The sequence below is a fragment of the Choloepus didactylus genome (assembly GCF_015220235.1).
Source record: "Choloepus didactylus isolate mChoDid1 chromosome 23 unlocalized genomic scaffold, mChoDid1.pri SUPER_23_unloc1, whole genome shotgun sequence".
NCBI lineage: Eukaryota > Metazoa > Chordata > Mammalia > Pilosa > Megalonychidae > Choloepus > Choloepus didactylus.
Window position 1 is genome coordinate 2,424,763 of NW_023637590.1, and position 277,030 is coordinate 2,701,792.

Consider the following 277,030-nt stretch of genomic DNA (forward strand, 5'->3'; position numbering starts at 1 on the left):
GCTCTCTGTTCTGTTTCCTGGTCTATACAGTGGCAATTTGACTGCAGATGATTTTGTTTTAATACTGGATAGGGCAAGTCCATATTCATTTTTTGTTTCCAAGGGGATAAAAAAAAGATAGCTCTTCTGGGGCTACTTAGGTTTCCTGGTGAATTTAGGGTTTTGCTAAATCTAAGAACTGTCCTGTTGGGATTACAGTAAACCTACACATTAATTTGGAAAGAGTGATCAGGTCATCAGCCATCAGTGGCGGATTATTTCATTGGTTTAAATCTCCAGGCAGAGTAGGGCACAAGTCCCCTAATACATCAAAAACTCGGGACCCTCTCCCACTTTTGGGACTGTAAAAGTGTGTGTTCCTTTGTTTGACATTTAAGGCAAGGCTAGGACCACCCAGGAACTCCCAGACCAGGGCTCCCACCCCCCCCACCTCCCCCAGCCCCCTCACCCCACTCCAGGGTCCTGGCCCCCAGCCCCCACCCCGGGGTCCAGGTCCGCAGCCCCCAGCCCCAGCCCCGCCGAGGCCCCCCGGGGACTGCCCACGGGGCTGTCGCTTGACCCCGGGGCCGGCGAGGGGCTGCGGGCACCGGAAGGGGCTGGCTGCGCCGCGGCGCGCGCGGGACCTCTGCCCCGTGCAGCAGGTAGGGCCGGGCGCGCGGGGTCAGGGGTCGGGGGTCCCTCCCAGGAGCCCAGACCACGGCGCCTGCAGTCCCGGGGGGCAGCCCCTTGCAGGCGGGGGCCTCTGCGGGGGGCGCGCCGAGGCCTCTCCTGGGGGTCTCCGAGGGGGTCAGGCTCAAAGTGGGGAGGGGGGCTCCTCTCTGAGTCTGGGGGCTGGCTGCGGGGCCTCCGTCCCGGGGAGTGCGGGTGCTTCGGGGGCAAGGTCAAGGGCGCTGCCCGGACGCGGGGGGCGTCGGGGTGCAGCGGGCGCCCCTGCTCGGGGTCCGGGGGTCGCGGGGCTCCCCGCGCGCGCGCGCGCCCCTCCCCCACGGCGCCGGCCCGCGGCCCCGCCCCGCCCGCCGCCGGCCCCGCCCCCACCAGGCCCCGCCCCCGCCCCCGGCCCCGCCGCCCCGCCGCCCGCCGCCCAGTCAGCGGCGGGTCAGGGGTGAGCGGGCGGCGCCGACGTCACAAGCTTCCAAGATGGCGCCGGGCGGGCGGCTGTGAGCGGCGCTCGGGGCGCGCGGGGCGGGGAGCCGGGCCGGCGGCGGGCGGACGGGGCGGGCGCGGGCCGGCGCGGACGGGCGCCGAGGAGCAGGGGGCCCCCGCGGGCAGGGCCGGCCGGCGGGCGGGCGGGAGCGCCGCCGCCGACGCACACGAGGTTGAGCAGCGGCCCGGGGGCGGGCGCTGGGGGGCGCGGGGCGTGGCGGGCTGCGTGCGCGCGCGCGTGTCTGGGGGGCGGCGCGGGGACCCCCGGCGGGCCCGGCCGGGGTCCCCGGGGTGGGGGTGGGGACTCGGCGGCCCCCGGTGCCCGGCGGGGCGGGGGGACCCGGGCACAAAAGCCCCCGGGGCGGCGGCGGGCCGCGGGCTCTGCGGAGCGGGGGGCCGGCTCTTTGTGCCTTTTCATCAGCGGTCTAATCCCGGCCGCGGCGGGCGAGCTGCGCTGCCTGACAGGCGCGCGGGCCCCCATTATGCCGGGGGCCTGCGCCCTCGGGATCGGCGGGACCGGGGTCGGGCCCCCCAGACCTGTCCCGTGGCCCGGGCGTTTGGCAGGAAGAGCGATGGGCCTGGGGGTGGGGAGCGGCTGGGGAGGGGGGCGCAGGGGCCCCAGCTTGTCACTCCTTTTTTTTTTTTTTTTCCCTCCAAGATAGTTCCTATTCACCCAGGCCTGGCTGGGTGGGGTGAGTGGGTGGGTGGGGGTAGGGGGAGAATGCCTCTCCCTGGGGGTGGGGGGTGGGCAGGGACTTGTGGAGCAGAGAGAGAGAGGCCAGATAATCTCTGAGCTGCCCCACCCAGAACAGCCTGGGGAAGGGGACCCCGTGGTGCTCCTCCGGATGGGCTGGAACATTTTTTTTCCAAGTTATTTATGCAGTGTCTTCCTCTCACCCCTCTCTGCCTCCAGTGTCTTGTCTAAGAGGAGTGGCCAGGCACACCTGGAAAGCTGGGTTCCCTGCTCCCCCACCCACCCACCACCCCCAGTGGGAGGGGAGGAACCCAGGGCGGCCACCCCTCTGACATGTGGTGGGGGGAGGGGCAGAGCCCCTGCCCCATGTAGGAATCCTATGGCCGGGGGGATTGCCCAGTGATCTGAGGATTTCTGTGCTTGTTGGGAGGGGGGGAGTTGGCAGGTAGCAAGGGGCCTCCAGAGCGTCTTGATCAAACTTGGCGTCGATCGCCGGGGGACCCCAGATGGAGAGATTGCAGCTGGGTCACCCAAACCCAGGACTTTTCAGGACCTAGCATTTATTGCTTCCTGGCTACCAGCTTTGCTTCTTCCCCTCCATTCCCATCTGCCAGCGTCTGAACTTCCTGGGCCTCTCAGCAGACATTTTTCAGGAGCTCTGGCCATGTGGCCAATCTGGCTTAAGGAGGGTGTACATGCCGGGCAGGGTTGCTGGAGTGGTCTGGAAAAAAAAAAAGCAGATGGGCTGGCCTCAGGCTGGCCTCAAGAGACAAAGCTGCGGGGTGAGACTGCTGGGCTAGCGGGCGCCAAGCACCGAGTGGAGTGGGGGTGGCAGCAGGCTGCTATTTGGGGGCTGAACTGAACCCTTTGACCCAGGGGTTGATCTAAGGAGTAGGTTGCCCTGCCTGCTGGGGAAACTTCCAGTCCTGTGCAGTCGAGCTTAGGGAAAAATCTCTGGGTCTCTGGAGCAGGCGACTCGGAAGGCGGGCATGGGGGCTGCCCGTCACCCACCTTCCTGTCTGCCTGCTTTGGGGGAGTCAGTGCCCTGAGGTTGCTCTGCTTTCCTTCAGCTCTCAGTCTCCTGCCGGCCAGTTTTGGGGTGCCGAAGTTCCTCTTGCCCGGCTCCTCTGGCCATTTGACTTGAGTAGCTGGTGTGCACCCAGAATTTCTCCCCATTTTTTTCCCCTTGCCAGTTGTTGGGGCTTGTAGATTAGTCACTCGGCTTTTACAAGCAATTCCTGAAAAGAAAAATCCCTCTCTGGTTGCTGGCTTCACACGGAGGAAGCAGCAGCCCGAGGAGCCAGGGCTTTAATTTAAGCAAAACCCAAACGACGGTTGCAATTGCACAGGTGGGGCAGCAGTGCCAGCCTGGGGACAGGTAGGCACGATCCCGGGTTCACTTCCCAGCCTTGGCTAGCAGCCCGGCCTGCTCCGCAAGCCACGGTCCGGGCTGGCTCCTCACGGAGTGTTTTCTTTCCATAGATCAGATTTCTCATTTTGTTAATAAGCACGGTCTCCGATCGCTTGAAGCCAGCTGTTGCGGACTCGGAGCCACAGGGTTTTGCATTATTGAGCTGGCAGGCCTGCTGCCTGCCCGGAGACCTGGAGAAGGGTGGGGACCGAGAGCCGGGGTCAGGTCCGAGGGGGATGAGGGGGTCGTGAGTGTGGGCTGGGGCCAGCGAGTGTGACCCCAGGCCCTCGTAATCAGCCAGCCCCGGAGAAGGGCTGGCTGGGCAGTTCTGGAGCATCTGGAGGAGCGAGGAAAGAATAAAGTTCAGTTTACCCAGGAGCAGTGTGGCTCGGTGTTTCCCTGGGCCTGCTGGCCTCCAGCTGTCAGCCCCACCCCATCCCCAGCCTTGCCCAGGGGGGCCAAGGGCCACTGTCCCTGGGACCCCGTCACCTGGCTGGGTGGGGGCTGGTCTTCCCAGCCAAGGAGACAGCTTTCACCACCCAGAGGAGATAACAGATCCACAAATCCGGTTCTCCCTCTCCTGGCTTCCTGTGCCTGGGCTGACAAGGGGCTCCCGCCTCTGCATGGCCATGCGAGGGGTGGGAATCGAGAGCGAGACCCTGGCTCTGCCATTTTCTGTCCGGGTGACCTTGGCAGCCATCGACACCCCGAGCCGCACAGTGCCCTTGTTTTAAAATGGGAGCAGAACTTCATCTTACCTTCAGGTACCGCTGCCTTCCAGAGCCGAGCGTGGGGAAGACAGACGGACAAACCACTGATTGTAAGATGGCGTGATAAGGGCCAGCTGGGGGGATGTGCCCAAGGCCCAGGAGCCCACAGGGCGTGGGGGCATGCTGGGAAGGGCTGCTGTGGCTGCAGATGAGCCCCAGACATTGGCCCCAGGTGCTTGCTGCGTTTGGGCCGGCTGCGGGGGTGCGGGAGTGTGTGTGCGTTAATCGTGGGGTGACTGGATCTGGTTTTAGAAAGCCAGTGGCAGCGTGGGGAACGGCCAGGTGGGTGGGATGGGAGACGGTGGAGCGGAAACCTCCAAGAAGCCAGACGGGCACCCCCACACCTCTGTGTGCCAGGCACGTGCGTAGCTCTGACCATTTTTCAGTGAAAATTACTGGGCACTCCTTGCCCGTCTGCCGGGGCTGTGACTAGAGTAAAACGGGCCACTCCCTCCCCTCCGGCCTTCACAAACCTACCAACCAGCGGTCTCCTTCCTGGGCCTGGCAAGAGGCGCTGCTGGCAAGTTTCCTGGGACTCCTCACCGAGCGGCCAAATAAACCGCACCTTGGGGATCCCATATCGTGCCGAGGTTGGAAGTAAGCAGGCGGTCAGAGCCCGTGCCTGCTCCCAGCTTCTGGGGTCCGGAGACATTGGCAAACCCCCCAGGAAGGGGCTCCAGGTCAGGTAGGGGCTTGCGGACAAGCTCCTCCAGTTTGACTTCACCTGGCACTGCCAGGGCTGGCTTCCTGCTGGGGGTGGGCTCTGGGGAGGGGCTGGCTGGGGGGTTCTCGCCTTGAGCCCAGTTTGGGCCCCGAGTGGCAAAGCCAGAAAAGCGGGTGGGGGCAGGCGCTGCCCGTGGATCCTGGGAGCCCTGGATAAGGAAGGGGCCGTCCCGAGCAGCCTCCCGGCCGGCCACCATCCAGTGGGAAGGGACAGGACTCAGTCCCCGGCAGGGCGTGTTCGGACTGGGACCCTGGGCCTGGGAGCCTTGGGGCTCTGCCTTCCGACCCATAACCAGGATGGTAATTCTCCCTGTGGGGAGAGGGGGGCCTGGGCTGGAAGAGGGGGCCCCGGTGGGCCTGCCCCCGAGAGGGGCTGGGGCAGCCAGCTGCCTCTGGGGAGATCCGTGGCCGCTTGGTAGGCGCCTGCTTCCTGTTTGACGGTGATCCGCTTCCGAGGGACACGTGGGGTGTGGGCGGCAAGTGCGTGGGCTCCGGAAGGGCCTCCTGAGCCTGCTTGGCCCCGGCCGCCTCCTGGGAAGGCCGAGATTGGGAGGTGCTGCCCAGTGGGGCCGCGATGGTTTGGGAGCTGAAGGACCGTGGGCTGGCGGGCGAGGCTGCTGTCCCCTGCGTCATGGAGGTCTGCTCTTGCGCCTGGAGAACAGCCCCCCACGAGCCCTGCCTGCCACCCTGCCCCACCTGGCTCTCCGTCAGCTATCGCAGGCCCTTCGGGGCGAGGGCCATTTCCTGGGGGTGTTGGCTGACCCTCCCCCTTGCTGCTCTTGGTGAGCTCCTGCCCTGTGCCCGATTCTCTTGGTCGTCGGGGTCTTAGACAAGCACCAGGCACGGCAGCTCCCACTTTTTGTGGTTCCTCCCCTCTGGGCGGCAGTGGGCAGGGCCCCGGGCTGGGGTGTGCTGGGGGAGCCTGCCCTAGGGTGCTGACACCCTGATGTGGGTGCCTCTTGGTATCCCGACTGGCCCCCTGAGGCTGCAGCGGAGGTTTCTGGGCCACTGGGGGCCTCTGGGACCTGAGGCTCTTTTTCTTCTCTTTAGCTCCAGGTCCCAGGGGGACTGTGAAGGGGCAGAGCCTCGGGGAAGGCTGGCCTGGCACTGCCTCCTTCGCTGGCCCAGGACTGGAGATGGCCACTGCTCACTGTCCTGAAGGGTGGCCGGGGGGAACCTAGGACGTGGTGGAAGGTGTTATGGGGGGACACAGGCAGCATCACCCCCAGACCGTCTTCTGCCTCGCACCAGCTTGGGGCATGTTTCTTGGTAGATGCCTGTGAGGTCTCATCTTGCGGGACGGAGCAGGCTCAGGAGGCCAGGAAGGTGGCGGTGCCTCGAGGGAGATACTTTACCCCTGGCGTTTGTCCCCAGAATGTACCGGTGCGGCCCTGATTGTCTTATCCACTCCTACTTTGCAAGCGGCTCAGAGAGGTCAAGTGACTTGGCTGAAGTCACACAGCCCCTGCCTGCTCAGGGGGCAGCTTACACAGGAGGTGAGAGAGCGAGAACGTGGACTTGTCTGAGGAAGACGGAAGCCCTGAGCTTTCATTTTCGGGGGGGTGGAGGTGGTGGTGATGGTGGTGGCTGGGTGGCTGCCTCGGGGGTGTCTGGTTCCTGGATCTGCAGGGCAGCCCCTTGCAGGCTGGGGAAGGACCTGCGGGTGCCCTGTCACCCACACGAGGGCCAGGACTGCAGAGAGGAACCTTCCAGGTCCCTGCCCCCTCTAAGGGAAGCCGCGCAGGCGAGGGTCTGGCATTCTGGGGCTAGGAGATTGGGATGGCCCATCAGGCGGCACCCCCTTCCTTCTCGATTTTTGCAGAGTGGGCAGAGGGGGTGGCTCAGGCCCTGCCAGGTGGTGCTGGCAAGGACGGGGTGGCGAGATGACTCCCTCGGCCACAGGGAGGTGCTCAGCCTCCTGGGGTTCCCTGGATCGGCGCCAGCTAGCGCTTCGGCCCTGGTGGGTGAACCCGAGCCGCGAGGGCCAGGGTGAGCCCCTGCTGCAGGCAGGAGAGCAGGGGAGGTTTCCAAAGTCCCACATTCCAGGCCTGTGTTGACGCTGATAAGGGCAGCTGGGCCAGCCCGGGCAGGAGGGAACTTTGACTTCGTGCCCCCAGCAGACAGCACGCACGTCCGGCTTCCTGATAGCACCCTTTTCCCCTCCCCACCGACCGCCCTCCAGCCCGGGACCCCCGCCTGCAGAGGGGTCGTGAAGGGGCCAAGCTGCCCTCCGCCGTCGGAGGTGCTGGCCCTGGCTAGCGGAGTGTCAGCGGCCACTGTTGAAAAGGTGCTTCTTGTGTGTGTTTGGAACGTGTCACCCTCTGGTCGGGAGGGAAGCCCCTCACTCAGGGTGTTAGCATTTGGCAAATGCCCGTGGTTCAGTGGGAAGTGGACCCAGGTGTCCGGCCAGCTCCCCGCCCCGGGCCAGCCCTTGCCTTTCCACGCCTCGTTCCCCTCGCCTGGAACAGGTTGTTAGACATACTTGAGATAACGCGTGTCGGCGGCCCTCCAAGAGGGTCCGCGAGACCCCCTGTGTTGACAGTGGCCCACGGCCGCCCACTCTGGGGCAGCCCACTGCAGCAGGGCTCGGTGTGGACGTGAAGACACAAACGCCCTGCCCGCGGATGTCCTGGGGAGCCCCACGCGCGGTCCCGTTAGCTCTGGACCCCGCGTGTCCGTCATCTTAGTGTTCCGTGTGACGAAACGGGGACGGTGCCCGTCGCCTCCAGGCTGTTTGAGGCGTAAGCCACACGAGCGGCATATTTTTCACGGGACGTCACTGCCACTTGAAAGACCAAGTGTGGCGATTCAGACGGGGAGTTTGGCTGGTATTTTCTTGGAAATGACCCGAGTGGGCCTGCCCCCATAAGGAAAACAACCGGTGATATTTATGACCTGTGAGAAACGCCAGCTTTCAAGTGAAAATCGGGGTCTTGGAAAACTTGGGCCTGACAACGTCCCAACACCGAAAGGCTTTTCTGATGCCGTCTGGGATGATTTTTTTAATTTTGAAATAATCTCAAGCTTACGGGACAGTTGCAAAAATAATACGAAACCCACACAGAGGACTCCAACTTACCACCCGCTCCTTCCCCCAGATACCCAGGTCTTACCAGTTTTAACATTCTGCCACGTTTGCTGAATTATTCTACCTATCCATCCGTCTGTCCATCCATCTGTACATTTACCTGTCTGCCTATCTGTCTGTTTTCTAAACATTTGAGAATAGGTTGTATACATCATGCTTCTTGAACACTTAGTACTTCCATGTACGTTTCCCAAGAACAGTTTAAGGCAGTTATCAAGTTCCGGAAATTTAGCATTGGTGTAAAATTCATCGTCTTCAGTCACGCTTTTCCAGATGTCCCAATAACATCCTCTTGGGCTTTTTCTCCTCTATTATTCTGGTCTAGGGGAAATGCATGATTTTTTTTTTTTGAAACATATGATTTTTTGATATTGTAGAGTGAAATGTGACAGCATCTGGAAGATTTTATTAACTCGGAGTGAGCCAGTAGTTTCCAGATGACAAGTCACAAAATCATGAGTGGCCGTGAGTACAGGATGGGCCGGCGTATTTTGTATAACCACGTATGAAAAGTCCACAGACATGCGGGTTATACATTGCAGCTCACCTCGAAAACGACCGCCCATCAGGTTTCCATGTGGGATCCGTGAGGAAGGGCCACAGTGTTCTGGAAAGATTGAACAACCCCCCCTTCTATCTGCGTGAGTCCGGATTTCTTCACGGACTTCAATCAAGACCACAAGCGGAACAGATTAAATGCCCAAGCAGATATGGGAACCCAGCCGCTTCTATTAAGCCAGACGTTAAAGAGATTTGCAAAAATGTAAGGCAATTACCACTCTCCTCACTGATTTTTTTTTTCTTTAGGAATAGTTAGTTTCATAAAAAAAAAAGTGCTAACTGAATTAAATATTTTAAAATACTATGAGTTTTTCTAACAATAAATGTAACAGCACATAGTATACAGTAACATCTGACATGGTAACATATAAAACACTTACACAGAAGCTCTTTGGGAGTCCTTATTAGTTTTTTTTTTTTTTTTTTTACTTTATTTTTTATTGGATTTGTAGTTACACCAAAAGATCATGCAGAGCAGGATTCCTTTAAACCCTCCTTGCACACACGGCTTTCCTGGTTAACATCTGCAATTCATGTAGCACACTCGTTACAGTGGAACTAACAGTGTTATAATTTCACTGGTAATTAAAGTCCCTAGTTTACATTTGGGTTTGCTCTTTTTTTATTTTAATTTTTATTTTGGTAACATAACCTCACATTTCCCATTTTGGCCGCTGTGAGGTGTACAATTGTGACCGCTTTTTAAGAGTGGCTAACAGTTCGGGAGCGGCTGACACGTGGGAACGGCTGGATTGGGGGTGCTAGGCCGTCTCCCACTCCGACCCACCTTCTCTTTTCTGTGTTTTATATTTGCCCCATTTCTTCTCGGCATTTGTTCTTCCCGAGCCCCTGCTGCGGCTGGGATGCAGGGTCCCTTGGGCGCTCCGTCAGCGTGGCAGGGTGGGAGGTCGGGGACGATGGGGGCAGAGGGGCAGTGTGAGCTGGAAGGGCAGGGACGGCTGCGCAGAGGACAGCTAACCGCAGCCGGCAGGGTGACCGCGAGAGGGGACGTGGCCTGCCCGGCCCCAGAGCGGACTTTAGCCCAGGCCCCAGGAGCCTGCGCAAGCTTTTGAGCAGGGGAGTGCCCTGATGCGATCTGCGTTTGAGAGAGATAACTCTGGGCAGCTGGACTCTGAATCCAGGGCCTGGGGAAGGGGAGACTGTTCCAGACTGCGAAATTCCGCCGGGAGCAGCTTTGTCGTCTTCTGCCCTCCTGCCTCCAGCCCTCGGTGTCTAGGCCTTTCCCTGGGCCGGCACGCCCGTTGGTTCCGTGTGCCCGTGGCTGTGGCAGTTCTGCCCCTTCTAAAGACTTAACAAGGAGAGTTCCAAACGAGTCCCCCGACTGCCCCTTCCCGGCCATCCCCGCTGCTCCCCAGAGTTCTCCAAGTGGAGGGCACACGGTCCCCCGCTTTCCTGTGTTCCTCCACGTTCGGGCCTTGAAGCAGAGGGGCTCGGGCGGGGAGCTCCTGCCCTCTGCACCCAGGAAGTGGTCTCCGTGTGCCGTGCGATGTGCCGCGCTGCCCGTGCAGCTGTCCTCCTGCCCCTGGGGAGTCCCAGCGCCGCCCACCCCTCACCCGCCCTCCTGGCAGGGGGCTATTTTCAGGTTTTGGTTTTTGCCGTCTCCAAAGTGGCCCAGTTTTCAGCCCCGACCTTACCTCTCCAGCAGAGAAATGCCGGCTTATTTTGCCTTCTGCCTTGAAACCTGGTTTCCTTATATGTTTCCCAGTGCTTGCAGCCCTGCCCGGGCTTGAGTGTTAAAACAGAGACAGCCTTGGAATCCCTCTGTCCCCCTCCTGCCCTGCCGCCTCGTTGGCCTCTCCTTGGTAAATCCCTGCGGGTGCCTGCCGGGCACAGGGGCAGCCGTTTGGCTGGAGCCGTGGGTCTGCGTCTTTTCCGTGGTAGCTCTAAGTTTTGTCCTTAAAAATGACTTCTAGAAAATCTGATGGCTCTGTTGGAGGTGACAAAAAGGACGGTGGTGAGGGTAGCATGATGTTGTGAATGTGATCGACACCCCTGAATTTACGTGTCAACGTGGGTACGACGGGGCATTTTGAGTTGGATGTATGTTACAGCAATAAAAAGTAAAAAGAAGATAGGAGCAAGCGCTTTGCAAAGTGTAAAAGAATTATTGGGGACCATTTTCAGTTGCTTGGCAGTTAGCCTTTTTTTTTTTTCTTCTTAAATTTTTGTGCGGTAGCTTTCCTAGGCTGTAGGGCAACACGGCACGACTCATTCCGTCTCCGTCTTGAGCTGAATGACCCTCAAAGGGCAGCCAGAGACCTGGTCTTTTGCCTTTGAATTTCCTTAGTGACCCCATTTTATCCATGCTTCTATTATTTTTCTTCCTAATCGATCTGAGGTGTGAACTCAAATCTGTCTCTAGGAAAAAAGCAAAAACAAGACAAAGCAAGCCTAACTCCAGTGGGTGCCCAGACTCCGATGGGTGCCCAAACTCCGCTCTGCTTGGTTTGGATTAAAATAATCAAGCCACCCTCTGGCTCCAGCTCCACGAGCCATTTGTTCGCCACACGGGGGTGAGGATTGAGGGGTGAGGGGTGTGGGGAGCAGAGGGTGAAAGGGTGGGAGACAGTTGATTATTCTCCCGCCACCACGCGGGACCAGCCGGCCATTTCCTCCTCCCCAGCCTCTTCCTTTGACCCGAGATCCTCAAGGGACTTGCAGTGATTCTCTGTCCCCAGGACTCGCTTGCGGCTCTTGCTGGGAGGTTTGGGGTGGTGTGCCACGCTTTGAATTTTCCCTCCTCTGATGGGCTTGCATTTCCAGTCTCAAAGAGCCTGGAACCACCCACCAGACAGCACACATCAGGATGACGGGGAAAAAAAATTACCTATTTTTTTTTGTTTTGTTTTGTTTTTAATCTTTAGCAAACATTAATCTGCCCTCACTGAGATTTTTAAAGTGATCTTTAGGTTTCCTGCAGGTTCCTGGCTCGTTCATTGTATGAGTTCCCGCTTCTAAAACTGAGCAGGCCATCCTGGATTCCACCGGTTTCCCACCCCTCCTGCCAGTGTCCGTTTCTCGAGTCGGGATCGTGATTAGTTAGTTGGGGGTTCGCAGGCGGTTACCACCTAGACCAGATGTGCTTGCCAGTCGGGACGGTGTCCGCCCCCCACTCCCCTCCCGAAGGTTTCTGCAGCGTGTTGAAGCACCACACACGTCAGGCGAGTGCACGCTCGTCAGTGACAGGGCCGGAACGCTTCCAAACGAGTGCACTCGTGGACCCAGCTTCTAGAACTGTCCGCCTCACTGCTCGTGCCGTCGATTGGTGCTGCCTGTTTTGATCTCACCTGTGTGGAATCTTCCACATACAGTGTGATTCGGCATCTTTTGGGTCTGGCTCACAGAGATGAACCGTGGGAAATAGCAAGCAGTCAGCCATTACTGACCCATTAAAAAAGACAGTTTCCTGTGGTTGTAACTGAACGTCTGTCCTTCTCTGCTGTGTAACGGTCCCGCGTGTGAATCGTTGACTCGCGTAGCTGTCCCTTGGCCTGGCGTCCGAGACTTGTGTCCGGCTGGGGCCCTCCTGAGCATGGCGGCTGCAAACACGCTTTGCCGATTTTTCGTGGACACGCTTGGCTTTTTGCTGGTGTTATCCTCAGAGCGTATTTGCCTCCAGAGTTCGTTGGTTTTCCATCGTAGAAGATACTGACGAAAGTTTTCCGAGGTGTGCTGGAGCGCCAGCTGCCCCCATCCTTGCCAGCGTTCGGTCTCGGCCTGTTTTCTTCTCAGTAGGTTCTCGACGTTCTTGTTCTCTCCGGAGCAGACGTGAGCTTATGTGAGCACAGCACCCTTTCTCCTTCGTCCCTGGAGGTGTTCTTTCAGCACTGGCAAATTAAAACCCCGTCGTCATCGTCTGGCATCGAGTGTGTTTGGCTTTTTCCTTAGTCCCCTTCAGCAGTCCCACCCTGGTCTGGTCCCCGCCGCGTGTGCTGTGCCGTGTTTGTCCTTCGTGCCAGCCTGTCGTGGGGCGCTCCCTGGCTCGTGGCGGGAGCTTTGCTGCAGGGTTGGGTTTGTCAACTGCCCTTTCTTGGCAAGGAGTCCTTTCCGCTGAGGATGGGTTCTTTCTGCTTTGGGGCATTGAAACATTTCCTTTTGGGAAGCAATAACGATGGAAGATGATAATTGTTTTTTTGTTTTTGTTTTAACTCTCTTCGAGTCCGTACTTGATAAAAGAAATTAACAGCTAGGGTCGGTTTTGAAATTGCCAAGTCAGAGAAGTCGCTTCTTAGAGGCTTCAGCTCGGCTGTGTGGGGCGCTGCCCCCCTTTCGGGGCTCACTTTTCAGTCTGGGGGTACCCCGAGGCAGGTGCAGTGACCGGGGTGGTCCCTTCCCATCAGCTTTTAGCCCCCCTTGCGTGCGGAATTTCCCGTTGACTCCCGTGGCTGCGTGTCCTTGCAGAGCCCCCTACTTAGCCGGCCCCCCGCACCCCGCTTTCCCAGCAGGCTTGTGGGCTCCGACCCTCCCGTGACACTGTCTCTGCGCCAAGACGCCTGCGGTTACCACAGCTTGCCAGGGCGCCTGGTGTCCCAGCACCGCTGTTTTTGACACGCACCTCTGGAGGCTTTCCCACAGCTCCGGCCACCCCTGGGGGCAGTGGGATGGTGCAGGGTGAGGTAGGGGGTAGTGTACTCTACGTATTGCTCCCCACCTGCCTCTCCCAGGAGCACGCCCAGTCGCGGCCCTTCCCAGACCCCTGGGCCAAACGGTGCCAGGCCTGGGGCCCTCCCAGCAGGACCAGGGGCCCCCTCGGCTCCCTAGAGGGTTGGCAGGCCCGGCGCAGCCGTGGGCAGCGTGGGGATAACGGGAGGCGTCCCGGGGGCTGGGGACACCTTGCCCGGGGCGGGCAGCCCGCCTGCAACCCCTGAGCGGTGCGGGCGCGCTTGACTTGTAGCAGCGGCTCGCAGGGCGGCTGGGCTCTGGCACCCGTGGGACTGCTGCTTTCCAGGAGGACGGTCTGGGAGCAGAGCCAGGGCTGCTGGCCGACATCCAGGGCTGGCGCTGGGTTACAGGGCCGGGCCGGCCTGGGGAGCGAGCCTCACCCGCGCCAGCGCCCGCCCACGGGGACAGCACGGAGAGGTCACGGAGGGCACGGGTCGTTCCCGCAGGAGCAGCTGGTGCAGGCGGGTGCCCAAAGCAGGCTGCGGGGCGGGGACCCACCTTCTCGCTTCTGGAACCTTCTAGGTGGCCCCCCCCGGCTGGAGGCAGTGGCCCTGATGCCACGCTCAGGAGAACCCAGCCTGGGATTGTAGGTCACAAGGCCCCGTGGGGGTTGGGGTAGAGACAGACGCCCCCCAGAGCCTGCCCGCCCTGCACCAAGCGACCACGTCGCCCTCACGTCCTCTGGGAGCCTTGCCCCAGGAGCCCCTCCGCGAGGAGCTTCCCGTCCTCACGGCCCCAGAACCAGGCCCGGGCCCCTCGCGCTGCCACCTGCTTGCTCTCGTGACCTTGAGCGACGTGCTCGGCCACGGGCGCCTTCCTCCTCTTATCTGGAGCTGGAGATAAGGGGTCTCTCCCAGGCCCTGACCCCTCCACAGCCCTCCCACCTGGCCTGTGCCCCCAGTTCCCACAACGGGTATGGGATGGAGCATGGCTTTTCAGAGAGTGGAGGGGAAGGGGGAGCAGGCTGTGGGCCAGGGCTGGGGTGGGGTGCTCCGCTCTGCCCTGGGCCCCCTCGAGCGGCCAGGCCATGCCCTCTGCGTCCCCCACGTGGTCTGTGCCCAGCCTGGGTTTGCAGACAGCTCCCACTTGCAGCCAGCCCACCCGTCGGCCCAGGCCTGGAACGTGAGCTGACCTCAGGCTGGGTTTGGGGGACCCGGGAAGCCTGTCCAAGGTGGGGGCTGAGGGCTGGGGCAGCAGCTGCCTGGCGGCCAGGCCGCTGCCCAGCTCCGTGCCTGGCCTGGCACGCTCGCCCCCTGGCTGGCACGGGCTCTGTGCGCTCGGTCCCGCCCGCTGTCCTGGCGCCAGCTGGGGAGCCTGTCTCAGCCTGCTGCTCCCGGCGAGGAGCCCTCTGACGCAGCAGGGGGGAGCGCGTCCCCGTTGGGCCCACCCCCAGCTTGCTGCCCAGCCTTCCATGGGGACACCCGAACTGGGAGTTCTCGGGGGCCCCCCCTCCCCATTCCCCACCCTCTCTCCTGGCTGGGCGTGTGCTGGGCATGGTCTGCCCTGTGCTGGGGTTGAGGGGCCTGTGGCTGTCCCCCGCCCCTGCCCCCCAAGGTCAGACACGGAGGAGAAGGGACCCCGTGGGTGGGTCACTGGTCCCGGAGACCCTGTTGGAGGGCGTCAGGGGGGTCTTGGACTGAACCCATACACTCTCCCCGGGGACAGGGCTGCCCTCCTAGCTCCCCGAGGTGCCCCCCAGAAGCCTCTGAGCAGGAGCGCCTGGGCTTCCTGGCGGCCGAGGCTCCGCAAGGGGGTGTCTGACTGAGGTGGGGTGGCTCCAGCTGGAACAGGGTTGGGGCCGGGCCCTGCCTCCTCACACTCCACCTGGGAGCCTGACAGTGTGCTAGGAAGAAGGCCGTGGGGGGCTGCCAGCCCCTACACGGTCCTCAAGGCCCCCTTGGCCTGCAGGGCTGACCACCATGGCGGGGTGCAGGGTGCTGCTCCCTGTGTTTCGGGGTCCCAGGGAGGTGGGGGCTGCGGGCTGGAGCCTGGTTGCCCTCCTGACAGGCCTGGGGGCTGTCCCAGCACCTGCCTGCCCACTGTAGGCACCCCGAGACCCGCCCAGCACCTGCCTCCCCTGCTGCTTTCGTGTGTTGGGGCTCAGCACCAGCCGGGGAGCTGGGGTGCAGCAGACAGCCCCCCCCGCGAGGCGGGGAGCCCCCCAGCTGGGGGCAGGTGCTCCGATGGCGTGCATCCCGCCATGCCTCGGGAAGAAGGGCTCCCTGCTCCTCCTGAGCCTCTGCGCACCCGTGTCTGTGGGCTTTGTGGTCTCCCCGCTTTTGAGGTGACGCGGTGCTAGATCTCACGTGTGCCCTGATAAGTTTCGAGCGCCACCTCCACCTCGGCCCCAGCTGGAGACACAGCCCCTGCGCCTGCCCGGACACCCCGTGCCCTTTCCCGGACGCCCCACCTCATTACTGTTTTGGGGTTCCCTCCGTCTCTCATTTTGGCTGCCGTCGGCCTTTCCTGGACAGTGTTCTCCCTGCCCCGGTGCTGCTGGGTCACCCGTGGTTCTGTCTCCCCCTCTTTTTTCAGTATTATAAACGCAGTGCTCACCTGTTCTGGAACTCAGGTGTTACCAAAACGGACACCCAGAAACCCCTTTTCTCCCTCCTCATGCCCTGGAGGGCCGTCCTTTCAGGGTGTGGGGTGCACGTGCCCCCCGGTGTTTCCCCAGGGCCCACCTGCCACCTGGGTCCTGGGGGGCAGAGGGCAGGGAGGAGCTGCAGAGGGGCCCCCGTGGCCTGGCCTTCCCCGGCGGGGTGTGGGCGGGGTCCCCCTCTGTGAGAGCCTGGGCGGGCGAGGGAGATGAGGAACTGGGGGCTCGTCCTCCGGGTGGGGTGGACTGTGGACCCGGCAGTAAGGCTCGTGTCTGCATCGGGGTGTTTTTGTTTCTCCGAGCCTTCCCGCGCTCCCCCTGCTCTTCCTCACAGGTCCGGGGCCGTTTCTGGGGCACTGTCCCCGTCCCCCGAGGGGCTGTGTCCTGGTGTCCTGGGCTGGGCACGTGCCCCTGGGGGCTGAGCCACCCTGCTGGGCCTGCTGTCCGGGCTGCTGGGGGCCCCTGGACGTCCTCGTTCCGGTCGGCAGTCAGCCCCAGCAGGGCCGGGCGCCACCCTGGTACCCAGTGGGCACCCAGCTGCAAACCCAAGCTGGCCCCAGCACTGTGGCCACACTCGGCTGGCCGGTGGGGGGCAGAGGGCGCTGCCTGCCATCAGTCGGGTTGGGACGTGGGTGGGGTGTGACTGCTTGTGTGGGGTGAGGGTGCAGTGTCCTACCTGAGGCTGGGGGCTGGGGAGGGCACTCGAGGCTCCTGCCCTGCGTCACGGCGGGGGGGTCGGCTTGAGGGACACTCGGGGGACAGTCTGGGGAGCCCTGCAGATCCTGGCTCCAGCCCTCCCTGCCTTGTGGGGGGACCTGGGCTGGTGAAATGCCTGGCAGGGTGGGGGGCTTGGGCCCCTCAGGGGAGACCCCACACAGCAGCCCCTGGGTGCCCAGCCCTGCTCTGCCCCCTCCCTGCGCCCGGCCTGGGCCTGGTTTGTGGCGAGGGTGGGCCGTCCCCGTTGCAGGGTCTGGTCGAGCTGAGTCAGAGCCTGCCGAGGGAGGGCTCGGGGGGCCCGGGGCCGGGAGGGGGGCTGGCGAGGGGCCTGTGGTCACGGTGGGTGACTGGCTGGCTCGAGTGCTGCCCTGGCCTGGCTCGGTGGCCTCTCTGTCCCCCCAGGCTGTGCACCCCTCGTCCAGGGCCCCAGTTCCACCTTTACCTAGTGAGGGGCCTGGGCCTGCTCTCTGGTCCCATGAGCTGCCCTCGGGGCTCTGGTGGGCTCCTCGGCCGACCGTGACCCCTGTCCTGGGACACCCCGTTTCTGAGGAGGGCCGGGGGCGCTGCTGCATGCTGAGGCCTCCCAGCCACGGGCCTGCACCCCGGGTCTGGCCACATTCCTGAGGGCCCTGCTGGGCCTCCCTGGCCTGGGGTGGGGTGGGGTGGGGCAGGGGCAGGGCTGGCGTCGGGCCTGCTAGGCCCCCTCTCCCACCTGCTGGCTCAGGGAGCCCCGGCCGGCCTCTTTGGGGAGCAGGGGGTGGACACCTCCAGACCCCCTGCCGTGGAACCCAAGGGGCCCGGGGGTGCTGCATTTGGTGGCAGCTGCAACAGGGCCTGGTGTGGGGAGGCCCAGCCTGGGCTCGGGGCCACCCTCAGCGGGGACGTCTTCAGGGAGGGGCCATGGGGCAGGGCGGGAAGGGGACGGGTCTGGAGCCGCTGGGACAGACGGGGTCTCATAAATAGTCCCTCGCACCAGTGGCTCCAGCTTTGACGTTTTGTGTGTAAACAGGACCAATCTGGAAGGGCCTGGCCTGGGCCTCAGTGGGCCCTGGGGTCGGCGGAGTCCTGTGGCTTGGGGTGTTGGGGGCGGCAGCACCCCCAGCTCCTCCGACCTGCCGAGCCCGGGGCCCTGTGGTCACTGTCACCCGCCCGGCTCTCCGTGGGGGTGTGGGGGGTCCCAGCCTGAGAGGCCGTCGGCGACCGTGTGACCATGTCCTCTCTCTCCACCAGGTGACCAGGCATTGATGCCCCCCCAGGGAGGCCACGCACACACGGAGGTCACCCCCGCTGGCTGCTGCGCACATGGTTTCTGGGCCCCTGGCACCCCGGTAGGCTGGGCGGGGAGGGAGGGAGGCTGCCCTCAGCCTGCAGCCCTGGCCTGGGGTCCCTGGTGTGCCCCTCGTGGCTGTGTGCCCCGAGAAAGGGGGCTGCCCTGGGCCCCCTAGGGTGGGGTTTCCTGCCCCTGCAGGCCCTGGGGCTGGGGGCTGGGTGGGGAGTGGAGGAGGATGGGTTCTGGGGCACCCCGGGGCTCGAGCATCGGAGGATGGGGCTGGGTGCCTGCGGCCTCCTGCTGGCCGAGCCCTGCAGGTTCCCTCGGGGTCCGTGGTGTCCCCAGTTGGTCCCGGTGAGCTCTGAGGCCGCCTTGGGGGCGCACGTGGTTGCCACAGTTTCACCTCGGGCAGGGCTGGGCCGGGGAGAGGATTTGTGTCACGAGGCTGGGCAGGCAGCTCAGCTCCCTACGAATGTGGGACCCAGGGAAGCCCCCGAGGGGTGCAGCTGGAGGCCGCGTGAGCCCAGCACCCTTCTTTGGGGCCCGGGGGTGGGGGCTGGGGAGGCCGTGGCACCTGCTGGGTGCCCCCAGCAGCTGCCTTTGCCTCCTGGAGGGGCATTTCCTCCCCTGGGGTCTGGCATGGTTGGGCATGGTCGGGCCAGCCTTGTCTCCCCACTGTGGAGGGCCCAGGCCCTTGGCGGAGGGCTGCCCAAGGCAGTGGGGGCCGCTTGGGGTGGGGTGCCCGCTCCGGGACGTCCCACTCCCCGGGACCTGGGCTCCCCGCCCGTGCTCCCGGCTGCGCCAGTTTGCTTACATCCAGCAGTGAGCGGGCGGTTCCCGTGGAGACCAGAGGTGTTGGGCGTTTATTACTTAATGACATCAATCAGCGTCCCTGCCAGCGCTTGCGGCAGACCCAGCTGGCCGCCCTCCCCAGGCCCAGCAGCCGCCCTTCCTAGAAAGGCTCCGGGACCTGTCAGTGCCAGGGGTTGGCTGGGCCACCTCGGCCTCTGGGCACCCAGGGTGGGGCCTTCTTGGGGGTTGGGGCGTCGTTCCCCAGGAGTGTGATCTGTGGCGGGGCAGTGGTCGGAGCCCGGGAGGCAAACGTTGGGGCTTGGCCAGTGCTTAACATTTGATTTGGCCCATGCAGAACTAAAAAAAAAAAAAAAAGGAATCTTTCTGGCTCATCTGCCCACCCGTCCCACCTCCCCTTGCCCCCCAGCACTTTAGACTCACTTGCTGGTCACGTCAGGGTCACTTTTGGGAGCCCAGTTCTGCCAGCACGGAGAGAGCGGCCTGGGTGGTGGAGCCGGATTCCCCCGGCGCCCGCCGCCCCCCGAGCCCCCCGGCCTGCTGACCGCGGTGCCCGCTCTCTGCCCGCAGGTGGTACGCGTGGGGAGGCCGCGGGGGACGCGGGCACCGCCATGGAGCTGCCCAGCCACTCCAAGCAGCTCCTGCTGCAGCTCAACCAGCAGAGGACCAAGGGCTTCCTGTGTGACGTCGTCATCATGGTGGAGAACGCCGTCTTCCGGGCCCACAAGAACGTCCTGGCCGCCAGCAGCATCTACTTCAAGTCCCTGGTCCTGCACGACAACCTCATCAACCTGGACACGGACATGGTCAGCTCTGCCGTGTTCCAGCAGATCCTGGACTTCATCTACACGGGCAAGCTGCTGCCCGGCGACCCGCCGGCCGAGCCCAACTTCGGCACCCTCCTCACCGCCGCCAGCTACCTCCAGCTGCCCGAGCTGGCCGCCCTGTGCCGCCGCAAGCTGAAGCGCGCGGGGAAGCCCTTCGGCTCGGCCCGGGTCGGGGCCACGGGCATGGGGCGGCCAGCTCGCAGCCCGCGCCTCGCCGCCGCCTCCGTCATCCAGGCCCGGTACCCGGGCCTCGGGGGCGGGCGCCAGGGGCTGCACCCTGCCCCGGAGCCACCCCCTGGCAAGGGCTCCGACGACGACGAGCTTTTCCTCGGCAGCGCCAACCCGGAGGCGGTGCACGGCCTGGGCCGGCCCGGCTGCCCGGCCGGCGGGGAGCCGGGCCTGGGCGGCTGTGGCGGCAGCACCAGTGGGAGCAGTGGGGGCTGCGAGCAGGAGCTGGGCCTCGACCTGTCCAAAAAGAGCCCCCCGCTGCCGCCCGCCACCCCTGGCCCTCACCTCAGCCCCGACGACCCGGCCCGGCTGAGTGACAGTCAGCACGGTTCGCCGTCCTCCGCCCCCGCCCTGCCCACTGCCAACAGTGCCTCGTACGCCGAGCTGGGGGGCACCCCTGACGAGCCCATGGACCTGGAGGGGGCCGAGGACCACCCCCTGGGGCTGCCGGAGGGGCCCGGCGGGCAGCCCCGCAAAAGCCTGCGGCACTCAGCTCGCCGGAAGGAGTGGAGCCGGAAGGAGCCCGTGGTCTGCTCCCCGTTCGAGCGGAAAGAAGCAGGGCCCAAGGGCCCCTGCCCCGGGGAGGAGGGCGAGGGGCTCGGGGACAGGGTCCCCAACGGCATCCTGGGGGCCGGTGGCGGGGGCGGCGGGCCCTACGGGGAGCCCCCGTTCCCCTGCAAGGAGGAGGAGGGTGAGAACGGCAAGGACGGGAGCGACGAGAGCGGGCAGAGCGGCAGCGAGGCGGGCGCCCGCTACGTGTTCCGGCAGGAGGGCTACGAGCCCGTGCCCTACGGTGACAACCTGTACGTGTGCATCCCCTGCGCCAAGGGCTTCCCCAGCTCGGAGCAGCTCAACGCCCACGTGGAGACGCACACGGAGGAGGAGCTGCTGCTCAAGGAGGAGGGGGCCTACGAGACGGGCAGCGGGGGCGCCGAGGAGGAGGCCGAGGACCTGTCGGCGCCCAGCGCGCCCTTCGCGGCCGAGCCGCGGCCCTTCAAGTGCTCGGTGTGTGAGAAGGCGTACAAGGACCCGGCCACGCTGCGGCAGCACGAGAAGACGCACTGGCTGACGCGGCCCTTCCCGTGCAGCATCTGCGGCAAGATGTTCACGCAGCGCGGCACCATGACCCGCCACATGCGCAGCCACCTGGGCCTGAAGCCCTTCGCCTGTGAGGAGTGCGGCATGCGCTTCACGCGCCAGTACCGCCTCACGGAGCACATGCGCGTGCACTCGGGCGAGAAGCCCTACGAGTGCCAGCTCTGCGGCGGCAAGTTCACGCAGCAGCGCAACCTCATCAGCCACCTGCGCATGCACACCTCACCCGCCTAGAAGCCAAAGACCGCCCGGCGGCCCCCCGCGGCCCATGCACCACGGGAAGGTGCCGGAAGGGGGCCGCCGGGGCCACGTCCACCTCCGTCCCGCCCTGGGCGCCGCCTCGCCGTGCCTCGGTTTCCTTCCCGCGGCCGGGCGGGCAGGAGGCTGCCGTGACGCGTGTGTGCGGCATGCTTGTGTCTGGGTGCGGGCCGTCCCCTCGGCCCCGGGACCGTCAGGGTGAGCCCACCGCCTCTACCTCGCAACCACTAAAGCGCCCCCGGGGCCGTGGCGCCGTTATTCCTACTGAGCTGTGTTTTTCCTTTCACATTTTGTTTTTGGAACCAAAACAAACCGTAAGTCGATTTTCTCCCGGGGCCGAGGGTGGGTTCTGCAGACTGAATGTATCGGGGGCACCCGCCTCTGCCTCTTGTCCCCTGGTGCCAGTGGGGGGTGCAGACAGGTGATGCCCACCTCCCCGGGCCCCAGAAGCCCCTCTTGCCCAAAGGCCTCCCCGGGCCTGAGGCCCTGCCCCGGCCGCCTCGGGAGAGTGTGCTCGCTCTATAGTTTCCAAGGAATATTCTTTGTTTAGAGGTACTTGTTTTTTTTTTGTTGTTGTTTTGTTTTTTTTTTCCTATTACGAGAAAAACCAGTGTAACGTTTCCGTGAATGTTTGAACTGGAAGGTCTGGGGTGGTGGGGGGTGGGCACGGGGGGGCTGGGCTGGACGCGGAGTCCGTCGGTACTCTGTCTCTTATTTTCTCCGTGGACGTGTGCGTGTGGTGTGCGTGGCGAATGTGGACAGGCGTTTCACTTTTCCTTCCTCACTGAACATGGTGGAGAGACCTCTGCCCTTTTGCTACCTCTTGAATCCCCGAGAACGACCCGTTGGCGACGGGCCGAGGTGCTTTTGTTTCCCTCCCGTTAGTGTCAGCCGGGCCGGGGACCTATGGGTGTCCTCTGGGCGCCCGCATGCGGTTTCTCCCTGAGCCCCTGGCCTGTCCACCCCGGGGGGGCTTCCCGTCGTGTCTCAAGCAGGGAGGGGTCCTATCCACACCCCTCCTGGCACCCATGGGGCTCAGGGACAGGGAAGCCATGGTGGGAGCAGGACAAGGGGGGGGTTCAGCCCCCCACACCACCCCGTCCTCACACGCCTGGTGTAGGGGCTCAGGGGCTCCACCCAAAGCGATGGGTGTGAGGGGCTGGGGGGCCGGGCCCTTGGCCCTTGGCCGGCCGGCACAGGCCCCACATTGCCTGGTGCTTTTCTTTCTTTTACACTTTCCTTTCTCTTTTAAGTTCAGACCAAAAAACTCCGGAGTCATCTCGCCCTACCCAGTCCGCCCCTCGAGGAATCCCCAGCTGAAATCGGAGCCTTCAGGGAGCTCAGTGCTGACCGTGGTGTCGGGGGCAGGAGGGTGCTGGGCCGTCCCCGGGCTCCCGTCCCCTTTGGGTGGGCGTCCCCGGGTCCTGGGCAGAACCCCGGCCCCCCTCACCGCGTCAGCACTGAGGCCACACGGCACAAAGTCTGTACACGGACGTGGGCCTGTCCTGCGGCTCGTGCAAATAGCTGACCCGTTGGCAGAACTTCAGGGACTGGGAGCCAAGGCCCCCTGCGCTCGCGACGTCCGGCGACTTCGCATTGTACCCGCCTTAGTATTGTACCGAGCCTTTGCTGTATTTTCACGAGAAAGCAAAACACTAGTTTCCTATCGAAGACGTGCAGGGTTGGTGGGGGCGGGACGCAGCCCACCTGGTTCTGTCTCCCTCTTCCTTTGGGGCGTGTGCTTGCGAACGTGTGCGAGGATGTGTGTGCGCAGCCTCCCCAGGACGTCGGGCCGGCGGCGGCCTCCGGTTCTCTGCTTTAGTCAGTTACTTCCCAAATGTTCCGGAGAAACAGGAAGCAGAGAAGGCAGCAGAGGATGGGGGAAAGGGAGGGTCCAAACAAAACAAAAAAAAACAACAAAAAAAAAGAAAGCTCATACCCAAATTCACAAAACCTATTTTTTAAACCAAAGCACATTTTGAATGAGTACGGAACCTTGGTGGGCTCAGAAAAAAAAAAAAGATGCTAATATATTTATCTCATTGTTTACATAAACTTTTACAGTTTCAGACCTCAGCAGCTTTGTAAGGCCAGGCCCAGTGACCCGTCACCTTCCACGGGGGCCCCCCGGAGTCGGCCGCCTTGGCTCACGAGCAGAGAGGGGGACCAGGGGGCCGTGATGGCAGCTGCCCCGGACCCCCGGGGCCTCGCCAAGCCCAGATGGCACCAAAGAGTGTGGGCCTGAGCTGACCAGCCTCCGCGGGGGTGGCCGTCAGCTCCGGCCTCAGGACCCGAGTCTGGGTGGCGAGCTCCCCCGGCTTCTCTGCCCGTGCCCCTCAGGGTGGTGGATGGGAGGGTCCCCTCAAGCCAAAAAGCCAGGAACTTTGCGTGGCTCCATCCCCCTTGGACCGTCCCGTTCCCACCCTGAGCCCCTTCCCCCCGAACCCAGCCAGGGGAAGGCCTGGCCCTTACCCACACAGACGGTGCAAACACTCTCAACAGTGTTGTTTTTGTATCAATATGTTTGTGCAGTGATGAATGTATTTATTTCTCAGACTCGGGGCGAGCGGGTGAGCTGACCGGGCCCCGGGCTCTGCCACCCGTGCCCCTGCCAGACCGAGCCACAGCAAGGGCTCCTCCAGGATTGCAAAAAAACAGGAAACCAAGAACAGACGAACCTTGAAGCGAGATGGGCAGCATAGCCATACACCTCAGCCTGTGACCGGAACAATCCGACGAGCCCGGCTCGTGCAGCCTCACGTGTGGCGTCACGCAGCCGCGTGTGTGTGTACGAGTGTGTGTGTGTACGTGTGTGTGCGTGTGTGTGTCCCGGTAGCCCACCACTCGGGGGAATGTTCCGGGCTCTCCCACCCCGACTCCCCTCCCGGCAGTACCCACCAGACCTCAGACCCTGCTGCAGGAGTGCGATCTGGGCTGGGGGGGGGTTGTGGCCTGGGCAGCCTGGAGGGGCTCAGGGACAAGGGGGCCGGGGGACCACGGGGGCGTGGGGAGACGGTGCAGGAGTCAGCCCTGCCGCCCCCCGCCTCCACCCCCAGAGGGACCAGGGCCCTCACTGTTTTCCAGAACCGACTTGGGGCAGGTGCAACTTGGCCCCAATAGAACCTGTGAATCTGATACCAGGAGGGATGGGGTGGGCGGGGGCCGCCCAGAGCCCCAGTGTGACATTCCAAATTGGGGGGGGCGGGCGGGGTGAGCTGTGTGGGTCGAGGCTGCCCAGGACCCCCTCCCCAGGATGCTGCAGTCACCCCACCCGACCCACTTTCTACCGGGAGCCCTCTCCCCCTACCTCACCTCGCTATTTATTGCTGTAATTTATTGACCTCAAAAATGCTGCATACCAGACCTCATCTGGGACAGGGAGGGTCCCCAGGGCTCCCCCCTGCCACTCGGCAGGGCCCCGTGGGGCCAGGTGCTGAGGGGAGCCTCCCTGTCCCCCCACCCATCGCTCGCCCGCCCCGTCCCCCCGGGGGGGCCCAGTTGGGCACCGACCCGTCCGCAGATACCTCGAGGGGGCAGGAGGGAGGGGTGGTGGCTGTGTTCTGTGATTGGAAGTGGAGGGGGTGCGGGCCCTGCCTCAGGTCCTCCTGGGGCGGGGGCCCCAGGGTCGCACTCCTGCACTGGCTCCCGCCGCTGTCAGGCCCCAGCTCGTCCGTGTCCCTGGAGAGTCGGGGTCAGTTCTGGTCAGGGCTGCGCAGCAGCTCCTCAAGTGTCAGAGCGAGCGAGTCACCGCCGACAGCTCCCCATTCAGAAGCGTGCAGTCTTAATGTACAGCGACGAGAAACTGTTATTTTGTGATCTTTTCATTAAAAGCTTGATTGAAGACGACCTCGCGTGGGGCCTCGTGTGTTCCCAAGTGGCACAGCGCCGTCCTCTCTGTGCAGTGCTTCCAGGTCCCGGGGCGGGGGCGGGCACTGAGGTGGGGGTCCGTCTGCCACCTTCCAGAGGGTGGTTTCACGCAACCAGGGCCTGTGCCCCGTTTTCGTGGGTCCTGGGATGGGCAGCAGCCCCGGGAGCTCAGTCTTGGGTAACGTTGGCCCGACGTGGCCAGGGGAGCTCCGGGGGCAGCCGTGGGGGGCATGGGGCGGGCAGCTGGGGGGAGGGAGATGCCGGGACCACCTGTTGAGCTGCAGGATGGGTTCAGGGAAGGACTCTCAGCTGCCACTGCCCCTTCCTGCTTCCTGGCCTTACCTGGCCTTAGAGAAAGAGGGTAATTGTAGTTTCCAAGGGGCAGGGGCGGTGGGTGTGTTTCCCCAGGGGCCTCTCCGTCCCGGCCACTGGGGCGGGGGTCCTAGAATGATTGAAGAACCCGGAAGGCGGTCAGCCAGCAGAGACCCCGAACTCGGTGAATGGAGGACACCCCTGTCACTCCAAGACCACAGCAGCTGGGCCCAGCAACCCGAGACCTACTCCCGGAGGACACGGCCATCGCCACGCATAAGCTGGTAAGTTCCGTCCAGTTGTTTTTAATTTTTTGTTCTGTTTTATCAGAACCAAACCTGAGCGTAGTTTAAATACTCACACGATTCTTTAAAAGACTTCAGCAAAAAGTAGTTTCTGGTCCCCTCAACCCCATCCCACTTAACTCGTGCAGTACTTTCTTCTGCGTTATCTCCACATTTCTAAATAATATTCTTCTGCCGTCTTCCGTCCTCAAAAGTCTGTGGACTTAGAGTAGGTGAGGATTCTAGTTCATTCATAACTGGTTCCCCTTCATTTATGTTCTCAAAATAGTCATCAGAATGTTTAGTTTGATTGAGGAGCTGGCAAACCTTTTCTAAAAGTAGAGTAGCCAGATGGTGACTATTTTAGGCTTTAAAACTTTGTTGACAAACGCTGGCATAGGCTGTAGGGTTTGCAAATCCGTTCTTGTCATTTTCACCGTGGAAACCTCATTCGCTGTGGGGTCAGCTGGGGTACTGGGTCTTGGTGTCCTTCTGTGTATAATTTCTTGTTTTCCCTAAATTTGAGAATTATTATTATTATTATTTTTTTTTTTTTGATTGCTTAGTTTGTCAGTTTTCTTTTAATCTCTGCCCTCCACCACCCTTTAATTCTGCAAAATGCTGCCCTGGACCGTGTTTTCCAACAGTCTGACCTGGTCAGCTGGCCGTCTGTTTTGTTTTTGCCCCGGGGACAGCCTTCCTGGAGCCTGCTGGGTGCTGATGTGGGCCGGATTTCTCCCTGCCTTGGGTCTTACTTTGGAAAAGCTGTGCTTTCTGGGCCCCAGGTACTTGTCTTCATGAAAAAGGCGAGCTCGTTCGGTAACATGTGTCTTTACCCATACGAGCCTGAGAAGGAGGTTTTTGGAGACTGTGAATGTTCAAAAAACCTTAAATGACTCTGGGTTTGGCTGGGTATAGACTTGTAGGTGAGATTTTCTTTTCCCTTTGAATTTTCAAAGCTTTTACCTTCCACTTTCCTTCTGCATCCCAATCCTTTGTATGAGACCGGACTTTTTCCTTGGAAGCTTTCAAGGTTGTCCCTTTAGTTTTAGATGGTTTGTTCCAGGTACTTACTGGTTGGTATGAGGTACTTGGTACTCGGTGGATTCGTCTCTGGAAACTCAACGCCCTTCAGTTTAACTCTCACTGACTTTTAAAAAACATTTCAGCTATTTTTTAATTTCCAAGAACACTTTCTTTTGTTTGTCTTTTGTTTATAGCACTTCTTTTTTTTTTTCTTTTCTGTGATGTTATTGTTTTCTTTTTAAGGATATTTTAAACTTTTGACGTTTTCTACTATTCCATGCATTGCACCTAATTTTCTTTAGGATGACTTATTTTTAGTTTGTTTTTATCTTTTCCTGTATTGTTAGAGGCTTTCCTCAGATGTCTTCACTATTCATTCATTCAGGAATTCAATTCATTTGAATTTAAGAATGAGAACCTAAAAAACTGCCTGGAAGCAACCGAGTGGTGCTTTAAGATGTGTGCATTTTGTTGTACTCATCCTTGCCCGTGGGATGCAGGTGAGGCCTCGTTAGACCAGCCCGGAGCCTCTGAGCACTAGAGCCTTGAAGAACATTCTAGAAGAGGATGAAAAGTGAGGCGAACTCTTACTCTGCAGCCCGAGCTGAAGTCGGGACCGGGCTGGGGAGTGATTCTGTGGTTGAGGAGCAGTGGCAGGTTCTCACCTGTGGGCACTGACACCTTTGATAACGTGTTTATTTGTCTATGGCACCGTCTTTCCGAAAGACGGCCAAGAGAGGTTGCAGTAAGGGACTCCTGTGGACGGGAGGAGGTTTGGGCCACAAAGAGGAGCAGTGGGAAAAGGCCCCCGTGCCGTCCGTGGGGCCAAGAACCGTGAGCGGTCCTCGCAGCTGGCGCCTTGCGTCCTGGCGTCTTCCCCACAGCAACCCCCGGTGAGTGCCCGGCGGCCGTGCCACGCAGCGGCCTCAGATGCTGGGCTACAAAGTGTTCCAGCTTGTGGTCGCGGGGTGCGCCCCCCACCTCCACCAGGCTGCCCCGTGACCTGCGGCAGCTGCACCCGTCTCCTTCCCGAAACCTGAGAGCAAGTGGTCGCACATGGGAGCCCACCCTGCCCGGGGTGTGGGGCCAGAGCTGGTCCGTCCTGGCACAGGCTGCGGTGGGCCGGGAGGCAGCGGGAACCCTGCAGAGCAGGGGCTGCTTGAACCACACCCCAGGGGGGAGGCAGCCGAGGGGCTGGGGTCCTGGGGGGTGGGTGGGGCGCAGGGCAGGGGCAGGGGGCACCCTCCTGGTTTTCCTGGCTGCCGTGCCCAATCCCACAGGCAGGCTGACTTCCGCCGCAGGCATCGCTTGGTTTTGAGGCCGGCAGAAGCGCAGAAGGCAGCACTTGCTCCCCGAGTCTGTCACGGTGTGGCGCTGGCAGCTGGGCCCCTGGGGCCCCTCATTCGGGCTCTGCCTCCTGTCCTCACGTGGTGGGTCCTCTCCTTTCCTCTCCTTCTCCAGGCTCCCGCCGGCTTCCGGCAATGGGGGTGGAGCACCACCTCACTCGATGGGGCTACGGCTTAATTTACCTTCTTCAGGAGCCCCCAGTCCCAGGGTTCACACCCCCAGGGAGGCAGAGTTAGATGGAGAGCACGTCTACACCGGGGCCTCACGTGCAGGGCGGGGAGAGGCTGAGGGCCTCTCTCCGGGGTCTGGCTGCACCCCTGTATTTTATTTTTATTTTTTAAATTTATCTTTTATTCAAATGAAGGTATACTCGGTTTGTTTGTTTTTTTTAATGAAACATTTTTTTTCTTTTTTAATACAATTTTCTCTAGATACATCTGCACCCCATACAGTCCATCCAAGGTCTGCGATCGGTGGCTCACGGTGTTGTCACGTAGCTGCTCTGCCATCGTCACAGTTGATTTCAGAACATTTCCCAGCAGGGCCTTAGACCCGGGCAGGCGCGAGCGGAGGAAACTGTGCACGATGTCGGGGAGAAGCTTCCGGCTCCTCCTCCCCACGGGGCAGGTCCCAGGCACCCAGGGGCTGACCGGGCACGAGAACCCTCAGCACCTCCGGGGTCCGGGGCCTCTCCCTCCACCCGACAGCTCTTCGGTGCCCGCGGCACCTTCTCACCGCGACCACTCGGATTTGGGGACGCGTCGGCCCACAGCGGTTTCGGCCTTGACCTCACAGATGCCTCCCCCTGAGCCCGTCCGTCTGGCCACGGCTCCCTCTGACCACCCCCTGGGGCGTCCCTGGGGCAGGGCGAGGACCAGCACAAAGGGGCGTCATGAGCGGCTTTCCTGCGTGCGCCAGGCCTCCCGGAAGGACCCGACTGCGGAAGGGGTGCCGCGTTCCGCGTCCTGGGCTGGCGGGTGGAGAGGGCAGTCCTGGCTTCCTGAACCCGGAGTCAGTCCCCTGGGAGGGACAGGAGAGCAGTAACCGCGTCGGTGGCGGTGCCTGTGAACGGCGGCCCCAGGTCCCAAATGCTTGGCAGCGCCAACTCGTCCCGCCAACTCGGCAACCCCGGGGCAGGTGGTGCTGCCGTCCCCAGCCTGCCGGTAATGATCCTCACCCCCGAAAGCTCAGGCGGGGGTTCAGGCATCTGTGGAAGGGAGATGGAGGGAAGGGCAGGCCCCACGGACACTTCTGGAGCTCGGCTAGAGGAGCAGGGCCTGCTCCTGGAAAAGGGGGCTCTCCGGGCGCCCCAGCTCGGCCCACAGTTCTCCCCCAGGCGAGGGGGTCATGAGGGAGAACTTTCTGGACGAAGGCCCAGTGGGAGAAAGATGGGGCCTGGGCCTGCTGCTGGCCCTGGGACATTCCGGGGATGCAAGGGGGGCGAGGGTGGGGAGAGAGGCCCCCAAGGGGAGGAGACGGGCCTTCCTTGCTCTTGAGGGGCCGTAAAGGTGACCTGGCCACAGGCTCTGGAGATCCTTCAAGCCGCCACTGTGCCCGGGATCTGCGTGGGCAGCACAGAGAGGCCCGGCCGTCCACCGGGGATGGAAGGGAAGGGCACGGGCTCCAGAGCCCCCCGTGTGCAGCCCCAGGCGGCGTGATGGGGCACAGCAAGCTCGGCAGCGTCGCTGGGGTCTCATCTCCCTCCTTCTGAAGGCCACCAGCCTGGCGCTCTTGGCTGGGCATTTCGGGGAGCCTCTCTCTGCCTTGGGGGACCCTGCGGGGTCACACATCCTCCAGCCAGGGCCTCGTCACCCGGGGCGTGTGAGTGGCCAGCAAGGCTGTCCCCAGCATTCGCTTCGATGTGCCACCTCTTCCGTCCGCACGTCTCCGCTCACGTGGCACGTTTTATTGTTACCTCAGCCACCGCCAATCGCCAAGGTCACTGCCCGGCTTCTCTGGCGCGGGAGAGAGAGAGGTGGCCGTGGCGGCTCTCGTCCTGGGCTGGGGAGGGCAGGACCCCCAGCTCGGCCCCACACTGAGTTCTGTGAGCAGCCTCTCGGGTGGGTGCAGCCATCTCCTCTGACCTCTGACGGGGGCCTCGTGCCAGTGGGTTGAGCACCCGACCCCTCCCGTGCGTGTGTCCCCCGAGAGCCCGTCTGCAGGGAGATGGCGCCCTGGGGGTCCACTCGCACAGGAAGGCCCCTGTCGCAGTCACACCCTCGCCTGCACTGACCAAGCGGCCAACCCCCAGCTCCGGAGCAGGGTCAGCAGCCGGCTCCAGCGCCCGCAAGCCCACGGCACGAGCAGTGTCAGGGCACGGGGCCAGTGGTGCGCGGATGGGGTGGACGGAGCCTGGGCACATGGGCATGGGGTGGGCTGGCCGTGGGGTCACAAGACAGACACGGCCGAATTCCAGCCCCTCCCAGCAGTGGCCACAGGGCTTGGGCAAGAGGCCGCGTCGTGGTGGCAGGCAGGGGTGGGAGGCAGGTTTGGGCCCCGGAGTCGGACGGGCCCACCCGGGCTGGGCCTGGGGGCTGCGTGAGAACGGGCCTTGGGCTCCCCAGGTAGCTGGAGGGCTTGGCGGGGAGACGGGGGGGCTGGCGGTCACCAATGATAATCGCCACCCCCCTCGACATTTTATTGTGGACAGTTTCACACATGAGACAGAGCTGGGAGAATGGATGGGGCATCCGGAAACTGTTGGAATCTTCCAGCCACGGTGGCGGCAACCACAGCTGTGGAAAGGGGTCAGGAGGTCAGAATTGGGCAATGTTTCTACCTATTTATTTCTCAACTTTTCATTTTGAAATAATTTCAAAATGGAGGCCTGTGTCTGGGTGTGGTGAGCCCCCCAGGGTCGGGGGCTCTGTGTGCACTCAGGGCCTGACCCCCCACACCCACCCGGAGTGAGCCTGGCTTCTGGAAGAGTCTGGGCAGCACGAGCTGTGGCGTGCACCGGGCTGCGGCATCTTGGCGTCCGTTGGAGCAGCGTCCACGTGTCCGTCCTGAGCAGCACCGGCCGAGAGTCGACTTTCCAGGCCCAGGACCCAGAACGCGTCCCTGTGGTGAGTCCTCACCGAGGCCGCCTCCTCTCCTCTCCCTCACGTGTCTCGGGCCTTTTCCTTCCAGCGACAAATACTTGTTTTTCTGATTCTAAAAGCGGCACGTGTTAACCATAGAAAAATAAGAGGGAAAACGACACGAGCAAGAAGGAGCAAGTGAAAAGGCCGCGGAGCTCTTGGAGCCCGGCCACGGGGGCTCGAGGTCTGCAGAAGGCCGAGGGCTGTCGTCATTCTCGCTCCCCTTGAACACACATTTACTGCGCTCCGAGCCCTCTAGACATGTTCACAAGACCGTCCAGTAAACACGAAACAGCTTTCTTCAGCCATAAAAGTGACGGCCGTGCCGCCAGCTCCCCGTGAAGTGGACAGACGGACGGACATGTGGCGAAGGCAGCAGAGCCCCGTGTACTTGGCGGAACCCGGGTGGGTTTACGGTCGCCCGCCCTGGTTACTGCAGCTGCGTGATCCGCTTCAAATGTGTCATAACAAAGCATCGGGGGGACGTGGCCGGCCCGTCCCAAGGCGAGTTTCAGTCCACACTAATTCCAGAAGCACTAAACTGGGAGGAAGTTTCCACGGCAGGACGGGGTGGTGCAGCCCTGGGCAGGCCTGCCGTCTGGAATGTTCTGTGGGAAACGGGCAGCTCCGGCCCCAGGCTGATGGAGGGAGTGGGAGAACCTCAGAGTGAAACTGAGTGGGGGGGACGGCGGGTATGGGGTGGGGGGTCCGGCTTGAACGAAGGCGAAGTGAGAGGAAAGCCCCAACGCGGAGCTGCCGGAACTAGGGGGTGATGGCACCCACACTCTTCTGGACCTCCAGGGGGCGGAGGGGCAGGGGCTCGGGTTTGGGGGTGGGGTCAGGTCCCCGAATGGCAGCAGGGGCCCGGCAGAGATTTCCCCTGCTGAGCCTCGGTTTCCCCATCTGTAAAATGAGGCTCACGAGACTCACCCAGGGGGGCTGGGCAGGCGTCTGGGGACACCACAGGGGATAGGATGGGACGTCCAGGCCAAAACGATGTTGGGGAGAAGAAACCCCAAGAGGTGAAGCCGCCAGGCCAGATGGCACTGTCCGTCAGCACGTCTGTCAACGGACGGTTACTAGGATCCGCACAAAAATTATAAAAGAGAGACAGACGAAGTGCATTTTAATTGTTATTTCAATGTGTAAATACGGAGATCGGTGGCGATGTGTTCGGTACGGGCACAGCCACCCTCCATTCCGGCAGCCGCTCCTCGGGGGCTCCTGGCCATCAGGGACCCCGTATGTGGGTGCAGAGTGAAGAACCTGGGCCGAGAGCCGGGGACGCGCGGGTGGGCCAGGCCCAGTCCTGGGAGCTCATCCCCCATCTGCAGACTGGCCCCTCGCACCCAGCACCCTGTCCTCCCCGAGCCCGTGCCCACTGCCCGCAGGGCCGAGCGAAACGTGCCTTCTCAGCATCTGCGGTGGAGAAACTTCTAGAAGCCAACATCTAATCAATTCCTGGCATCGTCCTGGTGAATCCAGCCCCTCAGTCTCTGCAGCAGCCCTGCTTCCCCCCCTCGATAGGAACAGCAGATGCCACCCGGGGGAGCTCCCAAATCGGTCTTGGGACAAAGGCCAAAGCCAAGGCCAAAGCCAAGGCCGGGCGTGACCCGGTGCCTGCCCCCCGCTTTCTGTAAGGCGGGTTGGGGTCTCCTGCTGTGAGGCGTGACGCGTGCCCTCCCTCGTCCCTGTCTGTCCCTCCTGGGGCGTGGACTTAGCTGGAAGGCGGCGAGGCTGGCGTAACACGTATGTCACCACTGCCACTTACAAAAGTCCATTTTCAAGGGGCCTTTTTGCGAAGGTGGCAGAAAACGTCAACCACAGAGGCGTGACTCTCGGCAAGGGCGCCGGACTTGTTTGGGAACAACAAAACCCCAGCAGGAGACTTGACTCAAGCCACGTCGGGAGGGGCTCTGTTCCCCGCGGCCAGTGAACGACGGGCCAGTGTCCAGTCTTCCTTTTTAATTTATGGATTTCATTTTTTTTTTTTTTTTGCAATCCCAACACAACCCTCAGCCACGTATTTGGGCAAATTTAACACGCGTGCTCTGAAGTGCATGTGGAAGGAGAAATGACTGATCCTAAACCACCATCTCCAGCCCTGCTCGGGGTCCCGGGGATTGACACGGGACAAGATCCGCTCCCCACCCTCAAGTAGCCTTGGTCGAATGCAAACGACCGGGAAGAAAGCAAAACAAAGCAGACGACCCCACAAAGCTGCATTACGGAGGGGGGCCCACATCACAGCCTAAGTCTGCAGCGAGAAGAAGAGTGGACACCTGAAGGACAGACGGACAGTCGCGTGGGTTCTAGGCTGGCGCTTGGGGGCTGACGTGTTTGGGCACGTGGGATCAGGTCCCTGCTCTCCGGATTCCCATCTCTCCGGGTTTGAATCCAAGCAGGGGGCTGGGGCTGGGGGTGGGCAAGGCCTTCCCGACCCTCGGCACCCTGCTGAGACCCCCCGATGGCCATTCCCTGCTGGCGCCTGGCGGGCTGGGAGCTCCCCTCCCCACCTCTGCTCCCACCCCATGACCCACTGGAATTAATCGTTGACCTTCAAGAGACTGATTCCAAGACCAGGGGACGAGAGTGACGCAGGTAAGGCCACTCCACCTCATCACTGCAAACGGGCACACTCCTGGGGGTGCCAAACAATGACTTAGGAAGCCCTTTCCTGGCAGCACGAACACCTAAATAGGTTGCTTATTTTTTTCCCCTCCTTAACACGCTATGCCCTGCAAGCAGAACCAGCCCCAAACGCAGTGGCTTAAAACAAGAGCCATTTGATTTGCTCTGTTGGGTCAGAAACTCGGGCTGGGCCGGGCTGGGCTGGGCTGGGTGCTCCTGCAGATCTCCTGGGGTCTCCATCCTGCAGGTGCAGCCGGCTCAGGCCCTCTTGGGGACGGCCCCCCCGGCCTGGCTGCTGCTTCTTCAGTGGTGACTGGGGTTATGGGTTGTAAGAGGGCAAGAGGGGCTGCAGGGCTCTTGAGGTGCAGATAGATGCCCAAGTCCCGTGACATCATTTCTGCTGCCTTCCGCTGGTCAAAGCAAGATGCCAAGTGAGCCCCAGGGCGTTGGGTGGGCAAACGGGCTCCACATCCTAAAGGAGGAACCTCAGAAATCCGTGGTCGTTTTAATCTACCCTATGTAACCGAACGTGACTTCAGCCTGCTGACATTTGCAAACCTGGGCAACAGGAGATCCAGCCCTGGGCGGGGTCTCACAGGTTTCCCAAGCTTCCCCGGGTGCTCTGAGTGCCCCTCGCCCCCCCACGCACACACTGCACTGACCCTGGCCCCTGCCCAGCCCTTTCTTCTCCGCCCCAACCCTGCACCCCTGTGTATTTAGGCTACGTAAATATTATCCCAGGGCACACCTTATTCTGCTACCTGTAATTTTACCATCAGCGTTGCTTTCCAGCCTCCTCCTGTTGGTTTTTAGCCGAGCCCAGCTCCTTTTCACTGCTCTACAGCATTCCTTTGTTTCCAGGGATCCCATTTCACTTTTCCATTTTCCAAAATTGCTGGAGCATTTAGGCCAAACCCAAGGCTTTGCTCTTAGGAATGTATCTCCTCGTGCATACCAAGAACCCACACGCCTCACGGTGCACTTGCAGGTTGTAGAGGGTCACACCGGCCACTGCTTGGAGCCAGCTGCTTTCCCGAGTGACCCTGTGCCCTCCTGTTTGACGTCCACCAATGTCTCAAGGTTGGCAGCTCCGGGGGATATGAAATCCAGAGCGTCTCCTTGTACCGTTGGGCATTAAAGTTGTCCCCTCTGGGAAGTGCCCTTCTGTTATTAGTTGTTCTTGTGTGTCCCCAGGATTTCCCATGTATCTAGTTATTTATCCTTTGATTGCAAAGATCTTTTCCTTTCCCGTCATCCTTTTGTAAAATTTGTCCAAGTTCTTTTCTTTCTTTTTTTTTTTGTTCCAAGCAGCTTGTCTTTAATCGAGGTATAATTACATAGAGTGAAGTGCACAGATTTTTGGTGTTCTGCTCCATGAGTTTTGATTGCTGTCCACACTCAAATAACCAGCCTCCCAGTTGGGATAAAGAATGTTGCCGTCCCCATGCTGTGTCTTTAGATAAGCAGAAATCCCATACATTTTGATATAATCAAAGCATCAGCTCTCTCTTCACAGTTGTGCTTTTTGCATCCTAAAAAAAATTTCTCCAACCCAAGTCTAACACTTTGCCTTCCCTGTTTAAGCTAACTCTAATCCTGCTGGGGCTACTTTTTGCACAGAAGTGAAGTAGGGGTCTAATTTTATTTCTCTTATTTCTCTTTTTTTTTTTTTTTTGTCACAAGCCAGTTTTCCCAGCACTGTTTGTCACACGTCGCAGGGTGACCCCACCCCACCCCACCCCATCCCTTAGTTCCTGGTTTCATTCGCACTTGCTGGTTACTGCCTTTGGAACTAGCATGTGCCCTAGTTGTGGCTTATAAGAGGTGAGGGCAAATCTATGGACACCCCCTCCCCCCAAAAAAAAGACACTCAAGATAGAACAGAATTAACTGGCTCTTTTAGGCTCCTCATGGCTACAAAGTGGCTGCAGCAGTTCCAGGCATCACAAGCAGCATCCATAGGCAACAAGGAGAATGGCCCTCACAGCATCTCTTTTTACACAGAGGCAGTCATTCCAGAAGCCCCCAGCAGACTTCCCCTGGGGGCTCATAGGCAGAATTGTACCGCGGGGAGGCAAGACCCCATGACTGGTCTAGAACAGTCCTGTTTACTGCTGCGGCTAGGAACGGAAGGGCCTGGCCCGGGAAGAATGAAATCCTTCAAAGAGAGTGAACTAAGTAAGGGGATCGTGCTGGCCGGGATGAGAGGAGAGGCAAGTAGCTTTGGGGTGAGCAACCACTGTGTCTCTGTACTTCAAGCTTTTCTATCTCTTTTTGCCTGTTTTTTGGTCCCCCAGCACTGTTAGATTTTAGGAGGGATGAAGTGTCACTCTTGTCCCTTAAAATCTTAAAGGGCATGCTATTAAAACATCCCCCCTTAATATAATGTTTCTGTACCTTTTTTTTTCTTTTTTTTTTGCTTAGAAATCTTTTATCATTAGGATATTACGCTTTTCTCAGAACAAGTATAATTTACAGGAATTATACAAGGCAACTTTTTACCAACTATCAAAAAAAATGTAGCAATGCTGTTGAGCAGAATTTTTATTTCAGTTGCAAAAACCACCTCTGGTTACAAAAAAATAATCAGAAAGCTTACTGGATTTAATGTGCTTTTACAAATGTCCTAAGGAAGTCTTAAGCCAAATAATATTTTAAATAGAAAAACCACTAATTTTAAAAATAGCTCGATATACTATTTCTGTGGTTTATATACATACATTAACTGGTCTCTTTTATAGGAAACCTGACTGGATGTTTATCACTTGTACATAAAGCACTGGAAAATAAAGGCGAGAGCTAATCACTTTTAACAAAAATACTCTGTATACAACAAATAAGTATTAAAGATATTATTTAGTGGTTGATAATTACCTGCTACAAAATAAAAAACAAAATACATTTACTAGATTGTTTTGCAGTTGTAGCTGCCTATTGGCATCCCGAATAAGGATTTCCCATTTAAAAAAAAGCTGCAGTGAAATTCACTTAGTGATTGGTTTAAGTCAATTTTTTTTTTCCTTTTATTATTTTTTCTTCACCACCCTCCCATGCCCTGCAGTGGCACTGTATTATTAAAAACGGTAAGTACCTGGGATTTATGCTTCAGATCGAGATATCATTTGAGTAATTTCAAATAATGTTCAGCTCTTCATGTATAAAAGGTGTTTTGTGGTTACAATTGAAAAAGTAATTATATTCAAATAACCTGACAAATTGTGCTTTTTGACAGGTTTCCAGCCCTCCAGCAAGGTTAGATCTTTGCAAGAATGAAGGGTCATTCTTGTCGCTTAAAATCTTAAAGGAAATTCTATTACCCCTCCCTTAATACAAAGTTTCTGTACATTTTCACTAAGTACACTTTATCAGATTAGAGTCCCTTTCTGTCCCTCTTTCATAATTGAGTTACAAAAAAATCATCAATAAATGTTGAACTTTTTGGACCATTGACATGCACTCCCCCCACCCCCTGGAATAAACTTGGCTTGGTTCCCACATATCTTTTCTGGTTCCCCTTTGGATTTGGTGGAGCTAATAATGCATTCAGGATTGTCACATCCAAGTTCATAGTTGAAATCGGCCAAAGGCACTTGATAAGGACACGTTTGCTTACGGTGGGTGTCAGGGGACAGTGAAAAAGTTCCTTTTTTCTCCTGTTTATAGACCTCACCCGTGGTAGACATTTTCCATCTTAGTCATCTTAGCATAAATGCCGAATAATATTCTATCTTTGTCACCAGACGTCGCGATCATCACAATGCCAGGCCATGTGCCAGCATCCCAGTTTAGCTACAATTGTTTCCTTTTTGTGGCTACTCGAGCCCAAAGTTTCCAGAATACTTTATTACGGAGTGGAGTTTTAGAAATGGGATTATTGGGTCAAAAGATACAAAGAACTTTATAGCCCCTGCTCTGTATTTCCAGAGACCCGGGGCGCAGTTGGCACCTGCAGATTTGCCCTGATCACCTGTTAGTCGTTGATTAACCTTTTGCCCGACGGCTGGAGAGCCTCTTGCAAAAAAAGAGGCCCACTGGGTGCGAGCCCGCCCGCGGGGCCCGGCCGCGTTGGGGGAGCTCGGCGGCCCCTGCCGCGGGGGGCCCTTTGTGACGCGGCGGGGCGGGGCGCGGGGTGCGCGCGGCAGAGCGGGGGCGCCATGGCCGAGGCGCGGGAGGTCCTGCTGCAGCTGCAGAAGGACAACCGCGACGGGCGCCTGCGGAAGCGCGAGCTGGAGGAGCTGCTGCGCGGGCTGGAGGCCGAGGGCGAGGGCCTCACGGCGCGCCTGCAGGACCTGCGCGAGCGCGAGCGCGGGTGCGCGCCCTGGGACCCTGGGGTGGGCGCCCCTCGGGCCCTGCCCTCCCCGCCCTCGTGGCGGGGCGCGGCGGCTGCTGCGGGTGGACGTGCGGGAGCCCGGCCCCAGCCTCAGTTTCCCCTCTGCAGCCTGCAGCGGAGGCAGAACCAGGCGGCGCGGGCTCTGTGCGGGGAGGCGCGCGAGGCGGAGCGGGGGCGCGCGCAGCGGGCGCTGGGGCTGCTGCAGGCGGCCGAGCAGCACAAGCGGGATCTGGTGCGGGGCCCGACATGGGGCGGGGGCTTGGGGGGCGTCTTGGGGAGGGCGGCGGGGTGGCCGCGTGGGGAGGGTGGGGGGCGTCTCGGGGAGGGCCGGACCGCCCCCCGCGGCCTTTCCGCAGGAGCTGCGCAACCGGCAGCTGCAGGAGCAGTGGGAGGAGCTGTCCAGCCAGGTAGGCGCGCTTGGCCCCGCCCCGCCGCGGAGAGCCCCACCCCCGCCCCTGGAGCCCCGCAAACTCCGTCCTCCCCCTCCCCGCAGCTCTTCTACTACGGAGGGGCGCAGCTGAGTCAGCAGCTCGCGGAGCAGCGGCTCGGGGCGCAGCGGGCCGCGCTGCAGGTGCTGGGCGGGGCCCCTGAGGAAGCCCGGTGGGCGGGGCCTGGGCGGGGCGGGGCCCGATGTCCCGGGGGCGGGGTCTGGGCGGGGCGGGGCCCGATGTCCTGGGGGCGGGGGCCTGGGGCGGGGCCCGATGTCCTGGGGGCGGGGCCTGGGGCGAGGCGGGGCCCGATGTCCTGGGGGCGGGGCCTGGGCGGGGCCCGATGTCCCGGGGGCGGGGCCCGGGCGGGGCGGGGCCCTGACAGCCCTCGGCTTCCCGGGAAGCAGCAGCTGGAGCTCATGGAGACCAAGCACGCGATGCAGGCGGAGGCCCTGCGGCAGGTGCGCGCGGAGCCCCGGGCAAGAGCAGGAGGGCGGGGAGGGGCGTGTGCCGCCGAGGCTAATCGGGGCTGCCCGCACCCCAGGGCGCGCAGCGGACGCAGGAAGCCTGGTTCAGCTTCCAGGAGCAGAGCGGCGTCCTGCAGGTGGGTCCCGCCCCGCGCCCCCCTCCCGGCCGCTCCCCCCGCCCCAGCACTGGGGCCTCACACTAACCCCCACCCGTCCCGCACCCCAAGGAGCTGCAGGGGAAGGTGATGGAGGCGGCGGCCGCGCTGGACGCCGCGCGCAGCGCCCCGGAACCGTAAGGGGGTCGGGGCCGTTGGGGGGCGGCGGGGCGGCTGCGCGTGGGCGGGCAGGTGCCCACCTGGAGCCCCCGCACGCGCAGGTGGGAGCCGCGGCCTCGCCAGGTGCAGGACGGCGCGGGCTCGCTCATGGAGGAGGTGGCCAAGGCCGACTGCGTGAGCGCGGGCGCGCGGCCCGGAGGGGGAGACCCGTATCCGGTGGGCGGTGCGCCTCCTCTTTCGGGGTCCCGCACCCCCAGCTCCCCGCCCCCTCCCGCCCCGCCCGAGCCGGACGCCCGCTCCCTCCCGCCCCCCGCAGGACAAGGGTCTCTTCGCCGGCTCCCGCTGCAGCGGCCTCAGGTGAGCGGGGGCTCGGGGCAGCGTGCGGGGCTGGGGGTCCGCGCTTGCCCCCGCCGGGGTGTCCCTAGCCGCCGCCTGCCCGTCTCGCTGTCTCCGCAGGCCGTGGGCGCTGGGCGCGCTGCAGGCGCTGCTGCTGCTCCCGCTCGGCCTCCTGGCGCTGCCGCTGCTCCGCCCGGCCCCCGCGCCGCCCCGCGCGCCCCGCCGCCTCCCGCGCCCCGCCTCGGCCGCCGCGCTCCGCCGCCTGCGCTACACGCTGGCCCCGCTGCTGCAGCTGCGCCCGCGCCGGCTCCTGCCCTGCTAGATCACGCCTGGCCGCGGCCCACCTCCGCCTCCCGTGTGGTTTTTGGGGCGCCTGGAGGGGGGCTGGGGGTGGGGGAACGTCAGGGGGTGTCGGGGGACCCCGGGGCCTGTGCGCCCCGGAGCTGCCCCGGGAGCCAGTCCCGCAGCCTGGGAGCGGCTCATTTCCAAATGCCTCTTGTCTTTCTTCCTCTCTTTTCCTTCCTTACCTTCCTCTTTTCCATTTTTATTTCCCTCCTTTTCTTTTCTTCTCTCTTCCTTCCCTCCTCTTTCTCCCCCTTTTCTTCCTTCTTTCCTTCCCTCTTACTTTCTGTCTCCTTCCCTCCTTTCCTTTTTTCTTTCCCTTTCCTCTTCCTTTCTCTTATTTCCTTCCTTCCCTTTTTCTCTTTTCTTCTATCCTCCCTCCCTTTCCTTCTTTTTCTTTCTTCCCTTCTCTTCCTTCCCTCCCTCCTTTTCTTCCTTTCTTTCCTAACTTCCTCCTCCTCCCTTTCTCCCGCTTTCTCTTTCGTTTGTCTTGGTGTGTGGGGGGGAGGCCGCTCCGGGGCACCTGTCCATGTCCTCTGTCCCTTGGGCTCCCGTGGTCCTGCCGCCCACTCCGAGTGTCCCAGTCGCCCTGGTAACGCGCTGCCCGCTGCCCGCTTGTCGGGGAACCTTTTTTATGGGAAACGACTGCTTTTAGCGGCTTTCCCCTTGGGTGCCACCTCCTGTGCTGCAGACGCCATTTCATGATTTGGCCGGACAGCCCTCCGGGCATCTCCTCCTGCACTAGGCCGTGGGGTTTTGCTGCGGGCTCTTTTGGTTACATCTCCTTATGGAATCCTGTGTATCTCGTTTTATCACACTTGAAAAATGGGTTTTGTGTCCTAAAAAATCCTCTGTCACTTGGAAGTCAAAGACAATCTCTTAGTTTCTGTTTTTGACATTTAGAGGTGTCATCTGGGGAGAATTTATGTTGGTGTCCTTTGTGCGAGAGGACTCTAAGTTTACTTTTTTCCCCCAAGTGGAAAGCCAGTTTCCCTACCATTCTTTGTTGAATAATACGCTTGTGCTTTTTTACCTAATAAAACTTGCTGGCTTTTTGGGGGGAGGGGGGAAGAGGCAAGTGCCCTCCTTTTTAAGTTACGTGGCTCTAAAAGGGCATATGACATCCTATGCCCTTCCCAAGGCAAGCTGGCTGCTGACTCTTTGGGGACATTTTCTGTAATTATTAGGGGCTGCAGAACGCGGCTCTGCTGACCCAGAACCCTTTGTTCCTGTCCTCCGCGTGGGTGACGATGTTGTCCCCTAGTGTCCTGCATTTCTATGGACTTTTTTTTCCCAGTTGATATAAGTGAATTCTGTGTCCTCACCGTGGGGTGCAGGAGGGGACCCCCCCAGGGGGACGGGCCCGTGACTGGGCCTCACGACGGGTGTTTGGGCTGATGCTGAGGATTTGCTGTTACAACCAGGGCTTCCGTGAAAAGCCACATCGTTTTGTGTTTTGCCCGAGACCCTAGAAGTCGTGGGTCAAAGGGTAACTGCAGACATAATATGGCTGGGTCTTGCCATGTTCTAGCTCCCAGATTTTGTGGCCAGTCTGATGGGTGAGAAACGCCCCCTTAGTGTAGTTTTAATTTGCACTTCCCTGAAGTCACCATGGAGCCTGTTTTTTTTTTTTTTTTTTAATTTAAGGGTGAGCTGTGTTTCTTTTTCTGGAGACTGCTTCTGTCATTTGCTCATTTCAAAAATGACAGGCTTGTAGGGCCTTCTCTCCCTCAGTTTTCCAAAGCTCTTTCAGGGCAGGGGTTTCACTTTGAGTCGTAAGTAGTAAATGTCTCTCTGTCTCTTGCCATCCATGACTTTTTTTGGGGTGACGGTGGTGGGGTAACAGCCTATTTTCCTTCACTGCATCTGGGTTTGTTAGGAGAGGTGTTTTCCACTTCCAGGTAAACAAGTGGGAATACTTGTGTGGTTTTGTCATTTATTTCAGTCTCAGGTCTGTTTGGAATTTTAAGCTTATCTGCCTGAGGGAGGATCTGTTTTTTTTCCTTGCTGGTGTCCAGAAAGTCCATCTTGCCCCCACCGATTTCGATGCCCCTTCAAAATCGACGTTTTCTGTGTGCACTTGGTCTGTCCGCTCACCACTGGAATCGCGCCCCTGAACCCGGCAGATCTGCACGTGGTGTGTTTTTGTGTCCGGCACAGCTCACCCCTCTTAGCGTTTTCCGTGACATTCTTTGTTTATTCCTCCATTTGGATTTGATCATCAATTTGTCCAGCTTCAAAGAACTTGCTCAGTATTTCTGTTGTGATCTAATAAATTTAAGGAGATCCGCTTTTATAACTTAGTCTTCCCATCTGAGAAACGTGTGCATTTGCTTGTGCAAGGGGCCTTTTTGACTTTTTGGGGGTGTGTTCCCATTTCCCTTGTATGTTAGGCACTGCCGGAGGCCTGCCTAGAGCTATTCACCATTCTTTTGTCACTGTCTGTGGGGTCTTCTCCATTTTGTCTGTTCTGCTTTTTATTTAGGAAGGCTATTGGTATCCGTGGGTTCATTTTTTATCCTGCCTTCCCACTGATTCTTTGCCTGAATCCTATTACCATGGTTTTACCTGCCCCTGGCAACTGTTACGCACTAAGTGATTTCTGATCCGAGGCCACCTGCTCTGGCTCCCCTCGGTTTAGTGGGGCTCCCCAGAAGGCAGGGCCTGTGTTTCACCACAAGGACCGTCCGTCAGCTCCTGTGTCAGTCAGTGGACTTGGTAAACCCGAGTGTTGACCCAAATTCCTTTTTGATCCCTGGAGACAGATTGTTTTCCTTAGCTGTGTTGATAACATGGATTATATTGGGATTATATTGATGGACTTCTTAGTATGGAATCACCCTTGCATTCTTGGAGTAACCACTTGGTTTATAATGTGCTGTTTGAGTCTGATCACTAGTATTTTAATATTTTTTGCTTTGATGTTTATTGTAAGGTTGGTCTTTAATTTTTTCTCAGCTGTACTCTGTCAGGTGTTCACAGAATTTTTTCATTTCACTGTCCTTTCATGAGACTGGTTTCCTCCTTGCTTTTATTTTACCTGCCTCTTAACCAACCTTAGACCTTTGTTTTTTTTTTTAATCTCAGTGACATTATTTCTATGTGTTCTCTGCAGTTCCCCCTTCCCCCCGGACTTTGGGGCTTTACTGCCGACCCCCTGGGGGCTGGGAGACACGAGTGGTCGCAGATTTGAGAGTCGCGGAGGAGAGTCCTTGAAAACGAGCACGAGGGGGAGGCCGGGCAGGGAGGGCCGGACCTGGGGGGTGAGGACCCGGGGCTGTGCCCGTGGGGGCTGGAAGAGAGCACGGGGCGCCCCAACCTCGCAGCAGGAGAGGCCGTGAGGAAACGAGTGTCTGCAGTGCGGAGAATAAACCTTCCCTCTGTGCTAATTCTCGCTCCCGGTGAACTCTGTCTCCAGGAGCTGTGGACCCTCGTCATCCATGGAGAGGGGCCTCGGGGCAGCTCCCTGCGGCGGGCCGTGCCCTCGCCCCACACAGCCCCACGCCCTCTCATTCACGTCCCGACACGGAACTTGCAGGATTTTTTACTTTGTCCGAGTTGGTTCCATCTCGGTTGAGTACAATATACATCTGTTTTCTTTTTAAACACAGACACAAACACTTCATGTACCTAGGGAACAAGACACACAGGGAATGTGGCCAGTGCAGGGGGTCCTCGGGGTCGTCCACACCCCCGGGGTCAGGGGCCGAGCTCACAGGCACCCTCCTGCCTGGCCTGGGCCCCGTCCTCGGTGGGCTCAGTAGGGGATGTCGTTCTGGTAGTACTGGATCATGTCGTAGGTCCGGCTCCTGAGGGGGCGCGGGGGGCGTCAGGCACGGCCCCTTCCCTGCGCTGAGCCCCCACCCACAGGCCCCCCGGTGACCGCCGTCCCAGCCCTGGCTGTGCCCTCACCTGTTGCTGAGGAAGCAGCTCTGAATGACCTTCATGATGAAGTTGGCGGCCTCCCGCTCCGTCATGTTGGGGCTGAACCTGTTCCTGGGGGTGGGGAGGGGGACGGGTCAGCCGGGCGTGCGGGAGGGTCAGCCGGGCCTCGTGGCCGCCCCGCAGCCAGGCCTGCCGGGACCTACTTGAGGAGCTTGATGGTCTGGCCTCGGAAGCAGGGCAGGCCGGTGTCCAGCATGAGGGTGACGAGCGAGACGACCGCGTCCATGTAGGGCCTGGGGAGACGGGGCGGCCTGAGTGGGAGGCGGGGGCCCTGCCCTGGGGGCTGCAGCCTGAGGCTGCCACCAGCCCCGTGTGGTGCCCTCAGACCCCCCCCTGCACCCCACCCAGCCCCGTCCTCCTGCAGGGCCCCGGGGCACGGGAGACCCCGGGTTGGTGTCCCCTCCTGGGACTTGGCCAAACGACACTCAGTGACCCCAGGACGGGGACAGTGTCTCTGCACGGCCTTGGCTCCTGACCACAGAGGAATGGGGGATCCCCAAGCTCTGCAGAGTGGGTGGGATGGAGCCAGATGCAGAAGCAGGACAGTGGGGGGGGTCCCAGCCGGCCCCCGGCAGCTCATGCTCCCTGACCCTCGCTCCCTTCAAGCTGCCCTGGGGCCGTCCAGCCCCTGGGACAGGCGGGGTCCATGCCGAACCAGGGCCCACCTGACGGCCAGGTAGCCACGGACACACATCTCCATGAACCACTTGAAGGGCGTGGCCTCCATCTTGCCCCCCATGATCATCACCATCTCGTCTGTTAGCTTGATGTCTGGCTCCCAGCCCAGGTTGCCGCCAGGCGAGCTCTCGAACATGAAGCCGAAGTCTGCGAGACGCCACAGAGCCACGCGTGAGGGGAGCACGCGGCTGGCAGATGTGGGGGTGCAGGGGGAGGGGCGCCTGCTCTGCGGGATGGAAGGGACCGGAAGCTGCCCCCAGCCCGGGGACGGGGGGCTCCTCGTGGCCCCACCCACCGATGTGGATGATGTGGCCCCGCCGGTCCAGCATGATGTTGCCGTTGTGCCGGTCCTTGACCTGCAGCAGGAACAGCAGCAGGCTGTAGGCGGCCATGCTCCGGATGAAGTTGTAGCGGGCCTGCACGGGAGCGGACGGGGGGCTCAGCCGCGGGGGGCCGCGGACCCTGCCCCCCTCCCCGGGCCCCGAGGACCCGCACCTGCTGGAAGGCCAGAGAGGACTCGTCCCCGTACTGGCGCGTGAAGTAGTCGTACATGCCGAAGTCCGTCTGGCGGCCCAGCTGGTCGCGCGACGTGCAGTCGGGGATGCACTCGATCACCCCACACTGCGGGAGGGCGCGCTGAGCCTGCGGGGCCGCCCGGCCCGGGTCCCACCCACGGGGGCCTGCCGGGCGCGGGGGGCTTACCCCGGGGGCCGTGGCCACCACCCTGTAGGGGAACACGAAGAGGTCCAGGCCGACGAGCTGGAAGATGTTCTTGAAGAGGTCGATGATCTGCAGGGCCAGCATGTCCTGGGCCGGGGAGAGGGACAGGCTGGGGCACCCGTCCAGGGCCGGGCCTGGGTCTTCCGGAAAGCTCCGCCCCACCCCACGGCGCCCGGGCGGTACCTGCCGGCAGTCATCGCCCACTTTGAAGATGGCCGCCTGCCAGGAGATCCTCTGGCCGTCGGCCTCCTGCACGGTGCCCTGCTCGGCCGAGTCCGGGCGGCACCGCAGGCCTGGGGGTGGAGGCGCCGTGAGCCGAGGGCCCTGCGCCCCCCGAGTCCCGGCCGTCAGCCACGGGGCGGCCCCCTGGTGTGAGTGGGCCCTCTCGGACGGACGGACGGACACCGTCCTGTGGGGAGCTGCCACAGGCAGGGACAACAGATCCAAACCAAAGCAGAAGCTCCTCACTGACCCTCCTTCTCGAGTTCACTGACGCCACATCGCTTGACCTTAAACTTGGCCAGGTACGGTGCCTTCGCGGCACTGCAGGGAGGAAAAGGGAAGAGGACGTGGCGGGTGAGACGCGGAGCCCGAGACCCCCACGGCCGCTGCGGGGCAGGCTGCAGCCTCACCTCTGCATCGGGGTCCCGGACTTGTAGTCGATGTCCAGGACGATGGCTTCGGGGTTGCTGGGCAGGTAGCAGCCTGGTGTGGGCAGAGGGGTCACGAGGCCACGTTACCCGCAGACCCCCGGCAGCAGTGCCCCCTCCCCTCCCGGAGCTGTGACGTGAGCCAACAACCTCCCAGGAGGAGGCTTCTCCGAGGAGGACACTGGAGCCCCCACTTTACAAACAAAGCCACTTCCCTGGGACCCCGACTTCCTCAGCGAGAGGACATGGGAGCCTCTTCCTCCTCCACTTGCCCTGAACCTCCCTCAGCCCCTGGGCTCATCCCACCGACAAGCTCTCGTTTCTCAGGGGGGTCAGTAAATGTCTCAAGTGAGAGAGAAACGAGAAACGGGCCACTGATCTCCAGGGAAGTCCCGTCACTGGCTCCAGGCAGGCTCCCCGGGGGGCTCAGCTACCAGCAGCCACAGCAGGGGCCGGGCTCCGAGGGAGGCCCTGCAGCAGGAGGGACCCCAGGAGCAGAGTGGGGGTCCCCACGGGGTGCTCAATGGCAACCCCCAGGAGGAGGGGGTCAGGGCCCAGGCAGACGCCCCAGTCGCCCCCAGCCTCTGCTTGTCCCCACCGGGCCTTCCCCTACGTTCGGATGCGCCCCTCACCCTCCTGGCCTCGCACCCAGTCTCGGTGGTGTCAAGTGGGGCCCCACGTGTGTGTCCGGCTCACATGGGAGGTGAGCTGGTGAAGGGGCCCCAGTCCGGGGAGGTGAAACTGAGGAGCTAGGCTGAGGCTGGCCCGGGAGAGTCCACACAGGCTTTGAAAAGCCAAGTTGGTGCCAACGGTTAAAAACAAAGAGCTGCACGGTGAACTCAGCAGTGAACTTGGGATGCCACCATCTCTTGAAAAGCAGCAGACGCCGCCACAGGGGCCTCAGATCCCGGCGTGTGGGAGATGTCCTCCCGGCCCCAGCCGCCCCCTCCCATGACCTGCTCCGCTCCCGTGACCCTGGGGTCCAGGAACCCTCTGCTAAAATGACAGCTGCCAAGGGCAGGGGCTCGGCCCTCAGCAAGACAGGAGGCGGCGGGGAAGATAAGGCTGCGAGGAGCAGTGCCGGGGCCTGGGGTGGGGGCTGGAACAGGCAGTGGCCCCCCAGGGCCCGGGAGAGAGGCAGCCGGCCACAGTCCCCCCACCACCCCTGCACCTCCCTGCTCACCAGGCTGGACCTTCACTTCTGACAGAGCGGACAGGCAGGCCTTCTTCCTCTCGTCCCCTTTGGGGTAGGGCCTGAGAAACGAGGCACCTGCTCAGGGTCCCGTCTGCACCCCGTGACCAGGCCCTGGAGAGCTGCTGCCTGTCTCCCTCATGGAGACCACCAGCCCCTAGGGCCAAGGCGGAGCTCCCTGGCTGCCGGCCCCCACCGCACGGGGGATGCCCGTGTCCCCCGCCCAGGAGCAGCAGAGGCCTGTGGGGGTACAGCTGGGGGGGACGAGGCCACTCTGGCTCAGACGCTGGCTGTTGTCCACTGAGTGACCCTGGCCAGGCCCCCTGACGTCTGCATCCATGGGTGGGGTCTCCGCTGGCAGGACAGGACGTGCCCCGTGGAGGACCCCCCCAGCCCTTCACCCACGTGGGCCATGAGCCGCCAGCAGCACCCGCCCCACGTGCCACCCTGTCCAGGGGCCTCGGGAGACACGGGATGGACCAACGGTGACTGGGGCGGGAGAGGCCAGGCTTCCGGGGGCTGAGGCGTCCAGCCAACGGGAAGAACGCAGGCCCTGCCACCCAGAAGGACAGCGCGGAGCCCGGGGAAGGTGTCAGGCCCGGGGCCGGGCTCTGCAGAGGAACGAAGAGCAGACAGAGCTGCTTCCTGCGGGGGGCTCGGCCGTGCCCAGCACTGCTCCCTAGACACCAGGACCCCGAGACGACCGCTGCCCCCTGCCGCTTACTTGATGATGGCCGACACGTTGGTGATCTTGTTGAAGAAGTCGAATTCCCGCTGGTAGAAGTCCTTGGCTGGACCCGACAAGGAGCTCGTGATCTCCTCCACCAGCTGCTCCAGGAGGTCGCCGATGTCGGCTGGCAGAGACACGGGGGTGAGTCCTGGCTGTGCCCCAGGCCCCTCCCAGCCGGCTCGTCCTCCCCAGACGCTTCGTCCAGGGCCCCCCAACACCCAGACAGGCAGTGGACACCCGGGGTCCCTGAGACCCCTGCAGTGGACTCTGGGGCTGGAGCCTGTTTGCTGCTGGCACTCGGCCCAAGGATGAGAGCAGTGGGGGACAGAAGGTCTGCGGCTCGAGCCAGGGAAGAGTCTGCCAAAGGTGCCCCTTCCTCACGGCTCATGGTCAAGGTTAAAAAGAAAAGCCGGCTCTGATGAACGATCTGGAAGCAATGCAAGGGCTCGCCCCCGCGGGCCTGTCTGTAATATCCCGCGTGGAGAAGTGGGAAGGCGCAGCCTGATCTACGGGCCGTCCCAGGAAAACCCTGTGCATGTGTGCGTCACAAGCTTACTGCTCTCTTCTTCCAAGCAACGTTATTTGTACTCGAGAGAACAACAGACAAGCAAAGTCAGGTTGTTCAGATTTAGGTATCTTGCAGACATTTTCTTGAAAATGAACAAAGTGAGCCTGCCACTTAAAGGAAAGCAACTAAAATTTTCTGGGCAAATTTTATGTGCCACTGTGAGCTTGACGGCTTCCCAACACCTCAACACCGTTCCGTAAAGACTGGGGGGCGGGCGTCAGCAAACGTGATTTCCGATCTGCAGGATGGAACGTGTCAACTTCCGGAAGACCCTCCTGAGTGCTGGCCCTTTGCCATCGGCTGGCGCCTGGCGCCAGCAGACACGCGGGCAGAGCCGGCCAGTGGGTTTTAGGGGACGGAGGGTGCACAGCGCGCTGGTGTGACCCTCGGGACGCTCGTGGAGCTTGGTGAGAGAACAGTGACCGGATAGTCGACTCAGTGCTCCTTCCTCACTTGAAAGGGGTCACAACGGGAAATGTTGTCGTACATGTGTTACCGCAGTAAAAACTGAAATATAAACAATGCTCCTCCTGCTTCCACCTCCGCCTCGGGGTAAAGCTGGGTCTCCCTGGTTTGAGCCACCGGAACAACGTCCGGCAGCAGGCGAAACGCAGCAGCAGACGGGCAGTCGCGCCTGGGGCCGTCTCCTGTTCAGCTGGGCGGTGAAGGGATTTGCAGGAACGTGAAACCACTGCTTTTTCATACAGATGTGTGATTTGCCGGAACACCCAGTGGGTTTATGGGGTTTGAGTTTCTACCACAGCCCACACCAAGAGGCTGCTGAGGCGTGTCCAGGCCCTGCTCCTGGGGCCCCCGGACACCGTCCCCGATGGAGCAGCAGCTCGGCCCCGAGCAGGGTCCCCATGAGCTCGGGAGTGCTGCAGGATACGGGATCCAGGAGGAGGGCCGGGGGTGCCGAGGGGAGGCTTCACGGGGGGGGGGGGGGCGCCCTGTGGGCAGTGAGGGCGCTGGGGAGCCCCAGAGGGTGTCGGAGGTGGGGAGGCCCGCGGGAGGGGCCCTGGGCTAGGGGACACTCACGGTCCTTCTGGTGACCCTCTTCGTCCAGGTAGATGTTGGTTTTCATGTTCCAGATAAACTGGTGGGCCAGGAGCTGGGACTTGGACGCTGCCCACAGGATGTACTCGCGCACGTAGCCCATCTGCAGGGGACAGCCACCGTCACCCGGCCCGGCCTCCCCTCTCCGCCAGGGGCTCTCTAACCCCGAGACGGAGCCGACCTCCGGCGCTTGCCAAGCCCGGGAAGAGGGCAGCGCGTGGCTTCCGAGGGTGGGCAAGCTCTGCAGGGGCCACGCCGCGCCCCAGCCTGCCGCCCGCAGAAGGAGACCCTGGGGTGAGCTCCGTGATCCGGCTGGAGCCGGCTTTGGCCTTCCCCTCTGTCCTTCCCCTGGGATTTAGAACCACAACTTTCTCTGATTTCTGGTTGCCAAGTCTGAGAAACGAGTAGGCTGCATGCTAAAAACTCATTTGCAAGCTGGTTGCTTAGCACTGTTCCAATGTGATGGAAAGGTTCCGGAAAACTCCATCCGGTGCCTAGACACGTCCTTGTAGGGTGGACTCCTCCCCACAGTGGGCTGGGCCCCCATCTGGTAACGTTTTCCTCGGCAGGACGCTGTCAACCTGGGCGGATGGTGGGTGGGCTCACAGGCAGGCAAAACGTCAAACATCTCACTGCCCTCGGTTTCCCGATCGTAACCGGCAAGTGGGTCTCAAGACAGACTACGAATGTTAGACTTGTGTAGATGTAACTCTGCTTTATGATGATGTAAAACACACAGTTCCAGAGTCAAAATTACCAACCGTGGTACATCTGGAGGAAAAGATCAACTTCCACTGCTGTCACATGCCCCTCTGTTCTCTCCCTCCCTCCACCATTTCTGTTGGTTTTGGGTTTAAATATGATAAATATGTATAGACATTTGTAGTCCCCCCTCAGGCTTAATTTTTTTTTAAATCCCTAAAAGGGAAAGCGAAAAAAAAAAAAAAGAACCCAATGCAGCTGAGCCCTGAACTGGCATTGTAACCACTCAGCGAGGGTTATTTCAAGTAACTTTAAAATGCAGTGATCTATTCTGGTGACGAATGCACAACTATATGATGGTGCTAAGAACAGTGGATCGTATACCATGGATGATTGTGGGGTGTGTGAATATATCTCAATAAAACTGTATTTAAAAGAAATGCAGTGATCTTTTTGTGCATCTCTGATGACAAATATATCGAGGACAAAAAGAAAGGCAAAGAAATGTGAACCAGTTTTAAGTGATCACATTGCTACTAACAAATATTGGTATTGTTACTTTGTAACTCTTAAATAATAGGATAAAATTTACATTAATTTAGTTAGGAACCCATATACTTGGTGTTAACAGATTCAAACATAAAATCAAACAAAGCAGAAAAAAAAAACAAAAAAAAAACAAAAAACAAATCTGTCATCCTAGGTTTGAATTGGAAACATTAGTGTAATCTCATGATGTGTTTTTTTTTTTTAAGTAATTTTTCCACCCAGCTCTCTCCACCGGGAAGGCTTAGAAACACGAGCCTGGGGCAGCAGTGGGCTTTCCTCACAGCCAGATAACGTCTCCAACCACCACCTCCCACAGACATGAGCCCGGGCTCCTTGGCAAACCAGAGGACTCCAGGGTTGAGGGAGGAAAAGAACAAGAAGAACCCAGAATATTCCGTCACTCGGGAAAGCACGGAGGCTCTCGGAGGCTCCTGAGGTTGCGAGATAGGGTAATGTGGGCATCGAAAAGAAGAGTGATTGAAGCGTGCTGCTACATGTCAAGTAGGTTAAAATCCCTGAGCACCTAATTACATTTAATAAAAAGAAGCCATTGGTTACCTTTGGACAACGCTGAGGAATTATGTCATTACGTAAATCATTAGCACATAAAAGCCTTCCTCTAATAAGGCAATGAAAAGAAACCGCCACCCACCCAGGCCTCCACAGGTGCGATCGGAGTGAAGCGGACAGAAGGACGGAAGGACGGCGGGTGTTGGCGCCTTACCTTGTCGTACCTGAGCGCCTGCACGATCTGTGGAATGTAGAACAGGATGGCCTCCTGCACAGGGACGGGGGACAGGGGACGGAGCGGAATCAACTGGGGTCCTTCCGAAGAGGGAGGACAATTCCTGACCTCCAGAGAAAGTCAGAACAAACCGACACGGACGGACATGCTGCCTGTGGACGTCAACGCTCTCCTCTTGCCCAGCCCCACGCCGTCCTCGCTGGGGAGGGCCAGGGGACAGCAGTGAACGTGACCAAGGCTTGGAGCATGGCTGGTGGGTAAAGCTCGGGGGGACAAGCAGGTGCCCCCGCGGGAAAGGGCTGAGAACGATGGGGGACGCTGCGTTCCGGGGCGGAATGGGGCACGTGGGCTCGGGTGGTACCACGTCCCGAACCCAACTCAGCCAAACTTTTTTTTCTGTAACTGAACACCTAATTAAAGTTGGGAAAACACATTCCCATTAAACACAGCTGAATGAAGGTGGAACCCACTCTGCCCAACGGCTGCACAGGAGCGGGCGAGGGGACACGTTCCACGGCGTCCTCCGGCCTCCCTGGCCCGTGGCAGGACCCCAGACTCACCGGAGGGAAGGACCGCAGGACCTTCACCCCGTACTGGGCGGTGAGCGGGTGGGGCGGGTACATGCTGGAGAAGTAGGACAGGCCCGTGGGCGGGTCGGCGGGCGCCCAGCAGAGCACGTGGCTGAGCTCGGGCGCGTCGGCGTCGATGGTGTGCCAGGTGACCAGGAACTGGGGGGCAGAGGGGCGCTCAGCGGGGCGGGGGGACAGGGGGCGGCCCTCACCCACACCGCGAGGGGGTCAAGCCAAGGACGGGGGCTCGCGTGATGGGAAAACGCTGCTGGCGCGTTACGCAGAATGGCACGATCGCAGTTAGGTTAGGGTACGTCAGTTTTCCATTGTAAACAGAATGAACGCTTCACGCTAGAAGTGGGCAACGCGGGGGCTGCCCGATCCCCCCGCCCCGTCTGCCCTGTGTCCAGCCCTCAGCCCGGCGAGCGGCCACGCTACCTTGATGGCCTCGGGGATGTCGCTCACAGCTCCCGGGTCCAGCCGGACGAGACGGGTCACTTCATTCCCGATGGCCTCCGTGTTCTTGAACCTGCGACACAGGCGGGTGGGGGGCGAGAGGGGTCCAGACGGCCGCCCCAGGCTCTAGGCTTAGGGTTCTACGTGGCCACATCAATAACTCCGAGCGCGAGGGTTGACAACACCACCACTGCCACCGTGACGGGCAGGGCCGGAAGTCCTCCCACGGGAGGCACCCTGCACCCCAGGTTTCAAAGGCCGGCTCCTTTCCTAGGCCTGTGGGAACCCCCCACCTCTTTTCCCCATTCCTCTCTGGAACCCCCTCGCCCTGCCCGCCTTGGCAGCTCAGTCACAGGGGCCCTCGAGCCCAGGGGAGGCAGCTCAGGAGGTAAATGGTGCAGTGGAACCAGTCCACAGGCCTGCTCCAGAGGACACAATCGGGACCAGAAGGAAGGAGCCGTGAGCAGGCAATTCTGGGCCTGGCAGGAACACCCAGCAGTCCGGAAGCATTCGCACCAGCCAGACCCCCAGGAGCCCCTGCTGCCCCTTCCAGCTACGACTGTCTAAGGGTCCGTCCCTGTGAGGGTCCCCGTGGGGAGCTCTCGGACACTGAGCCACAGGCTGCGCCCTGCTCCCGAGTCACTGGCCACTGAAGGGGGACGTCCTCCCCGTGCTTCCCCTCCCCCTGCATGGGGTCGCCGCCCGGAACTTGCCCCTATTTCCTTGGCCCCTGGGTGCTGCCAGTGTCCCAGCTGGGACTCCTACACGATCTCAAGGCCGAGGGCTGCTGGGTGCGTGTGCTGGGCGGGGACGGCCCCGAGGGTGCCCTGCCCCACCTGGCTGGTGACTGGCCCCAGGCCATTGCCCACCCCCCCACCCGCTCCCCAGCTGGCCCCGGCGCCCCCACGGGAGCCCACCTGGCTGGCAGCTGCACGGCCAGGTGAGGGGAGATGCTCCAGGCGAGGTTCACGTTGTCCTTCCACTGCTTCTCGCTCAGGCTGATGTACTTGGACCTCCAGTTGGCCACGCTGCTTTCCCCCGCCTGGTCCAGCTCCAGCTCCGGGGCCGACAGCGGGTTGTACCAGGTGATGAGGCGCTCGATCTCGGTGGCCTGCAGGAGCGGACGGGGTGCCCACGGGCTGCGCAGGCTCAGGCGCCGGCCCTGGGGTGCAGTGCGGGGGGTCCCGGGTGCCGTGTGTGAGGGGTCCCGGGTGCCGTGGGGGGGGTCCCGGGTGCCGTGTGGCAGTGCGGCCCCCGCCGTGGCGCTCACCAGCAGGGACAGCAGCAGGGTCCGGCGCTTCATGTAGTACTTGTGCAGCTGGGAGCCGCGGTTGGTTTTCTTCGACATCCCTGGGGGGGGGCAGCACCTGTGAGCCCCTCGCAGGCTGCCTGTCCCCCCCGTGCTCCCGGAATCCAGAGGAGCCAGGCTCCCCGCGCCCTCTCCCAGGCGGACGCCCCGACCCACCCGACTTCTTGGAGATGGTGGACATGCCGCTGGACAGCGGATAGGTGTTGATCCAGCCCTGCGTGGCCTGCTGCCGGGAGCCGACGGTTATGTCCAAGTTGCTCCGCGTGTCCTGGTTATCTGTGGGGGGACACGCAGGTGACGCGGATGGAGGCGGCTCAGGGAGCCTCACGGGGCAAAGCCGGCTCCTGCTGCAGGAGGGGGCCAGCAACCCCCCAGAGCACCGGGACCCCTCAGGGGGCTTCCACCGAGCCCGCAGGGCCCAGACCACAGCCGAGACAGCTCTGTGGAATAAACCCTTCAGCACGGCGAGTTTCCAGCCACCTGAGTTCTTTGTTTTAATCGCTTAGCGAGAAAGCCTTCTGAAATTTATTACATTCTTCATTGCCTTAAAATGGAATAAAACAATACAGTCTTCTCTTTCTACCTGGGGGTTGCTATTGGTCACAGCGTGTCGTCCTTCTGCCCGGGCCAACGGGAGGGCCTGTGGCTTTGCAGGGCCGTCTCCCGGCTCTAACTGGAGCCGCCCAGGAGGCCACTGTGGCCGTTCTCCAAGCTTCCCTGCCCTGTCCTGACAGCCGGGCTGTCCGCGCTATGGGCTGTGCTTTGTAACTAGCGATGGCTGTTTCCCCTGGGAGGGCTGCCACGCCGCGCCTGCTCACCCTCTGAGTCCTGCCTCCCGTCGACCCAGTTGCTCCGGCCTGTCCACCTGGCTGATGCCCGTTCATCCTGAGATGCAGCTCAGGTGTCCCCTCCTCACCCCCTCAGGCCGACTGGGCTCCCAGGGGCCCCCCGTCCAAGCCACCCAAGCGTCTGCTGGCCTTTCCCTCCAGGGTGCCGCAGCCCGTCCATGCACACGGGGCCCCGGGCAGCTCTGGGAGAAGCTGCACAGAAAGCCCGTGTGGCCAGGGGGATGGATCTGCTCAGAGCCTCTGGAATCACACTCGGCCTCGGCTCAGGCGCCATCAACAAGCCCAGACCCTGTGCTCCAGGGGAGAGGCAGCCCCAGGCACCGGGGGTCATGGCTGGGGCAGGGCCCCCTGCTCCTCTGCCCAGCTCCCCAGGGCCGCCCGCCCACCGTACCCGAGGGCACTCGCCTGGGGGCACGAGCTGGCTGGCCGTGAGGTACTTCTTGTCCGAGAACATGGCCGTCCAGAACTTGATCATTATGCTGATGTCTTCTCGCAGCCTCTTCTCCCCTTGAGTAGGGAACTTTGGGGGGCAGCTTAAAAACCCCGAAAGGAACGGTTCAGTGGCTGGAATCAGGGGCAAGAGGCTGGCCATGCTACAGGGCGGTCGGGGGACGGGGTGGTCTCGTAACCGTGAAAGCTTAATCCGGAGCTGATCTCGGCAAGAACCCCCTCCAGGGGCTCGGGGGGGGGAAAGCCTCTCATCACCCCTATTGTCACCACCCCCGCAAGGCTGCCGTGTCTGTGCTGGTTTGAGTCCGTTATGCACCCATAAAAGACGACACTCTTTTAATCCACTCTTGAGGGGGCAGATCTGTTGTGGTTGGAACCCAAGGATTAGATTTCCGTGGAGGTGTGACCCACACATTCACAGCGGATCTTAGTTTACTGGAGTCCTTAAGAGAGCTCAGGGTGAGACACCACTCAGAGCTGACACAGACCCAGACGCTTGGAGATGCTGAGCTAAGAGATGAAGCCCAGAGTTGCTCTGGAGAGGCTTAAAGAGACATTTTGGAGAGAAGCTAAAATATGTCATCCAGAGCTTGCCCCTGGGCAAGGAGGACCCACAGGACTGAGAGAAGCTGTGACACACACTTAGACAGAAATGCCCCAGAAGAAACAAGCTAGAGAAGCTACGGGAGGAGCTAGGATATGTGATCCAGAGTGTCCCCCAGGAGAAGCTGAGAGAGAAGGTGAGACAGAAGCCCAGAGAGCTGCTGGAGAAAGCCACGGGAACCAGAAGCCGACTCCGGGAGAGGCCGAGCAGCTCCCGGCCACGTGCCTTCCCAGGTGACGGGAAACCCAGGTGCCACCGGCCTTTCCTCGGAGAAGATACCCTTCTCCTGATGCCTTAGTTGCGACACTCTCGTGGCCTGAGAACCGTAAGTGTGTGACTAAACCTGTTGTACAAGCCAACCCATTTCTGGTGTATCGCATTCCAGCAGCTTCGGCAAACGAGCAGCGTCCGTCTGACTGGGTGCTCGTGACGGCACCCACAGGTGCCCCGGCAGCGAGGGTGTCATTCTTCCTGCACTGGTCGTCGGTGTCGACAGGGAGGCTACGTGGGATGCACTTAGTCTCCTGAACCAACTGCGCTAAGGAAACCTTTGCACGACGGCGTCGGGGGGTTAGCCGAGTGCACGCAGGGAAGCAGCCGGGGCCGAGGGGCCCAGCTCCGGGGGCCTCGGGCTGCCCCACAGGGAGGTGCTGGAAGCCGCCGGCCCCATCCCCCGTGAGTCACTTCCCGGGGGTCCGGAGCTGGCGGGGCGAGGGTAACCCTGCTGGGGAGGGGAGGCGGTACCTGAAGTAGTCGAAGGCTGTGGAGTAGATCTTCTCCCGGAGCACGTTGCGGATCGTGGCGTTTGGGACCACGTCGGCGTGCAGCAGAGACAGCCCCAGCGTCAGCAGCCTGGGAGAGGCCCCCATGGCTGGGTCAGGGCTGGAGCTCACCACCGCGGCCCCCCAAGAAAAACTCCGCAGCCCTCAGCTCTGGGGACAGGGCTCTGGGGTGCCAGGGCTGAGGCACCACCTGAGAGCACCTGCTTGTTATTTCACACAAAACATCGCAGAAAAGATTTTTTTATAAAGCCTTCACTCCTGCTGGGGGGTAAATTAACAATTTGCATGTTTGTCTGCCTCAGCCAGAAACCTGCAAAGTCCTCCCTGAGGACGGTCCCCTTTGGGTGCTACGAAGGTGGGTGTGTAACTCGGGGCGGGCAGCAAGAGGGACAGCGGGAGGCGGGGCTGTCCGTGGGCGCCCACTGCCCAGAGACGGAGAGTCCCGCGTGTCGGAACAGGCCGCGGAGACTCCAGAGGGACGAGTGGGCCAGCCTCTCCCTGCAGCCCCTCCAGCGCCCCGACAGGGCAGGGAGGCCGCTCCCAGGTGGGTCGTCTCCACTGTGCTTTACACGGCTCAGGGGCAGGTAGGAAACGGAAAGGGAGATGTGTCCCCACCCTGCGGCTGCTTTGAGGACTGTGGCCCAGGATGGCCCAGTCGGCTGCAGGCAGGCAGGCAGCAGGCGCAGGTCTGAGGGCCCCTCCACCGAGGCACAGGGAGGGCCTGGGGCCAGGGCCCTGCACTGCCGGAGAGCAGACCAAGGGGAGCAGCTGAGGGGCCTCGCCCCAGCCGGGCCCCTGCACCTTCCAGCATCTGGCCACCAGGGCCCAGGGGCCCAGCTCCGAGCCTCCCTGTGGCTGTGCACATGGCTGTGCTGGAGCCCCCAGTCTCTCTGCGGCCAGGGCCTGGACCACCTGCTGCCCGTCCACTGTGGGCTACACTAAAATCAGGCAGGCGTGTCTGGGGAGCCCATGGGCGGCCCTGCAGCTTTCCCGCCGTGCCAGGCCCATGGCCCTGCCCCTTCCAAGCACCCCCAGCCCAGCCTCTCCGCATCTTCCTGCCCTGCCCAGGGAGGGCAGCTGGGCCAGGCCACACACACCCGGGTCCCTACGGGGAGCCCTGCCTGTCGGATCTGGAGAACCAAGGACCCTGCGTGGGAAATCCACACGGAGAGGCCGTGCACAGAGCTGCCCCTGAAGCCAGTGCACACAGACATGGGAACCAGCAGGGAGCAGGGCCTCAGGGGAGGTGGGGACGGCAGAGGGCTGGCCACACAGACGCGGTGGCAGAGCCAGGTTCCGGGGACCATCACGTGAGGGTCCCAGAGCAGGAGGGGCAGTGGCTGGGGAGCCGGGGAGCGACTGTCCAACTACTAAACCCCCGGAGCACGTCCGCCTGGGACGACAGCCCACCGCAGTGCAGCCGGGGGGTGCTTCTGCCGAGTCCTTCCACGGCACCCACGGCTCGCCCCCGCCCTCCACAAGCACCTGAGACACCCTCCCCCAGCTCCCCTGGCCCCCAGGAGGGCCCCTCACTTGAAGCGGGGCCCGATGGCCGCCACGTGCCGGTTCATGCCCCCCTTGGCCCCGCCGATGTTCAGGGACATGGAGCGCTGCAGCAGGCTGGAGAAGATCTCCACCTGGTCCGAGCTGCAGTACTTGGCGATCTCGAACCTCTGCACCAGGAACTGAGCGAGGACGGAGACACGCAGCCGTGAGGCCTCAGCCGGCCCAGCCCTGGGGCCAGGGCCCCACACCCCGCAGTGCAGCCAGCTGAGGAGCGGCCCGGGCTGGCCGAAGGGTGGGCAGGGTCCACGGGGAAGCAGGGAGAGAGGCAGGGGCCACTCCCCTCTCCTTCAGTAAGGCCGTCTGAGAACCAGGTCCCCAGCTCGCAGCCCCCAGGTTGGGTGAAGTGTGGGGGCGCAGAGCCTGGGGGGAGTAGGGGGCTGGGCACCTACGTCGATCCAGATGTAGTGAGGGGTCACTTCGGGGGGACAGGGCTTGGGCTGACTGGCTTCCGACGCTGCCAGTGGGTCTGCTTCCTTGATCTCCGCAGAAAACAGGCCAAACTTCTGCTCCACGGTCATCTGCCAGGCCCCGGCCATCTCCCGCATGAACTGCAGGGACAACGCCCCGGTGAGCTCCTCCGGGGAGCACGGAGGAGTTGGGGGTGGGGGTTTGTTTTGTTTTTATTTTTTTTTGTAATTATAGAAGGAATACGTGCTCACTGAACAAAAGGCGTTTGACAAAATCCAACCCCCTTTCATGACAGACGCAGTCAGAAAAAAGAGGAAAGGAAGGGAACCTGCTGAGCAGGATACGGGCATTTACGAAACCCACGGCCAATGTCGCGGTCCACAGTGAGGGACTGAAAGCTCCCGGGGGACGAACAAGGCCAGACCCCTGCTTAGTCCACCCACCCCGGCCCCATCCTGGAAGCACTGGTCAGGGCTGTCGGCAAGAGAAATGAACAAAAGGCATCCAAATCGGAAAGGAAGATGTTAAAAAAATCCCTATTTCCAGATGACACCAGCCTACATATATAAAGAAAACCCTAAGAATCCACGAGAACGCTGCCAGAACTGATAAACCCACGGTGAGCAAAGCTCACACGCGGAAGTCAGCTGGGTGTCTACGCACCCACAAAGAACAACCTGAAAGAGAAATAAAGAAACAATCCCATTTTCAAAAGCCTCTAAAAGAATAAAATCCCCAGAGATGAATTTAACCAAGGAGGTGAAAGACTTGTACCCTAAAAACTACAAAAGACTTGTGAAAGAGATTAAAGAAGATCTAGATACACGGAAAGACATCTTGTGTTCGTGGGAGAGAAGATTGAACATTGTTAGGATGTCAACACTGTCGTCTTCCTTTTGGGATGCATTAAGAATCTTAGATTTAAAGATTAAAGTTTTTCATCAAATTCGGAAAATTTTAGACCAGTGCTTCTTAAAATATTTTTTTTCCCTCCTCCACCCTCTCTCTCGTCTCCTTTTGGGATTCCAGTTACACACAAGCTGGTGACTTCATATTGTCCCACAGCTGAAAACCACTGAAATGTTCAAGGATTTTCAGTATTTTTTCTCTCATGTTGGGTCATTTTATTTGGCCCATCTTCCAGCTCACTGATGCTCTCTGCTGCCCTATTTATTTCGCTGTTAAAACATCCTAAATATTTTTTTAACTTTTCATTTTGATGTATTTTAAAACTTAGAGAACAGTTACAAAAATAATGCAAACCCCACAGAGCACTGCCCTGTGCTCTTACCCACCAGATACAAGATCCGCCAAGTTTAACATTTTGCTCCATTTGCCGTCTCATTCTGATAATCTAAAACATCGTAAATGTTTTTGGTTTCGGATATTATAATTCTCAAAAGCAGAATTTCCATTCGGTTCTTTTGTATAGTTTTCGTTTCTCTGCTGAGAGTCCCTCTGTCTTCACGGACTCTTTCCCTCTTTTCCCATAAACCTCAACCTAGCTAGCAGCTACCTGGAAACCCTCGACTCCCCCCTAGTTCCACTGCCTGAGGCACCTGTTTCTGTTGGTGTTTCCCCTTCAGCGTGATTGCTATTCTCCCGCTTCTTCGTGTTCTACGATGTTTTGTTTTGCGCTAGTCGCTGTGCGTAAAGCCGCGGGGAGGCTGCGGGAGCTGCAGCTCTGCTGTTCCGGAGCCCAGTGGCCTGTCAGGTGCCCGCTGCAGTGGTCAGCCCGGCTCCCCCGGGCACTGGGCTCGGCAGGACGGGCAGCTGCTCCCTGCCGCTCCCCCACCCCTCACCATCTTTTTCTCAGCAAAGCCGGGAGATGGGCCCCAGGAAGGTTTCCATGCCAAGTGAACTACCGTCTCCTCTGGGGTCTTTCAGCCTCCAGCCCACCCCTCTTGCCCCCCACCATCACCAACAGCTCCACCAGCTTGCTCTCGACCTGGGGCGAGCCCTCCGGCCTCTGGATGTCCCCCCTCCACACACCCCCAGACCGGCAGTGGCCCTGGAGCCCTGTGGCCACTGGGGCTCCCCTCCCTGGGAATCAGCAGTGTGCAGCTTTCTCCGTGCCCTGTTCCCCGACAGTCTTGGGATGCACCCGCTACCCGGGACTGAAGGTCTCCACGCCCCCCACTTGCCGTCTCTGCCTCAGCGAGGACCTGACGCTCCACAGGGGCTCCCTCCACCTGCCTGCATGCCTGGGGCCCCTCTCAGGACGCCCCGGCTCCGAGGGGAGGACGGGCCCGGGCTGTACGCTTGGGTTCTCTCCTGGAAGCCTTGGGTATCCACAGACGGTGGCAGCGAGGACCGGCTGTGCCGCGCTCGAGGTTCCTGTGCCCACCCCGCACCATTGAGCCTCAACCTCGGGCCGGCCCTGGGGTGCGGTGACGTTTCCACTTCTGACTGTGGTCGTCGGCCGCACATCCTGCACGGACACCCTAGTTCCCGGAGCCCGGAAGGCCACTCCGTTCCTCCTGCTTCCTGAGTCCAGTGCTCTGCCCCTGCCTGCCCTCTCCGGTTCTCGGATAGGAGCGGGCTGGAGGGCCCCAGGCATCTCTGGGCTTGGGGACGGAGCAGAGCCCTCGGGCAGCAGAGCAGCCTGAAGGCCCCGGGGAGCGGAGAGGAGCCCAGGGACCCCTTCCAGCCCCCCTGAGAGCCGCCAAGTCTCTAGAACCATGAGGTGGGACCTCCCTTCCTCCCGGGGTGGGCAGTGGGCTCTTGGCCTTTTTCAGGGGAGATAAAACACCTGCAACACACGTCCAACAAAAGACTCGTATCCTGAACATAGGAGCAGCTACTAAATACCCTAAGAGAGAGACATGTGACCCAGAGAGAAAGTGGGCAAGTCTCGGACAGGCCCTATCCAAGGAGGACAGTGAGTGGCCAATAAATACCTGAAGGAGAACTCAACACTAGTCATCTCAAAAATGCAAACTGAAACAACAAATAGATGCCGCTCTATGCCCACTGGAGCAGTGGAAATGTAAGAAACGTTCGAGAGGACATGGAGCCACGGGAACGCTCTCACACCGCTGCCGGGGGGTGAAACGGGTCAACCCCTCTGGGGACCTGCTGGGAACTGTACAAAGCTAAACAGACGCCTATCCTCAGATGATAATTCCCTCCTAGTTATCTGCCCCCAAACACCCGTCCACAGGAAGACCTGCTGCGAGACCCTGCACTGCAGCTTCAGTCACAGCAGCAGAAAAGCTGAGGCCGCCCCGGACAGCGTGCTCAACTCCCGGGGGCTCCCCGGGCCGCCCCAGGAGCTACGTCTGTGTCCACGTGTCCACCTGTCACCTGAAGCTGCCAGACGGCCCAGGGCCAAGCACCCCAAGGCCTGGGGCTCCGTGAGGGCCCACGGGGCTGTGCTGGGGGGCAAGTGGCCTCCACGAAGCCCACGGCCTCACGGAGGGGTGGAGGGCCAGGGGGTCGGGGCAGGGGAACGCAGCAGAGGCCGCAGCAGCTGCCGACACCTACGCAGGACAGAGTCCACCAGGCCTCGGCGGCTCTGCAAGGCTGCACCCCACCCAAGAGCAGACAGAGGCCAGCAGGGGCTAAGGGGCGCATCCGAGTGGAGAACACCCCTCTTCCTGTCCCCAGAGAGGTTCATCGGGGGGAGGCGGGGGTGCCACCAGTTGTGACCCCAGGGTGGGGAGCTGGGGCACTGCTGCCCCTGCCGTGCCCCTCCTCAGCCCCCTGAAGCGGAGCGAGCTGCCTGAACTTGCAGCAAGGCCAGGGCAGCTGCTGCAAGAGGTGCCCTCGGGCACCATCTGAACTGGGTTAGCAAGGGCCCATCACCGACAGAGCTCACAGGGAACTGCCAGGAAAAGACCCCTGGGCAGCCGGGAGGGGACGTGCAGCTACAGGCCATGGACCAGGGGTGACACGGCCACATCACAGCCACCCGTCCAACCGCCCGGCCCCCAGGTCCACAGGCTACCCCCCCGCCATCCAGGGTGGTTCTGGAGCCGGGTGGGGATGGACAGCGACCCCCCCCCCCCCCAGGCTCTTTCTAGGAGACAAAGCCAACCCGTGTTTTCAAGGTGGCTGGAGCAGAGCAGGAGAAGGATCTCGGGCTCGGCCAACTCGGGCCTGGCCCCTCCTCTCGCCTCCCCACCCTCCACCCTGCTGCTCCTTCACCCACGAAGCAGCAAAAGCGGCAGGCTACAAGATCAACACACAAAAATCTGCAGTGTTCCTATACACAAGTAATATGCAACAAGAGGAGGAAACCAAGAAAAAAATTCCATTTACGATAGCAACCAAAAGAATCACATATTTAGGAACAAACTTAACCAAGTCCACAAAAGACCTTTGCACAAAAAACTACAATAAACTGCTAAAAGAAATAGAACAGGACCTAAAAAAAAATGGAAGAACATACCACGTTCATAAATTGGAAGACTAAATATAGTTAAGATGGCAATTTTACCTTAAAAAAAAAAAAATGCTTTCTGTCCACTTATCTCAAATGATCCTAAGACAAACGCAGGGAAAGGAACTTGCCTGTCATCAGGAAAATCAACAGGATCTTTGAAAAATCAAATCACCCCTAGGTGCTCAGCCAGTGAGCTGAAGGGTGAGCACGACCCTCCCGATGCGCCCGACTTCAGGCTGGGCGCCGCGTCCCAGCGGACACACAGCTGCTCTGGGGCACAGGCACCCACGGGCCTCCCGACCTCAGGAGTGGCGTTGTGCCCCCACGGAGGCTCTGCCAGAGAGCAGCTCCCAGCGCCGCGGGGTGCCTGTCACACACGTTCTCGCCAGCCCCCCGAACCAGCAGTCCCAGGGCTCGGCACCGAGAGCCGTGCCCAGGGCCCTACCGGCACTTCCACGCCGTTCTTGCCAGCCAGCAGCCACTCCCAGCAGGCCAGGGCGGTCTCCATGCCGTGCTCGCTGAACATCCGCAGAGGCCCCCAGCACAGATGGTGCAGGAGCTGGGGGTCGCAATCTGGAAGTGGACACAGGCTGCTCGGACGCCTCAAGACGCTGGCCGAACCCAGGAACACCTTCCCCGCGTGGACGAGCAGGCCGGCACCAGCCGCCCCAACGACTCGGGACAACTGGCCGGCCCATCGTCCACCTTCCACCCAGCAGAGATGCCAGAGACGTCCACTGAGGGAGCCGCCCTCTGGGTTTCCAGCCAGACCTGCTCACTCGGGCCAAGGAGGGCGGCCCTCTGGCATCATCTGGAACCGACCCGCAGCTGCCCGTTACCTCTGCAGCTGATGAGCATCGCGGTCAGCTTGAACATGGCCTGCGTGTAGGGCTCGGCCTTGCCGAGCTCTAGCGCCGAGTTCAGCTCCTGCACCATCATCTTGTTGAGGTCGGACATCTGGCCGGTCGCGTCCGAGAAGCGGATCATCCCGTACACCTGCGGGAAGTGCACCCATCAGCAGAGACGTGCTCACCCGGGCCCGGCGGGGGCTTCGCCATCTCCAACTAGAGCTCGTGTGTGCCAAGAGCGATGGGCCTGTCCCCTGGAGGACAGGGACCCGGTCGTGCCATCCTTGAGGCCAGGGCCTGGCACCCAGAGGGATTGCATGGACGGGCGCCGGGAAACAAAGCTCCCTCAGGGTCAAGGACCCACGTAGAATATCAGTCTCACCATCGTTCAAGTCACACCTGGTTTTGGTTTTGTTTTCTCCCCAAGGAGGAGTGCTGCTCTCTGGTTTACAAGATTGACCACAGAGGCAGTCTGGGCTCCTTCCAGAAACCAAACCAAATCAATCCCGTGAAGACGGCTTCCGACCACTGCCGAGGTGCCAAACCCAGGCCGAACGGCCTCTGAGAGCACCTCCCAGCGACTGGGAGCACAGTGGGCAGTGGCTGCCGAGGTCGCTCAGCCCTGCCGAGGCTCTGGGGAGGGGCAGCCAGAGGGAACCAGGCCCCCAGAGAGGCCCTGACAGGCTTCCAGAGCGGCCAGGGGCCTTCAAGGTGATGCCAACTGGCCTCTTGCTTCTGGGCTTTGCAGATGGGGAAATCGAGGCCCAGAGAGGTCAAAGCTGGAGCCTGGTGTGGTGTGGTGGGTGGAAGCCCTCATGGGGAGCCAGAGAGGGGCCCCCAGCCCAGCTCTGCCCAAGGGACTACGGCAAGCATCCGGGAGCCCCAGTTAGCTCAGCCACAAAATTGGAATAAGGTTCTCAGGCCTCACCCGGTGCCCAGGACCAGGCGTGGCACCCAACAAATGCTTGTGACAACATAAAAAAAGCCCGCCAGGAAAGAGGATGGCTTGTGCAGCCCCAGCGTGCCGCTGAGTAGCTGCTAAAAGGTCCCAGGGGCAGGGTCCCAGGCGCCGAGCCCGCAGGTCTACGTAAAAGGCGTGTGTTTTCACGTCTCCCCACGTTCAGGCTGACCCTCATCACGCCCCACGTGGAAGGGGCCGACGGGCACCGCAACCCCGGGCACACGAGCGGGGGGAACTACCTCTCCCGCGTAGCGGTTGCGCAAATTCAGGGACGCCATGAAGTTGGAGTAATCTTTCTTCACGCAGGCCGGGCGCTCCGTCAGCTGAGTCGCCTAGGGACAAGCATTGGCACGTATTCCAGACGGCTGCAACGTACGGGTTCTCTAAACCCGATTAAGAGGGCAACTTCGGATCTGGGGATTGTTAAAAATCTTCAGACCCAGCGATCCGACTCCTGGTATATAAAGAAAAGAACTGGAAGCAGATGATACTCGTGCACCAGGTTCATCACAGACATTCGAAACTGCCAAAGGGTGGAAGTGACTCCAGCGTCGACCCACAGAAGGACTGATATACACAGCGTGGTCTCTCCACGCACTGGGGTTATTCAGCCGTAAAATGGGATGAGCTCTGGTACACGCGACAATGTGGATGAACCTCGGAGACGTCAATAAGCCAGATGGAAACGGACAAATGCTGTATGACCGCACATGAAATAACCAGAACATGCAAATGCAGAGAGCAGACGACAGGGTAGCAGGCTGGGGTGAGGGTGGGAAGGGGAGCTTCTGCTCAACGGGCCCCGAGTTCTGTTTGGGGGGATGGAAGATGTTGGCCGGTGGAGACAGCAGCACCACACTGTGAACATAATTATCACCGCTGAAGTGTATACTTGAAAGGGGTTAAAATGGGAAATGTTATGTTGAATATACATTTCCATGATACAATTTTTTTGAAAGAGAAACCCTTAGGAATATTTCAGCATCTAATAATATGCAAGTGGAAAGAAGGCAAAACAATTATATTTGGATCTGTTTGGGACCAAAGTTTACTCAGAGACAAATTCCATAATTAAAAGAGAGTCTTCTTAAACCTTGATTTATTTTAAAAAAACACAACAGTCTTCAGTGCTGGCCAGTTGGGAGAAAGAAACACCGGAACTCTCTCTGGTCTGACACAACCCGTGAGGGGAAACCGTGCGGATTTTAGTAAGGAACCCTCTTCTGGAAGGCAGCTTGTGCCACACCTCACTCTTCGCCGCCGGGCCTCGGCGCCCCGTCTGGGAAGGGGGAAGGAGGCGGGGGCTCTGGAACCAGGTTGCGTCCGATCCCCGGCCCCGCTGTTCTCCAACTGTCTGACCTCGTTCCCCTTCTGCACAATGGTGACAGAGCAATACTTGCCTCCTAGGGGTTTTTCTTTCGTTTAATGTATTTAATTTATTCACAAGGGTATTAGTGATTCCTGGAGTGTTACGTCTAACGTGTGCCCAGTGCTTACACCGCTGTCTGCCCGTGCCAAGCACCCGTCAGACGCTGTGTGGCTGTCGGGGTGAGCGCCCGGCTCAGTCCCCTGGAGAGAGGCTGGGTGGGGGCCGTCGGGGGCCGCTGTGGGAGTGTGTGGGGGAGCAGACCGGGCGGCCTCGGGGAGCATCCTGGGATGGGGAGTGTGAGGGAATGGGTGGGACGAGCCCCTGTGGGAGGGCTCCTGCCTGGGGGCTGGGGGCTGCGGGTGGGGACAGGGAGGACGGAGAGGAGGCCTGTAGGGGGGAGGAGGGTTAGCTCAGAACGTCACCGTGACATCTGGGCTATTGATTCAGTCAGAAAAACCGGGTCAGCAGAGCACCACGAGGCTGAACACGCTGCCTTGTCAGTGGGCCTGAGCTGGACAGAACCTGAAGGAGGGCCTCCACCATCTCCACAGGCCCAGCACCTCCAGGCAACCCGCCCCACACCCCGATCTGCTCATGGTGCCGTGCCGCGTCATCGCCACTCCCAGCCAGGGCTGGGCCGACACACCCGCAGGGGCCCGAGCAGGACCTGGAGGGTCACCAGCGCACCTCTGAGGCAGAGACGGCCTCGACGGGGCCCTGCTCAGCCGCAAATGGGCGGCCTCTGCACCAAGCTAGGCTCAGGGTGGGTTCCAGCAGAAACGCTGCACGGGGGAAAGGGGACAGATTTTGTGGAGAACTCGCCTCACTAAGTGTGGGTGTTGGTCCAGGCAGGCCCGGGCATGTCAGCCACCACGGTGCCGGGGTTAGGGGTGTGGGTCAGAGTGTGTCGGCCCGGGGACCCCAGCCCAGCACCCACTGGCTGCGCGACCTCAGCTAGGGGCCGTCCCTTCTCCATTTCCCCAAGAAACGGGGCTAATAAGAGCACGTACAGGGCGGACGTGAGGATTCAACAAGAGGACGCTGGTCAGAGGCCTGCCTGGAGCAGGCAACCTTCCCTCACCACCTCGTGGGAGAGCTAGGAGAACGCGCCACGGACGCCCACACTCCAGGTTCAAACTAACCCGCAGGGTCCCCCCAGCTGGCAAGCGGGGCTGCGAGACTCCACGAAACAAAAAGCCAGTCACATCACCAGCAGCCCCCTGTCTGAGCCTCGGTTACCATTTAATGCAGGAAGGGAATGTGTCACTTAATGAATTCACAGCCCTCAAAATTGATCTAGATCAGAGCAAGACTAAGCTGAAGACTTGGGTGTGGTCCAGCACCCACAGAAAACAAAACTGTTATGAAGTGCAGGTGAACATTTCAGATGAGTGTGATTATAAAACCATGCTGTCTGTGTCTAATAGAGCTCAGCTTCTCTCCTTCTGGATGTAAACACACAGAAATGTCAAGGTGTCCTCATTACGGATCAAGCTTAAAGCTCTATAAATCTATATGCAAATTATAAGCAAAATAAGAAAACGCCTGTTTCAATGACCCTGTTGTTTGAACTGGGGTGACATCCGATTCCAATGTGCCAAAAGACACAATCGAGCTCCATTTCCCGTACACCTTGTGACTGCGAGGTTCTTTGCATGGAAAGCCACACGCATCCCTCCTCCCGTCACCTGCTCTCGGGGTCTGAGAAGACGCGGCTCCCCAGGGGGCTCCCGGACACATACCCCGAGAGTCGTGCTCTGCCTGTTGTAGCCAGCGAAGTGCAGGATGCTCTCGGTGGCCATGGCCAGCCCCGTGTGCTGGGACAGGCCCGACACCCAGTTCTGATGCTTGTTCAGATATTCCTGAAACAGGGAGAAAGGCAATTTCGTTTTCACGGTGAGGACTACGACGGGATAGTGTGGAGTCAGAGAGCAGGCCCTGGGCTCGAATCCCGGCCCCCTGCCTTACGAGCCAGCGCCTTCAGCAGGACAAAGCCCACCCGGGGCCCCTGCCATGGCCAGTGCTCAGGAACGGGAGTGGACCCTTTACTTGTTGGCACATCTTTGCTTAATATTTGCCATTTGCCAGCCCGGGAGCTGCACAGGGGTGGAAATCAGGGTTCAGATGGACTGGATGTGCAGGGGTGGGAGTGAGGGAGGGCCTGGGACACCTGGAGGAAATACCAAGCTCATTTAAGCCATTTCATTTTCCACTTCTTTTTTAGGCCGGGACTGAGAAAAAGCTAGAGAGAATGCTCTCTAGAGTAACCATCTTTTTGTCCGACGAAATCTCTCAGGAGTTAGGGGGCCCCCCTGTAGACCGCAGCCCTGGAAACCGAGGCCCTGCCTTCCCACGAACAGACGACACGAGACCTTCCCCAACCGTAAAGTCTGAGAAATGCCCGTGGTGGGGATTCTGGAGCACGTGTCCAGCAGACACAGGGAGCCTGGGTTACACGGCCAGCGCATCCACCTCAGCCTGTCAGGCCACTCTCCGTTCTGTTCCACCTCGCTCCACTGCCCCAGCAGCTCCATTCCTGCCCCAATATCTTTACGGGAGAAGGAACTTCTACAGCCGAACCCAGGAACAACCCATCCGCTCTTGAGAAACATGTGGCAGCCTCCACGGCTCTCGGCACTGGCTGTCTATCCTTCCTGGAGCCCACACCTAGGCACGGTTCCAAACGAGCTTCACCTTGGCAAGGGCTGCCAAGTGAACTTCACCAGCTCCTCTCAAAATGCCTGCTCTCGTGAACCCAGATTTCTGACCCCCGACCCTGCTTCATGCTGCCTCCTTTTTGTTCCGTCCCTGCTGACCGTCCCCAGAACCACGGTCACCCCGCAGCTGTCTGCACTGGCCAGCCCAGCGCCTCGGCTGGGAGGGACTAACAGGCACAGGTGTGCGTGCAGCCTGGGGAGAGCTCGCGCGGACACAAGCTCGAGGCTCTCCCTCTGCTTACCCACCTCACCCCTGCGGCTGCGGCTGGCCTAGGAGGTCTCCCACCCCCCGCTCCCTCACCCATCCTGCCAGCAGCCCCCGGTCCCACCGTGGACCCCGTGCCTCACCTGGCGGGGGCTGTCAGGGTGCCTGGCCCTGCTCACCTGCACACTCACCTGCCCCAGGATGCTCCTAGCTCAAACCAGCCCCTGGGGCTTCCACTAGTCCCCGGTACCAGCCTGTTACTTCTGGCCTCTATTTATTCACTTCCATGTTGTCTGCACTAAGGATTCTCTGGTTTTGTGTGAAGCCCGCGATGGCTCTTGGGTGGTTTCGGGAAGATACCTGCAGGTGGGACTTGGTGACTGTCGGTGCCCACTTCATAGCCTCCTGGAGAATCATGCCACAGCGTGCGGCGAAGTCCTTCACGATGCTCTGGAAAGGGGCGCAGATGCGGTTAAACACAGGGTGGGCATCGGGCGGTGGGGGACAGCCACGCCCCAGCACCACGGCCCGAGGGAGCTGCACACACTCTGCTCTGAGTCTCGCACAGCCTGTGGTGGAATCTATGTAACGGCATGACATGCTGACACTCGGCAACGTACACCACGGGTCAGCCGGTGGAGGGGAAGGAAGGTTCCGGAAGGCAAAAACATCACCGGTGCCTCCTCACTGCGGGGAAAAGCTCCCCATCAACAGCTGGTTTGGCTGGGATGTCCTGAAGCTGGGACGTGGCCGAGGAGCTCCAGTCTGAGCCGAGGCTGTGCTCCTGCCTGAGGGCTCTGAACTGGACCCAGGTGTGGGGAGGAGACGCTTCGTGCAGGATCAAGAGCAGGCTCCTCAGCGGGAGCTATTCACTCTGTTCATTCTCCCAAGACTAGCAAAAAGCCAAGTCCTGTTACTATACAACAGTAACCCAAAAAATCAGAGAACGACGTCTGTCTGAAAACGGTGCTTGTTCAGCGGAGACGTGAGGGGCAATCTGCAGTCTGGCAGCTGAAAGCCTCTTTGGCAGCTCAACCCAGAAAAGAGCTTGGAGTCGGCACAGCTCAGCGCGAGGCTTTGCAGATGGGCAAAATGGGGCGTGAGTCTGGGCCCAGCCTCTGGTTCTGTGAGACCCTGGCCGGTTCCCGGTGTGGGTGGGGACACCCCTACAGCCTGTGCGTGGAGGGACAGCAGGGGCTTGCTGGCTAACGTGCTCAAGAGCAGGGAAAGGGCTGGGGCCTACCTCCCGGGCTTCGTACGTGTCGGGCACCGTGATGCGATAGGGAGCGTCAGGGATGTCGTAGTAGGGCTGGTCCTTGTGGATGTCCTGAAAGCACAGGTGGGCCTGCTCTCCCGGGCCGCCTCTGCCGCGCCACCCCCCGCTCACTCCGCCTCTGTCCTGCTTCCAAACTGGCTGCGACTTCTGGGGAACACCAGGGAGGGACGTGCCTCCCACCCCCAGCCCTCTGTGGCATTAACTGAGCTCGGGTGCTCGCTTGGAGGGGTGCGCCCAACGTGAGGATCCCCAGGGCACTCACGGCGCTCAGTGACAGCGACAGGGTCTGCAGGATGTCCAGCATGGTCTTTAGCACCGTCCCGCTCCACAGCAGGTGAGGAAACCTGCCCCGAAAGCCACTGCTCAGGGCCCAGGAGCCCGCACTGCCCCTCAGGGCCTGGCTCCAATGCAGGGCGCCCGCCATCCCAGGCCCTCGATGGCGGGACAGGCAGTGTGCAGTGAGGCCCCCCCAGGCCCCTGCCAGTCCCACTCGCCAGGTTGGCCCAGGAGGCACTGGCCAGGGGCACCCCCACTCTCCAAAGTGACTCTCCTGCTGCCTGCCCATAGCTCCCAGCTTTCCACACCATGCACACGTAGAAAACGACACCCCGGGGTGGAGAAAAGTAGCTGCTGTCTGCCTCTGGGATTGACAGGGGGCTCTGGAGGCCCAGTGTCTGCACAGCTGTGGGTGCCCACAGCTCACTGCTCAGGAAGCCCAGCTGCAGACACACACTGCACGTGCCCGCAGCTGTCCCTGCACCTGCCCCTGGCCCACAGCCCCTGGGTGGCTCCCCATGTGCCCTCAGGTGGTGCCACGGCCTGGCCTGAAAGCACGCCATCTGTGACAGGCCCCAGAGCTCCGGGACATGGCGGCAAGCTGGGCAGCTCCTGGGGGCCCACACACCGGAGTCTGGCGCAGCCCACCTTTTGGGTTCTCGTTGGCCTGGGGACATTTCCCAAAGGACCTGCTTCAGTTCCCAGCCCGAGAGCCCAAGGTGGAAAAGGGTCAGTGTGGGCTTTCGCTCCTCTCTAAGGACAGCAGAAGACACGGGGCCTAGCAGGGGCCTCCATGCTGGGCACTGGGGTCGGGGGCGACTCTGAGCCTTGCTGTGGGTGTCCGAGGGCAAGAGGAGAACGGCTGGGCGGCAGCGTGAAGCACGGGGCCACGTCTCACCAGGACGGGTGGAAATCAAAGGCAAAGGGACCTGACAGCCCTCGGTCAGCAAGAGAAGGAGTGTATGTCATTTAGGAACAGCCCCAAGAACTGTCTGTCCAGTGAAATGGGCAGCTCAGACGGAGGTTTCAGAAACAAAATTCAGGCTGTGGCAAACTCGCGGACAGTGTGCGAGAACTTAAATTCTGTCTCCATTTTGTCTGGAATGATTAGTTAAGGATGGTTTTGCCCTGTGTTCCGAATCACAGACATTTATGATCATTTAGCTGCAACACATCATAGCTCTGCACGGATACTTCCATATATACACATACATATACAAAGCATCGGCGGAAGCAACCTGAGTGCCCGACAGAAGATGAACAGATAAACAAAATCCACGCAGTGGAATAGTACTCAGCCTTCAAACGGGATGGAATTCTGACACAGGTCACTAAATGGGTGAGCCTTGGAGCTCATCAATCAATCATGTTGATTGAAATAAGTCAGACTCAAAAAACAGATCTCGTGTGATGCCGCTTTTATGAAATAGCCAAAATACGCAAATTCATAGGGACAGAAAGTACTAGAGGCGGGGAAGAGTGGGGATGGAGGCTCATACCTAACAGGTGTGGGGTTTCCGGGTGGGGTGATGGGGAAGTTCTGGTAACGGAGGGTGCTGAGGGTGCTGCAAGATGGTGCATGAGATTTGTCCTACTGAACTGTGTGCATGGAGTGGCTGAGATGGGAAAGTTTATGCCAAATTATGTTCCCACAATTAAAAAAAAAAAAAAAAGGAACTAAAGGGACAATGACAATTAAATGCAATACATGATTATGCTTATCTGGATGTATTATGTCCTCCAAATGCCATGTTCTTTAATGCAATCTTGTGAGGCAGACGTATTAGTGTTGATTAAGTTGGAACCTTTGGATTGGGTTGTTTCCATGGAGATGTGACCCACCCAACTGTGGGTAATACTTTTGATTAGATTATTTCCATGGAGATGAGGCCCCACCCACCCAGCACGGGTCTTGATTAGTTTATCAGAGCCCCATAAGAGCTCAGACAGAAGGAGCTCAGTGCTGCAGCTTAGAGAGACATTTTGAAGATGGCTGTTGGAAGCTGACACTGACATTTTGGAGGACACCATTTTGAAACGCAACCAGGGAGCAAGCAGACGCCAGCCACGTGCCTTCCCAGTTAACAGAGGTTTTCCGGATGCCAATGGCCTTTCTCCAGTGAAGGTACCCTACTGTTGATGCCTTACCATGGACACTTTATGGCCTTAAGACTGTAACTTTGCAACCAAATAAACCCCCTTTATAAAAGCCAATCCATTTCTGGTGTTTTGCATAATGGCAGCAATAGCAAACCGGAACAATAATCCTGGACTGGATCTAATAACGGAGGAGAAAAGGCTCTAAAGGACACTACTGGGTCATATGAAAAAACCGGAATCTAGAGTGCGAGCTTTTCATCCATGTTAAAGTTCCTGAACTTGCTAACCACACTTCAGGTGGTTACATAGCAAACATCCTTGTTCTTAGGAAATGTGCTCAAGGAGCACGGTGTAGTCAACCAACTCTCACATCTTTAGGAATTAGAAAGACAACAGATACACAGATAAAATGATTCAGCAAATGTGACAAAATATTAAAATTGGTGGAGGGGGGGATATGGGAGGGTATTCTAGTTTGCTAATGCTGCTGACATGCAAAAACACCAGAAATGGATTGGCTTTTATAAAAGGGGTTTATTTGATTATACAATTACAGTCTTAAGGCCATAAAGCATCCAAGGTAATGCATCAACAATCGGGCACCTTCACTGGAGGATGGCCAGTGGTGCCTGGAAAACCTCTGTTAGCTGGGAAGGCACGTGGCTGGTGTCTGCTCCAAAGTTCTGGTTTCAAAATGGCTTTCTCCCAGGACGTTCCTCTCTAGGCTACAGTTCCTCAAAAATGTCACTCTTAGTTGCTCTTGGGATGTTTGTCCTCTCTCAGCTTCTCTGGAGCAAAAGTCTGCTTTCAATGGCCGTTTTCAACCGTCTCTCATCTGCAGCTCCTCTCTCAGCTCCTGGGCATTCTTGAGTGTCTCTTGGCTGTAGCAAGCTCGCTCCTTCTCTCTGAGCTTATATAGTGCTCCAGTAAACTAATCAAGGCCCACACTGAATGGGTGGGGCCACATCTCCATGGAAACTATCCAAAGAAACATCTCGCCCACAGTTGAGTGATCACATGTCCATGGAAACATCCAATCAGAAGTCTCCAACCCAATCAACACCAATACATCTCCTGCCCACACAAGATTGCATCAAAGATAATGGCGTTTTGGGGGCAATAACACATCCAAACCAGCACAGCGGGGTATGTTGGAATTCTCTGTAGGGGTTTTGCATTATTTTCACAAAACTGCCCAGTAGGTTTGAAATTATTTCAAAATAAAAAATTTAAGGGGATAAACAAAAGCACTGGAAGGCAAATGAACTCACTTGTCCACCAGGCCGGACAGGTACTTGTCCGCCACCCTGCGGATCCTCTTGTGGATGTGGTTGAAGTTGACCAGCAGGAACTGTGCGTGCCGCTCCAGCTCCTCCTCGTTCTCCTTGGTCTTGTCCTGGAGCCAGGAGAGACGGGCGCAGTGCACACAGCGCACGGCTGCCACGTGCCTCCCGACCCACACTGTCCCCACTCACTTTTTCTGCCATCATGTTGAGGAAGGCATCAAACACTTTGTCGGCGACGGCAACCACACACTGCATCATCCCTGAAACGAGAGAGCGTTTCCCACCCGTCGGGGGCAGCCCCGGGAAGGGACTGAGCCCGGACCACTCAAAATTCTCATTCTGAAACCAGTTTAGACCTGCAAAAGGGTTGCCCATACAGGACACACTGCCCCCATACACCCTGTACCCAGCTTCCCCCAAGGTCAGCATCTTAGCAACCATTGTGTGATTGTCAAAATGAACAGACGATGATTGAAAACTGCTATCTAAAATTTCCCCGTTTTCCCATGATAGTCCCTTTTCTGATCTGGGATCCGCTCTGGGTCCCACGTTGCATTTAGTCGTCAGGTCTGCTCCCATCCGTGTTGCTCCCGCAGCCTTTCCTTGCTCTGGACCCTGACCCTGGGGATTGAACACCCTCGACTGACGTTCGTCCGATGAGCTCTCACAATCAGACCAAAGGTATCAGCTCTGGGGGTGAACGTGACAGGCGCTGGGCCCTCCTTGTCACGTCACGTCAAGGGTGCAGGTGACTGTCTCCTGAGGATGCTCACCTTGATCACCTGGGTGGGGTGGCGCCCCCAGGTTTCTGCACTGCCAAGATGCTCTTTTTCTCTTCCTCTGTTCCATTCTTTAGAAGAAAGCCACCGAGCTGAGCCCACTCTCGAGAAGAGAGGGACTCAGCTACCTCCTGGAGGGAACTTGTGGACGTGTGTTAAAACTGCCGCAGCAGCTGATAAATATGTTGGGAGAGATTCTTTGAGGTGATGCAGATGTCCCATTTCTCTTTAATTTTTCGTCCACTAATTTTAGCATCTGTCCGTGGATTCTGCTGGCAGCAATTATTCCTGTGGCGTTCTAAGGGTGTTTTCTACTTCCCTCACCCCTTCCCTTCTTTTTTGGTAACCGGAAATCTTCTGCAAGGAAGGTTTGTCTCTTTCCTTTTTTTGTATTTATTCAATCACCTATTTATTTCAGTATAGATTCACAGATGCTTATTTTATCCTTTGGGTTACAATGCAATACTATCGTCATTTATTCTGTTGCTCGAATTGCTCTAGCTCTTTTAGTTGTCTCCTGGGTCCTCGTGACAGGCTCCATGTATTTATTATTATTATCATTTATTTTAAGCACTTCCTCACTTTCTGGCACTACAAGATGCTCCATGTTTCTCTGGCATTTTCCCTGCCCCAGGCTTGGGAAGACCTATTTCTCCAAGGAGTCCTGTTCTTTAACTGCAGAGTGCTATTCGGAAAGCAGGATCTGCTCTTTCTTCTAGAACCAAAGAATCTCAGGGTGACCCAACTGTCGAGCCCTAATCTTGCACAAAACGGCTGCTAAACAAACTGTGGCTGGATCCATTAAGAGGAAAAACCAGTGGAATGCCCAGCCAGCAGTCACGGCGTCTGCGCTACACCCCAGGGGGCCCTGTGGGCTGCACGTGCGCCCCTCTCCTGCAGCCTGCACCCCTCGTGGAGGAGGCTCCTTCCACACGAGCCGCCACCCGTCTCCCCGCCCACCCCAATCCCTCCCCGCTTGCCGCCAGCAGGGGGAGCCTCCCGGAACCTCACTTCACCCTTCCACCAGGCCCCACTGGCTCCAGATGCAAAAGCAAATTCACACAGCGTAAGTGTGCACGGAGCATGTGTACAACCTACACTCAGATATTCAGAAAACAGATGGACAGGCCGATGGATGGACAGACGGATGGATGGATAAAACAATATGGTAAATGTGCCAACATGTTAAAAGTAGGTAGATCTGGGCATTTTGGTGGGCAACACATCGGCGCTCTCTGTATGGGGTTTGTATTATTTTTGGAACTGTCTTGTAAATTCGAAATCATCTCAAAATAAAAAGTGTTAAAAAGTAAAATAAATCCACACACCTAACTTATTGACTGTGCTGTACAGAAGTAAGAACTACTCTACGAAGTATTTTTCGGATGAAGGTCTTACATCAAGTCTCCAGAGGCCCTGGAGTGATAATTTAAAGAGGTTTCTTCAAGCACTGATTTTTCTCCACCAGAAAAAAAAAAAAAATGGTACTATAAGCATCTGCGGATTGTTTCCTCTGCTGGCATGAACACGGAGCCCAGGACACGGACATGGGAAGTGATGATTGCTACTGGTTGTGCTTTCTTAATACCAAATTTATTCACCTTACCCCCCAGTCAGCATTTCTTAAGACATTTGTCCATGCAGTTAATAAATCAAAAGTCATAGATCTAACCAAGTAAATTCCCTCAAACATTTAAACATGATTACAAAAACAATCAGATTCTTCTAAGCATCTGACTAAAATCACAGGTCCAGTACTTCAGTCTGTTAAGCCTTTAAACACCGTATAAATCTGCACACAGGCTAATACGGAGATGCCCAAACTTCTCCATGGTCACCCTGAAGTGCTCAGTCAGTGCCCAGACTATGGGTTTAGCTCTTTCCCCTTCCTAGCTCCCTGTTAGTATTTCTTCTCACTTTAGTTCCTACTCCTATCCCAGGGATTTGTAGTATTTGCCTTCCTCCTGAGGATTTCGATCATCTCTCTCCTCCCAGGAATCTGACAGGCTTGGCTGGGACTGTGATGGCCGAGACCCCCGTGTGCTCAGGCCTCATGGACTCGGGAGTCTCTGTCCAGAGATCCCCGGGCTCCGGGACCCCCCGGGGGTGACGCATCCTTACAGGCAGGCCCACGGACCCCACCTGCTGCCCCAGCCGCTGACCTGGCCTGAGGGGGCCGGTGATGGTTGCAGCCCGAGGGGGTCACAGCACAACCAGCAAGGCCTCACTGAGGGGAGCCCCCACCATCACCAACCAGCAGGCCCTCACTGAGGTGGTCTGGGGCCCCCTGATGAGCGTGCGCTTTGCAGCGAGCTCGCTAACGAGTGCTTGGCTAAAGCGGCATCTTCGAGGGGCTGCTCTGCGGGACTCCTCTGCTCATCACCTGCTGGGTGCCCTTTCCACTAAGTCACTCGGAGGCCAGGGTGACCTGTCCTCCTTACTGCTCTACTGGACTTTGTCCAGGACCGCGTAGCTCAGCTCGGTCCCTGGTAGTGATTCTTTCCTGCTGACATGAAGAGAAGCAACTTCACGTCCATACTTGATAGAGACTTAGTGGGAAAAACAGAAGTTGAATATACTTACACCTCGGCCCTTCTTTGGTAATCACAACTCTCTTCTTTTACTGAACCTTGCTGTTTTTGGAGTGTTGCCATGAACTTTCAAAATGAAAACTCGTGTCAATTAACCAAAGTAATCAGCATATTGTGACTACGTGCCCACCGCGAGACCCTCCGAATCACCTCCTTGGTCCTTTCAACCTGCTCCTGGCACTTGGCTCCCTGGAACCAGTAAGATGCTCCAGGCCCACCAACAACTGTCTGGGGACCAAACCTGGGTGCTGCCACGCCCAGAGGTGACGGTCCCCGAGGCCGGGCCCTCGGCAGCGGCCGCATCAGAACGGCTGTTCTTTTAGGGTGATGTGTTTTGTGCCGATCATTCCAACGTAGGTTGTAGCTTCACAACACTATTTTCTCCGTACAGACAGAAAAATAGGGAGGACTTATCCCTTTTATAGTGTTAAAGCTCAATTTGTCATGAAGGTACCGTGACATTAAGCTTACCAGACTTGTCCTTCTGAATAGCTTTATCCTCAAAGTAGCAGAACATGACCTGGAAGCGGTCGGGATCTGTCGAGCGCAGCACCCTAACGAGGAGAACAGTGTTTAAACACATTCTGGAAACCCCAGGCCCTCCCTAGCACAAATCTGACACCGTCCGGAGCCAGTAGGTCTGCGAGGAACAGAGGGCGTGGAGGGGTGTAAAGGGATATGAAGCTCCCATCAGGCGGCACCCACTGTCGGCCCTGAGGGTCCACACCTCTGACCCCAGCACCTGCACCGCGAGCAGGTGTCTGCAGGGATTTACAGGCACAGGGACCCCCACGCAGCACCGTCTGCAGTGCCCGGGATGCAAACAATTTAAATGTCCCCCAGGGGGGGAACGGTCAGATAAACCAGAGCACATCTGTTCAATGCCGTATCACACGGCCACCAAAATTGGGTAGCTCTAGAGGGGTTTTAACAAAAAAAAAATTATCGTGAAATATAATGTGCGGAAAAGTGATAAATTTCAAAGTATGGTTTAACAAGTCATTATAGAGGAACTTTCAAAGTATAGTATGGGTTGCAGTTCAACAATTTCAGATATTTCCTTCTGGCTGTTCTAATACACTAGGAACTAAAAAGAAACGTCTTTATGATGATTCTGTAGTCATAATCATTTGTTAAATCCTAACTTCTCAGTTACACCTTTTCTCTCTCATTTGATCATTCTCTCAATCTTCCTCGTGCTGAAAAGGGGTGCTGACATTCTGGGGTAGGGGAATGAAACTGGCTGATGTCCCTGGAGACTGGGACCTCTGGGTTTCAGGGCTTATCTGACAAAGAAACCATATGGAGGTGTTAAGCTTGTGAAGAAATAAACTTAATAAGTAAAACTTTCACAGACTCTTAGATAGAGCTCAGGGTATTCTTTAGGGTTTGCAGGAACACTGTTGGTTGGGGCTTGGCACACTGTGGCAATCTGCAGTATCTGGCTAAAGCTTGCATAAGAGAAACTTCCAGAATGACCTCTTAACTCTGAGATCTCTCAGCCAATGAAAACTTTATTTCATTCCTTTTTCTCATTTTGGTCAAGAAGGCTTCTCAGTCCCACAATGCTGGGTCCAGGCTCATCCCCTGGAGTCATATCCCACATTGCCAGGGAGATTTACACCCCTGGGAGTCAGGTCCCATGTAGTGGGGAGGGCAGTGAGTTTACCAGCCAAGTCGGCTTACTAGAGAGAGAGAGGCCACATCTGAGCAACAAGAGGTTCTCCAGGGGTGATCTAGAGGAGATTTTGTGGGAAAACATCCAAGACGTCCTATTAAGTGACAAACGTAAGGTGTAGAGGAGACCTGTGAGTCCTGGCCTGGTTGACATTTCTCTAAAGGCCTTCACTGTGTGGTGTGCATGGAGGCATTGCCCTGTGTGCAGCTGTGCACTGAGAGTGCGTGTGCCCGTGTGCAGGTGTGCACTGAGCATGCGTGTGCTTCAAAGCAGCCTGATCTGCCCAGGCAGTGCCCAAGTGGACAGGGCTGTGGTCCAGGGGCACGTGTTTCTTTCCTTTTTCCTCCTTTTTCCCCCAAGGTTAAAGATTTGCTTTTTACTAAAACTAAAAATGTCTATTATGTGTAACCCAGGTCCCACTTTCCCAGCCCCTGAGTTCTTGTGTCACGTCCTCATGCTACTTTTTGTAATTGAAAAAAATACATTCATGGTGAAAAAGAAAAAGAAAGTCCCTGCAACCTGGCTCCGGGGGGCCTCTGGGGGTCACTGGTTCTCCGACACTGCTGTGTCAGGGAGCTCAAGGAGCGGCTGAGAGAGGGGGACGCCAAGACTGAGGAGGGGGTAAGGGGTCAGCCCACTTCAAACAAAACTCGAGCTTCCGAGTAAGATCTGTTATTCCAAAGGGTTTCAGGCACCAAAGGAAGGTTAAAACACTGCTGCTTCCCAAGGACCCCTCTTTTCAAGTGCTAACACTTGCTTTTTTTGGGAAGGAAATTCCAAGTCACCGCGGCCCTCCGGGGATGTAAACCAGCCGAGTGTGATCTGGCCTGTGCTCCGGAGGCCTGGGCTCGTCGTTCTGCAGCGGGCTGTGCCCTCGGCCTGTAGAGCCCTGAGCCTCCCGGCTGCTGCTCCAGCTGCACTTACAGGGATCACGCCTGGTGCAATTCAGTCACCCCCTCAGTGTCTCAGTTTCCTCATCTGTGAAACGGGTCTCTAGCGGGGCCTACCTCGGAGGGCTCAGCACCGGGCTTGGCATGGCCCGAGCACCCAAATCCCGGAAACTACTGATGTCATCCAAGGCACTGACGGAGCACGACAATTAGGGCCACTGCTCTGCGGGGTCTGCGGTGGTGGGCCTGGGCCACGCTGCCCCGAGGCTTGTCCTGACACAGGCCTTTCTGCCCTGCCCGGCTGCCGTGCTCACCGCGGCCCCTTGCACCAGCTCGGTGAGCTTCTCAGGCCCACGCTCGGTCACATGGGCGACTCTGCAGCATCTCCCGGGGCGGTTCAGAAGCCCGTCTCACAGAGGACGGGGGGTAACAATGGGGTACGGACACTGTACTGCTACTAGACGCGTGCCCGGTGCCCAGGAAGGAGGGCATTGAAACTAAACCTGGCTGAAGTGCGGATGGGGGCAGCGAGGCCTACGCACCTCATGTACTCCAGGCGGTACACGGACAGGAGGTAGGTGGACATGGCAAAGTCCAGCTTGTTGATGAGGGCCGACACCTCGGGCGGGGGGTCCAGCAGGTTGATGATGGTGCTGCGGAGCTCGCTCAGCTCAGCCTGGAGGGACAAACGCGCTCAGGGCTCGGGGCACCCAGAGGGAAGGGCCCCCTGCCCCCAGGACCTGCTCTCCTTGCTCAGGATTGCTGGGCAAGCCCCTGCCCCTCACTGCCAGCCCAGTGGGACTCGGGCAGCCATGCTTACGGGGGTGACGGTGTCATTCTTCATGGCGGAGTTGTACTGCAGGACGGAGCGCAGCGGCTCCTTGCTGGGGAAGGTGAGCAGGGGAGACTTGGTGGCGATTTCACAGACGCCCTCGTACCACTCCTCTGGCCAAAGTCCTGCGGGAGAGGGAGAGCCGCTGAGGCCACCCGCCGGTGGGTGGCGAGGGTCCTCCGTCTGAGCCAACCACGCTGACCCGGCTGTCCACGAAGTTGGCAGGTAGTCTCAACCACCCTAAACTACAGCCGGCCGGCAAGCGCCACATCTGCCAGTTCTTCCGGGGAAGCAGCTGCCTTTGCACTAACTTTGAACGTGTCCACATTCACAATCGGGCTGTGTCGCCCCCTTACCTGAGCCCTCCACGGCGAACCCCATCAGCACCGAGTAGAGCCAGAAGTCCCGGAAGAGCTTCTGCAGACGTGGCTTCGCTTCCTTGATGGGCGGCAGCCGTCGGGTGAGCTGGGGGACAAGCAGAGAGGCACGAGGGAGTTCATTTGCTTGTGGACCCCGAAAACATGCAGGTGCAAAGCCGACCCAGGCTCATTCTCCAAGGGCATTCTGGAGACGCGCAGGGAGACTGGGCAGGCGGCCGCCCAACGCTTCCAGACAATCTCAGCGATGAACGGTTGGTAGTTTATCTGCACGTTCATTCACTCGGCAAATATTCCAAGGGCTAATGGGGGCCGGGCACGGTGCCCGGGAGGATGACAGAGCCCCATCCCTACCCTCGAAGGGCCCTGGAAGCAGAGCAGCACATGATGACAGCGCGGTACAGCTCTCAGAGGGGCGCCAGGCCTCCCGGTCTTAAAAGGAGAGCCAGGAAGAGGTGAGAGCGACCCCCGGACCAACCACAGCCCGCGCACCGCTGCGTCCCTGCGTCCAGCACCTACGTCCCACCGCCGTCGCCACCATGCCCAAGAGAAAGGCTGAAGGGGATGCTGAAGCAATAAAGCCAAGGTAGAAGACGAACCAGAGATCTGCTGGGTTATCTGCTAAACCTGCTCCTCCAAAGCCAGAACCCAGGCCTAAAAAGGCCCCTGAAAAGAAGGGAGAGAAGGTTCCCAAAGGGAAAAAGGGGAACGCTGCTACTGGCAAGGATGGGAACAACCCCGCAGGAAACGGAGATGCCAAAACAGAGCAGGCACAGAAAGCTGAAGGTGCTGGAGATGCCAAGCGAAGCGTGTGCGTTTCTGGTAACTGTACTTCTCGTGACTGCGCAGTTTGAAATAAGTTTCATAAAAATGCAGAATTTTGTTTTACTTTTTTTTTTTTTTTAAGCTATGTCGTTAGCACACAGAACACGTCGCTGTTTTTTGGGGAAGGGGAAATGTCACTAACAGAATGTCTCTGAAGCTGGACTGATACGGAGGGAAACACCTTTCCCCCCTAACTTTGAGAGACTTCCTCTTTACTTGCAGGAGATGGGATACCCTAATGGTGACACCCATTAGCCACCTTGGCACAAATGCCTTGTATGGAAAAACTAAAATTTGTTTTTATGTCCTCTTCTCCCTCTCAGCCTTCAGCATAGACTTCATTCCCTTAAACTTGCTGGGGCCTGACCCAAAAGAACTGATTACCAGAATGTCGGGCAATTTGGACCGTCCAGTAACGCTCTTGAGATGGCATCTTACAAAAGAGCAGTGAGTCCTTGTTTAGGTTGTGGATCTTAAAACTGATGGTTCTGCTGTTTTCATTTCATTTCCTGAAAGTCAGGGTCGGCTCGTGAAAAGTTGTCAAACAACATGCTAAATGTGAAATGACAACCTCACTCTAAAACTTTCCCGGTTCAGAGCGTCAAATGAAGACTCCACTGGTTTCATAGTGGCTTTCTGATTTTGGTAGTCCACTGAAGAAGAGACTTTGAAAGTTGTCGTATACTGTTACCGATTGTCTGCCCATGTCCTGCCTGAAATACCATGACTGTTTATGAAAAGTATCTTTAAGAAAGCTGGATACAGTTTGGCTTGGGGAAAAAAAAAAAAAAAAAAAAAAAGAGCCCACCTTCACCAGGCAGAGAAGATGGCAGAAGGCGCGTGAGCCTGGAAGGCTGGGACAGTGGGGGTGACGGGGGCTGAGGGAAAGGCCAACAAGTCGCTGGGCAGCGCGGAGGGGAAGGGGCGGCTGGAAGTGACTGGAATGGGAAGTGGACTATGGGAAGTCCCATGGCCCGCAAGTTCCTTCCAGCAGAAGAACTTCTTTTCCAGGCAGGACCCCAATATACAAAGCAGGGAAAAGCAGAAGGCCGAGGGGCTGGCTAGGCAGCATCCAGCCACGGCAGGAAGCAGGGAGCAGCCCGTCGGTAAAAGTACGTCAGATGGTGAAACTTTGCTGGATCCTCACGGGTTCCTGGCTGGGTGTGAGAGCCGTGGACAGGGATACTGAGCTGTGGAGAGTGGACAGGGAGCCAGGATGCGGAGGGGGGATGGAAGACGATACCCCACGTGGGGGACACGAGTGACAGGGCACGTTCCCACCGGGTGGGCATGCAGAGGGGGGATGGAAGACGATACCCCACGCGGGGGACACGAGTGACAGGGCACGTTCCCACCGGGCGGGCAGGATTATAAATCGGCGCAACACTTTCTGGGAAGCAATTTGGTGGTATGCATCAATAGCTCTAGACATCCCCAACAGTTCACCAAAATCTCATCTCCAGCAAGATGTGCAAAAAAAAAAATCTGACTTAGGCACAAAAATGCTGCAACAGTTATAGTAACAAAATAAATAAGAAAAAAATCCGAATTCTACCTGAAAGGGGTGGTTAAATAAGCATATTAAAAATAAGATTTTCTAAGAATATTTGGTGACGTAGGATCAGCAATAAGTATATCAAGTGCAAGAACTGCAAGATGTATAAATAATGATACAGATTTCAGGATTTCTATTTTCTTCTTCAGAGCTGTCTGCATTTCCTAGTATTCTGCCACAAATGTGCTAGCGCCACAATCAAGAGGAGGGTGCAGAGGCTGCCGGGCTCTGGCCACGCAGTGCGGGAGGAGGAGCCGCAGGGAGCAGCGTGCCCTCGGGAGGCTCAGCTGAGACCCGGCAGCGGGGGCGTGAGCAGGCGGGGGGCGCTGGAGAAGACAGAGTGGACGGAAGGTCCCAGGGCCCGAGGCCGAGGGCTGCACAGGGCACTGGCCTCTCAGAGGGGACAGACCGAAGGTGTCAGACGCGTCACGATGGCTGGAATCCGCTTCTTCCAGCAGTGGCTCGCACGACGAGGAATCCACGTTCAGCCAGTGGCCAGGGACAGCGGGGATGAGCGGCTGTGGGGTCCGAGGAGGTGCTGCTGGAGGCCTGATGGGGTCCCCAGACCACAGCCTCTGCTCCGTGTTCAGGACCCGTGTGGCTAAGAGGTTCTGGAAAAGGCCGTGCTTCCGGAAGCTGCAGTCCCAATAGGATCAGAGGCTCCGAGGGGTCAAGAGTCCGGCCGCTGGCCTGGGTGAAGGGCAGGGATACGTAACCCCACCCGTGACCAGGGACCCTGCCCCTCACCTGCAAACCTCTTGGCTCTCCCCCTGAGGACTCTGGCTTCCAAGCGCCCCGTGGGTTCTCCCTGCTCTGGACGCAGCCCTGAGGACACTCTCCCGGCCCTGGCCAGGGGACTTCTTTGAACTATTGGGGAAATTAGATCATGGAGTGAATGTGCAATGACACGACAGCACGACTCTAACTCCTCAGGTGTGGCAGCTGGAGCGAGGGGTCAGGGACCCTCGAGTTTAGGAGATGCAAGCCCTGGCACTCAGGGCGGAGTGACCTGCCGTCCTCAGGGATGGACCCTGTCCACGCACCATGCACACACACGCAGAGCGAGCAAATCATTAACTGTCTTCTCCAGGTGGTTAGTACACGGATGCTCACCATTCAGCTCTTCCAACTTCCTGTATGTTTTTAAATGTCCTAGTAAAAGTTTGGAAAAACAATACCTAACTGTGAGGCAAGCCTTGAAACTGGCAGAAAACAACGGTAGGTGTGTGACAGAAGGTGCTGGAACCACACGGTCTGTTACCTCTAAAGGGGACAGGCCGAAAAATGGGAAGTGTCAAGAAAGGTTGAAATCCAGCTTTTCCAGCAGTGAGTAATGTGCTAAAAAAGCGAGACACAGGAAATGGTCCCCCAGGTGACATCACAGCCCCCCCAGATGGCGTCGCGGGCCCCCCAGGTAGACACCATGGCCTCCACATTGACGATGGAGGGCTGAGCGGGTGGGACAACGGCTCTGAGACTGCAGCCCGGCGGCTCCCTGGGTGTGAACGGTGGAACCTCTCGAACCTGAGCAAGCACCGACACCCCCGCCCGCCCTTGCACACCTGCCAGTCTGAGAGTCGTGCTGTCTCTCACAGGCACCAACACTGCTGAACACACTGCTGGTACTGAAATTAGGGAGCAGCCTTTCTGTTACAGGCTGGCCGCTGGATAACCCAGAATATGCCTGTAATGCTTTTCTTAGGCCACAAAATTCAAAACAGAGTTAAAAAAAAAAAAAGGAAGATTGGAGCGCATGGATCCCCGTAGCCTGGAGTCTGGGAACCCCTGCTTCGGCTAACAGCCTCTCCCCTCCACTGTGGCCGCGACTTGGGGGCAAGAACACAGCCCCCCGTCACTGCAGACAGGCCTGTGCCCCAGTACCCTCACGCTCTCAGGCCCTCGCTCACCCCCTCCCTCCACCTTAACGGGGGGAACAAGCTCGGGGCAGGCTGGGGCCCCTGGAGACCAGGCGAGGGCAGGGGTGTGATCACCCCGGAGGGAAACGTCATTCTCGGAAGGCAGGCGCTGGCCTCTGCTCCCAGAGGAGTGTTTCCGCCCCCCAACCCGGAACTCTGAAGGGGTCTCGGGTCCGTGGCGACCTGGGGGAGGCTGCCCCCAGACCGGGGCCCTGGGAGCCCGTCGACACGGTGGCAAGGCTGTGCGAGAACGTGAGCCGAGGAGCCCCCGTCACCTGGCAGTGACCACCGACGCCGCTGAAGGGGTTTGTGCTGACGAGGCGCGTTGGGCGCTGTTTGATTTGGGACGTATTTGCTTTGGAAAACACGCAACAGCCCAGCACCAAAGTTCACACTGAAATTCCACCGGCAGCCTTGGCGGACTCCGTCTCTGCAAGGCCGCTTCTCGGAGCTCAGAGGTGAGTCCGGTTCCTGATTTTCTGCCGATTAATCCCAAGTGTGAAGTTTAGAGCTGTGCAACTGCTTTGTTTCTCCCTGAAAGCTTTCCATGCTATCCTAGAGAGGCAAAAATATTTATAACTGGCCTATTATAAAACTTCATCAGTTACATTAGTGGAGCAATTGACAGCACAGGAATCAAAACGGGGGAGTAGATGAAAACACTGTGACTATGTAAAGTACTGGAATCGGATTGACTGCACCGTGGCTCGGATGAGGACAGCTGGTTCTTAGGCAACTTTCCCTGCAGTATCAGCATAAGGCTCAGAGGGAGGTGACTTAGGCGGCCGATTCTCAAATGGCTCAGGAAAAAAAAATTACGTGTTTGCGTGTGTGTGCGTGTGTGTGTGTGTGTGCACGTGTGTGTGTGCGCACACACCTCCACATAGATGGAGAGAGAGAGAACGACGAGGCCGGCTCCATTCCAGCCATCAAACCCTAGTGCGTTTTCATGGGGAAAGAGCACATCGGGTTGTTCACAAAGTCTCCTTCAAACTTTTCCGGGAGATTGAAGTTATTTCCAAAGACAATCTCTTTAGAAACCTGGGCGGCTCCTCCTTCCCCATCACACCTGCTCCGCCTGGGCCGGGACACAAGCACCCAGGAGGGCACAAGGGAGCCAGGTGACACACTCCGAGGCCCCACCAAAAAGGCCGGCGCTGGTCCCCGCCAGCAACGGGAGAAGGCGCCAGGCAAAATCCCCAGAAAAACAAACTTCTGCAGGATTTTCCTTTTAAAAAATCACTCCTCTTCAAAGATGGCCACCTAGATTCCAACACAATCTAAGGAAAGCCCTTAAAATGTCTTATATAATTGTTGTTGTAGTATATAACAAAGCAATAGGAAGATTTACCTTTTAGAACCTTGATTTCTCTTTATAGAAAATACCAGTGATAAGTTCTACTTCCCCTGATGAGGGAATAATGACAACTAATCTGGCTTTTTGACACTGGACTTAGGAAGAGAGTATAAGATGCTTCCAAATATATTATCTGCGTATCAGAATGAAAACATGACTATCTTCACCCCTGCCTCACTATCTGGGTGTTGACTCATTTCCCTCAACTCTTACTTACTCACAGTTCTTACATCTTATTGCTCTCCCAGGGAAAGACTCTCCAGTGCAGCCTAGCAAGGAGACCTCCCCAGGTTGCTTACGTTCTTTTCTAACTTTTTAAGTGTACGCTGCCAATACGCACGTCCAGTCCTGCTTAGGAACAGGGCCTATTCCCACCTGGCAGCGGGGAGGCCGGGAAAGACCAAAGACAGTTTTCTAAAGTCAGGAAATATGTGACTTACTCTCCCAAAAATGTGCAATCCCAAACCCCTCAGTGGTGACGGAAACGAAGGGTGGGCTGCCAGCTTCAGCAGCCCTGCCGGGGGAGGGAGGTGGACCTCCAGAGCGCAGGCCGGTTGAGGGGTGCTGTCGGCCACGCAGCCCCCGGGAGGGTGGGGGAGTGTCCGCCCCTCCACAGCAGGGCTCGGGAGTCAACCCAAGTCCGAGCTGGGAGAAGCCGGCCACTGCCGCTCATGAACGACGCAGGGCTCGGTTTCCTGGCGTGCCAAATGGCGAGGGTAACGCTGCAGGGACTAAAACAAGTCACGCAGACAAGGCACCTCACACAGGCTCCGTGTCCGACAGAGGCCATTATCACCACCAACGAAAGTGGCCGTGTTTCAGGTGGAGTGACCACATGGTCAGCCCCATCGTCAGGCCCGGCGGCTTCACAGAGCTGCTGAACAGAACGGGCCACTCTGGCCTGGCCTGGCCTGGGAGCAGACATTCCGGTCCTCAAACATCCACCTAACAGGACGTGGTCACAGACACACAACAGATTTAGCAAACCCAGTTCTTCCCGGGGATCGGAAGGCACGCTGGGACGGGGTGCTCCCTGCCTGGGTCAGTGTTACAGACGCCCGCTGGCACTGCCCGGCAGGACGGGGAGGCCCGTTCCACCCAGGAGCAGCTAGTCACCTGGTAGCTCGCAGAGCACAGCCAAGCCACGGCGGCCAAAATTGGTTTGACAAGCCAGCTCAAATCCGCTCTTGGAACAAGTAACAGGGGAGTAACAGATAAAGACAGGCTGGCTGCAAGCCCTGTGTACTGAAAACTTAACTTTGCTCACTTAAATAAAGCGGGTACCTCGGGGGCTTTACTGAGAACTTTCCGGCATCACTCTCACGCAGCCCTAATGGCGTGGTGCGGTTATTGCCAACCCCGTCACAAACAGCGAAGTAAAAAAGACTGAGTCCAAGAGACACGAGGGAGAAGTGTGCCTAGGGTGAAGAAGTGTGCACCAGCTCACGCTGCCCCATAGTACAGACGCGCCGGAGCGTGTGCAAATCAGCAACCCAGACTGACCGCCCAGACTTCAGCTGTCTGGAGAATACCTGTGTGACGAGAGCCCAGAGTGGTAAACGTTTTTCAGCAGTAAGCTTGGTCTCGGGGGCAGAGCCAAGCACCTCTGCTGGGAGATCCCCTCCCTAGTCAACCCCACTGCTCCCCACTAACCCCAGGAGCCCGCCGGATCCCCACTTCGAGAAGCTTCCCTGGGCCCTCAGACCCCATCCCTGACACGTGCAAGCTGCTGGTGTCACTAGGGCAGCCCCCCTTGACTGGCACGAGCCCCTGCTGAAAGGGGCCACGCGCCCCCAGTGCCACCACTGCTGTCCGGGGTGGGGAGACCCTCAAGGTTTCATGAATGAATGAAAAGAAGGCTCCTCCCAGGGACCCCCAGGCTCCAGGATTCTAGGTGGTTATGTCTGCACAAACCTTTAAAGAAGGGATTCTAATTTGGGGGTTCATGGATTTTTCAGGGAGGTGTTTGAAGCCCACACAAAACGTTGGGCATGTGTTATCTCCACAAGGTTCAAAATCCGAGAGGGGTGAGGACGGGCGGGCGGCCAAGGGCCTGTGTCTGGTCAAAGCTCGGGGAACCTGCTGCGAGGCCCCACGCGGGCGCCCGGCTGTGCCGCCCCTCACTGTGCCGTCTGTTCTCCCCCCAGCGTCCGCTCTGCCACCATGAGCCCCCTGCTGCAGCCACTCGTCGTCTCTCTCCTCCTGACGTCCGCCTGCGCTGGGAGCCCAGGCCTCGGAAAGGGAGACGGGAGCTCCCCGCCGGCGGGTGCCCACTGGGAGCGGCCGCGCAACGGGAGCCTGGGCCCGGGCCTGCTCCCCGCCGACTTCCACAGGGAGAACACGGTCACCAACGACTGGATGGCGGAGGGGGAGGACGACGACTACCTGGACCTGGAGAAGATCCTGGGCGAGGACGACGACTACATCGACATTGTCGACGCCGTCTCGCCCACGGATGCGGAGACGAGCGCCGGCAACATCCTGCAGCTCTTCCAGGGCAAGAGCCGCATCCAGCGCCTGAACATCCTCAACGCCAAGTTCGCCTTCCACCTGTACCGGGCCCTGCGGGACCGGGCCGACGGCGCGGACAACATCTTCCTCGCGCCCGTGGGCATCTCCACGGCCATGGGCATGCTCGCGCTGGGCCTCGGGGGCCGGGCCCGGGCGCAGGTGCTCTCGACGCTGCACTTCCAGGACTTCGTCAACGCGAGCAGCAAGTACGAGGTTGCCACCATCCACAACCTCTTCCGGAAGCTGACCCACCGCCTCTTCAGGAGGAACTTCGGGTACACGCTGCGGGCCGTCAACGGCCTCTACGTCCAGAGGCAACTCCCAATCCTGGATGACTTCAAGACCAAGGTGAGAGAGTATTACTTCGCGGAGGCCCAGCCGGCCGACTTCTCGGACCCGGCCTTCATCCTGAAGGCCAACGACCACATCCTCAAGCTCACCAAGGGCCTCATCAGGGAGGCGCTGGCCAACACGGACCCAGCCACCCGCGTCATGATGCTCAACTGCATCTACTTCAAAGGTAAGACAGGGCCTGGCGTCTCCAGAGCACGCGCGTGACACGTGCTTTCAGCACACGGGGGAACTTCAAGAATTGTATCCTGGGGTAGTTTATCCAGGAGACCAAGACGGAAGGCTGCCTCGTAGCACAGGGGTCAAGGAAGGTGGCGACGAGGTGACAGATGGAGCCTGAGCCTGTGCTCTGGGCTCACCTGTGAGCTGTCACTGTCACGAGTGTCTGCATCTTACAGCCGAGGCACCGAGGCACCGAGGAGTGAAGCTGATGCTCTAGGGCTCACGGCTCGCACAGGGCAGCGCCACGGCACGACCAGGCAGGCCGCCTCTAGCCCTAGGACTTTTTCTTTTTAAATTAAATTCAGTTTTATTGGGATATATTCACACACCACACAACCATCCATGGTGCACAATCAACTGTCCACAGCAACATCACAGAGCTAGGCATCCATCACCCCAATCTACCCCCAAACATCTTCCTTACACCAGGAAGAATCAGAGCAAGAATGAGAAATAAAAGGATAAAACACTCAAATCATCCCCCCATCCCACCCTGTTTTTCATTTAGGTTTTGTCCCCATTTTTCTACCCATCCATCCATACAGTGGATAAAGGGAGTGTGATCCACTAGGTCTTCACAATCACACTGTCACCCCTTGTGATCTACATTGTTATACAGTCGTCTTCAAGAGTCAGGGCCACTGGGTTAGTTTGCTAGTTTCAGGTATTTACTTCTAGCTATTCCGATACATTAAAACCTAAAAAGGGTTATCTATATAGCGCATAAGAATGTCCACCAGAGTGACCTCTCGACTCCATTTGGAATCTCTCAGCCACTGAAGCTTTATTTCATTTCATTTCGCATCCCCCTTTTGGTCAAGAAGATGTTCTCCGTCCCACAATGCCGGGTCCAGATTCCTCCCCAGGAGTCATATCCTCCATTGCCAGGGAGATTTACACCCCTGGGAGTCAGGTCCCACGTAGCGGGAAGGGCAGTGAGTTCACTTGCCGAGGTGGCTCGGTTAGAGAGAGAGTCCACATCTGTAGCTCTGGAACTTTTAACCTCTTTAAGTTAGAAGAAATAAGGCAAAAATCTTTTAGCATTTGGCCAGAATGGATCTGAGCTTTTTTGTTTCCTTTCCCCATTATCAGTAAGCAGGAAGATGGATAGACGGCTGTAGAAATGTACCCAAAATCTGTGTGGCTTGCGTAACTGACGGTAACACCTACAGGTCCTTTTCAGGACAGTTCTGCACCAAAGGGCAGTGGCAGTGGGGAAATGAATAATGTTTCCTGAGCAGCTGTTCTGAGCCAGGAACCGGGGCATTTTTTAAACCAGATACCCTCCCCCCCCTGCCCGATGACCCCTCTTTTCCTAGGAACAAATGGTTTGGATTTGTAAAAACCAGAACCTTTCTTTAAAAATGTCCTCACTGGGAAACAGGAACCCTCGTATATTGCTGGTGGGATTGTAAGATGGTGCAGCCGCTGTGGAAAACAGTTTGGCCATTCTTCAGAAAGTAGAGAATTAGCATTTGACTGGCAATCTACTTCTTAGTACATACCCAAAATACTGAAAGCGGGGGCTCAGACAGATATTTGCACACCGTCGTTCACAGCTACCTTATTCACAACAGCCAAAAGCTAGAGGCAACACAAGTGGTCCAGACGAGTGGATCAACAAAACATGGTACATCCATACAACGGAATATTATTCAGCCACGAAAAGAAATAAAGTGCTGCTACAGGCTACAGCGTGGATGAGCCCTGAACCGTGCTGGTCGAAATATGCCAGGCACAAAAGAAGAGAAATATTGTACGGTTCTGCAGTATTTAGAATAAGCAAACTCATGGAGACAGAACGCAGGACAGGGTTTGCCATGGGCCGTGGGGAGGGGGAAGGGGGAAGGGGAGTCATTGTTTAGTGGGTCTGAGTTTGTTTGGGAGGAGGAAAATGTTCCGGAACTAGATAGTGGTGAAAGTGACGCAACACTGTCAATATAATGTTGCAGAATTGTCCACTTGAAGTGGTTCCGTTGATTTTCAAGCTACATGTATTTTACCACAACAGAAAAGATGGATGGAGGGGGGTACAAGAGACAGAGGTGCTTGAGAGATACAGTAACCACCAAGCCCTCCCTGGCTCCTGACCCAGCAGCCCCTCTCCACTCCACAAGTGCAGGGAGACCCAGGAAGGGGTCACCTTCAGAGCCAGGCATGGTAACACCCAATCACACAACTCCGTCTTCTCTCGGATGGCAACAACCCGGGTACACGAGCTACAGCCAGTCCCCGAGGCCTTGCTGGCTGGAAGCTGCAGCCACCGTTCCCCGGGAGCGCAGGCTGTGAGGGATGGAGCCCCTCGCGCAGGGGTCAGCATTGGGGAAGGTGGGGTCAGGGTCCCCCCTAATGTGAATGCCCCTGCGCTGTGCCTCTGCAGAGCAGGCCCCCGGCCGGACGGGAAGAGGGGGCCCACGGAAAGGCAGGGAGTGTGGGAGGGGGGCCCAGCCTCTCAGCCCAGCCCCAGGCACCAGGTCTGCTTCTTGGCGGGTAGAAGCAGACGCTGAGCCTCCAACAAGCTCAGGGGACACGTGCTCACCCTCAGCAGATACGTATCATAGGACAGACACACACATACCCTTCTTATCACCGTTGTAAGGGCACGTTTTGGAACGGAGCAAACCTGGGTGCAAATGCTGGCTTCTCCACTTCTTTGCGTGAGCTCAGCCCAGCCATTTTAACTCCTCTGTGACTCGGTTTCCTCCTCACCTTCACCGTGGAGGTGACAGCACCTGGTCTGACGGGGCTCGGTGAGGACTGGGAGAACGGTGCGGGGCTAAGCTGAGGGCATGGTGCGAGCTCCAGGAACGGAATGAGTGCACAATGTTATAATATGAACGTAAGATGCTATGAAGCAGGTTTGATGTTCTACTGACGTCTGCCTTACTGCTGTCAGCAATTCACCCAGGGAGGACTTTTGAACAGGAAGCGGAAGACATTTTGGTGGCACTGAAACCCCCAGTCCGGGTCTGTCGGGAACCCCCAGATGCATCCATGAGCCCCGGCTTTAGCCCGGGCTGGGTGAGGGGCAGGCGGAGGAGGGGAGCAGCCAGCCAGCCATGCTGGCAAGGGGCTGGAGAGACGCTCCAATTGTCACCCCCTGAACAGAGTAGCTGGCATCACAGCAGAGGGTGAAAAACACCAGAGGCGCGTTCTCCCATCATGTTGAAAAGGTCCCCTAGTTCAGCCCTGAGGAGAGAGGGGACGGGACGCTGGTGGCACCCAGCCCCTCACAGATGCGCACCAGAGAGTGGAGTCTAGAGGGACAGTTCTAATCTCCAGCTCCGAAATCTGTTACTGATTTGATTTTAATTTCGAATGCTCTGACTGGCTCGTGAAGCACAATGAGTAGAGACGCTGGGGCTCGGGGGGAGACACAGGAGGGGATCCCACAGAACAGGGTGGCGCAGTGATTCCCCAGTGGGCAGACCCGGGGTTGTCACCTCTTGGGGGGCTGATAACAACCTACCGAGTGCAGGACAGCCCCCCACACCTGGGAGTCATCCAGCCCCGATGTCCAGAGCCCTGCTGTGGGGAACGTCCGCTGGAGGCAGAGTCAGGGAGAAAGACGCTGCAGGCAGCTGGAGCCAGGTGGCTGTTGAAACCTCCTCGCAGGAGCCGCCGGCTCACCCTTCCCAGCTTCTGTGACAGAACAGTGACTTCCCTTCTCGGTGCCTCTGTGCAGTGGGGACAGCACAAACAGCACCCGTCTCTCCTAGGCGATGCGGGAGAAAATGGGGTACTCCACGAAAGGGGCTCAGGAGAGAGCCGCACACACGGCCCCTGTGGCTTACTGGTGTCTTAAATGCAGTTTTCCAATCCAAAAAATGTTATTTACTCGTTCCTGGATGTGCAGCGCTGCTTCCAAACCCAAAGTGATAGAGACCTTGGTGGCAACTGTCACCCACACGTCCTGCTGGCCGTGCAATCCTGGGGGGACGAGAACCCCCAGGGCAGAGCTAAAATTAGTGCGAAGCTCCTCGTTTTAGGGGCCCAGGCAGGTGCAGTTAGGGTTGGGATCCGGCCCCGAGCTCGCCCCGTCCGGCTAAGCTCTCTACCTCTACTACCCTGTGAGGATCAGGCTCCCGGCCTGCCCAGGCCTTCCGGATCGGAGCCTCTGAGCCGCTCGGGCGTGCGAGTCGAGGGTCTAAGGCGCCCCTGGGGTAGCAGCCGTGTTCCTGTCGCACCCACAGGCTCCTGGGTGAACCAGTTCCCGGTGGAGAGGACGCACAACCACAACTTCCGGCTGAGCGAGCGCGAGGTGGTCAGGGTGCCCATGATGCAGGCGAAGGGGCGCTTCCTCGCGGCCGGCGACCAGGAGCTGGACTGCGACGTCCTGCAGCTGGAGTACGCGGGCGGCATCAGCATGCTCATCGCCGTCCCGCGCAAGCTGGCGGGCATGAGGGCCCTCGAGGCGCAGCTGGCGCCCCAGGTGGTGGAGCGCTGGCAGAGGAGCATGACCAACAGGTGCGCCGCGTGGGCTCTCCGTCGCCGGGGCGGGGGGCCGGGTCCCCGGGGGGCTCCGCTGCGAGCCCGGGAGTGGCCGCCCGGGGCGGTCTCGGCCGACTTGGCCTGCAGGTCTTGCTCGTGGAGACGGGCTCGGAGCCTCTGTGAGAAACACCCCGTCTTCTGTGGTGACCCGTCGGGAGGTGACTCAGGGCCAGGGAGGGGACAAGCTGGGCTCTGCGATGATGCTGTCGGAAAGCCACGAGTGTCCCGGCTCTGCCACATTTGCCTTGTGGCGCTGAGCCCCAGCTTCACCGCCTGTGAGATGGGGCGTCCCCATTACGAGAAGCAGGGAAGCACCTTACAGGGCCTAGAACCCAGTCACTGTTCTACATGGATCAGCAATCTCCTTGCCCTGCCCCCAAAATTCTGGTCTTCTTATCCCAGTAGGAATGTGTCAGTCATTAAGTCTCCTCACGTTAAAACTACAGGCTTTATAAGACATTCTAAGGTTACTGCTAGGTCATGGCAGAAAAGATGGCGACATCACATCCTCTTTCATTTCACGGGGTCCTGGTTAGGCCTGTGAGAAGAAGGGAACCTGGCCTGGGTCCCCTCACGTGACAAGAAACACAAAGAAACCACAGGCAGGCTCTGGGGGGAAGGCTTGCCCAGGCAGCCGACCAGTCACAAGGCCCCGCTGACCCTTCTGAGAAGACGTCCCTGCCATAATCGCCTCCTCTCTGGTCTTGGGGCCCAGCCCCATGACCTGCCCCCTGACCCAGGGGAGGCCCCACTGGCCTGTGACCCCCTCACAGGCGGCCCTGACACCAGCCCTCGGCCCCTGTCGGCCTGGGCCACCCCTCCTGCCCGGTCTCGAGGGCCACAGCCATGCCTGGCACCCCCAGGTGCCGGCCCCTCCGGAGGACCCAGTAGCTGAGAGCTGATCGAGTCACTCGGCTTGTGATGCACCATCCCTGCCGTTCAGCTGTTCACGTATGTGCACGTAGCCTCGTGAGTGGCCATGGCAGCTCACATCTTCATCACTCCCCAGAGAGCCACGTCAATTTATCAATTAATCCACAGCACGGGGGCCACCCCGTCAATTATGGATGAGCTGACAGAGCCAAGGCCACGACTGAGACTGTTCAGAGCTGCTTGTTAGAATACGGGGTTCTTATCTCAGGTGCACCGATCGGGTAGTCACCTCCTTCCTTAGCAAAATATTTAATAGACGCCTGATATTAGGGGCTGAGGCAGAGAAGGATTTTAGGCTCCTTCCCAGACCAGAAACTTACATAATCCAGGAAGGGTTCTGCCGCTGACCCTGAAGACGGGAACCGAATCATACGGTGTCAAGGAAATGACCGCACGAAGGTAAACGTGTCGATTTTCAGTATCTGGAATTACGGTGGGACAAAGCCTCTAGTGGAGGTGCTGGAGGACACTGGTCTTACCACGTGCTGTGTCAGTTCTGCGGTGAACACAACCCAGAGGTGCGGGCTGTGGCCATTCAAAAGGAAAAACATGATTCTTTCGTTACTCGTGACACTACCTTTGACTCAGGGAAACTGGGCCCCTCTTGTATCTCTCAGAACCAGAGAGGTGTTCCTGCCGAAATTCAAGCTGGAGAAGAACTACAACCTGGTGGAGGCTCTGAAGTCGATGGGCATTACCGCACTGTTTGACGGCAGCGGCGACATGGCGGCCATCTCGCCCCAGAAGCTCGCCATCGATGTGGTAATCCAGCGTCCTCCCTCGCCCCACATGGCCCCACTGCACAGGCCGGTGGGCAAGCCCTGCTCTCGGGGGCGTGGGGGCGGGCGCAGGCCCTGGGAGGCCAGGGGGCGGCACTGCGTTTGCCGGGAAGGCCGAGGCGGGTGCCCAGGGGCAGGGCGGGCACGGCCACCCCCCGGGACCACACGCTCTGCTGCGCGGCAACAGCACTGCTGCATGGCTCAGTGAATCCATCCCGCTCACGGCAACAAAGGGCACGAGCCCCGAGAACGCAGCACCCTGGGCCCCGGCACTCACGGACGTGCACCCGAGTGTGGGCACGGGACAGGGGTGGTGGCGGAGGGGCTGTCCTGGCTCCACGTCCTGCGGGCGACACCAGAGTTGGAAGGTATTTACACGACACACCCTCTTAGCACAACCACGGCCCCTGACGAGCGAGTCAGTGTACTTCCCAGGGTAATTTCCACTCTCCTCGAATGAGAGGCGACTGCACTCTGTAGCTAGCCGCCCCGTGGGCCAGCCGACGGGCTCTGACAACCCTCCGCTCCGTTTTCCCACAGTTCAAGCACCAGGGCACCATCACGGTGAACGAAGAGGGCACCCAGGCGGCGGCCGTGACCGCCGTGGGCTTCATGCCGCTGTCCACCCAGGTCCGATTCGTCGCCGACCGCCCCTTCCTGTTCCTCGTCTACGAGCAGCGCACCGGCTGTCTGCTCTTCCTGGGGAGGGTCGCCGACCCCACCAAGCCCTGAGGGCGGGGGCCCAGGTGTCTGCAGGGGCCCCGCCGACCGGCCGCTGAGATTCTGTTTCCCCGGTAATAACGAGAGTGGAAATGTTCTGGCATCGTGACGTTCGAGATTTATGCTCCCAATATGGAACCGAGGCCCACAGATGGAAGAACCTGCTAGCGCTCAAGAAGCAGGTAGGAATCGTTCTGCGTGTAAACAAGGGCGTGAGCTCACGGAAGCTCACGTGACCTGCAGAGCAAGGCGCAGACGGCTCACCACCGGCGCCCCGGGACCCACCCTGCACACCTGCTGCCCTGACTCAAGGCCCTTCTGGGACCGAGCGTCTCTACGCACAGAACGCAGAAAACGAGCTGCGGGATCACTTCTCAGCCGTCCCGGGGATGGCACACAACTGGCACCACCCCCGATGCGCAGAGAAGTGACCTCGTGACATCCGTGGATCTTGCCTCTCGACGCCCGATCTTCCAAATTGACGCTAAACGCCGCCTGCACCTCCCGTTACCTCGCCACCACCAGAGGACAGCGTGTGCACCCAGCCACGTCCCCACCCTAGAGGTGATGAATAAAGCCGCTTTGTGTTTCAGTGACGATTCTCTCTGTTTTTGAAGCTCAAGTAACTAACAAAAGCCAAACGCCAAGCAGCCGAAGTTCCCAGGGATGATTCAGGCAAACGTCACCTAGCGCCGTCCACACTGGCGGACGTGCAGGTTTCCAGGGCCAGGGCGCTGTGTTCTGCTGGGTCCTGGTGCAGCGTGGTTGTCACGGGGTTTCGGAGACTGCCCGAGGGAGCACTGAGGCAGACGGTGCCGGGCCTGGAGAGGGGATGGGGTCCCTGGGTGCTGGGCTCTGGGCCCGGGGCATAAGCTGTGGTGCCAGCCCCGGGACGCGGCAGGGCTGGGGGAGCCGAAGAAGGTCTGTGGCGGCAAGACCGGTGACGGCAAGCGCAGGCTGGGTGCGAGTGAGCGCTGTCTCACCCGTGGGGCCCTGCGGGACAGCTCCCTCCTCCCCATTTCGCAGATGAGGGAGACCAGGTTTGGAAGGTTCTGAAAGCTGCCCGAGCTGCCGCTGCAGGGAGTGGACGTGAGGATTCCAGGGCAGGGGGGCTGGACCCCAGCATCCGTGCTCCCGTCCCTGAGCGCTTCGCACCCGACGATACCAGTCTCGGTGGCGGGAGCAGCCACGTGGAGAGTGGGCAGCAGGCCCTGTGAGGGAACCTGCAGAAAGTCTCGCCAAGTCCCCACAGGGCCCTAGAGGCACGCGTGGCTCGTCCCCTTCTCCCAGCTCCCAGGGGAAGGGTCAGCCCAGGCCAGTGGATCAGGAGCCCACGCCCCTGGGCCTCTTTCCTTCCCAACTCCCGCCCCAGGGCCCCCCTCTGTCCCCGGCCTCTGCTGGGAAACGACCAGCCCGGGGCTGCAGCAGCCGGCCCACCCCCTGCCCTCCTCACCCCTCGGCCAAGCCCACTACTGCCACCAACTCAGCCCTCAAATTCCAATTTCCTCCAACTCACTTCGAGAATTCTTCCTTTCCAGCGCCTGTCCTGGGTTTCTAACACACACGCGGCTGCATGCTGGGACCTGCCCCCACCCCTGGCTGTGTCACCTGCGGCCACTCTGTCCCCTCCCCAGCAAGGCGGCCGCCGTGCTTCTGGGGTCACTCCACCCCCGCCGGAACCAGCCGGGCCCTCCACACCCCTGGGGTGCGGATGCTCTCCCATCTCCAGGCTCCTGTGTGCCCACGTCCACGCAGAAGGCCTCACTCACACTGTCGCGGAGGCGAAGGACAGAGCTCCACTCGTCTAAACACAGGGCGCCTCGGGGGCCCCGAGATCCGGCCTCCAGCAGCCCCCGCAGCCCCCAACGTCCCTCCAACGCTCACCAGTGGCAGGAGACCCAGACCCAGGCCCCTGCCCCGAACCCACTAGTGCTTTAACCAAACAAGGCGAGTCAAGACGCTGTTGCCAAAAGACACAAAAGATACCTTTTTCTTGGGGGAAGGAGGAGGGATGAATACGACAAAAACACATTTAAAAAAAACCCCACAAACCTTTTGAAATTAGTTTCTTCCAAAAGGTCCAAGGGGTAACCATAAAGCAAACGTAGGAGCCCTCGATCTCTGTGTTCTCAGTTGAGCAATAAAATCAAATATTTGTTTCCTCCCCCACAGCATAACCATTAACTTTTGTTAACAATACAGTCCCTCTCTCTCCACGTAGATGGCCACAGTGGAGAGGGGACGCTGCCCTGGGGGTCAGTCCTCCTGACCCCTGGCAGGTGAGGGCAGCCCCCCAAGGCCCTCGGTGACCGCGTGTGGCCGAGCAGCACTTGCGCTCACCTGGTCACCATGCAGAACCAGGCCCAGCACCCAGCCCAGGTGACCCACACTCGAGCACCCCAGGGGGGCTCCCCCAAATGCAGAATGTGTCCCCAGGGGTTTTCTCCACACATTTACTGAACTCTAAATGACAACCACTAGACAGGCTTGAGAGCTCTCAAAGTTCACACAACTCACCGGCTAGAGGGTTGCCCCAAGCACCCCTCTCGATCCTAAACCTGCCCCTCTGCGGAGCCGGCCGCTGGCCGGGTCCCTCCACCAGGGACTTGGTAGCCGTCGCCATTCCCTCCAGGCCCAACGAAAGCTCCACACACACTGGCACTTGCAAGGCACAGCTGAACACAAGTCAGTGTTAACCATAAAGTGAAAAAAATTTGTTTTTTTAAAACAGCCACTGGGGCTGTCAGTGAAAAATGCTGTCGCTGAGCGTCCCAGTGAACCTCAAATTCTCCAAGGGCCGTGGGAGTCCACCGGTCTCCGGGATGGACGGGGCAGGCTCCAGGGGACTCACGGAAGCCTGCAGTGGCCGTAGGCACCATCGCACAGCAGGCCCGGCCACCCGGCTCCTCGAAGACGCTCCAAGAAGACGTGCACTGTCTTCACACAGGCCTGGGAGGGGGGCAGGGACCACTCCCCTCCTGATCGGCCGCCTCGTTGGGGAGGGACAGGCAGGAAAGGGGCAGCCCGCGGGCAGGAGGAAGCTGTTCTAGAAAGAGTGTTCCACGAGAGCAGTGTGTGACATGTCATAACTAAGGACGGGTAGCAAGGAACCACGCGGTCACCCTTGCCATCCATCTTGTCCAGCTGAAGCTGGACCCCTAAGCACCCCGAGTTCACAAGGACAAACTCTCCAGTGGGGTGGGTGTAAGATCTGCTTCCGAGCCCAGGAGAGGGGCCTCCCTGTGCATGAGACGCCACCCGTGCCCGAGTCTCCTGGCAGCTCTGCCGCGGGCCGGGCCGCCCTGGTGCCCTGCGAGAGAGGAAGCTGGGGCGGATCAGAAAGGGGAAGCAAGGGCTAAGGAGAAGGAAGCGAGTGATGCCCGAAAGCAAACGCTCCGCCACAGGGGGCCTGGCTTAGACCTGAAGAGAACACGACATCTATAAAGTCCTTCAGGAAGAGACGGAAACAGGCTGAAAACCGGACGCAGTGACATGGGCTCTGGAGCATCGCCCTGCTGTGGCCAGAGGCCAAGCCACGACCATGAGCAGCGCTGCATCCAGTGGACGGAGCTGGCCCCCAGGTCCAACTGGCCACGCTGCACCAACAACACCCCAGAGGAGACGGGGGGGCTGCGGCTCCACGACCCCCAGGCCAGCGAGGGGCGACAGGCAGGGGAAGGCTGGGGGCAGGACACCGGAGCCAGCCTTGGTCAGGGTCCAGCCCAAGACCCGGAGGATGAGGCAGGAGGCAGCGCGTGACACGGGAGCCACGCAAGGGGCCGGGACCCGCTCCCCGGTTTGTCAGCGAGGAGGCTCAGGGAGCGGAGCGGGGCGGCCGCAGCGGGCATCCCTGCGGCACACATGGGGACAGCCACAGCCATGCAGCCCCCGGGGTCTCTAAGCAGCACTTCTCCAGGGAATTTTCTGGGTGTCGGGGGCGACACACACACCCGAGCACGGCAGGCGGCACTTCCAGCCACTCGCCAGTGTGTACTCACCACCGCAATCACGGGAATGAGCACACCCAGGTTCCCCGCGCTGCTCGAGGCCTGCAAGAGGACAGAACCCACGTCACTGAAGAGCTGCTGTAATTTTACTTAAAAGTAAAAAACACAAGAAGGTATTATGAAGAGCTGAAATTCCTTAATCAAAAAGAAATGAGGATATGGGGATATAAGTTTAAAGGTGTTTCCCCAGCTTAATTCTAATAGTCAAGAAATGGAAACAAAAGTGCAAAAGTAGAACGATTACATTCATCATGACGCTTCTGCACAATTGAACACTAGGCAGCTGTTAAAAACAGTCTTATGATCACTGAAGACAGCCCTAATGTTTATTAATGAACGGTCCTGGGTCAGCCCAGAACTAACCCCCCTCGAGTCCAAAGTTATCTTGCTAATTCAAGCTGGATCTGACCAAAATGGGCCTGTCTGACAGGCACAGTAGCTTAGACTTTAATGTACACGTCACCTATACACCTCACTATAACACTAATCACGCCCATCATCATATTAAGGCCGCCGTCTTGCATGTGTTCTGTGACTCAGCATGCCATCGATCTGCAGAGGCTCAGCAATGAGATCACCTCCAGCCACAGTGCTCATTATGCTAAAACCTGCCCACATGCTGATGCTACAAAACTACCACAGTTACCACAGTTTGGGGAGACATTTTTAGGCCCACAGGCCATCTGATCTACTTTGTGCCTTGCAGTCAACTTCTCTCTTGGAAACCTGTGTCTTGGGAATTGGTCATTTGAGCGCATCAGGCAGAGAACCCACCACTTTTGATCAGCATCAGAAAGAAAAACAGCCTGCATGACCCACCCAAGGGGAGATAATGGGGAAAGAGGTTTAACCTGTCTCGACCCACCCCCAATCTGTCTGTATGGGGAGTCAAGGCACGACGTTTGTCTGTCCCCTGGGCCTGTCTCCTTTGGACAGCCTGGGATTGGCCATCTCCAGCCTCATGCTGTCCCTGTGTCCCCATGACGGGCTCAAGTCCATCCTGGGCACAGCCACTGGCCCGGGCGCCGTCACAGCTGAGGCAGGAGGAGAGGAGCCCAGGAGGGGGCTGCTCCCTGTCCCCTGGCATCACCCCACATCCTCCGCCCCCGCCCATGCACCGAGCCCGTGAACCGACCAGGGAGGGCCCTACCTTCAGGGCGGGCCCCTTCTCGCTGGCCCTCTCGCTGGCCCGCTTGCCTTCCAGCCCCAGCTGCACGAACAGCTCCAGCAGGTTCATGAGCAGCTCGTCCACCAGGTGCTCGTCGCGGATGTTGGCTGCAATGTTGGCCAGGGCGTTGATGACGGCCAGCGAGCAGTGCCTGAGGGAGGGATGCCACAGGGTCAGAGCACAGCACCCCCAGCCCCCCCATGCCCACCATCTGCCACTGAAACGTGCTGGGCTGCCCTCCCCACCCGTCACAGTCCCTGATCTGCACCCTGAAGACAGCAACACTGCCGGGGGTCTGCCTGCTTCCCCCAGCCCACCCCTGTGCCACCCCACAGGCAGGGGCCAGCCCAAGCCGCCTTTGTCACCTGACCTCTCGCAAAATACACAAACTCACTCGCACGGACATGAGGCCCCTCCAGACTCAGACCCTGCCACTCCCCAGCGTAACCCCTGGTGTTCTGAAAATCACCCGCTGCTCCTAATTTCTCAGGAGTTCTGAGCTGTGTCTCCTTTCTGGCTTCTGCACACACTGTTCCAGGGGGGGTGAGGCGGCACGGGGGGCGGAAGGTACAGGGGGAGCTCGGAGCCTGGCTGCCCAGCTGCCCCAGGGTAGTGACATGCTGGCACCTGGGGAGGTTTCCAGGAAAGGGCCTGGGAGGGCGGCAGGCACGGTTATTAAAGGCCTCCTGTGTAAAGCCTCCCCTGACCACAAACGGGAAGGATCGCTTGGACTTTGTGCTCCCACGGTACTTGGACAGGCGGCTTTTAGAACCCAGGATGCACACTGAGCCATGTGCCCACTGTTCTGCCCCCAAGGACTGTGTTTTTTTGCACCCTAGCACCAACACAGAGCCAGGCGCTCAGCAGACCTGAAAAGCGAGCGAACGGGTCCAAGGAGGTGATAAACAGCCAAGTGACAGGAGCCCGCAGTACTGCAGCAGGCCCCAGGCCTACGTGGGCTGCCCAGGCCAGACCTCAGAAAAGGCAAGAACCCAAACAATAAGTGAGGTTGTTTCTCAGGGAGCTGAAATAAAGGTGAGGGGAGCCCAGCTGAGCTGCTGGTGGGGGGACTAGACCTCCACTGAAAGCCCAGGAATTTTTAAGAGCTTCAGATAAAATTATCAGCAACTGCCCCGGGTCTGGCAGATGTCAAGCTCCCCACCACCCTTCCGGCCCCTCGGCGAGGGCTGATGCCAGAGGCCCTGGGGGAAGGAGCAGGATGGAGGTACTAGGCTGGCCTCGACGGGCACGGTGGTGGGGTGCGGCTAGCCAGGCACACAGTAACACCCAAGCCATCCTTGTCCGTGTGCCCCACCCCGGACGGAAGCCCCTGCACAAATGAGGACGTTATCAGCCCCGAGATGGTGGGCCGAGACCCTGCCCGAGGAGGTGGTCTGCAAGGAGGCAGTGCGTCCCACGGCCAGGCCTCCACGGACACCTGCAGCTCCGGTTTGGATCGGGGCACAAAGTAGTAAACCGGCCAGAGGCTGAGGGGAGGCCAGGTGTGAGCAGGACCCATGTCCATGGTCAGCCTCTTCCAGAGGACGCCGTGAGCGGGAGGGCTGGTGCAGAACGATGGGCAAAAAGCCAAAGTGCCCTGTGAGCCCGGGATGTTAAAACTGACACGTGAGACCCCGAGGGCCGGTGGGAACCCTGCCCTGGGGAGCAGACAGCAGGGGGTGGGCTGCACTGCCCCTTGCCCCTCGTAAGCGAAGGAATTCTCCAGAAATGATAAATCGTCTTGGGGAAAAATAAGCCCCACAAGAAAACTGACTGCTTCAGAAATGACTGTGCTCCCCTCTGGTGAGCAGCAGCAAGGCCGTGAGGGGACTACTCTGCACCAATGCCACATGCACAACTGCACATCCAAGGCCTGGGGATGTCGCAGCACACGTCCCTCACAAACGCTGAGGGTCCACACGCAGCTCCAAATGCGAGGACTCACCCCCAGGCACTTCCCTCCGACTGCACCAGCCTTAAGTCACCGTTGCCCTCCACAACACTCACCCGATGCCCGGCGTCCTCCCAGTGGGCCGCCCCGCTCGCCTCGGGGCCAATGGAGGCACTGGCTGGCATGGACACCCGGGAAGGGACCCGTGGCCTGGCAGGCCAGCCCCACACTAACTCCAGCGGCCAAGCTGACGTGGTCTGCTCAGCACAGACACCTCGAGGCAGCCTGGCCACCGGCTCCTTCCGTGGGCCCCAGAGGCAGCCGATTCTACCACTCACATGTGGCGTAACCCTGGGCAAACTGCTGTCTCTGCACCTCGTTTTATAATTCTCTCTCCATGGGGTTGTAGGAGGAATTATGCACTCTGTCTGGCATCCAGAAATCACGGAGCAAGTGAGAGCTGTTATAAAAGGGCGCTCCTTACAGGCGAGGACGGGGATGACTGTTCTGGCTGGCTTTCTGGAAGAGGAGGTGATCTGAAAGCTGGAGAGGGGCCGGCATGGAGAACAGGAAGCCCACACGCAGCAGGGGCGAAGAGCAACGAGACAGAAGGGGGGGCCGAGGGAAAACGCAGGAGCAGAGACTGGGAGGCAGGAGGCGAGGCGGGAGGGGACACGGGGCCGGGTGTTGGTTTTGCTGCCGAGACCAGGACGGACCGAGGGTGGGAGTGAGGCTGGCCTCACAGTGGTGCAGGGAGAAGACAGAGGACGTGACAACAATAAAAATTAAAACAGCGACACCCCGAGACGCAGCCTCCACTGAGGGGTACGTTGTGCCAGACTCGGTTTTGGGTGTTGGCTCACTGAACCTGCCCAACGGGAGACCAGTGTCATTTCACCCTGGAGGAAACCGAGGCACCGAGTGGCTCAGCATCACTGAGGCCCACGGCCATGCCCCTACCTGCCACCCTACACCGACCGGGAGAGGCTCGGGGAGTAAGGGCCGGATTTCACCGTCAGGAAGCGAGGCTTTCAGTCTGGGTGGCTGAGCAGGGGTGCCCGCAAAAGGGCTCTCCCTCCAACTCCGCCACCTCTTAACCTCCTTCCAACTTTGCCTCCCCTTTCCCTCTCTTCCACTGATCCGAACACCCTCGTGAGACCCTCTGAGTCAGGATACACACATCCCTGTCCCCGAGGCATTCCCAGCTAAGGGCAACGAACAGACAAAGAAACCCGTCTATCTTGGTCGGCGGGGAAAACTGTCAACTTTATAAAATCTGGAAGACTCCCCACCTTCCAGGCGAGAAGACTGGCTGGGTGAGCACAGCCCTGCTCCAAACGGAAACCACACAGGCTTCACTGAAGGGGACGAGCGTGGGGATGTGTGTGGCGTGGCTGACTGTGCTACGGACAAGGGCCGGCCAGCAGCAGGCAGAGTCGGCCGTGCGGAAGGGGCGAGAGGGCCGGAGCTCACGGGCACGAGGCCCAGGGCCACTCCAGGGTGGCCGCTCGTGTGCCTTCCCCGCCCTGTCTCGCCCGTGCACGCACGGCCTTTGTGAGAAGGAAAGCGTATTGAGGGGACTAATTCCCACACCTTGTGTGTTCAAAGGATGCCGCGCGCTACCCTGGTTTAGGGGGAGAGGGAGGCCCAGGCGAGCGACCTGTAGCCGTGGTCCTTGTAGTCTTTCGTGGCCGAGTACACGACCGAGCTGGCCTTCACGCTGATCTGCTGGAAGAGGTTCCACACCTCCTGATAGATGTATTGCTGGAACGAAACGAGGATATCGTTACCGTGCCGTCGTCACACCCCAGAAACACCTCCCAGGGCACAGGGGAGGCGCCTGTGGTCACCGCACCCTAAGGGCCTAATAAAGCCTCCACTTCAGAAGCCCCAAGCAAACCTCACGTCAAATCCTATTACATGAAGTGGGTTGAAACCCCTTTTTCCCTGGCACCTGTGGAACCACCCACACTCCTCTTTTAGTTGAAAACATCTCATTATTCCGTGTTCGGACCGGACGAGCATGTCACTCGTCTGCAGGGCCCAGTGGAACCTGTACTTCGACGCTCTTCACGATCGAGGCGTGTCAAGGCTGGCGGGCGAGAGCCGGGGCTTCCTTACGTTTCCGGTGATGACCAGGCAGCCCAGCTGGTCGATGATGAGCACGTCGAGCGGGGAGGGCGGCTGGCAGAACTTCTGCTGCAGGATCTGCAGGATCGGCTCCATGACCTTGGGCGTGTCCCTCAGGGCCACTGCAATGTGGCCCAGGGCCCGGATGGTGTGATCGGGGATCAGGTGTGCGTCCCTGCGGTGGGGAGAGGTAGCCGGGCGTCGGGGACGGCCCTCCCGGGAGCCACTGGACCGAGTCTGGAGGTGGCAGCCGGGAGCTTCCGCCACCAGGGCACCGGGCCAGAGGACAAAGCCCTGTCTCTACTCTGAGACAGTGTCCAGGAGGCACCTTCCCAGTCGGCGTCACCTTAGACCCCGTGAGACATCCCACCCGTGACAGCACATGGCAGGAAGGAAGGAAGCACAGACACGCACAGCTGCAGGGGCCCCCCGCCTGGAGGGCCGGGGACGTGCCCAGGGATGGGACGTACTTGTCACTCTCCTGCGAGATGTAGAGCCGGTTGGAGAGGCTGGCCAGGAAGGCCTCCACGATGACCGGGTCCACCGTCAGGCCGGCCTTCAGGCACCTGGGGGACCAGGAAACCACACGGCATCAGGCAGCAGGAGCCCTCGGAGTTTAATTTTTCCTTTCTCAAAGCGTAAAGCACTGCTCTGAACTTCTCCCCAGAAGTCGGAATGACAGCCATTACACAGAACCGATTCACAGAACTGGGACAGACTTGGCCCGCTTGGGAAGTCTCTCGACTGGCAACGACAACTTCGTTATTCTGCCCACACGTTTCCTTTGAAATGTCACACTAAAGCTAAATTCCAGTTTTAGAGTTCCTGCACCATTCCTTAACACGACTCACAGGAATTATTCAAAAGAGAAAGAGCGCCAAGACAGCTGTGGGAATGTTAAAATTATATATCAAGATCTTACTAGTGTGAGAAGTTACAGGAAATGGAGCAAGAGTACAAAACGGGTAGGTGATGATTCATGTGTGCAGAATTCTTAATTAGGTTTATTTTAAAATGCTTGGAAATGGATAGAGGTGATGGTAGCACATTATGGTGAGTGTAAGTAAAAGCACTGAATTATGTGGGTGACTGGTTGAAAGGGGAGGTTCAGAGTGGAGACTGTCACTAGAAGGAAAGCTGGAGGATAAAACGGGACCGTATAACACAGTGAACCCTGTGGTGAACGCTGGCTGATTGCTAGCACAGATACAAAAATGTTCCTTCATGAATTACAGCAAATGTACGTCACTACTGTAAGAAGTTAGTAATAAGAACGGCATATGGGAAACATCGTACCTATTGCAAACTACGGACTACAGTTACCAGTAATATTTTAATAATCTTTCATAAACGGTAACAAGGCACCACACCAAGGATAAGGGTTAACAATAGCAGGCATGGGATGTTTTTTGTTTGTTTTGAGTAATGAAAACATTCTAAAATTGACTGTGGTAAGGAATTCACAACCCTGTGATGACACCGTGAGCCACCGACAGTACACTTTGGACGGACTGGATGATATGTGAATAGATCTCAACAGAACTAAAAAAAAAATCCTACTAATGTGGAGAAATGCTGATGTTATAGAGAGAGGAAAACCAGAAAAGCCTCTCAGAATGTGAAGCGTCTGAGGTACATCTTGCTCTCTGATTTGGCAGCTGAGAGCAGGGAGCCATGGTTCAAAAAGGGAGAGAGGCATTTTGATGTAAGCGAGTTTGGAGAGCACTGGATACCCGATCATAGAAAATTTTGCACCAGTGTTAAAAATAACACTTCTCTTTCTGCTTTTCCATATAGTGCACATTTTCTACAATAAGCAGTTTTTTATTATGTTTACGATCAGGAAAAAAAATGACAAGACATTTCGTTTTTTAAAATACATAAGAATTCCCCTTTTGGAAGCAAAATGAGATGAAATAGTTTCAGTGGCTGAGAGATTTCAAATGCAGCTGAGAGGTCACTCTGGTGGACATTCTTACACATTAGATAGACAACACCTCTTAGGTTTTAATGTATTGGAATAGCTAGAAGTAAATACCTGAAACTACCAAACTCCAACCCAGCAGTCTGGACTCCTGAAGACGATTGTAGAACAATGTAGATCACAAGGGGTGACAGTGTGATTGTGAAAACCTTGTGGATCACACCCCCTTTATCCAGTGTATGGATGGATGAGTAAAAAAATGGGGATAAAAACTAAATGACAAATGGGGTGGGATGGGGGGATGGTTTGGGGGTTCTTTTTTCACTTTTATTTTTTATTCTTATTCTGAGTCTTTCAGATGTAAGGAAAATGTTCAGAAATAGACTGTGGTGATGAATGCATAACTATGTGATCATACTGTGAACAGCTGATTGTATACCATGGATGACTGTATGGTGTGTGAACATCTCTCAATAAAACTGAATTAAAACAACAAAAAAAAAACCAACACAAAAAAGAATTACCCTTTTTAGGTCAAGTGTGGGTTTGGAATAGTCAGAAATCTGTTGTAATAAATTAAAAACGTTTCCTATTTTGCCAGGAGCCTGTGCCCGCCGGCTCCGTCCTCCCCGCGGCCGGCGTCCCACCTGCAGATGTTGTCGATGGCGATGTCCCGGAGCTGCTCGTACATGGAGGGCTGGTTCTTCCTCCCTGACATGACGCTCAGGGTCGGCTCGGCGTGCTCGTTGGTTACGCTGATTTTTATATCGTTGCCGGCAACTAAAGGCAAAGTCAAATAGGTTAACAGAGTAATCCTGCCACTTTCCACCCTCTTCTTCACAATTCAAAAGCTAAGGATGCGCTAACTGTGCTTGGTTTATAAGAGCAACTGTTACAAAAACACGTAACCACACATTTCAGACACAGAAGGGTCTGAGGCCAACAGAAAGGACAAAATGAACACGCCCAGATTGGAAGGAAGTATATGTAGGCTGCAAAGCAACCACGGATAAAGCCAGCCAGTTCCCAAGGAAGCGCTCGCGAGTGCTGCCGAGAGCCCGTGCGCCCAGCCCCGGCTGCAAGGCGTCCTCCAGCCGACGGGGAGGATAGATGTGTGCCGGGCCCGGGAGCAAAGCGGAGCCGGAGAGCAGGGGCCGCAGGGCCGGGCCCCTTGCTCACTACGGGGTCTGGGGTGGTGTCTCCCCTGCTCAGGGTCGGGGTTTCTTCATCTGAAGGCAAGGACAAAAGTGCCCACCTTACTAGAAGCCCCGCGGGGGCCCTGGCTCGGGCAGGGGTTTAATTAGTGTTGGCAGCGGCTGGGTCACTCGACTCGCTGTGAGCAGGTTCCCTGGCTGGACACACCTGACACGCTCACGGGAAGGCGGGGGACGCAGCGGGTGAGGACACAGGAAGCTTTCGGTCCGGCGTGCGGGGCGCGCAGCACTCACCCTTCAGACTACTGCAGCAACAGCCGGTGTCGCAAAGACCACGGGGTAGAGGGGCCTTTGGAGGTGGGGACTGCCGGGCGGGGGGCGGGAGGAACAGCCGGGGGTGGGAGGTGGCTGTGTCAGACGCAGAGCACAGGCGTGGAGCCGGAGTGGGCCGAGGGATGGGGGCGGCGAGCACAGTGCCGGCCCAGGATGGCCACAGTTTATGAAACCTGCCGGGCTGCTGCCTCGAGGCCCCAGGCCCCCGTTACCTGTGTGGGACTGGCTGTGGTACTTGTAGAGCTTCACCAGCACCGGCGACGGGATGACCAGGAAGTCACGCAGGGAGGGCGTGACAGAGTGCACCACCACCGGGAACCTCTCGCACAGGCGGCCCAGGCCCTGCAAAACGGCACCCTGGTCACCAGCCCAGGCGAGGGCCTGAGCCCGACTGGACACGCACGAGGTCAAGGCTCCCAGCGGACAGTCGGGGCCCATTCAGGGAAAAACGTGCTCATTCCCGGTGGAAGCAAAGGATGGGAGGAAGGACACAAGCTATGATTTTGGAACTGCAGCGGATGTGGCGTCTCATCCAGGGAGCGCTACGCTCCGCCAGCCTTAGGAGAGCCCGCCTGCTGCATGGCCTCAGGGGCAGCCCGACGAGGACACGGCACCCACAGCGAGAGGCCCCGGCGGCTCCCTCGGAGGCCAGCTGCACCCGGACCGGCCCCTGCAGAAACCCCTGCTGGGCTGGAGGCCTCAGGCCCCCGTGTGTGACCCGCGTCCCAGACAACAACGTTGGCTCTGCTGCCAGGGGGGCACGTTTGCCACCCACAGCCTCAACAGTGCGACCAAAGGCGGCCCTGGGGATGGCATTTGGGTCCCTGGCGTCAGGGAGACGGACCTGCAGGCAGCACACGAGCAAGGGCAGGTGAGCCATGATGACTTTGCTGGACGTCTTGGACTGCAGCTTCTCCGAGAGCTTGATGCAAAGGTTTTCTGCCCCTTGATTCAAAACCAGAGGAGGGCATGGATGGTGAACAAAGTCCAACGTTCAGAAATCACTTACCAAAGAATCGTGTAATTTAATTAAACCCCTGAGCATATACACCAGGAGTGGATGGTGGTCGGAGCCCTTAACTCGGATCACCTCTGTGCTCCTCTCCGGCTACTTCACAAGTGCTTCCCTGCACCATGCATGACGGCTCTCTCCTCTCGGCTGCCCCCCAAGCCTCCGTGGCCTCCATGGGGGGGCTCTGTACACAGGAGCCATCCCGCAAATGTCCACTACACTCTACTCTCCAGCTCTGGGCTCCCACTTCTCCACACACAAACTCAGAGAACCAGTGAGAAGTAGTGGGGAGATCACACAGGCCCCCGTGGCCCCAGGAGCATCCCTGTACCCCCAAGCCCGGCATCCCCCAAGCTGGAACAGGACCCTGGAGCTCCCCTGGCACAGGCTGCTGGGCCTCCCCACTTGACCACATGCGCTGGTGACAGAGCCAAGCATTTCAGAAGCTGTTTCTGGGGACTGGTTGTTAAGAATGATTCCGAGGCGCACCAGGGCTCACACAGAGGGCAGCTCTGGCTGTGGGCAGGGCCAGGCAGCTCAGCTCACCCTGCTCATCCTTCACGGCCCACACCATGAGGTCCACACAGGCGGCGCTGGCCTGGCAGCGCAGCTTGAGGGGGCTCAGCTCGCTGTGCACCCGGTCTGCCTCGTGCAGGATCTTCTGCAGCTCCCCCTGGCTCGCGTTGAACTGCTCCAGCACGAAATCGTGGATCTCCTTCACAAAGGAGGTGGGGAGGTCTGCGGGGAGGAGAGCAGGCACCACAGTCAGAGGCCAAACAATGCACCAAAACGTACAGGCAGCGGCGGGAACACTGTTTCCCTCTCAAACAAAACCCCACGAGCTCCAAGAACGGTTCCAAGAACGGCCACTGGGAAGAGCCTGGAGAGGCCGTGCCTGTTACACATCCTGAGAGCCACGCTGGGTGTTAAAGTCAGTACACTACAGCCTGACTTTATGAAACGCAGAGATCAGGATGTAGCATCCCTGGAACTGGTTCTGTGGACAAAGGGAAGTCAGTCAGTTACCAGATAAGGGCAGAACCTGGCTATGGCTTGAAACAGAGAATTTCCTGGCTATGGGGCTGCATCTCCGGATGCCCACAGTTGGCAGAGTTTTCAAACCGTCATCTTGGGGCCTGTAAAGTCCAAGAGAAGCACTGGGATGGACACGAGCCAGAGCCGGCCAAGGAGGCAGCAGCACAGCACGTTTCGGCGAGGTAAAGAAGGGAGGACGTGAGGGGCTCCCGGGTCCTTGGCATAAAGAACCTAAACCTGCAGTGGCCCTGGCCAGACTCGACTTCCCAAGAACTCTCTGAAGGGGATTAGGAAGACGGTTGGGTAATTTGCCTCACCTCCACATCAAGGACTATTATGTGGTCACCAAAAATTATATATTTATGAAGAATAGTTAATGACATGAAAGAAAAGCTTAGGAAGAAAGTTAACAACAAAAAAATGCACCAATGAGAGCCTGGAAGGAAATGTGCTAAGTTTTCTGGGGAGCATGCTGAACTATCAAGATCCCATCTCTCAGCTATAAGATTGTGAGTGTCTCCTTTCTTAATTTTTTAACCTTCTAGAATTTCTAAAACAGACAAAATTGTAAGCACGATTATGACGATACAACAAACCCATGTCTGAACATCCTGAGGAGCCCACCCGAGAAGGCCCTCCAATGGCATGAGGGTTGCAGGATCCGTGAGATGTTCTTTTCCCCCCAATTTACTTTTCCCCAAATTTCCGGGGTGCGGCCATGCCACTAGCACGTGTCTGTCGGTGGCTCTGGCAAAAGGAAGCAGACACACGTGCAGCGGCCGCCGGGGGCCCTGGCTTACGGCACTCACTCACGCACGCGTTCGCTCACCCTGCAGGTGGTACAGCGTGTCCCGCAGCATCTTGAACATGGCCACGTAGAGGGGGTCACTGAAGGCCACGTAGTAGAGCTCAGCGGTGGGGGTGGCCTGCAGGGAGACGCGAGCACGTGACCACAGGGCAGCAGCTCTCCCCTGCACCTCCTGCCTCCTGAAGGATTCGTTATGCAGGCGACTCGGCATCACGTGCTGGAAACCCACAGGTCCTGACCCATCACTTGGAAGGCAGTGGTTTCTCTGTTTCCTGCTGGAAGCTTCGGGCCAAGGACAGCTGGGGGCTTGTGTGGTCTAGGGACGGCCAGGGCCCAGTCACCTGCACCCTGGAAGGGAGACCCACCTTCCCCATTCTTGCTGGACGATCGGCCCTGGCCTGAAGAGGTTGTGGGAGGAGGGGCAGGAAGAAGGCAGCAAGGAAACAACCAGACCAGTGGATTCCACCCTGTGCCTCACCGAGCAAGAGATACCTTCGTATTCAGCTTACGTTTCGTGACTTAAACTCATCTTTAATTATTCTTCAGCAATCTATAATGGGGCACTATTTTTCTGCCAGGAAAACAATTCATACAAAGCCTAATGAGGCAGGCCTTAACTTGAATGCATTCCCAGTTTAGCAGGACAGAAAGCACCGTTAGCTGTCACTCGTGACGTGTACTAGAATGGAAAGGTGTGAAGGTGCTTGCTCTGCACATACAGGTGAGGGATGTGAGAAGCAGGTGTAGAGTGGTGGGAGGGGTGTGCAGAGCCAGGCTGGTGGAGAGCACGGGGAGCACACGGGTTTGCAGGGGCACGGACGATGAGAGCTGCTGTTAACAGACTGCCTTTGACGAGCGCAGCTCTAAAAGCTTTACCGAGACCTGTCCTACGCAAGCCTCACACCCACTCCCAAAGGGTGGACGACGAGGGGGGAAAGTGCCAGAACTGTGCTCCTCAGACAAGAACCCGCCCAGTGGTTACGTCAAGTATCTGTCAAGAGTTCGCCGACAGCCAGTGCAGAGCTCTTCGGCGCAGAAGGGTCCCTGGAGTGTCCCTCCTACTACAGCCCTAAGCCCCAGGAGTGTCGGGGGCTTGGAGAGAGAAGGATCACTGAGCTTCATAGAGGTGATGTGGACCCAGCACAGAGCTGAGGCAGTAACCACCTGGCAAATGGGGCTCTCTCTGGAATCTTAACGCTCAAAGGGGGACTGACCCAAGTGTCCCCTGAGATTCTCAGACCCCCACCCCCACCCCCAGCACCGTCACTTAATGATATCATGAATAATGCTGTAGTTCTTGGCTCCAAGTACGTTAAAGACAAAAGTTCCCTGGGCACCTGCCTCTCACACTTAGAAGCCAGGGGCCATTGTGCCTGGAGAGTGCAGCTCCAAGCCCGGAGAAGGGGCTCTGGAAGTGCCGAAGGGGCAGGGCAGATGAGCAGGCACAGCTCTGAGTCGGACGGGGGCAGTCAGATCCCTACTCCTGGCTGTGAGCGAGCGAGGGCACGCTAGCCAGGCCTCTCTTCTCACCTATCCAACCACAAGGTGATGTAACCAGCAGAGCCTGGCACAGCACCCAGCGAGAGCAGCTCTCCGTGGCCGGCAGGAGGTTACGGTGCATGATAAGGGTGTGGAACTGAAAATTCGCTGCCTAACCTGCGTCACCACGGCCCCAGCATCTTCCCATTTTTTGCTTGTGGATGTTGAAGTCGGGCTAATCTGACCACGACGCCCTCCGAGGTACGTACCTCTAAGATGCCGGCCACCATGGCGTCCAAGGATTTGAGCACAGGCTCTTCCACGACCTTCTTCACCTACCAGGGAACAAAACCTCAGGTCAAATTCCCCACACAGGCAGTGAGGAGACGGCTGTCAGCTCCCTTCACCGAATGCCAGACCGTGCCGAAGGAGGAAGCGTGCAAGCACGCGTGGTGAAGGTGGTGATGGAGACCAGAGGCCAACGGGGCGCAAACGGCGGCTGCCTGTGAGAGATGCCCACAGAGTGCCTTAAACTCGGCTGTCACTCGGGATTTTTCTTACCCTGGATCTGAATGACATAAAAACAGACGAGAGGGACCAGCTCCCTCGAGTTGCTGACGGAGGATCTCCACCTCCTGGAGGTGAGGGGTTCAGCCCCAGGTACCCGTGGCTTTGCGCCCGCTCACTGCTAACAAGCCCAGTTGCGACTCCGCCTTCCAGGCTCCCCTCCCGACGTCAACGTCAGGGCCTCGCCAGTCCTCGGGTGCCAACAGCTCCGTCCCTGCCCCTGGGCCTGGCTGCACCGGCCCTTCTGTGCCAGCTACGTGTGCACACACAGACACCCACTCTCAACGCCACCCACTCTCTGAACCTGCGCTTGGCACAGGGATAAACTGTTCTCAGGGGCAGGACAACCTGACCAAAGTGCTGCCCAAATGCCATACTTTGAAATGTCGAGATGACAGTAAACAACGTGCCAGGAGAAGAAAGAAAAAAAACGCCTACAAGAAAACCTGGGAAGTTAAGATACACCGGACAAAATAATTCTGCCCACTAGCCAGCCTTCAGTAGCATCTTCTGGCTTTCTGGTAGGAAGAGCCATCTGAGGTGGCCACGGCCCACCCAGGCCACCGTTTGCTCTGGACACGGGCACTGAGGAGCAATTTCGGAAGTCTTCCTTCCTGATTTCAACTTCAAAAGTGAGGGATGTTCCCAAACATCCCAGGTGCTTAGCAGTTCATTCCGGCCCCACCCTCACTGATCACCACTGTGCTAACGTCCCTTCCGCCTGAAGCCTTCAGCCTTGCTCTCTGGCTGCCGGCTGCCGTGCACACGTCACACAGAGGGTCAGGGCTGCTCTCCAGCGCGGGCACTGGGCTCCGTGGCCAAGTCCACGTCCATCCCACCAGGGGCGTGCCTTGCTCGCAGGGGGGCTTGCTCCCACCCAGTCTTCCCAAATGGAAAGTCTGGCCTTTAGTGTCTATCTGTGATGACGTCTCGCCCCTGCCTGCTTGGATCTGTCTTTTAACCCACCTCAAGCTCCACTGTGACATGAAACCCAACCTGTAACTGTCCACTCCAGGACTGTGATGATGGCACCAGGGCCTTCCCCGGCTCCACCTCCTCGCTACCCACACACGAAACCTGAAGGTGTTTTGAATGAATCTAAACAGAGCAAACCCTGAGCGGGAGAAACGTAAAACAGAAAAGCAACGGCCTCGGATTCAGAACCCCGGGCCCTACAATGGGGGGCTCCTGGGTATGACTGTGATTTTTCTTTCCTTCTGAAATGCAGATTCATGGCCTGTACCCCTCACAGATGCCAGAAGGATCGACTGACAAAGCCTGGCACGCTGATTCCAGGAACGTTTCCCGACTTCTGTCTTCAGCCTGCGGGTTTATGACTACTCACTCATCTTCAGATACACGAGGGCATTCAATTTTTCTTTTAAAAAATACAGGTTTTTGCCACTAGCTAGCAGTTTTACCGACTGATACGAGGGTAATCTGTTTACCACCCCCGCTCTGCTTACCAGGTTTAAGAGTTCCCGAAGCATTTCTAGTGGAATGCTGAACTCCTTGTAGGTGACGCCATTGAAAAGAGGGGAGACGGCGAAGCTGGAGCTGACGGTGGAGAAGTAGTGACCTGGCTCCAGGGTGCTTCCGTCAGGCAGGCAGGGGGCTGACGGGAGAGAAACAGGCAAGAAAACCACAGTCTCACCGGGTCAGGAAGGCGTCCCCGAGCCGGGTCCCTCAATAACCAACAAACGCCCAGCGTCTGCTTTCGTCTCTACTCCAACTCCTCACTTGGCCGTTTAATTATAAGAAAAGAGTTATAATTCTCAAATCCCTGAGAACGCCTCTCACTTAGGAATTTCAGGTTAAAGGCTCAGATACGATCACGTTCTAAACTTTTCAACTCAGACAAAATAAGCTAATGTGGGGGGGAAAGGAATTGCACCTTCTCAAACGCTGAGGCATCCCCAGACCCTCAAGGTATTTTACCACCCAAATTAGAACAAAAACACACACTATGGGAAATTCCAAAACCAGAACAAAACTAAAGACGTTCAGTCATCCAACACTTCCTTGTAAACGTGAAACACAAATCCTGTACTTGTCTGAAAATCCAGGAGTAAGAACGACGATGGAGGAGGGATGTGGGAAGAGGGTGGAGCAGGGAGCCCCAGGAATCAGCATCTCCACCAAGACGACCAGCAAACGGGTGGAAACTGCCTGATTCACCTCTCTTGACACTCGGGAGTCTAGCGGGACACTTGTGCAGCAGCCAGGGAAGACGAGGATGAAGAGGCTGGTAAGCTGTGATAAATATCGGTGAATTTCACCCATTCCCCAGAGGCGTGGCAGGCAGCAGCGGGGACTGCTCGGGCTCCTGGTGCAGCATCTGGTACCAAGATGGGCTAAAGGACCCGGGCCGCATAACCGGGGGTGGGCACAGTGGGGGTCGTGGTCTGACTTGTGATCACAGCTCTTGGGGGCTGGCTCCAAGGGCGGCCATCCTTCCAACTTCCCACAGGCAAAAGCGGCTGAGGATTCTTAAAAAGGCAGTACCTGTTTTTGTTTGTTTGTTTTCCCTCTCTTTTCTGTTTCCATTCCCCATATGGGAGCAAAAATACTTTGGAAAAGTCACAAACTGACAGCTCTATCCCTCAACAACAACAGCAAAAACCTAGTAATGCCAGGAGTGGGGGAACAACATTTGTAGAGTTATAACAACATAACACTCGGAATGCTCAGTTCTCAACAACCATTTCAAAAACCACAAAGGAACAGGATGGCACGGCCCATTCACAGGAAAAGAATTTTCCAGAAACCAGCGCTGAGAAAGCGCATACATTTAAAGTCAAAGACTTTAAATCAATTGTCTTAAATATGTTCAATAAAGCTAAAGGAATCCATAAACAAAGAACTAAAGGAACTTAGGAAAACACTGTCTGAACAAAACAAAGAGATGGAAGTTGCGGGACACTGATTACGTGCTTCAACTTGGCAGGCCTGGGCCAGGGGACCGGATCCGCCCCTGGGGAGGGTGGTGGGCACGGGCGACAGCGCCCTCCACAGCCCCCCAGGCCTGGGAAAGTGAGGCCGGAGGCAGGCCCCATTTCCTCACCCAAAATACCACCGTTAGGGGAGGCTTGCCGGAGGGAACCGCCTTTTCCCCACCCCCTTATCTTGCCCGGACACTCCCCGTTGCCAGTGCAACTCCCATCACCACCAGTGCGCATACACTGTTGCCAGACACCATTACCGGAGCAACTCCCGCCCCTTTTCAAACAACCTCCGTGCCCTCTTAGAACCAATCCTAACCGCCGCACCCTCTCAGAACCAATCCTAGCCTTTATCCCCTCAGCATTGACTTGTAACAACCCCCGCCCTCTATGCCAGCCTATATAACCTGTGCTCACCCCTAATAAACGCTCTTGGCTTCTTCACCCTCAAAGAACCGTGTCCTGCCTGTTCCTTCTCGCCGCCCTCCACACCTTGCACGCCTCCGCCGGGGACCGGGCCCAGTCCCCCGCCTCGCCCTCGCCTCCGGGAAAGAGCCCCCGCCGCCGGTACCCTCCGAGCAACGCCGAGAGCCGAGGGTTCAGCAACCGGCCGCCCCCCCCCCAGACAAATCAACTGCGACCGCAGAAGTTATAAAAGGAATCAGACAAATTTTGGAGCTGAAAAGTACAGTAACTGAAATGAAAAACTCATTAGATGGATTCAAGATCAGATTCCAACAGGAAGAAGAAAATTTCAGCAAGATAAGACAGAAGGTAAGACAATCAAAATTATCCAGTGTGTAGAGCAGAAAAAAATACTAATGAAGAAAAATCAACAGAGCCTGAAGGACCTGTGGGACACCACCAAGCATTGGTATATATATACCATTGGAGTCCCAGAAAGATGGGAAAAGGGGGAAGAAAAAGTATTTGAAAAATAATGGCCCAAAATTTCCCAAATCTAATGAAAGATATGAATATACACATCCAGGAGGCTCAATGAACTTCAAGTAGGATAGACCCTAAGATATCCACAACAATGCATTATAGCAAAACTGTCAAAATACAAAGAGAAGATTTAAAACTAGCAGGAGATGACACTCGTCACACACAAGGGATGACCAGAATGGTGAACTGTGGTGTAGGCACACAACGGGATACCGAGCGGCAGCAAGAAGGAATGAAGCTGTCAGGTGTGCAACGAGGTGAACAGACACTGAGGAAGTAGGTTGAGTGAAATAAGCCAGAATCGAAAAAACAAACATTATAACATCTCACCAATATGAACTATAATGTGCAAACCCTGAGAACTGAATCTGAAAGCATCGGTTATCAGGGGAAGGCTTATTGTAAAGGATCCTGGATTGTAAGCTCTTACAGCAGTTATATCTATTCCTGAGTAATAATGGTTATTCCTAAATTCTGAGATGCTGAGCTCTTTGTCTATAACCTGGTCGGTCCCTGGAACTTCGGGTATCTGTGTGACGCCTGAGACTCAGAGCCAGAGTTCAGCAGCTATGAATGTCAGCGTTACCCCATACAGCAACTGCTAAAAAGGCTGAAAAAGAGATCAGACTTCAATTAGGGATATGAACAAAATGGTCCTGGTTGGGACTAAGGTAAATCAGACTAAAGAGTAAAGGATGATGTTGGCTGTGTTTTAAAACTTCAACTTCCGAGACAAAAGGAAGAGATGTTTATTTGGTGCAAAATCTGTATTTTCTGTAGCACACTATATAATTTAACTTGTATGATCAGTTTATTTAAATACAATAATTACATGGAACCTTGAATAGGGGGTGAGAGCTGGTTGATTTATACAGGTTAGCGTGAAGCCCTGATATATCCCAGAGTAATTTAAGTAGAGAATAAAAAGTATCTGCAAAGCCCTCTTGAGGAACTGGAGGGGAAATGTGGAAATATTAAACTTCCCCACCTGGGGAATTCCTGATATTCTCACAAGCATTGGGGACTACCAGTTTAGTAGGCTGTGCCCTCGATCTTGGGGCTTGCCCTTATGAAGCTTGTTACTGCAAAGAAGAGTCTAAGTCTACTCATACATGTGCCTCAGAGACTCCCCAGAGAGCTCTTTGTTGTTCAGATGTGCCCCCCACCCCAGCCCACTCAGCAGGTGAACTCACTGCCCTCCCCCCATGGGACCTGACTCCCAGGGGTGTAAATCTCCGTGGCAATGTCGGACATGACTCGCAGGGATGAGCCCAGACCCGGCACTGTAGGATTGAGAAAGCCTTCTGAACCAAAATGGGGAAGAGAAATGAAACAAATTAGTTTCAGTGGCTGAGAGATTTCAAATGGAGTTGAGAGGTCACTCTGGAGGTTATTCTAATGCATTATATAGATATCCCTTTTTAGTTTTTAGTGTATTGAAATAGCTGGAAGGAAATACCCGAAACTGTTGAACTGCAACTCAGAAACCTTGATTCTTGAAGAGAATTGTATAACTATATGGCTTACACGGGGTGACCATGAGATTGTGAAAACCTTGTGGCTCACACCCCATTTATCCAGTGTATGGACAGAAGAGTAGAAAAATGGGGACAAAAAGTAAATGAATAGTGGGGAGGGAAATTACGGGCATGAGACGTTTTGGGTGTTCTTTTTACTTCTATTTTTATGTTTTGGAGTAATAAAAATGTTCAAAAATTGATTATGGAGATGAATGCACAACTATATGACGACAACTGTGATCAACTGATTGTACACTTTGGGTGACTGCATGGTATGTGAATATATCTCAATAAATTTGCATTAAAAATTTATGTTAAAGCAAATGATAATTATCGTGTTAGTAAAATTTAAATGTCATGGTAACTACAAAAAATCAGAGAATATGCAAGCTCATGAAGGCAAAAATTAGAATATGGGTTGCCAGGGGTGGGAGGTAAGGGGAATGGGGAGTTAATGCTTAATGTGTGGAGTATTTCTGTTTGAGGAGAGGGGAAAGCTGTAGAAATGCAGCGTGGTAAGGGGGTCACAATATTGTGACTGTGATTAATTCCACTGAATGGTGTGCTTGGGAGTGACTGAGATGGAAAAGTTTATCTTGTATCTATACTCCCAGAATTCAAAAAGAGAGAGAAACAGCAACAAAGACAATGGCGATTAAATGCAATACATGATCCTGGATGGGATCTAGCAAGGGAAGAGAAAGGCCCAAAGGGACATCTGAAAAAATTAGAATACAGATTGCAAACTTTATATCAATGTTAAATTTTATAATCTTGCTAACTGCATTTAAGGTGGAAACATAATTGAATATCCTGGCTCTTAGGAAATGTACACGGCACTATTAAGTGTTCAAGGAGCATGACATATACAACCTACACTCAAGTATTCAGAAAATGGAATCATAAATAAATAGGCAGGCAAACAGATAGATGGATGGAAGGATTGACAGGTGGACGGATGGACTGATAGAACGATACATTAAATGTGGTAAAATGTTAAAATTGGTGGATCTGGGCAATAGCGGTAAATTTGCATTCTCTGTACGGAGTTTGTATTATTTATCTCAGCGTCCCGTAAGTTTGAAAGCAGTCAAACTAAAAAACTGGAAAAAGATAATAAAGGAGAAACTAAGACTTCTACAGATAACCACTGAGAGAGTGCATTACCAGAAGACGTGCCCTACAAGAAACGCTAACAAGGGTCCTTCAGGCTGGAAGACAAGGACACTGGACAAAAACCAAAACCATAAGAAGAAACTTGGTTAAAGTGCTTTTTACATTATGTATATTTTACCAATTAAAAATGAATGAATTATTCTTTTAAAAACCATGAGAGAAGACAATGACTGGGACATAACTTTGTCAGTGGTGTTTTCGTATTCAGCGGCAGTGTCAGCATGAATGAGACCGACTAAGTGTCCCGGCTCCCTCAAGCAGCCGGAGCGGGCGCGGCTGGGATGCGGCCGTGTGGTGGTGACCGCCTGACCAGCCGCTGAGGGCAGAGGGGCGCGGGCAGCCACCCCGGCAGGGCTGAGGCCTGCGCTGCTCCATGGTAAACCACGGGGACAGGTGAGCGGGTAAGGGAAGAAGGCCGGCGTTGAGAGGGTGCACGGGGTCAACGGGGACCCTGGGATCAGAGGGCATTTCCCACACAGACACCAGGGGCTGAGGAGGACGTTCCGGTGTGGCGGACAGAGATGCAGAGCCCCGATGGCAGAACCCACGCCACCTCAGGTGTGAGATTTACGCAGGGGGCATGGCGGAAGGTTCTTAGGCAGTTGTGCGGGGCTCTGGGGGAGCGGCTGGGAAAGGAGGAGGAGAGGCGAGCTGTGAGGAAGTGAAGTCTCTGGAAGGAGGCGAGCAGGAAAAGCGCTCGTCCAGCTCACCCCTGCAGGACACGGGGCTGGGGCTGGCACAGCGGGGCTCAGCCGGCAGCCGCCACATGAACAAAAGCCGCAGAGCCAGCCCCCGAGCTCCCGGTCAGCCTGCACCTGCCTGCTGCCACCCCGGCCCTTGTGGAAGCAGCTCGGGAAGGACCGGACGGGACCCAGAAGGGCAGCTGTAATGGGGGGGGGGGGCCTGTGCCCGGAACGTGGGTCAGAAAGAGCCTTCGCGGGCTTCCGCACCCTGGTCTGCAAAGGCCTCAGAGCAGGGTCTTTTTACAGCCTGGGGCTACGCATTCCCTGTGTCGACACGGGGGCTCGCTGGGGGGCGGCCCTTGGAGCGATGGCACGAGCCTCTAAAGGCTACCATATGTGAGGGGTCTCCTGAGACGGTGTCTGCAGCGTTGCCCATATTTATCTGCATTTACTCCGTTTTTTAAAAGTCCTTCTCACATCTCTCAAGATCCCCTTGGGACAGGCTCTTTGAGCAGTTAGCATCATCTGATAATGGAAGGCACTGCACTATGAGGTATGGAATTCTCGCTTCTCCACTTCCCGTCACTTAATTCGAGTCTTACTTTCCCCAAGAAGGAAGTGGAGGTAATTTAAGAGTGTGTGACACTGCATTGGGTGGTCATCTGACTGGCCGCTTGACTCCAAGTTCATAAACTATGTAAAAGGACTTGGTGAACAGAGCTATAAAGAGTATCAGTTATAGTCCTACTATGTCATTCTTTACTATTATCTACATACTTAATGACCTTAAAAAACAAATGAGACAGAATATATGCTATGTGAAATTGGGAACCCACTACTTAATAAATTAGGCCCTCTACTTGAGGCTTGTTCCTGTGAAACTTAAGGCTGCAAAATGGGGGCTGAGCCCACCTATAATTACGCCAAAGAGGCACTTCCAGGAAACCTCTTTTGTTGCTCAAATGTGGACTTTCTCGGCAAATAAATTCATTAACCTTCCCCCTATTTGGGACATGACTCCCAGGGGAGTGACTCTCCCTGGTGATGTGGGAAAAGACCCCCAGGAATGAGCCTGGCCCTGGCAGAGAGGGACTAAGAATGCCTACTTGACCAAAAGGGGGAAAAAGAAAGGTAACAAAGTAAGATTACAGTGGCTGAGAGATCTCAAATAGAGTCGAGAGGCTATCCTGGAGGTTACTCTTATTCAAGCTCCAACTAGATATTCCAACTGCCCACAGTATGCCAATCCCTAACCAACAGTAGTCCCCAAAATACCAAAGAATATCCAGGTCCCTGTCTGAGACTCTATAAAAGTTTCACTTACTAAGTTTACTTTTCAGAAACTTAAATCCCCAGAGTGTTCCTACGCCAGGTAAGTCCCAAAACCCAGAGGCAACAGCCTCTCCAAGAACATCAACCAGATGCAGCCCCCTTCCCCATAATGTCGACACCCCTTTACATTATGAACAAGTTAGGGAGGTCACCGCCCAGATATCTCTGAAGACTGAGACAGTGATCAAATGAGAGAGGGGTAGCAACAGACAAGACAGGATTTAATAAAGGATTACAAATACTGAATCTTTATGGGAATATTTTTTGGCTTCTAGGGTACTAGAGCAGCTAGAAGGAAAAAACGGACATGGTGGAACTATAACCCATAACATGCTTTGAAATTTGCTCTACAGCCCTTGTTAAATCATACTTTGAAAGCTGTCACATTTCTACATATATGTTACATTTCACTATAAGGAAATAACTGAAATGGCAGAACTGTAACCCATAACATGCTTTGAAATTTTCTAACTACTTGTCAAACCATACTTTGAAAGTTATCACTTTTCTGTATACATGTTACATTTCACAATATAAAATGTAAAAAAAAAAGAACAAAGGACAACAACCAACGAACAAGAGAAGTGCGACTGCCCGTTCTCCCACTGCCAGCCAGAGCCCCCGAGGCCAGCACAGAGCACAGCACACCCGGGGGGCAGCTCTGGGGCCTGATGTCACTTTCTGCACGTCTCTCTATGCACGGAATATTTTTAAATTAAGAGATAAGAAGCTAAAATGAAAACAGAAAATAAACGCTTTCTAAGAGCTCAGCAGGGTAGCCCCATGAAAAGAGAGATCCCACAGCAGCCCTGGTCTCACACGGAGCCCCTCTGAGCCTCTGTCCCAGGGTGAGGCCACGTTCTCGGTGGGAAGGAGACACGCACCTTCGAAGTAGTGGAAGGCGGATCCTCCGGGGGAGCTGGGCGGGGGCACCCCGCGCTCAGGGCTGACCTGCAACAGAGAGAAGGTCAGTCAGCCTCGGTCAGATCCCCTCGAACACGCTCTCGCTGCCAGTCCGCTATCTGGATGGTCAAGTCCTGCTCCAAGCCTCACCCCTCCCTGACGCCCAGCACAGCCGCAGCTTTCTCTCTGTCACCACATTGTCCATATCCGACATGGTCAGATTATATACACGCGTCAATTATACACTCCTCAAGGACACCAACCGTGTCCCACTCAGAACAGAGTTTGACACCCAACGCATCTGAAACAAATACTTTGTGACTAGGGAACAAAGTGGCCTGTGCAGGTTAAAAAGGCCAAGGCAGGCCTTTGCATTAAAGAGAATTCCCCAAGAACCTTCTTGGTTTCTTAAGTTTCGTCGCACAACCCGGGAGTGGGATTTTACTTGCATGGGCGCTAAACCAGGTCTTTCCCCTCTGCTCTCCTTTTGGGAGCCCAGCCCCACCTGGGAGATGCTGGAGACGCTGCTCGTCTTCCTCTTCAGGGTGCCGTCCTGACACACGGTCAGCAGGGTGCTGGGGAGGATGGAGCGGAAGTCGTTGAAGGACCGCCTCCGGACGCCTTCGAGCTCCTCTGGGACCCGGAGGGAGTGCGGGGGCACTTTGGGGAAGAGCTTGGAGAGGAGAGACTCCTCCGTATTGCTGTAGCGCCCAAAGGCCCGGGAGATGCCGATCAGGCACGGGATTGCGTACCTGCAAAGGTAATCTGGGAGGCAAAGGAGAACGAGAACTTCACCGGCGAGAGAACTCTGTGCTGGACGGCCCTGTAACAACTGCTGAGCTTTTACAGCCCACCCACGTACAAATCTCAAGGCTCGGCATAAGCCGAAGTGACAGGGTCAACGCCAAGGGCTGACGATATCTTCAACTTGTCACTAACAACCACCACCTGACACCAGGTCTCCATCACGCACGGGGCACTCTGTGGGAGAGCTTGATCTGGTTCATGGTGTATCCAAATCAATAACACATTTAAGCCGTGTTATCACACAGTGCTTTCTAGGTTATCGGCAGCTTACGCTAGAGGAAAAATGACCTTTGGAGGTCAACTAATCTACCCAGACATTTTGTAGGTAGAAACTGAGGGCCAAATGGGTGAAGTTACTTGTCCAAGGTCACCCAGCATTTATGTAGCAGGGTCATGCTCCTAGTACATGAGTCCACGCAATCTAATACAGGAAGACTCTTATCCATCAGGCACGCATCAGGTACTAAACAAACAGAAAAGACTGGGGAAAGCAAGCCAAAGGGTAACCAGAAAAACATCTGGGGAAAAGAAAAATGCCTTACCTTTTTCTTGAATCTCCAAGGCCTGGCACATTCCCAAAAGGACATGCAAAACCTGCAAAAGTGCCTCTAAAATCTATAATAGCAAAGGAAACAGAAAAAAAAAAAAAAAAAAAAATACAACTTATAAATGAAATCCAATAAACACCACAAAATTAATTCAGGATCAGAAGTTTTAGATAATTACCTTGTTCAACCCCAAGTCATACAAATCAGTTCTACTACTTCCTCTGTATTCTGAAAACAGTGACAAGTACCCCCGAAAGGTTTGCGTACTTAAAGATATGAGCTACAGCTATCTAGAAAATTCTCCTCTATGAATGACTTTAATCTCCAACCCAGAGCCAGGAAAATGAGCTGCCCCCATGTTTTGTTGCCTACCTCACAGGGCTACTGGGAAAGTTGAATAAAATAATACTCATTAAAAAAACCACTTGATAACTGGAAAAGTACTAAAAGCAAGTATTAAACATTTTTTTGATATGCTATTAATAATATGGAAGAAATCGACATAAGCAGTCCAATCACACATCACTTTTTTTTCCCTTTTTTCACCACTCCGGGACCCTCTCTGATCTAACGGTAAGGCACACCAAGTCGACAAGTCAACACAGGCCTACCTCGTCTCTAAGTGAGGGGTCCCTATACGCCACGTCCGAGAGCAGAGTCACCAAGCAGAAGCTGAAGCTCTCTGCAACTGGGAGGGCACCTGGAAGACACAGAGGGACAAATCAGATCACCAGAAGTGCGAGGCCGGCCACATTACCCGCATCCAGCCCAGAACCTTCCCTCTCTCAGGGAACGCCGAGGGACAGCGGCCTGCTCCTCGAGATGCTTCTCAAGGAGCCGGTGTGGGTCCACACGTTTGCTGAGGAACACACACTCCACCTTTCTTTAAATAAAATGTTCTGCATCAATAAATAATTAGAGAATGCAGGGCCTCCCAGGGTAACGGATTCCATGTTTTCCACTCCCTACCTACACAAACGTGAAAAATCAATCTTGTTAGAGTGTAAGTGATGGTAAATGGAGGCTAATCGTCAAATACTGATTACTGTGACTTTAAGTTGAATAAAAAGCTTATATAGTTTCTTTCTTTTCTGCTTTATTTTCACAAAGGAGAAAAATCCCGTAAGGGCCCCTTTCCCCATCAGGTTTTAGGTCCTTCTGCTCCTCAGTCCCCTAGCAGGAGCCTGTTAGCAGACAGACCTCAAGGTTGGGAGGGGATCACCACACCTGACAGATCGACAGCTAAGACGCTGGCCTTCAAGGGCACTTCCAATGTCAGATGCACTGACACTCGGGCTCAACCTCTATTAAACACGCAATCAACGTCCAGCATTGAATATTTAGTGGAGGACGAGACACTATTTTATACACATATTCATAATACTACACAACACAGATTGTTGTACTTCTAATTCTGTGTTTATAATTTATTTGCAAATGCCACTGGAGGTCGCTCTTGGGCACTCTCGAGCTTCAGTGTTCCTCAGAACCACCCAGAGGGCTGGCTGGCACCCCTCCCTAGGTCTCATTCAGTAGATCTGATTCAGCAGACCAAATGTGGGGCCTGATAACTTGCATTTCTGACAAGTTCCCAGGTGACGTGATCACTGCTGGTCCACGGACGACACTTGAGAACATCTGTGCTTGTTTAAAAGCATAAGTAATACTGCCTTAACTAAAAAAGGAAAGCAAAATACTATCCAATAATTGGAAATGCATATATGCCTCTAACAGTGTTTCAAATAATGGTAAAACCTGAATTCTGAAATGAATCCACATACACAGGAGTGATATTTGTTTTTAAATTTAAAAAAATAGAAAATGGTATCAACATCTGCTGGTGTTCTACTCCAGTTAGATAACACAGTGGTGGGCACAGATGTTTTAGACAGACTTTTGGAAACAGAGCTCTCCTCACTTATACTCGCAGCCCACCGAATTCCAGGATGCATACATGACTTCGGTGACAGGACTCAAAGTTTCAGGCACAGCGGGTCACCTGACACGTCTTGTCACCAGACAAAGGGCAAGGGGAACCCAGGAGAACAGCCACATCGGGGCCACACAACCAACAATATGACCGTGGTCATCTTTACAGGCGCCATGCCCTGCCACGTGCGGACGCAGGCCTCCGGCCTCACAGAAGGTTACGGGGGAACTTCAGTTTCACGGGCTGTAAGCATGAAGATCTAGGCGGACTCCCAAACTGACTGTGGAGCCCCTGGCAGTCAGTGCATGAAACCATCCACATTACAGGCGTGGAAACACCACTTGGCACATGGTGGCCCTATGTGAATACTTCTGAAGGGAGAGAGGCAGGAAGGAGGGGAGCAAGAAGAAAGGATTATCTAACTGTACCTCTGACCTTACAGAAATCAAAATAAAATATAAGTTAAAAGGAAACACACTTTAAGAACAAAAACACAAACAATCCAATTAAAAGACAAGGAAAGAACTTGAATAGGCATTTCTAAAAAGCAGATAAACAAACGGCTGATAAGTAGATGAAAAGATGCTCAACATCATTAGCCTTTAGGGAAATGCACATCAAACCCACAACGAGAGACCATCTCACACCCGCTATGACAGCTATTATCTAAAAATAAGAGAAAATTACAAGTGCTGACAAGGATGCAGGGAAATAGGAACCCTTGTACATTGTTGTTGGGGATGTAAAATGGGGCAGCTGCTATGCAAAACAGTTTGATGGTTCCTCCAATAGTTAAACAAAACTACCATATGAACGGGCAACTCCACTTCTATGTATGTACTCCAAGGAACAGAAAGCAGGGACTCAGACAGACCCTTGCACACCAATGTTCACAGAAGTATTATTCACAACAGCCAAAAGGTGGAAGCCACCCAAGGGTCCATCAACAGATGAATGGATAAACAAAATGTGGCACAGCCATGCAATGGAACATTATTCAGCCTTAAAAAGGAATGAAATTCTGATACCTGCTATAACACAGATGAACCTTCCAGACAAGAGGCTCAGTGAAATCAATCAGACACAAAAGGACAGGTATTGTACAATTTCACGTATATGAAATACCTAGAATTTGCAAATTCACAGGCACAGAAAGTAAAACGCAGGGGGCAGTAAGGGGGATGGGGAGGTACTGCTTGACGAGTGCAGGGTTTGTATGGGGTGATGGTGGTGGGGATAGTGCACGGCAGATGCGATAATCCCACTGAATGGTATGTTTGGTGGTGACTGAGATGGGAAAATTTATGTTGTGCGTATGTTTCCACAATTTAAAAAAGGGAGAGACTAAAAAAACAATGACAGTTAAACCCAACACATGATCCTGAAGTGGATCTAATAATTGAGGAGAAAATGTCCGAAAGGACATTACTGGGACAACTGACAAAGTTGGAATATGGACTGTGAGCTTTATATCGATGTTAAGCTTCTGAAACTTGATAATTGAACTTTTGGTGGTTACATAAGTGAACATTCTTGATCTTAGGAAACATTCATGGAAGTATTAGGTGTTCAAGAGGCACGATATATGCAATCTACTCTCAAATGTTTAGAAAACAGACCAGCAGCTTGGCAGGCAGAAGAGACAGACAGACAGATGGATAGATAGAAATGATATGGAAAATGTGGCAAAACGTTAGAAGTTGGTGGATTTGTGCCCCTGAGTAGGGTGATGTTGGAGTTCTCTGTATGGATTTTGTATTGTTTCTGCATTTGTCCTACGAGAGTGAATTTATTTCAAAATATAAAGTCTAAAAAAACAAAAAAATACACATGAATTTATTATATCTCTAAAGGCACAAAGTTTAACTGATTCTTAGCAACAGCAGCAAAGTGGCAAAACAACAGTGGCCGTGGTGCTGGAATCCCCAGCCCCCAGCTCACCCCTCCCTCGGGGAAGCCAGCCGAGTGCGTCACTCCAGGATCAAGCCTGTCAGTCTAACCAGGGACTGGTCGGGGACAGGCAGGTGACAGGAGAGAAGGTTCCCGAAGGTCTCAAAGTTCTCGGCCAGGCTCGGAGGAGTCCTGCCTCTCCTGCCGTCACCCACGGGCTCTGGGATTGGGAGAGAAAGCTCAGCCCAAATGGCTGTGGGCGAGCAGCTATCCGACAACCAGCACTGGAAGCAGCTAGAAGCACCCTGGCTGACGTGTTTGTATAATTAACCACTTGATCCTTACAGAACTCAGAATGTGCATACTCAGGGAAAACACGATCCGGCCTTACCTCTGCCTTTCCGAGCTGTGCTTTCTTCCACCCAGTACACTTTAGGAAGACCTTTTAGAAGCCGTAGAAGATACGGAACCACGGTCTCTTTGTGCTAAAAAGCAAAGATCGCATTTAATGACATATATGATGGGGAGTTTTTCTGCCTCAGTTAAGCCCGAAGCAAAGTAAGGCACAGCCACGTCCTCACCAGCTTGACGATTCTTCAGGGACAAGGGAAGGGCACGGTCATTCACAAGGACTGCAACCCTCCCCTTCTCTGCCGCCTTCCGGGGCCTCTGCAGAAGACGGTATGTGGGTGCACACACACTCGAAACTGCCCTCGGTGGGAGCGGTTTTCAGAGAGCCCCAACACCCATCGGGGGCCCCAGGCTAAGACCCTCTGGACGGGCCAGAAGCTCTCAGCTGGGAGCTTCCAAACTTGGTGATGCCTTTGTCGTTCTTGTCCTTTTTCCTTGTATTTTTTTTCTCCTCATGTTTTCTCTTGCTCCTCTTACACTGAGCGTTAGACTTTATGGCCAACAAGAGCCCAAAGAAAAAATTCCTTTCTTCTAGATTCCAAAATAGCTAATCGATATGTAACTTCAAAATCGTCCACCATGGGCTTCTCTGGTCATTTCTCTATTTACACTTGCTGCAGTTAAGGCTATTGGAGAAGTGTGCGCCAAATAAGGGAGCTATTTAATGTTCTGAGATATTGGAGAAACCGTGTGGTGGTTTTAAAGACGTGACCTCACGAATTTCTTTGACACTCCTCTACCAAAAGGTGGAGTCTGATTCACCTCCCCTTGGAAATGGGCTGCCCTGGTGGCTTGCTTCTAACTGCAGAGGAATTAGCCTAAATGGGACTGTAGGAGCGCCAAGGCCAGGTGAGAAAAGAGAGAAAAATCCATGCCCTTTGTCCTGTGGAAGGAGGTGTGGCCCCGGGTGCTCTATTCCACACACGCTGTTTCGGCGTGTGCAGCAGGGGGTGAGGTGACTGACCTCGGAGGAGACCAAGGACTGTAAACGCCAGGTGACCGAGAGAAGGCCGGTCCCCAAGGCTCAGGGGTCTCCAAGGCTAAGGCGAGGCGTGCCAGGCTCCTCTCCCGGCATCCTGAGGTCCCCGGCCCCCCAGAAGCACAGGTGGATTGTGACGTTAGAGGGACACCGTCCCCCACCCCGGAGGCTGCCGATCCTTACCAAAGGCAGGTACACTTCTCAACCCCTGCCACCTCTCCCCAGCCCAAGTGACCACTTCCAGGACTGACAGGGGATTCTCGCAAGTTTCGTGCTTGCCAAAGATAACAGTCAACAGCAGGCATTTCTTATACAGGTAAAACAAATTCTTTTCCTTCCTTATAATTCATTTTACATTTGAATAGGATTTGGCAAATGGAAAAGTCGAAATGATTTCCTTCCTTCCCATGTTTACAAATGAACAGGAAGAATTAAAATGCAGCTTATGTAGCCAGTTTTGGTTTTCTGTGTGGCCTTGGTCAGGCAACCTATTTCATTTTTTAAATACTGCTGTACAATTAAAATGCTTAATATGTTCTGCCAAGTATATACATACCGTCAAAAATTTTAATGCTTATTAAAGTAAAATTTCCAGGCCATGCAACCTTTTTTAGATAAAATTCAAATATCTAATACTGTTATCCTTCCTAACATAGCACAAATTAACTTGGAATTAAAAAACTGATTTTCAAACAAAACAAAGGAATAAGAAAAACCAATATCCTAAAATAACTACATTGCTTCCAATATGTTTTGTTTGAAATGGCTTTTTTATTTAAAAAGTTAATAATAAAAAAAATGATTCTCAGTAATGATGAAAATAGAAAAAAGATTCTCCACCTGGAGATGAACTGTAGAAAAAAGATTCTCCACCTGGTGATGAACTGTTGGCTTCAGTTAGCCTTGGTAAATACAACAGAACAATAGCTACACTATCTTCTGTTGGAGCTATAAAGTGGGTTTTCAAATCCCTTTCAAATGGTTTATTAACATGTGCTCTAAAACTTACTATCAGAGCTTTGAAAAAGATGCTATTATATCAAATTATCTCAAACAATACTGTGCAAAAAGCAAAATTCCATAAGAAGTACATTATTCCCATCTGCTCCATCCACCTCCCCATCTCGCCCCACTCCCCTCCCCACGTGCACTAGATTCTTATGCATTCTTCCGGCACTTTCTATTCCAATATAAGCAGATGCAAATCTAAATCCTATTTATCACACCCCCCCTCCTTTCACACTGCAGAAGCATTTTTAACTTGGTAAAGACTTGCCTGGAGATCCGACTCGATGAGGAAAATCCCCAGTGCAATAACGGCGTCTCTCCGTCGCTCGTCCAACTGGAAGATCCCATGGAAATCGACTGGGCACATGCAAAGCAGCTTTTGGACCTGGAAAACAGGACCAAAACAAACAAAACACAGCTTCAGAAAATATAAGCCCACGTTCAGAATAAACCAGTACCACAAAAGCCCAGTGACCTGATAGAACCAGGAAGTCATTAGGATTTTTCAACTTGAAGCTCACAACAAGGACATCTCCAACTTCTGAACCGACTGAACACATATGCCCCAAAAACATACACTCTGAGGAACCCGAGCTCAAGGATCAAAATGATTTCTGCAGAGGAGGTGGGCCTAATGGCTGGCATCTGCCTTCAATGCCAGCGCTTCCTGGGGGTGCCCAAGCAAGTCACCCAACCTCCCTCGGGAGCTGCCGACCCTTGGGGCACTTCAGAAATGAGGGGGTGCCCAGCACAGAGTGAAGCTGTCAAAAACCACCCCTGCTGTTCCAGTGGAAAGCAGGCAGGCAATATATCAGCAACTCACCGAACAACTGGGAAAACCAGAATTCTCTACAAAAACAACCAACAGCAGATGCCTGTTACACAGCAACCAAAAATTTGGATCTCTTACGAATAGGAAAACAGGTGATGCCCGTCTTGAAAACCTCTGCCACAAGGAGCAGTGAAGGAAACAATCAGAGATACCAAGAGACCTTGCCACCGTGGCCCCAAACGAGAAGTGGCAGGGTCTGTTAGCTAAGAAAATCAAGTGGCTGCCCTGAAAATGCTTTACTGAACTACCACTGTCATTTTTTCAAAAGAAACCCAGTTGCTTTAGTGTGCTCACAACCTAAAGAGGCATACTCTTTCACCTTCTAATTTCTCTTCTAGGAATCACTTTAAAGAAATAATCAGAGAAGGATTGTATGTTATGTGAATATATCTCAATAAAATTACACTTTAAAAAAAGAAATAATCAGGAACTCAGGCAATACACTCAGCACAGTGTTATCTATAGTAATTTAAAAAACATGAAACAATCTAAATAATCCACATCAGAATAAAGTATGATTCAACAACCTGAGGAAACAGTAGGTTGAACCGTATGAAACTGCTGATATTCAGACATTTTTAAACCACAAACGCTTTCATAAAGTTCAACCTCAAAGTACACAGACATTAAAACAGTGTTTTACTAAGAGTAAGTAATGACATGGAAAAATGCTCTAGATATTCTGTAAACCCATGAGAAGAAAGTTCTTAACTGTCACATAAAGAAAAATTAATGCAAGAAAACATATCAAATGTTAACAGCTTGAGGGTAGGATAACCAGCGGTGCTTTTTTTTTTTTTTTTTTTTTGCTCTGTGCTTTTTAATATTTTCCAAAATACTTTCCCTGGGAAAATATTATTAATATAATCAGGAAAAAAAAAAATCCAGTAACATGGAACACACGTGTTCAGGAAAAGGCTCCCTGCTCCGGTGATGAAACACTTAGGCGAAGGAGCATAAAGCAGCAGACAAGCTGGACAGAAGGGCTGCCCCTGACTTTCTGCAGTGCTCCCCCGAAGGGGAGCCGCGGCGCCATCGAAGGAGCAAAACAAAACACAGAGTAACCCCGGCAGCCGGACCCGTCAAGGACCCTGGCCGCTTTAAAGGGGCCCCAGTGGCCACACCACACCCGGGAAGACAGGGTCAAGGTTTTCAGAGGATCCCTGCAGACAAGCAAGATTTCAACAGAACCAGTCAAAGAGATTCAGAGAATGTGGATTAACGGAATCAACGCTAACAGGAGGGAAGGTTCTGGGGCCCGATCAAAGGCCGTGCCCTTTGCCCCGCTGTGCGCAATCCTTTATCCACACCCAGCTCGGACACAAAGACCGACTCTGCCACATGCAGCTCACATGCCGGAGGAGAACGGAGACGCTGAGACCTGCCAAAATCGGCATGCTGTCGTCACTGACACGGAAAAGATACAAAAAGATGACACATCAATATTCCCACATACCAGACACAATCACACTTGCAATTTTAAATAATCCTGTGCTTGGGTCTTTCCTCTGACCCTATAGATTTCTTGGGGACATGGCAAGGACCATGTTTGGTTCTTCTGTTGTATACAAATAAATTTAACGTTGCTCATTTTTCAGACTACAGTGCACGTGGACTCTGCCCCAGCGCTTTCCAGCCGGGAGACACGCTGAGCTCGACTCCCCGTCCACACAGCCACCTTCCCGGGGCTGCTCTGAGCAGCAGACAGAAGGGAGGACATCCTGGAGCCTGCCGAGGGCACAGTCACCACTGGAGGCAGCTCTCAGGCAACACGACACAACGAGCACCTTCTGTTCCACTGCTCTCCAGTATCGTCCTTCCAAGGGCTACACGAGCCCAATGGGTCAGTGGGCCTTTCACTCGTTCATCCTCTGTTTACCAGGCACTGCGCCAGGGGCCGTGGGTGCAGAGTCACCCGAGCCCACAAGGGCCCAGCTCTCCTTCTAGACAGACGCAGACAAACCACACAGAGATCAGAGACGCCCAGGGCCTAGAAGACTACTTCCGAGGAGGTGCCTGTCAAACTGGGATCTGGTTAAGGAACCAGCCGGGCCCAACTGGGAGAGAGCTTTCCGGGCAGAGGCCGCTGCGGCAGCAGCACAGCGGAAACGGGAGGACGGAAACACCCGGAAGGCCAAGAGGCAGGTGGGAGCCGTCCAACGGGGCCGGGGTGAGGGCTGCAGCCTCATGGCCATGCCAGACCACCCAGAGGCCTTAACGACAGGGACCGAGGCTCGCAAGATCACTCCGGAGGCTGCCAGGGGAGTGGAGTCTGCAGGACAAGAGTGAAAGCAGGGGCCAGTCGGGAGAACCCTGCAGCAATGCAGACAGAGACGGGGTGAGCGGAACGGGCACTGTCCTCGCAGGGACAGAAGTGGACCGAGGCAGGGTAGGTTCTGGACAAAGAGAGGACAGGGCTTGATGGCGGGGAGATGCGGAAGTGAGGGAAACCGTGTTTTAGCTACCTGGGGGTCGCATTTTAATACTGCCACAGTAGAAAGCACCCAAACAGGGACATTCAGGAGGAGATGAGTCTGGAGACATTCCACGCTAGAGCCGGCCAAAGAGAAGGAGCGTGTGGCCTCGAGACATTTGGGTTCAAGGTCCATGTGGTCGCTGTCTCCCTGGATTTGAAGGGCCCCAAAACGTTCATGGCCACGACAATGATAATCACAGCCACCGCTCTACTGGTGCCGCAGCTGAACGCTGAGCTCCTGGAGGGCACAAAGCATCACCTGCCATCTCTGTACCCCCACCGTCTACACAGCAGATGGGACACAGGTGGCCAGGCAGACGGAAAGGCGTGCCCACTCGCCCTGCCACCTGGGCGCTCAGCCAGATTCCACCGACTGCTGTGGCCTGTCCGCGTCTCTCCATCCCGCCCCGCCCCTATCTGGGGGGCTTCTACCCACCTACCCATCCTGAAACCTGCCCCACAGGCCAAGGGCTGACTCCAAAGCCTGCTCCTTCATGTAAACCATAAGAACTGGATTTCTGCTTTGAGGGCAGGGCTTGGGGTCTGGATTTGGTTTTTGGTTTGTTCCTTTGTTTTTCAGGTGTTATACTCTAATCTGGAAAGTACTACTAAGGGGCACCCCTCTATTTCAAACGCCCTGAGGGGCTCTGGGCTACCCCAACTGCAGACCTTCCTGCATTTTCCTACCCTGCCCAGCCTCCTGCCACCCGGACTTTAGCCCAGGGACACCCGAGGTGGACTTCGACCCTACAGAGTAGGAGGCAATAATCTGTGCTGCTCTAAGTCACCAACTTTGGGGCGATTTCTTACAGCAGCCACAGAAAACGGACACAGCTGGTCACCAAGAAATAAACAACACGTCCAGCCCGGACTGCCTATCAAGAAAGCTATAAAAATGAGTCATCCGATTACAGGTAATTGTTATTTCCTTCTTTATCATTTTCTATGATGAACAGCGGTAACTTCAGAATCAGAAAAAAACACTTTACAATAGTAGAAACAACTTGGCCATTAATGCAGATCTTTTTAAAAAGACACTAATATTTATGCTCTTAAGCTCAGAGCATATATTTCAACAGAAAGAATCTGGGTGATCCAAGAACAAAGAAGTAATGTAAAACCAAAGGAAAATCTAGGACAAACAAGGCAAACAGAAATTTTCTGTATTTGATGGTTCTACCACTTCTGTGATTCTGGCATGTTAGTACTGGCAAATCTGCTCCTACTTTAATTAAATACAACTCCCCAGGAGTCCCAATCCAAGTGGGAAAGCTTTTCTCTAAGGGGATAGGAGACACAGATATTCCAGCCCAAGAACCCACGGCTTCAGGGAAGAGACGGCAGAGAACTCAGCAATGTGAGACCACCCAAAAAAGGGACCTGGGGGAACTGAGGTTAATCTCACAATACTGTCCCGAGAACATTTCACAGCTCTGTGTACATAAAAGCCAAATTTATTAGATTGCTTCGTTAGGAAAAAAATCATGGGAAAGTGGAATGTGACAGCGAGCCGACCTTGGCCTAATTTCGCTACGGAAGAAACAGAACACACACGAGCTCAACGGCCGTACAGCAACGATGTTCCCCCTGACCTTGGCCTGAAGACCACGCACAACTCCCAAGTGCACCCAGAATCAGAGGCACAGGGCTGGGACAGGGTGCAGTGACACCCTGTTCTGCGGGCTGGGCCCAGGCAGGTGAAGCGGGCCCCAGGCAGCAGGCTCTCGGCCAGCCCCCGTCTGGCCTGACTCTCCCCACTCCAGCACTTCTGCTGCCGGTCCGCTCCCCTTCGGTGGCTCCCCGGCCCGGCCTGGCGCCCAAGGTCCTCTCTCCAGCTCCTCCCGCACACCCGGGGACAATACAAGGCTCACCTGTCCCGCAGTTTTCACCCGCCTGCAACACTGCAGCCAACCAGCCTTACCTCCCCTGTGAACAGTCTTCCCACCGTTCAAGAGCTATCTCAAAGCTCTCCTGCTCTCGAAAATTTTCCTGATCCCAGCAACTCGACGCGCTCTCTCCCATCGCACTTCCGGACACCCCACGAGGAAGGCTGCACTTCTCGAGGCAGTGGCTTTCCTTGTATCTTACCCGAGGGACAACTGATACTTGTCACGTTCCCCACAACCATAAGCTCCCTGCAGACAGGACTGTGTCCCACACATCAGTGTCCCCACTACGCCTCACCCACTCTAGAAACTCGGCTGAGTGGCACGAAAGGGGCCAATGCCACAAGCCCTTCAGCGAGGCGAGGAGGGAGAAGAGGGACGGGACGACTAGAACCCAGGCTTCGAGGGCAGGGTGTGCCCCGTGGGGTGCTCGTCATCGGGTCTGTGCCGGGCACAGGGCTGGTGCTCGCCTGGCACTGAATAAACACGTGCTGCACTGCTGAATAAACGGAGGGACGGATGGGTGGATGAACAGTCAAATGACACGACAGTGCACAGGTATACTGGGGAGAGAACACAACCCCTCGCTCACAAGGCTGGCGGGCCAGTGGGAGTTCAAACCACAAAAGCGACACCACAACTGGCGAATGCCACCAGGCAGCAATCGAATCGTGGGGAGCCCTGAAGCCTGGCACCAGGTTCAGGCTTGGATGCAAAACGCCCTTGGGACCTGGGACCCCGGGGGGAAGACGTCTGAATCCTGAACCCGGGTCCTACAGAACCAGGCTCACATCCAACGAGGGAGAACCTGTTCTGTGGGTGGCTTTCCCCAAGTGACAGCAGCTGACACTTACTGGGCATTTATCACATGCCAGATGCTGGCTACTGAACCCCCACCGTGAGCCACGCGGGAGATACTATCAATCATCCCCATTCTAGAGATGGAGAAACTGAGGTCAAGATCCTAACTGTGAGAATGAAATTAAGTTTAGCTTTCACACAGAACAGGTGTGCCTTGCAGGGTGGGGCAGTTAAGAAATTGGCAGAAGGTTAAAAAGACAAACTGTAATCCACAGTCAGTCCCCCTGCTTATCCGCCCACTATCTACTATCCTTGCAAGGTGGAGACTCAGGGTAGAGGTTCCCAAAATAGCCTCATAACTTGTTACCAAAGTAGCCCAGACTGGCTCTAAAGAGGCCTGGGCATAACCATTATAGTCAGGGGTGGAGATTCCTTCCAAAGGTTCCTAATGTCGCAAATTTGCAAGAGAAACATATTTCAAATGTTTCCAATTTGGCGGGCTGCATGTTTCAAATTTGCTGGGCTAGTTAGGCTTGTGGAATAGAAAGTAACCTCTGGAGTATCAGCCAATGGAGAAACAGGGGAGGGACTTGCGGTTAGGTTTAGGGGATAAATACTGCTGGGTCTATGTTCTGCGCACCAACCCCCACATTTTGGTTGGGTGCCCGTTCTTGCAAGATCGTGAATAAATTCTTTTCTTCTCCACAATCGGGTGAGCACTTATTCCTTTTAGGAATAGTGCTTGTTTCTCACACTAACGCACAGTAAAGCTTTAATACTTTATTTTAAAAAATGAAAAAGAAAAAACCCAAATAACCTTGAACCCTTTTTCAGATTTTTAAAACAGACCATCAGGTTAGTTGTTTTGGGGGTTCTCAGGGGTGTGGGGGGCTAAGCCGGTCACTATGAAAGGTCACTCAGCTCAATAACTGACAGAGATGGCCAGAGTTCCTCCACGGGAAACACGGATTCAGGGGGCTCTACCCGCCACTTGGAGGAGGTCACTACGCCAATGACCAGAGGGCAGCAACAGGTGCAACTTAGATTTTTAGAAGAACTCCTGATAGTGTTTTAACCCAAGGCTATTAAAAGATAAACACCATGGCTGCAAGTTTTGACTCCTGAGGTGAGGAGATGACACACCGAGGAGAAAGTAAGTCGCCACCATGAGATGTCTTCGCAATCTCGTTTCCTGCCTTAGTGGCACTTGACAGGAACCCGGTGCTTGCCCCCTTGGCCGGCCACTCTGAGCCAGCCTCCGCCACCTCCGCTTGGTGGCCCACGACGGCCCAAGGCCCCACGGCCACCTGTCCTCAACCACCCCCATGCCCACTGTGTCTCCTCCGCAGGTGCACCAGGATGACAACAGGATACAGAGGCTGCCAGATCACCCTGGAGCTCTGCACCCCCATGTCGACTTGTTAGGGTCTTCCTCCTTCAACCGTGAGGCTGCCGAGTATTTCCTTCATCAATCTCATGAGGACAGGGCATGTGCTGAGAAAAGTAGGGGACTTCAGAACCAAAGAGGTGGCCGAATCTCCCTTGAGGATGTCAAGAATCCAGAACGTGACAACTGGGGGTGTGTGACACTTGGAAGAAAGGGTGACTCAGTCACCACTGGGACTGCACAAACCGGCCATGGCAAGAATGACCCCCACTTGTGTGACTTCACTGAGACTCACTGCTCGAACAAGCAGGTGAAATCCACCAAAGAAGTGGATGACCGCACAACCAACTCGTGCGAGATGGGACCCCGGATCTGGCTTGGCAGAGTATCTCTGACAAGCACACCCAGGGAGACGGGGGTGACGAGGGCTGAGCCACGGTCACCCCAGCAGCGCATGCACGTTGTGTTTACTTACCTTTACCTTTTTCTGTAAGCTGTATCAACATTCAGCAGGTTCTTTCATTTGCACCTCTCCTTCAAACAAAGAAATGCGGTACCCACACCCACCCCAAAATAAGATGCCATCACAAGTCTGGATGACAAAGCAGAAAACTGTAAACGGGAATCAGCCATAGGAAAGAGTGTAGGTAAGGAATGCTGGTCAAAAATAAAGCTACAATAATAGCATTACAAGCTGGCCAATTAAACAATTTCAAAAAGTGAACAACGTTTGTTATCTGAAACCTCTGGGAAAAGACTTTCCAGAGAAACAAAATTCTCTGAGAACTCAAGATTAAACTTTCAGTACTAGTCGCAGTTTTTTGTGAAAACCATTTTTAAAAATTTATCTCCAATGTACTGCCTGCCTCCTTCCTTAATCAGAGAACACCAAACATAAGTTAACATTTCCTAAATGACTCAGAGGTATAATTAGAAACGAAGGTGATGGTGACATGAAGCAAATGCAGGGGGAACAGCATTTACTCCTACACACAGCCCTGGATTGTGGTTTAATTAAAGCCGCCTTTTTGGCCATTTGCAGATGGATGTACGACCTTATGAACAATCAGCAGGGCTTTGTGCCACAGTAAACACGGGCAATGTCACATCTGCTACAAAGCACAATTAGGGAGTCAAAACTGGAGAATAATAACAGAAACTACCATTTCTGGAGCCTTGCTCTTGCGCCTAAAAAGGTGGAGCACACTCAAGTGCACACATCTGATTCATGGTGCATGTTTCAATGGGTGATTAGGTAAGGAAATTAAATAAAAGACATCCAGATTAGAAAAGCAGTAGAAATATATCTACAGATGACACCACCTCATACACAGAAAATCCTAAGGAATCCACTAAAAATCTACAAGCAAGGTTGCAGGGTAACAATATCAATATCCAAAAATGAACTGTATTTCTATATACTTGCAGTGAACAATCCAAAATTGAAATTAAGAAAACAATTCAATTTACATAGGAATCAAAGAAGAATAAAATATTTATGACTAAATTCAACAAAGCAGGTATGACACTTACACTCTGAAAACTACAAAACATCATTGAAAGAAATTAAAGACCTAAATAAATGGAAAGACATCTCATGTTTGTGGATCAGAAGACGAAACTGTTAAAGTAGCAATACTCCCCGAAATGACTGTGTATTTGACACAATCCCCATCAAACTTGCCAGCTGCTATCTTTACAGAAACTGACAAGCTGATCCTAAAATTTATATGAAATTCAAGGGATGTGAAAGAACCAAAACAATCTTTAAAAGGTACAACAAAGTTGGAAAACCCACACGTACCAATTTCAAAACTTGGTACACACCTAGCGTAGTCAGAATAGTTTAGCACTGCACAGGGGAGGACTTACTGGTTAATAGAATAGCGTCTAGGAATAAACCTATACAACAACGGCCAATTGACGCTGACAAGGGTGAAGGAACATTCCGTGGGGAAAAACAGTCTCTTCAAAAAACGGTGCTGGGACAACTGGATGGCCACGTGCAAAAGTACGAAGTTGGACCCCTACCTCACACCATATAAAAAATTAACTCAAAATGAGTCAACTACCTAAATATAAGCACTAAAACCACGAAACTCTTAGAAGAAAACAGAAGGAAATCTTCATGATCTTGGATTTGGTGGCAAATTCTTATATATGACACCAAATATATGAGCAACAAAAGAAAAAAACAGATATACTGGACCACATCAAAAAAGGTAAACAAATGGCCAGTGAACACATGAAAAGATGTTCAACATCATTCTTATTAGGGAAATGCAAATCAAAACCACGAGATACCACTTCACACCCACAAGGATGGCTATAATTTAAAAAAATGGAATGTTGGAGAGGATGTACGGAAATTGGAACCCTTGTCCATCGCAATTGGGAATGCAAAATGGTTCAGCTGCTATGGAAAACTGTTTAAGGTTCCTCAAAAAATTAAACATAGGATTACTATATGACCCGGAAATTCCATCCCTAGGTATATGTCTTTCTTTTTTTTTTTTTTTAAGCAGTTTTATTCACACACCATACAGTTCATTCCAAAGTGTACAGTCAACGGCTCTTGGTATCACCACGGAATTGTGCATTCATCACCACAATCAATTTGAGAACATTCTCACTGCGCCAAAAAGAAAACCCCACATCTCTTATCCCCTGCCTAATTCTCCAGCCTATTTTTATGCCAAGCTGCAATCATTACAGCCTTTAAGGTCATCAAATGAGCGAACAATTTTCCTAGCTCTGGGCCTTTGCACAAGCAGTACTTTCTGCCAGTACTCTTCCATACATGCTAAAGCCTGCTCTCTGTTTAAGCCTTCTCTGTTCCAATATAAATCAAGACCCCTCCAGTGTATTAGAATAGCTAGAAGGACGTACCTGAAACTGTTGAACTGCAATGCAGTAGTCCTGATTCTCGATGATGACTGTACCACTATATAGCTTTTATCCTTGGACTGTGTGATTGTGAAAACCTTAAGACTGACACCCCCTTTATCCAGTGTATGGGCAGATGAGTAATAAAATGAAGACAAAAAAATATTATAATGGAGGTGTGTGTGTGGATGAGGGTTGTGAGATGTTTTGGGTGTTCCTTTTTATTATTTTTTATTTCGGGGGGAGTAATGAAACTGTTCTGAAATTGACTGCTGTGATGAATACACAACTATATGATGACACCATGAGCCACTGATTGTATACTTTGGATGGATTAGATGGTGTGTGAATATATCCCAATAATATTGCATTAAAATTTTTTAAAAAAGACCTCAAGTCACCTCTCATCACACCATATACTTTTACTTTTTTTAGTATTAGCTGAGCTTTTAATATTTTTTAAACTAATTTTATTCACACACACTCCATACCCCCAAAACACATATTCCTTCTTCCCCCTCTCCCTATTCCCTGGTAGCTTCTATTTTACTTTCTGTCTCTGTGTATTTGCTATTTCTTGACATCTTTTGTAAGTGATACCACACAATATTCATCCTCATGTGTCCTGCTTATTTCACCGAGCATAATGTATTCCAGGTTCTTCCATGTTATAGCATGTCTCAGAATTTCATTCTTTCTTATGATCAAATAGTATTACGATGTGTGTATGCACCACATTTTGTTTACCCATTCATTTGTTGATGGACACTTGGGTTGTTTCCACTGCCTGGCTATTGCAAATAATGCTGCTGTAAACAGTGGTATACAAGTATCTGTTTGACTTCCTGTTTTCCCTTTCTTTGGGTATACACCTAGCAGTGGGATTGCAAATCATCCGGTAATTCTACATTTAACCTTTTGAGGACCAACCAAACTGTTTTCCAGAATGGCTGCACCATTTTACATTCCCACCAACAGTGCATTAGAGTTCCAATTTCTCTACTTCCTCTCCAATACTTGTTACTTTCTAGGGTTTTTTGTTTGTTTTTTAATAACAGCGAATTGTTGTGGGTGTGACATGGTATCTCATTGTGGTTTTGATTCACATTTCCCTAATAGCTAATGATGTTCAGCATTTTTCCATGTGCTTATTGGCCATTTGTATATCTTCTTTGGAAAAATGTGTATTCAAGTCCTTTGCCATTTTTTTAATTGGGTTGTTTGTCTTTTTGTTGTTGTGTTGTAAAAGCTATTTACATATTCTGGATATTGAGCCCTTATCCAGTATATGGTTTCTAACTACTTCCCCTCATTCTGTAGGTTGTCTTTTCACTTTCTTGATAATGTCCTTTGATGTATAAAGGATTTTAATTTTGATGAAGTCGAATTTATCTATTTCTTTTGTTTCTCCTGCTTTTTTGATGCTTGTTACAATTCTAAGTCATATTTACTTGCAATTTTTTGTTTAACGTTTGTCTGTCTGCCTCTGTCTGTGACGGCCAGACCACGCTGATTTATTCATCACTCTAATGCACAATGTCTAGCAAACAGCAAGAAATCAAACATTGATTATATAAATGAATGAAAGTCGCCATCTCCTGTGTCCATAATGGCAGAGCCCCAGCCGGCTTGAATCCAGGCTTCCAGACCAGCCCAAAACACAGACACGTTCAGGAAAAGAGAAAGGCTTTGGTAGCAGAGATAGAATCCAAGGAATAAATGCAAAAGAGCCTGAGGATTCTGCCTCGACCCTGCATTTATCTGTCAGTTTACCACAAATGAAAGCAGTGCTCTGGCTGGCATGACAATGTCCCTAAAAGGCCATTTTTCCAAATTGCCAAGATAACAAGAGAAGCAAACACATAAATAAGTAATGGGGAAAATGAACTGCACAGCTAAATTTCAGCAATCCAAACCAACGATGTGAACAGCTTCTGGTGGAAGGGATCGGAGGAGACCACATCACTGGCTGCAAAGCACAAATGCAGAGAGCAGAAAGGAGAATCTGCGCTAAGGAGCCAGAAACAGAACATCTCTGCTCTCTGGGAGAGCAAACAGCCACCAACACACCAATTCTGAGACCACCACGGACATCAACAGAAACAAGGCAGCCATAACAATCTTCCTAAAGCCTGATGGGGTCCTGTCACCCCCAGGCTCAAAAACGTTCACGGGCTCCTGACCTGCATTGCCAATTAAACCCAAACTCTGAGCCGGACGCTCTCCATGTGAGGCTGCCCATCACCTTTTCCAGCTCACTCCAGCCTCCTTAAATGTCCTCTTTCTGCCCACCTGTATTACCTGTTGTTTCCTCGTTCTCTCATTGTCCTTTGCTCTCCATTCTGTCAAGGGGCCTGAAAGGACCGTCCCTCGCCAACTGCTCACCATTTACAAACATCCACCATCATCATTCCCAAGCGCCCCTCTTTAAACTCCTGACTGAAAGTAAACTTCCATGGAGTGTCCACAGCGCTTTCACTTTCTTAGAGCATCCTCCACTTTCCTACCTTATATTACATTCTTTGCATACCTGCCCAGAGCAACAAAGAACAGGTTTGGGGACGAAAGGAACAAGTACCTGCCCCTCCCACCCCAACCCAAAGAAGTGCAAAGCAGCTCAATATCTTCCCAGGGACATTCTTTCCTTAGGTCACGGAGACAGCCCCAGGCTCCTTGCTGAACGGACACTGGCTACCCAGTGCCCATCACTGCCGCTACTAAATGCAAATTATTTGAGAGTAGGAACCGTGTACTCACTTAGCAGACCCAACTACCAAAAATAAGGGACGGAGAGCAGACACATCTGGTACTCAGTGTTCAAGCAGCAGGGACAGAAATATAAAGAAAGCACTGTGTTCAAGTTTCCACACAGTAGAAAAAGAAACAGAGCTGTATCGTCTGATTCTAGCGCGTCTGTGTTTATAATACAACAGAGCCAACCATGGTCTGATATTGTTAATCTTGCTGTCAAGAGAGTAAGGTATCTTTTTATGCTTACTGAGATGGCAGGGGAAAATAAAAATAAAATCCAACCCTGGTGAAGCTGTAGTCAAACAAGCACGAGGATGTGTTGCTGATGCTATCATGACTAAGTACAATCCTTTGAAAACGGCTGGACGTTAAACCTCAAGACCCATCTACAATTTAGTACAAGTAATTCAGAAGACAAAATGGCAGGGGCACAAAAGTGCTTTTGGGAACACTTTAACAAAAAGAGAACACTGCAAAGTCTAAATAGAGAAGTGCTTAAATAAATTATGATAGGTCTATGTAAAAAATAACCTGCAGCCATTGAAATTAAAAAATAATAAAAAAATAACTTGCAGCCATTGAAATAATAAATATGGACTATTTTTGAAACAAGCAATAAAATTAGAAACACTATGAATATAGCTATATATGGTTAGAGACTAAAAAGGGTCACCAAGAAATGAAGGTGTCGATGGGTTAATGTGGCATGACTACAAGCAAAGATTTTTTCCTTCTTACAATACCTTCTTAAAATATTAAAATTTTGGTCTAATAATAATGGTTCTAACAACATGAACATCCCTGCCAATCTCACACTCTCTTTCCTCGTTCCACGCATGCTTCTTTTTCACAGGGCCCCTCAAGGCAAGAAGAGAGGACAGAAAATGCTGTTTCATGATGCTGAGGAAAGGCCAAAACCATCATTTCCATCTAGAGGATGGACTGGATAACCATGGACCCCCAGAAGCACCTGCCCACACAGTCCTCCGGTTATAGATCAGCATTAACAAACTCATCCTCTGGAGCACATGTGTCCACTACGGGGGTCCAGTCTGTCCCCAACGCCACGGTGCCATCTAAAACACACCAGACCAACAGTGAGTCCTCTGGTGCTTGGTCTGGGAGATGATGCCTTAGGAGATGGGGAAAGGACTCTGACCAATGCCTCCTGAGGGTGGGAGAGGACTGGAAAGGGCAGGGAACGCGGCCCCGTGTGCAGCTCTGTCCAGAATGCTCAATGATAAGGGGTCAGGGGCCGCACTGGTGTGTGGCACAGGGCAGCCATGAAGAGACAGAACAGGTCACCGATTCCCTGGAGACGGAGGGATACAGACAGGTAGCACGGAGGCTCGGCAGGGGCTCAACCACATTCTAAAGATACGTGAGAACCTGGGAGGTGTAGCAAAGACTAGCAGGCAGATGGGAACGGAGACAGGGGAGACCTGGGTTGCAAAGCCTCTTTCTGTCTTCTTGTCTATTTTCCTCTTCTTCCCTTTCTCCCAGGGGGAGAGGGCTGAGGACTGAGGGGGGCTTGGTCCAGGAGGCTTCACCGAGGGCATCCTCGGTAGCGGGCTCCAATCCTGAGGGCACGGGGTGGGATGCCAGTTACAGGGGAAGCCCAGCAGGAAAAGGTCCAAGCTCAGACACGGAGCAGAGCACACGTGCCCCAGGAATGTGGCAGGAGTCTGGGCACCAGATCTGGGGTCCAAGAGCAGAGGGGGGGCAGCATGCAGCAAGTCGGACTTGTCGCTGGTCACTTAAGCCACAAAATTACAATTATTTCTTATTCAGCTGGGCCTAGGACTATAGATACATAGTAGCTGCTCAATAAACGTTTTTCTGAATAAAATATTGATTTAAGTAATTAACAAAAATTGAAGTCCACTGACTAAGGATAGGACTGGCTCCACAGCCTGGGCTTCTAGAAGGTAAGTGGGGTGAATAAACACATCTGTGACACATAGAGGGACACAAATATGGAAAATTAAGTCTTTAATGTGCCTCAAGTGCCACTAAAAGCTTTGCCGTTGCCACCTGAGTTACCAATGTCTGAACTGACTGGTCTAATTGAAAGCTTAGCCTTCTCCAGGCCAACCCCACCTGCAGCAAGCCCCACTCAGTCCTCCGCCCACTCTCTGGGGAAAAAGAGAGGCAAGAAAAACAGAAATGAGAGAGCAAGCCAGAGAGGCTGACTGTGCAACACCCATTGCCCCATGGGTACTTGTAAATTCCTTCCCTCTTAGGAACCTCAAGAATCTCTTCCTGAGGAATGCTCAGGGCTTCTTGTCACTTGTTTTAAAGCAGGGGGATGTAGTAAGCAGACACAGATTATAGGATGAAATAGTAGCCACAATCCCCAGCATAATCAAGACCCAGGATTCTAGATAAGAACAGAGGAATTTACATACAGTTGATGGGCCAAGATACCTACAAAAGCCTCCCCTAAGAAAGAAACTGTTTCAGGGGCTGGCCCACGTGTATATAGAATTGTACTCACAGCTGAAGTTTATTACGGTGAAAGGATATCAGTAAGGGAAAAAAAGGCAGGCCAAGCCTAGAAAAACCCACTCACGGCTTCCTTGTGTTCTCTCCCTCCCATGAGGGGACACACTGAGCATGCTCCTTTCCACAGCAGCAAAAAATGGGGTAACTTGTGCAGTGTTTCCATCCCGGGGGATCCATCAGCAACTCGGAGCCCAAGGTTCTTACTGGTCGCTGGACATGTAGGCACCCTGTGCCTGGCCACAATCAAAATTCCAAACCCCAGAAGGAAGGTAGGTGTTTGGCATAAATTGTAACGTTCATATAACAGCTGCGGCACAGTGAACCAACCTTATCGGTTAGGGAACGGAGGGCACAGCTCAAGAGCCAAGTTCTCAGATGCCATCCAAGGACCAACCTTGCAATCAGGCCCTCCTGAAGTTAGCAGCCTCATGAAGGGATATGGGAGGATTTGGGTTTTCTTTTTTATCTTTATTTCTTTTCTGGAGTAACGAAAATGTTCTAAATTTGATCATGGGAGGTATGCACAACTATATGATGATACTGTAAGCCAGCGATCATATACTTCAGATGGTTTGTGAATATATAGCAATTGCATTTAAAAAAAAAAAAAAGCCTCAGGCCTGTCAGGTTAAGATTTGTAAACGTTGCCAAGGAGACTGAAGTGCCTCCCAAAATAAGAGATGATATTGGAGAGCTACCAACCTGAAGACTATGTTCGTTGCAAAATATATTGTAATCTTGACAACTGAAGAAATTAAGGCTAACGACATTCCTGCAACTAGTGAAGGTTGAAGGCAGCCAGTTGAGCTTAAGGGTCTTCTTCATTGATTTTCACAACACTCCTTATCAAGTACCATCCCCATTTATTATGGGCGGAAGCACAGACTCAGGGGGGGGGGAATCTGACCTACCCAGAATGTTACTCAAGATTTAAACACAGGTGGTCTTTCCACTCCATTGTACTCCCTTCTCTAACTAGAAGCCAGGTGGGTTCAAGTCTCCCACACCTGCTCACCCTGCAGGTGGATGATGAAATCAAGAACCTACAAAGCCAAGGACTCGGCCCCTCTGCCAAAGTACCTAAAGCTGCCTTTTAGCTTCACCCAAGACCAGAGCCACAAAACCATTCCCTACCACTGCAGGCAGGTCTCCAGGCGCCACTGCTGTTCTCCTACCATCTTTCCACCTGCCCAGACACGGGGAAAATAATCCCACCCAGTCAGTGCTAACACCACCGTAAAGCGTCGCATCACTTAGCGGTGAAGGAAGAAAGCACAGCCACCCTGTGCCTACCTGCTGTGGGAGACACTCTATGCACTAATTCCTTTAATCCTCATGATCAACCTCATTTTACTGACAAGGAAACAGATATTTGGAGAGTTGAAATAACTGGCACAGGACAACACGGATAGTAAGTAACAAAGCAGAGACCCCAACCAGGTCTGACTCTAAAATCTGTTTTTTTCCACCATCCCACATCTTTGAGTTGTTTTTCACCTCCCAAAACACAGAATTCCTCTGGCACGACTTCTTTCTCCTGGGAAGCAATCCCCAGTTCAATTTTCTGTCCACTGCCAAGAGGGTTCCCTGCCAATATCTCCCCTTCTCCTTCAAAAAGAAGAAAATAAAAGGGAGAAAATAAAAATACTTTATGCAGTCTAACGCCGCCCCCCACGGCCTCACAGACTAACGCGCAATCGTTTTGCAGATCAAAAAGCGATTCCAGATCCGCGGTTTCGTCTGCTCCTCCTGACAACCCCTTGCAGCAAACAGAACTGGTGAAAGGAGCCCCCCCCCAGGTCAGGAAAGACATCTGCCCAAGGTCACGGCAGGAAAAGCAGGGGATGCTGGAAGCCGAGCCCCAGGCTGGGACCCCCGGTCCCCGGCTCCTGCCACCGCGTCCCACCCGCGCCCCAGCGAGGTCACACAGGCGCCCCCGGGCTCGACCCCCTGCCCCGGGCGCCCGTCCCGCCCGCGCCCGCCCACGCGCAGGGACCCCCGCCCCCACCCCCGGCCCCCTCCCCCACGACCCTTTCCCCCCACGGCGTCATCGCGACCCGCGGTTCCCTCCCTCGAGAGCCCCGGCCCGTCACAGGCGGCCCGCGCCCCCCACTTTCCGCCCCGCCTCCTGTCAGCCGCGGCCGCCGCGGGTACCTTCTCCAGGGATGCCGGTCTCTGCACGGCCAGCGAGCGGGCCAGGGAGAGAACCGTGTTGAAGTAGAAGCCCCGCGAGACGCCGGCCTGGGAGCTGGAGACGCTGCCGCCGCCGCCACCGCCTCCCCGGGCCGCGGCCGCCGCCATCATCGCGCGCGCCTCAGCGCAGCCCACCGGCTCCCCGCGCCCGGCCCGCGCGCGCCCCGGCCTCAAGGCGCAGGCGCGAACGCATCCGGCTTCCCCGCCACGTGACGTCTCTGTAGCCGACGCTGGGTGGGGCGTGGCCACGGGGCGGTTCCATCGCTGCGAGCGGGGAAGGGGAGAAGCCGTGAGGTCACTGCGGCTGCGCGCGCCGGATGGTTCCATCCTTCCCCCCGCAGCGGCCCGGCGCGATGGTCGGCTCCGGGGGCGGGGCTTCCGGTGTACGTCGGGCGGAAGGAGGCTGTACGTCGAGACGCGGTGCTGGACGGCGGCGTCGGCGGTGGCGGGGGCCGCTGTTCGTCCGGGAAGGCCGCTTTCCTCCCGGGCCGCGCACCCCGCTCTCCGGCCCTGACCCGGACCGGCGCCGGCACCATGTCGGCCCAGCCCAAAAGCTATAACCCGTTCGACGACGACGCGGAGGACGAGGACGGCCGGCCGGCGCCCTGGATGGACCCCCGCGACCTGGCCGACGGGCCCGGCGACCGGCAGCAGAGCCTGCGGCAGGAGGTGCTGCGCAGGGCCGAGGCCTCGGCCGCCAGCACCAGCAAGTCCTTGTCCCTCGTGTACGAGTCCGAGAGGGTCGGGGTGGCCTCTTGCGAGGTGAGCCTGGAGCAGGCCCCGGCCCGGCGCTCGGTTTCCGGGTCGTTTGGGGATGCTCGAACGGCCCCGGAGGAGGTTCTTGCGCGTTCGTAATAATCTGTTAACTGTGTAACGATCTGCCCGTCTGGAGTGCTCGGGAGAGGCAGCTTGCTCCGGCGATCCCCTTCAACCCACTGGTCCGCGTAGTTAATTTGTTTTTTTCATAGAGGTAAACTGCAGAGAAGGGCTTGTTTAGGGAAATGGAGGGTCTGTTTCTTCCGCTGATTTCCTGGGCTTGGACCTGGGGCTTCGGTCCTTCCTCCCGAGGGACCCAAAAAGAGCAAGTCCGTATGTTTAACAGGTGTCCTGTGGTTCCCTGAAGCCTTAATTTCTTCCCCCAGCCCTGATCCTTCCCTGCCTGGCCAGTAGGAGTCAACAGCCGTGTCTGTGTAAACAGTTGCCAGGCAAGCTATGGGCCTAGTTAGGTCGGTACTTAAATACTTTTACTTCTCAAATCCGAAGGGTGGTGGGAGGGTCTGGAAGGCTGGTGCTCCAATTCACATTTGTCTGTTCTTGTTTCCTATGCATGGAAGGTTTCAGAGAGTGGGATCTTAATTGGGGATTGTTCCTTTCTTGCACATCACATTCTCTTCTCAGCCTCCTCCTGATGCAGTTTTGTTTCGGCAGAGGGAAAAAAAGTTGTAAAAACCAAAATGTAATGGTAGATTACTGTTATATGAGCTAAGAAGAATGAGTTGTAAGCATTTGTAGCTTTGTAATGCAGTGCTTGACCTTAAAGTATTGTCACTGGTCTCTTCATACTTTTTTCTGGCCGGTTTCTTCCTGACCCAATCACTTGTGATCTTGGACAGTCTTGAGGTGTACTGATTAACTTCTCAAATAGTCACCTCCATCCTTTCCTCACTGCTGCTTTGTTGGGTCATTTCTCTTCCCCACTTCTTCCCGTTCCTGTCTTCCTCGTTGGCCTATCTTTCTGTCTTTAGCCTTGTAGAGGTAGTTTAGGTTTGAGTCTAAATGGAAAGTCTTGACTTAGGTTTGGGAAGAGAGCCTGAAGGTTTACCTGTTTGAAGATCCCAAGCCCTGGAAGCCAGCTGAGAACGGTTTGGAAGCTGTGAGAACAAATGAAGGAGGAATCCTAGTATTCTGCTGTAGGACATCATGGTAGAGGACGAAGATGAATCTGGCTTTTAAGGCTGAGGTTTGGATAAGAAGAGTGAGGACAAGAGATGTGCCCAGGGAGGAGAGAAGAACGCACAAAAGGCCCCGGCCCCACAATGGAACTCCTGGGCTCTAGTGAGGAAGGAGTGGACGGGGTGGGTTGGAGGTAAGGGGCTGAAGGGGACGGCCTGGGAGCCTTGGGTGTGGAGGGTCAGGCCTCAGAACCCAGGAGAGCCAAAGGTGTAACAGTTGCAAGTTGATTAGTACGTGTTGAATTTAACACGTATTCTGGAGACACTCTTGCCATCCTGCCCCAGAGATCCTTCCCTGTGCGAGGGGAACCATGAGAGCAGAAGACAGAGTGGCACCTTGGGCACTTGAGGCTTGGGCTGGGCCCGGCTGGGCATTGCTCAGAGAGGTACAATCTCAGGTGACCAGCAGGTGACAAGCTCCCTCATCTGCATGATTACACGTTGAATTTTTCCAGGACTGAATCAGCCTTCAGTTATCTGAGGCCTTAGGAGGCAGGACCAGTCAACACCCCAACTCAACCCGTGCTCTGCGAACTGGTTTGGAATCTCTCATCCACTCCCCTCAGAGTTGGGGAGCAGGGGGGTATAGATGAGCTTTTCCTGCCACTCTCCACAGTGTGGGTGACAAGTCCCATGTGTCATGCCAAAGTGCCACAAAGTGTCAGATTTTTATAGAGCACTAGGAGTTTACCAGTAACATTAGGTTGGGAAGATTGGTACTCAGTCCTAGCTTGGCAGCAAGCAGGAAAAATTACTTGGGTCACCCCTAGTGAAGGAGAGCTGCCCTTTTCTCACTGAGAAACCCGGCAAGGTTTTGTTTCTCACTGGCTCATTAAGCGCAGGTACGGAAACAGAGAGGGTCCTCTGAGTCACTTATTTCTCTTCGTATTTGTCAAGCATGGCAGGATTTTTCTTTTCCTGTTCTTTTCCAAAGGTTTATTTTTTGTGACGAGATAATGCAGTCATGCGTTCAAAATTCAAAACGTGCAAAAGGGTATGACATCTGCTTCCCACCCCCGCCCCTAGGACAGCCAGGTATCAGCAGAGCCTTAAGTGTCCTTTTGGAGAGAGGTGACATATAAAGACATACTTACAGTCTTTTCAGCGTAAGTGGAAGCATTCTGTACACTCTTAATGGGATCGGAGGTTGTTGCACCACAGTCAATGGCTTTGCTTTGTTTTTCAAATGGCCATGCCATATTCATCAAAAAGGTGACCTTTCGATGTAGCCAGCCCCAGGGGAGGGCGTTGGAGTTGCTCACTCCAGACCGGGGCCTGAATGGTTGACCCGGTGGTATCACAGCAAAGGGAGTGGGGTTTGGTAAGACTCAGACGTGACACAACCACCAGCCACGCCAGCAGTGCTCCACCTGGGCCCGGGCAGGGACCCCTCGCCACCTCCCAGCCGGCAGCAGTCGCCCGAGCCAGGCCGGGCATTTGGTGCAGGGAGCTGGGAGAGAGGCCTCCCCCGTGTTCCAGGAGCAGAGGCCGCTGCAGCCATTGCATTCAGGATGCCCCGTAGCTTACCATACACGTGCCGCCCCAGCACGGTGCCCTCGTTCTCCAGGAAGCTGGTCTTCAAGCAGAACCTGTCCCCACTCCGAACCAGAGCTGTCCTCCGAGGCAGTGTTTGGGCCAGACTTCTTAGCCCGGCCCAGTCCTGCAGGAAAAGTTGACAGAGGGGGAACGACAGCTGCCAGACCAGGCGACTTCTCAGTAGCTCTAGGTCTCAGCCCGGGAGCAGGAGCAGATGGTTACTCTACGCTGGGAGCTGACAGGCTTCCCCCACTGCGTCCTTTCTGTAAAGGTGCTCTCCGGAGGGTTGTCGGGAAGGGAGGGCCTGAGGGAGGGGAGTTGGGGAGGAGAAGGAAGGTGAGGGAACAGAGGACTGGGCGCCAAGGAGAGATTACAGTGGGAAAGCCAGGTGGGGCCAGGTGGGTGTGGATGAAATCCCACCTCCTGACGACCAGCTCACGGTCCCCTGGGCTCCCATAGAAAATAATCATTGGCCCACGTGCTCTCCAGTAGGTCCACTCCGTGCTTATTTTTTTGATTAATTTTTTTAGAATGATAAGTGAGCCCAATTTCTCATGAACCGTCAATGATCGAATTAGGCTGTCGGAAAGTTCTGGAATCCCGGGCAAACTTGCTGGCCCTGTAGCTGTAACAGGGCGCCTTGGGAGGACGGCCTGTCACTGCTGAGGCAGGTTTGACACCCTGTGTCCGAGCCATCCATGAGTCCAGGCACCTCCCCTGCTGACCACCGAGAGGGCCCTACCCACCAGCCTCCCTGGCTGGGGCGGCTGTGCTGAGAAGTACGGGGAGGTGTGGGCAGAGCCTGCACCCAGGTCGCCCACCCACGCACAGCGGGGAGCCCCAAGCCTGGTCCTCGGGGCTCTGTGTGTGTTTCTGAAGCCGGTCCTGCTCCCGGAGACCCGCGTCAGCCAGCGCTGCAGGTGGAGCTGGTTGCACACGTGCACCCCACCGGTGTTTGGCATGTGTGTGCTCGCTTGGAAGGGCAGCCACCAGACTGAGACGTTTCACATTTTTGGCTTCACCCAGTCACCTCCAGATTGACCTTGGAATCAGAACCAACGCCTTTCCGTCAGGAGCTCGGAATGTGATCCTGCCAGGGAAGGCAAGGCCCGTCTGATGTCAGGAATGCGTCTGTTGCCCTCGGCAGGCCCTGCCAGCCGTCCCTCAGGGGTCCCCCTTCCGCTCACTGCTGTCAGCCCCACTTCCTCTCTGTTCCTCCAGCCAGTCCCGCCTGGCCACTGCACCCACTGCTTCCTCTGCACGGAAAGCTCTCACCCCACCCTCACCCCACTTCTCAGCTCTGCCCCCACCGCCCCTCAGCTGGGCGAGGTGTCACTGCAGGGGTGACTCGCTGTGATGGAGCATTTATCACATGTGCGGGTGCTGCTTCCTTCGCTGTCTCCCCAGGAGACCGTGAGCTCAAGGAAGTGGGGACCAGCCCATCTTCCACGTGACCCAGCCCTGCAGTGTTGCCAGCAGCTGAGAACTCAGATGGCACGTCACTCACACACACACACACCCGCAGTCTCCAGCTCCTGCTGCACCTTTGGATAGAATCCCCGTGGGCCAGGCATGCTCTCACAGTGTCCCCATCTGGCCACGTTTCTGCTTCCCCTGCTCTACCCAGAGTTCCTCTGTGTCTTCCCTCTACACTGTGCTATGAGCACTGCCAAATGCTTTCGCTGACCAGCTTCCTTTTCCCGTAACCTAGAAATCACCTTTGGGGGCTCGGAGGAGATGGGGGGAATCATGGGTAATACAGCACCTGAGCTCAGCGCGTTGCGTGTGTGGCCTTTAGAGCCTGCCCGCCTCTCACCAGCACCTCCCATCCCCACGGTGACGGAGGGAGAGGACGCGGGATCACGGGGTGCCCCGGCCCTCCCCTCTTCCTGGGCCCCGGGAGCGCGCCTTGGCACCGTGCACGTTCAAGGCCGGCCGGCACAAGGACCGGGGTGTGGTCCGGCTCAGTAGCCTGGCTCTGCCAGCTGGTCGTTGCCGGCTTTCCTGGCTTTTATGTGGCCTCGTGGTTTTTCTCTGCCAGGCCTCCTTCCTCACTGGGTGGGATTAGATCACGAGCACGTTATGTCCAGTTCCTTCCTCCGGAAGAACTTCTCCCCCACTCTGGCCCCGTGACTGGCAGATCACAGCCAGTGGACACCAGCTTCCGGGGACCGGCAGGTTCGGGCCCATCAGCAAATGGAAATGTGCGGCACGCGCTCTCCGTGGCCTGGCTGGACAAGCCTGCCTCGTGTGTCTCTCTGGACTTCCATCATCCTCACGACTCTCAGAAATCAAGGTGCAGGGGCCACGGAAGGGGGATGAGCGTCCCCCCAGGCTGCCCCAGTCAGCTCACCAGCTTCAAATTCTTCCGCCTTAGGCAGCTTGTGAAATAAAGTGGGACTGGACTGTTAGAAATATGTCCACTCAAACGTGAAAGCCAGGAGAACAATGATTTTATTCTTTCTTTATATCCTCGTCTTGTTCCAGAAAAGGCTTACCCCGTATGGATGTGAAGATGATGAAGACGAGGTGTTGGAAGTAGCCCAAACTCAAGAGAAATCAGTAGCTCGTGTTTTTTTCCTGAAAATTCACTCTTGCAATATTTGCTTGACATGTTGAAGGTGATACAGTCCAGAAAACATCTTTGTTTTTCTTTTTTACTTAAAAAAGCCTGTTGGAATTTTGGGGTTTTTTGTTTTGTTTTGTTTTCCCAGTCACGTCTCTTGAGCCAGTGAAAACAGAGCTATAAAGTTCAGCAGTTCTAAGTTTATTTCCAATAAGAGTTACGCAGAATTTAATAGTAAATTCCACTGATGTTTTAGCTTCTTCCCTGAACACAATTATCCCTTCCACATCGCAGGGGTTAGGGGTGTAGCATCCCCATGATCTGGAAAATCTGCATTTTTTTTTTTTTTTTCCAGGATTTCAGGAAAATCCCTGTCTCCTGATGGGCAGAAACGTTACCTCTCCCATTACTTCTATATTGCATAGGCTAAACCATTTTTTAAAATTTTCAATCCAGCCTTTGCTGGCCTCAAAGTCTATAGGAGTCAGTCTTTTCACCTTCATTTTCCTTGAGGGAATCATGTAAGGACTTAGCATCTAGACTCTTAGCCAGAGTCCAAGGAATCCCTGTTTTATAACAATCCTGCACCCAAAAGAATGTTGCACTTTCTGTGTGCAAGAGATGCGGGTCTTGTGGTTTATGCCAGTGCTCTGCAGTTGGTGGTGTAGCCTTTGTTTGCTGTCTGCATCGTCCACAAAACTCCCCAGAAATTCCCATTAATTTCTTATGCCAACCTGCGATGTATGGAGGAAGTCGTGACGTGGAAGGGTTAACTGTGCAGTGTATGTTTTTAATCTCCAGTGACTCGGTGGGTTCCTAAATGCCCATTGTATCCCTGGAAAGCCTTCGATTCATACCTGCGTACCTGCAGAAGGCCCTGACGATTGTATAATAGTTTCAATTTTATCCTCAATTTTTCTGGGTGCTTGTAAAAATTGTTCATCACTTTGGTTTTGGTTTTGGTTTTTATACCAAGAGAGAACCCTTCTGAAGGTGATCGGTGTGGCTCAGTATAAGTGCTGAGCCTCAGGAAGAGGGAGAGTAAAAGATGCAGGGGAAGGCAGCCAAGGGTAGAGGCTGCCTCATGGAGTAGAATAAAAAGCTTGAGAATCGTCCAGCTGGAAAGGCGGATCACGGAGAGGGGGTGTGCCTGGGGTGACTGCAGCTAAATCCTGAAGTAAGGGCAGAAGCAAGTGCATCACAGACGAAGGCAGAGGGTGGCTGTTGGGGTGAGCTCACACCTGCAGCCAGAGTTGTCAGCTCTCCTGGGGCTGCAGAGTGTCGTCTACACGTGCATCAGTTCTTAACCAGGCACTGAAGGCACAGCAGTCCCTGCCCTCGTGGAGCTTGCGTTCTGTAAGGAAAACCAAAGCAGGTTGAGGGATGGAGAGGGATGTCGGACGGTGGGGTTCTACTTTAGAGGGGGTGTTGACAGAAGGCTTCTCCAAGGACGTGGCCTCTGAGCAGAGCCCTGGATGAAAAGAGGGAGTGAGCCATGCAGGTCTCTAGATGTACCAGTTTGTATATATTATGTCTCCCCAAAAAAGCCAGGTTCTTTGATGAACTCTTGTGGGGGCAGACATATTAGTGTTGATTAAGTTGGAATCATTAGATGAAGTTGTTTCCATGGAAATGTGACCCACCCAACTGTGAGTGACACCTCTGGTTAGGGTGTGACCTCTGATTGAATGTTTCCATGGAGGTGTGGCCCCGCCCATTCAGCCTGGGCCTTGATTAGTTCACTGGAGTTTTATAAAAGCTCACAAATAGAAGGTCCAGAGGTGCTGCAGCTGAGAGGAGAAAGCCATTTTGAAACCAGAACCCCAGAGCAGATGCTAGCCACATGCCTTCCCAGCTAACAGAGGTTTTCCGGACACCAATGGACATCCTCCGGTGAAGGTACCCAATTGTTGATGCCTTACCTTGGACGCTTTATGGCCTTGAATTTGTCACCAAATAAACCCCCTTTGTAAAAGCCAATTCATTTCTGGTATTTTACTTAGCGGCAGCGTTAGCAAACCAGACGCTAGATGAGAAGCTTTACAGGCGGTGAAAGCAGCACGTGCAAGGGCTCTGCGACAGGGTCACCCTTGGCACAAGTTTCAGCCCTGAGACCAGAGTTTTAAAGCCGAAGCCATGGACAAACCTGGAATCGACACTAACCCGGCCCCAAAAGGACACCAGGGCCTGTGAAATAGAGGAAGGGTTTGAAGACGTGACCAGAGCCAGGTGGCTCAGGTGGCCTAACGAGCAGTCCCATATTTGAGCAAGAAGACGACACGATCAGAGTCCGCAGGGCAGTCCCAGGAGATTGCCCGAAAGGGCAGCCAGGAGTGGGGGGACAGTGAGGGTCTGTTGTCTGTCCGGGCCCTGAAGCTCGTACCCCACAGGCGCACTTCTGTGCATCTTCACATGGTTGCGGTCCTGGGAGCCATCTCTCATGGGCAAAAGGCAAAGGGGACTCGAGGGCAGGGAGGGACAGAGGAGGGTGTTGTCCGAAAGGTCCGTGTGCCCCTCACACATGGCAGTGCCCATCCCTGCGTGTGCTCTGCATGGGTCTGTGACGTGCCCGCTGGGCATGGCCCTCTGCAGGGTGGGCAAGGGCCTCACGCCGCTGCCTCTGGTTTTCCCACAGGAGCTCGTCCGTCAGCGAGGAGTCCTGGAACGCACAGAGAAGATGGTGGACAAAATGGACCAAGACTTGAAGACAAGTCAGAGGCACATCAACAGCATTAAGAGTGTGTTTGGGGGGCTCGTCAATTACTTCAAATCCAAGCCAGTGGAGCCGCCACCCGAACAGAACGGCACCCTCGCCCCCCAGCCCAGCAGCAGGTGAGCCCGTCCCCAGCCACCGGGCATGACGTGGCAGAACGTGGGGTTTCAGGCCACGTCTGGTGCCTTGAAGGGACCCATCCAGGGACCCTATAAGCTACTTACTGAGAAGGCTTTTATATTCTTTTTTTTTTTCCCCTCTTTTTTAAAAATGGAGCCCTTTTTTGTGTGGGAATGAAAATAGCTTCTGCTTATTTGGAGATCACTGAATAGAACAGTTAACAAAATGTTGATAAGAAGGTATCATCTGTTGACCATGTTCCTAAATTCAGTTAGAGGCTATCTTCAGATGGTGTCAGAGAACAAGGCGATAGGTACCTTAATCTCCCCACCGTGTTCCTCTTCGTAACGCAGTAAGGAACATCTTTTTATATCAACAGGCGTTTTTCTACTACACGATTTGAAAGAGTATGTTCATCTCAGGAAGCTTAGTCAGCACAGACAGGACACACCTCACGGAATTTTTGCCCAAAAAAGTCTTTATGGCCAACTTCTCCAAACCTGAGCCAATTTTCCCATTGATTTTAATTGTAAAATTTCAGATTATTTTTCTCAAAAATGTTGTCTGGAAACATAATGAAAGCATGCGTGAGATTTCAGCAGGTGTTGGAGTATCGCGTGCTCGGAGATAAGAGAACGGAGTTTCTGCTAAAATAGATTATCACTGCTCACGTTTCACATCACGTGTCTCAGTTTTTTGGTTTTGTTTTTTAAATAAGAACAATATGGCAAAAAAAAGAAAAAAGAAAAAAGAAAACCAAACAAATTATAGTAATTTGGCCACATTACAGGAAACCTACACTCTACTTACCATAACATAAGAACTTAAATTTTAGTTTCTTTCCAGCCTTTTTTCCCTCATTCAGATTGTTTGTTCGTTTTAATACCGTTTAAAACATTTAATGAGCAATATCTGGAAACAACTTTTTAATATCAGGTTTATGGTTAAAAGGGCTATAGGCAATGCCCAACCAAGACTCTTTTCTTATTTAATTTTTGTTGTGGTAAGGTATATATAATATGGAATTTCCCATTTTACCCATTTTGGTGTTAATGACACTCACCATGTCATGCTACCATCACCCTCATCTGTTACCAAAACTTTTCCCAGTCACTGCAAACAGAAGCCCTGTACCCATGAAGTGGTAGCTCCCCATCCCCCCACCGCCCAGCCCCTGGCAGCCTCCAGTCTACTTCCTTTCTCTGTGACTCTACTTACTCTAGTATTTCATGTAAGTGGAATCACACAACATTTGTCCTTTTGTGTCTGGCTCCTTCCACTCAACATGGTGTCTTCATGGTTCATCCATGTTGTCACCTGTATCAGCACTTCATTCCTTTTCATGGCTGAGTAATATTCCACTGTGTGTATACACCACATTTTATTTGTCTGCTGATGGATACTTGTGTTGCTTCCACCTTTTGACCATTGTGAATATTGCTGCTATGAACACTGGTGTACAAATATTTTTTTGAGTCCCCATTTTCAGTTATTTTGGGTGTATACCTGGAAGTGGAATTACCAGATCAAGGTAGTTCTATCTTTAACTTTCTGAGGAAATGCCATATTGTTTTCTACAGCGATTGTGCCTTTTTACACTCCCGCCAAACAGATACAGGATTCTTGTTTCTCCTCATCCTTGCCAACACTTATTTTCTGTATTTCTTTAATAAGACGTGTCCTAGTGGATGTGAAACGTATCTCCTGGTTTTGATTTGCATTTTCCTATTGGCTAAAGATGTTGAGCATCTTTTCCCGTGCTTGTTGGCCATTTGTGTATTCTCTTTGGAGAAATGTGTATTCAAATCCTTTGCCCATTTTAAAGTTGGGTTGTTTGTCTTTTGTCGTTGAGTTATAGAGTTCTTTATATATTCTGACTGTTAAACCCCTATCAGATATATGATTTCCAGGTATTTTCTCCCATTCTGTAGGTTGTCTTTTCACTTTCTTCATAGTGTCCTTTGAAGAACAAAAGTTTTTAATTTTGATAAAATCCAACTTACCTGTTTGCTCTTCTGTTGCTTTGGTGTAAACTCTGACAATCCATTGCCTACTACAAGGTCTCTGCAGATTTCCTCCTGTATTTCCTTGTATACATTGATGGTATCAGCTCTTAAATTTAGGTCACTCATCCATTTTGAGTTAATTTTCATATATGGGGGGAGGTACGTGTCCCATATCATTCTTTTGCATGTGAATTTCCAGTTGTCCCAGCACCATTTGTCGAAGAGACTATTCTTTCTGCAATGAATGGACTTGGCGCCCTTGTCAAAAATCGATTGGCCATGGGTGGGTCTTCGTTCCATTTTTCCTTAGTTCATTTGGTTTTGTGCCTGCTGCTTCCATTTTTAACCCAGAAGAATGTCTGACATACTGTTATTATACAGGTTTATAACCATCTCTCTCTCACTGTCTCTCTCCCTCTCTCAATTCTGGAATAGAGAGCTATTTTTCCAGTGTGTAACTGATGCTAGTGAAGTACACAAGTGTTAAGAGGCCAGCTAGCGATGTTCACCTGTGTGGTCACCACGCTGATCGAGACATGGGCACGGAAGGGGAGCAATTGGAGAACTAGTTGAAGTTCACAGTGGGCTTGGAGAGGAATGAGGGTAGAAAGAGCAGACCCATGAGGCTGTTGGGACTACAGAGGGATCTGCCGACAGGGAGCAGGTGGGTGGCTGGGGCGTCTGCTTTCGAAGGCCGCACCGGCCGGACTTGGGAGGTTTTATACTTTGGGGGGCTTTTTGTGGCTTGGCCATAATAATCATTCATCTCAGATTTTCCAGCTTGCCCTAATTCCGAATATCTGTCACTATTTTTCTCTCCCAACTGGAGGATTGTGGGCTTTTTCCAGCACACAAATGTGTCCTCATATTTGGCTAGTATTTAATTATCCTAGGACAAGTCGGAATGTTGCTTTGCCTCGGACTAAGCATGCACCCTCCTTGCGACAACCCAGGAGCAGAGCACATTTGGGAAAGTGGGGAGCTGGCCAGCCCGTGGTTGGCACTCTGCTGTGTCCCGTGTGTGTCTTCCTACAGGCTTTTTCATGGGGCTGTTGGAGACACCACCCCCCACGTCGCAAGCACTGCCACTTAGCCCTGAAGGGGCATGGCTTTGATGGGAAGTAGCTTATCACGGGGGGACATTTGATTTTCTGCACGAAGCATTGCTTGAAAAGACCAGGAGCACTGCCAGAGGGGTTTTCCCTTTTTACAATTCTTATTTTTCCTTTCTCTCAAGATTGAAAGAAGCCATCATGACAAGTAAAGAACAGGAGGCGAAGTACCAGGCCAGCCACCCGAACCTCAGAAAGCTGGATGACTCAGGTTTGTGGGGCCCTGCGCTCCCACTCTCCCGGGATTCTGGGGGTAGCCTTGCATTCAGCCTGGGCCTTGAGCAGCGTGAAGCAGTGGGGGGCTTTCTGCAGCTGAGAGGAGGGGCATTAGGGACCCAGCACTGCTCTCTGAGGGCTTGGGGTTCTGTAGGGTGGGGCATGTCCTGCCCTCTCCCAGAGAGGGTGGCAGAGGGATATGGGGGGCCTGAGTCCCATATGTTCTTGCCCTCTGCATCTCCAAGCTCTCTGGTAGCAAAAAGTCACCTGCAGGGAAACTGCTCTGGTTGACAGAATAATGGCCCCAGAGATGTCTCCCTCCAAGCCCCGTAGCCTGAGAACCTGTGGGGTCACCTGGCACAGAGGGGGTGAGTGAGACTGCAGGTGGCCTTGCAGTTGCTAATCAGTGACCTTGAGATGGGGAGAATGTTCTGGATTACCCAGGGGGGCCTGGTATAATCCAGACTCCTTTATAACTGGAGGAGAGTGTGAGAAGAGGCAGTGTCAGAGTCAGAGTTGAAGATGGAGAAAGGAGCGCAGAGCCAGGGAAGGAAAAGGCCTCTGGAAGCTCGGGGAGGCAGAAAAACGCACTCTCCCCCATTACCACCAGACACCCTAATTTCATTCCAGCGAGACCCAAACCGGACTTCTGACCCCCAGAACCGAGAGAGAGGAAACTTGTGCTGTTGAAAGCCATGGGGTTTGCGGTCATTTGTTGCAGCAGCAGTAGGAAACTAACAAAATCCCCCAGTCCGAGCAGGCAGAGAAGCAGCCACACTCACAAATCTGTGCAAAAGAGAGTGGGTTCTGTGTCAGATCATCCCAACTCTGTCTGACGGTTGGTCTGGAGACATCCTTGGCCAGGAAGGGACTTCGGGGCTTCCAGTGCTTCTGCCACCTGGGTGGGAAGGGGGCTGGGACCCAAGTGCTCTCGGTGCTCCTGAGAGAGCGGACCCGGTGGACACAGCTAAGGAGAGCCCTGGGCGGGGAGGGCTGGTCACGAGAGACGAGGGGGACACAGTGCCGTTCAGGCGGGCAGAAACCACGAGAGGAAGGGAGAGAAACCAAGAGGGAGGTGGCCCGGGGAGACCTGCCCTGTCCTCTTCCCGAGACGCGGACAGGAGCCGTGCAGCTCCAGAAACACGGTCGCAGGAAACCAGAGGATGCTTCGATTTGTGCCGTGAGTGTGTCGTCACATGAGAGCCTCACACTGACGCTGTGTGCAGAGCGGATTCAGCAGGGTGGAGCTGGAGGAAATTCTCTCCATCTAGAAAGAGAACTTTCCCCGAAAGATGAGGACCACGAGGCCAGAAAGGGCTTTTCTCTGTGCGTTTACAGACTGAAGCTAAGGAAGTTTATTTCGTGGGGCAAATGTGCATTATTTAAGAGTTTTGTTGTTGTTGTCTTAAGTGAACAGAAATAAAATTTAAAAAAAAAATCAGTCCAAAATCACATTTTGCTAACAATGTCATTTTTAAACCTTGTTGTCCAGCCTTGTCCACCAAGCTCCTATAGGTGGCGTTTTTTGTTTTTTGGGTTTTTTTGTTTTTAGAGCAGTTGTAGGTTTACAGAAAAACCCTGCAGAAAGTAGGAGTTCCCATGTATTCTCCTCCTCCCCAACACACACACAGTTTTCCCTATTAATATTTTGCATTCATGCGGGACCCTTGTTAAAATTAAAACAATATTCTTGCTATTATACTGTTACCTCTAGTCCGTTAGGGTTTACTCTTTGCCGGGCTCAGAACGTTCTGGAGTTTTCATGTCCACGTAGGTTCCATTGCTCTAGTTTTGCTGTCAGAGTGCTGTCGGCGTGAACCTCTCTCTCTCCAGAGCTTGTGGGCCAGGGTCTGCTGAGGACGGGGTGGGATCCGTGGCCACCCCTGGGGACCCTCGCTCCTGGCTGCCCCCAGCCCACCCCTCCCGCTGCCTTTCCCCCAGACGCCCCATTTTTCTCTCTCATCAGACGGCCTCAGGACCCACCACCTCATTTCTCCCACCCATTTTCTGGATTAAAATCAATCATGTGACTCAGTATTTCAAGAGCCGGCAGCTAACTTTTCTCCCGGTGTTTGTTTCTTTTCTCTGGCAGACCCCGTCGCTGCAGGGGCCAGCTCGGCTGCGAGCGCCGAGGCCTACCCCAAGAACCCGCACCTCCGGGCCTACCACCAGAAGATCGACAGCAACCTAGGTGAGGCCCGGGGCCCAGAACAGAAACCTGGGGGTCCTGGTGCCTGCCCCTGTCTCACCATGCGCCCCTTCCCACGTGGTGTTGCACCCACTCTGTACCTCCCCACCTCTGGGCCCGGCCTGCTCCCTGCAATCCTGCTTCCCCTCCAGCCGAGCCGCCCTCCCCTCGGGTCAGGACTCCCCAGTAGCCGGCACCGTCCCCCGGGGTCCGAGGGGCCGCACCGCGTCACTCTCTGGACTCCAGCTCCAGTTCCAGCCTTAACCACCGGGGCCTCTGAGCCCAGGTTCCCCCGCTGCATGATGGGGCTAGGGGCAGAAGCCACCACTGAGGGCTCCTGGAGGATCCCAGGAGCTGGCTCTGGAAACCTTCCGGGAGCCCTGGCTCCTCTTGCCGCTACAGCCCACTCCTTCTGCAGCCACCAGGGTGAGCGTCTAAAGATGCCAAGTCAGACCGTGCGTCCTTCTGAGCCACAGCCTCCGCTCACACAGAATACTTCTGGGTTTCTCACCCCGGCCTGGCACCCTCCCCACCCGCCTCCCCACCCTTCCCGCTGCTTCACACTGCCCGGCCCACAGGGCCTCCTGGCCCAGCTTTTTCCCGTCCCACGGCCCCCACCTTGCTGCCCACAGCGCCCAGAGTCCTTCCTCCCGCCCTCTGCAGCTGCCTCCTTCACCCGCGCTGAGTCTTGTTCCACTGGCCTCCCCGTTTTGTCCTCTCAGGGCACCCCCTTGTTTTGGGTTGTAATTAGCATCTGCTGGTGGATCTGGTGTCTTCTCAGTCAGACCCTAAGCTCCAGGAGAGTACGGGGATGTCTTGGGCTGTTCTCTGTATACCCAGGCCTGGGAGACCAGCACCTGATCATTTCTTTTAGAGTGAGGGGACGCGCTGGTTCTCTGAAGTTCCACCTCAGGAGTGTGTGTGGAAAGTGTGTGTTGGTCCTCGAGAGGTCCCTGCGAGTCCTGGGGGATCAGGTGACGCGTCTGCAACAAGCTGCCACCTCCTGCCTTCGCTTGGGAGTGAGAATCCCCCACCCCTACCCCGTGGCCACACAGAGTGGGCGAGACAAATGACAGAGCGTCTGGGGGACAGGACAGAGCCCACGGCATGTGGGCCTCATGAGGGAAGTGGGTGCATACTCTCTCTGTAATAACATGCAGCCGCCTTTGCTAAAGAGAGATGTGTGTTGTAAAAAAGTGAGACATTTGGGCAGGTGCCCGGCCGTCCCCACACCTCCTGTTCCTCGTGGGCACGTCACCTGTGTGGGTTCAGTTGTTCAGGTACTTGGGGTCGCCCCATCCTACTATTTTGTGTCCTGCTCTTTCACTGACACCCTGGATGCGTCCCTAAACTGCCAAGTTTCCCCGAAAAGCCCCATCTTTAACAGCTTCCTCAGCTGCTCTTGGAGACGAGGCTGCTTGCCACACGTCGTGACCGGGAAAGTTCTCAGGGCACGCTTTGTGGCTAGATTACCAAAATTGAAGCAGCACCAGGCAGTCGATTTAATCGACTTTTCTTTTTAAACATTAAAAAAAAAACTTCACGCAAATAAGACACTGATTTTAGAATAATATAGAAATCAGCAGAAGTAAGTCAATAAGTAAGTGGACAGACTCTGTCCCCAGAGCTAGCTGTCACCCTGGCTGTGAATTAAGACTTTAGATGCTCAGGGCCCAGATGTCCTCGGGGGAGGCAGGTGCCACCTTCCCCTCCTCCCCCATCGCAGCCGTGCCCCCACCCGGGCTCCCTGAGAAGCCAGGGACGTCTCCCAGGCCCAAGATGCGCCTGCCCACCCCAGCCACGCCGGGGAAGCATGAAGGGGCTGGAAAGCCTCTGTTCTTCCCAGGCAGGGCTCCCCCCCAGAGAAGAGGAGTCCTCAGTGCCTGCTCTGTGGAGGGGGAAGGGAGGACGCTGACAGGTGATGGAAGGCCGAGCCGGGGCAGGAAGACGGGCCGAGGGGAGCCCCCGGGAGCCCTTGGCAGTGAGCACTGGCCGTGCCCTCCGCCTTCAGCCCCCTCGCCCGGCGGCTTTCCCCTAGCGTACTTACCTAGCGGTAGCTGTTGGCCTCCCTTGGCTCTCCCATAGGTCATGAGAAAGCACTTCCTGGGGCTGGACTGACCCTACAGGTGCTCCCCTGGGTGGAGTCGGGGTCACAGGCTTCACCAAATGAAGAAGCTCGGGACCGTACTGGATGATTGAGGAAAGGGCTCCTGCTTAGATTGGCGGTGCCTGTGCTACACCCGCGTGAGTAGTGCCCATCACCTCCGCTCATGGCGTACTTCATCTCCAGTTGAGCAGTTAGTGGGTCTTACAGCGCACCGTCCCTTCCCACTCTCTCCTCTGGCTCTTTCCTATTTCCAGTAAACAAAGCAGAAAGCGGCTCTGGGCATGGCACTCCCCGCGTGCAAATACACACACACACACACATGCACACACGCTGTTACAGAACCTAAGGGATGGGGATTTCTGGCACACCTGGAGCATCAGGACTCGTCTCCGCGGCTGGGACAGCCCCTCCAGGTGACGCCACAGTCCCTTCGGTAGGTCACTTGCCCCCGGGCCCTCAGTTCTTTCTGGGGTCCCGCCCTGAGTGAGCCTTCCGCATCCTTAGGAAGGGACCACATCCCCAGAGGTGTTCTCCCTCATAAAAAAATGAGTGCTGCACTGATTTTTTACAACTTTTTGGGAGAGGGTGAAAATATCACAGATGGCAGGCAAGCCTCAGGAGGGAGTGAGAACCAGCCGAGGAGGAAGCCAGCGCCCATGCGCCCATGGTGGCCGGTGGCTGTGGGCACCTTCCTCTCGGGGCACGTGCCCTGCCTTGGGAGCGGGGTCAGGTTAGAACTCAGACCTGGGGGCACAGAAAGCCCGCAGCCACGTCCCCAGCCCACACTCACCCAGCCACACTTCCTCTGCGTGGAAGCAGGGCTCGCGTTCATGTGTCTGAGCTTGAATGCCGGCAGAAACGATGTAACAGATCGCAAGAGCTGAGTCTTTGCCACACGTGGTGTATGTGGTGTGTGGTGCTCGCCAAGGTTCAGCCCCATGGGGCCCCTGCGAGGCGGTGCATGCCTTCAGCACTTCACTGCTTCCCATGCGGGGGCCCCGGGCTGCAGGGCTTGTGCCCCCTGCTCATGCAGAGGCCCTGGCTCCTTCCTGGACACGGAAGACACGGAGGAGGTGCTGCCTGCCCGCTTCTGGGAACTAAAAGTCAGCAGGGGTGGCCCAGCACATCCACATGGGAAGCTGTGAATGTTGACAGCACGGGGAAGGGTTTTCCTGGCGTTGGCTTCCAGCGGTTCGTGTCTGTTCCTGCAGACTCCCCTGGCCCCAGGGCAGGGACAGATGTCCCCCCTTCTCTGGCCACCCCGCCTGTAGACGGGTGGGATGCAGCCTTCTCCAGAGCTGGGCCTAGAGCTGGAGTCCTGGGCACGTGGGGGCTCCAGTCAGACATGTTTGCAAACAGGGATCCCCGTCTTGTCCGCTCCAGTCTGTGTTTGCTCCAGCTTCAGGGAGGTTGGAGGTGGGAGGAAGGAAAGCAGGCACTCTTGCGCTTCGCCACGGGCATGGGGCTCTTGCTGGCAGAGCACTGTCCCCCTAGCCTGCTGTCGGTGGGCGGCAAAGCTCCCCCAGGTGCACGAGGGGATCCAGGAAAGGAAGGGTCCCCAGGCCCCTGTGTGCCTCTCCCTCGGTGGCTCCCTGAGCCCGTAATGTGCAGCACCCTCCTAGAAGGTAAAAGGCAGCTAAAATAGTCAGTCACATCACCGGTGGAGCCAACACCATTATACTGAGCATGGTTTTCTTTGGGGGGCAGAGGGGGGTTTCTGTATCCAGCCCACACTAACCTTGTACTGAGTCAACAGACTTTCTTTTAACTGGACCACAGTTTGGAAAGTATGACCATGGCCCTGGCGTTCAGCCCGACTTCCAGGGCAGAGGCCTCGGCACTCTCCCGGTGGCCGAGCCCCTGGGAGAGGGAGAGAAGCCCTCCCGGGCACGGTGGCCGTGTCCACTCAGGCCTGTTTCCTTGCCCCGCAGACGAGCTGTCCCTAGGACTGGGCCGCCTGAAGGACATAGCCCTGGGGATGCAGATGGAGATCGAGGAGCAAGACGACATTCTCGACCGGCTCACAAGCAAAGTGGACAACTTAGACATCAACATAAAAAGCACAGAAAGAAAAGTCCGTCAGCTTTGAAGACGCCTTTAAAAAGAAGGTTTTCCACTTTGTTACCATGAAAAGATTTGAAAGATTTTTTTTTTTTTTTTTTTTTTTGGTACTCCCAAGAAATTTCACTTATTATTTTAGTATGTAATTTAATATGTTTGCAAATGTAATCGAGCGGGTCGTAAGAGATTTCATTGTTAGGAGGAAGCGTGTCCCACTTTTTCTTAGGGCCAGCACCTCTCTAGTTCTTTCTACTGCATTCTTGTTTCCGGCTGAGCCCAAGTGGCCTGGGAGCCCAGCCCTGAATATCAGGGCCAAAATGGAAAGAGGCGGGCAGGGTTCCTGTCTTGGAACCACCAAGCCTTGGTTTCCCCGTGTGCTGTGTCTCTCCTTCCTTGACCTTACAGTGAGTCGGAACGCTAAGGGACTGTGAGCCAGGGGCCGGGGCTGGGGAGGGAGTTTTCCCACCCTTTTGTTTAGCAGTCAGCGTCCCACCCCTACCCGCACCCCACAGGTCACTGTTTGTGATGCTCCCCAGCCCCTGGCAGAGGATCCTTCGATTTGGAAGTGGAGCAAGTAGGCCCTCTTTGCTGTTTCACGGACAGCTGTCACCTCGTCCCCTCCCGCCCCTCCATCCCTGGCTTGTGGTGTAGTAGGAAGAGTGCAGACTAGCCCTGCCCAGTGTGATGCCGGGAACTGGGCAGGCCTGGGTGCTGTCACCCCTAAATCCCCGACTCTGGTCGGGAGCAGATTCCGCCACCGGGCGGCCGTGTGGGGTTTGCAGGACTGGAGCACCACGCTGACGTGGCCACGCGGTGGGTTCCTCCTCCGGGCACTCCCTCTGGGCACCTCCCCCCTGACCAGGCCTCGGGGTCACTTGGGATCCGGGTCTCCTGGCTCAGCAGGGAACCCCACCCCCTTCTCCCCGGGGGCGACACGGCCCACCCCTCTGCTCCCTGCCGCCAGTTCCCAGACTGGAACTCCACTAACGGTGCTCACTTCGTACAGTCAGGTTTGGCTACGAAACAAAGGCAAGCCCAGCTCCATCTCTCCTTTTATTTTACGAAAAGAATCATTTAAAAGCAGTAATTAAAATCAGATTCTATGATAAAATGAATTCCTTTGTGTTGGTACCTCCAGTGCAGCCACTAGACCCTTGGATTTTTGGGGGGAAAAAAAATTAAAATATTTTGAAGAGGATGAAAGGGACTGATTTGATTAAGACAAGAAAGGAAACTGTAAAACATCAGTGGTTTTCCCTTTAAAAGGTGGCCCCGCCCTTTGTGAACTTTGTTACTGGCAGTCACACTCTGCCTGTAAATTATCATCCCTTAAGGCAAAAGGAGGCTCCACGGCAGTGACTCGTATTTATGGAGCACTCCAGAAGCTCCATCTCCTGATGCACGACCTCCTGGAAAATACTGACAGCCGCCATCGGCAGACAGATTTCCATGAACACTGCTCACGTCCAGCCCCACAGGGAGGCCCATCCGAGTCCCTGTGAAAATCCCCGGATGCGAGGATGTGATCAAAGGTAAATTACGAGAGGTTGGTGTAGGATGAGTTCAACATTATTAGTCTCTTGATAACTGATGAAAGGACAATTTTAAACCCATACGCAGCCAAAGGAAACTAACCCTGAAGCTTTCAGCAGAAAGCTGCTCAAAAGCATGAAACCAGAACGAGGGGCAGCCTGGCATATGTTTCCACTCATTCTGATGTTTTCTGTTTTCTTTCTTCTCAGGCACCTTTCGTATATGTCATTATAACTGGTTTTCTTTATTGCTGTTAGGCGTAGACTCATGGAGATGAGTCATTATACCTTAGACCTAAACTTCTTTTTCAAATAACTGCAGACAGACAGAGGCCACCACCAATCTATCATCAGTGGCCTTCTGAGGCAAAATGGTGTTCCGTACACTGGGATTAGTGATTTAATTGACTTGAAGTACAGTAACTTATTCTACTTATTCTACCTTTTTTTTGTTACATTGATAAGGCCAATCACTCCCCCTCTTTTTTTTCTTTTTCTTGTTTTGTGTTGCCCCAAGCATATGGAAGGAGAGTCACCCTCATTTCTAGAATTGTCTTCCTCTGACAGGGTGGAAGGCTCACCTGTTTTCTTTCTTCCCCGTTCGGACCCTGCTTTCTAAGGCCTTAGCTAGCAGCCTGCCTTTAAGCCACGTGTTGGCCACTATGGCTGCCAGCCATCCTCCCTCTGCTGGGCTCCACTCTGCTCCCTGGCTGCAAAGGACTGGCTGCTTACACTTCTTTATAAAGCCACGTTGCTTGTGAATGTTCACAGAGAATGAAGGAAGACTTGAGAAGGCTCCAGAATCTTCTCACCCGATGATTGCTATCAAAAGGGAAACAGTCGACCCTCTAGGCTTAAACACGTCTCATGGAGATGCTGCACAATTGCCAAGCCTGGGGCCACCTACCAGATGTCCTCCATACCGGGCCGTGACCAACAAACTCCTCCTCCCCAGGGGAGGTGCCTAAGACGGATTTTGATTTCCACAGTTCAGCTGGAAACAAACTGTGCCTTCCAAAAAGTGGCCCTTCTAACTTTAGGTTCCACGTTAAGTGTGCTGCTAACGTCAGAGTAAGTGCGTTCTCCAGAGGAAGCTGCTTCTGCCATCTGGTAGTTTGTGGCTTAGCACTGGGGTTGCTTGTGGGTGTCCTCTTCATATTCTCCTGGAGAGGAGACCTGCGTAGAGCTTGGGTTGAAGAAGAAAATACATAAGGTGCATTTTAACTTCTCCTTAACTTTTATTTTGTGAATGTGTAACGTTAAGTGTGCACTACACCAGTTATTAAAAATCTTACACAATGCCAATAAAGGCCTTTCCTTCAGAATTTTTAGTTACCAGTGTTGTTAAGCATCTTCTGCCGTGATGAACGAAATGTTTTGCGTCCAGAATGATGAGCTTGCCATCGTAAGTGCTCGTGGGGGGAAGGGGGGAAGGTTGGCTTTTAATTCAGAGTCTGTATCAGAACAGCAGTTCTCATGCTCGATGCTTTCAACTCAACACATGACTGTATTCTGGGAAATAAAGGTGATGCTGTTTTTAAATCAAATTCTGTCTCCTACATACTGAGTTTCAAAAAGATGACTGTGCAGGGGATCATCCTTTTGTCCCTGCTGCCACATTTAGTGCCTCAAACAGCCTGCCTTCCAGAACCTTCTTGTCTTCTGTCAGAAGGCTCTTCAGGCCGTCTCCTCCCTCCCTGTCCCCCCTGGCATTGCCTGGACCAAGCCCGACAGACTTCCTCAGGGACAGGACAGACGGTGTGTGTTTTAGGCTCATGGGCCACTTGGTCTTTGCCGCAACTACCATCACCAGAATGCAAAAGCAGCCAGACACCTCCCTGTATTTGTGCCTAAGAGTCTCCTCCCGAATGCCTCTTTGTTGCTCAGATGTGGCCCTCTCTCTCTGGCTAAGCCAACTTGAAAGGTGAAATCACTGCCCTCCCCCCTACGTGGGATCAGACACCCAGGGGAGTGAATCTCCCTGGCAACGTGGAATATGACTCCCGGGGAGGAATGTAGACCCGGCATCGTGGGACGGAGAACATCTTCTTGACCAAAAGGGGAATGTGAAAGGAAATGAAATAAGCTTCAGTAGCAGAGAGATTCCAAAACGAGCCAAGAGGTCACTCTGGTGGGCACTCTTACGCACACTTTAGACAACCTTTTTTAGGTTCTAAAGAATTGGGGTAGCTGGTGGTGGATACCTGAAACTATTAAACTACAACCCAGAACCCATGAATCTCGAAGACAGTTGTATAAAAATGTAGCTTATGAGGGGTGACAATGGGATTGGGAAAGCCATAAGGACCACACTCCACTTTGTCTAGTTTATGGATGGAGGAGTAGAAAAATAGGGGAAGGAAACAAACAGACAAAGGTACCCAGTGTTCTTTTTTACTTCAATTGCTCTTTTTCACTCTAATTATTATTCTTGTTATTTTTGTGTGTGTGCTAATGAAGGTGTCAGGGATTGATTTAGGTGATGAATGTACAACTATGTAATGGTACTGTAAACAATCGAAAGTACGATTTGTTTTGTATGACTGCGTGGTATGTGAATATATCTCAATAAAATGAAGATTAAAAAAAAAAAAAAGCAGCCAGATAGTACACGAGTGAACAAGTGTGGCTGTGTCCAATAAATATTTATGGATCCTGAAATTGAATTCCCTCTTCTCATGTGTCACAAAATATTCCTGTTTTGATTTTTTTTTCCCCAACGATTTAAAAATGGAAAAGCCACTTAATTCACGGGAGGTACAGAAGTGGGGTCAGGACTCGTCTGGGGCACAGCCGCATTTTTGCCACTGGCGGCGACTCCTAAGAGTGCTCCTGTGAGCAGGTGGGAGGAAGGTCGGGGCCCCTCTCTTCTGCAGCTGGGTTCCCCATCAGGGCCCCCAGCCTCTCACTACTGGACAGCACTGCAGCCCTCCAAGAAAGGGCGAGCAGGCCAGGCCTCGCCTGGCTCCACCATCCGGCCTCCATATTCCTTCCTGACCCCAGACCTGTGAATTGCTTCTAGAGTCAAGCTCTGAGAATGTACCTGTGCTGGTTTGAATCCATTATGTGTCCCAGAAAAGACTGTTCTTTTAATCCAATCTTGTGGGGGCAGACCTATTGTGGGTGGGATCTTTTGATTAGTTTGTTTCCATGGAGATGTGACCCCGCCCATTCAGTTAATTTGCCGAAGTCCTTAGAAGCCAAGAGAGAGCGAGTTCAGAGCCAACACAGACTAGATGTTGGAGATGCTAAGCTAAGAGACGAAGCCCAGGGTTTTCCCCGGAGAAGCTAAGTGAGAACCCACAGACACGTAAGGAGAAAGCCACCGGAATCCGGAGCTGAGAGCAACACAATCCAGGAGCAAAGGGCCGGCAGACACTGGCCACGTGCCTTCCCAGCTGACAGAGGTGGTCCAGACACCATCGGCCTTTTCCTCAGGGAAAATATCTACCTCTTGATGCCTTAATTTGCAATTTTCATGGACTCAGAACTGTAAATTTGTGAACTAGTAAATTCCCATTGTAAAAGCCAATCCGTTTCTGGTATCTTGCATTTCCGGCAGCTTTAGCAAACTGGAATAGCACCTGTGGCCAGGCTGGGCCATGGTGAATCCAAAGCATCTTGGAAATTTTGTCCTGTCAGTGGACCAGCTGTCTGTGCCCAAAGGCCACTTGTTTCAATGGATGTCATCTTTGGGCATCATTATAAGTGAGGAATGATGACACTTTAATACGGGCAATGGACTTTTCTGGAAGGATAAAGAGAGGACATTGCAGACAGAAGCATCTTGTCACACATGAGGGCCTCATCATCCCAGAACTTGCCTTGTGTGCAGAAGGCAGCTCATGGAGCTCTGCTACAGAGCACTATGGGCAAGCACTTGAGCCATGGCTCCCTGAGGCAAGGGATTGCCGGCTATAAGACTGTATCAGGGTTCTCTAGGGAAACAGAACTAACAGGAGATACCTGTAAATACCATGAGATTTATAAAAGCGTCTCACACAACTGGGGGGATGCAAGAGTCCAAATTCTGGAGGGCAGGCTGCAAGCTGGCAACTCGGGTGAACGTTTTTGATAAATTTCCGGGAGAGGTTGGTCGGCTGAAGTAGAAATGAAAATTCTCTCTTCTGGCTGCTGAAGTCATCACTTCTTTTAAAGCCTTCAACTGACTGGACATCTCTCATTGCTGAAGAAACTCTCCTTAGTTGATTATAGATGTAATCAGCCATAAAGGCAATTAACTTACTGATGATTTAAGCTCACGAAATGTCCTTAAAGTAACAGGCCAGTGCTTGCTTGACCAGATAACTGGGTGCCATTACCAGGCCAAGCTGATACATGAACCTAACCATCGCAAGGACACGTGAAGGAAATGTTTCTTGGGGAAGAGGGGACATCCATATCTATGTAGATGGAGGAATTCTTAGGGCCACCTGCACACGTCCAAGACAAGAGGCAGGCACAGAGAGGATCAGGAAGGCCCCTCCACATTGGCCTGGGGCTCTTCTCTGGACTCATTTAAGGAGAGGACTCAAAGGAGTGGATTTGCAAAGAATAGGAGAGGTGTTTTCTTTGTTTTCTGTCTTTTTTGTTGTTGTTAGCTCCGGGCATTCAAGGAACACTGTCATAACACCACCTGGATATGAGAATAAGGAACCGAAACCTCAAGAGTCTAAATTCCAGCAATAGTATGTTAAAATATCAAAATCCCTGGGTTTCAAGAAAAGATTGCAGAACATACAAAGACACAGGAAGTGATGGCCCAGGAGAAGATTAAAGCACTAGAAACCATCAATGAGGAGGATCAGTTCTGGGACATTCCAGACTAAGATTTTTTTTTTTTTTTAATGGTCCTAAATATGCTCAAAGAGCTAAAGGAAAACATGGACAAAGAACTAAAGATAATTAGGAAAATAAGAGATGAACACAGAATATCAGCAGGGAGATGGAAATTATGAAAAGAATCAAATAGAGCTGAAGATCACAATAACAGAAACCCCTTAGAGGGGTTCAACAGCAAACTGGAGCTGGCAGAAGAAAGGATCAGTGAACTTAAAGATGAAACAATTGAAATTATCTGGTATAAGGAGCAGAAAGAGTTTAGAAAAGTGAACCAAGTCTGAGGAACCTGTGAGACACGATCAAGCATACCAATAAACACATTGTGGGAATCGCAGAAGGGAAAGAGAGAGAAAAGGGCAGAGAGAATATTCAAAGAAATAGTAGTTGAAAACTTGCCATATTTAATGAAAGACACATGAATAGACACATCCAAGAGACTCAACAAACTCTAAACAGAATAAACCCAAATAGACCCACACCGTGACATACTGTAATCAAACTGTCAAATGCCAAAGATAAAGAGAGAATTCTGAAAGCTGCAAGAGAGAAACAACATATCTCAGACAAGGGAGCCTCGATATGATTAAATGCTCATTTCTTACTGGAAACCATGGAGGCGAAAAGGCAGTGGGATGGCAAATGCTGAATGCAAAAAAATTGCCAACCAGGAATTCTATTTCCGGCAATGCTGTCTTTCAAAATACAGAGAGTGATTTGCAAATAAACAAAAGCGGAGGGAGTTTGTCACCACTAGACCAGCCCTCCACAAGATGCTAAAGGGAGTTCTGCAGGTTGAAAGTAAAGGGCAGTAGAAAATTAACCAAAGCCACATGAAGAAGTAAAGATCTCCGGTAAAGATAATGACATGGCTAAATATAAATACCAGTCATAGTGTATTTTTAATTTTTAACTCCACTTTTTATTTCCTACACCACCTAAAAGGCAAATGCATAACATGTAATGAGGAACTAATGGTTTTGGACTCATGTATAAATATGTAATTGTGACAAGAACTACTATAAAGGTGGGGGGACAAGGGTATAGGAACACAGTTTGTGTGTACTATTGAAGTTAAGTTGGTATCAAAGCAAATGAGATTATTTTAGATTTAGGATGTTAAATTTAAGCCCCATGTTAGCCACAAAGAAAAATATCAGAGAATATGCCATCTCATAGAGACAAGGTGGAGTGCACGTTACCAGAGGCAGGGGACAAGGAGAATAAGGAGTTAAATCAAAATGAGTACATGGTTTGGAGTGAAGGAGAGTTCTAGTAATGAACGGTGGGGAGGGTTCTGCCACATTATGAAAGTTATTGATCATGCTGGGATGGGAAGATGGATGTTGTATATGTCTCTACAATTAAAAAAAAAAAAAAAACTAAAGAGATAGTAACAATTAAAAAAAAAGAAACTAAAGAGATAGTAACAATTAAATGTAATATACGATCCTGGATGGGGTCTAAGAATGGGGGAGAAAAAGCTCAACGGGATATTATTGGGACATAAGAAAAAATTGTTATGTAGAATGTAAGCTTTACAGTGTTAAATTTCTTGAACTTGATGACTGTACTTAAGGTGATTACATGAATGAATATCCGTGTTCTTAGGAAAATGTTTATGGAAGTATTATGTGTTCAAGAAGTATGAAGTGTGCAACCTGCTCTCCGATGTTCAGGAAATAGATGATGGATGGATGGGTGGATGGATGGGTGGATGGATGGATGGGTGGGTGTGGATGGATGGATGGATAGGTGGATGGGTGGATGGATGGGTGGATGGATGGATGGGTGGGTGGCTGGATGGGGGTGGATGGATGGATGGATAGGTGGATGGATGGGTGGGTGGATGGGTGGGTGGATGGGTGGATGGGTGGAATGAGGCAATGATGCAGCAAAGGTGGCAAAATGTTAAAATTGGTGGATCTGGGGATCAGGGGTGGAGATGGTATGTTTGAGTTCTCTCTATGGGGTTTGTATTATTTTTGCACCTGTCCTGTAAGTTTGAAATTATTTCAAAAGAGTTGATTTTTTTTTTTTAACTGATGATACTTTACACAGTATGATCCTAATTTTTGTGGAAAAGCAAACCAAGATGTAGATTTCAAAAAAAAATCATTCTTACATTGTTGAGGAGAACAAGGTAGAAACAAGCTAAAGAGAAGACTTTTGTAATAGTCCAGGCCAGAACTGAAGAGGGGGCCCAAACTAGGGCAGAGGGGCGCCAGGCAGAGAGAAGAGGGGTGAGTTCCAGAGAGCATTCAGTGGGGCGGGCTTTAGTGATGGTCTTGCCAGTGAGAGACGCTGGTAAGGGAGACGTGGAAGGTGACTCTCAGGTTTCCAGCCAAAGGGATTAGTAGCAGACTCTTATTTCACTAGAGGAATGCAAAAGCCTAAGAAAGTTTGGGGTTAGGGGCAGAGGAACAAATCCCAAAAACTAAGGAGGGCTCAGTGAGCAAGTAAGCAAAGAGCAGGGGGTGAAGCAAGTCATAGATGTGAAAGAAACTGCTTGGCCCTCAGAGGCCACATTTACAGGGGCACAGCACCCACTAATGTCAGAGACAAACCATTGACACCCAAGGCACCTCCAGGTCGTTTTGAAATTAAATTACAACCAAGTTCTGCTGGGAGGTGATTTGGCTTTTTTTTTTTTTTTTTTTTAATGTGTTTTGTTTTAATGTTTCAGTTCTCTTGGATAGGCTAACCATTCCACCATTAGAAACCTTGGTTGGCTCTTGTGGTGGTTTGGAGCTCTGTGTACCCCAGAAAAGCTCATGTTCTTAAAGCTAATCCATTCCTGTGGGTGTGGACCCATTGTAAGGAGGACCTTTTGGTGAGTAGGATCTTAGGTTGAGATGTGACCCATGTCATTCAGGGTGGGTCTGTGTTCTTTTACTGGAGTCCTTTATAAGAGGGTAAAAGACAGAGAACAGCCAGAAGCTAAGAGAGAAGACAGAGAAGGAAAACAGAGAAGCTCAGAGAGAAAACCCAGAGAAGCTCACAGAGAAGGGACACAGAAGCTAAGAGAGAAACACACTGAAGCTCAGAAAGAAAGCCACAGAGGGAGCACAGAAGCGAAAAGCAACGAAACCCAGGAGAGAAGGACCAGGAGACGCCACCATGTGCCCTGCCACATGGCAGAGGAGCCAAGGATCACCAGCAGCCAACCTTCAGGAAGAGAGCATCGCCATGATGAGGCCTTCAATTTGGATATTTTCCCAGACTTATTCGGGAACAAATAAATTCCCATTGTTGAAGCAGAACCATTTCATGGTATTTGCTTTAAGAAGTCTAGGAAACTAAAAATCTCCCACTGTGGTTATGGGAGAAATGTCACTTAGGGAAGCCGGTTGTCCAGCTCTGGCGACTCCACGGGCCAGAATGTAGCTTTTCCCAGGTTCACAGGCCAGAGGTGGCTAGTTTCCCGAGGTCACTAACAGAAATCAAAATAAAATAAGCCATAATGATTCACTTACAAGAAATGTAACCAATTTAAGCTGGAATGTAAGCTATCTGAAGACAGGACTCCAGAGCCCTATGCCTGGTATAGAGTAGGCACACGGTGAATCTTTGTGGAATGGATGGTAAGAAAAAGAAGGAAGAGAGAGAAAGAGCAAGTGGGCAAGAACGTGGAATTCTCATTACAACTGTATAGCACATTCTCTCTCTCTCTCTCTCTCTAGGAAAGTTGTGCAAGGAGCCAAGTTAAAATCAGAAGTCTGCTTAGCACAGAGTTCTCTGCTAAACTGAGCTCCATGAGACAGGGATCATACTGTCTTCACGTCTCCATCCCGGCTCTCAGCAGATGCCCCGTGTTTGCTGGAGTCCCTCCATCACTTCAGTGTTCATTGTCTCAGGATCTTAGCAAGGGCTTCGTTTCCTAAACTGCAGAAAGCAGGAGTCTGATTAGTCCACGTTTGCTTGTCTACCCCAAAGTCATTTTTCTTCCTGCTCGATTGCTCAACCACGGTTTTGCCTGGCCTGAATCAATTAGGGTGGCCCCTTTCTGGCTGGTGCTTGCTTTAGGAATGGGCGCGTGACCCAGATCTGGACAAGAGGTGAAGGAAAAGCTCCCAGAAGGTTTCTGGAGGAAACACTGTGTGCTCTTAAAAAGAGACCAGAGGAATATGACTCCCGGGGAGGAATGTAGACCTGACATCGTGGGACGGAGAACATCTTCTTGACCAAAAGGGGGATGTGAAAGGAAATGAAATAAGCTTCAGTGGCAGAGAGATTCCAAAAGGAGCCGAGACGTCACTCTGGTGGGCACTCTTACACACACTTTAGACAACCCGTTTTAGGTTCTAAAGAATTGGGGTAGCTGGTGGTGGATACCTGAAACTATCAAACTACAACCCAGAACCCATGAATCTCGAAGACAATTGTATAAAAATGTAGCTTATGAGGGGTGACAACAGGATTGGGAAAGCCATAAGGACCACACTCCACTTTGTCTAGTTTATGGATGGATGAGTAGAAAAATAGGGGAAGGAAACAAACAAACAGACAAAGGTACCCAGTGTTCTTTTTTACTTCAATTGCTCTTTTTTACTTTAATTATTATTATTGTTATTTTTGTGTGTGTGCTAATGAAGGTGTCAGGGATTGATTTGGGTGATGAATGTACAACTACGTAATGGTACTGTGAACAATCGAATGTACGATTTGTATGACTGCGTGGTATGTGAATATATCTCAATAAAATGAAGATAAAAAAAAAAGAGAGAGACCAGAGGAAGTCACCCACCTTCTTCCACTGGGCATCGTACTGACTGGATGTGAGGTGTGGGATTCCTGCAGCCATCGAGCCACCAGCCTGAGGATGAAGCCAAAATAGGAAGCAGTTGGCAGCAAAAAAATTACAGGGAGAGGCAGTCTAGATCTCCTGCGTCTGGAGCCTGCCCTACTACAGACTCTGTGTTACGGGGAAAAAAACAACTCCCTTACTGTTCAAACCATTTTGAATTGGGGTTTTCTAAGATTGCAGCAGAAAGCGTGCTAGGGCAGCTCGGGTGGTTACGACAGTTATAATATGACTCCGCGATGAGTCAACTTCTGTAAGATCATGGAGTCACTGTAGTGTTGGAGAAATAGACCCGTCTGATTGCCTAATCCGAGAGGCGTGAGCCACTGACCTCACCATGACTACCTTTTGAATAGGCCTGGGACAGGAAGTGAGTGGGCGGGTCCTAGGTGATGGTGGGGGCTAAACAAAAACAAAGTCTTCAGGTTTAAGAAGGAAAGATGCCCAGAGAAATTGCTTTATGATGGGCTGGAAATAAAAACATGGCAACAGAAACCTGAATGGAGGAAAAAAAAAAAAAGCTCAGTGTTTTGTATCAGCTTTTGAGGTTTTAGGGTGGTGTTGGGAAAGGAGGATTTGGGCTTGAGTCTTCTGTCCACTGACTACATCATTAAAATGAAGTTTAACCCATGCAGAGATGAAAGTACAATGGCGAGCAGTTATAAAGCACTTCCTCCCTCAAACAGAGATAGTGATCTCTACTTGAGATTAACTCAGGGCTTAGGACAAGACTTTTATAATATGTAAGTGGTGAGGAAGGGGTGTTTTTTTTTTTAATTCAGTTTTATTGAGATATGTTCACATATCATACAGTCATCCGTGGTGTACAATCAACGGTTCAGAATACCATCATATAGTTGTGCATTCATCACCCCAATCTATTTTTTTGAACATTTTCCTTATACCAGAAAAAGTAAAAATAAGAACAAAAAATAAAAGTAAAAAAGAACACCCAAATCATCCCCCCATCCCACCTTATTTTTCATTTAGTTTTTGTCCCCATTTTTCATCCATCCATACACTGGATTAAGGGAGTGTGATCCACAAGACTTTCACAATCACACTGTCACCCCTTGTAATCTACACTGTTATACAGTCGTCTTCAAGAGTCCAGGCTACTGGGTTGCTATTTGATGGTTTCAGGTATTTACTTCTAGTTATTCCAATACTTAAAACCTAAAAAGTGTTATCTATATACTGCATAAGAATGTCCACCAGAGTGACCTCTCAACCCCATTTGAAATCTCCCAGCCGCTGAAATTTTGTTTCATTTCGCATCCCCCTTTTGGTCAAGAAGATGTTCTCAATCCCATGATGTCGGGTCCAAATTCATCCTCGGGAGTCATGTTCTGTGTTGCCAGGGAGATATACACCCCTGGGAGTCAGATCGCGTGGGTTGTTTTTAAGCAAGGATCTCTAGTTCTGGCTCTGACTAACACAGAATGCTGTCTCGCATTGTGGTACATGAGTTATACAGAATGGATGCTGCAATTACTGATTGAAAGGTGTTTGTAACGAGAAACAAACTACTGCTTTTATTTAAAAGGACGGGTCTCAGCTGTAGGGCATGTTCTCCATCCTACTAATCATGGAAGGGAAGAGATGTTTCTTGCAGACGCAAAAACTAAACCAGGTAGAAAATTCCTAGTAGCTCCAAGTCTGGTTGCACATTAGAATTGCTGAGGAGCTTTAAAAATACTAAGGATGGCCCTTAAACATCTGAAAAGGTGCTCACTCTCTCTCCAGTTAAGAGAAATGCAAAATGGACATATACTTGCATTACCCTCTAGTTCTCCTCTACTTCTGAGAACTCGAGCGGTGCAATTCCCTGCTCCTCCTGAGTTTAGGCTGGGCATGTGACTCATCTGGCTCGTAAACTGCAAGCAGCAGCAACGTAGTCTCTCCGGGCTGAAGCATTTAATGGGTAGCGCTCTTAAATTGAAGAGACTTTCCAGGTGTCTTCCCCGGTTCAGCAACCGAGGGAAAAGGCCAAGCGTCCCGGTGCATTTGGTGCAGCCTCGGTCAGCTGGGATCGCAGGTGGCCACGTGGAGGACGTTCCTTGTCTGTTGATGAGTCAGAAATAAACCTTTGTTGTGTGAAGCCGCCGCTGCATAAGCCTGGCGGTTTCTGACCCCCTGTTGAATAGGCTGTGGGGAAACCTGCATTTTCTTATATTACTGCTAACCATAAAAAACGGGACAGCCTTCCTGGAGAGCAATTTGACCATATCTATACATGTGTATTTATTTGTCTTTTAATCTGCAGTTCCGCTCTTCGGAATTTATTCTCCAGGAAGACCTGTGTACATATTAAATGATATAGGTACAAAGTGATTCATGGTGGGATTGTAACAGTAAGATTTTGGAAATAATTTAAATGTTTTACTCTTCAGACTGGTTAAATACACTATGGTATCTTCATGATAGAACAGTGTGCAAATATAAATATGTAAAAAAAGATCTCTAAGTACTCAAAGAGAAATATTTCCAATATATTATAAAATTAAGAAAAGCAAGATGCAGGTGAATAGATATAATGTTTCCTTTAGTGTAAAACAGGAGGGAAATTAAAAAAAATTTCTTATTTTTACTTGCATAAAGAAACACTTGTGTAATGCCCCACGAGCTAATAAAAATGGTTAACTCTAGGGGGCCTGGGGGATCAAAAAGGATAGACAGGGAACAGGACTTCCCAATGAATACCATTTGCATCATTTTGATATTTGAGCCATATGACGGCATTACTGTTTTTTAGTTTAATACGGAGGTCCCCCCAGGCCAATTAAAGGAGTGGCTTGAGCTGGGGCCTGGGCTGTTTCGTTTTTTTTTTTTTAATGTTGCCCAACTGATCAAACGTTCAGCCAGGGCTGTAAATCACAGCTTCATGCCTCAGTCGCAAATGAAACAAGGGGTCACAAAGGAAGTGTTTCTGTTGTGTGGCCCTTGCTCTCTTTTCTAAAACATGACTCTGGTGGCTCAAGTTACCCCTTGTGGAATACTCTAGATGAGGGCAAGCCATCTGATGGGAGCGTTCTAAAACCTGGAGGATGTTACCTGGGTGGAGTGCCAGCCGAACACAGCTAGAGAACTGGGGCCAGACCAAGAGCTGGGGTAAGATGCAAACCAGTGCTGAATGTGTCCATCAGGGATGTGTGGCCTTTTGCAGGGAAGAGAAAGTGTGCTAGAAGTCTTCGTAGTTAACTCTAAACACCAAGTCCTGGGTCCTGCTGGGAGCAGCACAAGGGCACACATTGAAGACACCACACGGAACACTCGCAGTCTAAAGTAGGGGTCAGCAAAATCCAGCCCACTGCCCGTTTTTGAACAGCCTGTGAGCAAAGAATGGTTTTTACACTTTTAAATGGTTGCAGAGAGAATCAAAAGCTGCAGAATACTTCATGACACGTGTAAGTTTTAGGAAATTCAAATATCCATGCCCATTAATAAAGTTTTATTGGAATAAAGCCATACCCCCTCATCTGCACTATTGCCCATGGATGGGTCCCCACTACAATGGCCAGTTAAGGTGGGAGAACGTTGCATTTCTTATGCCATGACCCAAGAGCTGTGCTAAAAGAATACAGTATACATCAACCTTGTCAGACTGAGCAGTCACCACCAAATTCCCAACACACGGAAGAGCAATGGTCAGAGAAAATAGAAAATGTCAAATGGAATTTTTCATCACAGCAGTATTTCTTCACGAAGATAAAACATGAAAATGAAGATGTGACTAAAGTAAGTTTCCAAGTGATTCATTTGTTAGCTGAACAAAGAAAGCTGCTTACCAATGTTAAGTTAATTAAATGATTGTGGCAGCTCAAAAGATGGGTCCAGAGAAAATAAACTTGTTTTAGACTAGGAGCCTTTCAGTGAGAACAGCTGCCTCAAACCCTTGAGAACGATGGGACCAACAAGGCAAATGATTTTGATTGGTTTTCCTTGGTTATCACTGAGTAGATGTTACTAGTACAGTTCAGGTGCCTTTGTTTATTCAAAGGGTCAGTACTGATTTGGGATCAGTGAAGAATGAGCTTCCGTGGACAGTCTCCATGGGACAAGGACACACACTTTGAAAGAAGTTGAGAAAATAATTCAACACAATCTGAAGTGGAATCTGCTAAGATGTGTTACAAACGGTGGTCGTAAAAGACTGAGTTGGACAAATTTTCAAAGCTTGAGAAAATATTTAGAATCCGTGCTTATTCCTTCGGGATCTAATTGGCAGAAAACATGTGATGAATCTATCATGTGGTATTGAACTAGAAGTGTCAAACAGCGAACTTAATTTGCTTTATCATCAGGTCTTTGAGTTTTTGAAAGAAATAGAAGCTGAATATCCAGACTTGCCCTACGACACAGCACTTAACCAGCTTAGCGGTGGTAAAGTTTCGTTGCAATTTTTCTCTGAATGAGAACCATTCTAAACCACTATTACTGAACACTGAGTGTCTTTGGAAATCAGCTGTTGACACAGGCTTGCTGAACTCAATCTAAAATTAAAAGACAAACCAGTGCTTATCTGTGAAAATTTGCAGCAAAGTCATTTCGACAATAATTAACGTTTTGAATAAGTAATGTTGAGCTGCTTCATATACTTCCTGTGCTATCAAAAACTAAAATAAGCTAGATTTCCATTCCCACACAAATCTGCAGCAGATATATTTTCTGAGCGCAAACTACAGTTCCAGCAGTATTTTTCAGTTCTTGATGCCAGATGCAATGGAAATTTCCATATTGCAAAATCCACCTAACCTTCAATTGAAGGTGATTAATCGCCAATGTAATAAAAAGACAAATACCAAGAGAAGGATATAACTGAGTTTCATAAATGCCTTCCAAGTGATGACTATGCTCAATTAAAATCTTATGCTCGTGGACTGGTATCAGTATTTGGCTATACCATCTGTGCAAAAGACATTTTCAAAGATGAAATATGTAAAATGTCATTCCAAATCAGCATTAATAGCTCAACAACATTTGATGACTGGGACCTTCAAACCTCCAAAAAGCAAAATATACTAAATCTAAGAATTCCATTCTCAACAATATACCTATATTACAAAAAAAAAAAATTGTACTCAATTTTATTATATTTTGCATTTGATCAATAAAAAACTGGTGGAAAATTTTTTCTCTCGTTTTTCAGGTACCTACATAATCAGATATCCTTGATTTTTGCCTCTTAGCCCATAAAGCCTAAATTATTTACTATCTGGCCCTTTACAGAAAAAGTTTGCTGATCCCTGATCTAGAGGGTTGCATAGAACCAGCTTCTTTGAGGTAAATATGTGGACATCTGAGCGGAAATCAGAATGGTCCCTCCTGGACAGACCATCCTGCCCCCAAGTGCTCTGAAATCCAGGAGAAACGAGAGAAGTTGCCTTTCAGACCACAAGTGGCTGTTGTGGCAAGAAAGCGGAGATATGAAAGAGGTGACGGAGCAATCAGAACGACATTAGAAGATGGCAAGGGGAACATGACACTGGGATAAAGATGTAGGACAGTACTTTCTATAGCAGTCAATAGCTAGAGCTTCCGGATATGACAGGTAGGCCAAGTTTAAAGAGATCATCCTGCGAAAGAAGTGATTATTAAGTTGATATTTTAAATAATTTTATATGAAAAATTATAATGGGGACAGAAATATCATATTAGTGTTGTGGTAGCAAAGTAATAAGGGGAAAAAATCATCAATGAGCTTTTTGTTTTAGGGAGATAACATTAGAAATATACACAAAATATGAGAGAATACTGGCTGAGAAGAATTGTTGAGGGAAAAAATTTATTACCCAGTAGGGCAAGACCTCAAGGAATTAGGTTAATAAATGCAGCAGAAACTGAACAGCCCACCCAGTCCTTGGGGGACAGAGCATCTGAGCACTGGCGACCTTATCTAGTCAGGGAAGTGACGTAATTCCATGTAACTCCGTATCTGCAGTGTCATTCTTCTTTCAACCCTTAGCATCATTTCTGGAAAAGAATCAGGGGCAGGAAGAAGGGACAGAGCATTTTCTTCTCGTGCCTCCAGGAAGGCAGCCTGGGTTCAGCAATCCGGGAAAACCATCCCCTGGCCTAACCATCACCCAGAAAGCTGGACCTGCCCAAAGTCAACAGAGGGTTCCAAGGTTTGTCCTCTGTGCAGAAGGAGGTGCAGGGTCAGGAAGCAAGGAATCCAGACAGGTTGCTTGAAAAGCCTTCTCAGTCCTCTGGAGCTGGTCGGTGATCATCATAGAAGAAGTCATCTAAGTCTAACACCATCCAGAAACCCTGGGAATAAGGAAGCTACAGGAGAATCACAAACCTATATATTACAGCCTTTTTGATTATGCTTCCTTATCGTTCCTCCACTCACTTTTTAAGCTTGCCTCAGCTGCATTAAGGAGGAATAAGGAAAGTACATTAAAAAATTTTTATTATGAGAAATTCCAAATATGCCAAAGTAGAATAATTAATCCATGCATACATCACATCGCCCAGGTTTGACAATTGTCAATATGTGACCAATCTTCTTTCACCTTTATTTAGCTCACACCCAGTATTCCTAATGGTTTATTCTGAAGCTAAAGGAGAGGCACTTTGGTCTGTCTTCAGGAAAAGTTTGTAAAGAGAGGAGCATGACACATTGGTGGCAGAATGGTGGTGGCATCTGAAGTCCAAGCTGGGAGACAAATCCAACAGTCCTCCCTATTTCAAGACTGATATTCCTTTCTGGTGCTAGAATTTACTTTGGAGGGCCTCAGTTTCCCTAACAGAAAAAAAAAACACAAAACTAACTCCTAGGTAGTTGTGGAACAGTGAAATGGGAACTTGACTTCAAGTCAAAAGACGTGCCTTCAGGGCACCAGCTCTACCTCTTGCCAATTACAGAACTTGAAACAAATCACTTAACCTCCCTGAGCCTCAGATCATCTATAAAATGGTACTTTGTGGGGCTTGATGGGATTAAGTAAGACAAAATATTATACAAAGTTCTGCAGATTGAAAAGCACCATATAAATGATGTATTATTGAGTTCTTCAGCTATGTAAAAGATGACTAAGACTTTGAGCTTCTAAATTAAGAAAATAGTGATGCTGTTGACAGAAAAGGGGAAGTTGACCAGCAGTTTAATCCAAATGGAAAATTAAGCAGACAGTTATGGAGCTAAACTTTGGGACCAAATATGTATTTTTAATACATTATGTTCCTAACAGGAAAAAAGTACTACAAACTCCTTAACTTCACTGAAATAAACTTTCAGTTTCTCTGGCTTCTTCCCATCTTTATCCACCTGCATTCAAAAACCACTTAAGTGTTCTAAAATTGTGGTGATGAATGCACAACTATATGATGATGCTGTGAGCCACTGACTATATACTTTTTGGATGGATTATATGGTGTATGAATCTATCTAAATAAAATTGCATTAAAAGAAAAAAACCATTTAAATGTCTTAAGTGCTCATATGTGCTAGGCACAGGGAATACAAAAAATACTACTACAGTCTATCTCCAAGATGCTCATTGGTTAGAGAGGGACAGATACTTAATGGACAATTAGAATAGAATATGATAAAGAACTGTATCAGGCTGTGATCACAGTGTGTGCATTGTAATCACAGGGTGTGGTCAGTTTTTGTTCTACTTTTAGAATATAGTATTTGGGCACTACTAACAGAGAGGTGACCCCTAAAGCCTTCACTTCATAATCATCAGCCTATCAAAGAAGCCCAAGACTGAGTTCTTGCACTTAGGGGTTAGAGACAAAAGTGCCATAGAAAGAGATGAAGAAGGTATTATTTGGAGTGGTAGGAAGAAAATTATGTTCGAGTCCCAAGAGCCAAAAGGGGAGTTTCTCCCTGGGCCAGGGAGGTGGAGGAGAAAGATGGTTTTAATGGAAATAGGCAGAAGTAAGGTATGGGTAAAAGCCAGATCGAGAAAGCCTGGGCAAGGAGCGAGTGCTGACAAAGTGGTAAAATCTGCCAGTGAAAAATGGCTCAAGAATCCAGTGGAGGTTTTTCTCCCCATCCTCACCCAACTATGGAAAGACGTGTACTTGCTTTTCTACAATTGACGGTGAAGCCCAGGCAGAGGCTAAATAACAATAATAGAAAACCCTTATATAACGCTTGCTATCTCGACATGTCTTAACTTGTTAAATACATTTACTGCTACCCAGTGGGAAAGATTTATTATTTTGCCCATTTTATAGATGAGGAATCTGAAGCACTGAATGATTAAGTAACTTGCCCAGGCTCACCCAGATGGCGACTTGAGCCAGGATTTGAAACCAAGCTTCAAATTCAAACTGAGCCTGGGACTAACCCAACAGGTAGGCATCTTTGGGGAAGAGGAAAACCCGCTTATGCAGAGCGACAGAAGGCACCAGACTTTGACATTTGCCCTTTAGCCTAACACCAGGACGGACATCACCCACCACCCTACAACCCGGGGGATGCAAACGGCCAAAGTGAAATTCCAGGGGGATTATGCTGGACTCCGCCTTCAGACGTGTTTTCCTGCCTGCGCAGTTCCGGGGATGGCGCTACCGACAGTCGGACCCCAGCAGCCCGGTGGCCCTTCCCAACGGTCCCTCATTCACCAAACACTGGGGCGTCAACCCCAGGCCAGGCATTGTGCTGGGGCCCGGGGTGAAAAACCCGCAAGATCCCGGCTTTTTGAAAGCCTACGTTCTACGGGGGGCGACCGGGAGGGGGGAAGTCGGGGAAGGAGGTAGGCACCGGAGCAGGGAGGCGTTTGCACTTTGCACGCCGCCTCCTCCGCCTCCTCCGCCGCCTCCTCCTCCGGGAACGCGGGAGCGGGCGCAAACGGCGCACGCCGGGGGCGCCGCGAGCGCGCTTCTGATTGGCTGTGCCGCGTGACGTCACGGGGCGGGCCCCGGGGGCCGCCGGGAGCCGGAGCGCCGCGCCTGCGCAGACGCCGCGCGCCCAGTGGAGGGGGAGGTGGCCGGCCGCTTCTCCCGCGTCCGCCATTTTGTCTCTGGGGCTCCCGGGAACGGGCCGCGCGAAGCCGCCTCGGAGGCGCCACGCTCCTCGGGCTCCAGGGCAGTGCGTGGTGGCGGCGCGGGTCGGTGCAGAGCCGTAGCAGGGTGGGGGCCGCGCGGAGCCGGCGCCTTCCGAGCCGGGAGTCCGTCCGCTCCGGCCCCGCAGGTCCCCGGGCCGGCTCCCTCCGTGAGGCGGCCCCGGAGCAGGCGGGCGGCGGCGGAGGATGCTGCGGGCCCGGCGCCGCGCACACGGTGCCGGCCCTGCCCTCTGAGCGCGACCCGAGGTGTGCGCGGGAGAGGCCCTAGCCGGGCCTAGGCTTCCCGAGCCGGCGAGCGCCGCCGCCCCGACCCGCCCCGGCGCCCCCCGGGGCCCGCCACCATGTCCTCCGCCAGGTTCGACTCCTCGGACCGCTCGGCCTGGTACATGGGGCCGGTGTCTCGCCAGGAGGCGCAGAGCCGGCTCCAGGGCCAGCGCCACGGCGTGTTCCTGGTGCGCGACTCGTCCACCTGCCCCGGGGACTACGTGCTGTCCGTGTCCGAGAACTCGCGGGTCTCCCACTACATCATCAACTCGCTCCCCAACCGCCGCTTCAAGATCGGGGACCAGGAGTTCGACCACCTGCCGGCGCTGCTGGAGTTCTACAAGATCCACTACCTGGACACCACCACCCTCATCGAGCCCGCGCCCAGGTACGCGGGCCGCGGGAGCCTGGGGTGGGGTGGGGTGGGGTGGCGGGGCGGTGGTCGTCGGAGCCCGGTCCCCCCGATCCTGCACCTAGCCTTTTCCCCCAAGCTCCTCAGAACCCCAGGGTGGGGTTAGGTAGGGTCCGGGGCCCTGGGGGAGGATGCATTTCACCGCGGCTGCAGAGTTGCAAAAAATGCACGCTTTTCACCGTGCCTCGCTGGCTGCATTGGGCGCTGGGACTCGAGCCCGGGTTGCGTGCGGGTTGGTGCGCTTCACCTTTTTAGGATCACAGGCTTTCTCTGAGGATCTAAGAGAGCCGCGGCCGTCCCCCTTTTCCCCCCGAAAATGTATGTAAACAAGTGTGCGCGCCATTCCAGATGCTGGTGGCCTGCAGGGCTCGGGGCTGCAGCCGCGATAGCGATCGGCCAGCGAGAAGGCCTTAGGGTTTAGGACCGATCAGAACTGGGCAGCCGGCTTTGAAACGGGCCAGACAGCTATTTTATAGTACATTCTTTACGGAAAGTAAGGAAAAGCGACCATGGCCTCATCGAGGAGTTTTTTGGGGGGAGGAAAAGTGTATTTTATATTCCTCTCCACCCCTCCCCAAGCTCTGGGTGGTTAATAGGCTACAGATAAATTTGATTCAATTCTAAGACAGAATAAGGCTAGGGTATTGCTTACTAAGTGGGTTTTTGAATGACAGTTAATTGTATGCTAGTTGAGTTTCAGAGGTCGTTTTTATATCACACCTAATAATTTATTATCTGTTTGAACGTTGACCCAAAATGACACTGAGCATCAGTTATCCTCTTTTCCTAGCAAAATGCATTGTTTTATGTGATTTTTTGCTTAAATTATATTAATAGGTATTTTATATCAGAAGTGTGCTGTGACTCAGAAGTTTTTTATTTAAATGGTGCCAAATTTAAGCTGAAGAAATGGCCTAGAATTTTTAAATAAAAGTTTTTTCACTGCCCGGTTCCTTTCTCCAATGTCTGTTTAAAAAGGGCAGATTGTTGATGTAGGTTTTTCAGGGTGAGATGTTTCTGACCTCAGATTTGCTGGCGCGATACTGCTGTGACTGTTATACATGAAAACCCATTGTAATTAATTAAGGAGCATCAACTGGATGCTACGGTTTTGCCCCTGTGGGATACAGACACAGGAAAAATGAAACCACGACAGTACAGTGACCGTAAAATTAACAACCGTACGAAAGGGACTTTAAAATCAGGGCGAGAGTGTTTATAAATCAAATACTGGGTAACAAAGGCCAGGACACCAGGAAGCAGATGGGTGAGGTCCTCAGGTCCCCGCCGAAGCTGATGACTGTGATCAGCTTTGGGCACAATATAATTCCAGTATACTGTTGGACAGAACCTTATTCCTCATACCTAATGAGATTTTTGATCATTTTATGTTGATGAGCTCCCTAATTTGTAAAGGTGGATTATGTCGTTGATTTGGGGCCTTTGTTAAGCCTTGTGCCTCATGGAGGTGTTTAAAAAGCGTGAGTCACTGGTGGTGCTTCCCTCCTGGAGGGAGAGATGGAAGTGTGCTGCAGTGGCGTCCCACCACCCACAAAACCGAGTCTTCTCTGGCAGGCGGAATTCGCAGTCTGTGGGGCCTGCCTTTGGTGCATCCCCCCTAGACCTCTTGCTCGCGGGGACCCTGGTGGCCGTCCCTGCTCACGGCCTTGGACCTTGGCTCCCGGGCTGTTGGCCCTTCACCCCAGTCTTCACCTCTTGAAATCCTGCCTTTCACAAATAACAGGGCCTTTCCCTGACTCTGCAGAGCCAGCCTCCCCTAGCCCCCACCCCCCACATTGGGTTTGTTCTCCCATGCCACTCCTACCCCCTGTCCCAGCACGGTGCTGTCGTTTATTTATTTTACCTTTCCCCCAGGTCTGAGGGCAGTCCCAGCGCAGGTTGAATTGGCTCAGGGCTAGGTTTCCTTTGTCACGCGAAGCTCTGTCTTGCCTCTCCCAAGCCTGAAATCCATTGGTTTGGTTTTCATAGAAAGATCTGTTCCTTATCAGTTGATAGCACCTACCAGCCAGTCAGCCAGTGGCTTGGCCAAATGCAGAACTAAATGTGATGCCCCAAACAAGATCAGTTGAGTTGTTTTGCTTTCCAGGCATCAAAGCAGAGCTTTTTAAGACCCTTTGAGCCAGAGTTTCATAGCCCTTGGCTCATGGTTCTTCCTTTTGTTTAGTTTTCTTAAAGTTCTTGACTATCGTGTTTTTTACAGACACTGTAATTTAAGGACTGCTTCTTGTTTTGTTCTATTCTGGTCTTTTTTAATTGAAATGAGTTTTAGTGTTTGCTTCTTTTTTAAATTTTCACTTTGTGTTTTCATTAAACTATGAGCGTTAGATGGCAGTGACGTGGGTTCTGCTTTGGGAGATGAATGACACGCATAATTTCTCTGCAGTGGAGGGGACAGACAGAAAAGTAGGAAATAAAACACCTAGAAGATTAGTAAATACTATGAAGGAAGTAAATATAGGCCAGGAGAATATGACAGAAGAGACCTAGCTGAGGTGGTGTGTGCTGCCTGGGGCAGAGCCTGGCAAGGCCCCAGACAGGGCACAGCCAGAGCGTTGGGATGTGCTTCCTAAAGGAGAAAAGGGGATCATGCAGGATGGGCCCGGGCATCGTGGTAGAGGGTAAGGAGAGTGGATTGTCATTAAGGCACCGAGGAAGGGCACTGCGGGAGGGCAGGGGAGCGATGGGGGCTGGTGTGGGGGTCCAGGGCCCCAGGTGCAGGTGGTGGTGAGTGGAACCCTGGCCCTGTTGGTAGAGGCTGTGACTCGGAGGTGGCCGGGTTGGAGATGGAATTGACGGTTGTCATTGATGGAGGGGGGGGGGGGGGGCCGGGATAATTTGGTGTATTTGCAATTTTGTGTCCTCTAGGTCTCTCTTATTCTTTGCTTTTATATTTGCCTGTGATATTCCTATAGTGGATTTAAAATTTAACCCCAAAACATGCCACGTCAGGTGGCCTGTGTTAGTTTTGAATGGGCCTCAACGTGCACATGGGTATAATTCTTATACTGCAAATTGTTTGATAAACAGGAAAAATTCTGTCCTTTGGTGTTTTCACCTCCATTTCTTTTGCGTATAAGCATATCTGAGATTCTGTTTAGGTTATATTTAGTAGTAGTGTTTTCATCTAGTAGGATCTTCTTCCAGTTGTACAACAGAACGTTTCAAAAGGTTTCTGGGTATATTGTTTTGAAGTAAAATACATTTTCCCGTAGTTGGGAAACTTGAAAGTGTGCCTATCCAGTTTTGGCTTATTTGCATATATGAAGGCTAGGTGAAAAAAATAAATTGAAAGAAGATTTTACCATTACACATTGAGGAAAGCTGATCCTTAGAAAAAATCATCGGGCATTGAATAGCGCATGTGCCTGGGAACGTGGAAAGAAACAACATTGAGTGGGTGGTGAAAGGTTACCAGGAATTTTGATTGACATTGAATTTGACATTTGTCAATAAACCTTTGGGTTTCTTCTGGTCAGTAGTTTAACTCATCTGAAATGGATTGAGATGAGATAGAACATTGTTATTATGCTGGAAAGGGAAGCTTGCCTTGTTAAGAGTTGCAACCCTATATACTTGCTGGCAGTAGCAGTTTCCTTTGTGACCTTAATTTTGTTTAAGACTCGAATCCGGACTATTTTTATCTGTCAGAATTCCCATTTTGAGCTAAACAGTCAGACTAGATGGTTTCTAAGGGGCCTTATGGGTAAATTCTGTTTGTGAAGGTGACGCTCCTCCCTGGCGGCAGTTCAGATTACCCTAGAGTCTTGGCTGCTAAAATGGTAAGGGGGAAGGTGGTGCCGCTAGGCACGTGGCAGCGAGCCTGGAGTGGTGGCTCCAGCGCCAGAGAGGCAGGGGGGGCAGCGTCAGCAAGCCAGGTGCCCAGGGTCCCCCGTTCCCGGTGACAGACTTGGGCCAGCTGAAGGTGATGGCCCTGCCAGGCTTTTGTTTCGGGAGGGGAGAAACTGTACGTGCTGCTTTTTATTTAGTTAGGAGGAATTTCAGTATATCTAGGCCTACTGCGTATACTAATACATAATAGGAGACTCAAAGCCTGTGATGGGAGTAGTAAACCGTGGTTCTTGCCTTTGAGGAGCTCAGTCTTTTGGAAGAATTATAATCAGAACGCCACGGGAGATTAAAAGCCAGGCGGATCAACCAGGCCTGAGGGTCAGGGGAGGCTTGAAGGAAGAGGAAAGAGCTCTTTCAACTGGTTCTTCAAGGGTGAGTGTAGTATATGAGGTGGAAGAGGTGGCTGGGAGCGATGGGCAATGAGCTAGGAAAGGAGGATACAGCGAAATTGTGAGGGGTCTTCTGTGTCTTGCAAATAAATGAGTTTGAACAGCGGGGGCCATCGAAGGTGTCTAAAAAGAGAAGTGTTGTGATTGGTTTTGCATTTTAGAAACTGCTGTGGCTGGGGGATGGACAGGGTAGGGAGGGAGTCGGGGCGTGGGTCTCCCTAAGGGCTGCTCTGGGGATCTGAAGGAAGATGGGATGCATTGGGACTGTAAAGCGGGGCCGACGGGTTTAAGAGGTCCAGTGGGGAAAACAAGTCTTGGCTGGCCAGTTGTGTGTGGAAGGTGAGGAGGTATGCTGGAGATTGAGCGAAACCAAAAGCAGTTTGACTAGAGAGCTACTTGGCCTGAAGATAAAAGTGTCGGAGTCTAAACTTAAACAGAATCATCCAGAATGAGTGCATGTGGCTTGAGCAGCCAGGGGGAGGGAGAGGGTCTCCCCGAAAATGCCCCTGCCAGGCCAAGAGCTGAGGCCTCACCCAGGGTAGCCTCACTAGAGCACTTAGCCCATCTTCTTGGATTGATTCTTCTAGTGTGTGTTTTTTTTTTTTTTTTAACTTTTTACTGCTAAATGTTTCATACAGGTAAAAGAGTGTGTGTATACATACATACATATGTAATAAAAAATAATTTTCAATATCCTTTTACCCATTTTAAAAAATAGGATATTTACAATATTTCGGGAACTCCAGCAGTTGATTAGATTGGTTCTTTAGCTTGAATAAGGAGACTTTAAGTTTAGAAGGTCTAAACTCTCTGGTTTAAAGAAGATGTCTTATCTGTGTTCCTACCTGAAGCTGAGAATGCCTTAAACTAAAGGCCCAGGGTGGTTTGTTATCATTAGATAAGAAAAGCTACCTTATCTTAGTCCTCTAGGGCCTTGCTTCTCCAACCCCCCCCCCCCCCCCCCCCCCCCCGACCACAGGCACAGCAGAGTTGGGGGAGCATGGTGTGCACAACTGGGTTTGGGAAGGTCTTCATATGCAAACTTTAAAAGGGAGCTAGGGGTGCTAGTTTCGGTCTCACTCAAGAAACAAACTGAAATGATTGAGAAGCAATGAATTTGTCCAACTTTGTGTCTCATGTTTCTTTAGGCACTGGGGCCTACTGTAAAGAGCATGGCGTCTGACGTCTTCATCCCTGCAAGGAGGCTAACGTCTAATTTGCAGGGGGTTTTGATGGATAAATGTGTTTGAGAATATGGCGTGGAGGACTTTGGGTTTATGTCAGGGATGTGGCTGGGGAGATTGATTTGGTGTCAAATTAGGAATAGCTATGCAGATAGTAAGTCAAGAAATGGGCCCCAAGGTCACTATAGAAGTATAGTGGTGAAGAAAGTATAAGCCACCTGGTTAAAATCTTCTGTTTTTATCAGATTTGTTCACATACACGCCGCTCACCAGGGAAGCAGAGGAGTTGAAAAGCACTCTCTGCCCCTCCTAACCCCCGTTGTGTAGGCCAGGGATCAGCAAACTTTTTCAGTAGAGGGCCAGATGGTAAATATTTTATGCTTTGTGGGCCATATGCTCAGTCACAGCCACTCAGCTGTGCCTGGTGGTGCTAAAGCAGGCAGAGATACTTGGTACATGTACGACGGTTTCAGCTGTATTGTAGTGAAATTTTGTTCACACCCACAAGGAGGGCTGTCATTTTAAAAACAGAAAATAGCAGTGTTGGAACGCACTGCCTTGCTGGTGGGAATGTCAGATGGTACAGCCACAGTGGAAAGCAGTATGGCAGTTCCTCAGAAAGTTAAAGTTAACGTCACCATTTAACCTGGCAGTCCTACTCCTACTTACATACCAAGAGAAGGGGAAAACAGTCTCAGATAAATACTCGTACATCAGACACCAGTGCTGTAGCAGCATTATTCACAGTAACCAAAGGGTGGAAACCTGAGTGGCCGTCAGTGGATGAGTGGATAAACAATCAGCAGATGAGTGGATAAACAAAACGTGATGCACACTCATCATGGAATGTTGCTCAGCCTTAAGAAAGAATGGAATTCTGCGACCTCGACAACATGGGAGACCCTTCAAATGACTATGCTCAGTAAATAAGTGAGACAGAACGACAGATATTACAGGATGTCACTTTTAAGAGATGGCTAGAAATAGCAAATCCACAGAGGCAGAAGACAGATTAGAGATACCAGGAGAGGGGAGAAGAGGGGAAGTGTATGTTTGGTGAATGTTTGTAAATAATTTTTTTTAAGAAGGCGTGATGGGCTGCATTGCCTACCAGCCATAGTTCTCAGACCCCCAGGCCAGCGTGAAGCTCGTTTTTATTCAGTGTACTGGAGCGGAGAATGGTGGTTTTTTAAGGGCCACTTCAGAAAATTAAAGTATGCTGCAAAGATCATATGGCTCACAGAACCAAACTATCTGGCCCTTTACAGAAGTCTGCCAACCACCGGAGGGCCTGGGCCAGCAGGGCCTGGGGTCGTGCGTGTGGGGTCCAGCTGTGTGGCCCTTTGGGCCAGAACCAGAATAATTTGCGCCCATCTTCACCAGAATCTTCCAGCGTCGTGCAGGGCTAGCTCCTTGTGCTTCAGCAGAGCTCCCTCCTCCAGCCTCGCCCTGGCGGCCTCCGCCCTGTGCCCCTGCCTTCCAGGCTCTGCCTCGGCTCTGGTGTCAGTCTGTTGAGAGTGGGAGCTTGGCTTTAATCGTTGCCTGTCCCCAGAGTACTTGGTACACAGTAGGGCTGCTGGGTGCCCAGGCAAGGGTTTCGGTTAGTGTTCACCCCTTGGGAGCTCTCCTGGTGGCCTCAAGATCCGCATGCTGGAACTGTCTGCTTTTAGCTTTGAACAACACAAATGTCGTTCACAGTTAGGTCTGAGATGCAGCCCTAACTGTGCTCTTAGGAAATATCTTAAATTTAGGTGGTACTCCGCAAACTACACAATCCCTGTGGCCGTCCTGTCCCGACGCGCTCCCTCCCACCCGCTGGAGCCGCTGGGCCTGGGTGCTTCCTCCCCTAAAGAGAGGCAGGCCCTGTGGGTGCAGCCCCAGCCCGTCTCTGTCTTTCTGAAAAGTTAAGGGGTGAGGGGGGAAGCTAATGGCAAATTGCTTCTTTCCAAGACTTGGTGTATTTGCAACTTTTCCGAAACATTTCTCAGGCTGAGAGAGACCTCCACACTCCTAGAAGGGGCGTTGCCGCTGGGGTGGTTTATTGCTGGGGCGCCGGGCTGTCCCTCTACAGTGTCCTCCTGCAGTGGCCCCAGCAGGTGCACGGGGTCCCCGCTCTGCCTCTGGCCTGCTGGGGAGAGAGATCTGGAGGGCTGCTTGGCAGGGAGCTCTGAAGGGCTGCTGGGTTTCCCAGTGAGGACTTCCACGGTGTTTTCATTCTGGTGTCGGGTGAGAAGCCCTGTGTGGGCTCTACAGTGTGGACTTGGACGGGCAGGACCCTTTATCATGGGCTGGCCACTCAGCACAGTTTTCCTGAAGTCCCTTCCCTCCGCGGGCTGGGGTAGGGCTATGTGGTTTTGTGGTCTTCTCGGGAAGGCAGCTGTTGGCATTTGTGTGTGTGTGTTTGTTTTTTGCAATACAGACTTCAGCAAGTATAACAGTATGATAAAACCTCCCTAATTACTGAGATTGTGGAGAGAATGATTAGAAAAAATGTTTGAGAAAGCCTGGTGTGCAGTAAGGTCTTTCCTCTTCGTTTTCTTCCTCTCAAGATACCCGAGCCCCCCGATGGGACCTGCCTCAGCACCCAGCCTGCCCACGGCAGAGGAGAACCCGGAGTGCGTGCGGACTCTGTACGACTTTCCCGGGAACGATGCTGAGGACCTGCCCTTCAAGAAGGGCGAGATCCTGGTGGTGGTGGAGAAGCCCGAGGAGCAGTGGTGGAGCGCCCGCAACAAGGATGGCCGCGTGGGCATGATCCCTGTCCCCTATGTGGAGAAGCTGGCACGCCCCTCTGCGCTCGGGAAGCTCGGGAACAGGAATTCCAGCAGCTATGGCATCCCGGAGCCCGCTCACGCCTACGCACAGCCCCAGACCACAGCGCCTCTCCCCGCAGCCCCCGGTGCGCCCGGGGCGGCCATCGCCCCCCTGCCGTCCACTCAGAACGGACCTGTCTTTGCGAAAGCAATCCAGAAAAGAGTGCCCTGCGCCTACGACAAGACTGCCTTGGCCCTGGAGGTAACGTCCACCTGGGCCGGGGTTGGGGCCCTTTGACATTTGGTTTCTTCACTTTTCATTTCCATTTGGTTTCAGCAAAGGAACGGCAAGTCATTTACGGTTCTGTTGGTGGGAATAAGAGAACTGGGGGCTTTGGAAGTGCCAGCTGTTAGTGTCCCACGTCGTCCCCTTGTCCTTCCCCACCCCTTGCTGCTCCCGGGTTCCCTGCCCGCTCTCTCCTCTCCCAGGAGTTGACTTTCTTTCCAGCCAGGGGAGGCGATGGTTAAGAAAGACCCAGGACCTGGGGGGAACCAGCCCACAGGCCCAGGGCCCCTGTGTGGTGTCATCTTTCCACATGTGGCCAGCTGAGGGGAATGTTCATACGTGTCTTAGAGTTCCTTTTCAACAAGCAGAAGAACCATTAAAATTGTCCCAGACCCTGCTTATTAGGGATTTTGTAAATTGTGATAGCATAAAATTGAATGTCACATAGCAGTTCCAGAGTCATTTTCTTCTAACTGAACATTAACTGCCTTTAAGTAAAGATTCTTGCAAAGGTTAGCCTAGCACTGTGGTTTGCTGAGGTGCAAACCAAAGCCAAAACCTTCTGAAGGTGGCTGTGGGTGAGCCTGTTGAGGGTGGGAGGAAGGACGGAATTGGGGAGAAGGTGGCTGTTGGGTGAGACGTTTGAGGATCCCAGAGTGACCGTGCATGAACACAGACCCTGTGGTGGCCAGGGCTTAGGGAGAGAGACGATCTGAAACATGAAGGAGATTTTTAGAACAGTCCCTTCGATTTTCTTTTGGTTTTTACTGGAACATAAGATGAATACAGTGAGTTGGGCCCTGCGTATGATTGTCTCAGAACATGGAATTTTGTGCCAGAAATCCCAGCTCTTTCATTTGTTGTTTAGCCAGGGAAAATCATTTAGCTTCTGAGTTTGCCCTTGCCTGTAAAATGGAGATAGCTCTACTGGGCCATCCTCAGCAGGCTGTTGTGACGATCAATTAAAATAATTGTGAAAATGCTTAGTAAACAATAGATTGCCATTAAGTATCATTATATATGATTACATTTGGGTATATCATATTGCATGTCTGTTAGAGTTCGGGACAGTTCTCTGTATTCTCCTGAAGGTCAAAGGCGGGGGGAGGGTGGATTGGGAGACAGCCCAGGGGCATCCCAGGAGGATGGCGGAATCAGATTTGCCTCGGACAAGCAAAACTTGACCCACAGAAGTCAGCCTGCACACGGGTTAAAGTCAGCTACCATTTGTGTTGTGTGTCTTTTCTTGTGGGTTAGCCTCGGTTTCCCTTGGACTAGGAATAGTCCCCAGTAAGGAACCAGCTGAAGGTGTTTGGGGTCTGTGGTTACGTTCCTGCGTGTGTTGGCTGAGGGGGGAGCCCCTGAGGCCCGGCGGAGCCGCCCTTCGAACCTGGTGCCCCCACAAACACCACCCACACAGGTGCACCCCACTAGCCTAGTCCACACCTCAGTGCCCTAAAATAACTGGGGTGCTCCGGGCTCTGAACACCCTCCAGTGTGCCTGGTGGTTTCAGCCTTTTCGGGCCTGACTGGAGGAGGTTGGGAGCTGGTTGTCGAGTGGGAGGTCCTCGGGGGCTGGGCTCCCCGTCAGACCCCATGGCCCTAAAGGGTGTCAGGAAGGGGGTTCTCAGCTGAGCCAGAGCCCCACGTCTGCTGTGGGGGCTGGGAGCATGCCCAGGGCTGGTGGAGCAGCCCAGGAGGAGAAAGGGGCCTGCTTGAGGCTATGTGTTTTGGGGTAACCCACTTACTTGGTGAGAGTGCAGCCCTCGGTGTCTCTTAGGCCCGGAGGTCTCCACACCCGAGTCTCTTGATGACACTAACCTCTCTCCAGAGCTTTGCTTGGTGCTTCACTGAGTGTAAATGGGACCCAAAAATGAGCCTGTGCCAAATTCCACTTAACAGTGTTCCTCACTCTGTACGTTGAGATGAGGCCTTAGAGCACAAGTAAATGCTTCTGTGGATTACATCATCCTCTAAAACTGTTGGAATAGTGGTGCTTGCCTGATGCTGTTAAAGACGACTCTTTCTCTTGGGACTGTTGCAATTAGGTCACCAGAAAAAGTGTTAAAATGGGAAACAGTGTGACAAGTAGGACAGAATGTGCCAGTAATTGAAGCCTCCCGTTCCCCTGACAGTGTTACACAGACCTGTGGTGGCTCAGGTCAGCGTTATTCCTTGAAATTACTTGACAAGTGGCGGGGATGGTTGTTGTTTCCAAGCTTGGTTTTCAAAAGAACAATCCTGCAAGTAGAGAGAGATTGTTAAAGCAGTCTGTGTTTAGCCATTTTTCCTCTTGCTCGCCCTTCAAGAAGCAAGTTGGTCCTGGGGCTTAGCTTGAGGGTAGAACTCTACCTGTGTGAGGTGGCGGGTGGTGAATTGGTGTTAGTATCCCCTCGCCTTGGAAGCAGCAGAGCCCTTCTGGTGTCCCTGGTGTCCTGGGGCTGGGGGGCTCCTGGGAAGTGGGCCACACTTGGCCAGAGGAGCACGTTTGGGGCAAGGTGCTGCTGTGGTTGTAAAATACCGGTAGTCAGAGTTGCTCTGGCACACTGGCGGGGCACTGCGGTTAGGGAGAGACAGGTAGGTCCTGCGTTCAGTCCTGGCGCTTACTGGCGCCGTCTTGGGCACGTCACTTAGGTTCCTGACCCGAGAGCTAGCCAGGCTGTGTCCGTTCCCTAACCCTCCATTGAGGCAGCAGCCTGGGGGGCCTCGGCCTGCCACCCGGAAGCTTACCGTCTGGTGAAAGGAGACAGAAAGCAGCAGCGTGGTACATGGGAGGGATGGAGGGGGCAGCCAGGGGGCGGCAGTGGAGGGGGTTGTGGCTCCGGGAGGACTTGCTGGAGGAGGTAAGCCTTGAATGCGAGTCTTGGGGGGTGGGTGGCAGTTAGCTGGGGGGACATGAGGAAGAGCCTGTGAGATGAGGCCGACTCCACTGAGAGCTGCAGGTAAGTGGCGCGAAGACGAGGCAGAGGAAGTGGGCCTAAGCCAAGGAGTCGGGCAGTTTTCATGTATTGCCTTCACTGAGGTTTGCAGGCCACTTGACTTTTTGTTTATGTATTTTTAGATCATTTTGAGCACATTGTTGATTCTCCCTGTAATAATTCGCACTCAGATACATGTTCCTGACTGGAAACGGAAGGGGGGAAATTTCTTTGCACTTTGAATTGTTCCTCACCCTGGGACCACACACCCATGAGCACTTGCTCGTGTGAATGTGTCCAAGTCTGGATTTTCGTAGTGCTGTGCTTTTCAGTCTCTCGGGGATCACCGTGGGCCCTGTCGTTTATACCTCCATCCGACTCTGCAGCAGAGGCCCAGACAGGGTCACGCCCTCCACAGGGAACGGGGTGCTCTGTCTCACCCCTGTCCCCCTCCCCCTCCCCGAAGCTGGGCATGTGCCCAGGAGCTCACGCGGCTTCCTAGGTGGGGCTCTTGGGTGCCCTTTGCCCTCGTCTGTTGGGTGTGGGTGTCCAGGCCGGAGGGGTCCCTTCCGCCTGCCTCAGGGCCTCCCCAGGCCTCCCCTCGTCCCCTGTCCCCCATCCCTCCGTCGTTGACATGGTCCGTCCTTCAGGGCAGCTAGTTTTAGAAATTTGACCTACTCTACTTCTCTACCAAAGTGGTTTTTTCCTTGATTGCAATATCATGTCAAAGAGACTTCAGAGAGTCCTTTAGAATTTTAGAAAGTTCTAGAATTTCAGGTTTGGTTTTTTTCCCCCTTATGGCATATCATACTCTCACTGGGGTGTGGATCAGAAAAAGGTATTCTTAAAAGGGTTTTGTTCCTCTGAAGGTGTAAATTGGGTGAGAATGCCAAGAAATTGGGGCTCTGGTGTGGTTCAGGCACGGCCTGCCCTGCCCTCAGTTTTATGTACGGGCTGATAGCTGCTGAGCAAGAGGGGCCGTTCGCTAGGGGCTCTACGTGGAGTTTTATTTACTCCTTGTGTCTGCCCGTGGTATGGTGGCACCAGCCCCATTTGACACATCTGGAGTTGGAGGTGCCTGCTGTTTGCCAGCACCTCGCAGATGGTCGGAGGTAGAATTGGGACTTGGCCCACGTCCTCATGCATCACGGCAGGCTGGCCACGATACCTCGGGCCCAGGCCCGTCCTAAAGTGGAGTTCCTGTGTCTCCACGAGAGGTGTTAGCATGGGCTGGGACAGGACGCGCCGTGGGACTGCTCACCGAGGCAAGCTCTTGGGGTTGGCTTTGGAGACACTGACCCAGTTACTGCCCTGGAGGATGGTGGGCATTTGGGGGAAGAGGCCGAGTCTTCAGTACTCAGAACCAGCTGCGTAGCCCTCAGTTGTGGGTGGGAGCCCGCGAGCCTTACCTGGCTGCTGCCCGGGGCACAGCGGACAGGCTCCCTGCCCTCCGGACCCTCCCTGCTGCGGCAGCTGTGCAGGTGCCCAGGGGGCACGGGGGCAGGGATGAAAACCAGGCTGGAGGGCAGGGCCCGGGGCGCCTGTCGTTCCCTTGTTCTCTGGGCACCTGGCGGTCACGTCGTCTTGACCGAACTAGTGAATGAGTGAAAGCCGTAAGGAGGAGGAAGCAGCCGTGCCCTGTGATTATAGTACGTGGGTTTTGTTTTCTTTTCTTTGAAACTTGGAGTTCTGGAGTGAATCTGGTGGACGCTGCGGAGTCTTTCTGCAGGAAAGCCATGCACCTTAACCTCAACACATGTAGATACAGTTCCGCCTCTACTTCCAGGATGTTCTTTGATCCGGAAACCCGTTGGTGTCACCCGGGTTAGAGCTTCTTCAGCGGAGCCCCTTGTGTACCTGCTCTCATTCCGAGTGACCCTAGAGTGTGCGCAGTCTCGGAACAGCAGCATGTGGGGGGGGGAGTGGTTGGGAAAGCACAGCTCTGCTGCGACGGTTGGGGCCTCGGTCCTCTGGGATCCACTGCTCTTTGACCGAGTGCCCGGAAGCAGGCAGCACACGCTCTGGACAAGGAGAGCTGGAGGAAACCACTGCCCACGGCAGGAAGTGCTCTCTTGCCAGTTAACTCTTGCCTTGTCCTTGCAAGGTCCTCACTAAACATAAAGGGGTGCGGGGGGTTGCAGGGGTCTGACCAGTGTCCCCACCCATGTGTGCTGTGTGCCCTCCCCAGCGCTGCACGCAGCCAGGCACGGGTGTTGTTTCTCAGCAGCCTGGTAACGATTAGGGTTGTCCTGTTCACGGGGTGACGTTCAGTAAAGGTGGTCTCCACAGGGCCTGTGCCTCCTCTTGTTCTCGTTCTCTCAAGGGGGTCAGCCACATCTCCCGGGCCTCATTTGTCCCTCGAATGTAGTTGATAACCAGCCACTTTGGGCTCAGCCCTTCTACCATGAAGCCAGAGAAAGGGCGCTGCACCAGAATCAGAAGTTATGAGCGGAGCTGTGAGATGGCCGAGAAGTGACCCACTGTCTTAGGGTCCGAGCCCGAGACTGTCTGAGGCCAGGGCTGTGGCCATGGGCAGCAGGCTGCATGGTATGGCGAGGGTATCTGTTCCGAGTTGGACTGGGGCAGAAAGCAGCCCGAGGACTGGCCTGGTGGGCTCCCGCAAGGCCACACGGAGGCAGTGGTGGGCCAGGGGCCACCCGAGGCCAGTCTCCCCGCACCAGCTGCTCCTGCTGGCTGCTGGCCTGAGGCCCGTGCTCTGCAGCCCCAGCTCAGTACTGTTTTCAGCCACTTACTGCTTCCTGCCTTGGGCTGCCACCATTTAGTCCAGTGCACATGCATCAGGTACCCGCCATGTGCAGGAAGACAGTGGGTTCCTTACTTTCGGCCCCTCGGTGGAAGCAGAGGTTCCTTGGGGGCAGGCACTGGCCTTGCTTTCCTTGTGGCAGTCCAGCAGTTGGTCACAGGTGGAGGTGGTGGTGGCACTGCCTTGAGAATGACTGATGACTCTGAAATGTGTGTACATGCAAAAGTGACTGACCTGGCAGATTTTATGTTGTATATGTGTTACCACGATAGAGGCTGTTTTACTCTTTATTAAGTTGATTAGGTAGGCTCATGTGGAAAGTGTCCTGTGCAAAAGACTGCCCAGGTCACGAGTAAGTTGGAGGTGCGAGGTTTGCATTTCTTTGGTGGCGTTCAGTACCTGGCTCACTTTCTCCTCCATCTTCCTGTCTTTCTCAGCTGCTCAGTATCTGTCTCGGTGACTCATTAGATCCCGTTTCCATCCTGTGTGATAGGCCATCCCTCCTTGCCAGTTCTGAGAGGGCTGTGGTTATTGGCAAGGCCGCCAGCCCCTGGCAGATATGTATTGTGCATCCCGATGCTGAAGCCAGCCTCGGGCTTTGCCACTCCAGGACAGCCGCCTTTTGCTGAGCTGGGTGTGTGGTTTAACTGTCCTCACGTAGAACTTCATTTAATTATTTCAAGAACCTGCCAAAGTTGGGAGAAACCGAGACTTGGAGAACATGAGCAGTTTGCCGCAGCCGTGAAGCCGGTAACAGTGGTCAGTCCCGCCCCAGCCTGCTCCCAGCTCATTGCAGAGTCCTGGCCGCCTGTCCTGTGTGTGAGCCGTGCCTTTGTGTCGTCCGAACACCGTGTGGACTGGGCCAGGCACTCTGCACAGAGTGCACACCTTCTGCCGTCTGTCGCTGCTGCCCCGCTCGCACGTTGGGGCCCTGCCTGCTCAGGCTGGCCTTAGGACTCGTTTGACTTTGGTCAGGGTCACTGATACTTCTTCACTGTAAAGAAGGTCCGTAGTTTCTCAGGTCTAAGGTACTGGCCTGGAACAGGGTTTTTAACGCCCTAAGATGTGCACTTGTGTCGTCACGTTTCCAGCACTTTGCGTTTCTCCCATCTGTCCATTAGTCCTTATCTGGCGTGATGAAAAGAAAACTGCCTTGGGGGCTGGGGGCAGTGGATTGGAATCCTGTCCCTGAGGCTCAATGGCTAGGGGTCCCGGGTCTAGACCCTCCAGCCGTGAGTGGCTGGCGGCATGACCTGGCACAGAGTATATGGGTGCTCAGCAGGTGGTTCAGGAAGGCGTGCGTAGGCTCCTTAGCACAGTGCTCCTTCAAGGGCAGACCAAGCCCTTCATGGCAGCCCCATTTAGAAAGTTCCCGTGGTGGCGGGGCCTGGAAGACTCTCCGAGACCCTTTCCGTCACCCAGGTGCAGCTCGGAGTGCTCTGTGGTGCCGTGGAGGGGCCCCCCCAGCTCTTCCGTCCGAGCATCCCACAAAGGCTGGTGGCCGTATCTGCCCAATAGGGATCATATCGGTAAACAAGGGCAGGGGTGGGTGCCCTGAGAGAGGGACTCTGCAGCCCCTTCGGGGTTGTCAGGAAAAGCCCTGGGAGGGAGGCCGAGATGGACAGGCGGGAGGCTGCAGGGTCGACAGGGAGACACAGCTTGAGCAGAGGGGACAGCAGCGCACAGAGGTCCTGGCGTGGGGAAGGCCTTGGTGTGCCTAGCAGCCACGGAGGGCAGAAGGGCCTGGAAGGAGGTCAGAGCTGGGGGGAGTCGGGAGAGAGCGGAGGTGCCTGGAACCAGGGCTTGGAGGCTAGCCCTTGACAGAAAACGCCGGGGGGGTTGACAGCAGAGCAGGGGCCTGGCCCTCCTGGTGTACTGAGAAGTCAGCCTTCCGGCCTCGGGCCCTTGGGCCTGCTGTCCTCTGCTCCAGACCCTGCAGACTTCTCCAGAAAGAGGTTGCCAGGACACGACGTGGCATGCACGCCTGGTCCCCCTCAGGAGTGGAGCTGTGGGTGGGCTTGGGGGGTGGCCGCTGGAGCAGAGAACGTGTTCCCTGGGTCCTGCAGGAGTGGGTGCCTGCCTTCTATCCTCAACCCTCCCAGAGACTCGGGGGCTCGCTGCCCACAGACACAGCGTGGGAGGCCACCCATGTAGGGCTGTTTTTACAAAATCCCATCCAAAGAAGGGCAGGGGCGCAGGGCTTTCAGGTGAGGAGGGTGGGTAAGATCTAAGGCCAGATACCAGCCAGCGAGCAGTCGTGGAGGTAGAGAACACGGCGAATGGAGGTGTGGAGAGCTGCTCTCCCTAGAAGTCTGGCAGTAGGAAGGGCAGGTAGTGGGGAGTTGGGGTGATGGGGCTGGGGGTGACATGATGGCAGGAGGGATGGGCTTCCCCAGGTGTGGCACAGGGCTGCCAGGGCATCGGCGGCCAGGACTAAAGCTTGAGGCAAAATGTCTGCTCTCTGCAGGCCCAGAGTCCAGATAGGAAGGCACAGATAAAAAGACAAACGAAATTCCAGAGTATTTTTTGCAGGGCATCAAATGAGTAGCGCAAGCCAGAACTAGTCTTGGAGAAGCAGGTTGGTGTCCGAAGTCAGGGCCGGACGTGGCACCGAAGGCCGGCTTCTTGGAGTCTGTGGTTGTTAACAACGAAGAGACCTGAATTTGGAATGATGGCCGTCGTTTTCTACCCATGAGTGTTCCTTTTTCTCCAATTTTGTTACTCTAAAGGTAGAGACAGAAGCAACACATTTTGTTGGCTGGAGAGGAGATGAAACATGTGGAGGTCTGTGGGGGGTGAAAGGCGGGACAGTGGGGTGCCTCCCCTCGGGCCTCTGTCCCCAGAATTCCCGTCGGTCACTTAGTTCAGCTGAAACCTGTGGCTTAAGTTTGAGAATAACCAGCTACCATAATTTAATTCATAGATACAGGCAGTGGGCTCTTTATACCTTGTTTTTCTCTTACTTATCTAGTACTGACAAAAATCTGAATACTGAAGTTCATGTTATGTGTGAGATCTAGTTCTTAATCACCGGATTAACCCTTCACAAGCCATCCCACAGTTGTCGAATTGGTAGTTCCCTTAAACATGGGAATTTCAGCCCGAGTTCAGACTGGGATCTTAAGTGAAAGATAGTACTGAATTTATGTGCTGTGTTGCAACCAGGTGGCCTCTGAGGATAGAGTTTTTTTTTTTGCCATCACCATGTTGGTGAGTACTCGGGACAAGCCAGTTTCCACGGAAGAGGGGCCATTTGGTGGTAGTATGTTTCCAGTTTAATTTTTTTTTTTTTTAATCATCATTTTATTGAGATATATTCACATACCATGCAGTCATACAAAACAAATTGTACTTTCGATTGTTTACAGTACCATTACATAGTTGTACATTCATCACCTAAATCAATCCCTAACACCTTCATTAGCACACACAAAAATAACAAGAATAATAATTAGAGTGAAAAAGAGCAATTGAAGTAAAAAAGAACACTGGGTACCTTTGTCTGTTTGTTTCCTTCCCCTACTTTTCTACACATCCATCCATAAACTAGACAAAGGGGAGTGTGGTCCTTATGGCTTTCCCAATCCCATTGTCACCCCTCATAAGCTACATTTTTATACAACTGTCTTCGAGATTCATGGGTTCTGGGTTGTAGTTTGATAGTTTCAGGTATCCACCACCAGCTACCCCAATTCTTTAGAACCTAAAAAAGGTTGTCTAAAGTGTGCGTAAGAGTGCCCACCAGAGTGATCTCTCGGCTCGTTTTGGAATCTCTCTGCCACTGAAGCTTATTTCATTTCCTTTCACATCCCCCTTTTGGTCAAGAAGATGTTCTCCATCCCACGATGCCGGGTCTACATTCCTCCCCGGGAGTCATATTCCACGTTGCCAGGGAGATTCACTTCCCTGGGTGTCTGATCCCACGTAGGGGGGAGGGCAGTGATTTCACCTTTCAAGTTGGCTTAGCCAGAGAGAGAGGGCCACATCTGAGCAACAAAGAGGCATTCGGGAGGAGGCTCTTAGGCACAACCATAGGGAGGCCTAGCCTCTCCTTTGCAGCAACCGTCTTCCCAAGGGTAAAACCTATGGTAGAGGGCTCAACCCATCAAACCACCAGTCCCCTATGTCTGTGGTCATGTTAGCAACCATGGAGGTGGGGTAGGCGAATACCCCTGCATTCTCCACAGGCTCCTCAAGGGGGCATCCAGTTTAAATTTAGCAGCTGCATTCTTCTGTCTCACCAAGTCTGGGGCATTACACGGAGGTCCCTTTGGCAGGGAGAGGGTAGAACGGTACGATGAGAAGACTGAGGGTGGCAGGGTCTGCGGGAGGCAGAAGGCCCCTGGCAGCCTGGAGGGAGGGGCCTCAGGGGCCGGGAGAACCAGGGCCAGGGGGGCACGCTGCCTTGGCACGGTGTGGGTGGCAGGCACAGACAGCGGGCACTGGGGTGCTGCCTGGCTCTGTGCCCCTGCCCCGTGGGTGCCAGCCTTACCGGAGGCTGGGGCGTGTGAAGGCTCCAGGGTGATGTGTTGGGACGCGCCCTCCAGACAGGGCTCTCTGGGTGCCATTGCTGGCGTGCGCGGCTGTTGGTTCTGGAACCTGGTCACTCAGTCTTCTCCTAGATCCTGTTGGGACCTTTTGCCCGCTCTGGCTCTGTGCAGAATGCAGGGGCCTTTCCTGTGTTGGGGTGCAGTTACCAGATTTGCGGACACTGGCAGAAGGTTAAGCTCTCTGCTTGCCGGTGGCGTGCATGGGGGTGCTCAGGGTCCAGAGCCCCCACGTGCTTTCTTGAAACGGCCAACCCTGTGTGGGGGCTGTGGGGCTGGAACCCGGAGTTGGGTTTGTTCCTTGTGGTCTTGCCCCACCTTGGGCACCTCGGGTACAAGTGACAGTCTGCTGAATGCTGGCGTTTCTGCTTGGGCCCTGGGCATCTTATAAAACAATTCCAGTGACTCCCTTTCTAAGACAGGTGCCCTCCTCTGCAGCTGCTACAGGGAGCATGCCTGTCCTTCTCAGAGTGCAGCAACCGCCGGTGACCAGGAGAGCCAGGGCGGGGTGTGGGACGGGGCCTGCACAGCCCAGAGCTGTGTGCACCAGGGGCTCCCGGGGGTCTTGTATATCTGTATAGTTGAGATTTGTCATTGATAGTGGGAAAAAAATGGAAGTAACATTGTAAATGACCAGTGCTGTCCTCTGTCTGCCCCAGCAACCAGTTTATTTCTAATTTATTTTCTACAGTTTTTTTTTAATTGTGGTAGCATTAAACATGCTTTTTGTTGTAACTTTATAAAATGTAATTTTGAAAAATTGAAGTCCCAGTCAGAGATTCGTTGGACCCTGAAAGCACCTCCCTAGAGCTTGTGGACAATTTGGAAACCACTTCCAAGATAAAACCTTGCCCAGTTCTGTTTTCCCTTGATGAGCAGACAGCCCCTACGTGGTACATAGATGGCATTCTGCACCCTGTGGTTCAAAGCCAGTCCTAAAAGGTGCCCAGAACTGACCCTCCCTGCCCCAGAAACTGCCCACAAGGAGGAGTGGCGGGCAGCTGAAGGTGGCATGCGGAGTGGGGCTGCAGGGGCCCGGTTCCAGTGCAAGGTGGATTGCTCACAAATACTCCTTGTGTGTTTTGACTTTCAGTATTCTCAGGCGGTCCGTTGTCCGTGTCTGTCCTCGAGGTTGGTAGCCAGCATCAGGGCAGGGAGGCTGCTTTGTGCTTGGAGGTGGTGTCTCCGGACATGGGCTCGCATCCACCGAGAAGGACTCTGGGCTCCTTGGTAGCACCGCGAAGCTTTGGCACTGCTTGGTTTCAGCTCTGAGCACTGAGAAAACACGTGGGTCCTAAACACGGATGGGTTGCTTTGGATGGGACAGTGCTTGTGCTTTACCGTAGACTTTCTTTTCCTTCAGTTTGCACGAACAGTGCTGACTTTGTCCTCTTTCTCCATCTGTACAGGTTGGTGACATCGTGAAAGTCACCCGGATGAACATAAACGGCCAGTGGGAAGGCGAGGTGAACGGGCGCAAAGGGCTCTTCCCCTTCACACACGTCAAAATCATCGACCCTCAGAACCCAGATGAGAACGAGTGATTGCCGCCGCCCCGGCTCCTGCTGCTTCGTCGCTCTGCCTGCCATAGTCTCTCTGAAGTGGGAAAGCCTCTCTCGGGGGCGGGTTGTGCTGCACGGCCCCCGCCCCGCCTTCCGCAGAAAGCCCGTCTCCTGCACGTTGGGATGCTCCCCGCGGGCGCTCCTGGCATTTGTTCATAGTCGTGTTGTCAAAGCATAGCCGGTTTAGAGTTCTTTGGGTCACAAACTGGAAATACTGGTGGAAGCACACAAGTGGAGAGACGTTGGCGAGGAAAGGGCCTCCCTCCTCCTCCCGGCCCCGTTGTGTCGAGACAGATTCCCTCGTGTTCAGAAAAGTCGGAGGCCGTGGCCGGGCGCTGCACCTTGCTGCTCCACAGAGCCGAGGCTCGGCCGCCATCCTCATTTTCCTTCGGAGGACACAGGGAAGGAAGCTTAAGGAAAAGAGAATTCTGTCCCAAATTCCTCACATCTGGCTTTTGTTTTGGTTTCTTTTGTTTGTGTTTGGATTTGGAAGACTAATTAATTAGTGTTCTGAACAGGTTTGTAAGTAGCAGGTTGGATTTTTGTGATACGAGAAGCAATGGCACGTGCCTCTGAGCTCCTAAAATGAAGCAGGAACTGAAGGACTATGAAAAGAATGACCCTGAAGCGGGGCTTTATTGTCTTGTCAGTAATACCTTGTTTTTGCCATATTGCAAACAAAACAAAAACAATCAGCGGTTTTGGAGTGCCGGTGTGAATATACAGCCTCTTGGATTACGTTGTCCCTAAAAGTATGGGGGGGGGGTGTGAATTTGGGGAAGCTTTTGCTTGTTTGCCAGTGACAGGAGTTGGGGTGGGGGTTTGTGGACACTGGCAGGTGTCCAGGTTTTCCGTGACGGCTCCTCTTTAAGGTTTGGGGTCTGGGGCTTACGGCTCTTGGAGGTTGTTAGAATCATTGCAGTGAATTCAGCCCAGGCACTCTAGGCCTTGCCTCCCGTGGCCACAGCTGCCCGAGCTGCCCAGGAATGGTGGCACTGCTGCCACCGATTCCATGGCCTCTGCATCCACGGTGCTCCCAAGCAGGGGGTGCGCGCTCAGGAAGCCGGCTGACGCTTTGATGTGTGATGTTTCAGCGACTGCGGAGAACCATTAATCGGTTTATCATTAAGCATTTACCAATTTGGTGTAAAGCATTTCCCTGCTAGCTAAAGGGGACCTGCGCATACAGATGTGCAGAGCCTGGCGTGTGCAGAGGTGAGACGGAGCCCTCTTGTGCTGCACTGGCAGGCCTGAGTTCTGGAACCTTTACTCTGTTCTGTCTGCTTCCTCCCGGACACTGGTGAAGACGATCCGCAGCTCAGAGTGAGTCCAGCAGACCTAGAAATGTAGCAGCAACCTCCTGAATGACTCGGTATCATTTGTCAAGCTCTGCTGTCAGGTGGCCCTGGCCCTGGGAGGAGCTTGTGTTTTGAGGTTTAGAGCATATTCTGATTTACCACCCACTTCTTTTTAGTCACTGTTTCATCAGGCACAGAATGCTAGAATCAGGTCTCTAAAGAGGGCTCCTGGGGCTGCCGTCTGGTTTTCTGGAAAAGGACTTAGTGATCACGTCTTCCCTAGCAGTGAGGGGGCTAACAGCATAGCCCGGGGCCCACCAGTGGGGTGCGGGTGGCCGTGTCCCCACACCCGCCCTGCAGCCATTGAGCGCTTCTCCCTTCCCCCCTCGGCATCTGCACCTGAGACGGGTGTTGGCGGAAGGTGGAGCGTGCTGCCTCGCCTTTTTAAAGCTCGACACGTTTTGGTGACAGCATTTGGCTCAGTACAAAGAAGTCCATGGCTGCCCTGGGCACCAAGGGGTTCTCGGCCCGCCTACTGACGAGGCGTACGGCCCCCTTCCCAGAACACCCCGTCCACCTGGGCTTTGGCCTCAGAACCAGGCAGCTCCTTCGCCCCCGCTTGTGTTAAGTGTCTCCAGGGCTGCCCAGGGGCATCAGGGCCCAAAATAAGGTGAGGTTTGATTCAGAACCCTTGATCTGTGCCAAAAGTAGTGACTTTGATTTAGAACTTCATCACTCGGTTAGTCAGGCAAGGGATCTTCCTCTTCGCGCTAAGTACGTGAGAAGCAGCACTCCTGCCCTGCCCGCTGCCTGGGTACCCCGCTTCGCCGCCCCCTGTCCCAGGTGGGCTCCCTTCACGTGCACCCACTGTCGCCACCTCCTCTCCCCTGTGTCGTTTCAGAAAATGTGGACAGTAAAGTAACTATCGCTGTTGTTTCCTACGGGGCAGTGCCCTCCGATCCGAGCTGACTGAGGGGCCGTGTCTGCTCGGGTCCCAGCTCGCTTCTCCTGGGAAGGATGTCCACCTGGGCCATCCCATCGTCTCTGAGTGGCGTGGAGCCACCTGGTGACGCGCGACAAGGGGACGTGTTGGCCGGCAGCCATTTGGTGGCGCAGGTGACACCTGCTGTGCTCGCGGCTGGAAAGCTGAAGCGGGAGGGACAGCTGCGCCCTCCTCAAGCCCGAGCCCCTGGCACCGCCCCGTGTCCCTCACAGCTGCTGGCCACGAGGGGGCCTGGCCGAGCTGCCGCCCAGGCGCGCCTGCTACCGGAAACAGAACAGTGGCTCTTGAAAAGGGATGGTGTGTTTCTGTGCCAGATGATTATAATTTAATCTCTTAATATTATGTTCATTAACCTCTAAGATCAGTGAATTCTTGATTGTTTTAACCCAGACCCGAGACTAACGCTTTCTGTGGGCACCGACCGCCTGGGGCCGGAGCACTGTGTCCCGGCTCTGGTGTGTGCGCCCACGGAGGGGACAGTTCTCTGCGAGCCGCAGTGGCCTTGCCCCCGAGACAGCCTTCACTGTGTGTTCTAGGACAGCCACCACCACAACCACACAAAACTCTCCACCTGTAACTTAAAAGACCGTCAACTTCAACCGTCAACTTCAGGCAATAATATTTTCTGTGTAAGCTTTTAAAATTATTTTTGGGGATCATAGCTTGTTTTATTTTGTGCTATAAAATTAACAGTATTAAATGACTTATATTCTTAGAAGACATCGAGTGTCCTTTCTTAACGGATTAGTGCCTTTTTATTTTTGTATTCCATTTTGCGTTGCCGGTCCCGGCACCACAGCCCTTGTTCTCCGTGGCCTGTGTGTACATTGTCTCAATAAAGCGTGCATCAGCCGGTGGTGGCAGCGGCCTCGTGTCCCAGTGTGTCGTGCTGCTGCCCGGGGCACTCGGCGGCTGTGCCTCAGGACGGTGGGCCGAGGCAGGGCCCCAGCGTTTGGGTCCTGGGGTTGCGCTGGAGACCTGCTTCTCAAGCCCCATCTCAGGAAGAGCTTGGTGGGCCGCAGCCTCCCGTGCTTTGCTCCGCTGTGGAGAGCTGCTAGGTCCCCTCCTGGGCACCACACCAGAGGCTTCTGCCAGTGCCTGCCTGGCGTCAGCCGACCCTGCCCGGTGTTGTGGGTCAAGCAGAAGTCGCAGGACGCACACGGCCTCATCCCAGGCTGGGGTGTGACACCCTCTGGCTCTCCGAGACCCTTTGCTGCTCAGTTCTGTACGTGGCCTCCCTGCTGGACTCCGCAGGGCCTTCGAGTTGAGGGAACGGAGGGGCCTGGGGGCTGGTTCCCAGAGGAAACCAACACCCCTCGCCTGGAGCCCTCGTCCCCACCGTCCCTACCCCTCAAGCCCTCTCTCGCCACCTCACCTGGAGCCTGTTCCTGGGTCTGTGTGTGTGGAGAGTTCCCAGATGTTCTTGGGGTGGAAAGAAGTCCAGGCCGAGTTCCCGCGGGAGGAGCACGCTGCCGGAGCGCCGTCCCAGGCTCTGCTTTCAGGACGCTACGAACCGGAGAGGAAAGGCTGTTCTGAACAGAGATGCAAGGCTGTTAAGTCTTTTGGGAAAAAACGATGCCCCCAGAGACACCCAAACTTGGAAAAAGACCTGGTGGTTTGAAAAGGACTAAGCAATATTGAGCCAAGTTCCTCAGGGTGTCGGGAAAGTTCCAGGTGGGCCTTGGTGGCGGGGAGCCCCTTGGCAATGCACCCCACCTCGGGCCTGCAGGTCAGGGGCTGCCTTGATTTGCCCAGCAGCGAGAACCCCAGCCCAGCCCAGGCCCCGGAAAGCTCCAACGGGGGGCGCTGTCCATCCCAGGGAGGCTGCCTGGAGGAGGCGCATGCCCAGCTCCTCAGCTTGCCCTTCCCTTGCCTCACCGCCTGACCTCAGCCCACTGGACCCCACTGGCGCTGTGCAGGCAGGTCTGGGCAATGGGATTCTCTCAGGTTCCCTGGGGGTCCCTCGTGTGCAGCCAAGTTTAAGAACCTCTGGTGGGTGAAGCACTTGACTCGAGCTTTGGCTCTTAGTGCAGTGGCTGTGGAGGCCGGAGGCTGGGGCACGGGCACGCCCTGGAAAGCGGGTGGGGGTCCCAAGGGTGGACCTCCAGACCTGGAGTGATTGGTTCCCTGAAAAGGCAGGCTGCAGGCGCAGAGGGCCCAGCTGCCATGCACCTGTCCCCAGAGCCGTCCTGGGCTGTGGCCACAGCACCCTGGAGCCTTCTGTCACCACCCTGCGTTGCCTGCCCTGCAGTTGTCTGGCACCCCCCCTCCCCAACATCCCTGGGGCTCCCTCCCTGCCCTCAGATCCCAGGAAGGGTTGGATCCTGTCCAGTGTTCTCCAGCACCCCAACAGCTGCAGGTGGGCACCCCAGGAGGGCCCCAGGATCTGGCCTCCCACCTCTTGGCCTTCGCCACACTGCACCTTCTGCTTACCCTTCCCCTTTCATACAGGGACTTCGGGCTCGACCCCCTCAGCTCCCTCCTGACCTCTTCCTCTGCCCACTGGGCATGTGACAGAGTGGACGCCAAGCAGCCACGTGGGGAGGTCGAGGCCAGGACAAGGGGGGGGGGTCGCAGGGAGCTGAGAGCCCCAGGGAAGGCACAGTGGGGGAAGGCAGGGAGTCGGGGGGGCAGGCAAGGGGCTCCCCAACCAGGCACAGAGCCCCGGTGCTGCTAGCTCAGGAGGTGGGCATGCTGGATCTGCCCCTCAAAATGTCCTGGGGATCAATCAGGTAAACCAAGATCCCCCCAGCCTGGCCGGGAAGTGGTCCCCCGGACCTCGGGCCTCCCTAACCTCAGACTGGCCTCCAGGGGGCACTGGCGTTGATGTCAACCTTCAGTTCTGAAGGGGTTTCACTTCCTTTAGGGACCAGTCTGCACACATCCCTCCTCAGAGACCCCCGGCCGAGGGGATTGGGGTACCGGGGGGCAGGGGCGTGGTAAGGCAGGGACAGGGTTAGTGGGTGCCCACCTGTCAGGGAGGGGCAGCGCCATCTGCCCACTGACGGGCCTCTCCTTGGGGCAGGGGCGACGGGGATGCGCACCAGTGGGTGGGCCTGAGCCGAGCCACACGTGTCCCCTCCAGGCCGCAGCTCCAGGGGCCTGAGAATCACCCTGCAACTCCCTGCCCCACCGGTGACTCTGGTTGAGCTTGGAAGCCACCCTGCGAAGTCACTCAGCCTCCTCGAGCCGCTTTCCTGCCTGGGAAATGGGGGGCGCAGGGTGTTTGTCCCTCTGGGCCGGATGGGACGTAAATGAGGGACGGCCCCCAAGGTTTGGCTCAGCCTGGCATGTGGGTCACTGCTGCTTTCATTATCGACCTCCCGCAGGATGGGGACAGACTGCAAAAAGGAGCCACTCGGTGGTCCCGGACTGACATCACTTCCCTGAATTGTGAGTCACTCATCCTTCCCCCACCTGACCACCACACAAAGATCCCCAGCAGTCAGGGCACCCAGACACCCAGGTGCCAGGAGCCAGAATAGCAGAGCCTGAGCCGCTCCTGGGAGGCAGTCAGGGAGGGCTTCCTGGAGGAGGAGGCACATGTCCCAGATGTGCAATGATTTATGGAGAGCCAGGAAGTTCTCCGGGTATAAAGACAAGTGGAAAAAAGAAACTAACGTTTAATGAAATGTAACCATTCCAAACAGAGTGTGTGATGTGTGGGGAAACCAAGGAGGCCGGAGAGGCTGAACCCCCAAAGCTAGCAAAGGTATCTGCGGGGTGTCCCGGGGTGATTGGGGGGAGCGGGGGTTCCCCGAGTGGTTCAGAGAGGTAGGAAAGAAAGGAAAAAAGGAAAAGGAACCGGCCCGGCGGCAGCCCAGCCTGGGGACCTTCTCCCCGTCGCCAGGATCCCGGAGGACCCAGACCGCGTCCGTGCGTCCCGGGCCAGCCAGGAACCCGGGGCTGCCTCCCCTCGCGTGCGCCCCGCCGGGCCGGAGACATGGCCCGACGTCCCCCGGTCCCCCACACCGCCCCCCACCCCACCCCCGGTCCCCGGTCCCCGGGCCCCGCGGGCGGCGCAGGGCGCAGAGGGCTCCCCGGCCGCAGTGTCGCCGCAGCGCCGGCCCCGCCCCGGCCCGCTCTCCCCCCAAACCCTCACCACCCCCCACAGTGGCCGCGCCCCAGAGCGGCTCCGGAGCGGAGGCCGCGCCGAGCCCAGGTGAGCACCCGCCTGGGACCCCCTGGCCCCCGGGGACCCCGACCCCTTCCCGCCCCACCGGTGCCGGTGCCTGTGCGCCCCGGGCCACACCGCGCGCCTTGGGGGTCGGGGTAGGGGCGAGGGGAGAGGATCAGCCGCCCCGGAGAGACCGCCCGGGAGCTGGAGAGCCCCTCTCCCTTCGCCGCTTCCCCACTCTGTGCCAGCTCCCTCCCTGGGGCACCCAGGGTCCAGGACAGGGGCTCAATGGCTTCCCAGAGAGGGGGAGCTGCACGAGCAAAGGAAGGGAGAGTGCACCAGTTTGCACCTGAGGCCCCTGGAGAAGGCAAGGACGAGGCTTGGGGGGACTAGGGGAGACTAGGGGAGCCGGAACCCCCTCCCAGGGCACCTGGAAGCCACTGAGCGGGCCGCAGCCCCCGGGGGGTGGGGGGGTGGCTGTGCATGGAAAGGACCCACAGGATCTGGGTGAGCGGCATCCAGGGGGAAGGAGGCAGGAGGCCCAGCCAGGCCAGGAGGCCAAGGAGGGGCAGAGGCTCCCGCCCAAGGCCCAAGGAGCCCCCTGCTGAGCCCGCACCAGTTGGGACCCCCCCCCCCCGTGCCCTCAGGGAAAGAGCAGGGGCCTGGGTTTCCCTCCCTGTGAGATGCGGACAATTCAGAACCTGCCTGAACTCAGTACCTGGCAGCCCCGTGTGGGCATCTGTGGCTACTTTAAACTGTGAGCAAGAGACAGGACTCTGCAAAAACTTGGGGACCCCCTAACCCTGGCAAAGACCCTTGCCTCGGAGCTCCAAGCCAGCCTGGCACACAGTAGGGCCCGGAGAAGCTGAGGTGCCCACCCAGCCTCTTTCCACGTCCCGGGCCCAGGAGGGTGTAGACACGGGTGGGCCCCTGGGGCGGGAGGGGACAGCCACACAGACGCCCGGTGGGAAGAGCCGGCCTGGCCTGGCCCAGAGTGTGCCCCAGATTCTGCTTTACCTCAGGCCCAGGCAGGGGGGCATGGGGGGCAGGCGGCAGCCACGCTTCACAGACCCCGCCCTGGTGCCCAGCAGGAGGTGCCACCTCCGGCCCATCAACGGGCCCCTGTAGGGCAGGTAACCCAGGGCACCTGGAAGAGAAGGGCCGTATCACACTTTTTCCTCCCTTCTTCTCGGCCCCCTTCCTGGGATCTGGACAAGACCAAGCGGTCCTCAGCCTGACCTCAAGTTAGACTTCAGGAAGAACTTCCCAGGGAAACGGGGACGGCAGGGGGGGTGTGGGGGAGGTCGGTTGTAAACGGGGCAGCCACACTTTTGTCGTGGACCTTCCAAAGTCCACCCCTAAGCTGTCTCTTCCAGAGGGTTCTCCCTGTGGCCTTGAGCCCCCACAACCTCTCTGCTGGCCAGGGTGTCCTCCCCACAGCCGAGGGGCCTTCCAGGGGCCTCAGGGTGATGTGGGGGCTTCCTGGGCCCCTGCCCATCTTAGAGACGACGAACGAAGGCGAGGAGAGGGGTGTGAGGCCATTCAGATGCCCCCCACACCACCTGCTGCCTGACCTTGGTGTGCCCTTGGTGCCTCAGTTTCCCCATCTGCCGTCGGGTATCACTTCGACACCACAGGCCTGGGGGCCAATTGGGAGGAGCCGGGGAGCAGTGGGTGGCAGCTCCTGGCAGGGCTGTGCGCCCGGCTTCCTCTCCCCCCTCCCCACCGCCCACCCCTTCCGGCCACCGCTGCCCTCGGGAGGAGGGAACGAGGCTGAGCTGCCTCCTGGACCCCTGCCTGCCCCCCTCGCCCTGCCTTCCCAGGCTGGCCGCGGCCTCCGTCCACCACCGGCCCGGGAGCAGGGAGCAGAGCCTGTCCTTGGAGAAGGTGGGTGGCCCAGGGGCTGCCAGCCGGGGCGGGGGCCGAGGGGAACCGAATGTCGCCCCTGCTGGGAGGGCTCTGACTTGCCCAAGGTGACCCAGGCCGTGCCCCCAGGCCCGGTGGCATCCTGGGGGGGAATGGAGGGTCCCAGAGCTCCCTGCCTGCAGGATTTGCAGAGCAGAAGGCGAGAGCTGGGGAGGCCTCAGTGGGCAGCAGAAATCTGGATTGATTTCTGGAACCAGGTAGCTCTGGGGCTGGACCCACGAGGGTGGCCAAGGGTGCAGACAGAGGGTGTCCCCTGGCGGTGACCACGGCGCACGCAAAGGTGCAGAGGCAGGGCAGAGAGCCGTGCAGGAGGGGCTTGCTGGCCTGGAGGGCTTCAAGGAGGAGGTGTCTCCCAGGATCTGGGTTCTAGAGTCCTCCGGGACCAGTGCCCCCCCCCACCCCATGCCCATCCCCAGCTCCAAGACGGGCCTCCTCCAGGGGCCCCCCACATTCTGTCTGGGTCTCTCTCCACACCCCCTGTCTCCTCTCCACCCCCTTGCAGGTCCCAGAGCTTGCTCCAGCTGGGATGGCAGCTACGGAGTCTTTAAGGCCCACCGGGGGTCTGGTTCCCTAGGCCTCGGCCGGACCACCCACCATCTTTGCACCTGCCCACCCAGTCCGAGGGCCATTCACCATGGGCGGCTGCTTCTCCAAGCCCAAGCCAGGTGCTCCCTTCCCCTCCCTCCCTCCTCCCTCCTCTCTCTCTTCCCCCCCTCCCTCCCCCTCCTCCCTCCTCTCTCCCTATTCCCTCCTCCCTCCTCCTCTCTCCATTCCCCCTCCCTCCTCCCTCCCCCTCCTCCCTCCTCCCTCCTCCCTCCTCCCCCCCAGCACTGGGCAGCCTCTGAAGTAGGTCAGGCCTGAGCCAGAGCCGCTCGGAATGTTAATGCACAGCAGGAAGGGGTGGCTGTGGGCCTGGAGCTGATCTATCCCCCTCCCCACCCCCAGCGGGTCCCCCTCTTTATTTGGGGCCTTGGGTGCTGGTGGAGGGAGTAGCAGCTGCAACCTTCTTGGAAAGAGGAGGGCTGGGTTCTTAACCACTGCAGGGTGGGAGAGGGGGCTTTGTCCCCAGGCCCCTCAGGGGCTGTGTGACTCAGGGTACACGAGTTTCCTCTCTGGGCCTCAGTTTCCCTCCATATGAGCCGGGCCCTGACCGCTCTGACTTCTCAGGGCAGCCGTGAGGGTTTCTCTTCGGACCTGCTGTGTGACTTTGGGCTACTGCCTCGGGATCTCTGGGCCCATTTCCCCATTTGTATGGGAAGTCACCTCCCTGCCTGGTCCAGGAGGCTCCGGCCAGGGGAGGGGGGCGTCTCGGGGTGACACAGAAGGGCAGGTTGGGAGAGGCCTGTCTCGGGCCCTGCCTGCCCCCACCAGCCAGCTCCCCTTACCTGATACCCATCGGGCTCTGTTGCCTTGGAACAGATGAGCCCTTTCCTCATTTTTCTGGGTCTGAGGGAGAACCTGGCGGGGGGCAGGAGCAGGGCTACCCATGGGGGCCCAACCGGGAAATACTATCCCCCACTTCCTCACTGCTCACCCCAGGCCCAATCCCACTCTCTTCCCCATCTTCAAATGACCTCCGTTTTCCTGCTTTTATTCATCCCCCATGAGAAGTGGGCAGGAGGAGGCCAGCTGACCCTCCCCAGGCACCTGCAGGGCCAACGGGCAGGCAGGGGGCCCTGGACAGGTGTCACTTGTTGACACCATCTGCCACTTTTTTGAAGGGACCCCAAAAGGCTGCCTGCCTGGGACCCCTGACCCCAGAGCCCCCGCGATGGGTTTGGCCACACTCACCACCCGTGGGTCGTTCTAGGAACTTGGGCTCTTTTCTTTTGTTATTAGAGAAGCTGTAGGTTTACAGAAAAATCCTGCATAAAATACGGAGTTCCCATATCCCACCCTATTATTCTTTTAACACCTTGCTGTAGTGTCATGCATTTGTTCCAACAGATGAAAGAACATCATTATAATTGTACTATTAATTACAGTCCATGGTTTACTTTAGGATTCACTGAATGCATAAGTACAGTCCGATGTGTTGTTTTTCTAAATTTTTTCCAGTTACATATATGCAACCTAAAATTTTCCCTTTTAACCACATTCAAATATACAATGTGGTGCTGTTAATTACATCCAAAACATTGTGCTACCATCGCCACCATCCATTACCGAAACTTTCCCATCACCCCACACAGAAACGCTATACAATTTAAGCATTAACTCCCCATTCCTTACCCACACTTCAGCTTCTGCTAACCTGTTTTCTAGTTTCTGACTCTATGAATTTGCTTATTCTAATTATTTCCTATCAGTGAGATCGTACGATACTGTCCTTTTGTGTCTGGCTTATTTCACTCAATATGATGTCTTCAAGGTTCATCCATGTTGTCGCATGTATCAGAACATCATTCTTTTTTACGGCTGTATAATATTCCATCTTGTGGATTTGCCACATTTGTTTATCCATTCATCAATTGAAGGACACTTGGGTTGCTTCCACCTTTTGGCAATAGTAAATAAGGTCACTGTGAACATTGGTGTGCAAATATCTGTTTGAATCTCTGCTTTCAATTCCTTGAGGTATATACCTAGAAGTGGGATTGCCGATCATAACATAATTCTATACTTAGCTTTCTGAGAAACCACCCAACTGCCTTCTGCAGCAGCTGCACCATTTTACATCCCCACCAGCAATGCATGAGTGTTCCTATTTCTCCATGTCCTCTCCAACATGTTATTTTCTGTTTGTTTTTTTAATGGTAGACATTGTAATAAGTGTGGAGTGGTAGCTCATCTTGGTTTTGATTTGCATTTCCCTAGTGGCTAATGACACTGAGCATCTTTTCATGTATTTATTGGCCATTTGTGTATCTTCTTTGGAGAAGTGTCTATTCAAGTCTTTTTTCCATTTTTTAAATTGAGTTGTTTGTTTTTTAGTTGTTGAAGTATAGGAGTTCTTTATATATTCTGGATATTAAACCTTGTCACGTATATGGTTTCCAAGTATTTTCTCCCTTTCTGGAGGTTGTCTTTTTCCTATTATGATAAAGTCCTTTGATGTACAAAGTTTTAAATTTTGATGAAAGTCCCCTTTTCTATTTTTTCTTTTCTTTTTTGCCTGAGCTTTTGGTATAAAGTCTAAGAAACCACTGCCTAACACGAGGTCCTGAAGATGTTCCACTGTTTTCTTCTAGGAGTTTTATGGTTTTAGCTCTTATATTTAGGTCTTTGATCCATTCTGATTTCATTTTTGTATATGCTAAGAGGTAGGGGTCCATCTTCATTCTTTTGCATTCTCCCTGCTGAGCGGAATCATCAGTTAACTGGAGGTGTGAAGGCTTATGTCTGAAATTTCGATTTGATTCCACTTCTGCCCTTGTGCCAGCTCCATGCTGTTTTGATTTCCGTAGCTTTGTAATGAGTTTTAAAATCAGGAAGTGTGTGTCCTCCAACTTTGTTCCTTTTTTTAAGATGGTTTTGGCAGAATGTGGGCTCTTGAGCATAATCCATCCATCCCTGCCCCTTCCTGGCTGTGTGGCCTTGGGTAGGTGACTGCACCTCTCTGAGCCTCCGATCCCTCAGGTGTAAAATAGGGCCAATCGTTGTGCCCACCTGTGTGAGTGGGTGGGCTTAATTAACACAGGGCTTGGGGCATGGGAGCACCTGAAAAACATCATTATTCCCTCTTCTTGATGCCAGATCTCCCATCTGGAGCTGCGGGCAGGGGGCAAGAGCTCAGGCTGGAGGTACCCACACTGGACAGATTTGGGGTGAGGCTCAGGGAGTTTCAGGGAGTGAGAACAAGAACATACAGAGCAAAAGGGCTCAGCCAGGGTCAGGAAGGGCCACGGGGAGACCAGAGCAAGCAGCAGATCTTTGTGCCCATTCCCACTTTTTGCCCTGCTTGCTTTGATTTCATGGCTTGGTGCACATCAGCCCCGGGAGTTTGCCAAGTTCCCCACATGCACCCCAACCCCACCATGCCCCAGTGGCTCCATGTTCCGAATAGGAAGACTCCAGGCCTGTCCCCAGAATGAGGAGGAAGTGGGCCTCTTTTGGCATCTGGTCACCTGCCTAAAGGCTTTCCCTCTTTGCCGTGACTGCCAGGAGGCTCAGAGCGAACACCGATGAAACACAACTGCCCAACTCCATCCATTTGAGCGTCTACGTTGGGTTCACATGTATCATCTCCTTCAGCATTCCCTATTTCTGTCCTCCCCATTTTGTGATGGAGGTCTCCGGGGCCCAGAGGGGCTCAGGGCCCCAAGGTTGTTCTGGACTGCCATGCTGAGCACACAGAGCCTTCTAGAAGGAGGTGGAGGATGGAAACAGACCAGCTTGGCCGTTATCTGGACCCCCGCCAGGCTGTTCCTGTGAGCGCTCTCTCCACAGCTCACATAGCCTCGTGTCAGCTGAGTCGAAAGTGTTTTTCTTCTTAATTCTTCCGAAAACATTCTAACACTGTTATATAAAGTGTGGCAAACAGGGGGAGAAAATAACAAAACACAAAACTCCCCCCTGTAATCCCCCACCTGACGAGGCAGCCTCGGCATGGTGGGGTGCACGAGCTCCAAACCCTGCCTGGCTGGGATCACCGAGGCAACCCGTACCCTGCACCCCACCCCAGGGTGCCCTGAGGCCCGAGAACAAGGCTCAGGCCAGGCTGGGGGATTATCACAGCGTGAGACAAGGGACGGACGTCCAGATCCCCCGACAGCCAGCAGGAGGGAACCCCTGGGGTGCATCTGGTTGGATGGGGGGAAAGAGTGAGCCAAAGCCAAAAGGGACAGGGCCCTGGCTCAGGGAACCAGCCACCCAGGGGGAAGCCAAGAGGGGTGACTCAGCAGCCAGGCTTGAGATGGGGGACCAGGCCTGGGAGCTCCGGAACTGGGGAGCTGGGGGGGTCACCTCCTGCCCCCCACCCGCCTCCATCCCCACTGGGCACAACTTCTACTTCCCTCAGCTGGCCAGTATGCCATGAAACAGCAGAGCTGGAGGTCGGATTATCGCTGCGAAAAATTCTGTTTATTGTTCTCTTCTAATTAGAAAAATAGCCCAGGCACGTCGCAGGGAATTTGGAAAGTGCTGGAAAACATAAAGAGGAATAGGGCGAGCTCTGGCTGGCTCCTCCCCAGTGTAGACCCCCTCTGCCCTGTCCACATGCACCCCTCCCCTGGGGGGCAGGCTTCACCCCAAGGCCCCAGACCCCTACCCACGAAGACACGGAAAACCCCACCAGCGAGAGCTTCTCCAATTGGTGAGAATAGCTATTTTCAGCAGTCAAAATTATGTTGTGCAGGATTTTCTTTCTTTATTTCTTAATTTTGAAAAAAACTTCAAACCAAAGAATAGGACAAGGAGCCCTTGATTTCCCGTCACCCACGTCCAGTGACTGTGCACTGAGCTGCACCCAGTTGGGGACCCAGTTTGGCACACGAGTGACATCCTCAAAGGACCCTAAGCCATCCTTGTCCTTCGTCCACCGTGTCCTGAGCTCCTTAGAGTCAGAGGGAAGCTCAAGGCACCAGAGTTTTCTCCTCCACATGGTTGCCTAGAAAGAATCACAGGGTCAATGGAGCATTGCAAAAAATAATTCAGGGGCACCCAGAGTGCCCCCACTTCTTGCCTGTTCAACAGCTCTTTTCTTGGGGCTTTCTGGAGAGTTCCCCGGGCAGGGGGCGCCTCCCGGTACTGGCGCCCAGAGAAGCTGGTCCCTGCCCCAAGCGTGCGTGGGTGGGGACCCGCGCTGAGGACGATCAGGGGGTCACAGTGGCGCCGCTCACCGCGCCCGCCCCTGCCCACACAGTGGAACTCAAGATCGAGGTGGTGCTGCCCGAGAAGGAGCGGGCCAAGGAGGAGCTGTCGGCCGGCGGCAAGGGCAGCCCCCGCGCCTACCAGGGCAACGGCACGGCCCGCCACTTCCACGCCGAGGAGCGCCTGCCGGGCGCGCACCCCTACCCGGGCGCGCAGGACTGCGTGGAGGCCGCCGTGTGCCACGTCAAGGACCTGGAGAACGGCCAGTGGGTGCTGGGCCACGCGGGGGGCACAGGGAGGGCCCCCGATCAGCACCCCGGGGCCGTGCGCCCCAGCAGGCTGCCCCGGGGAGGAGGGGACCCCCCTGCACCCCTGTCCTTCCGTCCTGCCCTCTGATCGCAGCCCCTTCCCAGGATGCGGGAGGTGGAGCTGGGCTGGGGGAAGGTGCTGCTGGTGAAGGACAACGGGGAGTTCCACGCCCTGGGCCACAAGTGCCCCCACTACGGCGCGCCCCTGGTGAAAGGTGAGCGCAGAGCTGCCCAGGCGCAGCGCGCGTGCGCGGGGGGACGGGGCGGGGCCTCCCAGAAAGGGGCGTGGCCGCTGCCCAACCCCGCCCATCCCAAGGGGGGGTCCCTGGGCCCCCAACCTGCTCGCGCCCCAGCCTGGCTCCTCCCTGGGCCTCAGGGTCCCCAGCCATGAACGGGGGTCTCCTGGGTTGCAGGAGAGAGTCGTGGGGCGGGAGGGAGCCTCTGCCCGCGCCCCCAGCCTCACCCGCCTCTCCCAGGGGTGCTCTCCCGAGGCAGGGTGCGCTGCCCCTGGCACGGCGCCTGCTTCAACGTCAGCACCGGGGACCTGGAGGACTTCCCCGGCCTGGACAGTCTGCACAAGTTCCAGGTGGGACAAGGCAGGGCGTGGGGAGGGGGCCTTGGGGAGCACCCCAAAAGCCCGCCCCTGAGCCACGCAGCCCTTGCAGGTGAAGATAGAGAAGGAGAAGGTGTACGTGCGAGCCAGCAAGCAGGTGAGGGGGTGGCTCATGGGTCAGGTCAAAAAGGAGGGGCAGGGAGGGCCCCTGGGCTCGGGGGTCACCAGCCCTTGCAAAGGCCCTGGGGCTGAGGAGGGCCTGGTGCGAGGACTGGAGAGCGGGGCGAGGGGCGAGGGGCTGTGGGTGGGCACCCAGCCCCCCTGGGCTGATAGCAGGGAGAAGGGTGCTGCCCCCAGCTCCCGGGTACCCCCTCATCCTGCCATTGCCAGGCCCTGCAGCTGCAGCGAAGAACCAAGGTGATGGCCAAGTGTATCTCCCCCAGCGTCGGCCACAGCGGCAGCACCAACGTGCTCATCGTCGGCGCAGGTGGGTGGTGGGGTCCTGAGGGGTGGGGGTGGGGGTGCGAGAGGGGGTCCCTGGCCCACAGCCCCCTCCCCTCAGGGGCAGCCGGCCTGGTGTGTGCGGAGACGCTGAGGCAGGAGGGCTTCTCGGACAGGATCGTCCTGTGCACCCTGGACCGACACCTCCCCTACGACCGGCCCAAGCTCAGCAAGGTGGGGACGGGGTGCAGGGGTGCCTGGGGCCCAGGCAGGGGGCAGCTAGGGCCGGGCCGAGACCCGCATCCCTCAGAGCCCCGCTCATCGCCCCTTGGGAGCCCAGCTGGAGCCATCTGTAGTGGGTCCAGAAAGATCTGGGGTTTCAGCCACCCCCCCATGCCACCCGGGGCCCCATGTCCCCTGCTGTGAAATGGAATGACGGCCACCCAGCCACATCTCGAGCCACCTGCCTCCTGCAGTCGCTGGACACCCAGCCCGAGCATCTGATCCTGAGACCCAAGGAGTTCTTTCGGGCCTACGGCATCGAGGTGCTCACCGAGGCCCAGGTAATGTGCCCAGAAGTGGGGGACCCCCGAGACCCTGGGCAGGGCTAGTGGGAAATGGGGACGGTGCGAGGCTGTGTTGACCCCTGGCGTTGGGCTGGATGGATTTTGCAGGTGATCACGGTGGACGTGAAAAACAAGAAGGTCGTGTTCAAAGATGGATTCAAGCTGGAGTATAGCAAACTGCTGCTGGCGCCAGGGAGCAGGTGGGAGGGGAGGTGCCCCCCCATTGCCCGCCTCGGGGACCCCGGCCAGGCCCCGGGGAGCCCCTCGCTGACCTCGGTCCCGTCCCAGCCCCAAGACCCTGAGCTGTAAAGGCCAAGAGGTGGAGAATGTGTTCAGCATCAGGACGCCGGAGGACGCCAACCGCGTGGTGCGACTGGCTCGGGGACGCAACGCCGTGGTGGTGGGAGCCGGCTTCCTGGGTGAGCAGCCGGGGCACATCGTGGCCAGTCCCGGGGTGCCGGTAGTAGCCTGCGGTCCCCCCACTTCTCCACCTTCCCCCATCCCCAGGAATGGAGGTGGCCTCCTATCTGACCGAGAAGGCCCACTCGGTGTCCGTGGTGGAGGTAGAAGAGACCCCCTTCCGGAAGTTTTTGGGGGAGCGCGTGGGGCGTGTCCTCATGAAGGTAAGCCCCATCCAGCTCGTGGCCTCTTAGAACCCCCCGGAAAGACCCCCCGCTGCCCGGCCCCATGCCCAGCTGCCCACCCGCCCCGGCAGATGTTCGAGAACAACCGGGTGAAGTTCTACATGCAGACGGAGGTGTCGGAGCTGCGGGCGCAAGAGGGGAAGGTGGGTGCTTGCACCCCCTTTCCTGCGCCCTGGGTGGGGGGCTGGGGCCACCTGCTCAGCCACCCACCCCCCACAGCTCAAGGAGGTCATGCTGAAAAGCAGCAAGATGATCCGCGCTGACGTCTGCGTGGTGGGCATCGGTGAGTGCGGCCGGCTCACTGGGTCCCCCCACAGTGCCCGCGTCCCGGCGACCCTCCTGGTGACCGCTGCCCACTCACGTCCTGTCCTGCCAGGCGCGGTCCCCGCCACCAGCTTCCTGAGGCAGAGTGGCATCTGTCTGGACTCCCGGGGCTTCATCCCCGTCAACAAGGTGAGGCCGGGTGGGGCCGACGGGTGCTGGGCTCTGCCCGTGGGTGGTGGCGGGGCCAGACCAGGGCCCCCCATCCCTGTCTCCCCCGCCACGAAGCCCTGGGCTGTCTCCCCACAGATGATGCAGACTAACGTCCCCGGCGTGTTCGCAGCCGGTGACGCCGTCACCTTCCCCCTGGCCTGTAGAAACAACCGGAAAGTGAACATCCCCCACTGGCAAATGGCCCACGCACAGGGTACGGCCGGCCCCGTGAAAGGGGAGCGGGTGGGAGGCGGACACGGACCACCTCTGGGTCACCCCACATTGGGCAGACTCACCCCATCCCGGTTTTCCTTCCACCAGCCTCTGGTTTTGTTCCCAAGGATACATATCCTGCAGAATTCCTCTAAACTTCCCTGAGGGGAAGGCGAAGGGGATTTAGGGGGACACGGGCTAGCTCCCCACTCAGTGCCTGCAGGTTCTCCGTCTCTCTTGGACCACTCAACTGGCTCTAGGAATTCAGCTGCCTCATGCAGGTTCCCGGGGGGCACCTGTCGTGCCCTCTGGGAAACAGCTTTGTGTCCCCCACACAAGCCCCCCAAGCATCACCTCCCTTGTGCACCTGCTCTGGGCCCCTAAGATGAAAGTGCCAGCAAGTTAGCTGTCTCACTGCCTCTTGGGGAGGACCCCAAGACTCCCCTGCAGCCCTCCCCACCACAGGACAGGGGCTCCACCCTGCACCCACCTCCCCTTCCCTCTGCCTTCCCTTCTTCTGAGTATCGGCTGCCGGAACCCCACTCCTGGTACCAGTTTCCGTGCAAGGTCTACAGTGGCTGCTGGGTTGTAAGAACCAAAGGCTGCTCCTCACCCCACTGCTGGGGCTCAGGGGGGCCTCCTAGGACCTGGGAGTCATCTCCAGCTCCCTGTTCAAGCCTGAGGTGGCCGATTGGTGGGGTGCACAGCCGAAAGGGCCCCGCAGCCCCCCAGCCCCAAGGCACTTCAATTCAGGTTCTCCAGAGAAGGACTCCAATGGGCCACCTTTGAGCCAGGTGTCCCCTCTGCACCAGTCAGCTGCCACAGGGGGAGAGGAGAACTGTGGGGGGCTGGGGGCCCCCCAGCACTCAGGGCAGGCCGCGGGGAGGGGAAGGGGGGCTCTCATGGGCCTGGAAACCCCCAGGGCGTGTGGCGGCCCAGAACATGCTGGCGCAGGAGGCGGAGATCAGTACCGTCCCCTACCTCTGGACCTCCATGTTCGGAAAGAGCCTGCGCTATGCAGGTGACCGAGGGGCTGGGGCTGGGGTGCGCCTGTGGGTGAGGAGGGGGCGGGGCTTGGAGGGCTGGGGCGGGGCCTGGAAACCCTAAGAGTTCTGGGCTGGGCTGAGGAGTTAGCAGAGTGTAGGGGTGGGGCTTAGGGTCTAGGGGCGGGGCTGTGTGAACCCTGGGGGCGGAGCCATGACAGGACTAGGAACTGCCCCTAGGAAGGTGCTAGGGGCGTGACAGAGAGGGGCGTGGTCTAAGCGGGGGCGTGGCCCTGACCATGAGAAGCCCCGCCCCTCGACCCCACAGGCTATGGCGAAGGCTTCGACGACGTCATCATCCAAGGGGATCTGGAGGAGCTGAAATTCGTGGCTTTTTACACCAAGTGAGCGCACGAGCTGCAGCTGGGGCTGGGTCGGGAAGGGGGTCCCCACGGAGGCAAGGCCAGGAGGTGTGGGCCCAACACACCATCTTCAGTGCAGCTCTCTGGGGCGGGTGTGGACACCCCACTTGTGCAGTTGAGGAACCTCACAACAGGTACAGAGTGGTGTCCTGCCAAGAAGGAGGCCTAAAGCCTCCGTGGGGGTCCCAGGGGGCCTGAGAAGCAGGAGGGCTAATGTTCGGGCCATCCCCCTCCCTGGGCCCCCCAGTGGACCAGGGAACAGCCCTCAGGCCAGACTCCCCCTCCCCCTGCAGAGGCGACGAGGTCATTGCCGTGGCCAGCATGAACTATGACCCCATCGTGTCCAAGGTGGCCGAGGTGCTGGCCTCGGGCCGAACCATCCGGAAGCGGGAGGTGGAGTGAGTGTGGGCGTGCAGGAACTTGGGGCGGGGAGGACGGGGGACCTAAGCTGGGGCTGCCCCTCCCAGCTCCCAGGCCTCGGGGAAGGATGGGGCCGTGGGGCGAGGTGGGGTGTAGCTGTGGTTTGGGAACCCGATGGGAAATGTGCTCATGGGGGACAGCTGGAAAAGGGGGCTGTGTCCCAGGGCAGGGCCAGGGGGCCAGGCAGACTCTGGGTTTGGGGGGCACTGGACACCAGCCACTAACCCCCACCCCAGCATGGTGCAGATTGCAATCACCCTGCGGGCTCAACCTGCCTTCAGAAGGGCCCCCCAGGACTGAAGAGGGGCCACAGGGTGGGCATGGGGGTTACAGGGGTGTAAGGCCTGAGGCTGGAAACGAGGACCAAGATGGCGCATGACAAAATGACATTCCCTTTTCCTGGCTTTCTCTCTCCTTTGGCCTTCGTGAAGGCTGTTTGCACTGCACAACAAGTACGTTTGTCCTTCTTTGTCCTTCCTATAGAGGGTTCTGGGCCTTGCCCACTTCAGCCCAGATCAGCCACCCACCAATCTACCCCTTCTGCCCAAGTACCCGTCCCTGCTGGGCACCAGGCCCGACATGGAGCAGACCCCAGGCTGCCCTCCACGGCCAGCTGCTCATGGTGCCCAGAGCGGGGGACCCTGCCCTTTTCCTGCTCTGACCCCTCTCCCCCTCATTCCTGCAGGACTGGTGACATGTCCTGGCTCACAGGGAAGGGGTCGTGAGCTCGCCTGCAGCAGCCCTGGGCAGGAGGGCTGGGGCACCGGGGACAGGAGCCACGTCCTGGGGGAAGGTGCCAACCTCCAATTTCCCAGATTCCCCAGGACCAAACCTGGACCCTCCCAGGGCTTGCCTTCTGCTGTCTGGTTCTCCTTCAGCTCCAGAAGACACCTACCCTGGCAGGCTCGGCTGCCATAGACGGCTGGCACCGGAAGTGGCACCGGCCCTGCCTCTTCTCCGCCTGTCGGGACTGGACCCCTTTGGGACCCTTTGACACCCTTTGACACCTTAGATACTATCTTAAAATTAAAACACACACATTTGCAGATCTGTGTGACTCCCAGTGTGATGGGCACAATCGTGGGGGACAAGCAGACCTGGCCCTCCACAGGAGAGCAAGGTACACCCCCAAATTTCTCAGTGCCACCCCAAATAAGTTTGGCTTAGTGGGGAGCCCGGAGGAGGTAGGAATTGATTCTGCCCATGGGCTCAGGGAAGGCTTCTCCCAGGAGCGACTGTGGATCTGGAGTTTGAAGGAAGGACAAGCCAGGCAGAGAGGGGTGCAGAGGCCTTGAGACAGGAAATGCTTCTTCAGAGGCAGACTCATGCCTGGCAGTTTTGGGGGGCCCTTGACCACTTAGGGCTGCAGGAACTGGGTCCTGGGACACACCCCATTTTCTGGGGCTTTGCTCCTAGACGGCGGCGGAGGAATGAGAATCCAGGGCCCTGCCCTTTTCGCTGCTCCATGCTGCCTCCCAGAAAACAAGAGGGGAGACCCGGGGGGCAGGGGCCAAGGGGCGCCAACCGGAAGGGGCCGCTGCGAGGCCGGAACCCTCCATCCGGGATTCCGGGAGCGGCGGACGATTAGAAGCGGGGCACACCGGAAATGCGGCCCTGCAGCGGCCGGGGGCCTGGCGGGCGCCGGGGAAGTGCAGTCACACAGAGCAGGGGACGGGACTCCGCGTTCACTAGAAAAGGGGTCCCGGGCGCCCACACTTCGCCGGAAACGGCTCCCGGAAGACGCTCGCTGGGAAGGCCTGGCCCCCAGGCCACCGCTAGGCCTGCCGGGAAGTGCGGGCGCGCCGTCGCGGCGCTGACCGGAAGTGGCGCGCCGTTGGGCGCAGGGCCCGCTGGGAAATGTAGTCCCTTCGGGTGGCCCGGGGCGGTGGCCGCTCGTCCCGCGGAGCCGGGATGGCTGGGCCCGGCGGCTCGGGGGGCCCGATCGGGGCCGGGGCCCTGGGCGGCGGCGCGCGGTCCAAGGTGGCCCCGAGCGTGGACTTTGATCACAGCTGCTCCGACAGCGTCGAGTACCTGACGCTCAACTTCGGGCCCTTCGAGACGGTGCATCGCTGGCGGCGCCTCCCGCCCTGCGACGAGTTCGTGGGCGCCCGGTGCGGCCGCGCTCGGGGGTCCGGGGGGCGCAGGGCCGAGGCCTGGGCGTGGTGTCCTGGGGCGGGAGCTGGTCATTTGGGGGGTGGGGGGTGGAAGGGGGGTGTCCGGGGTGGGGAGGGGGCGCCGAGGGGGGAGGGACCCTCCTCGAAGTGGTGTTTGGGGGTCCGGGCTGGGGTCCGGGGGGCTCTGGGGAGATCCAGAGGGTCCCTGGCAGAGCCCTTTGGGGGTGCTGGTGGGATTTAGGGTCCTCGGTAGGTGTGGGAAGTTGAGAGGTGTTATCTCACTTTTGCAAGCTGCTGGCTTAGTCTCATCCCCTGAGTGCCCCCCAAGAGGGTCCCAGCCTCACGGCCCCCCATCTTTTCCTCCTTGCAGGCGCAGCAAGCATACGGTGGTGGCTTATAAGGACGCCATCTATGTGTTTGGTGGAGACAACGGGTGAGTCTGAGCATCTGCGTGTCTGGACCTGCGAGGGGGCTGCACGGGGGTCAGGGCTGAGGTTCTGCAGCTCCACACCTGTCCCGTCCTGTCCTTCCAGCGCCCTAAGGCTCAGCGTCCCCATCTGAGGGCCCCCCTCCTGGGTCATGGTGGAAATAAAATGAGATCCTGCCCACGAGGCCCTCAGCAGAGCATCTGCTAGGGATACACCCCCAAAACCCAGAAATATCTCTCTGGTTCCCTGCGAGTGGACACAGCTTCGAAAGAACACCTTCCCCTTTGCTGTTGTCCCCGCCAGGTAGTTTTCCCTTCCCGTCCTCCTTCTGGGACTCACCCACAGGTGTGTGTTGCAGCCGATCCCAGCCAAGGGAATCCTTGGTTTTTGTAGCCGCTGCCTGCTACAGTTTCTGCAGGAGCTGGGCCTCTGCCGAGGAACGAGCTGCCTTAGTGTGTGCCGGGCCACATCATGATCCGGGTTGGGGGTATGCAGGAAGCAGGCCTGTTCTGGGCAAGGGGAGTGGGGTTCCAATCTGGTTAGGGAGATCTTTCTGGAAGGGACAATGACCTGAAAAATAAGGTGGGAGGCAGGCAGAGGAGTCAGGTGTATCCCAGGCAGGGGGATCAGCATGGGTGAAAGCCTGGAGGTGAAAGAACATGGTACAGCGAGGCCTGGTGACCCACCCGGGGCCTCCCTCCTCCATTCATTCATTCATTCATTCATTCATTGTGCTCAGGAAAGCCCAGGGCCACCAGAGCCCTGGAAAAGGCTCGGTGCCTGCCAGATGTGGGGCCCAAGCTTGGTCTCGGCTCAAATTAGAGCCTTGTGGCTTTGGGCTCAGGCAGGTGGCGTGACCAGATGGGTGTGCTTTGGCTTCTTCCCCTGAATTTGGGGAGGCCATTTGGCCAAGCACAGAAGGCAGAGTGTTTGCACATGGCTGATCGTGCCCGTCAGTCCTGCCCCCCCCCGTCAGCCCTGGGGCCGGTGGGGTAGGCAGACGGAGTCCATGGCCTGGGCTCCTGGCTTCCAGACTCTCTCTCCCCACCGAGCAGCGAGAGGGATCCATTTAAAAATGCAAGTTGGAGCATGTCCCTCCTCAGCTCATGACCCCACCTTACTGTCCAGCCTCCCTTTGAGCAAAAGCCGCAGTCTTCGTGGCTGTCCCTGAGAGCCGGCACTCATGCCTCTCTCACATTGTCCCCTCACCGCGCTGGGGCTGCACCGGCTGCCTTGCCGGGTTTCGATTGTGCCAAGCGCTCTCCTGTCTGAGGCTCTAGCACTGGCTGTTCCCTCTGCCCAGAATGCCCTTCCCCCAAGATGGCCGCCGGGCCCACCCTGTCCCCCGTTCCCTGCCCTCCTCTGTGCGCCTCGGGAGCAAGGCCTTCCCTGATCACCTGCGTGAATGGGCAGCCGTGCCCGCCCCCACCCCCAGCAGGCCCTGTATCCTGTAGCATTTGTGCGACAATAGTGTAGCAACGAGCAGAAACATGCTTGCTATAATGTGACATTCAGAAACAGGATACAAATTTGTCTTCCGCTGAAGTTGCAACTTTGTAAGGGCTGACTGGGGTACACAGATAAAAGGGAACCCAGTCCCAGCACCTGGCTGCCAAGCTGCTGACCTGACCTCCTTTCTGGCTGTGGGGCCTCAGGCCCGGCCCCAGACTCAGTTTCCCCCCATGGAACGTGGGAGTGGAGGACCCTCTCTGAGGGGAAGAGTGCCCCCACGCTGGGTGGGTGCAGGGGTTCTTGGCTCCTGGGGGCCTTACCCTTCTCCTGTAACATAATGAGGTGAGGCAGTGACCGGTGGATCTGTCATCTGCTTTATCATATCTTTGGCCTGTCTGTCTCATTGGTTTGGTTTCTTTGTTGCCATTCTTTGTTTTTAAGCTCTTCTCGTCATAACATATATACGATGTAGTTTCCCATGTGAGCCACTTTCTTTTAGTGTGCTTTGTTTTATTTTTTTCATATGTATTTTTTATCGTAGAATATAACATATATACATAAAAGTTTGTACTTTCCAAGTGCAATTTAACAAGTAGTTAGCAAATTTCAAAGAATATTATGGGTCACAGTTCCACAGTTTCAGTTATTTCCTTATTATGAAATATAATATATATACAGAAAGGTAATATCTTTCAAAGTATGACTTAACAAGTAGATATATAGGAAATTTCCAAAATGATTGTGAGTTATAGTCCCCTCGTTTCAGTTCTTTCCTTGCTGTGAAATACGACATAGATGCAAAAAAGTATAGCTTTCAAATTACAATTTAACAAGTGGCTATCGAACAAATTTCAAAGGATGTTATGGGTTACAGTTGCACCATTTCAGTTCTTTCCATCTAGCTATTCTGATACCCTAGCAACTGAGAAAAAGCAAATTACATCAAGATCCAGTGTTCCTAATCCTTTGTTAATCCCATCCTGTCTGTTGCTGTGAGCCACGTCCAAGCTTACAGTCCAGTGGCATCGATGACTGGACTGATGAAGCCCAGCATCAGGCTTCTGTCACCACCTTCTGTGACTGCAACTTTTCCGTCACCCCAAAAGATGCTGTGCCCATCAAGCAACAACTCCCCATTCCCCGGGTCCCATCCCTGACCCCTGGCATCCTGGGTTCTGATTTCTGACTCTGCACTTGCATATGTGAATCATCTCCTAGGCGAGAGGTCACTCACTTCTGTCCTTTTGGGTCTGTCCTTTGGGTCTGGCTTATCTGTCTGGGTTGTGGCACATATCAGATGTCACGTTGCTTTTACAATAAAGAGGGAAGCAAAGGGGGGGGTCTCAGCCCCCTGAGATGTGGGCAAGGGGCTACATTGCGGTGGTGCAGCCCCCCAGCAGTTTCCTGCCCCCCGAGTCAGCTTGGGGTTGCCAGCACCAGCTGGGGGGCCTCTGTTGTAGGCGATCAGCTGGTGGCCCGGCCCTGGTCAGCTCCTGAAGGGGCTGGTGACCCCACCCCAGCCCTTCTCCCTCCCCCACCCGCAGTGCCCATCTCTGGCTCTCTGGGGGTCAACGCCCCGCAGGGACCCCCGGGCTGACACGCTCCGCCTGGCTGTCTTGCAGAAAGACCATGCTCAATGACCTGCTGCGTTTTGACGTGAAAGACTGCTCCTGGTGCAGGTGGGTGACTGGCACCCCAGGGCCCCCCGACTTCCTCACAACCGGCTCCCGCAGGCCAGGAGAAGAGCTCACGAGAGGCACCAAGGAGGAGAGGCCGTGCCCGGGCCACCCTTAGGATTTCCCCCAATTTCCTGGGTTTCCTTCCCACTCCAAGGCTGTGACTGAGAAGTTGGAGCCAGTGGTGGATTCCCAAGTTCTGCCCCAGGACGGCCCTTCTGTCCCCAGGCTGGTGTCCAGGTCCCGGGGCTGCCGTGGGGGTCATCATGGGGACTGCTGGCTGGGGGCGTCCTTCCGGTGTTGGCCCCATGCTGCTGGGGGTCACCCAGGGGCTGGCAGCCATGGCCCCCTCTCCCACCCCAGGGGACCCTGGCCTCCCTCCCTCACACCCCCTCCCAGCTCTGGCCTTGGGCAAGACACCTGCCCTCTCTGAGCTCTGGTTATTTGTGTCCATCTGCTCCAGTCCAGCCCCTATCCTGGTGCAGCTCACATGACAGGGAGACATGGACCCCAGAATTAGGAGGGAAAGGCCTTCTTCCCCACAAGTAGCCCAAACCCACGGGACCCCCCACGAGGGGGCAGGAGCTCCGCCCACAGCCCCCCTGGGTCCCCAGCAGCCCTCTGGGGTGGGGTCTCCCTGTCCCCCTTGACCACGGAGGACGTCAAGGCTCAGGACGTCGAGTAACTGGCCCAGGACCCATGGTGGCCGCGTGGCCAGACTGGGACCCACGTCCTGCCCGCGTGGCGGTGCCACTCCACCCTCCCACCCTCTGTCCAGAAAACACGAGTGGCACCGGGCTCGGCCTCAGAGGTTTCTGAGCCGTTTCTCTCACACTCGCTTTTTAAAACACAGCCAATAGTTACGTGTCCATTTTAACAATGGCTTTGAAGACTTTCCAATTCTTTACTGAGCTGTTTCGGTGTAAGGCTCTGAAAAGGAGCAGCCCCGGGAGAGCAGCGTAAATGGGCTTTTAATGTAACAAATAAAATGCACGAGCCACCTATGCAGCAGAATACCATGCAGCCGCCGAAAAGGCGGGCATGGAAGATTCTAGAATTACAGGAAGACTCAGCCACATCCTATGGTTTAGGTAAAAAAACCGATGACAAAATCTGCACCATATGATTCCATTAAAAAAAAAAGTTCTGAGGTATAAATACATACAGGAAAGTATGGCGGAAACACCCCGAGGCGCTCACAGTGGTTTTCTGGCAATGGGGTGGCACCTGAGATTCAGTGCTTGATTCTCATTGTTTTTTTCTTAAGGGTGATTACTTATGAAATACAAAAAAAAAAAGGAAGCGCAGGGGTTGCAGGGGTTTCCTTGTGTGGGCTGGACACCCTGCTGGCGCCCCCCGACACTCCCCACCCGTGTCCACGCAGGGCCTTCACCACCGGCACCCCGCCAGCCCCCCGCTACCACCACTCGGCCGTCGTCTATGCGAGCAGCATGTTTGTCTTTGGTAAGCGGAAAGAGCCTCTGCCCCCTGGGTGCCGGGACATCTCCGGGCCCGAGACCCCCCTGCACCCCACCAGGCCTCGGCAGCTATCCGGGCTGTGCCTCTCTACACCGGCACCCCCTCTCTCTGTCCCCAATTTGGCTTTGTCTGCCCAGATCCTGGGCACTCTGGGAAGCTGCCCATGAGCTTCCCGGGCTGGGTTGGCACCGCATCTCATGCCTGTCCCTTCCCGTCCTGCTCCGTCTGCGTTGCCAGGGCAGGGAACGGTGTCCTCCCCTCTCCGTGGCCCCAGAATGCGGCCCCGAGGCAGGCAGGCGGCAGGGGTGCCCCAGATCTGAGGAAGGAGCCCCAGGATGCTTTTTAAACGGGCACAGTCTGCCCTCACTTCCCGGCATTTGACAACCTCGAAACTGCCCTTCGCGTGTGCCAGTTTCTCTCTCTTTCCGCAGGGGGCTACACGGGGGACATTTATTCCAACTCGAACTTGAAGAATAAAAACGACCTCTTCGAGTACAAGTTTGCCACCGGCCAGTGGACGGAGTGGAAAATTGAAGGGCGGTGAGGGAATCTGCCGGGCCTTGGGGGCTGTGACGGTTTCGGCCCCGTGACCTGTGACCTGCCCCTGGTGGCATCACAGATGGGGGGTCCGAGCCTGGAGCAGCCTGGGGTCGCCCGGCAGGGACTTGGGAACCTGGGGCTCGATGGTCCCAGCCGGGAGCTGTCCCCGGCCCCCTCCCCGGCTCTGACAGTCGCCCCTCGTCCCCTCTCTCACACGCCAGGCTGCCCGTCGCCAGGTCCGCCCACGGCGCCACCGTGTACAGCGACAAGCTGTGGATCTTTGCCGGCTATGACGGCAATGCCAGGTAAGTGGTGCCTCCCCCCAGTGTGCATCCCGCTTTGCACGGCACCCCCCAAAGTGCACTGAGGTGCAGAGCCAGCCTTCCCCGTCCTGGAGGGCTGGGTGTCGTCGGAGCTGGGGTGACGGGTGTCCAGGGCCCGTTGGACAGCCGGGTTGAGGCCACTCAAGCCCAGAGTGGGGAGGGGGACGGGATGGGTGGCCTCGGGCCCTGGGCCCTTGCCCGGGTCACAGGCATTTTGCTTTTTATTCTAGAAAATTGGCTTTGCTGTATTTTTTGCCCGGGCTGTGCTTTTGCCCCAAACTTCAGTGTTACAGGGAAAACGCCTCGGGGTCCAGGGTGGGTGCTGGTGTCCTGTGGGCGTCCCCTGCTGTCCTCTCCTGGCCCTGGGGCCTGGCCGGGGAGCCCGTGGCCCTGCACGAGGCCACGGGGCAGGGGGCAAGGAGTCAGCCTCTGTGGCCAGGGCCTTGCCACGATGTCACACGGCCACCCCGTCACCTGAAGCTCCCACATCCCGGCCGCTGTCCACGGGGACGGGCTCTGGCCGGGGAGTCCTGGGTGGCTGGGCCCACCCTGCCCGCCAGGCCCACCTGGAGGGTCCAACCACCCCTGATCTAACGCAGGTTGAACGACATGTGGACGATCGGCCTCCAGGATCGGGAGCTCACGTGCTGGGAGGAGGTGAGGGTGCAGGGGACGGGTGGGGACGGGAGGTGGCCTTCTCCCCTCGCCCAAGTCCTGCCTCGCTCTGCTTCGCCCTGCCTGGCCCCCGCACCACCGAGGCCAGCGTCCATGTACAAGTCTACTCGAGGCTCGGTGTTCCTGGTGGGAAGGAGATCACCCACGTGGGGTGACGTGATTTGGGCGTTATCCATCTTTAAGTGGACGCCGGTGAGGGCCACGTGCTTTGTCGTGTCCTGGCCGCCCTCCAGAGTTTCCGGCAAGCACCCTGTCCAGTTGCTCCTCTGTCCCTCCCTGAGCCCTTCCTTTCCCCCAAAGCGATGACTTCAGCTCGAGCTGTTCGAAACTGGGCAAGAAGGGGCTTGGAGGGGAAGCCATGCCTCACGCTCTAAGCTGTTCTGCACCACTGAATCCGGGAACCCCCATGCACGGAAGTTTCTAGAAGGAAGTCGTTTGTGCTCAGCCGTCTGAGCATCTGAAGGTGCACGCCGGGGTCCCGGGAGGCCCGGGCTGAGCTGTCCCCCGACCCCAGGTGGCCCAGAGCGGTGAGATCCCGCCGTCCTGCTGTAACTTCCCCGTGGCTGTGTGCCGGGACAAGATGTTTGTGTTCTCGGGCCAGAGCGGAGCCAAGATCACCAACAGCCTCTTCCAGTTTGAATTCAAGGACAAGACGTGAGCACACCCAGAGCTTGGGCCCCGGGCGGACATGGGTGGGTGACCGGCCTCTGGAGAGGCCTTTGCCGCCAGCCCCCTGTGCCCGCGCCTGGCCATCGCATCCAGGGCTTCTCTTACGTGGGGCACATTGCCGTGGTGGAACGGGGCTGCCAAAGACATGAACTGGGGCCCAAGGCCACCAGCCTGCAGCCCAGCCGTGCCGTGCCCTCTTTTTCTGAGCGTGAGGGGCTCCCCCACCCCGTGAGCGACTCGGTCAAGGCCAAGCCCCTCTAGGTGCCGTGGGTCTCACATGCTAGGACAAGGCCAGCGGGGTCTGCAGGCCCTGGGAGCTTTTGGCCCTTGCTGCCCGCCCTCCACTGGTCACCCCAGCTCCTGGGTGATGGGGACAGGGGCTCTGGATGTGGCACCGGCCGTGCCTCGGCTCCAGGGGTGGGTGGAGTAGATAGAACAAGGAGCTTCAGTGACAGGCCAGAGAGGCCCGGGCGGGGGCTGTGGAGGGGCCCTGGAGGTCAGGGTGTCATCCTGGGCAGAGGGAACCCCCTGGCCAGCCACCTGGCTCCCCACTCCTGACAGTGACCGGGGCTGGGAGCAGAGCCACGCGGCACTCGGGACGGGGTGCTCTGTTTGGGGGCAGCCCCAACTGCTTTGTTCCCCCATGCCCTGCATGGAGAACCCCGTGTTCTCGCTGCCCGGTACCCCACCCCAGGCCTGCCTGGAGGGGGAGCTGCCCGCGGGGCCCTGCCCTGCTCCATTTGCTTCCTTTGTCTCTTAAAAACCAGCTTTCCTCATCGTGGCCGCCCCTCTCCGGGGAGAAGTTGGCCGCTTTGACTATATTCTAGAAGTCCTTGGCTCACTGTGGCTTTATTTCCTTTTCTTCAGACAAATCCCACCAGGTCTCTCACCCCTTCCAGCCCCCCAGGGCCTCCTCCCACGGGACCCCCCCTGTGAGGTTTCGGCTGTGTGGCTGCAGGCTCCCACCCCAGGCCCTGGACCCCACCTGGCCAGGGTGGCTGCTGGGCGGGGAGGGGGCCGGGCAGGTGGGAGCCACCCCGGGGGTGGGCTACAGGTGGAGCCAGCAGCCACCTGCCCCCTCCAGCCCTTCCGGCAGCCCCCACCCGGCGTCCTGCCTGCTGCCCTTTGCTTCCAGGGGACAAGCATGCTATCGCCACTTTAGGCTGTGGGTTCCACTTTGGTGGCGTGGGGCTACACCGAGCCCCATCTCCCTCGGGAGCAGGACGCAGGCAGCTGGAGGGGCTCAGCTCTGAGAGCCCCCGGCCCCATCCCAGGCCACAGGGAGCTGGGACTTAGGGGCAGGCAGCTCCTCCCTACGTGTGGCCTGGGTGACTCGGCATCGGCCGTTGAGTCACGCCGTTGAGCTCCAGCACCCACCGGGCACCGGGCTCGGCTGGCCGGGACGTGGCAGGTTCTCCGGCCGACTCAGCAAGAGGGGCGGGCGCCGGGGGCCCCTGGAAGCCTCGGACTTGAGGCAGGGGCCCGGGAGGTGGGGTCCACGAGCCCCTGGGACGGGACCCCTCGGTGCCCGTATCAGCAGCAGGGCGGGGGGCTCAGCGTCCCGCACCCCCAGGTGGACCCGCATCCCCACCGAGCACCTGCTCCGAGGCTCCCCGCCGCCCCCGCAGCGGCGCTACGGCCACACCATGGTGGCCTTCGACCGTCACCTCTACGTGTTCGGGGGCGCGGCCGACAACACGCTGCCCAACGAGCTGCACTGCTACGACGTCGACTTCCAGACCTGGGAGGTCGTCCAGCCCTGCGCCGACGGCGAGGTGAGCCGGGACCCCCCGGACCGGGGCCGGCGTGGGGTGGGGGCCCCTGACCCAGCAGCCAGACCCTGCGGGGCCTTCCCGGCTCCCCCATCCCGGCTTTGCCCTCCTCAGCCTACAGCCCTCGGCCTGTCCCCGCTTCCGAGTCTCCCAGCGCCTGCCCCCCGGCCCCCTGCACCTCACGCTGCACCCCGTCACCCTCCACCCCGTCACCCTCCACCCCATTACCCTCCACCCCGTCACCCTCCACAGGTTGGCGGAGCCGAGATGCCAGAGAGAGTGTCAGCTTCCGAGGAGACTCCTGCCCTGGCGCCCGAGGAGCGTGGCGGCTTCAAGAAATCCCGTGACGTGTTTGGCCTGGACTTTGGCACCACGGCGGCCAAGCAGCCCGTCCAGCCGGCTTCCGAGGTGAGGGCAGGGGGCTCCGCTTCGGGGCTCCGCTTAGGGGCTCCCACCACCCCGGAAGGTGCTTCTGCTGTCAGCCCTGCTCACGGATGGGGAGACCGAGGCCCCACGTGTGTGCTCCGTGTCACCCGGCACAGAAGGAGCAGGGCCGGAGCTGAGTGCGGCTGGATCTCCGAGCCCAGGTCCCAAGCCTGTGTCCACGGTGCTCCGGCCCCTGCTGCCGGCTCTGCACCGGCCTGAGCACCTGCTGTGCCCCGTTCTGTGCGGCACCCCCTTCTCCCTGCACCCAGAGGCCCTTCTCCCTGGGGACCCTGCTCCCGGCCAGCGTCAGGCCCCCGACAGCACAACCCACCTCACCGCCGTCCCCCCAGCTGCCCAGCGGGAGGCTGTTCCACGCAGCCGCTGTCATCTCGGACGCCATGTACATCTTCGGGGGCACCGTGGACAACAACATCCGCAGTGGGGAGATGTACAGGTTCCAGGTGGGGCTCGGGGCCTGCCGGGCACGTCCTCAGGTGATGAGAAACCGAGGCCCAGCGGTTGGCGGGAGCTGGTTCAAAGGCACCTGGGGCAGAGGCTGGGGCTGGGGTGGGCCCAGGGCAGGCAGGTGGACGGGTGAGGTCACTTGGGGATCCCCGGGGTCCCCTCGCGGCTGAGCGGGCCGCCCCGCTGTCTCCCGCCAGTTCTCCTGCTACCCCAAGTGCACGCTGCATGAGGACTACGGGCGGCTGTGGGAGAGCCGCCAGTTCTGCGACGTGGAGTTCTTGCTGGGCGAGGTAGGTGCCCTCCCCGGGATGGGGCCCCCGCTGGCCGGGTCCCAGCCCCCCGCACCCAGGGGCCTCGCGTTCTCTGCCGCAGAAGGAGGAGTGTGTCCAGGGCCACGTGGCCATTGTCACCGCGCGGTGCCCCTGGCTGCGCAGGAAGGTCACGCAGGCCCGGGAGCGGCTGGCCCAGGTGACGTCAAGCCCCCCATTGCATCCCAGTTCTCCGCCTTGGGGGTGGGGGCTGCTGCGTCCATCAGGGAAGTCCCCGAACCCCCTTTTTCTGTTTCTCCAGAAGCTGGAGGAGGAGGCGGCCCCGGCTCCCAAGGAGGGGGCTGTGGCCCGGCCACCCCTGCTGCGTGTGTCCATCCGCGAGGCCGAGGCGCGGCCCTTCGAGGTTCTCATGCAGTTCCTGTACACCGACAAGATCCGGTACCCCCGGAAAGGTGCGCCGGGCGCGGGGGGCCCCAAGCGGGCGGGTGGGGGTCCCGGGGCGGGCGCCCGGCTCAGGGGGCTCTCGGCGCAGGCCACGTGGAGGACGTGCTGCTCGTCATGGACGTGTACAAGCTGGCGCTGAGCTTCCAGCTGTGCCGCCTGGAGCAGCTGTGCCGCCGGTACATCGAGGCCTCGGTGGACCTGCAGAGCGTGCTGACCGTCTGCGAGAGCGCCGCCCGCCTGCAGCTGGGCCAGCTCAAGGTGCGCGGGGGTCCTGGGGCCGCCCCCCGCGAGGGCGAGTGCACGGGGGCCGCTGTGCCCACCCTCACCCTCACGCCCGTCCATCCGTCCGTCCGCCCGGCGCAGGAGCACTGCCTGAACTTCGTGGTGAAGGAGTCGCACTTCAACCAGGTGATCATGATGAAGGAGTTTGAGCGCCTGTCGTCCCCGCTCATCGTGGAGATCGTGCGGCGGAAGCAGCAGCCGCCCCCTCGCGCCCCCTCGGAGCAGCCCGTGGACATCGGTGGGGACCCGGGGGCCGGGGGCCGTGGGACGGGGCGGGCGCCAGCGAGCGGGTCCGATGGGGTCGCCACGGCCCACACAGGCCCCGGAGGGAGGACGGGCAGCCCCTGGGCAGCCCCCACCGGACGGGCAGGGGGCCAGGAGGTGCCCGCTCAGCCCCCGCCACGACCCCCAGGCACGTCCCTGATCCAGGACATGAAGGTGTACCTGGAGGGCGCGGGCACCGAGTTCTGTGACATCACGCTGCTGCTGGACGGGCAGCCGCGGCCGGCCCACAAGGCCATCCTGGCCGCCCGCTCCAGGTGGGTGAGGGCCGCGGGTGGGGGGTGGGGGAGGCCCGGCCCCCGCTGCTCTGCCCGGCGACGCCACTCCCTCCGCCTGCAGCTACTTCGAGGCCATGTTCCGCTCCTTCATGCCCGAGGACGGGCAGGTGAACATCTCCATCGGGGAGATGGTGCCCAGCAAGCAGGCCTTCGAGTCGATGCTGCGCTACATCTACTACGGCGAGGTCAACATGCCACCCGAGGACTCGCTGCATCCTCGGGGCTCCCCCGGGCGCCACCCCGCTCTGGGGGAGGCAGGGAGGGGGTCACTGCTGGGAGGGCACCCTGGGGTCTCAGCCCTCACAATCGGCCCCAAACGCTCCCACACACGGGCGTGTTTCTTTTCCTGGGAGTCTTGACTGGGGCCTTGGACTCGCTCATTTGTCGAGAATGCCCTTGGAGAGCAGGATGGCATGGCTGGGCCTGGGTTTGGGGTCCCTGGCTGCACCCCGACTCCCAGGCTGGGGCTCCTGGCCCTGAGCAAGCAGGAGGCGGCAGCCGTGGGTGCCCCTGGTGTTCTCTGCCCCTGGTGGGCGTGGGGGGCGGGCAGGTGGGCTTTCCCTGGAGGCAGCTCCTTAACCAGCCCCCAGCTACCTGTTTGCGGCCCCCTACTACTACGGCTTCTACAGCAACCGGCTGCAAGCTTACTGCAAGCAGAACCTGGAGATGAACGTGACGGTGCAGAACGTGCTGCAGGTGGCGTCTCAGGCCACGGGCACCGGGGTGGGGGGTCGGGTGGGGCCGGGCCTCATGGAGCCCGTCTGCCCGTCGTCATTCCAGATCCTGGAGGCGGCCGACAAGACGCAGGCCCTGGACATGAAGCGGCACTGCCTGCACATCATCGTGCACCAGTTCACCAAGGTCAGCGGGCCCCGCGGCCCCCGGCTCCTGCAGGGCTCACCCCCTGCTGTGGAATCTGGCCGTCGTCTCCTGGGGTTGTGGGCCCTTGGGGATAAGCCCAGAGAGCCGCCTGTCCTTGGCTGCTTGGCGCCAGCCCTGGCGCTCTGTCCGTCCGTCCGGTCCGTTCCATCCCGCTCCGGCCCTCGGGCTGCCTCTGCAGGTCTCCAAGCTGCCCACGCTGCGGTCGCTGAGCCAGCAGCTGCTGCTGGACATCATAGACTCGCTGGCCTCACACATCTCCGACAAGCAGTGCGCGGAGCTGGGCGCCGACATTTGAGGGTCCCCGTTGCGCTCTGCCCACGTGTGGGGGATGCCCCACACCTGCCCCTGCCAGCCACCATGTCTCCGCAGCTATACTTGGCCTGGCAGGGCGGGGGACTCCTGCGGGCAGAGGGGCAGCCCTGGCATCTCGGAGGGAGCAGAGGGGACAAGGCGGGGTCCCGTGCCTCGATCGCTGCTGAGGAAGGAGGCACTGGGTGTCGCTGGGAGCCAAGGGGGAGCTGGGTCTGGCACCCAGCACCTCCTGGTCTCAGTATGGGAGTGTCAGGGCCTGGTGGGAAGAGGGGGTCCCAGCCCAGCTGTGGGGGGAGGTGAGCCCCCCCATCACAGCGGGAGCCTGGCCGTGGTTCTGGGAGGCTGCCACTGTACCCGCTCAGCCTTCCGGGGGCATCTGTAATGGCCGGACTGGGTCCTACTCAAGATGAATTTTGGGGTGCAATGTGCCCCGTGGGTCCGGCCCCAGAGGGGCTGCGGGGTCCCGGCCTGCTCTGCTCTGCTGGGCAGTGTGCTCAGCCCCAGGAGCCGTCCGTGGAGGTGCCCACTGGGCCCGTCTGTCCCTCCCTATTTATTTCTGTCACAGACAAGCCTGCATTAAAGGCACGACAGCGCTACCTAGCAAGGCCTTGCTCTCGTCCGTCTGAGCCTGTGGGGTCTGGACCCCCACCCCGGGGGCCCCCCGCAGCAAGCAGCCCCCTGCCCGATGTGGGGTTCCACAGTCCTGGGGCAGTCCTCCTGGCACCCCTGCACTCGCACAGTTGGCCCCTGCAGAAGGGGAGCTGTGTCCTCCGTGGACGGGCTCTACAGCCGTCCCTGCTCCCCCACAGAAGGCCCTGTGTGAGCCCCCCTTTCTGTGGAAGGCACAGTCCTGACCCCTTTTTGGAGGAACCCCAGGCAAGGCAGAGATCACCCTGAGCGGGGATGACCTGCTCTCTCTTTGGGGTTTTTGGAACTCGTTTCCTTTCTCATGTTGTGCTCCACACAGATGGGGCGCTGACCCCAGCTGCAGCCCCAGGTGGCTGTGGTGGGTGACGAGAGCCCCGGGTGCCAGGCGGGCACCCTTAGCTAAAGGAAGCAGACCCACGAAGCCAGCCGGGACGTGCCCTGGTGTAGATGGGGGGGACCAGGTGGGCAGCAAGAGCTGAGCAGAAGACTGAGTCAAGGGGGGCTCCTGTGAGGCGGCCCAGGGCCAGCAGTGGGGAGCTTTTGGCCTCAGGTGGGTGACGAGGTAGCCAGTGTGTCACTGGGGGGAGCCGCAGGGTCCCTGTCCGATCCCCACAAGATGTGGCTCCCACTCGCCCACAGGGCAGCCTCGCCCGGACCCCCTTTCCCAGAGGAGCCTGAGAGCCCCCTCTCCTACCCACCAGAGCCAGGCAGAAAATTCTGTAAAACCTGCTTTAGGCCAGGCCACCGAGAACCTCTCCTGGAAATAGATACAAACAAACCAAATTCTGTGCTTAGGGTGCCAAGAGAATATTCCAGAACACTGTGGCAGGGCGCCGAGTTTCCAGAGGCACGGAAGGAACTCGGCTGCACACTTAGGGCAGGTGGAGCCAAGGACCAGCAGGGGGAGGCCAGTCGCCCCTCTTCCTGCACTGGGCTGTCCCTGATAGTCACACTCAGAGCAAGGCCGTCCGGGTTCCTGGCGGCTTGCAGGGAAACAGAACATAAACCGGGGGCTTGTGGCTGAGGCTTCCCTGGCCCCACTGCCCATGGCGAGCTGCAGCCTCTGCCTCCCCAGCCCACCCACTCTTCCCAGACCCCACTACCTGCAGAGCACAGCAATCCCAAAGAAGGGTGAGCATAAGCCTACTTTTAAGACAAGGAGACAGCCCTGGGGGGGTGGGGGGCTGGCCTAGGGGCCAGAACTCAGGCTGTGCCACGTCCATGGGCACCCTGCCGAGCCACCGGTCACCTGCTGTGTCCGTGCAGAGGAGCTGGGTGAGGACTGGGTTTTCCAAGAGCTTTTAAAGTTGGAGCTGCTTCGGGTCCCAAGGGAAGGGTGTGTGGAGCTGACCTGGCCTGGCCTCGACCACAGCACACCGTCCCCATGGGCAGAGCTGGGTGGGGAGGGCAGGTGGGAGGCAGGGAACCACGGCCCGTGACAGGTGGGCTGCTGCCTGTCTCCCTGTGCACACCGAGGGCCGTCCCAGTGGCCAGGATGGATTTCCCTGAGGCTGGCGGGGGCTCCCAGACCATGACCCAGCAGCTGTTGTCTGCGGGTGGCGGGGAAGAGGCCTGGAACCGAGGAGGGCCCAGCACCACGAGCCGGACAGCAGGGCCCCATTCTAGAACCCACTTTATTACGGCAACTGTCGGGCCTGGCAGACGTGGCTCCGATCAGCCCCTCTGTGGGCAGTCTCTCGCTGGGCCCTAACACTGTACCCGGCGGCCGCTCAGGCCATGCTGCCGCTCAGCTGCATGGCGAAGTCCTGCACGTGCTCCTTCAGAGTCTGGCGGGCATCGGCCTGGGCCCGCTTCTCCCGCGCCAGCTCCTGCTGCAGCTTGGTCAGCCGCAACCGCAGCCTCTGCTCCCGCCGCTTGCAGGCCTGCAACTGGCGCTGGGCCTTGTCCAGGGCGTCGAGTGCCGCCTCGGCCCGCCGCTTCCAGAGCAGGGCGCTGCCCACCTGGTAGCTGTGCTCGTTCTGGATGTAGGCCCCGGCCGGCGGCGGCAGGCGCAGCATGTAGGCCGAGGGCGAGACGGGCCGCGGCGCCAGGGGGGACGGCTGCTGCTCGGGCTCCCGCTCGGGCTCCCGCTCGGGCGAGGGCTGGGTGCTGCAGCCCGCTTCGTCGGCCTGGGCGCCCAGGGGCCCCAGGAGGTCCGAGAAGGGGCTCCCGAGGCCAGGCTCCAGCCTCCCAGCTGGGGAGGCGGGCGAGGCCACGGGCACTGAGGCCTCTTCCACGGGGAAGCAGGGGACGTCGGCAGGCGGCGGTGGAGAGAACAGCGCCGTGGGCCCCCGGCTCTCAGGGCAGCTGAGGAGAGAGAGAAAGGATGAGCTAAGACCCTGCCCGTCCACCTGATCCCCCCCACCCCTGCACCCCTGCACCCCTGCTCCACAAGGCTGCCGGCAGACACCCCAAGCCCAGTCCCTCGAACTTCCGGTGACAATGCGACACCCCCCAGCCTGCAGCACATACCGCTTTCTGCATCGCCGGAGCCGGCTGATGTCCGGGGGGCCGGGTGGGTACCCGTGCCCCTTGGTTTTGGCCGTCCGGCGCAACTTGGAGAAAGACTCGAATATCGTGGGGACCGCCCCCTCCTTCAGCCTGTGGTACCCACTGGGGGTAAAAGCAGCCCGGGTGAGACGGGGAGCAGGAGGTACCGCCCCCGGCAGACCAAAGGCCCCGGGCATGGGACTGTCGTGTCCACCTGCACCCCAGAGCTGGTCCCTGGACACCAGGATGTGGGGGGCTGGAGGACATGCTGCACGAAGTGTTGGGGGGTGCTAAGCTAGGCAGAGACCCCCAATCCCCCCCCCCCCAAGCGTTGCAGCACTCGGCTACCGCCCAACAGAAAGGAATCCTGATATTGCGGGGCTCCGGGAGGACTGGGGGTCTGGGGATCGCGCACTGGACGGTCGCCCCGATTCCCACCTGATCCCCACCAGCTCAAAGCAGTTGTCCTCGAAGTGCTTGGAGCAGAAGTAGATGTACTCGGACGCGGGGTCCCACAGGCCCTGGCCGCTGGGGTCCAGGCGCCGGCAGTTGGCCAGCCACAGGCCGCGCCGCGGGTTGTCTTTCTTGGGGAGCCTGCGGGGCCCAAAACCCGTGAGCGCCGGCGGCCCCGGCACCCCTCCCCGCCGGGTGGGCCGCGCAGGCCGGGAAGGGGCGGCCACCGGCTCGGGGTCATCCAGCAGGCACGAGGGAGCAGCGGGTCTCCCGCCCGGGGCGCGCCCCCTCCGCCGGCTCCCACCCACGGGACCCGGGCCGCGCCCCGACCTGAGCCCCCCGTAGGGCGCACGCGCAGACGTGGCGCACGGCGGCGGGCGCCCGCGGCGCATGCGCGCCCAGGCCTGGCGCGCCACCGCGCAGGCGCGCTGACCTGTGGAAGGAGATGCCGCGGTTGCGCGTCTCGCGCGTATCGCGTGTGCAGCAGCCGGCGGCGGAGCAGTGACGCGGCATCTGGGGGGGAGGCGGGAGCGGGGGGCGCGGGCGGCTGTCCGGACCCTGAGGGACCGCGCGCCTCGGCAGCCGTCCTGCTTCCGGCGGCCCCGGCCCGTCGGGGCTTCCTCCGGCCTAACCTCGGCCCCGGCGCAGTCCCGGCCCGGCCTCCCGGCGCCCGCCGGCGGCGCTCACGGTCTCGCCATTGCTGCGCCGCACAAGTCTCGCGAGGGGTGGCGCGCGCCGGAAGTTGAGCCCGTGGAGACGCGAGGGCGAGGGCGGGGGCGGGGCGGGTCCTGGCAGGGGGGCGCCTCTTGGGATCGGGGCCGGGGCAGTGAGGGATTCTCGCGGGATCGGGGGCCGGGGCCAGCGGGGGGCTCTCGCGGGATCAGGGGTCGGGGCAGTGGAGGGGGCGGTTCTCGCCTGGTCAGGGCCGGAGCAGGAAGGGTTTTTTGCAAGAGAGGGAGTTACTGGGGTGCGGACAGGAGGGTTCCCCCCTTGTGTCTGTCCCTGTGCCCTGCCCGGGACCCCGGGGCCGCAGGGAGAGGAACCAGCAGCCGGTGCGAAAGGACCTGACCAGACCTAGCGCGCAGGACAGGGGCCGCCGGTGCCATCTGGGGTCACACGACGTGCTGAGGGCTCCCCCTGACCTCGGGCAGCCCCGGGAGAGAGTTTAGGGATGCGGGGCCCTCGTGGTGCGGGTTCCAGGGCCGGATTTGGGCAGCCCGGGGAGGAGCAGCCGCGGTGGGGCTGAGGCCTTTCCCTTTGGGAGAAAACCCAGGTGACTGTTCTGGTCGCCAAGGGCCTCAGGTGTGGAGCTGAGGGTCTGAGAATGGTTTGATTATGTCAAGTGATCAAAGCACTTTTCTCCCGAGTCCTTTGACGCTTTCCTTCTGGATTAGTGCAGTGACCAGTAAACACTCACAGTCACGCCTAATAATTTCTGTTTGAGAAGAAACTCAATGATTTCCCCAGAAATCCATCTGGGAACAGCAGGTCTCTGCGTGGGAAATTTTATCCGAGTGAAGCACGGGAAGAGACGGCGCCTCGATACAGAAACTTTAATAGGGAAACACATCCCGTCCCGGCACAGTGGGGAGAGGGGACAGAGGCCGCCCCCGCCCCCCTCAGCCTCCACCGCGTCCACGCCCACCTCCTCAGAGTCCTTCCCCAGGGCCGCCAGGTCCTCGCGGGCCTCCGAGAACTCCCCCTCCTCCATGCCCTCGCCCACGTACCAGTGCACGAAGGCGCGCTTGGCGGACACGAGGTCGAACTTGTGGTCGAGGCGCACCCAGGCCTCGGCGATGGCCGTGGTGTTGCTCAGCATGCACACGGCCCGCTGCACCTTGGCCAGGTCGCCCCCGGGCACCACGGTGGGCGGCGGGTAGTTGATGCCCACCTGCGGAGGAGGAGGAGGGGATCAGGGGAGCTCGCGTGCACCTCGGGAATGGCGGCCGCTTTTACTCAAACGGAAGACTGGCTGCAGTTGCCGCCTGGCAACCAGGGAGCAGCTCGCTCACCCGCACACCCTCAGTGAGCCCTCCTGCGAGCCGGGCAGGGGGCCAGGACGGCGCAGAGATGGTTTCCAAGACAAGGAACCAGCCAGGAAAGAGGAGCAGGAGGCTGCCACCCTGGCTCCCTCCCAAGCTCCTGGCTCTGCCTCCCAGGAAAGGGACTGTCGTCCTCCTGGAGTGGACTCTGCTTTCTGTCCCTCAGAGGTTAATTCCCCCAGGCTCCGTAGCTGGAACATTTTCCACTGAGACGGATCCCGAGGATGCAACCATGATATGGGAAGCCCCCCTCGCCCACCCCATGCCCCCCTGCCTTGCCCACCAGCACCTGCATATACCAAAGTCACAGATAAATTACCAGGGGCCACCTGCTGTCACCACAGCAACGGGAGGGGCTCTGACATCTGCTTAAGCGGGAGGGAGGGGTACGTGACATCCCAGGGGTGGGCCCGGGGGGCGTCTCAGCACCAGGGAATGGCGGGACTGGAGGGTCTTCAGAGGCATCACCGGCAGTGGCCAGGATCGGCTAGGGTGGGCTGGCGCACTCTGCCCGTACGGGGCGGGCAGCACGTATTTCCGGCTCGAGGACCACGGGGCCCCTGCCCCACCTAACTCGGCTGCCGTCTGCTGGGGAAGAGGTGCGGCCGCGTCTGGGGAAAGTGTCCTTTACAACATCAGGCAGCTGCGCCCTCCACCTGCCGCCCTCAGCACCAGGAACCACCGCGGGGCCGGGCACAAGCGAGGAGGGGCTCGGCCAGACGAGGCGGTGGGAACAGGCAGGCGCGAGGGAGCGGAGGCCCAGAGAGGAGAAAGGGACAGGGCTCGGGGGTCACGGTTCCCAGGGCTGGAAGCCCCAGGAGGGTCCATCGCGCGTCACGGGAAGGCAGACGCAGGCCGGGGCTGGGAGGCCACCCGAGAGGGACGATGCTGCTGCTTCCTTCAGAGAAGCCTGTGATGGTTTTAATTTAATCAAAAATTACATAGGATGAATCAAAAAGAAAGGAGCAAAGTGAGATTCCGTGACAGCAATCAGCGTCTAAAATGTTCCAATTTCCAACATATACACTATCCACCCAAATCACGAAAATGTCCTGAAAATTCCTACATGGCTATGTTCAACCTACGTTTCCCACACCAACTCTATGCCAAAAAGAGATGCAAAACTTTCAGAATATTTCCCATTTTTTAAACTTAAATTCAGTTTTATTGAAATACATTCACACACCGTACAATCATCCATGGTATACAATCCACTGTCCACAGTATGAATATTTCCCGTTTTTTGCACTTAAATGATCACCACAGGCTGGATAGACTGTGATGCCTCAGGAAAGAAGCCCAGAAGACGCCCTCAGATAAACCATCCCTTACGGCTCACTCCCTCACAACCAGGAGCCTGAAAGACGGGGCAGACCGTCCCTGAAGAGGCCCGGCCCCCGGGGACAGCACGACCTTGCAGGCGAGCCGCCCCCTGCCGGGCAACACGCCACCCTCCCCCGGCTCCTACCTTGAACCCGGTCGGGCACCAGTCCACGGACTGGATGGTGCGCTTGGTCTTGGTGGTGATGGCCGCGTTGACGTCCTTGGGGACCACGTCCCCCCGGTACAGCACGCAGCAGGCCATGTACTTGCTGTGGTGCGGGTCGCACTTGACCATCGCGTTGGCCGGCTCGAAGCAGGCGTTGGTGATCTCGGCTATGGACAGCTGCTCGCTCGTGGGAGGCCTTCTCGGCGGAGATGACCGGCGCATAGGTGGCCAGGGGGAAGTGGATGCGGGGGTACAGCACCAGGTTGGTCTGGAACTCGGTCAGGTTCACGTTGAGGGCCCCGTTGAAGCGCAGGGAGGCCGTGATGGATGACACGATCTGCCCGATGAGGCGGCTAAGGTTGGTGTAGGTGGGCCGCTCGATGTCCAGGTTGTGGAGGCAAATGTCGTAGATGGCCTCGTTGTCCACCATGAAGGCGCAGTCCGAGTGCTCCAGGGTGGTGTGGGTGGTCAGGATGGAGTTGTAGGGCTCCACCACGGTCGTGGAGACCTGGGGCGCGGGGTAGATGGCAAACTCCAGCTTGGACTGCTTGCCATAGTCCACCGAGAGCCGCTCCATGAGCAGGGAGGCAAAGCCGGAGCCCGTGCCGCCCCCGAAGCTGTGGAAGATGAGGAAGTCCTGCAGGCCGGTGCACAGGTCCGCCTGTGGGGACAGGGGTGTCAGCATGACCGCCTGCAGGGCAGGGTCAGGGCCGCCTGCTTGCCTGCCCCCACGGACCCCCGGCTCACATGTGGCACACTTGGCGGGAAACAGAAGAGGACCCGAGAGATGCGTGGGTAAGTTTCAGCGCACACCTCTGCTCATCACTCAGACTCAATTCTGGCCCAGGTTTTGGCAAAACAGCCTCCCTGTGGCCAGCCCAGGCCCCCTTCCCATCCGGCACGTCTTTGCCTGGAGCCCCCCCGGCGCCCTCCTCACCAGCTTGCGGATCCGGTCCAGGACCAGGTCCACGATCTCCTTGCCGATGGTATAGTGGCCCCGGGCGTAGTTGTTGGCTGCATCCTCCTTGCCGGTGATCAGCTGCTCCGGGTGGAAGAGCTGCCTGTAGGTCCCCGTGCGCACTTCGTCTGCAGACACAGGGCGTCCCGTGAGCCCTGCGGGCCGGCCACACTCCCCAGGACCCGCCCGAGTGCTGCTCGCCTCCACCAAGCAGACCTGGTCCCCGTGGGGCCACAGTATGAAGGCTGCACAGAGACCGTGACGGTGCCACACATGAGCCACAGCACAATGGAAGGCTCTGGGAAGGGCAGGTCAACCCACAGGAAAGGCCGGCACAGCCAGTCCCCGGGAAGCAGGGGAAGTGGAAGCCCCTCATGCACACGGCTCCCACACAGGTAATTCTACAGTTTCTTTTATGCTCCTGGCTACATCAAAGGGCATTAAAAACTCTTTTTTTACTCCCTGAATACCAGAGGATCACCCGGTCAGCACGACTTCTGCCGGGCTGTCCCACTGGCACCGTGTGTGGCCTGGGTCTCACGGGCTTTAAGTGATGCTCTGTCACCCTGGGTGGCCCCTGACAGGGCCCTCTTTGTGACTCTGGTTGGAAACCTCCGCGGGATCCTCATCTGGAGGAACAAGGGACACTCTGCCCCTCCCTGTACTTCTGACTGCAGGTGGAGACGGTTGACGAGGCCATGCCCAGCACCGGGACGGCACCCACCCTGCAGCCCGAGGGCCCCTTCATAGCCTGTCTCACGGCCACCAGGGCAGCCCGTCCTCGGCAGGTCAGGGCCTCCTAAATGAGAAGAGGCTTCTCGTGGGCGCCTGAGCCGCTAGTGTCCATGTTTTGCACCCCAAATTGCCCTGGGTCTGCACCCCAAGGCCCTGCCCTCCCTGCAGAGGGCTTCAGGGAGCAGCGTGTGGCCCCGGGGCCCAAGCACCTACCCACCACAGTGGGCTCCAGGTCCACGAAGATGGCCCTGGCGACGTGCTTGCCAGCGCCCGTCTCACTGAAGGTGTTGAACGAGTTGTCCCCGCTGCTGATGGTCTTGTTGCTGGGCATCTGCCCGTCGGGCTGGACGCCGTGCTCGAGGCAGTAGAGCTCCCAGCAGGCATTGCTGATCTGCACCCCTGCCTGCCCCACGTGGATGGAGATGCACTTGCACTGTGGACAGAGCACGGAGGCCTCGGTCTCCGAGGCACGCAGCCACACCGCATCCAAGTGAAGACTGGTAGAATATCTCGTTTTCTAAAGGTTTTCTCAGACGTAGCCTCCCAGGAGCTTCCCATGACTGTTCTCACCGGAACACCTGCCTATCCCACGTGGATAGACACCTGGAACAGGAGAACTGTCATCATAAACTCATCTTCCAAGCAATCAACTAATAATGTTACAAGTTACTACCGGCCGCACGTCTTTACAGAGCGTCCCTGCAGGCTCCGACTTCAGTGGTGCTTTAACAGAACCCGGCGCTTGACTCCCTCGGTGACCGTCCAAGCCAGCCCTGCTGCCCCCCTCACAGTGCCCCGGGACAGCTCCAAGGCCCTAGTGCTGCTCTGGGGCCCCAGTGCCACCACCTCTCCTCAGCCACCCACCAGGAAACCACGGCCCCCAGAGGTGCACCGGGATGACAACCAGGACTTGGAGGCCACCATCAGCCACCAGATCCACCTGGAGCCCTGCACCCCTATGTCGACCTGTCGGGGTCTCACTCCTTCAACTGTGAGGCTGTGGCTGCGGAGCCTTCCTGAGTATTTCCTTCACCAACCTCGTGAGGACAGGGGACGTGCTGAGAAAAGTATGGGGCTGCAGAACCAACTAGGTGGCTGAGTCTCCCTCCAGGATATCAGGAATCCAGAACGTGACGACTGGGGGTGTGTGACACTAGGAAGAAAGGATGACTCAGTCACCACTGGGACTGCACAAACCGGCCACTGATGCAAACAACCCCCACCTGGGTTGAGACTCCACTGAGCGAGCAGGCGAAGCCCATCACAGAGCTGGGTGAGGCAGTACCCCATCTGTGCGGGATGCCCACCCCCTGCCCCCCAATCTGGCTTGGCCGAGCGTCTCTCTGGGAGGCACACCCTGGGAGACAGTGATGACGAGCGCTGAGCCGTAGGCCGGCTTCTGGGTCTCTGCGGCAGTGCGTGCACATTGGCTTTACCTTGACCTATTCTAGAAGCCGGATCGACATCCACCAAGTTCATTTATACTATTCCTTCAACTAATGTAATTTTGCACCCCTCTGAGACAAAATATAAAATAAACAGTCAAGCAATTTTGTTGGCATCCAAAGACCAGATTTACCACCCTGTATTAAGCAATGGCTTAGAAAACTGGACAAAATATACAAAGCTACAGTTCCCAGTCACTGGACAACAGACACCACAAGACAGCCCACTCCTCAGGGCAGGGAAAACCAGGAAAGTGAGCCCTGGAATTGCTCCAGCCACTGCCTGGGGAGCTTCCAGGATGCAGCGGAGGGAGGAGACACCCAAACAAATCTCAGCCATCCCCGAGCTGAGGAGAAAATGCGGTGCTCACGGAGGAAGAGGGGAGGGCGGCACAGACGGAACTCTCCAGACATCTGCGGAAAGTCCCACGTGCGTCCCCAGCTGAGCACTGCGGGCCAGGCTGGGTCAGCAGGACGATCCCTGCAGCGCGTCCCACAGGGCTGGAGCAGACCGTGTCCCTGTTCCATCAGAGCGGGAGGACGGCCGAGCTTCAGAGCTCTGTCCGGAGGTCTCAGAAGGGCCACCCTCAGCGGCTCAGCCGAATGAGGCCTAAGCTAAAGGCTGTTTCAGACCCACCTAAGAAAGCTTCACAATGAGCTGCAGAAGGACCAAAGTGTTTCCAGGTAACTTGATTGCATCCAAAGAGCAAAAATGCTTAAAGGAATACCAAAAAATCTAGCACCCAACAATGTAAAACTCATAATGTCTTGATTCCAACCAGGTATTCAAAAAACAAAGTGGGTTAGGAAAATATGACCATATGGAGAGAAAAAGCAATCAATAAAAACAGACTCAGAAATGACAGAGATGAAAGAATAAGGAGTCAGGGACATTAAAATAACTATTATATTTATATCCGTATGTTTGAGAAGGTAGAGGAAAGAATGAGCATGAGAGTGAGAGACAAGGATAAAATAAAACATACCTGAACCAAACTGCTAAAGGCAAAAAGGACAATGTCTAAAATGAAAAATACCCTGAGTGGGATGAACGGCAGATCAGTGCAGAAGAAAACATTTGAGGACTTGGAGACACATTAATAGAAACCCCCGAAAATGAAACATGAGGGGAAAACACTGAACAGAGTATCAGTGACCACCGGGGCCACCTCGAGCCACAGACTGCGTGTGCAATCGGGAGGCCTCGGAGGATTAGGAGAGAGGGGGACAGAAAAAATGTTTAAGGGTGAACAGATGTCATAAAGTTGACACCCCTTTTCAACGTGAACAGGTTAGGGTGGTCACTGCCTAGACATCCCTGAAGATCAGGAAAGGGATTAAACTAGAGGAAGGGGTAGAATAGACAAGATGGAATTTAACAAAGGATGATGAATGCTGAATCTCTATAAAATTTTCTTTTTCTTAGTTGCTGGGGTACCAGAATAGCTAGAAGGAAAGAACTGAAATGGTAGAACTGTAACCCATAGCATTGCTTGAAATTCGTTAAATTGTAATTTGTATATATGTTGTATTTCAAGTAAGAAAATTACTGAAACTATAGTACTGTATCTCATAACATTTTGGAAATTTCCTATATAACTACTTATACTAAGTCATACTTTAAAAGACTACTTTTTTTTTTTTTTGAAAGATGGGCATTTATTGGGTTGAATCACATGAAAATGGCAACATTCAAATATTTTTTTTTAAAGTCAATAATTACATTAATTTTTAATAGTGATATTGAAAATAACATCTACCATACTGCTACTAGAGTTTGCCTATAACAGTTGATTTTCTAAAGCATTCAAATTCTTATTTCCTTTTCAAAATATTGCTTGACAGAATCAGTCTCTAACTTTAAATGAAAAAAAAATATGGATATATTAAAAAGACTTTTGCATTTATAAAGCATTCAATAGTATTCTCTTTATATACATGTTTTGCTTGAGTGCTTCAGCTCTCAGAAGCCTGTCCTTTTTCTGAACTTCTTGTAGTAGATTCTCTGCCATATAAATCTTTTTTTTTTTTTATTAAATTCAGTTTCATTGAAATACATTCACACACCGTACAATCATCCATGGCATACAATCCACTGTTCACAGTATGATAACATAGTTATGCGTTCATCACCACAATCTATCTCTGAACATTTTCCTTACATCAGAAAGAACCAGAACAAGAATAAAAAATAGAAGTGAAAAAAGAACACCCAAATCATCCCCCCATCCCACCCCATTTGTCCTTTAGTTTTTATCTCCATTTTTCCAGTCATCCATACACTAGATAAAGGGGGTGTGATCCACAAGGTCTTCACAATCACACTGTCACCCCTTGTAATCTACATTATTATATAATTGTCTTCAGGAGTCCAGACTGCTGCGTTGGAGTTTGGTAGTTTCAGGTATTTACTTCTAGCTATTCCAATACATTAAAACCTAAGAGGTGTTATCTATATAGTGCATAAGAATGTCCACCAGAGTGACCTCTCGACTCCATTTGAAATCTCTCAGCCACTGAAACCATCTCGTCCCATTCTGCATCCCCCTTTTGGTCAAGAAGACACTCTCGGTCCCACGATGCCGGGTCCACACTCATCCCCGGGAGTCATACTCTGCATTGCCAGGGAGATTTACACCCCTGGGGGTTGGGTCCCACGTAGGGGGGAGGGCAGTGAGTTCACCCGTCGAGATGGCTCAGTTAGAGGGAGAGAGGGCCACACCTGAGCAACAAAGAGGTACTCAGGGGGAGACTCTTAGGCACCATTACATGCAAGTTTAGACTCTCCTTTGTGGTAATGAGCTTCATAAGGGCAAGTCCCATGGTCAAGGGCTCAGCACATCAAACCGCCAGTCCCAATGTTTGTGACAACATCAACACCAGTCCAGGTGAGGATGTCCAGCACATCTGCACCTTCCGTCAGATCCTCAGGGTTGGGGAGGGGGAGGCTGTAAATATATTTTTTATTATCTGCCCAAATTACTAAAAGACATTACTTTTTGCATATGTTATATTTCACAACAAGGCAATAACTGAAACTGTGGAAACTGTAACCCATAATATTCTTTGAAATTTGCTAACTACTTCTTAAATTGCATTTGGAAAGTTATTACTTCTATGTATATATGTTACATTCTATAATAAAAAATATGATTAAAAAAAGGAATGAATAGATGACAAATTTCCAAATTTCATGAAAACTATAAACTCACTGATCCAAGAAGCTGAATAAACCCCAAGTAGAAGAAACACGAAGAAAATGACACCGAGGCACATCACAATCAAATCACCTAAAACCACTGAGAACAAGGCAAGGAATAAAGACAGGTTACCTAAGGAAGAAAAAGATGAGGATGAAAGCCGCCTTTTCATCAAGAACAGTGCAAGCCAGAAGAGACGGAGGCAACAGACATAAAGTCTTGTAACCTAGAATTCTACACTCAACAGAAATATCTTTCAAAGAGGAAAGCAATTCTCTCCAGTTAAAAGGAACTATCCATATGTGCAACAACGTGGAAGAATCTCAATTATGGTGAGTGAAAGAATGCAAACGAACAAAAGAGTACATTCTCTATGATTCCATTTATAGAACATTCTAGAAAAGCTGATTAGTGACTGCAGGGGGGTGGTGCAAGGCAGGAGGGAGGGACGACACAGCACAGGGAACGCTGGGGAGTGACGGATACGTTCATTGTCTCGATTGTGGCGAGGGCTTCATAGATTATGACTATGGATATGTTAATATAGGTTAAAACTCATTACACTACACACTTTAAATGAGTACTTTATGTCTATACCTCAACTGATTGTATACTTTGTATGACTGCATCATATGTGAATATATCTCAATAAAATTAAATTATTAAAAAAAATTATCAGTTACCTCTGCTCTCCCTGTAACTTCCTTTGGTGCTATTGGAAAAGATCATTAGTTATATTACAGTTTTTATTTCTCAGAGCTTTGCAAAAATAACCAAATAAAACCAAAACACCGTGGAAACCATACTTAGCTACACATTTGTATGAGTACCTGTACTTTGCAAAACATTCATGTACATTATCTCCTGGAATCATTTGTCTATGTTAAATGGTGTCTTTTTTTTAAATTCAGTTTTATTGAGATATATTCACAAACCATACAATCATCCCTGGCGTACAATCAACTATTCACAGTATCATCATATTATTGTGCATTCATCACCCCAATCTATTTTGAACATCTTCCTTACACCAGAAAGAATCAGAATAAAATAAAAAAGAAAAAGAAAAAAGAACACCCAAATCATCCCCACCCCATCCCACCCTATTTTTCATTTAGTTTTTGTTCCTATTTTTCTATTCATCCATCCATACACTGGATAAAGGGAGTACGATACACAAGGTTGTCACAATCACACTGTCACCCCTTGTAAGCAACACTGTTATGCAATCATCTTCAAGAGTCAATGCTACTGGGTTGGAGTTTGATGATTTCAGGTATTTACTTCTAAATACATCAAAACCTAAAAAGTGTTATCTATATAGTGCGTAAAAATGTCCACAAGAGTGACCTCTTGACTCCATTTGGAATCTCTCAGCCACTGAAGCTTTATTTCATTTCATTCCACATCCCCCTTTTGGTCAAGATGATGTTCTCAATCCCATGATGCTGGGTCCAGATTCATCCCTGGGAGTCATATCCCACATTGCCAGGGAGATTTACACCCCTGGGAGTCAGGTCCCACGTAGGAGGGGAGAGCAGAGGTGGCTTAGCTCGAGAGAGAGGCCACATCTGAGCAACAAAGAGGCACTCAGGGGAGATGCTTAGGCACAACTGTAAGCAGGTTTAGCCTCTCCTCTGTAGTAACAAGCTTTATAGGGGCAAGGCCCAAGACAGAGGGCTCAGCACATCAAGCCGTCAGTCCTCAATGTTTGTGAGAACATCAGCAACAATCCAGGTGGGGAAGTCCAACACCTCTGCATCCTCCCCCAGCTCTTCAGGGGGGCTCTGTACATATATTTTGATTCTCTGTCCAAATTACTTTGGGATGTGTTGCTATTTCACTCTAACCTATACAGACCTACCATAGCTCACTTCCTATTCAAAGTTCCATGTAATTGTGGTGTTTGAACAAACTGACTGTAGAAGTTATATTGTTTAGAAAATATAGATCCTACACCAAATAAACATCTCTTCTCTTGATCTCACATGGAAGTTGAAGTTTTAACACACAGTCAGTTTCAACCTTTACCCTTTGGTCTGATTTGCCCTAGTCTTTTTTTCTTTTTCTTTTTTTTTTTAACTTCATTTTTTATTGAGATATATTCACATACCATACAGTCATACAAAGCGTACATTCAACTGTTTATAGTACTGTTATATAGTTGTGCATTCAATCACCAAAATTAATTTTTGAACATTTTCATTACCACATACACAAAAATAATAAGAGTAAAAATTAAAGTGAAAAATAACAAAGTAAAAAAGAACACTGCGTGCCTTTTTTTTTTTTTTTTGCCCTCATTCTTCTACTCATTCATCCATACACTGGACAAAAGGGAGTGTGATCCACATGGCTTTCCCAATCACACTGTTTTTCAAGATTCATGGGTTCTGGGTTGTAGTTAGATAGTTTCAGGTATTTACTGCTAGCTATTCCAATCCATTAGACCCTAAAAAGGGTTATCTATATTGTGCATAAGACTGCCCACCAGAGTGACCTCTCGGTTCCTTTTGGAATCTCTCTGCCACTGAAGCTTATTTCATTTCCTTTTACATTCCCCTTTTGGTCAAGAAGATGTTCTCCATCCCATGAAGCTGTGTCTAGATTCCTCCCCGGGAGTCATATTCCATGTTGCCAGGGAGATTTACACCTCTGGGTGTCAGATCCCACCTAGGTGGGAGGGCAGTGATTTCACCTGCCAAGTTGACTTAGCTCAAGAGAGAGAGATTTGCCCTGGTCTTAACCAGATCTGCTTCACTCATATCTCTAATTGAAGTCTGGAGTCTTTCTCAGCTTTTTTTTTTTTTTTTTTTAACAGTTGCTGTATGTGCTAATACTGACATTCATATCTGCCGAGCTCTAGCTCTGAGTTTCAGGTGTCACACAGATACCCAATGTTCCAGAGACTAATCAGGTTATACACAAAGGGATCAACATCTCCGAGTTTGGAGACAGCCATTACAATTCAGGAATAGATGTGACTGCTCTAAGAGCTTACAATCTAGGGACCATTACAATAATTGTTTCCCTGTTAGGCTGTGCTCTAAGATCCAATTCTGAGTTTACACATTGCAGTTAGTCCATACTGGTGAGGCATTATGGTGCCTTGGTTTCTGATGCACTTCACTCAACATGCTGTCCACAGGATCCATCCACCTTGTTGGGTGTCTCACAGCTTCACTCCTTCTTGTAGTTGCTCAGTATTCCATTGTATGCCCAAATCACAGTTCAAAATGGTGTCTTTTTTATTCCCTACCCAGTTTGTAAAGTCTTTGTGGGAAGAGTCCCTGGTTTATACTTCTGTATGCCTCACTGCAAAACTGAGAACAATAAATAATTGAAATCTTAAGAAGAAAAAACAAATGAAAAACCCAACATCAACAAAAAGTAAAGAGTGGAAGACACATACCACGTGTTTTAGTTTCCTATTAGCTTACAGTTTGAAGCTGAACAAACATCCAAATCAAGGCGTCATCAGGTGATGCTTTCTCCCTGAAGCCTGGCTGCTGGCGATCCTGGGCTCCTCTGCCACACGGCCGGGCACACGGCGGATCTGCTGGACTCTCCCTGCTCTTCTGGGTTTCCCTGCTGTCAGCTTTTTCTTCCCTGGATTTCTCTTTGACTGAATTTCATTCTCGTATAAAGGACTCCAGTAACAGGACCTGAGCTTGCTGCTGCGCTCAGCCCGTGGGCCCTTTGCCCGCACCCTGGCCCCGCCATGGGCAAGAAGCATGAGAGGAGTGGTGCTCGTCGTAGGAGGGTTATGCAGACAGCCTGACGCTGGTCCTCAAGGTCGGAGGAAGTGAAGTGACTGAACTCGCAGGCTCTGGCTACGACTTGGCTACTATGATGACAGGTTTCACCATGAGCGAGAGAGGCACACACACAAAACAGAAAAAGATGAAGGAAAAGTCGGGGAACGAAAAGCACCTTGATGATGAGGAGAGGAGGAAGCAAAAGGAGAAGGAAAGGAAAAGAGGAATGGAGCACCGTGACTCCGAGGAAGAGACGGAGCACAGCTACTCAGCAACTGCTGGGGCATTTCTTCCGCCAGCTCCAGAGAAAAGATCCTCGTGGCTTTTTTGCTTTTCCAGTCACACATGCAATTGCACCTGGATATTCAATCATAAGAAGACATCTGATGGATTCTGGCAGAATGAAAGACAAAATTGTAGCTAACGAATATAAGTCAGCCACAGAATTCAAGGTAAATGGCTCCTGGTTCCTGAGATGAATGTTCTGATGCCCTGTGCACATGATTATGCCCACGAAACACTTTGCCATCCTAGGCCGTTTCCAGTTGCAAGCTTTCAAAAACATTTGAGTGTTATCTACTGTTTCACAAACATAGCATTAAGGAAATGAGTTGATTGTCATTTTCTTGGTGTCTTGGTCTAGAAGCTGCACCATCTGTCATGTGCTATAAAAATGTTTTCCCTCTTTTTTTTTTTTTAAAGTTCCTGTGCTGGCATAAATGGGACAGGTGGGTTCAAGCAATGATGTGTCTAATTTGGCCTGGAGCAAGAAGGGGTGTTTTTAGAGCTGTCATTTTCCTAATTCTTAGTTTTGTCCTGTAATTAATCAATGTTTCATTTTGTTGGAATAATAAATTCAAATATATCCTGAGTACTTTGGGAAAAAAAATTTAAAAAGAAAGCTATATTAACAATGTTTGTTTTCAAAGCAAAGAATGTTATCACAGATAAAGACAGTCATTTCAGAATGACAAAAGGTCCATTCATGAAGAAGGTAAAACAATCCTTAATGTTTCTGTATCTAATAAAGTGTCAAAATACAAAGAGCAAAAACTAAAAAAACAGAGAGGAGAAATAGACAATCCGTGATTAGAGTGAAGGATTCCAACACTTCTCAATAACCGACGGAACAAGTAGAGCATCAGCTGGAGCCAGGATACCTGGCAACAACCACCAAGGGCAGTGACCTAACAGAAATTTCTAGAACATACCACCCAACAGCAGCAGAAGACACATTCTTCTAGAGCATGCAGGGAACGCTTACAAAATAAGCCACATTCTTAACCATAAAACAAGTCCTCGTATATTTAAAATGATTCAAATAATACAAAGTATGTTTGCTGACTGTTGGAATTAAATTGGAAAAAAAGTAACAGATATCTGGAAAAGATCCAAATACATGAATACAAAATTAGAATATATTTTTCATGGGATGAAAATGAAAGCATGACACACCAAAATTTGTGTGATGTAACTGAAGCAAGGTTTTGAGGGATATTTGTAAAATAAAATGCTGAAATCAGAAAGAGCAGAAAGCTCTAAAATCAATGATCTTCTATACAGACTCTTCCAGAAAACACAAGAGGAAGGAACCCTCCTGACTCATTTCATGAGGCTAGTGTTACTCTGACACCAAAATGAAAGACGTTATAAGAACACACCCACACCCTTCAGGAACAAAGAAACACAAAAATTCTTATAAAATTCTCAAAGTCAATGACCCAAACTTCTACCTTAAGAAACTAGCAAAAGAAAAACAAATATAATCCAAATTAAGCAGAAAAAAGGTAATAATAAAGAGCAGCAATAAATGAAACAGGAACCAGAAAAAAATAGAGAAAATCAAAGAAACTAAAAGCTGGTTCATTGAGCAGAACGATGAAAGTGATAATAGTCAAATGGATCAGGGAAAAGAAGACGCAAATCGCTAATATCAGGAATGAGAACAAGGACATTACTACTGCTCCTACAGATGTGAAAATGACTAACAAGGGAGTATTATGAACTCCATATGAACAAATTATCAGAGCCTGCTCAAGAAGGGAGAACCAGAATAGAACTAAAGGAAGCAATCAAAATGGCCATCGAGTGTCTGTCCTCTTTTCCCACAGTGTCGACACCCCTTTTCAACATGAACAGGTTAGGGTGGTCACTGCGTAGACATCCCTGAAGATCAAGAAAGTGACTAAACTACAGGAAGGGGGAGCAACAGACAAGATGGAACTTAACAAAGGAGTATGAATAATGAATCTCTACATAATTTTCTTTTTCTTAGTTGCTAGGGTATTGGAATAACTAAAAGGAAAAAAATGAAATGGTGAAACTGCAACCCATAACATCCTTTGAAATTTATTCTATAGCTACTTGTTAAATTGCAATTTGAAAGTTATCACCTTTTTTGTATGTAAATTATATTTCACAATAAGGAAATAACTGAAACTATGGTGCTGTAACTCATAACATTTTTGGAAATTTTCTATATTACTACTTGTTAATTCATACTTTGAAAGATATTACCTTTTTGCATATATGTTATATTTCACAATAAGGAAACAACTGAAACTGTGGAACTAACCCGTAATATTCTTTGAAATTTGCTCTCTAACTACTTGTTAAATCTCACTTGGAAAGTTTTCACTTCTATGTACATATCTACATATCTACAATAAAAAATAGGATTTAAAAAATGGCCATAGTATGACAGATCATTCAAAGTGAAGGTAATATTTTTCCATCATATAATTATGATCATATTACAGTTCAGAAATCTCAGGCTACTTCCCGTTGTCTGTAATTTCCTAAACTGGCATTGTCACCCCCTAGCTCTTATGAGGAATGATCTGGAAGCTCACTAATGCCGCATCTCCCTAAGAAAACTGGCTAACCTACAGCTGACAGCCTAACTGTGGATTCTAACCAAACTGGAGAACTGAGCCAGAAACAAAAATGACCCTCAGTTTACAGTGCAGCCTGCCTTCAGAGACAAATTCTTCAGAAGGAAATGGACGTTGTGATAAGGCTCATGGATGCCTCAAGTAGGATGTGTACATAATTTCTGCTGCTAAGATCACCAATAAATTCATCTTGAGATGCAAACCTTCAACACAAAGGAAAAGGACCTGAAGGACCAACATCTGCTCACAGAAAGCTCAGCGCCAGTTATCTCAGCTTCTAGTCACAACAGTGCCCACATCTCCCCTGTGACCACCAGGATAATTTCCTAATTAGGTTGGTGCAGCCAAGTACTATGAATTTTTAAAATCATATTCAGGCATTTCAACTTGAGAAGACCATATCCTCCCAACAACAACAACAAAAAGGCTGAGCAGCTCTTGTTAAGGTATCACTGGATCATGGTGGTTTACTTTTTAAAAGGCAAAGCCTTTGCTAAAAATAACAGCTCTTAAAAATGGTGAAATGCACAACTTTCTTCTAATCCTGAACCATCCTTTTACCTGTGGGGCAAAAGATCCTTTTCCTTTACATCTGGAATAATTGCTCTCTAAAAAACAAACATTCACAATAGAAAAATATACAAACAAATGAAGTGCACTTGGGCTGCCTGTTTTCATGCTGTGCAGTGACCAATAAAAGGTGCCGACACCAAATTTTACAAAATGGGAGTGCGGGAAGTCAGCCGGTACAGAATCACATAGTTTATAAACTCTGGCGCGATCAGGAGGGGAAACTGAGGCTCAGCGGTGACCGGCCCGCGCCCACGGTGACCCGGGGACAGGCAGACCCTGACCCTGACCTTGCAGAGTCCCGCCCAGGGCTCAGGGCCGTCTCTGGGGCGTCCCTCGCCTGGGCTGTGCACAGGAAGGAGCGCGCTGGGCCCCGCGGTGGAGCGTGAACCCCACAGGCGCCGGCACCCCCGGAGCCCAGGGCGGGAAAATGCGCGCAGGGAAGGGAGGAGCCCGGGGAGGGACGGGGACCCGCATGCACCGTGCACGGGAGGGTCCGGCAGCCTCCGGGAACCCCAGCCCCCCGGACACACGGAGACCCCGGGAAGGGCCCGCCCAGGTGAGAGCCGCGCAGGTGTGCAGGACGCGCACCTGATGGAGCAACCCGGGTGCAGCCCCGCGCGGGAAACAATAACCCACATGTCCACACGCGCCGGCACGGGCGCCAGGGCTCCCCGTGCAATGGAAACCAGGGTGCAATGGTGCGCACTGCGCGCTGCCTCTGTGCACGGAGGGAGGGAACAAGGGCCCCATCCCCATTCGCCTGGTTTTGCTCGGAAACATAAATAAAAGGAAACATAAGCAAAACATTATCTACTGGGGGACGCCGGACCTTGCAGCGTAACCCGTTTGCTGCCGTTCTCGCTTCCAGACCCTGTAAACGTCCCCTACGGTCCCCAGTGCCCTCGAGGGTCACAAACAGGAGAGAAAATCAGGAGGGCGCGGGGCTGAGGCGCCGCGGGTCCCGGATGGAAGGTTCCAGAAGGGCTCGGGCTCTGCTCCCCGCCCGGGGCAGCCGGCACCTTGCGGAGGGTGCCCTGCGCCCCGCCCCGGCCCCCACGCTCCCCGGGGCTCCCCACACTCCCCGGAGCTCCCCATGGCCGCTCTGGACGCCCTCCGGGCCCCGGCGCCCCCCGAACACCCCCGGGACCCCGCGGCCGGACTCACCATGGCGGTCGCCGCCTCCCCTCAGCCGCACGCTGCACGCCGCGCCCTGATTGGCTGCCTGCCTTCGCGGCTGCCATTGGCTCCGACGCTTCGGGGCGGGCCCCAGAGCCCGGGATCCCTGCTCGCGATTGGCCACTTTAATGCTCCGGCAAGGTCTGATTGGTAAACGGTTTGGGCGGGAAGCCGCAGCGCAGGCCGCGGGGTCGCAGCTTCCCCCTGGCCGAGAGCCCGGAATGCGCAGCCGCAGAGTGCGCCGCGTGGGGGGGGGGGGGGGCTTGACGGGGCGTCGGAAGTTAGGAGAGCTCGTGACTGTGCAGGGGCTTTGCACGCTCCAGCGTGTGCACATGCATGTTAGTGCCCAGGCCCCCCCAAGGGCAGACATGATCCCCGCCTCCTGCAAGGCCGCGTGACTGAGTCCCATGTGATGAGGTCCAGAAGGGAAGCCGAGGAGGGGAGCTCCAGGCTGAAGGCAGGGAGGGGTTACGCGGAACTTTCCAGAAACTTAGAGACCTGAGGGGTGTGGGGGGGTCTTGAAGAGAGAACCGTGAGCAAGTTTCCAGGCAGCAGAGGGGCGTGGATAGGGTGTTCCGGGCAGTGGGGGACAGGGAGGTGTGAGCACTGGAAGGTTCCCCCGGGCACCGGGGCTGGGTGAGGGGCGACGCTGGAGCTGCCGAGTGATGCCCATTCGGGTTTCTCAGAGAGACGGAGTTGAAAGCTAAGCACCGAGCAGGAGAACACATGGCCTGTGGGCCCGGAAAACCTGTCTCCCAGGGCCTAGGGCGTTCAGGGCTGTTAGGGATCCAGACGAGGGGAGATGCGTTGTCACCATCACAACATCAAGTACAAACGGGGCTGAGCACAGGCTAGACTGACCACTGTACTAGTCAGTCCACACGGGCTGATCCCAGGCTAGGGTGACATTGCAGAAGCATAAACAGGGCTGAGACTAGTCGAGTTCCCGCAATTTCAGGTATTAGCTTTTGGCTAGTCTGTGATTTAGAAAGAGAATAACTATATAACGATTTAGTCATCGTACTCATTTGTTAATTCTTAAATTCTCGGTTATAGTGCTGTGAAATACTTAGAATGAGCAAATTCATAGGCACAGAAGGCTGAAAAGCAGTTGCCATGGTTGGGAGGAGAGGGTAGTGGGGAGTTACTGCTAAACGAGTATGAGTTCTGGTTTGGGATGATGAAACTAGTCTGGAATAGACAGTGGTGAAAGATACAGGGTATCGTCATGAATTTCCATGAATTGTCCACTTAAAATGGTTAAAATTATTTTTTATGTTATGCATATTTTACTACAATTAAAAATAAATACATAAATTTTTAAAGTCGTGGTAGAGCTGAGTTCAGCCTACTGGAGGTGGAGCTGTGTCACGGGGATCGTCTACCATGAATTACCTGCCTCCTGGGTGAGAGGCTGTATGTACTCTACACCTTATTTAATCTTACGATTATGTCTGTTACAGGGCAGTCCTCCTTCTAGGATTTTACCCTGGAGATACAGCTCTAACCATACAAAAATACAGGTGCAAAAGGCTGTCCATTCAAGTGCTGTTGGTAACTGCAAACTTTTGGAAGCCACCCAAATGCCTATGCACAGAAGAGAAGCTGAATAAGCTCTGGGATGTCCCCCAAAGGAATACTACACAGATGTGAAAAAGCATGGCTTGATTTCCAGGACATATTATTAAGCAAAGTAAAATACAAACAAACATATGTAGTATGCTACCTTTTGTGTAATAAAGAAGGAAACTAAGATAAGAAATAATAAAAAATGAAGGGGGCTGAATTATATTTTTGCAGAGGCAGTGCAGGACAAGAGACGTCTTCTCACTTATGTTTAGATGACACCTGAGGCCCGGGGTGGGGGGTGGGCAGCTGTCCTCCCTGCAGGAAGTGGAAACCTGTCTGAGAAGTTCTTCAAGATGCTGTCAGGCCAATATCAGACGGGGCGGAGAAGGCTGGCTAGGGCGCTGGGTTCCAAGATACACCGTCTTGTTCTGAGCCCACCTTCCCACTGCCATTGAACCAGCCAGGTGGCAGGTGCCCAGAGATCCAATTCCACCAGCCGCCTAGATACCTGAAAACACACTTAAAAAACTAAAATAAAGTTCTGGGGGAAGAGGATGCATGTTTTGGTTTGGTTGGGTTTTGCTTTGCTTGGTTTGGTGGTTGTTTTGCAGCAGAGAAACAAGTCCCTTTTCACACCACCTTTTTCATTCTCTGAGCTGCAAGAAAAGCAGAAGAAAAAAATCAACCCAAAGGAGTGTGTGGGCTGCCTGGTGGCACTGCATAGTGACTAGTGGGGGACTGTGTTGGGGTCCCCCAGGGTCCTCCATGCCCGGCTGGCCGTGCTGTCAAGGGTGGGACCTGTGGCTGGAGTCTCGGCACAGACAGCCTCGGTTCCGGGTTTGTCCTCTGGCTCCCGGACCCCAGGACATGCCATGGCATCAACAGGCTGCTCTTCCAGGTGTTTGCACATGTCCATCCTCACTTGCAGGTCCCTGTGGCAGCCATCCTGGTGTTTGGGTTCCTCTTGGCCACCCTGGTGCTGCTGCTGGACCTTGAGGTGCCGGTGCAGTTCCCGTCCATCGGGTCTCCTTCGTGTTCGTCACTGTCATTGTGCTGCACTTCTGGAAGGCCGCTCCACCCAGTTCCCCGGGCCCAGCCAGCACCAGCCCCGGGACCAAGGAGCCAGGTCCTTCTCCGACCACCTCCAGCTGGTGGCTCCTGACCCTGGGCGGTTGCATTCGCCCTGAGGCCCTACCTGGGCTTCCTGGACAGATGTGGACACAGAACGGCTATGGCCTGGGCGCTGGGCCTCCTGGTGGCCTCGGCCGTCACCCTGGGCTGTGTGCTGAACTTCGGGGACTCGGTCCTGCACCTGCCTCGCTGGGGCTACATCCTGCTGCTTCTGGCCAGCAGGATCGTCTTCCTGCTCAGTCTTGCTGTCCTGGGGGTCCACCAGCAGCAGCACCGGAAGGACATTTTTCAGGTACCTCCCCCAGCCCTGACCCCCCACCTGCTTGCAGCCTCTGATGCTGCAGAATGAACCAGGAGGGCAGGGATGGCTGGGGAGGCCACCATGTCCATGTTTTGTCACAGAGGGGGACACTTGCCTCCCCATCCTCCACAGGTGGGAAAGGAGGCCGAGCCCTGCCATTGCCCCCTTAGGTACCCCTGGTGCCCCTGACACCGGCTCTGAGCATCCTGCTCAACATCTGCCTCGTGCTGCAGCTGAGCCTCCTGACCTGGCTGCGCTTCTGTATCTGGCTGCTGATGGGTGAGTGGGGGCCGGGGGGCCGGGACATGGGGTGGGCTGCAGGAGAGGTCACGGTGGGCCAGGGCCAGCCTGGAGAGTGGACCCCAACCCCCTGCCCACCCATCCAGGGACAGAGAGGGGCCTGGCCTCTGCACCTACGGCCCGGGGATATTCTCCAGCAGGCAGGACTGGGTCCCGGGGAAAGTTCCAGAGCTGGAATGTGACCAGCCAGCTGGGGGGCCAGGCCTGCCCTTTTTTTTTAAATCAAATTTGGTTTTATTGAGATTTATTTACATATCATACAATCATCCATGGTGTACCATCATATAGCTGTACATTCATCACAATCTATTTTTGAACATTTTCCTTACACCAGAAAGAATAACAATAAAAGTAAGAAATAAAAGTGAAAAAGAACACCCAAATCATCCCCCCCATCCCACCCTGTTTTTCATTTAGTTTTGGTTCCCATTTTTCTACTCATCCATCCGTACACTGGATAAAGGGAGTCCGATCCACAAGGTTTTCACAATCACACTGTCACCCCTTGTAAGCTACGTTGTTATTCAATCGTCTCCGAGAGTCAAGGCTACTGGGTTGGAGTTTGGTAGTTTCAGGTATTTACTTCTAGCTGTTCCAATGCATTAAAACCTAAAAAGGGTTATCTATATAGCATGTAGGAATGCCCAGTCCTAGGTCCCAAATGTTCAAAGAAAACCCACAGCTGGGAAGGAGAGCGGGGATTCTCGGCAACAGATGCTGGAGCTTTGGGGATCAGCCCAGGCAAGGGGGAAAGGGGAGCTTTCAAGGGGGGATCTGCATTTGGGGATGAGACATGGACGAGAGCAAGGTGGGGACGCCCCACACACACCATTTGCAACAGGAGGTGGGAGGCCCACCTGTGGCGGTTTCACAAAGTCATGAGAAACACCTGGAGATCATAAGCGACCCTGAAGGCAGCAGGAGCAGAAACGTGCTGTGGTTTCACACAAAAATGGAAGGTGCGTCGGGACATATTAACAGAGGCTGGGCACGGGAAGGGGAGGGGATCTGCCAGCATGGCTCTGCTTATATGCCCAGCTCTGGGGGTGACACTGAGCCCCTGGAGAGGGCCCAGAGGAGGGACAGGATGTGAGGGGATGGCCCCTTCATGGGGCCACAACGGTGGAAAGCCCCCTGGAAGTGTGCTCAGAGGTCCAGAGCTGGGGGCTTGAGACCCCACACCCAAGCCTGAAACCCAGCCCTGGCTGTGAGGCCTCGGGCAGGTGACTCAACCCCTCTGAGCCTCCATCTTCTCATCTTAAACTGGGATCAGAGTGATTCCCACCACAGTATTTGTAGATGCAGTGAAATGAGTCACAGAGAGGTTTCCACCCGGAGCCTGGGGTCCAGCAGGCAGGAGTGGGCCCTGGTCACCTGGGAAGGACAGGGAAGGCTGGTGGGGCCCAAGGGACCCCAGGGAGGCTCCGGGGCAGCCTTACCTCTGGGCATTGGCCCTGGACTTGGGCTGGTGTCACCTGGAAATTGGTCACCAAGAAGAAGACGTTTTCTCCCTAGGAGGTAAGCCTCGGGTCGGCCTCCACTTGCTCCCTTGACTGGGAGGCTGGAGGTGGGCAGCCTGGTTTGAGGCCCCATCTGGTCATCACCCCAGAGGACACCCCATTGAGGAAGGCTGAGGTGGAGGGGGCATTGCCTGGGCTTCTGGACAATTCCAAGTCGAGGGAGCCTCACTCCAAGCCCAGCTCTTTGGGACAAGGTTATTTCTCTCGTTCACTGGCATTTGCTCAACCAGAATTTTCCAGGAGCCCCTGCTTCTAGGCTTGAGGATCAGAGCTGAGTTGGGCTGGGGTCCCACCCTCCCAGGCTGGTGGGCGAGGTGGACCCTTGTCGGGCCAGGGGAGCAGGCGGTGAGCTGTGCCCGGGTCCCAGGGTGTCCAGGGAGTGGCAGGGTGGCTGGCTCTGTGTGTTGGGGAGAGTGTGACAAGGAAGGGAGTCGAGGGCCGGGCTGAGGGCAGGGAAAGGTGCAGCAGAGGTGGGACTATGGAGGGCCTTTGGGACACGGTGAGCCTGCACGCAGGAGGCAGCTGGGGCTCAGGGCAGGTACATGCTGGGACTTCAACTTGGGTGTCAGCAGAATGGAGGAGGAGCTAAGGTTGCAGAAGAGCTGGGCAGAGGGAGAAGGTGCCTTGCAATGTGGCCTGAGAGGGACAGAGAAGAGGCACCTGACTGGTGTCCCAGATCAGGGAGCAGAGCATTCCGGAAGCTCCAGGCCACCCGAACTCCCATACCCCTCAACCCCACCCTCAAGCTCAAGTCTTGAGTTTCCAGACACCTTTTCCGATACACCCTTTGCAAATGGAGTTCCTCCCACATGGCTTCCCGACCCATTTCTCTCACCCCATTCCTTCATCTACCTGGAAAACTCCTACACACCCCTGAAAGCCCTTCCCAGCCTGCCCTGCAGATGGCACGAGTCCCTCCACCCCTTCTCTAGCATTGCATGCTTCTCCCCAATGTACATTCACTGCAATAGCCCAGAGGGTGGTGTCAGATCTGGAAGCCCCCATACCATGCACCCCATTCCCGTGGGGCAGCAGGAGGCCCACCTGTGGTGGTCACGAAGTCAGCCACGTCCCACAGCTGGTTCCTGAGCTCCTCGATCTGGGTCATGGAAACCCCTTTGAGTTTAGTGATGACGGAGATCTTTCCATATACAATATACATTCATCCCCACACAATATCCAAAAGGCTTAAATCACTTCAGGAGCAACAGGTGAGTCCAAGATCCCAGCAGAATCCGTCCCAGGCGGGGTCTTGTCCTAAAGCCAAGTTCCCCTCTGGCTGTGGACTGGGAAACTCAGAACAAGTGATCTGCTGCCAGTGCACAAAGAGGGACAGTGACAGGAGACACGCTCCCATCGCCACAGGGAGAAAGTGAAAGGAAAACAGGGTTCACAGGCGGAAACACACCCTAAAACCTGCAGGGCAAACTCCATTAGATTTCAAAGTCTGAGAGTGATTCACATAAGGACATTTTATCCATGTTTTATCCTCAGGGCTTGAGGCAGCCGGAGTCCAGCCCCTTCCGAGGGTCTTCGTGGCAGCCCTTTTCTCTCCAAACGCTGGGGTAAGTACTCCAACTTATCCACACACTGAGGAGACCACCTTCTACTCGTTCTCACCCTCCTCAGACATCGGGGTGCCACCCGGACTCTGCTTTCTGGGGAAAGGGCTCTCCCCTCTCTCAACAGCGGGGTGGCGGCCAGGCTCTCCCCAGTCCCCGGGGAATGTCCTCCACCCTCTCTGGGGCCTGGGCAACATTACTCTTCCTGAGCGGATTGCATCAAAGAACATGATTGCAAAGAACAAGATTGCATCAAAGAACATGGCGTTTCAGGGGACATGATACATCCAAACTGGCACAGGAGTGGGGATTCCAATTCTCCCCCCACCTGGCTATCTCAGCCCATTCTGAGAGTTAGGGTTGGGGCCCCTTCTGCTCAGCCCCTCCTTCCTGCTCTCCCTCTGGCTCTCTCCACTGTGGCTCGATGCTGACCCTACTTTTGAACTCACTGATGCCCCTGGCCTGCCCAGAGCGCTCTTTTCTGTTCTGCCTCTCCGGGGCGCTGTGCAGGGTCTGGACTGGGGTTGGACGTGGCAGATTGTTGACACTCAAAGGGTTGCAGGCACCAGCTTCTGAGCCTGGGGCCCGGGCCATGGGCCCTCCTGGCCCTGTGCAGGGGTTGCAGCTGCCGGCTGTGTCCCGGGAGGTAGAGCCGCTCCTGTTCCGGATCCGGGAGATCTGTCTCGGCTCCCAGGAAGCTCCAGGTTTGCACCGTGCTCCCAGATCCCAGCCCAGGAGTAGCTCGCAGCTCCTGCTCCCTGGGGCTTGTCCTCAGTGCCACCAGCTCACCCCCAGGTCTGGCTGCACCAGATGCCCAGGGGACAGGGCCCGGACCCCTCCCACTAGATCCCAGCCCTCCACAGGCCCCACATGCAGGTGCCAGAATCCCCAGATCAGGGCCGGGGACTGGGCTGTGGAAGGGCAGCCCCTCACTCCCCTCTGACCCTGGCAGGTGCTGGGGGCCGGCTCTGAACCTCCTCTCTGCTGCCCACCATGGCCCGGGGACTGCCCAGCGCTGCCAGCCTGGTGCGCTTCTGCCAGAAGGTGAACCGGGTGAGGCCCCTGGAGGAGACCACCATGGAGACGTCACTGCATCGCTGCCTGTCCATGCTGGACCTCACCCTGCTTGGCGTGGGGGGCATGGTGGGCGTGGGCCTCTATGTGCTCACGGGCACCGTGGCCAAGGAGCTGGCCGGCCCAGCCGTGATCGTGTCCTACGCCGTGGCCGCCGTGGCCTCCCTGCTGGCCGCCCTGTGTTATATGGAGTTCTGGGCCCGCGTGCCCCGCACGGGCTCTGCCTACCGCTGCACCTACGTGTCCATGGGTGAGCTGTGGGCTTTCCTCATCGGCTGGAACACGCTGCTCGAGTACCTCATCGGTGGCGCCACCGTGGCCTGGGCTTGGAGCGGCTACCTGGACGCCATGGTCGGCCACCACATCCGCAACTTCATTGAGACCTACCTGGGCGTCTGGCAGGTGCCCTTCCTGGCCCACTACCCAGACTTCCTGGCTGCCACCATCCTCCTTCTGGCCACCATCTTCATCTCCTGTGGAGCCCGCGTGTCCTTCTGGCTCAACCGCATCTTGTCACCCATCAGCCTGGGCGTCATCCTCCTCATCATCATCCTGGGTTTCATCCTGGCCCGCCCGGAAAACTGGAGCTCCCAGGAGGGCGGCTTTGCACCCTTTGGCTTCTCGGGCATCCTAGCGGGCACCGCCACCTGCTTCTACGCCTTCACGGGCTTTGATGTCATCACCACCTACAGTGAGGAGGCTCGGAACCCACAGCGGGCAGTGCCCAAGGCCATCGCCTTCTCACTGGCCCTGGCGGCCACTGCCTACATCCTGGTCTCCACCGTGCTGACCCTCATGGTGCCCTGGCCCAGCCTCGAACCATACGCAGCCCTGGTCGATGCCTTCAACCTGCGTGACTACACTTGGGCCGGGGGCATCGTGGCGGCCGGCTCCGTCTCCGGTGAGGAACAGGGTACGGGCAGGGTGGGAATCAGGCGGTGGGGGGGGTGGGTAGGGAGGGAGGTAGCCCCCCCACCTTAGCCCCCCAGGGGACACACCTGTTGTATAATGGGGCCCAGGAAGGCTCTAATGTCAGAGATCCTCCACCCACCCAGCCCCCAAATTGTGCCCTGAATGTCCATCCTGGGCAGAGGCGACTCAGCTCTCATCAGATTCTCCAATAAGCCTGTGACTGAAACTGGGGTGTCCCCTTCCTCCTGGGTGGGAGGTGACAATGCAGCACCCCCGTGCTGACTGGCCCCCCCACCCCTCTGCCGCAGCCATGGCCACTGTCCTGGTCAGCAACCTCTTCTCCCTGCCGCGCATCACCTACGCCATGGCGGTGGATGGGCTGCTCTTCCAGGTGTTTGCCCGTGTCCATCCTCACACGCGGGTCCCCGTGGTGGCCATGCTGGTGTTTTGGTTCCTCATGGCCACCCTGGCGCTGCTGCTAGACCTCGAGGCACTCGTGCAGTTCCTGTCCATCACGTCGCTGCTCACCTACACCTTCGTGGCTGCCAGCGTCATCGTGCTGCGCTTCCGGAAGGCCTCTCCACCCAGCTCCTTCTCAGGCCACGTGCAGCCAGTGGATGATGCACAGGCCATGGCCCCTGAGCCTGGGCGGTTGCGGCCAGCCCTGAGGCCCTACCTGGGCTTCCTGGACAGTTGTGGCCATGGAACCACCGTCGCCTGGGCGCTGGGCCTCCTGGTGGCCTCGGCCGTCACCCTGGGCTGTGTGCTGAACTTCGGGGACTCGGTCCTGCACCTGCCTCGCTGGGGCTACATCTTTTTGCTTCTGTCCAGTGGGGTCGTCTTCCTGCTCAGTCTCGCCATCCTGGGGGCCCACCAGCAGCAGCACCGGCAGGACATTTTCCAGGTAACAACTGGAACCCCTGACCCAGACTAGCTCACAGCCTCTGCTGCTGCAGAGTGAACAAGGAGGGCGCCCAGGGCTGGGGAGGCCACCATATCACTTGTTTTGGCATGGAGGGTGGGCAATTGCCTCCCCATCCTCCAGAGGTGGGAAAGGAGGCCAAGCCCTGCTGTTGCCCCCTTAGGTGCCCCTGGTGCCCCTGACGCCGGCTCTGAGCATCCTGCTCAACATCTGTCTCGTGCTACAGCTGAGCCTCCTGACCTGGCTGTGCTTCTGTATCTGGCTGCTGATTGGTGAGTGGGGACAGGGGTGCTGGGACACGAGGTGGGCTGTGGGGAGAGGGCACAGTGGGCCTGGGGCAGCCCCTCAGCTCCCCACCACCCCCACCTCCCATCCCTGCAGGACTCACCCTGTATTTCGGCTACGGCATCCGGCACAGCAAGCTGAACCTGCGGGAGTCCTCGGGTAGAGACAGCCAGGTGGAGACGGAGCAGGAGATGCAGCCACTCAGCCGGCTGCCTGCCCAGGAGCCTGGCCACACGGAGCAGCCCATCAGGCAATGAGGCTGGCCAGGGAGTCTACCAGTGCCTGCCCCTTTTGTCCTGGGCAAGCTCAGGGGGCTGCCAGGCCTGCCCGGGTCGGGGAGCCCCAGGACCTTAGGCCTTGAGCCCTGGTGCCAAGCTCCAGATGTTCAGGGATGGGCCGGGGGCAGCCTGGGGCAGTGGACGCTCTGCCCTGCACCTGCCAACTGATCGTGACTGTGCCAGTTTGGATGTATTATGTCCCCCAAAATGCCATTATCTTTGATGCAGTCTTCTGTGGGCAGACATTTTAGTGTTGATTAGATTGTAATTCTTTGATTTGAATTTCCATGGAGATGTGACTCACCCAACTGTAGGTGATGACCCTGATTGGATTATTTCCATGGCAGTGTGGCCCCCCCATTCAGTGTGGGCCTTGATTAGTTTACTGGGGCACTATATGAGCTCAGATAGGAGTGAGCTTGCTACAGCCAAGAGGGACACTTTGAAGAATGCACAGGAGCTGAGAGAGGAGCTGCAGATGAGAGACAGTTTGAAGACGGCCGTTGAAAGCAGACTCTTGCTCTGGAGAAGCTAAGAGAGGACAAATGCCCCAAGAGCAACTGAGAGTGACATTTTGAAGAAAAGCTTTGGCCTAGAGAGAAACGTGCTGGGAGAAAGTCATTTTGAAACCAGAACTCGGAGCAGATGCCAGCCACGTGCCTTCCCAGCTAACAGAGGTTTTCTGGAAGCTATGGGCCATCCTCCAATGAAGGTACCCAATTGTTGACGCATTACCTTGGACGCTTTATGGCCTTAAGACTGCAACTTTGTAACCAAATAACCCCCCTTTATAAAAGCCAATCCATTTCTGGTGTTTTGCAATCTGGCCGCGTTAGCAAACCAGAACTCAACCAGTGACCAACTCAACTGCAGGTGGGGAGTGGGCGGGCAGGGAAGGTGCTCGCGGTCTCAGCAGATCCACAATAACACCTACTCAGCCATCCCTGTGGCCTGTGCCATGTCCCCGGTGGCTTTCTTTGTGGCACTGAGTCTCCACCTTCATTTGGGAACCAGGTTATTTTCCCCAAGACAAAGCAGACTGCAAAAGTCTGCCAAGAGGTGGTCAGGGCTGTGATGTACAGAGACTGCTTGGCTTCCCAGGGCTCCAAGATGGCATCGTGTCTGCCCTGGGACCTGCCCGAGGAAGGTGAGGCCCAGGACCCCATGGGGGAACGTGTGTGCACGGCTCCCACCCACCCGGGCAGCCACAGGTGCAGCCACTGCCCTTAGCAGACCAAGACAACCTGCGTTTCCGTTCTCCGGGGGCTGCAGCTCTCGGCTGCCACACTTGGCTCTGCCCATCCACTCAGGGGTTTTCAGGTGAAGGCTGGGAATGGCACACGTGTGAGGGGTCCCAGTCCCTGGGGTGGGGGTTGGTCCCCATGAAAGCCCCAGGCCCACCCACGTCTGGGGTGTCTTCCATCTCCTGCTTGACGGTGCCCTGTAAAGTGCACGTGGGAAGCTGTTTTCTTTGTCAGGTTTTATTCCCGGTCCTTCTCCAGCTCTGACATGAGCTTTCTCTGGGGCCCAGAGGCCCCCAGCCTGTGGTGGTCCCTGGGACGGGAGGCAAAGCAGGTTCGGGAGCTGGGCCAGGCCGGCAGCTGTTCAGGGGACACTGTCACCCGGGAAGGGGGATCCAGGCTCCACCCCCAGGCCGGGGCTTGTCCCACCCCCAGCTGCCCTGGGCCTCCCTCCTCTGCAGACCCCTCTGCTGGCACAGAGGCAAGCAAGACCCTCTGCTTCTGGGGTTCATTTCCTTGGGGTGGGATGGGTGGAGGGGTGACAGGATGACAAGTGCTGGGGGTGGTCGTCATGAGGGCAGCAGGAGGCCAAGGAGAGCTCCGGGAAGAGTGGCCTCTGAGCTGACACTTGCAGGTTCCGAAGTTCCACCAGCGACAGAGCTGGGGAGGGACAGAGGGAGGAGCGGAGGAAAGGCCGAGGAGCCTGAGCGGGAACCGGGAGCCACGGAAGGCTCCTGCGCAAGGGCGTGCAGAAGCGGCTGCAGCGAGCTGGGCGACCAGGAGCTGCAAGGGCCCCCAGGCGCTCCTCCCTATTGGCCGGGGTGGACGCCTGTTCCCGGACGCCGCGTCCGATTGGTCGGCTGAGTGGGAGCGCCCGCCCACCTCCCGGGCCGCGCTCCAGGGCGCCTGCGCAGCGGTCCCGGCCTCAGCGCCCGCGGGTGCGCCAGGGGCGAGAGCGTGGGGGTCCCCGCGAGGGGTCGGGGGACGGGCGAGGAGGAGGCGGCCGGGCGGGGGGCGGGGGTCCCGGGCCGAGGAGGGTCGGACGCGGATTCGGACTCGACCTGGAGACCCAGGACGCCCCCGGGCAGGGTGGGCCGGGCCTGTCTCCCCGCCTCGGGGCTCCTCCGTCTGGGGCGCAGGGGGCGGGCCGGGGCCCGAGTGGGCAGGGAGCCCCTGTCGGGCGGGGTGCACACCCGGGTGTGGGTGCCGGGGCCGCCCCGCCATGCTGCAGCCCCGCAAAGTGTTTCCAGAATGTCATTAAAATGCAGTAGCCCATGAATCAGAATACAAATGCACTTCTGGCCAGTTCTCCTTCCAAGTAAGGTGAACAACCAGGTGCACTGCTCCAAGTTCTGTCCACTGGGAGGATTTCCCCTCACCACTGTCCTTCAGGGATATCCCACAAAGGGGCTGCAGTGCTGCAGCTGTCCACTTTCAGGTTGTGTCTCCATATCATGCAGAACCATCTGTAAACCAGGCCTGAGTTTTCTCTTCCTCAGTCAACTGACTGTAAGGAGCTCCCCAAGATGCTCTAGCTCTGGGCTGGGAAAGAGAAGGTAAGGTGGAAGGAGTGGGGGCCATGGGCATTCAGGCCACTTCCTCATGTAACTTACTTGTACCTTCAGGACGCGCTCAAGCTCTATCTCGTATATACCATTTCCGTTTTATGATGGAGTGCTGCTGTGCACGCCCAACTTTATGGCTTGGTGGGTCAGACAACACCCAGCTCATGATAGGTAACTCAGGTCTCATGGTAACTTGGTGGCCCATGGTTAAGCGTTCTGTCTCTACTAAGGCCCA

At 55.3% G+C, this 277,030-nt stretch overlaps 10 protein-coding genes, 1 long non-coding RNA gene and 1 pseudogene across 21 annotated transcripts; 8 read left to right on the top strand and 4 right to left on the bottom strand.

The window, feature by feature from the left end:
* The first annotated feature begins 17,459 nt into the window (after positions 1-17,459).
* On the top strand, positions 17,460-21,423 carry HIC2 (HIC ZBTB transcriptional repressor 2). Its single transcript, XM_037823651.1, is given in 3 exon segments — positions 17,460-17,717; positions 19,040-19,061; positions 19,063-21,423. Coding segments are annotated over 3 exon segments (1,839 nt in total). The 5' UTR covers positions 17,460-17,691; the 3' UTR covers positions 20,854-21,423.
* Positions 21,424-37,578: 16,155 nt separating this feature from the next.
* Positions 37,579-42,857, top strand: TMEM191C (transmembrane protein 191C). Of its 2 annotated transcripts, none has more exons than XM_037823489.1 (10): positions 37,579-37,733; positions 37,863-37,986; positions 38,111-38,161; positions 38,248-38,325; positions 38,590-38,643; positions 38,727-38,786; positions 38,877-38,941; positions 39,026-39,098; positions 39,241-39,281; positions 41,621-42,857. In XM_037823489.1, exons 1-10 carry the CDS (start codon positions 37,579-37,581, stop codon positions 41,904-41,906), a joined length of 987 nt encoding a protein of 328 aa, XP_037679417.1. In that variant the 3' UTR covers positions 41,907-42,857. The 2 variants fall into 2 exon arrangements, with proteins under 2 accessions (XP_037679417.1, XP_037679418.1); XM_037823490.1 differs by lacking the exon at positions 41,621-42,857 and adding an exon at positions 39,381-39,594.
* Positions 42,858-43,221: 364 nt separating this feature from the next.
* Positions 43,222-149,673, bottom strand: PI4KA (phosphatidylinositol 4-kinase alpha). 3 transcript variants are annotated; one of them, XM_037823487.1, is made up of 55 exons: positions 148,625-149,673; positions 131,215-131,331; positions 128,940-129,033; positions 125,340-125,428; positions 124,723-124,795; positions 123,879-124,138; positions 123,355-123,421; positions 115,336-115,484; positions 113,572-113,637; positions 111,845-111,941; positions 110,527-110,718; positions 109,813-109,913; positions 109,181-109,310; positions 108,129-108,261; positions 106,028-106,123; positions 105,549-105,732; positions 105,088-105,191; positions 101,519-101,687; positions 100,360-100,410; positions 80,681-80,789; positions 80,313-80,449; positions 80,035-80,168; positions 77,396-77,478; positions 73,744-73,814; positions 73,540-73,664; positions 70,155-70,236; positions 69,860-69,943; positions 68,977-69,066; positions 67,437-67,556; positions 64,565-64,657; positions 63,356-63,512; positions 62,962-63,089; positions 58,111-58,269; positions 57,689-57,840; positions 56,118-56,225; positions 54,725-54,852; positions 53,628-53,747; positions 53,433-53,512; positions 53,080-53,324; positions 52,145-52,235; positions 51,698-51,865; positions 51,117-51,170; positions 49,124-49,244; positions 47,512-47,641; positions 46,779-46,849; positions 45,578-45,650; positions 45,418-45,488; positions 45,129-45,238; positions 44,928-45,032; positions 44,721-44,846; positions 44,521-44,581; positions 44,213-44,372; positions 43,691-43,780; positions 43,515-43,598; positions 43,222-43,411 (listed from the first exon to the last, which is right to left on the bottom strand). In XM_037823487.1, exons 1-55 carry the CDS (start codon positions 148,988-148,990, stop codon positions 43,360-43,362), a joined length of 6,510 nt encoding a protein of 2,169 aa, XP_037679415.1. In that variant the 5' UTR covers positions 148,991-149,673; the 3' UTR covers positions 43,222-43,359. The 3 variants fall into 3 exon arrangements, with proteins under 3 accessions (XP_037679415.1, XP_037679413.1, XP_037679414.1); XM_037823485.1 differs by having other exon boundaries at positions 44,521-44,641; positions 148,625-149,670; XM_037823486.1 differs by having other exon boundaries at positions 44,521-44,641; positions 53,080-53,273; positions 148,625-149,668.
* On the top strand, positions 85,275-96,957 carry SERPIND1 (serpin family D member 1). Its single transcript, XM_037823488.1, has 5 exons — positions 85,275-85,455; positions 88,502-89,385; positions 93,632-93,905; positions 95,480-95,624; positions 96,182-96,957. The coding sequence occupies exons 2-5, from the start codon at positions 88,518-88,520 to the stop codon at positions 96,371-96,373; spliced, it is 1,479 nt and encodes a 492-aa protein (XP_037679416.1). The 5' UTR covers positions 85,275-85,455; positions 88,502-88,517; the 3' UTR covers positions 96,374-96,957.
* LOC119524857 lies at positions 134,840-145,814 on the top strand. The gene is made up of 2 exons (XR_005214882.1): positions 134,840-135,168; positions 144,819-145,814. It is a non-coding gene; the product is annotated as an uncharacterized LOC119524857 (long non-coding RNA).
* Positions 149,064-170,319, top strand: SNAP29 (synaptosome associated protein 29). Of its 3 annotated transcripts, none has more exons than XR_005214881.1 (6): positions 149,064-149,425; positions 157,353-157,549; positions 160,794-160,879; positions 162,977-163,075; positions 167,111-168,772; positions 169,544-170,319. XR_005214881.1 is itself a non-coding variant. In XM_037823494.1 (6 exons), exons 1-5 carry the CDS (start codon positions 149,198-149,200, stop codon positions 167,266-167,268), a joined length of 768 nt encoding a protein of 255 aa, XP_037679422.1. In that variant the 5' UTR covers positions 149,064-149,197; the 3' UTR covers positions 167,269-167,287; positions 168,575-170,319. The 3 variants fall into 3 exon arrangements, 2 of the variants coding, with proteins under 2 accessions (XP_037679422.1, XP_037679420.1); XM_037823494.1 differs by having other exon boundaries at positions 167,111-167,287; positions 168,575-170,319; XM_037823492.1 differs by having other exon boundaries at positions 167,111-170,319.
* A 16,807-nt stretch (positions 170,320-187,126) lies between these two features.
* Positions 187,127-211,408, top strand: CRKL (CRK like proto-oncogene, adaptor protein). Its single transcript, XM_037823491.1, has 3 exons — positions 187,127-188,090; positions 196,107-196,572; positions 208,235-211,408. The coding sequence occupies exons 1-3, from the start codon at positions 187,780-187,782 to the stop codon at positions 208,367-208,369; spliced, it is 912 nt and encodes a 303-aa protein (XP_037679419.1). The 5' UTR covers positions 187,127-187,779; the 3' UTR covers positions 208,370-211,408.
* Positions 211,409-217,237: 5,829 nt separating this feature from the next.
* LOC119524810 (leucine-zipper-like transcriptional regulator 1) lies at positions 217,238-242,874 on the top strand. 4 transcript variants are annotated; one of them, XM_037823445.1, is made up of 38 exons: positions 217,238-217,396; positions 222,535-222,748; positions 222,896-223,005; positions 223,267-223,376; positions 223,456-223,500; positions 223,734-223,830; positions 223,906-224,018; positions 224,261-224,347; positions 224,459-224,550; positions 224,639-224,769; positions 224,858-224,973; positions 225,066-225,137; positions 225,214-225,277; positions 225,371-225,447; positions 225,565-225,682; positions 226,604-226,702; positions 226,993-227,068; positions 227,380-227,484; positions 229,991-230,053; positions 233,123-233,179; positions 234,561-234,640; positions 235,087-235,195; positions 235,417-235,500; positions 236,118-236,175; positions 236,708-236,847; positions 238,436-238,637; positions 238,887-239,042; positions 239,411-239,521; positions 239,723-239,815; positions 239,898-239,993; positions 240,096-240,246; positions 240,327-240,496; positions 240,602-240,758; positions 240,933-241,059; positions 241,142-241,291; positions 241,671-241,776; positions 241,861-241,941; positions 242,141-242,874. In XM_037823445.1, exons 1-38 carry the CDS (start codon positions 217,366-217,368, stop codon positions 242,255-242,257), a joined length of 4,065 nt encoding a protein of 1,354 aa, XP_037679373.1. In that variant the 5' UTR covers positions 217,238-217,365; the 3' UTR covers positions 242,258-242,874. The 4 variants fall into 4 exon arrangements, with proteins under 4 accessions (XP_037679373.1, XP_037679372.1, XP_037679371.1 ...); XM_037823442.1 differs by lacking the exons at positions 217,238-217,396; positions 222,535-222,748; positions 222,896-223,005; ... (13 more) ...; positions 226,993-227,068; positions 227,380-227,484 and adding an exon at positions 229,362-229,617; XM_037823444.1 differs by lacking the exons at positions 229,991-230,053; positions 233,123-233,179; positions 234,561-234,640; ... (15 more) ...; positions 241,861-241,941; positions 242,141-242,874 and adding an exon at positions 228,192-228,554.
* Positions 242,875-243,713: 839 nt separating this feature from the next.
* On the bottom strand, positions 243,714-246,562 carry THAP7 (THAP domain containing 7). Of its 3 annotated transcripts, none has more exons than XM_037823447.1 (4): positions 246,299-246,562; positions 245,851-246,006; positions 245,395-245,535; positions 243,714-245,229 (listed from the first exon to the last, which is right to left on the bottom strand). In XM_037823447.1, exons 1-4 carry the CDS (start codon positions 246,376-246,378, stop codon positions 244,653-244,655), a joined length of 954 nt encoding a protein of 317 aa, XP_037679375.1. In that variant the 5' UTR covers positions 246,379-246,562; the 3' UTR covers positions 243,714-244,652. The 3 variants fall into 3 exon arrangements, with proteins under 3 accessions (XP_037679375.1, XP_037679376.1, XP_037679374.1); XM_037823448.1 differs by lacking the exon at positions 246,299-246,562 and adding an exon at positions 246,196-246,277; XM_037823446.1 differs by lacking the exon at positions 246,299-246,562 and having other exon boundaries at positions 245,862-246,189.
* Positions 246,493-251,596, bottom strand: LOC119524838 (annotated as a pseudogene).
* A 19,867-nt stretch (positions 251,597-271,463) lies between these two features.
* LOC119524839 (cationic amino acid transporter 4-like) lies at positions 271,464-273,968 on the top strand. Its single transcript, XM_037823471.1, has 4 exons — positions 271,464-272,493; positions 272,813-273,408; positions 273,590-273,698; positions 273,808-273,968. Exons 1-4 carry the CDS (start codon positions 271,512-271,514, stop codon positions 273,966-273,968), a joined length of 1,848 nt encoding a protein of 615 aa, XP_037679399.1. The 5' UTR covers positions 271,464-271,511.
* Positions 273,969-275,470: 1,502 nt separating this feature from the next.
* Positions 275,471-276,454, bottom strand: LOC119524840 (basic proline-rich protein-like). The gene has a single exon (XM_037823472.1). It carries the CDS (start codon positions 276,452-276,454, stop codon positions 275,471-275,473), a length of 984 nt encoding a protein of 327 aa, XP_037679400.1.
* Between the last annotated feature and the right edge of the window lie 576 nt (positions 276,455-277,030).

Excerpts from the sequence above, each read along its gene's own strand:
- TMEM191C (XM_037823489.1), top strand. The coding sequence starts at position 37,579 with ATGGCCGAGGCGCGGGAGGTCCTGCTGCAGCTGCAGAAGGACAACCGC. Across the intron at positions 38,326-38,589 it reads CGCAGCGGGCCGCGCTGCAG|CAGCTGGAGCTCATGGAGAC; the intron begins GTGCTGGGCGGG and ends CCCGGGAAGCAG. Across the intron at positions 39,282-41,620 it reads TCCCGCTGCAGCGGCCTCAG|AAAGTCCATCTTGCCCCCAC; the intron begins GTGAGCGGGGGC and ends GCTGGTGTCCAG.
- SERPIND1 (XM_037823488.1), top strand. The coding sequence starts at position 88,518 with ATGAGCCCCCTGCTGCAGCCACTCGTCGTCTCTCTCCTCCTGACGTCC. Across the intron at positions 89,386-93,631 it reads CAACTGCATCTACTTCAAAG|GCTCCTGGGTGAACCAGTTC; the intron begins GTAAGACAGGGC and ends TCGCACCCACAG. Across the intron at positions 93,906-95,479 it reads CAGAGGAGCATGACCAACAG|AACCAGAGAGGTGTTCCTGC; the intron begins GTGCGCCGCGTG and ends TGTATCTCTCAG.
- PI4KA (XM_037823485.1), bottom strand. The coding sequence starts at position 148,990 with ATGGAACCATCCGGCGCGCGCAGCCGCAGTGACCTCACGGCTTCTCCC. Across the intron at positions 105,192-105,548 it reads GCCTGGTCATCACCGGAAAC|CAATACATCTATCAGGAGGT; the intron begins GTAAGGAAGCCC and ends GTTTCGTTCCAG. Across the intron at positions 64,658-67,436 it reads GGCAGAGCACGACTCTCGGG|GCGACTCAGCTGACGGAGCG; the intron begins GTATGTGTCCGG and ends GCTTGTCCCTAG.
- SNAP29 (XM_037823492.1), top strand. The coding sequence starts at position 149,198 with ATGTCGGCCCAGCCCAAAAGCTATAACCCGTTCGACGACGACGCGGAG. Across the intron at positions 157,550-160,793 it reads GCCCCCCAGCCCAGCAGCAG|ATTGAAAGAAGCCATCATGA; the intron begins GTGAGCCCGTCC and ends CTTTCTCTCAAG. Across the intron at positions 163,076-167,110 it reads GAAGATCGACAGCAACCTAG|ACGAGCTGTCCCTAGGACTG; the intron begins GTGAGGCCCGGG and ends CTTGCCCCGCAG.
- CRKL (XM_037823491.1), top strand. The coding sequence starts at position 187,780 with ATGTCCTCCGCCAGGTTCGACTCCTCGGACCGCTCGGCCTGGTACATG. Across the intron at positions 188,091-196,106 it reads CTCATCGAGCCCGCGCCCAG|ATACCCGAGCCCCCCGATGG; the intron begins GTACGCGGGCCG and ends CTTCCTCTCAAG. Across the intron at positions 196,573-208,234 it reads AGACTGCCTTGGCCCTGGAG|GTTGGTGACATCGTGAAAGT; the intron begins GTAACGTCCACC and ends CCATCTGTACAG.
- LOC119524810 (XM_037823445.1), top strand. The coding sequence starts at position 217,366 with ATGGGCGGCTGCTTCTCCAAGCCCAAGCCAG. Across the intron at positions 225,448-225,564 it reads GCTTCATCCCCGTCAACAAG|ATGATGCAGACTAACGTCCC; the intron begins GTGAGGCCGGGT and ends GTCTCCCCACAG. Across the intron at positions 241,777-241,860 it reads CGGTGCAGAACGTGCTGCAG|ATCCTGGAGGCGGCCGACAA; the intron begins GTGGCGTCTCAG and ends TCGTCATTCCAG.
- THAP7 (XM_037823446.1), bottom strand. The coding sequence starts at position 246,106 with ATGACCCCGAGCCGGTGGCCGCCCCTTCCCGGCCTGCGCGGCCCACCC. Across the intron at positions 245,536-245,861 it reads AGGACAACTGCTTTGAGCTG|TGGGTACCACAGGCTGAAGG; the intron begins GTGGGGATCAGG and ends TTTTACCCCCAG. Across the intron at positions 245,230-245,394 it reads CTCCGGCGATGCAGAAAGCG|CTGCCCTGAGAGCCGGGGGC; the intron begins GTATGTGCTGCA and ends CTCTCTCCTCAG.
- LOC119524839 (XM_037823471.1), top strand. The coding sequence starts at position 271,512 with ATGGCCCGGGGACTGCCCAGCGCTGCCAGCCTGGTGCGCTTCTGCCAG. Across the intron at positions 272,494-272,812 it reads GGCGGCCGGCTCCGTCTCCG|CCATGGCCACTGTCCTGGTC; the intron begins GTGAGGAACAGG and ends CCTCTGCCGCAG. Across the intron at positions 273,409-273,589 it reads ACCGGCAGGACATTTTCCAG|GTGCCCCTGGTGCCCCTGAC; the intron begins GTAACAACTGGA and ends TTGCCCCCTTAG.
- LOC119524840 (XM_037823472.1), bottom strand. The coding sequence starts at position 276,454 with ATGGCGGGGCGGCCCCGGCACCCACACCCGGGTGTGCACCCCGCCCGA.